The sequence below is a fragment of the Dipodomys merriami genome, unplaced genomic scaffold (genome assembly GCF_024711535.1).
Source record: "Dipodomys merriami isolate MVZ:Mamm:240054 unplaced genomic scaffold, mDipMer1.0.p SCAF_21, whole genome shotgun sequence".
NCBI lineage: Eukaryota > Metazoa > Chordata > Mammalia > Rodentia > Heteromyidae > Dipodomys > Dipodomys merriami.
In genome coordinates, this window is record NW_027203493.1 from 3,497,080 (window position 1) to 3,775,103 (window position 278,024).

At 50.0% G+C, this 278,024-nt stretch overlaps 10 protein-coding genes and 1 pseudogene across 24 annotated transcripts; 8 read left to right on the plus strand and 3 right to left on the minus strand.

Moving 5' to 3' along the window:
- The first annotated feature begins 7,675 nt into the window (after nt 1–7,675).
- Ube2l6 (ubiquitin conjugating enzyme E2 L6) lies at nt 7,676–18,533 on the plus strand. Of its 5 annotated transcripts, none has more exons than XR_011373971.1 (5): nt 7,676–7,763; nt 10,462–10,557; nt 11,866–12,052; nt 13,642–13,864; nt 14,089–14,384. XR_011373971.1 is itself a non-coding variant. In XM_070032300.1 (5 exons), the coding sequence occupies exons 1-4, from the start codon at nt 7,737–7,739 to the stop codon at nt 13,791–13,793; spliced, it is 462 nt and encodes a 153-aa protein (XP_069888401.1). In that variant the 5' UTR covers nt 7,676–7,736; the 3' UTR covers nt 13,794–13,798; nt 14,089–14,384. The 5 variants fall into 5 exon arrangements, 4 of the variants coding, with proteins under 4 accessions (XP_069888401.1, XP_069888403.1, XP_069888400.1 ...); XM_070032300.1 differs by having other exon boundaries at nt 13,642–13,798; XM_070032302.1 differs by lacking the exons at nt 13,642–13,864; nt 14,089–14,384 and adding an exon at nt 17,128–18,533.
- On the minus strand, nt 15,412–30,732 carry Smtnl1 (smoothelin like 1). Of its 2 annotated transcripts, none has more exons than XM_070032296.1 (8): nt 30,297–30,732; nt 21,157–21,794; nt 20,378–20,510; nt 20,238–20,289; nt 19,115–19,273; nt 18,838–18,952; nt 18,532–18,683; nt 15,412–15,576 (listed from the first exon to the last, which is right to left on the minus strand). In XM_070032296.1, the coding sequence occupies exons 2-8, from the start codon at nt 21,790–21,792 to the stop codon at nt 15,432–15,434; spliced, it is 1,392 nt and encodes a 463-aa protein (XP_069888397.1). In that variant the 5' UTR covers nt 21,793–21,794; nt 30,297–30,732; the 3' UTR covers nt 15,412–15,431. The 2 variants fall into 2 exon arrangements, with proteins under 2 accessions (XP_069888397.1, XP_069888398.1); XM_070032297.1 differs by lacking the exon at nt 30,297–30,732 and adding an exon at nt 26,207–26,267.
- A 227-nt stretch (nt 30,733–30,959) lies between these two features.
- Timm10 (translocase of inner mitochondrial membrane 10) lies at nt 30,960–34,448 on the plus strand. Its single transcript, XM_070031840.1, has 3 exons — nt 30,960–31,121; nt 31,513–31,625; nt 34,017–34,448. The coding sequence occupies exons 2-3, from the start codon at nt 31,555–31,557 to the stop codon at nt 34,216–34,218; spliced, it is 273 nt and encodes a 90-aa protein (XP_069887941.1). The 5' UTR covers nt 30,960–31,121; nt 31,513–31,554; the 3' UTR covers nt 34,219–34,448.
- Nucleotides 34,449–42,214: 7,766 nt separating this feature from the next.
- Slc43a1 (solute carrier family 43 member 1) lies at nt 42,215–67,344 on the plus strand. 4 transcript variants are annotated; one of them, XM_070032307.1, is made up of 15 exons: nt 42,215–42,468; nt 43,772–43,938; nt 51,834–52,011; nt 52,128–52,183; nt 52,310–52,386; nt 54,325–54,417; nt 56,316–56,449; nt 58,207–58,385; nt 60,132–60,278; nt 60,372–60,407; nt 60,614–60,752; nt 62,937–63,078; nt 63,339–63,412; nt 65,333–65,456; nt 66,647–67,344. In XM_070032307.1, exons 2-15 carry the CDS (start codon nt 43,785–43,787, stop codon nt 66,791–66,793), a joined length of 1,680 nt encoding a protein of 559 aa, XP_069888408.1. In that variant the 5' UTR covers nt 42,215–42,468; nt 43,772–43,784; the 3' UTR covers nt 66,794–67,344. The 4 variants fall into 4 exon arrangements, with proteins under 4 accessions (XP_069888408.1, XP_069888406.1, XP_069888407.1 ...); XM_070032305.1 differs by lacking the exon at nt 42,215–42,468 and adding an exon at nt 43,027–43,090; XM_070032306.1 differs by lacking the exon at nt 42,215–42,468 and adding an exon at nt 43,196–43,212.
- Nucleotides 67,345–74,710: 7,366 nt separating this feature from the next.
- Nucleotides 74,711–93,155, minus strand: Rtn4rl2 (reticulon 4 receptor like 2). Its single transcript, XM_070032308.1, has 3 exons — nt 92,744–93,155; nt 84,783–85,264; nt 74,711–76,160 (listed from the first exon to the last, which is right to left on the minus strand). The coding sequence occupies exons 1-3, from the start codon at nt 92,772–92,774 to the stop codon at nt 75,351–75,353; spliced, it is 1,323 nt and encodes a 440-aa protein (XP_069888409.1). The 5' UTR covers nt 92,775–93,155; the 3' UTR covers nt 74,711–75,350.
- A 26,289-nt stretch (nt 93,156–119,444) lies between these two features.
- Slc43a3 (solute carrier family 43 member 3) lies at nt 119,445–141,053 on the plus strand. Of its 4 annotated transcripts, none has more exons than XM_070032310.1 (13): nt 119,445–119,493; nt 120,682–121,047; nt 121,385–121,514; nt 123,334–123,380; nt 126,703–126,779; nt 126,987–127,079; nt 130,768–130,907; nt 132,745–132,860; nt 135,064–135,237; nt 135,382–135,501; nt 138,180–138,366; nt 138,716–138,839; nt 140,211–141,053. In XM_070032310.1, exons 2-13 carry the CDS (start codon nt 120,864–120,866, stop codon nt 140,313–140,315), a joined length of 1,497 nt encoding a protein of 498 aa, XP_069888411.1. In that variant the 5' UTR covers nt 119,445–119,493; nt 120,682–120,863; the 3' UTR covers nt 140,316–141,053. The 4 variants fall into 4 exon arrangements, with proteins under 4 accessions (XP_069888411.1, XP_069888410.1, XP_069888412.1 ...); XM_070032309.1 differs by lacking the exon at nt 119,445–119,493 and adding an exon at nt 119,505–119,611; XM_070032311.1 differs by lacking the exon at nt 119,445–119,493 and adding an exon at nt 119,634–119,708.
- Nucleotides 141,054–151,791: 10,738 nt separating this feature from the next.
- Nucleotides 151,792–154,314, plus strand: Prg2 (proteoglycan 2, pro eosinophil major basic protein). Its single transcript, XM_070031841.1, has 6 exons — nt 151,792–151,827; nt 152,133–152,202; nt 152,775–153,085; nt 153,359–153,490; nt 153,874–153,985; nt 154,171–154,314. The coding sequence occupies exons 2-6, from the start codon at nt 152,145–152,147 to the stop codon at nt 154,227–154,229; spliced, it is 672 nt and encodes a 223-aa protein (XP_069887942.1). The 5' UTR covers nt 151,792–151,827; nt 152,133–152,144; the 3' UTR covers nt 154,230–154,314.
- Nucleotides 154,315–158,474: 4,160 nt separating this feature from the next.
- LOC138834132 (proteoglycan 3-like) lies at nt 158,475–164,082 on the plus strand (annotated as a pseudogene).
- Nucleotides 164,083–167,577: 3,495 nt separating this feature from the next.
- Nucleotides 167,578–204,263, minus strand: P2rx3 (purinergic receptor P2X 3). 2 transcript variants are annotated; one of them, XM_070031843.1, is made up of 13 exons: nt 203,450–203,479; nt 201,836–202,021; nt 193,497–193,632; nt 193,218–193,289; nt 192,893–192,956; nt 191,423–191,516; nt 191,101–191,178; nt 190,714–190,855; nt 190,105–190,241; nt 170,213–170,306; nt 169,896–169,961; nt 168,983–169,060; nt 167,578–168,274 (listed from the first exon to the last, which is right to left on the minus strand). In XM_070031843.1, the coding sequence occupies exons 2-13, from the start codon at nt 201,952–201,954 to the stop codon at nt 168,161–168,163; spliced, it is 1,194 nt and encodes a 397-aa protein (XP_069887944.1). In that variant the 5' UTR covers nt 201,955–202,021; nt 203,450–203,479; the 3' UTR covers nt 167,578–168,160. The 2 variants fall into 2 exon arrangements, with proteins under 2 accessions (XP_069887944.1, XP_069887943.1); XM_070031842.1 differs by having other exon boundaries at nt 201,836–204,263.
- Nucleotides 204,264–204,528: 265 nt separating this feature from the next.
- Nucleotides 204,529–214,639, plus strand: Ssrp1 (structure specific recognition protein 1). 2 transcript variants are annotated; one of them, XM_070032314.1, is made up of 17 exons: nt 204,529–204,634; nt 205,111–205,289; nt 205,709–205,894; nt 206,666–206,771; nt 207,043–207,233; nt 207,346–207,576; nt 207,719–207,822; nt 207,928–208,056; nt 208,322–208,543; nt 209,206–209,278; nt 209,693–209,831; nt 210,251–210,296; nt 212,294–212,423; nt 212,828–212,998; nt 213,133–213,221; nt 213,753–213,939; nt 214,156–214,639. In XM_070032314.1, exons 2-17 carry the CDS (start codon nt 205,236–205,238, stop codon nt 214,225–214,227), a joined length of 2,130 nt encoding a protein of 709 aa, XP_069888415.1. In that variant the 5' UTR covers nt 204,529–204,634; nt 205,111–205,235; the 3' UTR covers nt 214,228–214,639. The 2 variants fall into 2 exon arrangements, with proteins under 2 accessions (XP_069888415.1, XP_069888416.1); XM_070032315.1 differs by having other exon boundaries at nt 204,537–204,634; nt 205,194–205,289.
- Nucleotides 214,640–215,756: 1,117 nt separating this feature from the next.
- Nucleotides 215,757–241,225, plus strand: Tnks1bp1 (tankyrase 1 binding protein 1). Of its 2 annotated transcripts, none has more exons than XM_070032316.1 (12): nt 215,757–215,846; nt 218,747–218,855; nt 220,364–221,000; nt 222,477–222,630; nt 227,304–228,596; nt 230,652–232,786; nt 238,141–238,516; nt 238,719–238,869; nt 238,989–239,116; nt 239,868–240,025; nt 240,299–240,371; nt 240,746–241,225. In XM_070032316.1, the coding sequence occupies exons 2-11, from the start codon at nt 218,762–218,764 to the stop codon at nt 240,357–240,359; spliced, it is 5,187 nt and encodes a 1,728-aa protein (XP_069888417.1). In that variant the 5' UTR covers nt 215,757–215,846; nt 218,747–218,761; the 3' UTR covers nt 240,360–240,371; nt 240,746–241,225. The 2 variants fall into 2 exon arrangements, with proteins under 2 accessions (XP_069888417.1, XP_069888418.1); XM_070032317.1 differs by lacking the exon at nt 215,757–215,846 and adding an exon at nt 218,321–218,424.
- Nucleotides 241,226–278,024: the final 36,799 nt, after the last annotated feature.

Sequence of the window (278,024 nt, forward strand, 5' to 3'; positions counted from 1 at the left end):
CTGAGTTCAAGCCTAAGTACTGACACACAGACATACAAACTCAGAGAGAGAGACTCACACACACACACAGAGACACACACAGAAGCTCAGAGAAATGACTCTATCATTATCCTGTGGCTTCCATTTTCATTCTATTAATACTAGTTTTTGAGAACAAAAGAATATTCACTGCAACATGGTTAAATGCATAGCTCTTTCTCTGGATGGTTATAGTATGAATATATATATATATATATATATATATATATATATATATATATATATATATATATATGTGTGTGTTCATTTATCACTTTTCCATCTGTAATGAAGAATATATTCTCCCATATTACCATCTACTTTACTTACAGTCTTGGTCTTTCAGGTTTTGGGTTACAATCCACTTAACTGCTTTTTATTTTATTTATTTATTTTTTGCTGGTCCTGGGGCTTGAACTCTGAGCTACTAGTCTACCACCTGAGCCACAGCGCCACTTCTTTTTCTGTGATTAATTGGAGATAAGAGTCTTGTAGACTGTCCTGCCTGGGCTGGCTTCGAACTGCAATCCTCAGATCTTAGTCCCCTGAGTAGCTAGGATTACAGGAATGAGCCATGGCACCCAGCTCACTTGACTCCTTTTTCAGGGGACAGCTTCATATTTGTGTGTGGCTGAATATCAAATTTTGACAACACCATTTATAAGTTTTGATATCTGGAAGACCTTTTTTCTATGCATCTACTCTCCTCCATCTTCCTCTTCTTTCTTTTCCTCTTCTTCTTCTTACCTTTCTTGAAGACATCCTAAGGATGGAACCCAGAATCTCATTCTGGGTTTACTCCTGAGCTACATCTCCAGCTCACTTTCTGCAAGTGTGTGTGTGTGTGTGTGTGTGTGTGTGTGTGTGTGTGTGTGTGTGTGTGTGTGTGTGTGTGTGTGTGTGTGTGTGTGTGTGTGTGTTGGCGCTGGGACTTGAACTCAGGGCCTCATGCTCTTCTTTGGTTAATTTGTCCAAGGCTAACACTTTACCATTTGAGCCACAGCTCCATTTACTGCTGTTTACTAGTTAATTGGAGATAAGAACTTCAAAAACTTTTCTGTCCAGGCTGACTCTGAGTAGCTGGGATTACAGGTGTGAGCCACTTGGGGTTCAGCTATGTTCTGTAAATCTTGAGCCCTGCATTTCCATGTATATTTAGAACCAGCTTGTCAGGTTCCACAAATAAAATAACCATAGATTAAGGTGTTGAATCACACACTAGTGTCACCTGCTGACTTTTGTTATGGCTGAGGGCTACAGGGAAGGGGAAAGCACTAATGGAGATTTCCTCTGTTGTGATCCAGGGTCAGAATTCTTGTCTGCCTTGTGGGAGATTTAGTAGACTCCCTTTCTGGTCAGTGTAACTTCTTGTCAACACACAGCAGAAACTCAGTAGATAGTTGTTAAACAACTGAGTGGGTGAGGTCAGTTGATATTGGCCATCAAGGACACAGATTAAATTGTCCAACTGTGCCTTCTAACAATTTCTTTCTCTTACACATCCATCCCTACGATGTCTTCTGGCGGAAGTCTTCAGGAGGCTGATGGTGCCTGTTACCTCCTCTAAGTAGCTGATAAGAATAATTGAGTTATTTTGTAATAACACAAGGTTATTACAGGGAAATGGGGCAGGAAGGGAGAAGGCAAGACTACCCCTAAATTCCAGCCATAGCAAGAGCAGATGAATATTTCAGGGCTCGTGTATGTTCTGTATTGGGCCACCCCTCCCCGATAACATCCAGTCATTCTTCCTTATGAATGAAACCATCTCTTTAGCAAATCCAACATTTAAGCCTTTCATATGAGTTGTCTATGTTTTACCTATGGATTAATGGGAAGCAATCGGTTTTACAAATAAATAATAAATGGGGCCAGAGATCTAGCTGTGGAATGAGGTCTAGCTGCTTTCAACCTAGCCTAACTATATATAATACATTTTTTTGGTGGGGGGGAGAGTGCGGGAGAAAAGGGGAATGGGGCTTGAATTCACGGCATTACACTCTCCCTTGACACGAGCTATATCTCCACTTCTGGCTTCTTTTTCCCCCTGGTTAATTGGAGATAAGAGTCTCATAGACTTTTGTGCCTTTACCAAAATCCTCAGATCTCAGCCTCTTCAGTAGCTAGGAATTCAGTCTACTTCAAAGCTTCCTCTCTTCCCCTTACCCCACCCCCTAATAAGATATGGCAGCCTGATTTTATTTCATTTTATTTATTTATTTATTTTGGGTCCGGTCGTGGGGCCTGAAGTCTGGGCCTGGGCGCTGTCCCTCAGCTCTTCAGCTCAAGGATAGAGCTCTAACACTTGAGCCACAGCGCCACTTCTGGCTTTTTTCTTTTTGCTTATGTGGTGCTGAGGAATCGAACGCAGGGCCTCAGGTATGCAAGGCAAGCGCTTTACCACTGAGCCAACTTTCCAGCCCTGGTAGCCTGATTTTAAAAAGACTTTCTTCTTCTTTGACTTGAACTTCCCCGATGGTTTGGAAAGCAATCTTTCTTTTCTTTCTTTCTTTCTTCCTTCCTTCCTTCCTTCCTTCCTTCCTTCCTTCCTTCCTTCCTTCCTTCCTTTCTTTCTTTCTTTCTTTCTTTCTTTCTTTCTTTCTTTCTTTCTTTCTTTCTTTCTTTCTTTCTTTTCTTTTCCTTTCTTTCTGTCAGTCATGGGCACTGTCTCTCAGCTCTTCAGCTCAAGGTGAGTGCTCTATTACTTGAGCTACAGCACCACTTCTAGTTTTCTGGTGTTTTATTGGAGGGACTTTCCTGCCTGGGGCTGGCTTTGAACTGAGGTCTTCAGATCTCAGCCTCCTGAGTAGCTAGGATTATAGGCATGAGCCACCAGCGCCCAGCTATGCGCACATTTCTTGTGGAACATTGTTACCCACTCCTTTGTCTGTCTTCTGCTATCCCTTCCCTCGGGCAGCAGTATTTCTGAAGGAAGCCAAAAAGTAGTTTCCTTCCAGCAGCCTCTGCAGGGCCCCAGGACTTGTCAAGAGAGGCTGTGGGGTAACTCAGGAACTTCCCGCATCCCCGTGGAGAAGGGCCAAGGCCACTTGAGGAGGAATCATCTCATTCAGGGGAATGTGCTGGCCCAGCTGAGTTGCCTCATCACAGAATGTCCTAAAAGGCACCATGGCTGGCGGAATCTTAGTTCCGGCTCCATGAGGAGTTAGATCTCTAGACCTCAGGCTCTTCTTTATTATTTACTTTCTTATGGTGTTCTTTCATATACTATTATTTACTATCATATGGTTTAATGAACTCCTTTTGTTTACTGGAATACTAAGGACAGGGCACTTGACATCTTCTCTATAAATGGAGAATCAATAGCCCTCACCACAAATAGAATGAGTCTGGGCCACCCAAGCCCAGAGCCTAGAGCCCATGGTACTTTCAGGGACCTCAGAAAATTGTTTTAATTTCTTTTAAAATTAAGGGTGTGGGGGAAAAGCCTAAAACCAGTGGCTCACAGCCTATAATCCTAGCTTTCATGGGATGTCAAAGTTCAAAGCCAGCCCAGGCAGGAAAAGTCTGTAGGGCTCTTATTTCCAAGTAATCATTAAAAAATTGGAAGTAGAGGTATGTATGGCTCAAGTAATAGACTGCCAGCCTTGAATGAAAAAGCTAAAGAAGAGTGCCTAGGCCTAGTACCAGCAAACACACACACACACACATACACACACACACACACACACACACACACACACATTGGAGAGCTGGGTGTCAGTGGCTCACAACTGTAATCTCTCTACTCAGGAGGCTGAGATTTGACAGTCATGATTCAAAGGCAGCCTGGGCAGGAAAATATGTGAGACTCTTACCTCTGATAAACTACCAAAAGGCCAGAAATGAAGCTGTGACACAAGTGATACAGTGTTAGTATTGAGCAAAAAAGCTTAGGGACAGTGTCCAGGGCCTGAGTTCAAGCCTGTTCTGGAACAGGCACACACACAGACACACATAGACAGATAGACAGACACACACACACAATTAGAAAAGAAAAAATAAATATTCTAATAGTGAGTATAAACTAATGCATATAGTCAGAACTATTTTTTTTTTTTTTGGTCAGTCCTGGGGCTTGAGCTCTGGGCCTGGACACTGTCCCTGAGCTCTTCAGCTCAAGGCTAGTGCTCTACTACTTGAGCCATGTCATCTCTTCTGGTTTTCTGGTGGATAATTAGAGATAAAAGTCTCAGGGACATTCCTGCCTGGGCTGGCTTTGAACCGCAATCCTCAGATCTCAGCCTCCTGAGTAGCTAGGATTACAGGCGTGAGCCACTGGTGCCTGGCTAGAAATATATTCTTACTGATAGTCATAATCATAAAATATTAAGTAAGGAATTTTTAATGAAGGAAGGGACCATCAAGGACAAAGTGCCCATGAAAATCAGAGCACAGCTCTAGAATGTATGTGGCTATAATAGAAACACAACAAAAACTCGAGTGAATTTTGCCTGCTAAAATCAATAGTTAAAATCCCCCCCTCCTTATAAAAAATAGAGATTAGTGTCACAGCTCCACTTCCAGCTTTTTGTGGTTAATTGGAGATCAGAGCCTCTCAGACTTTTCTTGCCTGAGATAGCTTTGAACATGATCCTCAGATCTCAGCCTCCTCACTAGTTAGCATTACAGGTGTGAGCCACTGGTGCCCAACATTGGTTATTTTTGAGGTAAGGTCTCCCTTTATGCCGAGGCCATCCTGGGTTGTGATCGTACCTGTGCTTCCTCGTGCTACAGGGGATAACAGGTGTGTGACACTGCACTCAAGCTTTTGTACTTCTCTTGCAGCTATGTGTTAACAGTGGGCCTCCTAAGGCCCAGCTATTGATCAAGATGGGGTCTCAAGAACTATTATGACTGGCCTCGCCAAGACCTGAAATCTCCTTTTCACTGCTTTCCAAATAACTAGGATTACAGACCTGAGCCACCGTGTCCCACTTGCACTGTTTATTTTGAATCAGGGCTTGAACTCAAAGCCTGGGCACTATGTCCCTAAACTATTTTGGTCTAGGCTGGCCCAGCTCTACCATTTGGGCTATAGCCCCACTTCCTGCTTTTGGTAGTTAATTGGAGATAAGACTCTCACAGATTTTTCTGCTCAGGCTGGTTCTGAATTGTAATCCTGAGATCTCAGCCTCTTGAGTAGCTAGGATTACAAACATGAGTCACTGGCACCCAGCTTGCACTGGTTATTAGGGTCTTCCTTCCTGCCTGGGTTTGTGCCTAGCTAACAGTTCCGAAACACTGCATACATCTTCCCATCCAGGGAGAATAGTCTCGTGGATTTTTCTGTCCAGACTGCCCTGGTGTCATGATCTTCCCACTCTCAGCCTTCTTCATAGTCTAGGGTGACAGGTGTGGGCCATTGCATACAGCTATGCGTTGAGAAAGAGGTCTGTCTCATCATGAACTTCTCTCTCTCTCTCTCTCTTTTTTTTGGGGGGGTCCAGTCGTGGGGCTTGAACTCTGGGCCTGGGCGCTGTCCCTCAGCTCTTGAGCTCAAGGCTAGCACTCTACCACTTGAGCCACAGCGCCACTTCTGGCTTTTTTCTTTTTGCTTATGTGGTGCTAAGGAATCGAACCCAGGGCCTCAGGCATGCAAAGCAAGTGCTCTACCACTGAGCCACCTTCCCAGCCCCTCATCATGAACTTCTCTGTTCAGATTAGCCTCCAACTTCGATCCTCCTGTTTTCAGCCTCCTAAGCAGCTAGAATTACAGGTGTGAGCCCCTGCTGCCCAGATGTTTATATCTTGGATTTATATTTTTCAGAATTTCTCCACTTCTGGGGGCTGGATCTGCAATACACTTAGGAAGTGGGTGAGAGCTTTCAAGCCCATTACCCATATAGGCAGATGTGAAATAGAACACTCCCCAGGGCTGGTTCTGACACCCAAAGTCTTCCCTGTCGAAGGTCAAGAAAGCCAGGCACCTGGGCCTCCCCACTCTGTGTGGGGTTAGGACCCATCCAGGACTGTGAATTCACTTTGGAGATGCAAGGAAGGGAGGGAGACCAAGGGGCAAAGACCTGGGCTCCACACTAGCAAGCATTCTGCCTCCTCATGCTGGGCCATCTTGCCTTTGGACATGCTGTTCCCTCTTCTTGAAACATCCTCTCACGCTCAGCTCATGCATCATGTGCTACGTCACTTGGGGATTCTCTGCCTTCCAGAAACCTCTGACCCTCTGTGCATCAGGATCAAGTGACTTTTCTCCATGTTCCCATGGTACCAGGGGAGTTTCCAAGTCATCATTACACATGCAGAGGTTGACTTCTCTCCCTCTGTTTCAAGAGTCTGAGGGCTCCTGGGAGTGAGGGGGGAGGGACAGGGACCCTACTTTCTCACCATGGTATGCTCTAAAGGCAGAGCTTAGATCGCAGTAGGAAATGCTTGTTAATGGACACGGTTGACCACAGATGAGTTCATTAATATCTACGGTAAGGGATTGCAGACAGAAGCTGTTCATTACTGGCAGGTCAGAGAGTGTCCAGGTAAAGTGTACTAAACCAAGTACAGAAGTCATTTGGTTCCCAAACACTGTGAAGTATTGGGTAAGAACTCCAATTCAAAATATACTGATTTGGGCTAAGGTGGCTCATGCCTGTAAGCTTAGCTACTCGCGTGACTAAGAGCTGAGGATCATGGTTTGAAGCCAGTCTGAGCAGGAAAGTCCTGGAGACTCTTAACTCCAATTAACCACCTAAGCTAGAAGTGGAGCTGTGTGGCTCAAGGGGTAGAGTACTAGCCTTGAGCAAAAGAAGCTCAGGGACAGCGCCCAGGGCCCTGAGTTCAAGCCCCAAGACCCGCAAACAAAACAAAACAAAAACCACTTATTTCTGATCTGAAAAGAGGTGGAGGAGAGAAAGATTGGATCCCAATGTCATCATTGCATGGAAATTCTTCCCGAGCTGTCCGCACTGGGAGGAAGGAATCTGTCCCGGCACAGCTCCTGGCTGTGTCTGGAGGTGCGTAGTAGGGCCGCAGGCTGTAATAAAGCGGTGGTAAAATGAACGAAGCTCTCGAAATGTTTTACAGCTCGCTATGCAGTAGGCGCTTACTCTTACCAATGGCTCACTGAACCCCCAAAAGTTGAACGAATGGGGTCCAACAGCGCCCTCTTGGGGTGTCCTGCACCAGGCATCCGGTTCCTCCAGGCGATGCTGGACAGCACAAAGGAGCCCCAACCAATACAGGAGGGGTCCGGGGAATGGGACACGGGGCCCGCCAGCGGCCGGGGGCCTGCCCAGTGGGCCAGGGCAGGCACCTGGCTGGAGGAGGGGCCGCTCCGATGGCGGGGTCCCGGAGCTGCGCGCGCACCGCAAGCATCCCAGCTGGGACACCGACCCGAGAGCGCCCAGCGTGGCCACCCGCGGGGACTGAGCTCGGAGGTGCAGACCCCAGCCCGGGGCAGGGAACACCCCCCCCCTCCGAGGGACATAGGGATCAGGCCCTCCAAGGCCCAGTCACCCCCGACAAAGAGCGCCGGGCCTCGGGTCTGAGACCCCGGCCTCCAGGCCGCCAGCGCTCCGCCAGGCGGCTGAGTCGGCGCAGGTGCAGCGCGGACTGGGCGTGGCCAAGGGAGGCGTGGCCTAGAGGGAGGCGCCCGGTGTGGGCGGGGTGCAACGCGGAGTGGGCGGAGCACCAGGGGGCGTGGCCGCTGGGCGTGGCCTGGAGTGCCATAGTGCTGGGTGGTCGCTGGTGCCCGGTCCTCCGCGTCCGTGATGACGTCCAGCAAGCGAGTGGCGAAGGTAACCGCGCGTTGCACGACCCCCTTTCTCGAGGCACCCCCTCCGGGGCTGTCGCAGCGCATGTGTGTGTCTGGGCACCAGGGGAGGAGGAATGCCCCGAACTGGGGTTTGGGGGTGCAGAGAGGGAGGGGCATAGAGTGAGAGGAGCAGCAGCAGCTCCGCCCGCCGCTATGCTAGGGGCAAGAATGACCACAGCACCCCCCCAAAAAACTAGTTTCAGTTTCACTTCTGCCCGAAATTTGGGGTGACAGGAGCGGAAGGGCTGGTTCTCTGGTGTCCGCTTGGTGCCCGGCGTTCGGCTCCACCGTAATGGGAGCGGGGTTATGTACCAAGGTACCGGGACAAGGCCTTTATCTTGGAATAGCCTGGGGACCCTCTTCCATCCCCAAATTTGTTATCACTAGAGCCTCCTCCCCGCTTCCGGAAGAAGGGGGGGCTGATTATGTGTGTGGGGAGCCTGGGAGTAAGATGCCTTGGGTTTTTTTTCTTTTTGTTTTAGAAACTATGTAGGGCAAGGCCCGGAAGGCTTCCTGCAGTCGGTGACTTGCATTCCTTATCTACATTGAATGAATGTTTACTTCAAGGTGGCCCTTTTGCCAGGAGAGGGTGTGTGTGTGTGTGTGTGTGTGTGTGTGTGTGTGTGTGTGTGTGTGTGTGTGTGTGTGTGTGTGTGTGTGTGTGTGTGTGTGTGTGTGTGTGTGTGTGTGTGTGTGTGTGTGTGTGTGTGTGGAGAGGGTGTGTGTGTGTGTGTGTGTGTGTGTGAGGAGAGGGTGTGTGTGTGTGTGTGTGTGTGTGTGTGTGTCCCTTTTGCCAGGAGTGTGTGTGTGTGTGTTGGAGGTGTGGTGTGTGTGTGTGTGTGTGTTGGAGGTGTGTGGGGGGTGGGGACAGAGATAGACAAAAATGGAAGTCCCGATCGGGCTTTCATTCCTACTGGGGACAGGATTTGAAATAAGATCTGGGAAAATGGAGGTGGCCATTTGCCCCCAGGAAGTGGGAAGACCCAGGGTGTTTGGAAGATGAGGAATGTGTAGTCGGCAAGATCAGAGATGGATTGGGGAGGGTGACAATCCTCCTGAGATGGAGCTGGTGCCCCTGCTTGCCCCCACCAGGCTTTGCGTCTCATAAGTGTTTCCTGAATCTGCACAACGGAGAAGGGGGGGAAGGGGGAGAGAATGCGGCTATTTGCCTCTGGAAAGGAAGGGGGAGGGGCGGGCTGAGATGTTCCCTGAGGCCCAGCTCAGAACTGAAATCTGGAGGCTGGGGCAACATTGGTGGAGAAGGCCTTTTCCTAGCATGTGAGAAAGAGAAGGGACTGGCGATCATTGCTTTGGCACCTTTAAGTGTCAGGCAGTTTACGTGAGCGATTTCCTCTAGTTCTCACCACCACCCGGTGAGATAAGTATCTCCCATTTTACAGATAGGGAAGTTGAGGCTCAGAGAGAACTACTCAGCGGTCTAGGGTCAGCCAGTAAGGCGTCAGTCAGCTGGGATCTGAGCACAGTCTCTTTCATTTTCCATTTCTCTAGGTCAGGTGACTTCCTAGCAGCCTGGGGAAGGAGCTCCATCCCGGCTTCTGTTTCTACATCCCCAGACCTTGCGAAAGTTGTTGGCAGAACTTAGAGGAGAAAGAATACCAAGTGCTCCCAGTTCTAATAAAGAGTCCGTTCAGATCATCTTCATTAAGCTCTGGGCTTCATTCTTGCCAGAGCCACAACAATACTAATATTGAAACCAGGACTTCCAGTAGCAGACACCACCAGCTTAGGGAGGCAGAAATAGCAGGGTTTATGGACTGGGGGCAGAAGGCAATAGAAACAGTTTGTGGTGAGCAGAGTTGGAATCCAGGCTGGGAGATAGAGGAGGTGTGGGGGGTTTATATGTTGGGGAAGAAGAAGAAAGTTCAGGTGGCCCACATTGTAAAGGGCCCCTCCTCAAATACAACTGCAGACAGAGTTGGGAAGCTTTCTGTCTTTGTTTACACAGAGGTTTTCCACCTCATCAATCTGACATTTGGGGCCAGAAAATTTGGTTGTGTGCCCATTCTGGGCTTGAATTCAGGGCCTCTTTGGGCATTGTTCCTTAGCTTTTTTTTTTTCTCAAGGCGGGTCCTCTACCACTTGCCACAGCTTACTTCTGGCTTTTTGAGGGTTGGAGATGAGAGTCTCAGGGACTTTCCTGCTTGGGTTGTTTTTGAACTGAGATCCTCAGATCTCTTCTGAGTTGCTAGGATTACAGGCCTGAGCCACTGGTGCTCTCCTGGTCAGTTACCTTTAAGCCATACTACTTGTGGTGGGTTCACATCTTGGAGCATCACGATGCACCATAGTATATTAAAGGCCCTGGGAGGGCCAGAGATGAAGTTCAGGGGTAGAGAACTTGCATAGTGTGCTGGTTCCATCTCTAACACTGAAAGACGAAATGAAGTAAATGAATGAGTAAATAAATAAACACCACAAACCTCTGGGAAGTCCTGCAGTGAAGAAAGCGGATTTGTTTTCTCAAATGCTCTTGCCCATGGAACCCTTTTCCTGTAATCACTGAGAACCTATGAGTTCACCTTGGTGCCTCTTTGCTTCTATCTACTCTGAAGAGCCCCTCTCACTGTGTGTATGTCTGTGAAGACCCTCTGCGCTCCTTCCCCAGCAAGCATCCACCCATGACTACATCACCCCCTCACCATCTATTGTGCCCCCTACAGGAGCTGGAGGACCTTCAGGAGGCGCTTCCCCCGTATCTCCGACACCTGTCCTGCGATGATGCTAATGTCCTGGTGTGGCATGCACTCCTCCTGCCCGTGAGTGACCTTGGGGGATTGTGGCTTGGGGAGAATTAGGAGCTAGGCAAGAATTTCCTCTGCCTTAGTTAGCCCTTTCACCGGAGCTTGGTGGTGGTGGAGAAAAAAGCAGGCATGATGATGGGCTCCCACAGTGCTATGCTGCTGTAGGCAGAGTGCTGTGCTCCCAGAGTGCTCCCATAGGCACAGTGCTGTGCTCCCAGAACGCTCCCATAGGCAGAGTGGTGTGCCTATGGGGAAGGGGAGGCACAGGAAGATCACTTGAGTCCAGGAGGAGGAGGCTAAGCTGAGAACATAGCGAGACCCTCTTTGATAAAGCTTTCTTTGACTTTTGTTAAGAGTAGGACTGGGGCTGGGAAGGTGGCTCAGTGGTAGAGTGCTTGCCTTGCATGCATGAGGCCCTGGGTTCAGTTCTTCAGCACCACAGAAACAAAAACTGGAAGTGGCACTGTGGCTCAAGTAGTAGAGTGCTTGACTTGAGCTGAAGAGCTCAGGGACAGCACCCAGGCTCAGAGTTCAAGCCCCATGACTGGAAAAAGAAAAAAAGAGTAGGCCTAAACTTCTAGTTCCCAGAGTTGGTTGAATCTATCCCCTAAACCTGAAATACATTTCATTTTATCTTATTTGACAAAATTAGTGTGACATAGGATAATACAGATAATTTATTTCCACTGCTGTCATTTCCTCCCCTCTGTTCACTGCTGTTTTTTGTTCATTTGTTTTTGTTGGTTGCGGGGCTTGAACTCAGGGCCTGGGCACTGTCCCTGAACCTCTTTCTGCTCAAGGCTATCACTCTGCCACATGAGCCACAACACCACTTCCATTTTTTGAGTGGTTAATTGGAGATTAGAGTCTCACGGGGACTTTTCTGCCTGGGCTGACTTTGAACCACAGTCCTCAGATCCCAGCCTCCTGAGTAGCTAGGATTTCAGGCGTGAGCCACCTGCATCAAGTTAATTTCATTCTTTTTCAAAGGCTAATACTCCATTATTCACATATACATACCAGAACAAAACAAGATAGTCTGCCCTCCTCTTGCCATAATTTCAGAAAGACTTTAGGGCTGAGATGATCCTAAGAGCTCATCTAGTCCAATTTAACCCTTCCACTAACCCCTACCCCACTGCCCAATGCATGTGGGTGCCCCCCTTTTCCCAGCCTTTGATCTTCTTGGGAATCAAGCCATGGAGGCCTGGGACCCTGTGGTGGGCAGGAGCGGGAAGGCCAGACCAAAGCTCTGGAAGAAAGATGACTTTCCAGAGCAACTGTGCCTTAGGACAGAGCTCAACCATGTCTCTCTCCTCACAGGACCAACCTCCCTACCACCTCAGGGCCTTCCGTTTGCGTATCGACTTCCCCAGGGAGTATCCACTGAAGCCCCCCACCATCAAGTTCACCACCAAGATCTACCACCCCAACGTGGACGAGAATGGGCAGGTTTGCCTGCCCCTCATCAGCACTGTGAACTGGAAGCCTCACACCAAGATCTGCCAAGGTGGGGCCTGGCCTTGCCCGGAGCAGGGACAGATGCTTAGGTGGGGTTCCTGGATGGGAGCGGGGTTAGTGGACTTATAGGATATAACAGAGAGGAGATTAAAAGGTGAGTCTCAGTGGAAGCTACTGGTGCATCGAAGCCATGCTCCCTGAGCTCCTGGATGGGCGATCTGCTCCTGCCTCTGTCCCTGCATCTAGACAGATGTGACAGAAGAACATAGGTAGGCTTCCTGGGAGAGAGAGGCAGCAGCCTGGCTTCAGAGGGAAAGGCCTGGGAGCAGAGGGCTGGCTCCAAGGGTGATGCTGTCTTCAGCTCTGTGGAATAGATGAGGACACTGAGGCCTGGGGGAGATGATGAAGCGATCGTTTAGTTCCACAGCTGTTCAGGGGCGGAGCTTGGCTGATTCCACAGCTGTGCTCTGTCTGTACAGGTTAGTAGTGCTGTTCAGTCTTTTGGGAAGAAGAGTTCCCAAAAGAGTGAAATGTGGTAGTATATGCCTGTGATCTCAGCCCTTGGGAGGCTAACCTGGAGTATCCTGAATTCAAGGCTAGCGTGGGATATATAGTGAGATACTGTGTCCAGAAAAATGTTAATATTAATATGCCATGGAAAACCATACTGGTTCTTGTAGAACTGGAGATGAGGCCTGAAAAACCCATCAGTAAGCTGGCCACCGCTAATGGCTCATGCCTATAACCTTGGCTACTCAGGAGGCTGAGATCTAAGGATTATGGTTCAAAGCCAGCCTGGGATAGGAAAGTAGTTTATGAGTCTCCATTTCCAAAATAATCATCAAAAAGCCTGCCCGGGGGGGCTGGGAAGGTAGCTCAGTGGTAGAGCACTTGCCTTGCATGGCTGAGGCCCTGGGTTCGATTCCTTAGCATCACATAAGCAAAAAGAAAAAAGCCGGAAGTGGCGCTGTGGCTCAAGTGTTAGAGCGCTAGCCTTGAACTGAAGAACTGACGGACAGTGCCCAGGCCCAGAGTTCAGGCCCCAACCAGACCCCCCCCCCCAAAAAAAAAAAAAGCCTGCCCGGGCTGGGTGCCCATGGCTCAAGCCTGTAATCCTAGCTACTCAGGAGGCTGAGATCTGAGGATTGTGGTTTGACGCTAGTCTGGGAAGGAAACTCCGTGAGACTCTTATCTCCAATTAAATACCAAAAAAGGCAGAAGTGGAACCATGGCTCAGGTGATAGAGTGTTAGACTTGGACAAAAAAAAAAAAAAACCTTAGGGATAGTACCCAGGCCCTGAGTTCATGCCCCAGGACTGGCACAAAAGAAAACCAGGCTGGAGGCACAACTCAAGTGGTCCTTGAGTATGTTCAAGGACCAATACCAGTAAAACAAACAAACAAACAAACAAAAAGCCTCTCTGAAGCATAAGGACAGTTGTTTCAGTTGAGCTTCTGGGTCTCAGCACAAGGGCCTGATTTGATTACAGAGTCATCCTAGGAAAGGTATGAATGCTGTGGAGGTCCCTGGAAGAGTGGGAAGGTGTGGGGAGCTGGGAATGGGGAGTGGGGATGGGCAGCCCTCCCCCCCCCCCAGCCTGCTTTGTCTTGACGTCCTGCTCTGTCCTCTGTCCCCAGTCTTGGAGACCCTCAATGTGCTGGTGAACAATCCAGACCTGAGGGAGCCTGTGAGGATAGAACTCGCTGACCTGCTGGCTCAGAACCCTGAGGTGTTCAAGAGGAAGGCTGAGGAGTTCACCCTCCAATTCGGAGAGAGCCGGCCCTCCTGATTCTGGTGCTGAGCCTCTCCGTCCTGCCTCCTCTGCCTGGTGGATGGATATGATGTTCTGTGAGGACTGGGGTCAGCGCTCCTTGGTGGCCCATTCACAGTCTCCCCTGGGCTACCTGGCCATGGGGTGTGGGAGGGGATACAGGCTTGGGTGTGGCTGTGTTCCTTCCCCAGGTCACCTGACCCCTGCCCTGGTATGCCCTGCCTACTCCCACAGCCATGGGAGTTTAGTTTGTAGAGCAGCAGCAGGCCAGACATGCTACCTTGGAAGAAATCAATCTTCCTCTCCCCACTAGGGTCCAGGATCAGAAGAGGGGGATGTGGACAGGATTCAGGATACATGGAAATCACCGGAATTCCCAGGTGTGCACAGATTCGGGATCTAAACCTTTTCTTTTTCACATGGATCACAAGACAATTCTGACTCTAGTCCTAGTGACTCGCTGTGCCCTGTGGCTTCTGGTCCAGGGGGTGAGGGTTTCATGCACTTGCCTGTTCTTGAAAACCAGAGATGAATTCTGGACATCAGCTGAGTCTTTGTTGATGATGGGCTGGGGATTCCACAGCCAGATAACAAAACATGTGATCTTGACTCTCAGTATATTCTATGCCCAGCAGAAGACTGAATTGTTTGTGAGCAGACGGCCCTTGGAAAGGTCCCCCACAGTAACACCCCCACTTTACAGATGAGGTGCCGAGTACATCAGTGGGCGTCCGTGTCCACTCTGACACTTGGCATAGTCCTCCACAACCTGCCTGGGTTTTGGTCATCTGTTTGCTGTTTATCATGAATTGCTTTTATCAACCACCAGATAAGGCTGTAGACAAAGCGAGGCTGGGTCGTCAGCAGGAAATTATAACCCATCCAGGGCTTTACCATGATGGGCAAGGGAATGAGAAAAACAAGCCAAACTACAGCCAGACCTGGATGGGAGTTCACTGAATGTTCTGGTAGCTCCTGGAAGTCACTGGAAAACTTCTAGCTTGACAGAGACAAAAGGTGGGGCAGAGCTGGGCACTGATGGCTCAGGCCTGTAATCTCAGCTACTCAGGAGGCTGAGATCTGAGGATCGTGGTTTGAAGCCAGCCCACCCAGGAAAGTTTGTGAGACTCTTATCTCCAATTAACCAACCAAAAGCCAGAAGTGGAGCTGTGGCTCAAGTGACAGAGGGCTAGTAGCTTCAAGTGGAAAAGCTCAGGGACAGTGCCCAGGCCCTGAGGTTCAGCCACAGGAACAGCACCAAACCAAGCAAGCAAACAAACAAAAAACTACCTCACTCAGAATCTTCTTCCCTGTCCTGGGATTCCCCCCCCCCCCCCACCAGAGGCAGTGTGACTTGAGTGGGAGTACATGGATTGAAATGTAGGCTCCATTTTGATCTTTGGCCACCACCTATTGATCACTGTGTGTCATGGTGGGGATAGCACTGCGAAGTGACACAAGGGTTTACAAAACTACTTTTAATGACACTGAAGCTGGTGCCACCCGTCCCCTCCCGCAACCTGGCTCTGCTGCTGCATGGAGCAGAAGCCAGCCCAGGGCCACTGCTCTCTGCTGGGCTCTGTCCGCCTCTGCATCCCCCTCCCACCTCCCCTCATCCCCCACCCCCCCACCCCCCTCCGCCCTCGGCCAGTCAGCTCACTTCTTCTTGGTCTTCACCAGCCCTTTCTGCACGAGGCTGCGGTATAGCTCCTGGATGTAGGTATAGACGCACTTGGAGTCGGGCACTGCCAGCCTGACCATGTCATCCACTTCCAGCAGTTGGGCACAGTCGGCTAGTTTCCTGAGGGGTGGGGTGGGAGACAGAGGGCCAAAAGTGAAGGATGGGGGAGCCAAGGAAGTGGATGGGGACAGCCCAGCATGGATCAAGCCCACGGAGTCTTGTATGTTGGAGCAGGAAGATCACCCAGCCAACCATCCCACTGCACAGAGGAGATAAACGAGGCCCCGGCAGGGTTAAGACTCAGCCCATCTGGTTCCAAAGCTGACTTTTTATGGCTTCATATGACATCACAGGAATCATGGAAGAGGGGACTCTGGTCTTTGTTCTGTAAAATCTCTTCCTTGTGCGTAGATGTGTTGTACATATGTGCGCACACACACATATACACACACATCTCCATCTGTCCCCTAGAACCAGGAGCTACTACTAGGCCAGTCCTCTCAGGAAAAACTAAAAAAAAAAAAAAAGGATCCAAGCCACTGGCTAGGATGTAATCCTAACCACTCAGGAGGCTGAGATCTGAGAGTCGCAGTTAAATGCCAACTGGGGTAGGAAGGTCTGTGAAACTCTTACCTCCAATTAACCATCCAAACAGTGAGAAGTTGACCTGTGGCTCAAGTGCTAGAGTGCTAGCCTTGAGCACAAAGGTCAGAGATAGCACCCAGGCCCTGAGTTCAAGCCCCAGGACTAGCCCTGTGCATTTATCAAGAGCCTAATGTGTGTCAGACACTCTTCTAGGCTGTGAGAATTCAGTAGTGGGAAAAGCCAAAACGTCCTGCCTCTCACGCCACCAGCATTTTCATGGCAGGAGATGGACAGAGATCTAACGACTAAAGTACCTGGCGCATCAGATGGCGAGAGGGCAGGGCTGGGGGACAGGCTGTGTCCTGTGTTGGACTGTGGATCTGGTACTTTTCAGTTGGGTGCTGGAGGCCTCAAAGACAGATGTGCCCATCTGGGGAGAAGATTCCAGACCCAGGGAACCAGCAAAGGCCCTGGGGCAGGTCTGCTTGCTGTGTTTGAGGAGCTGCATGGAAGTTAGCAAGTCCTCTTTTCTAACTCTCTGCTGTCCTTTGAGGCCATTAGATAACTCCAGGCTTTGCAGAGCCCTACAGACTGAGCTCATCATCCCTGGGGCCTTAGTCCCCTGTGTCAGGGCTTTATGAGGTTTTTTGCACAATCTCTTGCATTCCTCTGTGGCTCCAACATGCAGAAGAGGAACAGAGCTTAAGGTCAAAGTGAGTGACAACACCGGACCTATCCAATGCCTCTGGCACCTTGCTGGGCGGCTGGGTCTCCGCCGTCCCAGGCTGCCAGAGCCAGCCAGGAGTGCTAGCAGGAGGAGGAACAAGGGCCCCAGTGGAAATCTGCTTCTGGGGCTGGGACAGCTGGGCTGCAATCCAAGCAGCTGGCCTGGGAGCTGGGGGGGGGGGCAGGGCATGGATTGGAGGGTTTCGAAGAATGGGACTGGTGGAGCAAGAGCTTCTTAGAGCAGCCGGGAAAGGCAAGGCCTTCACTCCCATGGGGCTTGGGTAGCAGAAAGGTCACCCAGCAGTGTGGCTGGTGGCGCCCATTGGGACACTGGCATTAGCCGTTCTCTCCTTGTTCTAGGACTCCACAGGAATCAAGGACAAGGTAGACCAAGGCATCTGGATGAGGTGACCGGGAGTGGAGACCCTTTTCTCTTTACACTTAATCTTCCCACCAAATCCTATGATAAGAAGCTTCTAGAAGAGCCCCAGAGTTAGGCAGGAGTCAGGGTCCAAATCCAGCTACTCAGCCTTAATTCTCTACCCTCCATCTTTACATGGCCCCTCTGCCTCCTCTCCCTGTGCTGCCCAATGCCCCTGCCAACCTGGGGCCATCCTCTGGTTAGTCATCCACCTTTCTTTGGCTCTAGCTGGCTTGGAACCAGAGGCCAGGCAGCTGCAGAAGAAGGGCAGTGGCCTGTGTCCTACAGGCTGGGGACAAGCCCTCAAGAAGGTTTGGACTCCCAGGAGTCAATGCCCTCACATGCCCATGTCTCCAGCAGGTGGCTCAGAGCCTCTGCCGGTTCTCCATGTTGGAAAGCACTGGTGCTCCTGGTCTGAGCTCCTGGTGGGTGGAGATGGAGGCCCCAGGCTGGTTTTGGTGACAGAGTCTCTCTGTCACTACCACAGAGAATCCCTCTCTGTTGGAACTCAAAACCTTCAGCCTTAGACTCATAAATGCTTGGGTTACAGATGTGTGCTGCCACATTCAGTCCAGATAGCTATGCCTTTGCTTTGGCTCCTTCCCCGGGCCTTACTCTTCCTCATTTTGTCCTTTCTCCAGCTGTGACACCACCCGACATGTATGAGCCTCGGCAATAACTCCTCTCTAGGTTCCAAAGTAAATAATGATCCTAACAATTACGCTATCGTTTATTAGCATATAGCCACATCGCTCTTGCTCAGCTGTTTTGCTCATGGCTGATGATTTATCACTTGAGCCATGCCTCCTCTCCTGGCTTTTTGCTGGTCTCTCAGATTTGTTGTTCCTGAACCTTGGTCTTCAGATCTCAACCTCTTGAGTAGGTAAGATTTTAGGCACCAGCCACTGGCACCCAGCCTGAGTTTTCTTTATGGTACCTATCATCACCTGGCCTTCTATTTCACCTTTATGTGTACATTTATGATCTGTCCATTTATAGTGTATGATGACCCATGAGTGAGCAGGATTTTTTTTGGTCTGGTTAACCTACTGAGGAATCCTCAGAACCTAAAACAGGACCTGTGATCAAACTTTAAAAAAAAATCTCTGTTGAGGCCTGTAGAGCACTTGCTTAGAATGCACGAGGCCCTGGTTTAGTCCTTAGTACCGCCTCTCTCCCTATCTCTCTGTCTCTCTCTCACATGCATACCATAACACAACACACACTATTTGTTGGATTCATAACATCTGGAACCCACTGTCCAATCCCTGAGCCTCCAGCCCCACCTTAGGCAGCCTGGGCACCCAGCATCCTCAGCGGTCACCGGGCCGAGGCTCACTTACTCTGCGGTGGAGAAGGCCAGGGTAAAGTTGTGCCTGCGCTTCGTGGGGTCCAGTGCCTCGTAGTCAAAGGCATCAGGGAAGAACTTGTGGATGAGGGCACAGAAGGCCATGCCGCTGCTCCAGCTGGAGGAGAAGTTCTGGATGTCTACGTGCTGCGGTGTGCGGGGGAATTAAGAGGCCTTGGTGAACCTGGGCCAGAGAGCCTGGACTTTTTGCTCTTCCCATGCTCCCAGTCTTTGAGATCTGCCCCACCCACCTTGGGGAAGGGTCCCCTGCACTACTTGGGTGTCCCTGTCCTGTGCCCACCTCGTAGTTTCTCGTCATGGCTCGACACCACTCCAAGAGCATGTTCTTGACCCCGCCAATGGCTGCCCCTGCTGCCTTCGTGTTCCGGAACAGGGCAGTGGGGCCTGAGGCTGCCCTGTGAGGGGGGGGGGCGGTACACAGGTCAGGCCAGAGAAGCTGGAGACCACAGAGGACTCTATGGTGGGCGGGGTGGCTGCCCACAGTTGTCAGTCAGTGGCCCTCAGGCCTCACTCCCTAGACCCTGGGGAAAGCCCAGCTCTCCTGGTGTGCATCCTACCCGCCAAACTTGTCCACAATGGCTTTGCGATTCTGTGCACGAGGTCCCCGGGGCCGCGCCGGAGCGGACACCCGGCGCTCTGGAGCCCTTTCCTTCTTCTTCTCCTCAGAGGGAGGGGACTCTGTGGGGCTCTGAGGCACATCGCTGGGTGAAGACTCGCTACATGGAGAGACAGAAGGTTGAGAGGGGCTGGGACCACCTTCACAGGATGCAGGGAGGGGGCGGTGGGGTAACTGGGCGGGGATCACAGGGGCATGTGCAATTGTGGCATTTCTGTGTGGCACTGTTTTTGTTTGTTTTGGTGAGGCCACGTGGGCAGAATGAAGGCACGCTTGAGGGCTGACAGACTTGGGATCCTGGCTTTGCTCTTACTTGTGTGTGATTAAGATCACACTGTTACATCACACCTCTAAGCCTTGGCTTCCTTGTCTGTAAAATGGGGACAAGGCTGTCTACAGAGCAAGGCGATTATAAGGCCTGTAGCAGGTGGGGGGTGAAGCCCTGGGTGTGCTTGGCACACACAAGGGCCCTAAGAACGGGACAAGGAGTGGCTTTCAGCTTGTGTAATGACTGGATGGTGATGGCGAGAGCCAAAGGCTGGCCATCCAGCACCTGCCATGGTCCAGGCACTCTGCTACAGGGCTGCACACTTACTATGCAGTTTGAGCCTCCCGGTAACCCTGTGGGCTAGACACAATCCCCTGGCCCACTCCACAGATGAGAGGACGCTGAGTGTTGGGCTGAGGTCATGCCGCTGCTAAGCAGCAGAGCTGTTGTGCAAACTCTGGCTTTCTGATGGTGCTGTATGGATGATCCGACACTGTGGACACACAGTGGGCTAGCTGCAAATTGAGGCACACTGGAGACAAGTCGGGGATGCTGAGGAGAACCCCAGCTGTGGAGTGGGAGATGGACCAGGTATCCCCATACTCCCCTCACTGCTTTGATTTCCTGAACTCTGCCCTGGGACAGAAGGAGGAGGGCCAAGAATCTTGGGATATCTTGAAACCTGGGGCTGGGGAGGCCCAGACAGAGACAATGACGGTAGATTGTGAAGCGTACGGGAAGTGGGGCGTGCGTGCGTAAGTGGCGGTGGATCTGGAACCCTGGAGCATGGCATTACCTGGCTGAAGCACTGGTCTCTCCGGAAGCTGAGAAGTCTGGACCCACCCCATCTGGAGGAAAAGAACAGGGAGAAGGGAAGCTGGGACCATCCGTGACCTTTCCAGACCGTATCTTTTGGGCTCTTCGGCTCTCACTCACCGGGGCTAAGGCCGTGGCCCTCCTCAGTGGGGCTCTCAGGCCACTCCTCTGGGGAGCTGGGAGTTGCCACTGCTCCCTCCTCTGACTCTTTCTCCGTGTCTTGCGCCTGTTCTTCAGAGATGCCTCCTGGCTCCTGAAATGAACAGTTCTGTGTGGGTTCAATAGCCTCACAAGCACTGGCCTAAGGTTTTGTGAGGGCATTGGAAAGATCTGGAAGGCAGCCTGGAGCCACAGTGCTGTATACCCAGTGGCACCACCCCTTGGTGTCAGTGGGAAGAAGACTGAACTTTTGCGGAGGTGTTACGCCTTGAAGTGTTTCTCCATAAAGGCTTGTGGGTGAAGAGTTGGTCCCCAGCTCATGGTATTGTTGGCTGTGAAAGTGCCATGGATTAATGGATTAATCCATTGATGAATTCATAGATGAATAGGCTATCAGGAGGTAGGGCCTTAGCTGGAGGAAGTAAGTAACTGCCTTTAAAGGGTAAATCTTGTCCCTGGCTCCTTCCTGTTTATTTCCTGGCCACCATGAGATGAACAGCTCTCCTCCAACATGCCCTTCCACCATGGTGATTCTGCCTGGCCACAGGCCTAAAAGCATTTGAGATGGCTGAAACCTTCCCAACTGTCAGCCTAAATAAACCTCTCCGCCTTTACATTGATTTGCTCAGCTATTTTGTCACAATGATGGAAAAACCAATACAGACCAAGTAAATAACACCAGGAGGACTTGCTTCCTAAGGAAGAGAATATTCCAGAATCTCTCTTTCTGCCTCACTCACCACCAACTCCTTTGTATCACTTTCATTCTCCTCTTTTCCATCAGCCTCTTGGGGCTCAGCCTTGGCCTCATCTTTCACGTCATCCTGCTCCTGAGATTCAGTGTTGGCCCCTTTGTCTGCAGCCTCCTCCCCAACAGCCTCCCCAAGTTCGCGCTTGTCTCCATCATTCGCATCAGCTTTCTCCATAGATTGGGGCTCGGCCCCCTTTTCATCAGCCTTCTGCTTCTCAGAGACCAGTGTGGCCTGCTCATTTTGCTCAGCCTCCTTAGATTCAGGTTCGGACTCTTCTTTCCTGTCAGTCACCTCTTGAGAAGCCACTGTAGCCTCTTCCTTTCTACCATCCTCCTTTACAAGTTCAGCCTGGGCTCCTTCATTCCCACCATTCTCCTTGTGGGGTTCCACCTTGACCTCAGGTAACCCATTTGCTTCCCCCTGGAATTCTGCTGAAACACCCTCCTCAGCTGATGCTTTTTCTTGCATGTCTGCCCCTTCTGGAGGCCCCTCTTTGGCGTTCATCCCAGCTGTGTCTTTAGTTTCTTCCTCTACAGACACTCCACTTCCTGGTGTCCCAGGCTCCTCTGTGGTTGGGGAGACAGTGGTCCCATCCTCAGAGGGCTTCCCTTCCTTCGGATCCATTTCTGGAAAGAGAAGACAAGTGAACCTGGTTATGATCCATTCTGGAATGAAGCAAGGTCCTCATCCTCTGAGAGCCTTGGCCTTGGAGTCAGAATATCCACTACTTGGGCCTGACACCCACACATATCCCTATGGTGACCTTTTACATGAAGGGTAAAGTGCAGCTTCCCCAAAGGTGGGGAGGTTGGGCTATGTCAACATGATGTTGGATGGTGTTCATCTAATGCTCTCTCTGTAGGGTATGGCATTGGCTTTAAAGGCCATTGACTCACATCACACATGCCTTTTTTCTATTACTATTGGTTGCTGCTGCTGCTGCTACTACTACTACTATTTTGATGCCAAGGATGGAACACAGGGCCCCACACATGCTAGGCAAGCACCCTGCCACTGAACTGGCTTCCCCAGCTCCCCGTGGAATACCTTTGCAATGATTTTGCCTATTTTTTTGTTGTTGTTGTTAGTTGTGAGACTTGAACTCTGGGCCTGGGCGCTGTCCCTCAGCTCTTCAGCTCAAGGCTAGTGCTCTACCACTTGAGCCACAGCGTCACTTCCGGTTTTCTGGTGGTTTATTGGAGATAAAGAGTCTCACGGACTTTCCTGCCCAGGCTGGCTTTGAACCATGATCCTCAGCCTCCTGAGTAGCTAGGATGACAGGTGTGAGATACTGGCACCTGGCCGATTTTGCCTATTTTTGATGAAGCCAGTGAGGTGGTCACAGTTGGATTCTAGCATCCTGGTAGGCCTGTGGAAAGATGGCTACTTGCCCCCCTAGAACTCAAGGCAGGTAGGAATATGTTTCCAGCATATGCATTTTTATGATAACTGACTATTTCTGGCAAGTGATATTGAGCTTGCTTCCAATAGTGATATACATATGTCTTAAAAAAAAATTATAAGTGGGGCTGGGATATAGCTCAGTGGCCAAGCACTTGCCTATCATGTGCGACATTATGGGCTTAATCCCCAGTACCAGAAAAGACAAAAGAATTATTGAGGGGTTGGGGACTTGACTCAGTGGAAGAGCACTTGCTTCATAAGTATAAGGACTTGAGTTCAGTCCTCAACAACAAGAAACAATTCAAATAAAAAGAAATGAATTTTAGAATAAGTTAATTCAAAAGAAGGCATTTACCAAGTTAAGAGTTTAGCTATTGATGAAGCTAAATCACAGAAGTGGTGTTAAATACCTAAAATTTGGGACCCCAGTTGGTCTCTGAATCTCTGCCAACCTATGGTTTTATAGGAGGCTGAGATCTGAGGATCGCAGTTCAAAGCCAGCCTGGGCAGGAAAGTCCATGAAACTCTAACCTCCAATAAACCACCAGAAAACTGGAAGTGGCGCTGTGGCTCAAGTGGTAGAGCGCTAGCTTTGAGCTGAATTGCTGAGGGATAGTGCCCAGGCCCAGAGTTCAAGCCCTACGACCGACCAAAAAAAAAATGGGGGGGGGGAAGAGTGGTTGCAAGGAAGAGTTTGTGTTGATGAGGCACAGAATCATATTCTCCCTGGCTTCTGCCCAGCTGACCCTCCAGGTGCCCCTGGGAGCCTGTGTGTGGGTGTGGGTGGGATGGCAGCATAACCTGGGACTTCCTATTCAAGTGCTTCCTATTTAATACAGGATCTGCAGTAACAGGGTGACGGTGCCAGCTCCTTTACCCTCTTGCTCTTCTTGGAGGTCTAGTTACAGAGAAAACAACCCCCAAATAGGGCTCCAGGCATGACTCAGAGAGTAAGAAAAGTGGACACTACTATCATTGGCTAAAAATACCTCCAGCTCTTGGCAGGACTGTCTTTCTTGGCGGGGGCACCCAGGGCACTGGGGTAACTGGGACAGGGCATGGGAGGCAGGAAGACTGGCAGAGGCACAGACCAGAATCCCAGGGGGTCTCTGGATTTGGTGTCCTCCCCCCCAGTCCTTGGCTCCTAGGAATCAGGTTGGGATTCATAACTATATGCAGACCAGTCAGGTGCTGGTGGCTCACACCTGTAATCCTAGCTCCCAGTTCTAAGCCAGCCTGGGCAAGAACATCCATGAGAATCTTATCTACAGTTAACCAAAAGTGAGAAAACTAAGGGATAGCGGGAGCCTAGATTCAGAGTTCAAGGGCTAATACCACTCCGCCCCCACCCCCGCCACACACACAAGAAGTGCAAACTATGGATTTCTCAATGTATTGAAGGGGCGGTGGTGGGGGAGAGACATGAGGCTGAGCAATGGTGAACACATCAGCAGAGTGCCAGGAGGTCATGACACTGGTCTGGACCCCTTCTTCCTAGTTCCCCACTCTGAGCAAGTCCCTCAGGACTCAGTTTCCACTGACCAAGACAAGGTGTATCCCAGTCACATTTTCCAGACTGTGTTCTTTGGAAAACGAGGCTTCCCAGAGATCCTGAGAAGGGCTCTCCTTGGGGTGTGGGGAAGGTGTGTTCTCTGGCCAAGGTCATCATAAAAATAGCCTGCTTCCCATCTTCTTGGAGATACAAAGTGCTTCACTAGCACAGAAATAGATTTCAGACTCCACATTGTGAATAAAACTGAATTTGGTTTATATTTCATTTAATTCACTTTTCCCCCAAAGCTATTTGGCCATGGACTTTGGATTTATTTATTTATTTATGCCAATTCTGACATGCCCAGGGCTAGCACTCTGCCACCTGAGCCATATCTCCACTTCCAGATTTTTGGTGGTTAACCCAGACTTTCCTGCCTGTGCTGGCTTTGAACCATTCAGATCTCAGTCTCCTCAGTACCTAGGATTATAGGTGTGAGTCCCTGATGCCTGGCTTCTTTTGCTCTCTTCTTGCCTACTGTTTTACTGTTTCATTTCCCCCCCTGATGCACATGTACAGTGAGAGCCCTTGTGAATTACCACCTTCAATGAAAGTATAGTGAAGGCTGGCCAGCCTGAGCTACAACCATGCTCTCTCTTGGGTGGAAGGTGGACCGAAACAGGGGTGACCATCATTGATTCAGGAGTCTTCCTGTGATGGATCCCAGCTCCCTCTGTTACTTTTCTCTGTGTTTTTAATTTCTGGAGAGAAAAATAGGACCCATTCCTATGGGATGGTAGAAGACTTAGGAAACCAACGCACAGGAAGTACTTGGAGGGAGTTTAAGGCACACACCAGCTCACGGGGCATAGGTTGGCCATGCCCAGCTCTGTGCCAGGGTGAGGTCCCTGACCTGCTGCTCTCCAGGGCATTTATTGGTGAGACAAAGCAGAGAGAACCGAGTGTCAGGAAGATGGGAACAAGAACCTTCTCATGCCTCCAAGTAGGGCAGTATTTGGCTGAGATGTAGCTGAGTAATCTAATCATCTCTCCTTCTTTCCACCACCACCCTTAGGGTAGAGGCAAGGAAGCGCAGAGGGGTGCGCACAGCTCCCCCGACCCCCAATCAGCTAACCTGTCATCACCTCAGCTTTCCCCCCTCCAGGCCTGTCGTAAATAGACAAGGCGTGAAGGAGCTCAGAATGCTGAGAAACTGGGGTAACACCCCTCCACCCCCCAGGTCTCACAATTCTACAGCAGTTTAGAGCTCACACTGCAGGTCCCTGCTTTATCTAGGGTGTTCTGAACTCGGGTCCTTCACAAGAGGTGCAGTTGGCGCCAATGACCAGATTAGAAACCCAAAGACAGATTGGATGGCTAAACTACACCTACAGTGGGGGGTGGGGGGAAGGGTCCTCTTGTCTGTCTGAATGGACTCTAAAGATATTGCTCCCACTGGTTCTTCAGCCCAGTGCCCCTTCCAAGGCCCCAGCATAGAGCAGGGGACACATCAGTGGTGGGAGGGGTTCCTCTCTGCACTTGGACACTCCCCTTCTTCTAAGCACACACTAAGCCCCTCCAGAGTCTCTCCACCCGCTTTCCAGGCCTACTCTTCACTTCCTTCCTCTTCCTTTCTCAGGAAGTTCCCATATCATCCCTAGCTTGTGCCCTATGGACCAGGAGGAAGGAAGCCCCGGGGCCCGCACTTCACGCCCTAAAGAAGTGATAGCCATGCTTGTCCTCTGCTGCCCAATACACGGTCCAGTGGTCCTGATGCTCCTGCCTCCCCCCACCCCACCCACCCCACCCCATCCTTTGGAGAGGTCACTCTGAGTGACCTGCAGTTGGCTTCCTAAATCCATTCAAAAGACCTGCAAAGCTCTCTACTTCTGTGCTTTGAGAGGTCTTATCCTGGGGTGGCCACCTGCTGATAAGTCAAGCTTCCCCAGCTCCTCAGGGATGAGCCCCCTGTCCCCAGGCATCTAAGAAGAGTTAAACATACATGATGGAGAGCATTAGGAAGGAGCAGGGATTTCTTCAAATGATAGGGCTCTCCTTGGACGCTCCGGGGTGCTTGGAAAGTGGGAGCAGGGGTTGGCAAATAAAGGGGATACTTAGAGAAGGGTCTGGGGCTTGTCCTACCTGTGGGTCCTCTTTGCCCGAGGGCTTGGGAACTGTGGCTTTCCTCTAGCTGAGCCGCCTTGCTCCAGGCTGCCTTTAAGCTCCAGTGTCTTCTAGCCCCCAGCTCATGGTCCCGCCTCCCCTCCTCCCCCCTCCCCTACCCCCACTTGGAGATGCCTGGGCTGCCCTGAAGAGCATTGTTTACTGTCCTGTTGGTACAACACTTTTCCTCAGACTGGGAGGCTCAGGTTTCCCTCTGAAGGTCTGACAGGTGGTACCTTTCAATCACATTGTGCCCCTCCACACTTGACCCTCGCAGCATCAGTCCTGTGATCGCCTTCCTCCCCAAGGTGCTCGGGCCCTGGGGACCCTGACGGGCACCTGCACTGTCTACCTGGAATGTGGTAGACCGCCCTCTGGCCACCCCTGCCCACCCGGGGCCCAGGCCAGACCTCCCATGTTCCCTTACCCCTCAGGCTCCTTTTACACAATGGCTTGTGCTTCTTCCCAGACAAAGCAGCTGCTCAAGGGTGGGCTGAGGAACGGGTGGGTGAGTGGGGGCAGCTGCTAACACAGGGCTGGCAGGGGAGGGGCAAAGGGGGGAACAGAGATGGAGTGGGCTGGTGGATTGTTAAACTTAAGAGTCTAGAAAATGTATAACGCTTGGGTTCTGGTTTGAGTGGAAGTGACTGGGTCACCATTGGCTCTGGACATGCGTTTGGTGCCAAACTGAAATTTTGCTCACAAGTCTTTACTCTCACAGCGTGCCTGACAAGTTAAGGAAGGTACCATTTGAATGTGGGGAATCACATATAAAGTTTGTGGACACTTCCAATTCCTCTTCTCCAGCCCCCACCACTCAGTCACACACTGCCGTGCACCCCCCACCCCTCCCCAGCCTTCTGTTCCTTAAATACATTGATCTCTTTCCAGACTCAGGAGGACTGGCTTTTCCTTCTGTATCTCTGCCAGACTGGCTCTTTCTCAATTTTCTGGACTTGGCTTAAATTTCATTCTTTTGAAGAGGTCTTTCTTGACCTCCAATTTCTCTCCACTATTTCAGCTTCTTCTATATTGTTCATACTATTTAGAACCTAAAATGATCTTTTCCATTTCCTTCCTATCTCTCTCATTAGACTCAACACTCTCCGGGGACTGGGATTTGCCTCTGGGCTCCTGGTTGTACACCTTGCAAACTGCCTGGTTCCTACTGGGCCTTGATAAAGGCTGAATTCATTCATAAATCTGTAAAATTATAGAATAGGAATTTAGGGCCCATGCCTGGGGTGAAAGAGATCACTTTGTGGAGCCAAGTTTTGGGACCAAGGTCAAAGAGCTTAATATTAATGGTTGACAACTGCCTTCATGTAAAGTCTCCATCACTAGTCTTGAGTTCCTCTCAGGATCCAGAGAGGACTCAAAGCCCAGAGAGGATTCTCTGGGTTCTGCTCTGGGACTGGAAGCCATTGGAAATAATGAGTCTGATGGGGAAGTGTGGGCAGCGATCTAGGTACAAGATGTGGTAGCTGGCTTGGCCCAGATCCTCAGCAGCAGAGGTGAGGAGAAAGGGTGAGGAGCAACCAGAGGCAGGGCTAGTTATCTCTTCAAACTAATAGAATATTCTTTCATTTCTATGTCTATTTCCAGGCAGTCCAGGGAGACATCTGTCTTTATATTCTGTGCACCCAGGGAGGAAAGTCTAGGTGACAACCCTGCCCTTCCTTTGGATTTGGGGTCCCATGCAAGAGGATAACACTGGCCCATGGTAAGTGACAACCCCACAGTTTCCCTCTGCCAGTAATCCAGATGACCTGTGAGGAGTCCCACTCAATCCTCCTGTTTACACTTCCTACAGAGCTGGCTAACAGGTACATCCCAACATGTTCAGCTTTTTATTAGTTGAGATGGGGACTTGTGAACTTTTGACTAGGGCTGGCCTCTACCTACAGTCTTCCTATTATCTGCCTCCGGAGTAGCTAGGGTTATGGTAGCGATGGTTACCCCTCCACAAACAGGAGGATATCATGCCAGTACCACAAAGATCCCCCTGTGACACACAGGTCTTCCTCCACCAACTCTAATCCCAGATCACCAATACTCTCTTCTCCATCTGCATAATTTCATCATTTTGAGAAAGTTATTTGAGTGAAATCATACACTTTGTAACTTTTTATAATGCACAGTAAATACCCAATTTAAGAGACAGATTTTTTTTTTTTTTTTTTTTTTTGTCGGTCGTGGGGCTTGAACTCTGGGCCTGGGCGCTGTCCCTCAGCTCTTCAGCTCAAGGCGAGCGCTCTACCACTTGAGCTACAGCGCCACTTCCGGTTTTCTGGTGGTTTATTGGAGATAGGAGTCTCATGGTCTCACCTGCCCGGGCTGGCTTTGAACCGCGATCCTCAGATCTCAGCCTCCTGAGTAGCTAGGATTACAGGCGTGAGCCACCAGCGCCCGGCTGAGACAGATTATTTTTTTATATGAATCCCTCTCCTTCCATGAAGTTTCTAAACTTTTCCTAATGTGTTGATTCTATTTTCAAAGGCAGAAATCAGGGGAAAATGTATTCACTACATGAAGTTGGGTTAGACTTCAGTGACAGATTGCATGTGTAGCGTGCCTGAGGCCTTGAGCTCAATTGTAGCACCTCCCTACTCCAAAAATCTGTATAGTAATTATTACAGTAGCATTATTTGTAACAATTCAAAACTAGAAAACACCCAAATGTCCATCAACAGGGGAATGGACAATGAATGTAGTACATCCATACTAGACAACAATCAAAAAGAAGAAATATGGGCTAAGGTATAGCTCAGTGGTAGAATACCACTTCCTGTACTCAAAAATGTTATCTCAGGGCAGGGAAGGTGGCGCAGTGGTAGAGTGCTTGCCTTGCATGCATGAGGCCCTGGGTTTGATTTCTCCGCACCACATAAGTAAAAACAAAACAAAACAAAACAAAAAAACCGGAAGTGGCACTGTGGCTCACATGGTAGAGCACTAGCCTTGAGCTGAAGAGCTGAGAGACAGCACCCAGGCCCAGAGTTCAGGCCCCATGACCAACAACAACAAAAAAGTTATCTCATAATTTACCTCATGCATCTAGCCAGTCAATGCTCACTCTCATAAAGTTACCACTGATCTGACTTATATCATCATTCATTGGCTTTACCTGTTAAACTCCATGGATTATGAGGTAACTTTTTTGAGTAACAGGAAGTAGTTTGTATCTTGATCTCAGTGTGAATCATTACATGAATATATATATTTATTTATTAATTTTCCTATTCTTTTACACAAAATTCTATTTTATATAAAATAATGGGTTTCACTGACATTTTCATATAACACATATATATATATCAAAATATATATAACATAACGTATGTATATATATAACATACTTTGGTTATAGTCAGCCCTATTACACTCTTTGGTCCTTGCTTCTTTCTCCTACTTGTCTCCTTCTCCTTTCTCTTTCTCTGCTTTCATGTATTTTTTACATCTAGATTCCATATGATAGAAAACATGTGATAGTTGTCTTTCTGTGTATGGCTTATTTCACTTAATGACCATCAGTCTCATCCATTTATCTGCAAATGACATAATTTCACTTTTTATGGCTTTCTAATACTCTACTGTGTGTTCACCAGATTTTCTTTATCCACTTATCTGTTGGTAGGCACCTAGGCTGATTCCATAACTTGTTTGAATGTGTGCATAAACTTTAATTTTTATAGAGCTGAGGGTGTAGCTCAGAGGTACAGTGCTTGTGAGAGTCCTTGGATTTGATCCCTAGTACCACGAAAGTAGATTAAATTAAACTTAAGATTCCTCTATTTTGCCTCGTACTGCATGTTATAACTGGGATTGATTCCCAGCCATCTTAAAAGAATCAAAGTTGAATCCTTAGGGCAGTAGCAAACTGGGTCTGATGTTTCAAACCAGGACTGTGGCAGTAGGTGCAGAGCTTAGCATATCCAGGCTTAGCATGTGGGGGGTGGGGGTGAAAGGTGTAAAGCCCTCAGTCAAATTCCCAATATCTTCCCCTCTCCCTGCTCCCAAATCAGGACTGGTTTGGACAATTACAAACGTATAATGATAACCAGCTTACCTTCTCCCGTGGATAGTGCATTCTTGTCGTTAATTTACATCTTGTACATTTAGTTTGCCGGGAAATGAGGGGAAAAATCAAATTTAGTTGAATAAAAAATAATTTTTTTCTTTTGTAAGAGATCAAAGACGTTCTTTGTTTTTTGAGGGGCGGCCTGAGAGCTGAAGAGATCAGCCGTACTCTCCTCTTCCCTCGCTCCCGGGCACTGGGTCGGCTCCCGGGGAGGCCGAAATCATTCCTATTTTGGAACAATTGTTCCTATTCCCATTTTGGACATCGTGCCTATGTATGGCTCGGAGCGCCGAGCAGAAGCTGAGCAAAAGACACCCCATATAAGTCTTCTCCTCGAGCCCATCTTCTGTGACCCCGGCGGGGGTCGCAGGCAGAGCACCGCGTCTCGCCCAGCGCAGCATCTCAAACCCGAGGGCCTGCGCCAGCCACAACAAATAAACTCACTGGTCTCCATGGCAACCCAGGGAGTCGAAAGCCAATCAGATTGGGGGCACTCTGCACACGCCTCCGCCCAGGTCTCTATGGTAACATGGCGGCCCCCCGTTTGGGAGTCGCCTGCTCCACCAAAGAGCCAACCCACCCAACTCCCTCTCGATGGTAAACGATTTCCCAGAGCGCCCCGTTGGTATTTCCTTCCGGGCTCAGGAAGAGGCGGGACTTCCTTCCCGGAAGTGACCCACGTGCCTTCGCTGTGGTGTTCCCTGGGCTCTCGGCAACTTTTCATTCCTCCCTCTTCCCTCTCAGCCCCTCCCCTCGGCAGTTGGCGGATTTTGGGGTTGTGTTTTGGGGAAGCGTGAGCCCCTGCGGGCCGTGGTAAGTACGCCGTGGTGTCCGGCCGCAAGGTGACCCCGGGGAGGGCCTCGCTGTTTCGGACGTTCTGCCTGTAGGCCGGACCCCAGGCGCCTCGGTTCAGCGTCGGATCGAACCCGCAGAGTTCGCAGCCCGCGTCGCCGGGCAGCCCGCCGCAGCCAAAATCGGCCACTGATCTGTTAGCGGGATTGGGGACTCGGCCTCAGCGCCCCGCCCCCGAGCCGTCTCCAGTGACCTTGGGGCTGGTCTTCCGATAGCCGAGAGGGGTGGTGGAGCTCCACGAAGCCCGTCGCCCCTGCTGGGTCTCACGCTCGGTGATTTCTGGACACCCCTTACCTCTTGGGTTAGGGGGTGAACGGAAAGGGTGGGCTCAGAAGTTGACGTCTGCTCCTAGGACTAGCAAATCTGACGGTTGCCTTCTACGCGCTGGGCCGAGATGGATCCGCTCAGGGCCCAACAGTTGGCAGCGGAGCTGGAGGTGGAGATGATGGCTGACATGTACAACAGGTAACAGGTCACTCTCCGAAATACCCTGTCTTGGAAAATTAGCCCTGGTAGCCCTTACCAAAGATATAGAGGTAGGTAATTCTAACGTGCTAGCCCCAGGGAAAGCCCATGCCTGCGCTCTTCCTCGGCCACAACCGCGTGGTGTGTGCTGATTGAGCTCTGTGGGCAGTTCAGTTGGAGTGAAACTGACCTGAAGGAATCCACCAAAAAGAAAACCTCAATCTAGGCTTTGATTGGTTTCCAAAAGCACTCGAGTATTTGCCTTTTTAAAAGTAGTCAATTTATTAGTTAATCCCTTTTTTGGTGGAGGCGGAGCTTGGGTGGGTGTTCTTTGATAGACAGACAGACAGACAGACAGACAGACAGACAGACAGACAGACAGATAGATAGTTACAGATAGGGTTTAGCTATGCACCCCAGTCTTGCATTAAGCTCACAATTCTCCTACCACAGCCTCCTAAATGCACCACTGCACCTGGCTAGGTTTAACATATCATTTTTTTGTTGTTGTTCCTGGTGCAGGCCCTGGAGCTTGAACTCCAGGCCTGGGCTCTGACCCTGAGCTACTGTTTTGCTCAAAGCTAGCACTCTACCACTTGAGCCACAGCCCCATTTCCAGATTTTTTGGGTGTAGGTAAGTGGAGATGAGAATCTCATAGACTTTCCTGCCTGGACTGGCTTTGAACTGTTATCCTTAGATCTCAGACCTCCTGAGTAGCTAGGATTACAGGCATCAACCACTGGTGCCTAGTGGTTTATCTCTTTTTTTTTTTTTTTTGTCTGTCCTGGGGCTGGAACTCTGGGCCTGAGCTTTTCAGCTCAAGGCTAGCTCTACCTTTTGAGCCACAGTGCCACTTCTGGTTTTTGAGTGGTTAATTGGGCATAAGAATCTAACAGACTTTCCTGCCCCAGTTATGATTACAGGTATCAACCACCAGTGCCCAGCTGGTTTATATTTTTATAATCCTTAAAATAATAAAATTTGCCAGGCACTGGTGGCTCACACATATAATCCAAGCTACTCAGGATACTGAGTTTTAAGGATTGAGTTTAATGACAGCCCAGGCAAAAAAGTCTGATATTCTGATCTCCAGTTAACCACCAAAAAAAGCCGGAATTGAAGGTATGGCTCAAGAGATAGAGTACCAGCCTTCAGTGAAGAAGCCAAGGGATAGTGCCCTGAGTTCAAACCCCAGTACTGGCACTAACTAGCTAGCTAAAATAATGCAGATAAGTCAATAATATCTGCCTCTTCAAGACATTATAATAAGGCCCTTAGCATCCAGCCCACCACATAGGAAACCGTTATCTGCTATGTTTTAATTTTTATTGTTATAAAGGCGATGTACGTAGAGGTTATGTAAGTTATGTAAGTCAGGTAATGAGTACCTTTCTTTTTGGACAGTGTCACCCCTTTTTTACTCCCAGTGTTTTTTCCTTCCATCTCCACCCACAAATTGTATAGTTCATTTCCTTTTTTTTTTTTTTTAATTTTTCTGTCAGTCATGGAGCTTGAACTCTGGGCCTGGGCGCTGTTCCTGAGCTCTTTGCTGAAGGCTAACACTCTTTGAACCTCTTTAAACCACAGCAGCACTTCCAGTTTTCCGGTGGTTCATTGGAGACAAGAGTCTCACAGACTTTCCTGCCTGAACTGGCTTTGAACCACAATCCTCAGATCTCAGCCTCTGGAGTAGCTAGGTGTTCAGCCACCAGTGCCTGGCTTTCTTTTTTATGTTGTTGTTGGTCATGGGGGTTGACTCAGGCCTGGACACTGTCCCAGAGCTCTTTTGCTCAAGGCTAGTAGTTTTTGAGTGATTAATTGGAAATTAGAGTCTCATGGAGTCTTTTCTGTCCATGCTGGCTTTGAACTACAATTCTCACATCTCAGCCTCCTGAGTAGCTGAGTAGGATTACAGGTGTTAGCCACTGGTACCTTGCATATAGTTCATTTTCAACCTAGTATCTAGTGAGCACCATTGCTGCATTTTGTCAGTGGAAGCTCTCTTGGTTAGTTTATTTATCTTGAGGCATATAAATTTGAGTGATTTGAAAATATAAGCTTTGCAGTAAGACTATCTTTAACTCTACTCTGGGGATCATGATTGTGCGTACCCCATTAGGGTTATTTGTAAGGGTTCGAGAACAATCCATGAAAGCTCTTAGCATGATGCCTGGCCCACAACTAAGTTTCAACAGACGGCTCCTATTTGTCAGTGTACCTGAGCCCAAACAAGGTTCCTCCTCAAGAACATTGCTAGATGGTTGAGACACAAAAGATGGATTTATTCTGCTTTATTGGGGGAGATGAAATCAATATAGCAAGGCAGGAATGGTTGAAGGTTCCTGGGGTACCACAGGATGCTGACAACAGGACCTTGTTTCTCTTTGCAGAATGACCAGTGCCTGCCACCGGAAGTGTGTGCCCCCCCACTACAAGGAAGCAGAGCTGTCTAAGGGCGAGTCTGTGTGCCTGGACCGGTGTGTCTCCAAGTATCTGGACATCCATGAGCGTATGGGCAAGAAGTTGACTGAGTTGTCTATGCAGGATGAGGAGCTGATGAAGAGGGTGCAGCAGAGCTCTGGACCTGCCTGAGGCCCCAGACAGCATACACCCGGGTGCACTTTGCCCCTTTCCTCTTGTCTGATGAAAGTGCCCCCTGGTGGGTGTCATATATGAAGACTGCCATACCTGGGCTTTCTGGAGCATCTCCAGGGGCTCCAGGTGTGGTAGAGCTCTCTCCTGATTGAAGAAGGGGTGTTTGTCACACTGGTATGTGACTGTGTGTATACTGTATATATATTAAAACAAATGTGTTGACAACAGCTACAGTGTGCAAAGCCCTGTGCATAGCATTTGGAAGTAAAGAACTCAGATAGACCTTCTACCAGCAGAGGGCGTCTCATGCAGTGTTTTTTGGTTTGTTTTTTTTTCATGCAGTGCTTTAAAATGTGTACACGCGTCAGCTTAGGTTTTGCCCTGGAGTCTGCCCACTTGCTGTGTGGCCCAAAACGTGATGCTTCTCTGCTTTATCTTCTTTGTCTATAAAACGGGGGGGGGGGTAATCAGAGCTATTGTGAGGACTCAAAAAGTTAAGGGGGGAAAAAAAAGAATTTTAAGACATTGAATGTAGGCAAGCAGCCTCCAGTGGGATTAAAGAAGCAAGTAGCCAACTTCTTACAGGTGGCAACCACAAGATGAATGAAGGGCCAGGCTTTGTGGAAAGTGATTCGGGGAGGGGCCTGAGTGATAACTGCTCTTCAGTGCTCACCTGAATCAGACTGCTCTTCATTCTTCATGAAGAGCCTAGGCTAAAAGTCCTATTAGGAAATGGAGGCCCAGAGAAGAGGCTACTGGCTGGAGACTGTGGGAATGGAGCCTTGGGGGGAGAGGGGGCCCCGCGGCAGGGGCTGCCTCATTGTGCATCTGTATCTGCCATCTCTGCAGGGGCTGAGCCTCAGTCCTGTCCAAGGAGTGCCCCTGGGTACTGTATGACTTTTGGAATGTGTGGGTCATTCTAGATGGCATTTTGGATGTGCATGGCAGCTAGTGACTGGGACAGAGCTAGGTCATTGGAGATGGAGTGAAGGATACTAGAGGCGGAGAGTTTGTGCTGTCCAAGTTTAGGTTTAAGCCTTCCTGATTGTTTGAGTCCTCTCTTGTAGAGGTACATTAACTGCTCTGTGCCTGTTATCTCCAAAGTTGCACCTAGTTGTACCTATCTAAAGTACTTAGTAAAGTGCCTGACATACATTAGATACTATCATTAGCTCTTCTCATTGTTCATTTTGATGGGAGATGGAGGCACCAGATGGACCCCTGTAAAACTTCAGTTTTCCTATCTTGGAGTAAGTATGTAAGGCTCCTTGCTAGGTGCTACAGTGCAAACTTAGGTCAACAGGTGGCGCTGTCTGCTCTTCTCTGCCAGTTCCAGTTTGAAAATAGAGTAATGAGAAAGTTAGATAATTGTACCTATCCTCAGGCTTAGCACAGAGCATCCACTGGCACTAAGAGAAGGCATGGCAAGGTAGGGAGGTGAGCATTCAGCTGGAGGGAATAGCAGTTGGAAAGGCTTTAGAGTGGCAGGAAAGTATGGGGCACTCAGGAAATGAGTCTGGTTGGAGTGCCATGTGTGAGTAGCCGAAGGTGGGAGATGAGGCATGAACATGGCCCGGCAGTGCCAAAAGAGCCTAGTTGGGTGGGCTGTGACTTTCTGCTAAGGGCAGCAGCAGACTACAAGTGCATCTTCAGTGACCAAGTTGTATCTGCATTTTATTTTATTTATTTATTTTTTTTGGTCCAGTCGTGGGGCCTGAACTCTGGGCCTGGGCACTGTCCCTCAGCTCTTCAGCTCAAGGCTAGCGCTCTACCACTTGAGCCACAACGCCACTTCTGGCTTTTTTCTTTTTGCTTATGTGGTGTTGAGGAATCGAACCCAGGGCCTCAGGCATGCAAGGCAAGCGCTCTACCACTGAGCCACCTTCCCAGCCCTGTATCTGCATTTTAGAAGCTTGTTCTTGATGCCAGCCAGGTGCATAGTGTAGGTGCTGAATTAAAAGGGAGACATGGTAAAGAGGCCAGGAGGTGTGAAGGTGTGTGATTTAACAGCTCCCATGCTTTGAGCTGCTGCAGTTTGCCATGCTCTATGCTCTTTGATCATAATCACCACTATTGCTAATTCTTTGTTGTGTCTGGGGCCTGAAACCAGAGCTTTTCACTCTTACTTGGCTTTTTCTACTTAGGGCTGGCACTCTACCATTTGAACCACATCTCCACTTTTGGCTTTTTGGTGGTTAATTGGAGCTAAGAGTCTCATGCACTTTCCTGTGCAGGCTAGCTTTGAACTGCAACCCTCAGATCTTAGTGTCCCGAGTAGCTAGGATTACAAGCATGAACCACCAATGCCTGGCTGTCCCTATGGCTACCTTTGGGATCCTTGGATTCTTCATCTGTGAAATAATAACAGTGCCTGCCTCAGAGTTGTTATAAGAGTCAATGAAGTGACATCTTGGGGGACCTAGCACAGAGCTTAAGGAAAAAAAGGTACAGTTTAGGGATAAAATGTTACTTATGAATGACACGTACACATACAGTCTATTTAACTGAGGTAGTTTTGTGATGTTGGTCATTGTACCCCACAGCTAGAATGCCTGGCACCACTCAGCATCTAGAGACACTGATGAACAAAATACAAAGATTCCATTCTTGGGTTTGGAAGTGTGGCTCAGGTGGTAAGGCACCTGCCAATGAACATAAAGTATCAGATAGTAAGTTCAAATCCTGGTCTTGAACAGAAAAAAAAAAAAGGTTCTGTTCTTTTGGCAGTTACATTGGGAAGGGGAGGAGACATCATCTACAAGTGTGGGTTGAGAGTGCTATTCTGAAGGGAAGACCTCTTCAGCTCCTTGGGGTCTTAAGCCCTTTAAGAATTTATAAAAACTATGAATTGTTCTCCCAGTGTGCAGAGAATTTTGTGTGTAATTTTAGAGATTTTTCATAATGTGAGCTGACCAGAGAAGAGTCTTATGACAAGCATTGTTTTAGTAGTAGGGTGAAGATTAAAAAAAATTAATGAGGGCTGGGAAGGTGGCTCAGTGGTAGAGTGCTTGGCTTGCATGCATGAGGCCCTGGGTTCGATTCCTCAGCACCAAATAAGCAGAAAAGGCTGGAAGTGGGTGCTGTGGCTCAAGTGGTAGAGCGCTAGCCTTGAGCGGAAGAGCTGAGGGACAGTGCCCAGGCCCAGAGTTCAGGCCCCACGACCGACCAAAAATTTAAAAAAAAAAAAATTAATGGGAAAGATGGGTATTAAGATCAGGTTTTTGTTTTTTTGTTTTTTTGTTTTTTCTGGCCCTAGGGTTTGAACTCTGGACTGGGTGCTATCCTGAGCTCCTTTTGCTCAAAGTTACACTCTACCATTTGAGCAACAGTGCTACTTCCAGCTTGTTCTGTGATTAATAGGGGTCTCAGGGACTTTTCCTGCCCAGGCTGGCTTCAAACCTCAGTCCTCAGATATTAGCCTCTTGAGTAGCTAGGATTATAGGTGTGAGCTACTAGCACCAGGTTTAGGTGCTTTTATAGTTAATTTATTAAAAAAAAAAAGTTTAGGGGGTCTGGGCCTATTTAGGAAGGTGCTGACTCTCAGAAGGTAACAGGTAGTGAGATATGGAAGATGGATGGGAATTTGCGGGACAGAGGGTCTGGTGGGAGAAGAGTAGGAAGAAGGTGGGTACAACTGACTGCTTTGTGAGCCATGAAGTCCATTAGATGAGTTTGATGAGTTTTTATCGAAGTGAAAACCAATTTTATATGTATATGTATGCCAGTTCTGGGACTTGCGTTCAGTTTTTTTCACTTAAGGCTGGAGCTCTACCACTTGAGCTACACATCTAGCTCTTTGGTGGTTAATTGGAGATAAGATTCTCTCAGAGGGCTGGGAAGGTGGCTCAGTGGTAGAGCGCTTGCCTTGTACGCCTGAGGCCCTGGGTTCAATTCCTCAGCACCACATAAGCAAAAAGAAAAAAACTGGAAGTGGTGCTGTGGCTCAAGTGGTAGAGCGCTAGCCTTGAGCTGAAGAGCTGAGGGACAGCACCCAGGCCCAGAGTTCAGGCCCCATGACTGGACCAAAAAAAAAAAAAAAATTCTCTCAGATTTTTCTGCCTGAGTTGGCTTTGAACCTTGATCCTTAGATCTCAGCCTCCTGTGTAGTTGGAATTACAAACATAAGCCAGTTGCACTCCTGCCAATATTGGGATTTTTACTCAGGGCCTGGACACTATTTTTAGTTTTTGCTCAAGGATAGTGCCCTACCACTTGAGCTATAGCTCTACTTCTGGCTTTTTGGAGATAAGAGTCTTACAGACTTTCCTTCTTGGGGCTGGCTTCAAATCAGATCTTAGCCCTTTGAGTAGACAGGATTACAGGTGTGAGGTACTAGTGTCTGGCAAAGGGTTTGTTGTTTTGTTTTGTTTTTGTTTTTTCCTTCTGGGACCAGAACTTGAACTTACACCCTGATGCTTTCACTCATAGGCTTGCACTCTACCACCTGAGCCATGTTTCCAGTCTGGCTGTATCATTTTATTTACATTTCTTATGCCAAGTTTCTAACACATATTTGTTAGCTGAATAAGTAATTTCTTGCACAAGTACTATATAGTCTTGTGACCTTGTTGGGCTGGCCTGGAACCAAGATCCTTCTAATTTCAGTCTCCCGTATAGCTGGGTCTTGTGAACTTTTTTCCTGGGCTGACTTCAAACTAAGATCCTCATAATCTCTGCCTCCTAAATAGGATAACAGGTGTGAGGCACTAGTACAAGTGATCTCAACTTAAGGTCTCATTTCTAACATCCTTCATGTGTCCCACACACAGGCTCTCCATTAGAAACAAAGCTGAAAGAAATCCAGGGAAAATCCAAACAAAGCAAACACAATCTGGAAGTTCTCCATCCATTGACCTCGTGAAGGTCCTTCCAAGGTGATCCTCACCTGACTTTCCAGCCTCATTTCTGCACTTCCTTTCCACTTGTCCAACAAGGAACTTTACCATGTGCTTTCAGTAGGCAGCGGGCACACAAGATATTCTATCTTGTAGATTGGGAAAGGAAGAAGGGAGGAAGGAACTAAACTGAGCAATCTAGATCAGTACGGGGGCTTCAACACTGTTGGGGGTGGGGGAGTATGTCACTATACCCAGCCCAGGAGACCAGATAGCTTCCTGAGATGAAACTTGAGCTAAGCTGTGCAGGAAGCATGCGTTAGAAATGAAGAAAGGTATCTGCCACTCACAGGGAAGAGCAGGTGTGAAAACAGCTGTATGGACTCCTCAATGCACATCTGCTCACCAAGTGCCTCTTAGGTGCCAGGCTGGGGGGATACAAGAAGTAAACACAGGCAAAGCCTTTGCTTCCACAAAGTTACCAGGTCATAAAGGGGAGACGGGCAAGTCATAGGGGTCCATGGAAAGGGTTCTGCAAAAACCAGTGCAAGCCAGGCACCGCTGGCTCATGTTGGAAGTGCCAGTTACTGAGGAAACAACATCTGAGCATCAAGGTTTAAAGGCAGCCCAGACAAATATGAGAGACTCCTATCACCAATTAATCAGCAAAAAAGCTGGAAGTGGCCCAATGCTGGTGGGTCACACTTGTAATCCTAGCTACTCAGAAGGCTGAGATTTGAGGATCGTGGTTCAAAGCCAGCCCAGGCAGGAAAGTATGTGAGACTCTTATATCCAATTAAGCACCCACAAAGCCGGAAGTAGAGGTGTGGCTCAAATGGTAGAGCACTAGTCTTGAGCAAAAAAGCTTGGGGACAGTGCCCAGACCCTGAGTACAAACCCCAGTACCAACACATACACATACACACAAAGAGGAGGTGGGTGGGGACTGAGAATGTGGCTTAGTGGTAGAGTGCTTGCCTAGCATGCATGAAGCCCTGAGTTCCATTCCTCAGTACCACATAAACAGCAAAATCCAGAAGTGGTTCTTAGCCCAAGTGGTAGAGTGCTAGCCTTGAGCAAAAACAGCTCAGGGACAGTGCCCAGGCCCTGAGTTCAAGCCCCAGGACTGGCCAAAAACAAAACAAAACCCAAAACAGAGAGAAGGGAGAGTTCAAGTAGTAGAATACCAGCTTTGTGCAAAAATGCCAAGCAAGAATGCAATCCTGGAGTATCAGCCCACTACTAGAACAACAACAACCACAAAAAACACAAATATATGTGGTCGTGTTTACACAAACATTTTTATAAACAATGGATTAATATGTTATTGTATCTCAAGGGATCCATGATCCTTTGGGGTTAGGACATTTACTCTAAGGCCGCTTGTGCCCAGGTAAGGAGTTTGACTTTGCCCTGAAAGTTCTGGAAGCCAATAGCTTCAATTTTTTTTGTCCGTGGTGGGGCCTGAACTCAGCCTGGGGACTGCCCCTCAGTTCTACAGCTCAAGGATAACACTCTACCACTAAAGTCACAGCGCCACTTCTGGCTTTTTCTGCTTATGTGGTACTGAGGAATCGAACCCAGGGCCCTTATGCATGCAAGGCAAGCACTCTACCACTGAGCCACCTTCCCAGCCCTCAATTTTTTTTTGGACTGGGGATGCAACTTGGTACCCCATGCATGCTAATCATGAGCTCTGCCATGGAGCCATACCTCCAGCCTGCACTATTGCATTTTAAGAAGTGAAACCATCAAAGCCCAACTTGTGCTTTTTGCCAGTGAGAACTTCCTGTACCTTTGCCACTGCTCAGCCGCTGCTCTTTGCCATGGTCCTGGTTGAATAGGAAAATGCAAAACCTAAATGCCAAGTAGACCCAACATTGTATCCTACCTCCAACTTGTTCCAACTCTAAACTTCATTTTCTCATTGTGAAAAGCTGTGACATTTGAACAAGCCCCTGATGGTCTAAAGATTCAATAACACTTTTTTTTTTTTTAAGTACCTAGTGTATGGTACTGACATCGCCATTTGGTAATGTTAGTTCCTCTCTTGGCTTGCTGCCTGGTGGCTTCTTGTCTGAGGTCTCCCTGTTGCCTTACAGATGGTTCTTGGTAGTCCCTAAGAGCTCTGTATCACAATCACTTTCACTTTTTTTGGGGGGAGGGATACCTAGGTTTGAACTCGGCCTGGCCCTTAGTGACTCTCTAACCACTTGAGTCACACTATCAGCCCAGCTTTTTGCTGGTTAATTGGAGATGGAGTCTTGAGGACTTTTCTGCTCTAGCTGGCTTCAAACTGCAATCCTCCAGATCTCAGCTTCCTTAGTGGCTAGGACTACAGGTGTGAATCAACCGTGCTTGACCACTTTTACTTAACGTGGCATTCAACCATTATGTCAGTAATGAATAATACCACAGTTAAAGGAGTGTCACCCTCCCCCACTCCCGTTTACAGATAAGGAAACTGGGGTTAAGGGAGGCTGAGCTATTCACCTGGTGTCAGGAAGGAAGCAGCACCAGGTCTTGTGAAATAATAAAGACATAATGACAACAATTAGCACTTATGCTGACGGGGCCCAGTGTGGTACCCAGTATTCGGCCTGGATCATAACCCCTAATTCCCACAGGCAGGTGGGTATATTCTCTTGTTATCCCAAATTACAGAGCAGGAAGACGGAAGCTCAGAAAGATTAAACTGCCCAAGGCAGCCCAGGCTAGTGGGTCTCTCAAAGTCTCAAAGCCAACTTCACAATGTGAAAGTTAAACACACTCAGACCAACTCAAGAAAACACGCCTTTCCAAACTACACTGAGCAAAACCTCCACCCAAGCCTGCCCAGCATCCCGGGCAGCTTCAAACTCAATCATTCTTTGTTTTGACGAAGGATGCGGAGGGCACGGCCTGACTTCTGGAAGGGAATAACAAGAGGGCAGGGGTGGGGCTGGAAGGAGGTTGAGGGTGGAAATTGAGGCGCTGGGGCGTGTGCGTTAGCCAGAGTATCTGGGGACCAGCAGGCGGGTCACGTGCGTGTGAAACTCGACCTAGGGGGAGGGGAAGCGACGGGAGCCCCCGCCCCCACCTCGGGGCGGCCGCGTGTGTAAATACAACTATCAGCTCCGCAGATCTGTTCCTCTGTGGGTGCCTGGCTTCGCGGCACCGGGGCGCCTGGCGGAGTTCCCAGCGCCGACGCTTCTCCCCAGGGGTGTGTGTGGGGGCTGGGGTCCCCGAAGAGGCGAGCTCACCGGGGTGTCCTGCCCAAGTTCCGCGGCACCCGGAGGAGACCCCCCACGTGGGTGCGGCTCAGGGCTGGGCCTGCGGGGATCCCGGGCGCCCGCCGTGCGCCCCGACTGCGCACTCCCGGGGGCATCCGCGGCTGTCCCAGGCGCCTGCGTCCCCCACCCTACCACCCCAGGTGAGCAGAGGGGGACTGTGGTGGCGGGTGGGGGGTGGAGGAACGGGGGTTCCCCCACCTGCGATCCGCCGAGGGCCACCAGGCTGGCTCCCCAAGAAGTGTGGGCGACTGAGCCCGTGGAACCCTCGTGCGGCACTTTGTTCCAAGTACCGGGGCGCGTTCCACCCCACCCCTTCTCTCTGTTCTCCGACTGGCCTCCTGTCCCGTCCCTTCCTCGGTTTACCCAGACAGTTGTCAGCGTCGGAACGAATCTCTCAGGAGCCCCGATTTTACAGACCAAGCTATTGAGACACCCCCCACCCTGCCTCCACCCCTCCCCAAGAGAAGCGATCGGCGCTTCCTTCCCCTGGATCTTAAGTCTTTCTCCCTTGTCCTTCGAGGTGTCTCCACTTTCCAGGGTCGCAGCCCGGGTGTCACTCTCGGGGGTCCCCCCTGGGGGGAGGCGGGGAAAGGACGAGCTCCCCTCCTTCCTTCGCCTGTCTTTCCACCCTCCCTCGCCCCCCCCCCTCCCGCCGCCGCTGCCGCTGCCCTTATGAAGTCAGCAATCACCGGACTTCCTGCCCGAGCCGGAGCCCCTCTGGGGCGCCGAGGGGGCCCAGCGGTGTCCAAGGCGCGCGGCGCGGTGCGGGGCGCCATGCGGGGCGCGCGGGGGGAGGGGGGCGCCTCCGGGCCCGCCCTGGGTCTCCCTCCACGTGGCAGCTGTTGGATTGGCCCTAGAGCGACTGTAGGGACTCGGGTCTCCTGGTGCGGCCGGGGGTGGAGGAGGACGACGACAGGAAAGGGGGGGGGGCAGAGTGTCGGGGAATTAGTCTCTAGACTTCTTTTTTCTCTCCTGCCTACTCCTGGGGTCGGGTTTGGGGCGGGGGGAGCGTGGAGTGGAGTGGAGGAGGGTCTTTTTCTTGGTACCGGAGGCTGACATGGGCTAGTCAGAGAACGATCTGCCCCTTTTTGTGGGTCTTTGGGGACTCGGGGAAGTTGGGGGTTTGGTTCCTTGGGAGCGGGTTCTGGCGCGCCCCAGCGCCCGGCCGCGCGCCAGGAAGCGGCTGCGCGTCCACAGGACTTCTCCTTGTTTCTGATAGTGGCCAGGCGGGAGCCCAGCGCGCCATGCGCCCCTGGCACTGCCCGAGCGCGCCGGGCCAGCTCGAATGCCAGCCACTAGGAAGCCCCCCAGAGCTCCCTGGGACCTCCGTGAAGGGCTTGGGTGGAGGGGTGGGCCCGAGGGGGTCTCAGGAAGCGACATGATGCAGTACACTTCCCCAGGGCCCATGGGAGGCCCCTCCCTCAGCGCCCTGTTCCTCTGCAGTGTCTCGGCCAGCATGGCCCCCACGCTGAAGCAGGCCTATGGCAGGCGCTGGTGGATGGCCTGCAGCGCTGTCCTGGAGAATCTCTTCTTCTCGGCTGTGCTCCTGGGCTGGGGCTCCCTGTTGATCATGCTCAAGAAGGAGGGCTTCTATTCCAGCTTGTGCCCAGGTATGCCCAAGAAGGTCGAAGGTCGGCACGGGGTGGGAGGGGGGAGGAGGAGCAAGGGAGGAGGGGACTGGAGAAAGGACCAATGGTCAGCTGGATAGAAGTAGGAGATGCTCAAGATATAGGAGCATTTAGACCCCTGGGAGTTGGAGAAGAGGTCATTTCTTTAAAGGTCACCAGGAGAATTGGTAGAATAGGTGAGCCCACTCTGTTACGATTACCGAATTCAGTGGTCACTGAATTGTCCTACAGGGGATCCAGATCCTGAGATTGATGGCCAGAGTTTCAGGACTTTAGACTGACAGACTTCAGTTTAAAGAGGGAGGTAGCCAGGTAATGCTAGCTACTCAGGAGGCTGAGATCTGAGGCTCACAGTTTGAAGCCATGGCCCAAGCAGGAAAGTCTGTGAGACTCTTCAATTAACCACCAAAAAGGCAGAAGTAGAGCTGTGGTTGTAGAAAAAAAAAATGCTAGACTTGAGTGGAAAAAAGAAAAAGAAGCTAAGGGGCAGCAGCAAATGTCTGAGTTCAAGTTCTAGTATCAGGAAGAAAGGAAAGAAAGAAAGAAAGAAAGGAAAGAAAGAAAGAAAGAAAGAAAAGAGAAAGAAAGGAAGGAAGGAAGGAAGCAAGCTGCTGACCCCTTGACTTTTGTTTTTTAACTTCCAAGACTGTAAGAAAATACATGCCTATTGTAGCCAACAAAACAAGACAAAAAAAGTGGGAGGTACACTAAGAAGCAGAGATGTACCCAGCTGCTGGACGGGGCCTATTCTCTCCATCCCGGCCCAGCCCCCTCCCCTCGCTATGCTAGGCTAATGCTCTGCCACTGAGCCATGTGGAAGCGCCGGTGGGATTTCTTGCTTGGGTCACTGTAAGGACAAAATAGAAGTGGAGCCCCATCAAGCATTGTGTGAATGAGAACGATCTACCCTCCCTCCACCTCAGCTCCCCTCCCCCCCCCCCCCCCCCCCCCCCCCCCGGTTTTCAAGTCACCCTTCTCTCCAAGTCCTGTTCAGCCTGATTTCCTCTTGGATAGGGATTGTGGAGACTGTGTAGTTTCTCACCTTATAAGAGTGGCCCCAAACCAGGAGTAGGTCATCTACATTCCTTGGTAGCAAGAGTGACAGCCAGAGTTTGTCTGTAGCCACCCAGGTAGAGGGGTTTTCCTTTCTCTTCTGATGTCCAGAGCTTGGTGGCTGTGTTTGTTTTCTGGAAAGGAGAGGACATGTGAGAAGCTCAGCTAAGGGGCTTGGTAGAGCGCTTCTCCTCCCTCTATGTTGGAATTCCATCTCAACTGATGGATGGACACTGTAGCACCCACCTGTTATCCCAGCTGTGTGTGTGGGAGGGGGAGGAGCTCCAGCCAGGAGCAGTGACATGCACCTGTCATGGCCAGTGATTTGGGGAAGCACAAATAGGAGGATCAAGGCTCAGGCCAGCTAGGAATAAAGTGAAACTCAACTTGGAAAATAATCAAGGCAGAAAAGGGGCTGGAGGCATAGCCCAAGGGGTAGAGTACCTGCCTAGAGAGCTCAAGGCCCTGAGTTCAATCCCAGGGCCAAGAGAACAAAATGAAACAGCAACAACAAAAGAATGTGGTACGTCAGTTATCTGGTCTGTAGAAAGGGAGCAAAAGTATCTGTTCCGTGACACTCAACAGACTTCTCCCTCTCAGAGAGAGGCTGGCTGGGGAAGGACCTACCTGCCCAGGGACAAGATCATCATGGTTCTTTGAGGGTTAGGATCTCTGTTCTGAGCAGTAGTTGCCCCCACTTGGGGCCTGCCCCACCCTTGTCAGGGTTATGGAAGGAAGCAACAGGTGGTACTGAGATAGCAATATACCAGCGCTTCCTGGCTTCAGTAACAGAGCTAGGGGCCCGAGCAGGGGAGTTGGTTTCTGGCCAAGGAAGAAAGGGTGGATTTGTTGAGGAGGAGGCTAGGAGGACTCAGTGCCAGTCACTAGAGACCCCCATGAAGCCCCAGTGCTCTCTGAGTGTCTCCTAGGGACTGGAGAGGATTTTCCCTTTTCTACCTGATGGCTTTGATGCCCGCCAGTGCCCAGGTGGTAGTTTCTTCCCACCTTCTCCCTCTGGAAGTAGTGGTATTTTTTGAAGACAATTTTGCTAACGATTGACTTCACCCAGCTGATGAAGTCTGGCAAATTCACACACTCTAGTAACCACCACCATCATAGACAGTATTTAAAATATTTCTATCATTCCCAGAACGCCTGCTTCCTTTTTAAGAGCCCATCTATCTACCTGTGTTTTGTTGTTGTTGTTGTTCTTTTTGTGCTGGAACTGGGGTTTTCACTTGCCTCTTGCTTGCCTTTTTTGCGCATGGCTGGTGCTCTACCATTTGAGCCACAGTTCTACTTTCAGCTTTTTGCTGGTTAATTGGAGTCTCATGGACTTTCCTGCCTGGGCTGGCTTTGAACCTTGATCTTCCCGTCTCAGCCTCCTGCGTAGCTAGGATTACAGGTGTGAGCCCTCTACTTCTTTGCTTTTTATAGCTGATGAGTAGGCCACTGTATGGCTCTGCTGAATTCAGTTGCTGGGCAATTGGATGGTTTCATGTTTTGGCTGTGGTGACTAATGCTTCTATGAACACTCTCCTACACGTTGTGTGTGTGGACATGATTTTCTTTTCCTTAGGTCCGCCTCTAGGTTTGGTATTGCTAGGCCATGAAGGTCATGTGACCATTTGGAGTTGCTGCCAGACTTTTCCAAAATGGCTGCATTGTTTTCCGTTCCCCCCAAGCAGTAGATGAGGCTCCCAGTTTCTCCCCACCCTCTCCCACAGGCCAACGTTTGTCACTGCTTCTCTTTGTGATGACAGCCATCCTAGTGGATGTCAAATAATATCTTTGGGTTTTTTGTTTTGTTTTGTTTTTCCTCATGGCCAGTGGCACTGAATGTGTTTTCCAGCATTTATTGGCCATTAGTATATCGCTTGAGAACTGTCTCTTTAGAGCCTTTGCTCATTTTTGAGTTATTTGTCTGATTATTACTAATTAATTAACTTTCAGTGCTGGAGATTGGACCCAGGGCTTTACACAGGAGAAGAATACACTCAACTTGACCACTAACTCTAGCCCCGAAGCTCTGCCTTTTTATTACTGAGTTGCAAGAATTCTTTATGCTCTTGGATAAAAGGCCCTTATCTGATGGGGCACCACAGCTCACAGGAGCCTTGTTATTCAGAATTTAGGCAGGGAAGTTCAGTGGATCACATGCTATATATACTTCTCAAGTATCTCAAGGATCAGTTATGTTCATTTGCTAGTTAGCTCTTTAGTTCTATTTGGATCTAGTTGCTAGCTGGATCTTTAGTTCTCACTGCAAATATGTGGTAGAGGTATTATTATAACCTCATCTTATAGAAGAGAAACCTGAAGCTCAGAGATTCTAAGTAATTTACCCATTACCCAGTTAATAAAGAGCAGAATGAGGGCTGGTCTGGGCTGATCTGGGGATGTAACCCAGAGATAAGACAAGTGTGAGGCCCTCGGTTCTGTCCTCTGTACTGGAGTGAGGATTCCACTTCCATCCTACTCACTGTCCCTGAGCTTCTTTTGCTCAAGGCGAGTGCTCTACCACTTGAGCCAGCAGCTCTACGTCTAGCTTTTGGGAAGTGTATTGGAAATAAGAGTCTCTTGGAGTTTCCTGCCCAAGCTGGCTTTGAACTGCGATCCTCAGATCTCAGCCTTATGAGTAGGTAGGATTATAGGTGCCTGGTGCTTCTGCTAGGCTTCATGCGAGTGCCTGGATGTTTTGACCCCCAACATCAGATGTTTTGAGTCCTTGCGGGGAACCCAGCCATCAGAAGACACAAGCTACATCTCAGCCCTAAATATTTCCATGTCAGCTGCAGGAAAGTGAAGCTACAGGCCAGGAAGTGAACACTGCCAAGGAGACTCAGAATGGGGCTGATTTGAGATTGCTCAGGTGCACACGTGGCAGTGCTCAGAGCCAGCTCTCAGGAGTGTGTGTGTGTGTGCGCACACGTGTGTGTGTGTGTGTGTGTGTGTGTGCGCGCGTGCATTTCAGCAGTGCAGCAAATGCAGTCAGGATCTAACCAGAAGTGCACACTTAACCAGGATTCACAATTCTACAACCAGGATTCACAATTCTACCAAGGCTGTGGCCAGAGTCTATTATTTTAAAGTGTAATATCCTTGAAATCTTGGATTTAATGTTTTTGTTTTTGTTTTTGGTTGGTTGTGGGCCTGAGCACTATCCCTCAGCTCTTCAGCTCAAGGCTAGTGCTCTATCACTTGAGCTACAGCATCACTTCTGGTTTTCTGGTAGTTAATTGGAGATTAGAGTCTGCCCAGGCTGGCTTTGAACCATGATCCTCAGATCTCAGCCTCCTGAGTAGCTAGGATTACAGGTATGAGCCTCAAATTGAGGTTCTCTAGATCTCTGCCTCTCCAGTAGCTGGGATAACAGAGGTACATCAGCACAGATGGCCTTTCGTGTGTGTTTCTAAAAATAACGGATACCTATAAACTCCAGAAACCATTCCACACACCAGGTAAATTCATCTTGCCTGTTGTATATACCACTCACCTGCTTTTCCCAAGCGCAAACTCTCACTAACTTCCTGAATACACACTTTCCATCATGCCTCGCTTGTCTGAAAGAGGAGATTTGGATTCCAGACTCACAACGTGGATACAGGTCTAAGAGGTAGATCTTGGTTCAGAAATCTGACTTCATCCACCCAGAATGAGACTTCAGGAACGAGCTCAGATTTCTTAAACTCACAAGAGGCCGATGGATAAAAGAGGAGCTGTGGGGTTCGTTGGCCTTGCCTGGTTAGCCATGTGGCTGGAGAGGCTGCATTAGCAGCGGGGCACAAGTCCTAACCAAGACCAGCACACAGTAGGAAGCTTATCCACTGTCTTGTGCAGGGGAGGGGAAGCCTTGGGGTCAGGGAGGTCCTGTGGTAAGTCTGCCTCTAAGAGGCTGGGACTGAGCGGCTTTGCATCTGGGAGCCTTGTCTGTGATAGGGAGCCTTGGAAAATGTTCTTAGGTTGTCGGAAGACAATCCTGGTGTAGTTGGGCGATGTTAGCTCACACTTGTAACCCTAGCTTCCCAGGATGCTGCAATCTGAAGATTGAGGTTTGAAGTCAGCCTGAGCAAACAAATCCAAGAGACTCTGATCTACAGTTCACCAACAAAAAGCCAGAGGTAGAGATATGGCTCAAGTGATCGAGTGCCAGCCTTGAACAAGAAAAATCAAGCAAAAGCACAAAATCCTGAGGTCAAGCCCCAATACTGATAACAAAAAAAAAAAAAAAAAAAAAAAAAGCAAAACCAGGTACATAGTAGGTGTTGATTGCAAGTTAGAGGGCTGTTGTAGGAAATTTTGGAGCAGTGACAATATCTAACTCAGGGGCTGCAAATTCTAGTGGCCGCTCAGGTTAAGCAAATGACAGTAAGTGAATAAAGAAAGGCAGGTGTACGATGACAGAGTCCATGAACTGAAAGACAAAGGGACAGTGTGACTTTGAGGAGGCTGGCCAGGTGAGGGGGAAGCCTCCATTCCGTTCTAGTTATGACTAGATCTACCTTTTTCTTTTTTCTTTTCTTGGTGGTGCTGAGGTTTGAACTCAGGGCTTCCTTGTACTTCCTAGGTAGGTGCTCTATGACCTGGGCCACTCTGCCAGCTCTTTTTGTGTCGTTTTTTTTGAGGTAGGGCCTCCCAACTCTGGTCTTCCTATTTACACTTCCATGTGTTATTGGGGTAACAGGTGTGTGAACCACCTCACTCAGCCATTGGTTGAGATGGAGTCTCATGAGCTTTTTTTTTTCCCCCTTTCAAATCAAAAGCCTTGAACTTTCATCCTTCAATATCTACCTCCCAAATAGCTAGGTGTGAGCCATTGTGTCTGGCTCATCTTTCAACTTTTTTTTGTTGGTGGTGGTGGTCATGGGCCTGAACTCTGGGCCTCTGTTGCTCAGCTCTTCAGTCAAGGCTAGCGCTCTATCCCTTGAGCCACAGTGCCACTTTCAGCTTTGTTCTGCTTATGGGGTGCTGAGGAATTGAACCCAGGACCTCATGCTTGCAAGGCAAGCACTGTACCACTGAGCCACCTTCCCAGTCCTCTTTCAACATTTGAATAAACCAGAAATCTGGATTTTTTTTTTTGGTAATGTCCTAACTCCTGATTTTAAAATGGCACCTAAATTACAGTTTCTAACACTCCAAGAGCCAACCCTGTTAGCCAAGCAGAACATGAATTATTATCCTCCCATTTCTTATTTTACCATTTGTGCCATATTGTAGATGTCCAGGAAATGGGTGTCCCTGGTGGAGGAATGAACAATGATCATAAAGATTGCTCAATTAGAGGGCTAGTGTGAACCCCAAAAGCTGTGTGGTCTAACCCCCTAACCACTTCCTCCCAGGTGCCCAACCCTTTCCCCAGCCTCCCGGGTAGCTGGCACCTGTCCCTTCCCTGGGTGGCCTGCACTCATCATCTGACAGGTCTTCATGTTCTTTCTGGTGTTAACACACAGATCCAATTACCTAGCATGCATGCCTGCCTGCCCTTTGGTTTCCTGAGGTTATCTGAAGTCAGGGGTCATTGACATCTTTCTTCCCAGCACGCAGGCACTAAGGCATCTCCTTCTGTTTGTTCTCTTCTTTGTAGCACCTAGCAATTTAAGTCAGCCTCCAGGCTGGGCACTGATGGCTCATGCCTGTAATCCTAACTACTTAGGAGTCTGAGCTCTGAGGATTCCAAATTCAAGCCAGCTTGGGCAGACCAATCTGAGAGACTTTTATCTCTAATTAACCAGCAAAAAAAAAAGAAGTGCCAGAAGTGGAAGTATGGCTCAAATAGTAGAGCACTAGCCCTGAGGGAGAAAGCCAAGTGAGTCCAAGGCCCTGAGTTCAAGTCTCAGTACTGGCACACACACATACAAATGAACAATATCAACATCCCTTTGTGTCCTGTCATCTCCTGTAAGCCGTGGAGAGCTGAGAGCTCCCTGTCTTACTGTGGAATCGGCAGCCTCCAGAGTCTCTGCTCTTCTGCCCATTTGCCAGTGATATCAGGAGAACGTGTGAAGTGTTCTGTTTGCTGTCTCCAGTGAGGCCACTTCCTAAGCCTGTGGCTTAGGCCTTCAGTCCCTGATTGTATTTATCAGATAGTTTGGCTCTGAGGCTCAAAGCCAAGAAGTTCTGGTCCAGAGTTTTAGTTATTGAGGCTGGAGTGGGAATGGCTTTGCGCCGCCTGTCTCCCCAGGTGTGTCCTGTTTGCCCTAGTCACAAATTGGGGGCAGGGGCAGCTGCCTCATGACTCAGAATGCACTGGGTTCTACATTGCCAGTCCTTCTGCTGGTTTGCTGCAAATCCAGGTCGCAGGGCACCTAGAAGAGGAAATCTCCGACCTTCTGAAAGGTCCGGAAGGCAGAGCCTCGGTTTCATAATCTGGAGGATGGGGTACTTTATCAGTTTAGCTGGCTCACAGGGCTGTTGTGAGTTAATACAGGGACTATTTAGAACTGCCTGGAACGTAATGACACGGTCATTAAATACTAACTAGTATTATTTAGCAGAATGTTGCTTGTTGGGAAAACTACCTTTGCCTTTGAAGTGAAATCTTGTTACCATTCGCTGATTTTTGCTATTTATTCGTTTATTTTTTGGTGCTGCTCCTGGGCACTGTCCCTGAGCTCTTTAGCTCAAGGCTAGTGCTTGACCACTTGAGCCACAGCGCCACTTCTGTGTGTGTGTGTGTGTGTGTGTGTGTGTGTGTGTGCGCGCGCGTGCGCGTGCGTGTGTGTAGTTCTGAGGAATTGAACCCAGGGCTTCATGTATGCTAGGCAAGGTCTCTACCACCAGGCCCTTCTCTCTTGTCTTCAGTCTCCCTTCCCCTTTTGCAGCTGAAAACACAACCAACAGCACCCAGGAGGAGCAGCACCAGTGGCCAAGCTGCCGCCAGCAGGATGAGATGCTCAACGTGGGCTTTACCATCGGCTCCTTCCTGCTCAGCGCCACCACCCTGCCCCTGGGCATCCTCATGGACCGCTTTGGCCCCCGGCCCCTTCGACTGGTGGGCAGGTGAGGTGACTGTGCCAGTGTGAGCAGAGGACTGGGGGGGGGGGCTGCGGGGAGAGGAGGCTCACAGGTCAAGCCTGTCCCCCTTCCACTCGCCCCCCTGCCTTGTATCCCCACAGTGCCTGCTTCGCAACATCCTGTACCCTCATAGCCTTGGCTTCTTGGGACCCTCAAGGTGAGCGAGCTAACTGGCTTCTTGTGGCTCCACAGGGTGTGTGTGGGGGGGGCAAGCTATTTCCCACTAGTTCCTGCCCTGGACCACTTAGAGCTCCCTCACCTGCCCTTCTCTCCCACTTTCTAGTTCTGTCACCGTTGATATTCCTGGCGCTGTCTCTGAATGGGTTTGCTGGTATCTGCCTGACCTTCACTTCGCTCACTGTGAGTGTGGCAGTAGGGCCTGTGGGAGTAGGGTGGGGCTAGAGGTGAGTGTGTGTGTGTGTGTGTGTGTGTGTGTGTGTGTGTGTGTGTGTGTGAACTGCAGGTGGATGCTGAAGATGGGGGTGGGGCCTTGTGTCTATGTGGAGCACAGGGACTAGAGGACAAACAGCACTGTGTCTTCTCTCAACAAGGGCTCCCAGAAGAGAACCAGGAGCCCACCCTTGAGCAAGTAAACTAAGAAAGTGTGTCAGTGGTCATAAGTCCTGGGAAGAGATTTAAACTGGGTAATAGGATCGTGAGGGGGATGGAAGCAGCCCAAGACGTGTAGGCCTTTGGCACATTGTAGGAGGGATCGAGTCTGTCTGTCTGTCTGTGGGGAGGGGCGGGTGCTGTCCATGTGAGAGGACTCGGGTGGATGAGATGTATCTATGAAGCTGAACTAAACTATGTGAAGTTGCCGACCTTTGGCTGTGTTTGACGCACAAACTCGGTGTGTTCCCCTGGCTCGACCTGTTACAGTGCGTGAGTTGTGTATGTGTGTTTGTCTAAGCACGTGTGAGTGTGAGGATAAGACTAAAGGCTCAGAACAGTAAGTGGGGTGGGGGTGGGGGAAGGGAAAGTTTCTGCTGGCCTCCTCTGGTTGTTTATCTCAGATATAGCCAAACCGGGTGTTTGTTGGCTGAATTTCTCCTCACCCCAGCCAGACACCTTTAATTCCAGCTGGGGACATTTCACAACGCTCAAGGAAGCTAATCCTTTCCTACTAACCCACAGACCCTTCCTGCTATGCAATTTGGTTCAGGTCAATAAATCCCTTCTCCCTAGGGCTGAGGCCAGAGGCTTGACCTCAACCCTGCCCGGGCCAGCCAACAGGGAGGTCCACCCTGCATGCTCAGTGGGTGGCTCCTCCACTGCAATGCTAGCCAATGGAAATGCCGGAAGCCTGCCCCACCCCTCCTCAGTGCCACCCCCTCCAGGCCGGCTGGCCCCGCCCCCCAGACAAGATGTCCTCCTGAGTTGCCCACCAGCTGTTGAAGCCTGGTATTGCTCACACGCTCTCTCTGTCCATAGTTAGCTAGGCCGGCCTTGCCCTCTCTATGTACCTGGCTGAGCAGCGCCTTCGGACTCTTGGGGGGCAGGTGTCCCAGCCCTGGTACCCTCCCCTGTGTTCTTGGCAGTGTGCCTCACAGATAAAAGCATGCCAGCTCTGCCTGAGTAGGGGCAAACTTGGCCTCACGCCTTTCCTGGGTCCACTTCAGGGGAGAGGGGGAGGGGGAGAATATAATCAATTCCTTACTGATAGGATTTCTGGCCCTGTTTTGCACTGCAGAAATGTGATTTCTGCAACCTGGCTTGCTTCTGCCTATTTGGTCTCACCCTTACCTCCCATACCACCCCTTGATTTGTCCTGGCTCAGTAGAAACTGGGGGCTGGGGTGTTCGGAGCCACTGAGTGTTCACAGGCATTGGGTGCTACAGGGTCCAGCTACTGGCAGAGCCTCAGTAAGGCCTTGGTGACCAGAGCAGCATGAACTTGAGTCCATTTCTTTCCCTTGCAGCTGGAATCTTCTCATCTCTGAAACGAGTCCGAACATACTCATATTTCTTAACCCCTGCCTCATGAGGAATTGACGGGTATCACACGAGAACTAACAAACTTGGGGGTCAGCCCCAGGATTAAAGAGTGAACAAGGCTTCTCTTTGAAGGCATTTCTGGAAACCATGTAGGGGCTTGAAGTCCACTGCGAGTGTGTCACAGGGGGTCAGAATGCCGTTTCCCATGTTGGTTTTGCTTGGAAGCTTTTCTCCTGTATCTCCTAGGGCTATCCTTGGTTGGTGCCTGCCAGGTTGGAGTCTCCAAGCTTTCTCAGGCTCTGAGAAAGGGGAGATGTCAAGATGTGTCCTGCTCACACTCACCGGCTCTGCTTTCCTCCCTCAGCTGCCCAACATGTTTGGGAACTTGCGTTCTACCTTCATGGCCCTCATGATTGGTTCCTATGCCTCTTCTGCCATCACATTCCCAGGAATCAAGGTATGAGCTTCTTACGGGGTCACGGGGGGGGGGGGGGAGGGGGTCACCTGGGTTTTCCTTTTGCCTTGACATGAGAAGTGGGTGGGGCTGAGAGAGGGATGGGTTTTATGTCAAGTGACCTAGTTCCTGCCCATTAGAGAGAGGTCAATTCCTGCCCTTATAAAAGAAAGCCCTGGGCTGGGAAGGTGGCTCAGTGGTAGAGCGCTTGCCTTGCATGCATGAGGCCCTGGGTTCGATTCCCCAGCACCACATAAGCAAAAAGAAAAAAGCCGGAAGTGGCGCTGTGGTTCCAGTGGTAGAGTGCTAGCCTTGAGCTGAAGAGCTGAGGGACAGCGCCCAGGCCTAGAGTTCAAGCCCCACGACCGGACCCCCCCCCAAAAAAATAAAAGAAAAAAAAGAAAGCCCTGAAGCCTCATGGCATGGGAAGATGCTTTATGAGTCTGACTGAATCCACTTTCCTCCATTTGCCACCATCTGGATGCAGGCTTTCCTTCTCTCTGCTAGGCCAGACTGGGCATTCTCTTCTGGCCTTACCTGCTCTAATCTTTTCTTCCTCCAATCTGCACTCACAGAAGTTTCAGAATTATCTCAGATGGACCACTAGCTCACAGACTTGTTGAAGATCTTCATTTCCAGGCATTCCAGGTCCTTGACTCTGGGCCCCATGCAGGGTCTTATCTCCCTTCTAAGAGGCTGGGTGACTTGGTCTAAGGTCATACATTGAATCTATACCGGAATAGATCATGAACAGACCAGAGCTTGGCAGATGTGGGAACGCTCAGAGCAAGCTACAGGCCTATTTTTCCCTTTATCAGATGATATCATAGGAGATCTTTTAGCCTGGTGCTGGTGGCTCATGCCTTTAATCTTAGCTCCTGAAAGAGGCCAAGATCTGATGATTATGGTTCGAAGCCAGCCCAGGCAGAAAAGTCTGTGAGACTCTTTTCTCCAGTTAGCCAGCAAAAATCCAGAAGCAGAGCTGTGGCTCAAGTGGCAAAGTGCTAGCCTTGAATGAAAAAGATAAGGGAGAAGACCGTGGCCCTGAGTTCAAGTCCCAGTGCTGGCACACAATAAAAGCTCTCTTTTGACTTGAGTCATGACACATCACCCCTCAGACGCTAGCCTGGGCAGTTAATTTGTTAGACTCAAGGACACTTTTGTTCAGCTTTCTCAAAGGAGTTTGAGTATGCCTGCATAGGCTGAGGAGCCAGTTCCGAGCCCCACACTCTGGCGGGGTGTGGTTCTGTACAGCTCTGCCTTATTCCTAAGAAGGATAGAACCCCTAGATCCCAAGGTCAAAGAAGAGCAAGGTTTCTCCTAGCAGTGACTGGAGGTCTGAGCAGGGTCCTGACAAGAGGGCAGACATCAGCCAGCTGGGGTCACCCAGGCAGAGCGTGTTGGGGGCAGGGCAAGAGAACTGACATCGGTTCGTGAGCCTCTCCCGTCTGAGAGGTTCACACGCTTGCCCTGAAACCCAGTCTGTTCAGAACTTATTCTGCCTGGAGTTAAAAAGCTTTGTACACCTTACCCCTTCCTGGGAGTGCCTAAAAAAAAAAGATGAGAGAAGACTGCTTAGACTCAGCGTTGTCTTTCCTGCAGAATCCTATCAGCAAGGGGGACAGGTGAACCCAGAGCATTAATGTTCCTTTGTACAGCATGTGAAAATAAGCACCTATTAAAGGGTCTATGGACTCATAGTTCAAAGGTGTGCACCTTTTCGGGGTGATAGCTGAGATTTGCAAGCCATGGAGTGGGCACCCGGCACAGATTGTGGAGACCGTGCCACACTGTTTTAACATAGCCTGGTGGGAGAGGGAGGGGAGTGGTGGGCTTTCTGGGTCTTTCTGTGATGGCATCTAAGGCCTGGGCTCCCTCCCCCTTCCCCCCCAACCCCCCAGCTCATCTATGATGCCGGAGTGCCTTTCATGGTCATCATGTTCACTTGGTCTGGCCTGGCCTGCCTTATCTTTCTGAACTGCGCCCTCAACTGGCCCACAGAAGCTTTTCCAGCCCCGGAGGAAGTCGACTACACGTGAGTGCTGGGGCTGGGTGGGGGAGAGTGTTGGATGGGAATAGAGTCTGTGCTTCAGAGAGTGAGGCCAAAGGATGTAATGTTGAGACATGGATTCAGCTTTGGAATGGGACCTGGCCTTGGAGCTGAGCTGTGCACATCCTCGCAGAACTCCCAGCCCTGCTTTCTCATCTCTCTTCGGTGGGCCTGGTTCCCCGACCTGATCACAGGTGTTTCTGAATAATGAGCTGGCACGTAACAGGTGGTCAGGATATGGTGGCTATTATTGTCCTTGCTAGTTTGGGAGAGGGTGATCCATGTAGGAGGTACCTTGGCAAGAGCATTAGCTGCCATGTAGCCCCCAGAGGTAGGATGCAAAGGAACCAACCATGCTAACTTATGGTGCAACCTAAACCCCAATTCTTTAAAAAAAATTATTGTTATTATAAAGGTGATGTACAGAGGGATTGCAGTTACATAATTCAGGTAAAAGTATATTTCTTTTTGGACAGTGTCGTGCTTTCTCTTCATCCCAACCTTTCTTACCTCATTTCTGTGCAGCATGGCTGGGGCTGATGATCCTAGACCAAGCACAGAGGCTGGTGGTCGTACAGTTGACATTTATTGGGCACCTACTGTATGCCAGCACAATTTTCAAATAGCTGTATGATGTAGTGGTTAACTCAGTTCATGAAAAAAAGTATAGAGGGTTGAGTGTTGGTGGCTGATGCCTATAATCCTAGCTACTCAGACAGCTGAGATTGAAGCCAGTCTGGGCAGGAAAGTCCGTAAGACTCTGATCTCCAAATAACCACCAAACAGCCAGAAATGGTGCTGTATCTCAAAGTGGTAGAGCACTAGCCTTGAGCACAAAAGCTCAGGGACAGTGCCCAGGCCCTGAGTTCAAGCCCCAGGACTGGCACCAAAAAAAAAAAAAAGTTAAAAAAATAGTACAGAGAACAGTTACTTTCTGAAAGTCTTACCATTGAATCTGAGTGACACAGCATCGGAATTATTTTTGTTTATTGTTTTGATACTATCAGACTTACTCAGGGCTTTGTGCTTACTATACAGGTGTTCCACTACCTGAGCCATGCTGCCAGCCCCTTCTGCTTGACTTGTCAGATAATGTTTTGCCCTTCTTTCCCAGGCTGACCTAACCTGGACTGCAATCCTACTTTATGCTTCTTGTAGTTGGGGTGACAGATGAGGTGCCAGCTTGTTTTGTTGTTATTCAGATGGGGTCACTCAAGCCACAGCCTTCCTGATTTCCAACTCCGGAGTAGCCAGGCTTACAGGTGTAAACCACTGCCAGTCTCAATTCTTGAGGCTGGCTTTTTTTTTGCTGGTCCTGGGGCTGGAACTCTTGGTCTGGGTGCTGTCCTTGAGCTCTTTTGCTCACGGTTAGTGCTCTACTACTTTGACCACCGCTCCACTTCTGGTTTTTGAGTGGTTAATTGGAGTTTAGAGTCTCATGAGGACTTTTCTGCCCGGGCTGGCTTCGAACTGTGATCCTCAGATTTCAGCCTCCTGAGTAGCTAGGATTATATAGGCATGAGCCACAGGTGCCCAGGGATGTTGGCTTTTTAATGGGAACAGATCAAGTGAAACAACTTACCTGTCCTTCCATTTACTGGGTGCCTGTGTTCTTCTCCCCATCCTGAGGAGCTTATAGACCATGTCAATGTCCAGTAAAAAGATGTAGGATGACAGCTGAGAGGTTGGAGTTGGGTGTCCTCCTGGCTCATTGGCACATGATGTGACCTGACTACCGGCAGGAAGAAGATCAAGCTCATTGGCTTGGCCTTGGACCACAAGGTCACAGGAGACCGCTTCTATGCTCACGTGAACATTGTGGGTCAACGCCTGAGCCAGAAGGCCCCAAGCCTGGAAGAAGGGGCTGACACCTTCATCTCCTCCCAGGATGTTCGTAGCACCTCAGAACACCTTCCAGAGAGTGAGTATCTGGTCAAGGTTTCAGTCTGGGGGACCTAGGGCGGGTCCATTCTTACTCAGCTCAGTCCACACAATACTCCCATGTGCAATTGGAGCATAGCTACCACTTACTTGCAGATAGAGAAGTCAGTGTGCACACAACTCTGGAAAGTTCAAATTCAGGAATATTCTACAGGGCTCCTTCGGTAAAGGGTAGAAGAAGCTTCCATCATGGAGCAGGGTCGCTGGCCTGCAGGGCAAACTCCAAACCTGTTGCATCAGACACAAGCTAGTTCAGAGAACCTGTAGGCTGGGCCTTCCAACACCTGGCTGACCTTTGCCTGTGCTGGCTTCAGGACAGTCTGCGTCTACCTGCTAAACCACTTCTCACGGGACTGCTGAGCCCAGGACTGGTCAGCTTTCTGTGTGTTTGTTTGTTTGTTTTGCCAGTCCTAGTGCTTGAACTCAGGGCCTGGGCACTGTCCCTGAGCTTCTTGTTGCTCAAAGCTAGCATGCTACCACTTGAGCCACAGCGCCACGTCTGGCTTTTTCTGTGTACGTGGTACTAAGGAATGGAACCCAGGGCTTCATGCATGCGAGACAAGCAGTCTACCACTAAGCCACTTTCCTAGCTTCTTGATTGGCTTCTTGATCAGGGGAAGCCTCCCAGGCTTTTGAGTGAGAAGCTGGAGTTTGAGTCCTGCTTCTCAAGTATGCCTTTGTTCTCACCTTCCTCCACCCTTCTCCCCTCTCTCCTTATATTAGTACTAGGGCTTGAACTCAGAGCCTGGATGAGGTTCCTTAACTTTTTTTGCTCTACCACTTGAGCCACAGTTCCACTTCTGGCTTTTTTGCTTGTTAATTTAAGAGTATCAAAGACTTTCCTGCCTGGGCTGGCTATAGTTCCTCAGATCTCAGTCTCCTGAGTAGCTAGGATTACAGGTGTGAGCCACTGGTGCCTGGTAAACCCTCTTCCTTCTCTCTCCCTCCCTCCCTCCTTCTCTCCCCCTCACCACGTACTTTGTGCTGGTCCTGGGACTTGACCTCAGGGCCCAGGCACTGTCCCTGGACTTTTGTGCACTCTACCATTTGAGCCATAGCTCCACTTGGTAGTTAATTGGAGATCAGAGTCTCACGGGCTTTTCCAGGGCTAGCTTTGAACCATAATCTTCAAATCCTCAGCCTCCTGAGTTGCCAGGATTCCAGACATGAGCCATTGGGCCCTGGAAAACCTTCTTCATCTCTTAAACTAGATTAACAGCACTACTCAAAATTAAACTAGAGCTTATCATACATACCCAGTGGGGAGGTTCGTTGATATCATGGTCATGGAAGCTCCAGTCCAGCCTATCCCCACAGGAGCCCCAGTCAGGCCCACCTGCCGCTTCCAAGCCATGTGTGCACAGACCAGGTAGTCCTCTTTCTCAGCTCTAGTTCCCTCACCTTTAAAATGTGGTCAAGCCAGGTACTGGTGGCTCACACCTGTAATCCTAGCTACTCGGGAGGCTGAGGTCTAAGAATCACAGTTTGAAGCCAGCCCAGGCAGAAAAGGTCTCGTGAGACTCTTATCTCTCCAATTAACCACCAGAAAACAGGAAGTGGCCCTGTGGCTCCAAGTGGTAGAGCGCTAGCCTTGAACAAAAAAGCGCAGGGACAGTGCCCAGGCCCTGAGTTCAAGCTCCACCACCGATGGCAGGGGGGAAAAAAGAGGAACAAGAAGGCTTGGGGATTCAGTAGCACCTCTCCCCGCCTCCTACTGTCTCCCCAGAGTCTGTGCCCTTCCGCAAGAGCCTCTGTTCCCCTATTTTCCTGTGGAGCCTCCTCACCATGGGCATGACCCAGTTGCGGGTGATCTTCTATATGGCCGCCATGAACAAAATGTTGGAGTATCTCATCACAGGTGGCCAGCAGCCTGGTGAGTCTCTGCTGGGACCCTGGAGTGGGGGGGGGGGGTCCAAGCTGGCCACTTGGTTGCCCTCCCCTCACCATGTCTCTCCTTTGCCCACAGAGACCAATGAAATGAGACAAAAGGTGGCAGACACAGGTAGGGAGAAGGAAGCAGGGCCCTAGCCTATACCCATCATGTCACTGTTCATCCTTCAGGGGCTGGGCCCCCTCTGGTAGCCCCGATCGCATCTAAGAATGTGGGTCGCGGGGAGGTGATTTTGAAGCTCTCTGTCCCCTGCTGGAAGCGGGTGGCAGTGCCCACTGGTCTGCTAGCCCCCTGACCCCACTTCCCTTCCTGCCCAGTCGGGTTCTACTCCTCAGTCTTTGGGGCCATGCAGCTGTTGTGCCTGCTCACCTGCCCCCTCATCGGCTACATCATGGACTGGCGGATCAAGGACTGTGTGGATTCCCCAGCCGAGGGCGCTGCCCTTGGAGATGCCAGGTGACCCACACAGGGATGGATGGTGCTAGCAAGTGGTCAGATCCTTTCAGGCTTTCTGTACGTGGATACATAACATCTCATGTCATTGTCCTGAGAACCTTGGGGATAGAGGAACACCCTCCCCCCCACCTTGTATGACAGATGAGGAAATTGAAGCTGGAAGAAGCATGGCTTGTTTGCCAAGAAGCATAGCTGACGTTGCGCGTTGGCTGAGCCAACCTAAGTAGGAAACTTCTCTTTTGGGTGTCATTACTGGGGCTTGAACTCGGGGCCTTGCGCTGTTGGTTGGCTTTTTCACTCAAGGCTGGAGCTCTACCACTCAAGCCACACCTCCAGCTTCCCACAGCAGCTCTCTAGTGCAGATACACGATTGCCCTCTCTTGGCAGATGAGGAGGTTGAGACCCGGGGTTATAGAGTGAAGTGACTTGCCCAAGATCACATGGCAGGTTCCAGAATCCATGTCAAAGAGGATACACTCTAAAGCTTTCTTAAGGCAAGAGGGAGGAAGAATTGGTTTATTTATTTATTCATTTAGCCAGCCCTGGGGCTTGAATCCAGGGCCTGGGCCTCTTTGGGCTCAAGGTTTGCTAGTGCTCTACCGCTTAAGCCACTGTGCCACTTCCCGCTTTTTCCAAGTAGTTTATTGGAGATAAGAGTCTCACAGACTTTCCTGCCTGGGATAACTTGGAACCATGATCCTTAGTTGTCAGCCTCTTGAATAGCTAGGTTTATAGGCATGAACCACCAGCTCTCAGTGATAGAATTTTTTTTTTTTTTACTCTGCTGTGGGGTTTGAACTCAGGGTCTGAGCCTTGTCCCTGAGCTCTTTTGCTCAAGGCTAGCGCACTACTACTTGAGCCACAGATCCACTTCCAGTTTTCTGGTGGTTAATTGGAGATAAGAGTCTCATGGACAGTATTTACTGCCCAGACTGGCTTCAAACTGTGATCTTCAGATCTCAACCTCTTGAGTACGATTACAGGTGTGAGCCACCAGCATCTGGCTCTATTACATATTTTTTGCTGTGTAGCACATCACCCCATATTTCACCGACAGACATTTATCACGTGGTTGACAAGAGCTGGGGATGAGTTAGGTGTGGTGGTTCTCACTCAGGGTGTCTCGTAAGGGAGCCTCCTCTGAAGTACTGTCTGGGCTTGGAGATGGCTTCCAGTTCAGTGTGTGGAGCTGCGGACAGGGGATCCAGATCCCCACGTGCTCTCTCAGCCCACTCTCAAAATAGCAGCTGGCTTCTCTGAGAGCAAGCTACTCTTTGTTTTCCCTCTGTTTTCAATTTATTTATTTAATTTTATTGTAAAGATGCTGTTCAGAAGGGTTACAGTTACATGAGTAAGGCAAGGAGAGCTGATCGTAGGAGTAGCAAAATTTCATTTTTGTTATCTTCTATCAGTTCTTTAAGGTTGGTACTGAAGGAAGGGCCAAAGATCACTGGAGGTGTCTTATTGGCTGAAGGTCTCCGTTAGGTCTTGGACTCAGGCCTTTTGACTGCTTTGACTCCTGTGTGTATGTGTGTATGTGTGTGTGTGTGTGTGTGTGTGTGTGTGTGTGTGTGTGTGTGTGTGTGTGTGAGAGAGAGAGAGAGAGAGAGAGAGAGAGAGAGAGAGAGTCCAAACCATTCCCCATTGTCCTGAGAGGATGAGAGGTAGAGAAGGCATCTTGAGAATAGCCCAGTAGTTTCCTTCTCTGCCCTGTAGTGCCCCAGATTCCCTCCCTCCCCTCCCCCACCTCCCTTTACCCTCTGCTCCCCTTTGCCAGGGTCCATTCATCACGCTCATTTGTTTGGGATAGGTAAACAGACTGCCCTTACCCCAGCCTACTGCCCTCTCTCCTCCGCTGGCCTCAGAGCCAGATCGTGCCAGAAAGAGGAGCCTGCTGGGTAGTCAGGGGCCATGCCCTTCCTAGAATGGTATCTGCTTTCATTTTCATCCAGGCTTTCCCCATCCTTACTCCTCAAACTGTGTGTGTGTGTGTGTGTGTGTGTGTGTGTGTGTGTGTGTGTGTGGGTGTGTGTGTGTGGTGCTTCCGCTCTTGCAGTGTGAGTTCCTCCCACAGAGGACTGTGAATCTTGGAGAAATGGTTGTCCTGCACATTGGCACGAGTTGGGGCCAGACTGGGAATTAGGGAGGTGGAGGCAGTGGCCAGTGACTGCCTGTTCTCCTCAGGGATGGAGACCAGACCAAGTCGACCAGACCACGCTACAGCAAGATCCAAAAGTTAACCAATGCCATCAACGCCTTCACCCTGACCAACCTTTTGCTGGTGGGTTTTGGCATCACCTGCCTCATCAACAACTTACACCTCCAGGTACCTTCTCTTCCTCCCTGATCTCCCCCTCCCCCCACCCCCAATCCCTGGACTCCTCCAGGGCCTGCCTTCAGGAAGAAGCCTGGTTCTCTTCTACATCCGGGTTCTTCCAGGAAGTAACTGGGGTTGATTGGGTGGGTGGGTGGGTCAAGGTGGGACTAGGAACCAGTAGATGGTCCGGTGAGGCCCTTGTTCCTCTTTTGCCTGCCCACTCTTCCCTCCTTCCCTCTCTTTAATCTCTTCCTTCTCTTTGGTTTCAGTTGGTGACCTTTGTCCTGCACACCATGGTGCGAGGTTTCTTCCATTCGGCCTGTGGGGGCCTCTACGCTGCTGTGTGAGCCACTTAAGCTAAGCCAACCCTCCTGAGCGTTGTTACCCCCCTCCACCATCCCCTGAGCACAGCTGAAGGCACTGGAAGGTGCCCTGGGTAGTGTCCCTTAATGCATCCAGCCACCTTCCCTGGAGTGCTGACATCTTATTGCTGGTGGGGTCCTGGGGAGCTGGCTGCTCCCTCCCCTGCTCAAGAGCTCTTCTAACGATCTGGAGCTCCCTTGCCCCACAGGCCAGCCCGGAGCCACCGGGGTCTACTGCCTGTCCTGCCTCTCACAACAGCAGCTGTGCACCTCCCCGTACCTCCCTTCCCCCATGCTCTTTCCCACTTCCCACGGCCAGGCACTGTTGAGGGACTCCCCTTGCGTGGGTGAGAGATAATCAAGGCCATTACAGTGGCCGGGAGAAGAGGCAAACTACTGTCCAGGGCCTCCTCCCAGGCAGGCCTGGGTGGAGGGTATTCAGCCTCTGGCCTGGTTTAAATGCCATTGCTGGCCTGGCAGAGGGCACCTGCTCCGATTCTTTTCCTTCTCTGGCTTGCAGTAGCCTGGATCCACATGCGGTCCTGCTGACTCTGCAGACTCTGCACCTCTCTCAGCCCACCTCTCTCTCCTCCTGGACTTTGTTTCTCTGCAACCTGGCTTCAGGCTGTCCTTGTCTCTCCATGGGGTCATGACAGTGGCCACCAAATGGTCTTCTCAAGTCTGCCTTTGCCTCCCTGACTATTTCTTTCAATGCTGGGATCCAACCCCCAGCCTCATGCATGTCAGGCAAGCGCTCTACCACTGAGCTTCATCCCCAGCTCTGCCCTCAAGTCTCTTTTAAACATGGGCTGAGCTACCAGCCTTTTCACATTACTCAGTGGCTTCCCATCTTCTCTCACTGAGCAGACTCCAAAGACTTTATTACAGCTCCAAAGGCCCTGAAGATCTGGCTCCCAGGACCTTTCTGCTTGCTTCCTTACCCTCTCCTTTTCTCTTCCTTCCCTTGCTTTAAGCTGCAATAGCCACTTTTGGCACTGGAAACCCAAGCATGTTCTCTGCTCAGGGCCTTTGCACTTGCTGGTCTCTTTTTCCCCCTAGAATATTCTTCTGGATTCTCGAATACTACCAGTTTCACCTTCTCTAGGTCTTTCCCTAGCTGTCATCTTCTTGGTGAGACCTTTTCTGGCCAGTTTACCTATTCTTGTAATTCCTTTGATCCTTGTACCTCCTGCTTTGGTTTTCTCTTTAGCTCTAAGCCCTACCACTACGTATTTATCTTGCTTCTTGTCAGACCGCCACCTGTTCTTGACCAAATGCCAGCTCTGTGTGAGTGTGTGTGTGTGTGTGTGTGTGTGCGCGCGCGCACGCGTGTGCATGTGTGTTGGGACTTGTACTCAGGGCCTGAGCACTGTCCCTTAGCTTTTTATTTAAATCTGGAACTCTACTACTTGAGCCATACCTCCACTTTTAGCTTTTTGCTGGTTAATTGGAGATAAAAGTCTCATGGACTTTCCTGCTCAGGCTGGCTTTTGAACCATGAGCCTCCTGAGGAGCTAGGGTTCTAAGTGCTTGGCCAGATGTCACATCTACAAGGTGTCATTTCACTCATTGCTTTATCCCCAGTACCTCAAACACTGCCTGATACATAGAAAGCGAACACAGCCCAGTGGGGTTGGTGTTGTTCCCACAATTAATGAAGTGAGGCCCAGAGAAGTTGAGCTACATATTATTATCACACAGTGAGTGTGTCTCAGAACCCAGCTTGCTGGCCCCATAAGTTCAGGGTCTCAAGTTCAGGGATCCAAGAGCATATGGTAAACCTGAACTCTAAGCACCTGCCTGGCCAGTGCGGTCAGCGGGCAGGCTGGGGGGGGGAGGGACGGGTTCTGGGCCTGAGCGAATCACACATGTCCTTGACCTGAGCTCCCCTGTTTGGACAGGTTCCCATCCAATCATTTTGGGACGCTGACAGGCCTGCAGTCGCTCATCAGCGCTGTGTTTGCTCTGCTCCAGCAGCCACTCTTCATGGCCATGGTGGGGCCCTTGCGTGGAGAGCCCTTCTGGGTAAGAGTCTCGCTTGGTGTTGGGGGAACAGGAGCTACTTTCCTGGGTATAGTGGGAGGAGAGTCAGGGGGTCGGGGCTTGTATGTAATAGAACCCCTCACTCCCCTTATGCCAGCCAGGAGACACCTCTGAACTCCTTAATCTGAGGGTTCCCAAGATGGCTGTACCTCAGAAAACCCCTGGGCCTCTTGAGTAGCTAGGACTACAGGTTGGAGCCACTGTGAGTGTCCAGCGGGGTCTGTTTTTAAGGATACTGTGCACTGGTGCTGTCTTGATCCTCAAGTTTGGGTTCAAGAGCTCCTGACCTCCACATCTAGGGTGAAGGCACCCTCTCTCTCCCGCACTGCCAGAAGTTTCCTCTTCATGTAGCAGGGCTCCATTCCTCCCAAGGCAGTGCCATTATTATGGGAGGCTTTTCCTTGCATTGAGCTGTCGTCTGTCTCCCTGACATTGATCTTTCTACCCTGTGGGGCCTCCCACACCACAAGCCTCCCACAAGAACTATGATGAATTAACTGCTCGTGCTCACTGGACAGTTGATGTATGCCAAGCCTTCTGTGTATCTTAAAAAAACAAACAAGAAAGAAAACCAAAAAACTCAAAAGAACTTAATCTTTGCCACAGTAACCACAAGAAGGAGGCACTTAGTGTGCAGATTCATTACCCAGAGTCACACCGAGTCATGGAGAATGGAATGTGAACCAGTTGAGCCCCTGAGGGCCACTACCCTTGGGTCTCATTGGCTGTCTGTCCTTCAGGTCATTTGTCCATGCCTCAGCAGGCCCCCCTTGAATGGGAGCCCACTGGTTGGCATCTGCCAGACCTGCAAGTCCCATCTCAAAGGCAGCCTGCCCAGCCCGGACATGCACAAGATACCATCACCTTCCTTCTGTCCAACCGGAGAGTACCATGTAGTATGGGCACCAACTAGGTGCTGCTGTTTGCTAGACACCCCTCACCATCCCCCCCTCCACCCATCTTCCTATCTCAGCTGCTTTGCCAGGATGCTGGTGGAACATAATTGTGTCCACTGATGACTAGCTGTAGCCCAGGGCTGGAGCCACAGCCCATGTGGAGTCTTAGACTGTGTTGGAGTCTTAGACTCCGAGAGTCTCTTAGGAGAATAAGGACAAATCAGTGTCGGATTTTTTTTTTTTTTTTGACTTTGTTTCTCTTTCCTCATTCTGAAGGTCAACATGGGTCTCCTAGCACTCTCCTTTCTGGGATTCCTGCTACCTTCCTACCTCTTCTATTACCGCGCCCAGCTTCAGAGACACGTCACTGCCAACTGGCCCGGCCCACAGAAGGCTCTTAGTGTCCCCAAAGTGGCCGCATAAACTCTGGAGGCCAAGGGAGCTGGACGGCAAGCCACAAAGGGAATGCCCCGGAGGACTTTCTACCTGTGCGAGCCAAGCCAGGGGCCGTGCATTTATAAATACCGAGAGAAGTTCTATTTTTGTAAGGACCTGCAAAAACAAAACAAAACAAAAAAAAAGGGGAGGGAAAGAAAACTCTTCTGCCAAAGGACAGCCTCTGTGCTACCAGGAATGGGCCTTCTTTGGGTTGGAGCAAGCCAAGAGTTGGAGGCTGCCCATTCTCCAGAACTTTGTCTTAGGGACCGAGAACAGGCAGGCTTCCTTTTTTTTTTTTTCCTGGTGCTTCCCTAGGGCTCATGGGTCCTGAGGTTCCAGCTCTAAGGAGTGCTTTGTGTCCAAGCACGCATGCGTGTGACAACCTTCCCCTCAGAAGAAAAGGGCTGAGAGGCTGGCTGTGTCACAGATGGGGTAGAGACAGGGAAGGGATGAAGCCCCTTCCAGGGGCTGGAGGGCAGGTTCCCTCCCTCGCGCTGCTGCCTGCAGGTCTTAGAGGAAATAAAGAAGGAAAGTGAGAGTCTGGCTGGTGCGTTCTTATAACCTTGGGAGAGTGGAGACAGGGAGTGTCTTCCTGCCCCCTGTCCCGCCCCCTTCCCTCTTTCTTACCCAGGCTCAGTTGGCATTACCTGAGATGCTAGTAGTGCCAATCTGTTCTGAAATGGCTGTGTGGTTGTTTTTAACCATGTACCCGCTCTGCATTAGTCCCTGGGAGGAATCTTCAACTCCTGACCTTTTTCTCCTGTGTTTCCTAGGGTTTGGAGTAGATAAAGCAGTTGGCCTTTCTCCTGTGAGTTATCAGGGCTGGATATTGAAGAAGGTTAAGGAAGCAAAGGAGGATGCCGGTAGTTCAGGACTACAATCCTACTATTCAGGAGGCTGAGCTCTGAGAATCTGGTTTGAAGACAGCCAGCCTGGGCAGGGAAGTCTGTGAGACTATCTCTAATTTACCACCAAAAGGCCGGAAAGTAGTGCCGTGGCTCAAATGGTAGAGCACCAGCCCTGAGAGAAATAGCTAAGGGACAGTGCCCAGGGCCTGAGCTCAAGTTCTAGTGTTGACACAAAAAAGAACTATGTTAAGAAATGACTTCAACTTTTGCCCCAGTGCACTCTGGGGCCTGCTGAAGCAACTCCTATTTGTGCTCTGTAGTTTTATCTTGCTTTATGCCAGACCTGCACCTGCTTGTGCCCGGGGCATGAGACTTACTGACTAGACTAAGGGATCAGAAAAGAGGGACAATGGATGCTTGTTGGGAAACTATTTATTCCACACAGGTGCTCATTTCCTCCCAGCTATACCCAAGGCCTCTGTGTCGTCCTGTTCTGTAGATTAAGACACTAGCCCAAGGGCACACAGTGGTGGGTGGTGGAGCCTAGCAACCCAGGCCAGATCCTAACTAGAGGCCTCTGCTGGGCCATCCAGCAGAAAGGAGGCCCCAGGCTTCTTCCTACTTCTCACTTGCCCTCTCTGAGCTAAAGTGGCCTTAAGGGCCTGATTTTTCCTCCCCACTGCCTCCTACTCAGTGAAGGAACAGCAGGCAGCATTCTTAGGTGCTATTGAGAAATCAGTAAAGCAGACTACCCTGCCCAAGTTATTGCTTTTGTTGTTTTCCAACGAGAAAACCGCGGAGAGGCCTTGGAAGTCCCACAGTGGATCTGTCTGCCCCTACCCTCGACTTCCAACAGGGCCCTTTTCACACAGTTCCCACTCAGCTTTGGACAGCACCCACCAGCAAGCAGGATGGATGGTCCGGCTCGCTGAAGGTGGCTGTTCGGGGCTGCTGGTGCTCTTTCCTGTCTTGGGAGGATCATCACCAGCGACGAAGGGATTCCCCGCCACAGGCCCCCCGCCCCCCACAGGGCGCGCGCAGGAGGGCAGGGCGCGCACAGGAGGGCAGGGCGCGCACAGGAGCGCAGGGGCGCAAGGCACGCTTGCGCGCGCGGGCCCAGTCCCCCCTCCCGGGATTCCCAGCAGGGGGCGCTGCGTGCTTGCGGGTGACCCAAGCTGGAATCCGGACTCGGGGTGCGCAGCCTGCAAGGGGGGGGGCTGAGCGGGGGGATAATGTGTGTGTTGGTGGTGGTGGGGGAACCTCCACGTCCCTACCTACCCGGACGGCAGGGACGGCCTCGATCTCCAGAACCCCAGGCTTGGCTTTGGCCTTCTTCCCCCGAACCCCACCCCTTCCTCCCGGGGCTCCCAGCTTTCCAGCCTGCCCGGTGGGTGCAACGATGAGGGTGGGGGTTCGACACCGCCGAACCCCGCTCTGCTGGCCGTGGGGCGCGGTGGCAGGGGGCTGACACGTGGGCCTCCTCGGACGGGTGTGTGTGTGTGTCATCACTTCCCACCCCCGGGGCTGGGGAGGGGGCTGGGAGGGGGCTGGGCCGGGGCGGAAACGAGCCGCAGCCGTGTTTGTCGCGGCGCTGCCGCGGAGAGGAACAGATGGCTGGGGAGGGGAGAGGGTGCGTGGCGGGGAGGAGGAGGGGTGCGGGGGCCGGGGAATGAGGAACCAGGAATTTCGACGCCCCGAGTCTCCCAGGAGAAGCCCCCCTCCCCATCCCTTCCCGGAAAGGGGGTGGGCGGGCAGGTCTGCCTCTCCCCCTCCCCCCCCGCACCCCTGTCCCCTCCCCTCCCTCCCCTTGACTCCTCTCTACCTCCCCACCGGTCCTCTCCCCTGTGGGGCCCTGGGCTCCCCGGTGCGCGGTCCACCACCGCGGGGCGCGCGCCCCTCGCTCGCCCTGCGAGGTCCCCCCGCCCGCGTCCCCCCGACGGGAACCGCCCCGGAGGTGTAAGGGTTAATTGGGGCCGCGATCCGAGTTGGGAGCGAGTTCAGGGATCGCAAAAAAAAAAAAGGTGTTAATTGGAACTTTATGCAGATGAGCTGGGAGGGGGTACGGGGTGGGAGGGGAGGGAGACAGGTCAGAGAGGTGCTGCTGGCCTGGGCTCAGTTTCCCGGGCTGGGGGGGGGTCAGCCAGGCACCCACATATTCCTGCCTCCAACGGCCAGCTGGTCTCTGGGGAGGAGAGACTTCGCCCCACAAACGGGGTGTGGTGGGAGGCGTGGGAACCATTGGAGAAGGGGGTTCTTGGATATCTCCAGTCAGAGCCCTAAAGAGCGAAGGAGGGACGGGGTGCAGACCCTGAAGGTGTCTGTGTCCGCTTCTGTCTCACCTTGACCGTGACCTATCTTCTCACCCCAGCCTCCACCTCTGGGGGAGGGGGGTGGTCTTTGAAACTTCTACCAAGTACACCCCTCCTTCCCTCATCCGGGGAAGAAGAGGGCTGAACTTTTCTGCTTTGCATTTCTTCTGTCACCCCCCCCCCACGATCACCCCATCTTTGAAGAGGTATTTCTCCAACTTTGAAGCGTGTATGATCCACCTCCACTGATTAAAAATGCAGATTCCCGGGCCTGATGCAGGAATCCGCTTCTCACTTAAATTCATGGCACAGGCCCTTATATTTAGAAACTGGGAGAGGGGTGGGTGGGCTGGAAGAATGGAGGACACTTCTCACAACCCCCTTCCTCCCAAGGCTCCTCCTGCTCCCCTCTGCACAATATAGCCTCTCTATTTCCAGTGGGATGGTGTCAGGCACAGGGAAGGTGCGAGGAAGGAAGGAGAAGATAAAGAAGGAGCCAAGCCCATCTTGGGAGGCGCATGCCTATAATCCTGGCTACTGGGGAGGATTCTAATATCTGAGGATCAAGGATCAAGGCTCAAGACCAGCCCAGGTAGGAAAGTCCACAAGACTCTCATCTCTGATAAATCACACACACAAAAAAGGCCAGAAGTGGAGCTGTGGCTCAAGTGGTAGAGCACCAGCCTTGAGTGAAAAAGCCAAGGGACAGCACCCAGACCCTGAGTTCAAGCCCAGTTTAAAGCATGCATGGGCACACAGGTAACCAGGCTGAATCCCTCTGAGCCACTTCCTCTTTCTTCCCATTTTCTCCCATCAGTCCTCACTCAGCCCCCCCCTCTTTCCCCCCCATCCCCCCAACCTCTCAATCTGGAGCTTGAACTCAGGGCCTTGCAATCTTGCTTGGCTTCCTCTCTCAAGGTTGGTGCTCTACCACTTGAGCCACATCTCTACTTTCAACTTTTGGCTGGTTAACCAGAGATAATAATCTGCAGGTCTTCCCTTCCAGGGCTTCAAACTATGATCTTCAGATCTCAGTCTCCTGAGCAGCGAGGTGGCGTGAGCCACCAGAACTCCGTAATTTTCCCTCTCTTTTTCCACCAGCCTGACTCACTTTCCTACCTCTCTTCTCCCCTAAGAGGGAATCTCAAGGTGGGCCTTTTGTGTCTGAGAAGGGATGGCAGAAACAAATCAAAAAAGAAAACAGGAGGGAGGCGGGACTTTAGGAAAGATAATGATGACAGTCATGCAGGTCCTCTTCCTATGGGCTATTGTACTTTTGGCAGGCACCAAATTGCCTACAGCTTTCAAAATAAGCAAAAACCAAACCCAGATGTTCAGAGAAGGCAAGTCTCTTGTCCAAGGTCACACAGGTAGTAAGTGGGAAAATAATTAGATCTTTCACCCATACTTTCCCTTGAGCCATTTTTCCAGAGGCCACTGGAGAGCAGTCCCCAGGGCTGCCCCTCCTCTCCCCTCCCCCTCTCCTTGGACATGGGGGAGGGGGTTGGAAAAGGGCGTCTTGTACAGAAATGAAAGGAGAGGGATGCTCAGGTTTCGGAACATCTGACAGGTCTGGCTATATGCATTAAACATTCATGTAGAAACCTGACCCGGGCTGGACCTCGGGCCTGCCACCTGGCCTGTGCCTGGCTTTGAGGCGGTTCAGAAGCTGGTGGGCCAATTTCCCTTCTGTAGTGTGCTGGAATCCTCCCCAGTGTATTTCATAGGACCGGAGTCCTCTCAACAGATTAGGCTCAAGGGGGGAGCCATCGGCTCACAGAGCAAAGCTGAGAGCCCCCTCACCCCTACCCCAGGCCTCAGCAGGGGTGTAAGAACCTTAGAGGCTTAAGGGCTTATAAAGCTGGTCATCTGGCGCATTTCTATTCCCCACCCCAGGGATTTTAGCTGCTCACTCTAGTTACAGGACTTTAGTCTGGCTGTGCTTCTCAAAGTGGCCCATAGGGGGCAGCCAACAGCGTGGAGGGAGCCAGAGCTCAGCTGGCACTTGCTTTGAAGGGACAGTAAAGACCCTGTCTGGTCTAAGGATGCAGTCTTGCCTTTGGAAGAAGGGTTCTTGAATCTGAGGGGAGGAGAGTTTCCCTACTGTATATGTGTGGGGTGGGGGAGGGTGAAATTAAGGAATTTTGTGGAGAATTCAAAATAGGTTTGTACGTTTCAAGTACACAATCATTGGTGGCCAGTAGGAGACACACATTTTTTGTGGGAGGGGAAGTCTTGGTTTGTGGCATACACACACACACACACACACACACAAACACACACACACACACACACACACACACACGGGGGGGGGGGAGGGAGAAGCAGTAGGTTCTGAACTCTGAATGGGCTCTGATGTTTCGGTAAGATGTTTTATCTTTAATGTGTAGGCAATTGGGAGCTTGTATGTGTTCCCAAGTGAGCGACATGGTGACATAATGCGAATTTTGGCAGATGACTCTGATCATGGTGGGCAGGGGAGATGGAAGGGGGGGGCAGGAAAACCAGTGCTGGGATTATTGCTATTACATATATATGTGTATATATATATATATATATATATATATATATATATATATATATATATATTCTAGGCATGAGGTAATGAGTAGTTGGAGCGGGGAGGCGGGGGGGGGGGGGGGTGGATAGGAAGGAGAGGATGGACTAGTGCCAGGAGGAGGGGCTGAGTAACCAAGTAGACAGAGGAAATTAGAGGAAAGGAGGAGGTAACTACAACCAGACCGGGTGCCTAGCAGAGGAAAAGAATGGGGAGTGAGGCCACACCATCAAAAAGGGGTGGTGGCTTTTCTTTTGTGTAGCAGGGGAGTCTTGGACAAGTCCCTTCCCCGCTCCTATCTTGATTTCCCCATTGGTGGGTGGGTGGGGCATGATGGCCTTGAAGGTATAGATTCCATCTGTTTTGGGGTGTGTGTCTCAGAGCTACAAATCTGGGTTGTTTGAAGAGACTCTGGGGTGCCTGTGTGTGAGATCTCAGGGGGTGGTCTCCACGCTGGGCCCCCCCACCCCCGATGAAGAAGGGATGTGTGCATGTCAGTAATTGGGGTGCATCTGTCGGCAGGGCCCGTGGGTGGGTGGCTGGGTGGCTGGCGTGTCTGCACGTGCTGCGTGTAGCTCTGCTTTGTGTGTGTGCGAGCGGGAGCTGGAGAGTGTGGGCACACACGTGACGGGGCGTCCGTGGGTCTGTCTGGGCTGGTGGTGGCAGCGGTGGGGGCTGGTGAGGAGCAGAACTGCTCTAGGCTTCTTCCTGAGGCTCACACACTCCTCCTGCTCTGGCTGTTCTGAAATAGCATCTGGACCAAAGGCCCATGAATATTTCACAACGATAATTCCGTGACCTGGACAGCCTGCCTCTGATTTACCAGCATTTCCCTCCCCCTGCCCAGGCCTAGCAGCCCCTCCTCCAGCCCTGCTTTTTGCCTGGCTCCCCTACCCCCCACCCCCAGCCCATTCATGAGCCTCCCTAAAGCCAGCCTGAGGCCAGCCCCTGGAGACCCCAGACTCAGAGCTCCCACTTGCCCCTCACCCACTCCACACCCACAGCCAAAGCCCGCCTGCCTTCCATGTTGGCTATGGACTCCCTCAGATCTTTAGTCCCCCTTCTATCCACCCTGCGACTTCCCCATCCATCACAAACTCTCAGGATCCCCGGGTACCCACGACCCTCCACTCTCAAGCTGGATTCTTAACCCTAAGTTCAAACCACCAAACCTCGGTTGATTCTGAGGACATTCAGTCCTACCCCTCCTCTCTCAGTCCTTTTTTTGTTGTCATGTTGGTTGTGGGGCTTGAACTCTTGGCCTGGGTGCTGCTGTTCCTCAGCTCGTCAGCTCCAGCCTACTATGCTCTACCACTTGAGCCACAGCGTCACTTCCGGTTTTCTGGGCTGGCTTTGAATCACGATGCTCAGATCTCAGCTTCCTGAGTAGCTAGGATTATAGGCGTGAGCCACAGGCGCCTGGCTCTCAGTCTTTTGAGTCTGGGTTCTTCCCTGTGCCCAGCTTCAGTATTGCACATGGGCAAGATGAAGCTTTGGATCGCCCCAATTTCTTGTTCTTCAGCTCATCCTCCCCCCTGGGGTTCTCTCTGTCTCTAACCTGGCCCATCTGTAGCAGCTTGTACCTGGCAGGAGGTAAGGGAGGGACACTGGATGTCTACAGGGCTGTGGCGCCAGGCCGTGCACTGCTCCGGGGCCCTCCGGCAAAGGGGCAAAAGTGAGCTGGAACTCAGCTTTTGGCTCTGCTCTGGGGTAAAGCAGAGGAAGAAATGACTTCTCCAGATCCGCCCAAAGCCTGGATGAGCCCGCAGCGTCTACGTTGGTGCTCACCGCCGCCCAGGGCACTGTTCTCTCCTTCAGCCAGGCACCAGTCCCACATCCTCCACGTCCCCCAGCCCCCAGGTCCGCAGCTCCCAGACACCTCAGGCTGGGGCTGCTCCTCCTGGACACATGAGATGAGGTGCCATCAGCAAACACCTCTGGGAGACAGAGGGGTCACCCCAATCGTCCCTGGGCTCTGGCTTCTTAGCATGGCATGGCTCCTATAATCCGTTCCCGCCAGCAGGGGGCTCTTCGACGGTCTGGCATTGTTCTTTCTCTTCCTTAACCCCTTCCCCCCCCCCCCCCCCAACTCCTGAAATCCTTTCCATTTTAAGCCCTCACCGATCTCACTTTTCAGGTCCCGGGTCCAAAAAAACGACATAGATGGATTTTTAAACAGGAGATAAAATAATAGAATTTTTTTTAATAAATTTTTTTTTTCCCAAACAACTTCTTTTGATCGTCACCACACGGGGTCCATGGTGGAGAGGAAAGCTCTCTCCAGGCACCCTAAAAAAATGTCCCGAGTAGACTTAGGAGAAAAACATATTCCTCCAGTGTCCGGAGACAGAGGGGACCGGGATAAGCAAGGCCCATGGTCGGCCCGGCCCTGGTCTGGAAGCATCCTTCCGGAAGGGTCCTGGGTGGGTGGGTGGGTGTGGGGGCTCCCCTGGGGGGGGAAAGGGGAGCTTCCAAAGGCTCTGCTGGTGGGAGATGCTCTGCAGATAAAAGCCCCTTTGAGTCCACTGTGGGTCCTGGAGATGGGGGGGGCGGAGAGCGGCTGCCTAGGGTGCCCCACCCCCAGCTCGGGATGAGGAGGAAGAGTCAATGGCTAGAGTTAGGGTGACTAGGGTCTCAGCCACCACACCCCAGAAAGGCCAGGAGAGGCAGCCTGGTCCCGGGAGGGGGAGGGGGAGAGGGCCGGTAGGAGGGACAAACATAAAAGAAGGCAGCCGGTCAAGGGAGGGGGGGTGGCAGAGCTGCGGCTCCGCGGGAATAGAAGAGGTGGTGGGAGGACTCGAACCGAGGCCTCTCGAGTCGCCACAAAGTCAGAGGTGCTGGGGCGCCAGGAGCAAGAGGCAGAGCAGAGGGGCGGGCAGCCCCGCCGAGAGCGCCGGGCCGCGCGAGTCCGCAGGCGCCTGGCACGCGTTCCCGGGGCACGTCTGCTCCCCGCGTCGGTCCTCGCCCCCGTAGCCCCCCCAGTAGTCGTCCTCGGTGGGCGCGTCCCCGCCCTGACGCCCCCGGGCGTCCTCGGGGGCGGGCAGGTCGCGGTAGAGGGTGGAGGGGTGCGCGGGGGGCGCGCCGGGCTCGGCCCCGCCCCCGGCCCCGCCCCCCGGCTCGGCCCCGCCCCCGGCCCCGCCCACGCCGTACAGGTGGTTGGAGGAGCCGTTGCCGCCGCCGCCGCGCGCGCGCCCGCCGGGCCGGGTGGGCGCGGCGGGCGGGCAGGCCTGGAAGTCGGCCTCGCGGAGCGCGCGCAGGTCGCGGCCCCGGCGCTCGGGCGGGGCGGCGCAGGTCACGTCGGAGCTGGACACGCGCGCGCGCTGGAACCAGGCCCAGAGCGGCCGCGCGCGGCAGTCGCAGGCCCAGGGGTTGGCGTTGAGCCGCAGGAACTCCAGGCTGGGGAGGTCGGCCAGCGCCTCGCCGGGCAGCGAGGCCAGGCTGTTGTTGAACAGGTAGAGGATGGTGAGGCGGCTGAGGCCGCGGAAGGCCGCGCGGTGCACGCCCTGCAGCCGGTTCCCGTGCAGCAGCAGCCGGTCCAGGCTGCCCAGGCCGCGGAACACGTGCTCGGTGAGCAGCCGCAGGCGGTTCCCGTGGAGGAAGAGGTGGCTCAGGTTGGCCAGGTCCGCGAACAGGTCATCCTGGGCGTGGGGGGGGGGGACAGAAGACAGGGGTGCTGAGCTGGGGTGGGGTGAAGGGGCGCCCCGCCCCCGGGCCGCGTTGGGGAGACAGAGGAGTGGGGCCCTGAGTCCTGGATCCCAGTCCTGCCTTCTCTCTAATGATCTCTTTGCTGTGGGGTGGGGGGGTGGGAAGCAAACTGGTTCTTTACCCTAAACCCAGCTACGCCTGTAATCCTAGCCGCTCAGGGGGCTGAGACCTGAGGATCTTGGTTCGAAGCCAGCCAGGGCAGGCAGGTCCATGAGACTCTTAATCTCCAGTGAACCACCAGAAAACCGGAAGTGGCGCTGTGACTCAAGTGGTAGAGCGCTCACCTTGAGCAGAAGAGCTGAGAGACAGCGCCCAGGCCCTGGGTTCAAGCCCCATGGCCGACCAACAACTAAACAAAATACTATGAACTCTGCCAACTTGGGGTTTCCCAGCTGGCAGGTCTGGGGTTAAACAGCCGGAGAATCTATGCCTCTTTCCAAGTTACCTGGTGATGGGGTTGGCCACACTTGGAGAACCTCTGGATTCATAGATGAAAAGATACTAGGCATAGATACACACAAACCTCTGAACCCAAGTACGGTATACATAAGGGAAGAGCCATTGGTATAACTCCTTTGAGCAACTAACTTACACTATAATAAAATGAATACCAAGAAGCCCGCACTTGTTTTTTCTGTGGGGGAGGTGAGGTTTGAAGGAGGTTGGGGAGAGACAAATGGGGAGAGGAAGGGTGAGTGACTGCAGTCATAATATTCAATGTGCACATGTGAAAACAGAATCAGGTAATGTGAAGTGGAGTGAGTGGAGTGGGAAAGGAGAGGAGAACTGTGGAAGGTGACATTGATCAAGCATCATTATACTGGTGGCTCACACTCAATCCTAGCAGCTATTCGGGAGGTTGAGATCTAAGGATCGAGTTTTAAAGCCAATTGGGGCAGAAAAGTCCATGAGACTTTTCTCTCCAATTAACTACCATAAATAAATAAATAAATAAATAAATAAAAAGGCCAGAAGTGGCGCTGTGGCTCAAGTGGTAGAGCACTAGCCTTGAGCTGAAGAGCTGAGGGACAGCGCCCAGGCCCAGAGTTCAAGCCCACGACCGGACTACCCCCCCCCCCCCCGAAAAAAGTTCAGGGATAGCATCCAGGCCCTGAGTTCAAGACCCAGGACCAACACACACACACACACACACACACACAAATGATGAATTGGACTGATATATTAGAATTCCTTAGTATAACTAAATATGATGATGATAGTGGTGATAATGACAATAAAGTGAATATGGCTTGGAAAAGCATACAGACTGTCCAACCAGACTTTCTGATTTCAGATCCTGACTTCACTGTCATTTGGACAAGTCACACTGTGTCTCTGTGTTTCCTCATCTGTAAAATACAGAGATCAAATAAAGAGCCTTGTAGCGAGGTGTTTGGAAGAAAGTCCCTGAGTGGGAGGCATTGGATGAGTTAGCCATTCTTGGTAACTTGGCCAAGTCAGTACTCTGTCCAAGCCTGTGTTCTCATCTGGAGGTGAGTATAGCTACCTCGAGGGCCTGTTCTGAAAATTGAACAAGACAGTTCACATGAAGTTCATGAGCGTAGTCTGGGCACAGTGCCTGCACTCCGGGGATTTGATCCAAAGCCCGCAGGCTTAGGGGCTCAGAATCCAGCTTGCATCGCCCCCCACCCCCCAGTTCTAGGCAAGCTATTTAACCTGAATCTGTTTCCTTAATATGTGCAACCGGGAGAAAAACAAACCAACAAAAAAACAACCCACAGCACTCAGGATTAGATACTCTAGAGCTATGGAGGTGACAGGCCTGGAAGAACAGTCAGCCATCAGTTACTAGTGGGTATCATGACTTTAGGGGCTCAGTTAGAATCCAGTCCCATCTTATTTATTTCCTTGAAGGAAAGAAGCAGCTGGGTCAGACACCGACTCCAGCGGGGACAAATTCAGAAGCAGCTGAGTTGTCCTTTAAGAGAAACTTTTCTCACTTCCCCCGGGGTGGGTGGGGGGGAGTCATGTGAGCACTGGGAAGACCTTGGAATTATGCTTCAGCATTAACACGTGTGGGTGTGACCTGTGGTGATGTGGGGGGAGGGGCGGCCCGGCCTCTCCCTGTTAACCAGGGAAATCTGACAACCAGCTGACTCCGCAGCTAGTCCTTTGGGATTCACTAGCCCAGCCCACTTTCTACAGAATAGTAGATGGTGAGGTCCAGAGCGAGCAAGGGCTTCTTCGCTGGAGGAGCAGCCAGAGCCCCGGTCGGTCAGTCGCTTGACTGCGCTGCCCAGAGGTGCTGCCCTTCCCACATCGCTGCTGTCAGCAGGTCCCGGGATGGCTGGTTCTCAGGGAGGCCAGCACTCTTTCCGCTTAGGCCAGCGGACCTGCTATAGCTCCTGCCCCTCCCCCCCACCTCACCTCCCAGGACAGGGCCTGGTCTGTGAGTCTCAGGTTGGGGGGGGGGCGGGCGTTGACTCCCAGCCCACACCCACAGCCTCCACCTTCCTGTGCTCCTGCGTGCTCTCGCCCCCTCCCATCTGCCTTCCGCCCTCTCTGCTTCAGGAACTGCGCCTGCCAAGAACCCTCCTCTTGGCCACATTGAGATCCGTCCCCCTCAACCTTCTCACTGCCTCTGACACCAGCATTCTCCACCCCCAATGCCACCGCCCCCCCCATCCCAGCTCAGGTTCCTCGTCATACTTCCTTCCATCCCTCCCCAGCTGGGCACTTCCGTAGGCTCAGCCTGGCCCTAGCCATGTCCTCTTCTTCCAGGCTCACCAAGAATGAACTCTTATCCTTTCGCTCAAGACCTACTTAGGGTTCCTTTTTGGTTAATGGATTGCCAATAAGGGTGAGATGTATCAGAGCCGAACGTTCGGAGGATCTATAAAGGAGGCAGGCAGGTCACCACCCTGTTTGGGCGCTCAAGATGGTCAGGAAAGGGAGGTTCAGAAGACAAGGCCACTCAGGTGCCTCTGATCCACAGCCGATTCCAACCCCCTCTTTGTGTCTCTGCAAAAAGTCCTGCTCCACCCCTCCCAGCGCCTCAGCCTTGGGGGGGGTCTGCCCCTCCCCGCCTGCCCCCTTCCCCCCATCCAAGCTGTTGCCAAATCCCATCACCACTTCCTGGGCTGCAGCTCTCAAATCCAGTTCTTCCTCTCTGTGCATTAATAAGCTCTTGACTTTCACAGCCCGGGCCTTCCCCCCTCGCCTCGCTCTCTGGGCCCCTCCCTCTGGACAGAGCCGGCTGCTGAAGCCATCCTCTTCCATTTCAAAAACCACATCTCCCTCGCCTCCCGCCTGGCTGCTTCACAGCTTTCTGCATCCATTTGGAATCTTAATACAGCCATCCCTCCCCGCCGCCCCTCCCCTCTGCCCTTCCCTGGACAGCATCCTGTTCTCAACCTTGCCTGGCTCCCTCCAACCTTCCAGCTCCTGGCCCTGGCACCCGTCAAATCAGCTGCCAGGCTGTGTGACCTTGCGCAGTTCCAGGCACCTGTCTGGGCCTGGGTGTTTTCATCTGTGAGACAAGTAACCCTGAGTAATTGATCTTTAAGGTTCCCCCCCCCCCTCCCCTCACCCAGCCCCGCATCTGCTATTTATGTGAGTCTGTGAGTTCTAGAATGTAGCTCACTCATTCAGCAAAGCTGTTTGGGGGGTGTACCCTGTCCCAGGCATCCCCCGCTCCCGGGGCTCACCGGTCCATGGCTGGTGGTATTGTCATCATCACCAGCGTCAGGCTGATGATTTACTTAGGGTTCTCACCATGCGCCAAGCCCTGTGCTGCACTGTTAGTCATCAACTCCGTAAGGCGGATGTACGATCACCTCCATTTTCAAGACTAGGAGAGGGAGGAGGGCTCACAGAGGGGAAGAGACTTGCCTAGAGCCCAACAGTTAATGTAGATGTAAACTCCAGAGATATAGGGCTCAGGACAGCTGAGCTCTGGAGCCAGAGACAGCCCAGCGTCCTTTACTAAAGAGCTGGTGACTTAACTTTGCTGCGAAATATTCAACAATAGCTACCCTTCAGTGTGGACGGAGGCCTTTTTTAAGCAGCACCTACTTTAATCACAACATCCTAGTCTACCCCAAGAGACATTGTCTCCATCGCACAGGCTCCAGAGTAGTCGAGTCACTTTCTCAAAGCCACAGGGCGAATGGGATCTGCTTGAGCATGACGCTTGCTCCTAACCATTACACAGGCCACTGCGATAACGAGAAGAAAGAATGAGCATCTTTATCGCCTGGCTCCTCTCCAGCAGGAAACCGGCTCCACAGACCAGCATACTATTCCCTTCAACCCCCGCCCCCAGCTTCCCCCAGAATCCCTGGCACCCCGCACACTGTCTGGCATGAAGGTAGGTGCTCAGTAAGTATCTGTTAGTGAATGAACTTGCCTGGCACTGTGCCTGAAACCCAGCACACGGTCTGTGAGCACCTTTGCCTCCTGCCCTGTCCATCTCTCCCTGCCAGACCCCTTGTGAAGCCTCCTCACGGGGTAGGCCTGGCGCCATCTTGGGTCACACCTACACACCCTGCAGGTCTCACCGCAGCCCACGTTTCCCCACCTGCCTGCGGCATCTCTCAGCTTCGTTCTGCCGGGCAGTTCACAGGCGGGGGCTGTCTCTTTCCTCCTCTATACAGGGCCCAGGTGTGAAGATGCTTCCTTCCCATGATGCTCTGGGCCACCCATGTCAGGGGTATACAGACAAGCATTTCCCATCTCAGAAGACCCCACTGTCGACCTGTGGCCCCTTCAGCCTGGACCTTTGCTGACCCCACAGCCAGGTGATCATTCATGGGCCCATGCGTAGATGGATGATCAGGCCATGAGAACGTGGTTTATTTAGCACTGAACTCCATGCAGTGCCCTCCTCCTTCCCTCCCTCCCTCCCTCCTCCAGCTGCTCTTTGTGGAAAGCATTGGTTTTATTACTCGCCCCGTGTATAGAAGAGGAAACTGAGGTTCAGAGCTGGGAAGTTAAATCAGGACCTCGGGAATAGTACCAATTCCCATACCAGCAGCAGGATTAGGAATTCAAAAATACAGATTAAACATCCCTAAACAGAAAATCTGAAATCAGGGCTAGAGGGGTGGTGTGAGTAGAGAGTACCTGACTAGCAGGTCCAAGGCCTTGAGTCCAAACTGGCTAAAGCAAAACAAAACAAACAAAAATCTGGGGAAAAAATGCTCCAAAATCTGGTTTATTATTATTATTTTGGTGCCCATACTAGTGTTTGAACTGGAGCCCAAGATACCTCTGGGCACTGTCTGATTTTTCTGCTTAAGGCTGGCACTCTACCACTTGAGCCACAGCTCTACTTCTGGCTTTTTGATGGTTGACTGGAGATAAGAGTCTCATGGACTTTCCTGCTCAGGCTGGCTTGGAACCGTGATTCTCAGATCTCAGCCTCCTGAATATCTATGATTCCAGGTCTGAGCTACTAGTGCCTGGCTTAAAAATCAGAATCTTTTCCAGCACAAGCATGATGTCACAAGGAGTCCACAACATGAAATTTTTGTTTCAGACACAAAGTTATTAAAACGTATATAGTTACCTACAGGCTATGTGTATAGATATATATATATATGAAATGTAACTGAATTTTGTACTTATAATTGGGAGGTCCCACTCCCAAAATATCTCATTACAAATATATGTATAGTAAATTCACTCAACATATTTGCACACATATATATGCAAATACAAACAAATATATGCAAATACCCCAACATCCAAAAAACTCTGAAATTTGAAACACTTCTGGTCCCTAGCATTCCAGATGAAGGGGACTCCACCTATAACAACAATGACAGTGTCACCCGCTTGGCTTATGGCCTTGTGTGAATTACATTTCCATCTTGCAGAGAATGATCAGTAAGCAGGGTCATGATGGCCAACTTAGAAGTGAGGATGTGGACATGTGTCCAAAGCCATAAAGGAACCACTGTGTGAATGAATCTAGGTCTGGTAGATTCAAAGGATGGTGCTGTCAAAAAACCAGCTCATGCAACTGCACTTTGGAGCTGGGGGAGGGGGGAGAGGAGACACCTACCATCCCCCGTGAAGTGTGGTTGGACTAGGCAGGTCAAGAGCCAGCCTCCCTCACCTCGGCAATGGCATGGCCTCAGGCCTTCCCTGCCATCCCTATCTGTCCCAGCTACCAGCGTCTTGGTAAGAACAGTCACACCTCGCAATAGTCCAGGACTTCTGGGCTCCTCATTCTTAACAATGGCATGGGAGGGGTGGGGGGGGAAACTCCTCAGCAAGGGAGTGAGGTGAGGGGCTGACTGTGCTTTGGTGACCCTGTGGTCCCAGGCCAGTTTAGAAAGAAAAGAAAGGGAAGGAACCTTCTGGAACCTTCCCACGGCCTCCATATAATCCTTGAACTTGACCCACGGCCTCCATATAATCCTTGAACTTGACCCAACTCTCCAGGATGAGGTTCAAGTTGGGGCACTGCACTTGAGACCAACGTTAAATAAGTCTCACTTCCTTTTCTCTTTCAGATAGTATTTTAACAAGCATTTATACAATGTGTACTGAATGCCAAGCACTATTCTAAGTGCCTCACAAATTATTCATGCATTAAAGGCTTATAAAGTGCCCAGGATTTCCCATTGTACAGATGAGGAAATGGAGGCCTAGGTTAAATAAAATGGCACGCACTTGGAAATGATGGGGTGGGTGCCTGAATGTGCTTTACACAGTGCCTGACCCAAGGGTGGTACTGCTGCAGTGGTCACTGCTCTATTATCACAACACATGATGTATTTTCCCAGCATGCTAGGCATTTTGCTGCCTTGCCTTCTCCACTAGATTTCAGACACAAATGGGACCAGGCGCTGGTGGCTCATGCCTGTAATCCTAGCTACTCAGGAAGTTAAGATCTCAGGATCAAAATTCAAAGCCAGCCAAGGTCTGGAAAAGTCTGTGAAATTCTTATCTCTGATGAACCAGAAAAAAAAAAGCCAGATGTGGAGGTGGGGTTCAAGTGGTAGAGCACCAGCCTTGAGTGGAAAAAGCCAAGAAGAGTACTGCTAGCCCTGGGTTCAAGCCTCAGTACTGGCACCAATAAAACAAACAAACAAATAACTCAGTCTTGGTGGAGTGCCTTGTCTGCTGCTAGATTCCCAACCAAGCACCACCTGGGTGCTCAAGAAGAGTGTTAAGTGATCACTTTGGCTCTTAGCAGATATCTCATCAAACCAGACCTGATTTTCCAGCTAGTAGATTGGTTCCATTAGGCACCAGCCTGGAGGGGGGAGGGGGGGAGGAGGAGGGGAGGGGGAGGGGGAGGAGGTGGCAGCACCCTCCAGGTCTCCATAGGGTGGGAGAGGAAGAGGGCTGGCATCCCTCATTCCCTTCCAGAGCTGGTGGCTGTGCAGCCAAGAGAGATTTTCTCCTTGGGTGGTTTGTAGGGTGTGTTATTGCTTCCTGGGGAAATGGAATAGGAGGCTTTGACTGTCAGGCAGTCAGTATAACAACAATAATAAACAATAATTAGATCAATAATAATAACAATAAATAACAATTACTGTTATTCCTTCTTTTTTTTTTTCTTTCCAGGAGATCCATTTTTCCAGCTAGGTAACAGAGTTTTGCCTTTTTTTTTTTCTTTTCCTGTGCACTGAACTGACAGAGTTGGAGAACTGGAATCTATAAAGGGCTGGACAGGGGGCTGGACAGGTGGAAGGTTCAAGGAGATCCTTCTTGCCCTGTTTGCCTTCGAAGTGGGAAGATCTGGGGTTGGATGGGGAGACCATCTGTAAAGGCCACTGGTCTGGGGAGCTGGGGAAAGGTGGAGTCTGTGGAAGGCAGAGAAGAGATCACAAAAAGACACACACACACACAGAGGCAGACATGGGGGAGTGTGCAGAGTGGGTGTGTGAAGGGAGACAGACAGAAGAGGCAGAGGGAGACAGATGGGGGAGGCAAGTTAGGCAGAGAGAAAGATAGGAAAGGATAGACAGACAGAGGCAGATGGGGGTTTGAGGAAAGAGAGACAGAGAGGAGAGGAGAGGGAAGGATAGACAGGCAGATGGGGTTTTAGTTGAGAGACCGACAGACAGAGAAAGATAGTAAAGGGTGGGCACAGAGAGGGAGAAAGAGAGAGGTGGGGAGGGAGGGAGAGAGAGAGAGAGAGAGAGAGAGAGAGAGAGAGAGAGAGAGAGAGAGAGAGAGAGAGAGAGAGAGAGAGATGGACAGGGTGAAGGCTGGAGCATGTGAGAGGGACAGACTCTTAAGAAAAGGGACAGGAATGCCAGGTGCTGGTGACTCATGCCTGTAATCCTAGCTACTCAGGAGGCTGAGATCTGAGCATTGTGGTTCAGAGCTAGCCCCAGCAGGAAAATCCATGAGACTCTTTATCTCCAGTAAATGACTGAGAAAACACCCAGAAGTGGCTCTGTGACTCAGAGCACAAAGAAGCTCAGGGACAGCTCCTGGGTGCTGAGTTCAAGCCCCACGACCGGCAAAAGGAAAAGAAAAGGGCCAGGCAAATAGACACGGAGACGCTGAGGGGCACATAGGTGTGGGGGCTGTGAGAGATCTGGGGGGCAGGATGGGGCAGGGCGGCTCACCTGAAGGTGGAGCAGGCTGTTCTCCTGGAGGTAGAGGTACTGCAGGCTGACCAGGCCTCGGAAGATGTTGCCGGGCAGGCTGCTGAGCTGGCAGCGGTACAGGTGCAAGGACTGTAGCCGGTCCAGGCCCTGGAAGGTGTCGGGCTCCAGGGAGCGCAGGTGCCGGTTGTCACCGAGGTCCAGCTCCTCTAGGGCCTGCAGATGGCGGAAAGTGCCCGGGTAGATGGTGGAGAGGTTGTTGGAGAAGAGCCACAGGGTGAGCAGGTTGGGTCCGAAGGTCCCCGGCCGCAGCGTGCGGATGAGGTTGTTCTGTAAGAAGAGTCGCTGAGTGCTGGGTGGCAAGGACAGCGGCACGGAGGAGAAGTTATTCGCCTGGCAGCTCACGGTGGGTGGGGAGGAGTAGCAGGTGCAGAGCATAGGGCAGCTGGGGGCCGCGGGCCGCAGCACCAGGAGCAAGAGCAGCAGGCAAGCCGAGGCAGGACCTGTGGGGAGAGCAAAAGCGAAGGCTGCAAGTGCCTCTGGGTGGACTGGGAGGCAGCGGCAGGCCACCAGGGCCTGCTGCGGCCCGGAGTCCTGGTGCCACGCTATCCGGCACACGCAGAGGAGGGGTGGCAGCCTGAGTCTTGTTAGGTCCGGTTACATCTTTGTTCTCCAGGTAGCTTGGGAGATCTGCAAATCTCTGTCTGTCTGTCTGTCTGTGTATGCCAGTACTGGGGCTTGAAGTCAGGGCCTTGTACCCTTGCCCGGCTTCTTCGCTTAAAGTTGGTGTTCTACCACTTGAGCCACACCTCCCCGCTTGGCTGTTTGTTGGTTCACTGGAGATAAGAGTCTTGTGGACTCATGGACTTTCCTGCCTGGAGGGACTTCAGACTGATTGTCTGATCTCCGCCTCCTGAGTAGCTAGGATCATGGGTGTGAGGCACTGGTATCCACTGCAAATCTCCTTTTGGATGCATATTTAAAACAACAACCACAATAATAACTATAGCAATAACCCGGAGGATGGTATAGAAAGCTCCGTGCTATTTAAAAATACTGTTTTATTGTTATTATAAAGGAGCTGTACAGAGGGTTATAGTTATGTGATTTTATTTATTTATTTATTTTTTTTGGTCGGTCGTGGGACTTGAACTCTGGGCCTGGGCGCTGTCCCTCAGCTCTTCAGCTCAAGGCGAGCGCTCTGCCACTTGAGCTACAGCGCCACTTCCGGTTTTCTGGTGGTTTATTGGAGATAGGAGTCTCACAGTCTCTCCTGCCCGGGCTGGCTTTGAACCGCGATCCTCAGATCTCAGCCTCCTGAGTAGCTAGGATTACAGGCATGAGCCACCAGCGCCCGGCTGTGATTTTATTTATTTTTTGTCCATCAAAGGGCCTGAACTCTGGGCCTGGGTGCGGTGCCTCAGCTCTTCAGCTCAAGGCTAGCGCTGTACTACTTGAGCCACAGCGCCACTTCGGGCTGTTTCTGCTTATGTGGTGCTGAGGAATGGAACCCAGGGCCTCATGCCTGGGAGGCAAGCAACCTCCCACTGAGCCACCTTCCCAGCCCCTGTGTGATCGTTTTTTAAACGTGTTTGCCAATGACTGTTCTGTCATTCCTGCTGGTATGGTTGCAAGTTTGACCTTGTCTTGAGATCAATGTCAAAAGCCTATCCCATCCTCAGTCTTGATGGGCGGGCGGGAAGGGGGGGGGGGAGAGGTGGGGAAAGTCCTCCACAGGAATCTGCAGGCTTTCCAGTGAGTCCCCGCAGCATCCTGCCCCCACTTGTGACAACCAAAATGTCTCCAGACATCGCCAAATGTCCCCAGCGAGGCAGAGCCAACCCACTCGAGAATGAGTGGAACTAACTTGGGACTTGTGAATCTAAGGCCTCTATGGGCCCAGGATCCAGCCTTGGAGGTGGGGGGGGAGGGGGCGGGGCGGGGATGAGGGCTGGCGACCACAGCTGTCCTTCTGCATCATTCTGCCGGTTTTTAACCCAGGAGAACTGGAGCCAGGGACTCTGGAAGGGCCTAGGGGAGCAGCGTGCAGTGGGCCTCACAGGCACCAGGAGAGCTGGGGGTCCTGGAGAGGATACAGCTGCCAAGACTCCAACAAGTCAGGATTCCTGGGGGTTGTCTGCAATCGTCACTGTATGTGACCCAGCTCTCCTCATTCAGAGCCATCTTAACTTGTGGTTTTCTCCCCCTGTTCCCCCAAGTAATTTGTGAAGATTGGATAGGGTCCCTTCTCTTCCTGCCCCTCCTCTTCTTTTTCTTCTCTCTCTACTTTCTCCTTCTCCCCCTCCTTCTCTTCCTTTCCCTCTCTTCTTTCTCCTTTTTTTTTTGGTGCCAGCACTGGGGCTTGAACTCAGGGCCTCAGCACTGCCCCTTTAGCTTTTTCCACTCAAAGCTGGTGCTCTACCACTGGCGCCTCAGTTCCATTTCTGGCTTTTTGGTGGTTCATTAGCGAGAAGAGTCTTACAGACTTTCCTGCCTGGGCTGGCTTTGAACCATGATCCTCAGATCTCAGCCACTAGAGTACGTAGGATGACAGAGGTAAGCCACGGTGTGCGGGTCCATCCTACTTCTGACACTGATGGAGAAGCAGGCCCATGGAGGCCTCAGGATGGAGGACTAAAGCACATAGCATAGATGCCTGAAATTCTATGCTGAGAAGCGTGGCGCCAGCCCTCCATCTCTGTCGGGGGGGGGGGGGGCTTTTACTCTCCTTGTAGCATCTGAAAGTTCTGGCTGAAACTAGGTTTGCAGAAGGATTGCAGAAGGCTTCGGAGGTTTTCTAAGTGAGCCACACCCCTAAAGCCAGGCAGGCGTTCTCTATGGGTGCATGACCACCCCTCCCCTCCGGCCTCTAGCAAGGCACTAAGCATGTGAGGGGGAGGAAGGGAGGCCTGGCTCTTGGAGCTCTGTGAGAGGCCCTGGGGATGGTCCAGGTGTGGGTGATGATGGGTGCCAGAGCTGCAGGTCTGCAAGATGTGTTGTGTGTGATCTCTCACACTCAGGAGGCTGCTGTGTGTGTGTGTGTGTGTGTGTGTGTGTGTGTGAGAGAGAGAGAGAGAGAGAGAGAGAGAGGATATGTGCCTGCATGTGTGTGATTTGGGGTGACAGTGTGAGCCAGGTGCTCAATACAGAGGCACTGAGCAATCAGGTGTGTACCCACCATACCAAGTGGTGCTGATGTCACAGGCACCCATGCCTGGCTTCCTAGTACCACCCAGTGCCACTCCAGGCCCCACGGTGACTGTCCCTGCCTGGTCCTTCCTGGCAGGTATTGTGCTGCATGGTGTGTGTGAGCCGTGTGCTGCCGGCTACCCTGTGCGTGTGCATGCGTGTGCGTGTGTGTGTGTGTGTGTGTGTGTGTGTGTGTGCCGGCCCGTGCGTACGCGTGTAGGCTGGGTGTGATGTAATACTGGGTGACACAGCGCGGCTGTTCTATTCGTTCACACCACCTCCGCGTTTCTCGGCCCTTCTCACCCCCTCCCCCGGGCGGCGGTTCACGATTACTTTCTCCTCCCTACTTTTTCTTTCAGAACCACGTGCTGCGGGGTGGGGTGTGGGTGTGTGGGGGGGGACGTGGAGAAGGGGGGTAGAAGATCATGTCTCTCACCCTCTGATCCGAACCAGGCAGAAGTAGAGTGTGGGGGGGGGAGGGGTGTGTGTGTGGGAGGGGGGAAAGGCCCTAAATGGGTTTGCTGAGTGCTGAAGTTTGAGCTTAGAATTGGAGATTTCTAAAAACTGCCCCAAGTCCTGCAGGTTCATTTAATTCAAGCATCTGTGGTGTGGATGGAGGTGACCAATAGGGCCCAGAGAGGTAAGCAACTTACTCAAGGTCACACGGCAAAGTAGCACAGGGTAAGAACCAGAAAAAAAAAAAAAAAAGACTCTCCAGCTGCCCAGCCAGGGAACTTCCCTTCCTGTCAATCACCCTTGGAGCTCTGCCTCTCCAAGGATTTGACACCAAAGGATGCAAAGTCCTTCTTGGATGTCTTCATTCAGCTTCTAATCCACCCGCAGCGTTGACGGTTAGCCCCCTGGGGGCTTGGGAGGGGCTCTTCCTCCGGCTTTCAGGAAGGCCTGCTACTCCAAGAGAGGCCTGGGGAAGCTGTGTGTGTGTGGGGGGGGCTCCTTTTGGGATATCAGGGTCTCCTCCAGCCTGAGACCCTACTTGATGGTGGCAGGCGACCTTTACCCCCTCCCCATCATCCTTTTTGCCCAGGACTAACTGGCTCTGCGCTTGCTCACATTCAACCATCCGCTCCTCTTTCCCCATACCATCTCCTGGTTGTCTCCCTATGTCCCCCAGCCTCTATGGTACTCCCTGCCCGCTCTGTGAGGCGGGGTGGGGGGGATCCTGACCTGGGAGGGGAGGGGGCCCCCTCCATGACAGCTGCTGCGTAACAGTGACTCTGTTGCCATTTCTGGCCCTCGCTGCCGCGCAAAGCAGCTGTAACCCAAGGAGCCTCATCCATAATTCAGGCTGCGGCTCTCACTGGAGGCGAGGAGGAGGGGAGGTGGGGGGCTCTGGGCTGCTCTGCCCCCAGGCTGGGTTGGAGTGCGCACTCAGGCAGAAGTCAGGTTGTGTGTGTGTGGGGGGGTGGGTACTGAGAGAGTGCCTTTTTTCGTTTTCTTTTCTTTGTGTGCCCCCCCCCACTTCCTGCCCAGGGGGTGCCCTCTCCCTTTCCTTCCTCCACCCCTGCCTCTTCTCAGCCGCTGCTTCCTCTCAAGTTCCATGCATCCTCCTCTCCATCCCCACCCCCACCTCAGGACCACAGCTCCCCTCTCCTGGCCCTGGCTCTGTGCATCCCCAGCAGGGACCGGGACATGATGCACTGAGTGTCAACGCTGGACCGGGGGATGCTGACCTTTGTGGCCATCTAGAGCAAAGCCTGTCCTTTCCCAGGGAACAAGGCTGAGGGCCAGCCAGCAGCAAGAGTGAGTTTTCTGAGTGAGTTGAGTGAGTGCTTTTCTCAGAAGCCTTCCTTCCCTCCACTGCTTTCCAGGCAGGGTGGAGAGGGAAGCCCTTTCTGGCAGCTCCCTCTGCTCACTCCTGGGCCCTCCAAAATTGGCAGGTGAGCCCCAAGTTTCAGGATAGTATAAGGCAGGGAAAGTGACTGAGCTCAAGCACCTACTGTATGCCAAGCAGACTTGGTCACGTTAAGTCCTTTATCCAGAAGATACCTGTTACAATGCCCTCAGCACCCCCAGTAGCTCAACAGACTCTGTGGAGAGTGAAGGAGGAAGGCTCTGGCCACGAGATGAGCAGTTTCAACTCCTGTGGTGACTATGAGGTGTTACCCCGATGCGTGCGCAGGTGCCAAGCCCATGCCATGAGACCCTCTGACCTTCATTTGGGACACCTTTTCCCCCAACCTCAGGAATCACCACAGACAAGTGCACCCCGATATCCACCCCAAGCCAATCACAATACAATCACAACTACAGTGCTGGCGGTGTGACTGTTAACGGTCAAAGCATGGAAGATATCTGGGCTTTGCTCTCTGCCTTTTTCCTCTCCTGGGCTGCTGACACATTTGTGTATGGCACATTGGTGAAGCAAGAAGAGAAGGCCAAGGTGGCTCATGCCTATAATCCTAGCTACTAAGGAGGCTGAGATCTAAGGATGGGGGGCGAGGAGGGGGGAGGAGAGGGGAGTTCAAAGCCAGCCCAAGCAGAAAAGTCTGTGAGACTCCTATCTTTAACCAGCCAAAAGCCCAAAGTGGAGTTGTGGCTCAAGTGGTAGAGTGGTAGTTGTGAGTGTAAAAGCTCAGGGGGCAGTGCTCAGGCTCTGAGTTCAAGCCCAGGACTGGCACCAAAAGAAGAAGGAGGAGGAAGAAAAAGAGGAGGAGGAAAAGAAGAAGAGGAGGACAGGAGAAGGAGGAGGAGAAAGAGGAGAAGAAAGAAAGAGAAAGAGAGAAAGAAAAGAAAGAGAAAGAGGAGTAGGAAGAGGAGGGGAAGAGATGACCAGTATCCAGAGATGTGGCCGGAACTGACCAGGGGAGAGAGGGTGGAGGAGGCCGGAATATGATATTGATCCAGAAGGCTGAGGTCCTTAAAGTCAAGAAGTATCCGTTCACAGAGGGACCATAGTCAAGGACTCTGGGCGACCAGCCCTGCAGTAGCCAGACAACATTCTCCTCAGACCCCAGGGGGAAAAAGAGCTTAAGGTCACGGGACATGGACCAGCTGGAGGCCGGGAGCAGGTGGCTCCGGTATGGGGTAGAGAGGTCCTAAGAAAGGAGAGAGGCTCTGGAAGGAGAATCATAAGGTCCCAGTAAGAAATAGCACCCACACACCTCCTAGGTGGCTTCAGGGCTTTGCAGGGCAGCGGCTGGGGCGGGGGGTCGGGGCTAAAGGGGGGGATGGGAAATGGGCAGTAAGATGGGGGTGGGGGAGATGTAAATGATAGGGGGGAGGCATGCATGCCACCGCCCCTCCCCCCAGAGGACTAAAGGTTTGAGGCTGCTGCACACAGCTTCTCACTCTCCCAGAATGTAACACCCCAAAATAAGCAGCCACTGTGGGGTGGCAGGATCCAAGTACCACCAGGAGGACGTCTTCTGATGAGGAGACAGGGCTGGGAGATATAAATGGCAGCACTGAGCAGCCAGAGTGCCCACCCGAAGGAGAATTACCACCCATCCTGGAGAGTTCTCACTCACCCCGCCACTTCCTCCACAACTACCCTCCAGGACCTAAGCTGAGCCCCCCCAGCAGGCACACCAGCCACTTCCCCAGTGGTGCCATGTGATAGGCAGGCGCTTTGGAAATGGAGGTCTTCCCACGTGGAAGTGGTTACCAGAAACCTCTTTGTCTCAGCCCTGGGCAACCCCCTTCTACCCCCCCCACCCTTGGTCCCTCTCTCCTCATCCCTTTCTCTTTCTTTCCTCTCCTCTTCCCTCTACCTACCAACATCCTGATCCAGCCCCAGGCCCCCCACGTCCTCCCTGATCCAACCCTACCTCTCACCACCACCATCTTCCTTCTGCTTCTGATACCCCATCCCTTTCCATCATCTGTCTCAGATGTCTCATCCTCTCTCTCTCTCTCTCTCTCTCTCTCTCTCTCTCTCTCTCTCTCTCTCTCATTCCCCTTTTCCATTCTAGTCTCCAGCCCCTCCCTCGCCTCCCCATGGTTTCCCGTTATCTCCCTCCATTCCAGGTCTCTAGTTAAGTCTCCTTGGCACCTGTGCCCAGGTTCGGGCGCCTCTTCCCCTCCCTTCCTTCGCCTACCTCGGTCTCCCTACTATTCCCCAAGGAGCTCTACCGTCTAACCTTTATTGGGGGGGGCCCTCCCCTCCCCTCCCCCAGCCTCCTGCCTCTCCTCCACTTCCCCCGCACACTCGCCCCATCTTTTTGAGTTTCTTTCCTTGCTCCCCTTTCCCACGGACCCCCTCCTCCTCTCTCCAACCCCCCCCCCATCTCTAGCTCCACACCCTTGTCTGTCACTCAATCCTTGCTCGGCACGACCTCTCTCTTTCTAGCCCCTCCAGCTGTTCCTACCCTTAGGGATTCCCTTCGTCGGGGGGGGGCACACCCCGTTACCTTTCTAGACAGCCCCCTCCCCACACCGACTGACCTCCCAGGTGACTGCAAAGTGCTGAGACACCGGGCCCCGGGAGCTGCTGAGTCGGCGCTTCTCCAGCCGGCCCGAGTCCTCGCGGTGCCCCACAGCGCTGGAGCCCGGACCGCGGAATCATCCCCCTCCCTCCCACCCCGCACCCCCGATCCGGTCCGCCCGTCCCCCCCGCCACTCCCCGATCCCCTCGGTCACGAGCTCCAGCCACGCTCCCGAAGGTGCCCACCTCCCGCGGGCAGCCGGGGGCGGCGGCGCGCGCTGCCCCACCCTCGCACCCCGGGAGAGGGGTGCCCTGCCCCCCTCCTTCTCCAGGACAACCACCCCCACCCCTGCTCCCCTACACCCCAGCCCGCTTCCCCGACCTCCCGCCGGCCGGCCGGGGTCTCTACCTTGCAGCAGGCGCCGGAGCCCGGGCAGCATCTTGTCTCGACGCGAGCCGGGGAAGGGGCAGCGGGGGGAGGGCGCTCCCACTCGCTCGCTCAGCCCGCCGGACGGACGGACGGCGGGGACTCCGCGGGGAGGGGGGACGTGCAGAGCCCGGGGGTCCCCCCGACGGGGGGGAGGGTGGCGTTGCCTGGCCGAGGGGCTCTACCCTGCGCCCCCCGGGTTGCGGGCTCCGGGAGGAGCCATCGGGGGCTTCCCCCCCCCCGACGGGACGGGGTGGGGTGGGGTGGGGCGCACACGGGATGGGGAGGGCCGGGGCTGGCCCGGGGCGCCCAGCCGTCCGCGCCCCCCGCCGCAGCGCTGCCCGCAGGGAGCCGGTCAGTCGGTCCGTGCGCCCCGGCGGCTCGCCGAGGGAGAGTGGGGACAGCGAGGAAGCGCTCCCCCCCACTCCCTCCCTCCGCTTCCCGCACTCACTGGCTCCGCCCTCGCTTCCCAGCCCGGCGACTTAACCCTTCGCTGGCCGCTAGGAGCAGGGAGCGGTTGTCTAGCTCAGTCCCGCCGCGCGCCGGGCCAACCCCGGGCCTTCAGGGCCGGCTGCGTTCCAAGGCCTTGGGGGCTCCGTTGTTTCTAGAGAAATCCCTTCATGGGTAGGGGTTGTAGGGCGCGGAGGTGTTAGAGAACCCCATGAACGAGTCTGATTATCCCCTTCCGACTTGCCCCAACCGTCTCCTGGGTCATTTCCCAGTCTGCCCCCCTTCTCCCTCCCCCACCCCCAGTCCGCCTTGGTGTCCTTTCGCAGTTGTTTCCCTTCCCTTAGGAGAACCCCAAACTCCTACTTTCCCTTCCCTTCCCAGACACCCCCGCCTCCAAGATGAGCGCACAACGACCATCCTAAGAGCGGTTCACAATACAGGAGTTTGTGTGAGCCGAGATCAAGTGCAAAGGAGCGCACGCGCGCGCGTGCAGGTGTGAACACGCCACCTTTTATACCGGTCCAGGGAAGCGGAGGTGTGTGAGTGGGAATCTGTGAGTGTGCGCGCTGGTGAACTGCTGGGTGTCCCCTCCCCTCGAGCTGTGCACAATTACACACCAGCTTGGGATGGGCGGTGAGGGTATTAAGTGTGGGGTGCGGTATGTGTGTGTGTCCCTTAAAACATTTACAAGCGGGTGCAACTGTGGGCACGCGTGCCCACCTGCGCGCGTGGATCGGATGTCGCGGAGTGACCATAACTCCAGCCTACCACAGAAGGCAGGAGAGGACCCCCATCTCCCCTCCCCCCACCCCGCCCAAGATGGGGAGGAGGTTTGGCTCGAACTTCTGCCTTCTTAGTACAGAAGGGTGGATTCTGGTTTCCAGGGGTGGGGTGGCTCGGCGCACCCCTAGTGCGTGATCGTCTCCGCCAATCGGCGACACGAGCGCCCCCCCTTTGCCGTGGGTGTGGGTCTCCAGCCAGCCCAGAGTGTTTTAACACCCGGCCCTCGAGGACAGGCGTGGGCTTCTCGCCAGGCGGCGTCGGAATCGCTGGAGCGCCCGCGGGTGGCGGGTGCCCGGGCCATCTGCGCGCAGTCCGACGGGCGAAGCCCAGGGACCGTGCGCCCCGCAGCCTCCCCCCGCCCTCCCCCACCCCCCAGCTCCTACTCGCCCGCCCGTGCCAGGGTCCAATGCACCGCGTGGCAGACAGTAGGCGCTTTATAAGCGCTGCCCTCATTCTTTCCCATTCATTCTCGGCTCCTACCAGGATCTGTCATTCTGCCCTCGTACTCATTCGATGGCTCTCATTCCCCCCCCCCCAACTCTTATTCATATTTTATGATCTCCATGTCTGCATTATTCCTTCTCCCCCTCCCTCCATGCACCTGCTTCTTCCCCGTCTTCTCTCCCTGTCCTTTAGCCACTGGCGGCTGGAGCCGCCGCATCTCGCAGCGGGGCTCTGGCTTTCTCTCTCTCTCCTCGGTCTCTTTCCTCCCTTCCTCTCTCCCCTCTTCCCTCGCCCTCTCCTCTTTCTTCTCCCTCCCTCCCCTCTTTCTCCTCTTCTCTCTTTCTTCTCTCCCCTCTTCCCTCGCCCTCTCCTCTTTCTTCTCCCTCCCTCCCCTTTCTCCCCTTCTCTTTTTCTTCTCCTTTCTTCCCCTCTTCTCTTTCTCTCCCTTTCCCCTCACTCTCTCCTTTCTCCTCCTCCTTCCCATTCTCTCCTTTCTTCCCTTTCTCCTCCTCCTTCTCCTTCCCTTGCTCCCTCCCTCCCTTCCTTGTTCACCCAGTTTCCTTTAGTCTCCCCAGCCCACTTGCACCCCACTGCTAGTACCCACTGCTGGTTCCATCCCTGCTTCCACCCGGCTCCCAAGGACCCTACATTTCCTCTCGCACCCCTTCCCTGCTCCTAGGTGGTCAGAACACAAAGACGCTGGTGATCTCCGTCCCCAGGGGAAGGGGTGTGTGTGTGTGTGTGTGTGTGTGTGTGTGTGTGTGTGTGTGTGTGTGTGTGTGTGTGTGTGTGTGTGTGGTGTGATGGGGGGCTTTCCATCTCCCCAAGACAAGCAAAGGGCCTTGCACTGCCCTGGGCCCCACCCAGCAGAGGGCCCGTGCGTGGGGAGGGGTGTGCGGGGAGTGTCGGGATGGGGGGGGGATTTGGCGTGCTTCCCCGGAATGAGCCGCGGCACAATCTGTCGCCGGGTTTGTTTGCCGAGCTGCCTCCGGAGCGCGGTGGGGCCGGCTCCCGGGGAGCGAAATATCACAAGATGCGGAGACAGACGCTGCGGGGCGGGTGGGCGGCGGGCTGAGTCAGGTGTGCTGTCACCGCCTCCCGGAGCCCGCGCTCTTCTAAGTGGGGTGGGAGGGGACCCCGATCCCCCCCACAAACAGACAGGCACCCGAAGCTCGATGGGGGAACCCCCATCCTTTTAGGAGCTGCGGGGAAGAGGGAGGTTGTCCCTTCCAACGATCCTGAGCTCCATGCATCTCATTCAAGCCCGACTTGGGGGTGTTCCCTAAACTGTCCCCACCCCTCCCGGGTTACCCCAGTATACAGGTTTCTGGGGTTCCTCTACTGATCCGCTGACTCATCTGCTTTGCGCTCACTTAAGACTGCCAGCTTTTTGAGGGCAGGAAACTTCTCATTCATTGCGGAGTTCCAACAGGTGTTCAAGGAAGCGTGCAGAATGATGGCTTCCTGCCCGGTGGGCGGATGACTGCTCTCAGTTTACTGAAAACCACTCAAAGCTTTGGGTCTCCACCTTTCCCTCCACCCTCCCACGCACATTTGCAGTTCTCCATCCTACTACCTTCAGGCAGGTGGACAAACAGCTCTTCCTTGAATACCAGCTTTCACTAGTTAACCCTCAACCAGTTAGACCCCTTCTATCCTTGTGACAGTATACTACTCACTCCAAAGACTGTGTTCATCTCCAGTCACTCAAGAGATGACAGAGTGCTTGCTGGTAGAAGCTGTCGTTATAGAAGCTGTGCATGGTGCTGATTCTTTGGTAGAATCAGAACCTATGTCCCAAAGAGTTGGGCTGCCGCCACCACCACCACCACCACCACCACCACCACCACCACCACCACCACCACCACCACCTCCTCCTCCGCCTCCTCCTCCTCCTCCTCCTCCTCCTCCTCCTCCTCCTCCTCCTCCTCCTCCTCCTCCTCCTCCTCCTCCTTTTCTTTTTCTTTTTGCCAGTCCTTGGGCTAGGACTCAGGGCCTGGGCACTGTCCCTGAGCTGCTTTTGCTCAAGGCTAGCACTATACCACTTGAGCCACAGCACCACTTCCAGCTTTATTCTGTGTATGTGGTAATGAGGAATCGAACCCAGGGCTTCATGCATGCTAGGTAAGCACTCTACCACTAAGCCACATTCCCAGCCCGTGGGTTGGGCTTCTGCAGTTCAATGTGGGGAGATTCCAAGGAGCCGTTGAATAACCGACAAAGTGTAATTCTGCGTTGGGCCTTAGAATACCATGACTTATCTTTGGTTAGTTGATCAGGCTCTGTATAGGTGTTTGGTCCTTTGGCCTTGACTACAGATCTGGCCTGCCCTCTGGTGGCTGTAGGTGGATATGCATCCCCACTGGGAGCAAATCTGTAGGAAAGAGCTGATGGGTGGACTGATGGATGAGGAGCAGGTAGACCAGTTGTCTGAGAATCGTGGGCTTGGGAAAAGAGATCAGGCAGAAGTATATATATATATATATATATATATATATATATATATATATATATATATATATTTTTTTTTTTTTTTTTTTGTCGGTCGTGGGGCTTGAACTCTGGGCCTGGGCGCTGTCCCTCAGCTCTTCAGCTCAAGGTGAGCGCTCTACCACTTGAGCTACAGCGCCACTTCCGGTTTTCTGGTGGTTTATTGGAGATAGGAGTCTCACGGTCTTTCCTGCGTGGGCTGGCTTTGAACCGCGATCCTCAGATCTCAGCCTCCTGAGTAGCTAGGATTACAGGCGTGAGCCACCAGCGCCCGGCTAGAAGTATATATTTTTTTGAGTTCTATTTATTAACAGCAGTGCTATTCCCAATGGTCTACTGTATCTCCTCCATCTGGGGGCCCGTTCTAGTGATTCCCTGCCTGGCTTTTCCTCTTCAACACTTCTTAACTGTAAGCTCATTAATAATTACAATCACATTCATTAGGTGCTTGTACATTCCAGGAAGTAAAAAATACATTGAACATATGATCTAATGGAATCTTCCCCAAAACACAGTGATACAAATACTGTAAAGATTAGAATCCAGCCAGGCATTGGTGGATCACTCCTGTAATCCTAGCTGCTCAGGAGGCTGAGATCTGAGGATCTCGGTTCAAAGCCAGCCCGGGGAAGAAAACTCCGTGAGAATCTTATCTCCAACACACCACCCAGAAAACTGGAAGTGGTGATGTGGCTCAAGCGGTAGAGCGCTCGCCTTGAGCTGAAGAACACAGGGACAGTGCCCAGGCCCAGAGTTCAGGCCCCACAACTGGAAGAAAAAAAAAGATTAGAACCCAAGATCCAGGTTGCCATTTGGCATCTGCTATGGAGAGAACACTTGGCAGTTAGTACAGGAGTAGAGTGCCTCAGTGGTCAAGTTCATGTTGGGCTCTGCAGTTAAACAGCTAAACAGATGAACTTGGGCCAGTGGCTTCACTGTACTATGCTCCCTGTTTTCTCATTCAGCATACTGGAGGGGGAGAATCCTAGGAGTCAGGGCATAGGGTTGTTTGAAGATTAAATGAGATAAAGCAGGTGCTGCAGATTCTAATAATGTCATCACTTCTGGCTTTGAGCCTAAAAGCAACATAGAAAATTGACATTGCAGCCTAGTTATGACCTAAGGTTATAAGGAGTTGAATGCTGGCGCTAGGTTTTGGAGTCGGTCTTTAGTTATGATGTCCTCCCCACTTTGACTTGGCTTCCCATTCTCAGCCCAGGCTAGGGCTGCCCAGGGTAGTGACAGAAGCATAGCCTGAATTTGAAGCTCTAGCTTGGATTCTGCCACTAAATGGCTTTCTAACCTGGGACAGCCTTTGTGAGCTACCTCAGTAATAAGAACATCTTGGATTCGGTGCTCTTGAAAGTCCTATGAGGCCATAGCTTTGTGGCATTGTTGTTTATCTGTGGCTTCTGAGCTGGAAGCTTCCAAAAGTGGAGCTTTTCAGCCGGATTCTGAGCTGCTCCCTGCTTTGTAGCTCTGGAGGTCTGGTCTGGTCCCCCAAGGGATGATCAGAACTTGCAGGGATCCCTTTAGACTCTGCTTTAGACTCCAAAGCACTGCCTGAGCTGCTTACCTTGGAGGGTGGAGGTGGAGGCACAGCCCCTTCTTCCAGGAGATCTGTGCCCTGTTTGGCCCAGCCTAATGGGACAGGCCTTTCCCCCACATCCTTTCTAAAATAACGTAAGTAATCCATGTATTCCTTCTGCCTAGTTTCTAGAATCTCAGTCCACTCATGTCTATAATAACTGGCACCTATTAAATACCTCAATTCATGCATTTATGTGTACTGGCTGATTTAGAGAGACTCTATCAAAGGAGGTCTTATTCGTTTATTTATTCAGTGTCCTGTTCATCCTTTTATTTTTAATTTAACTTTATTTACTTTTTTAGGTCCAAGATTGGGATTTGAACTCAGTACCTGACACTTTCACTCATTGGCTCATAGCTGAGTCATGCCTCCAACACATATTTTTTTTTTTGCTGGTCCTGGGGCTTGGGTGCTGTCCCTGGGCCTCTTTGTGTTCAAGGCTAGCGCTCTACCGCTTGAGCCACAGCACCACTTCCAGATTTTTTTGAGTAGTTTATTGGTGAGAAGAGTCTCCAGGAGTTTCCTGTCTGGGCTGGCACTGAACTGTACTCCTCAGATCTCAGACTCCTGAGTAGCCAAAATTACAGGCATGAGTCATGGTGCCTGGCTATTTGTAAAAAATTAATTGTATAAAATAATGGTTAAACTGTGACACTTGCACATTTACATACTGCGTATTTTGGTCGTATTCACTACCTCATCATCCTCTGTTGCCCTCCTCCCTTCTCCCACAAGTTCTCTTCTCTCTCCAAATACTTTCATGTCTCTCTTTTAAAATCTAGATCCTACAGATGGGAGGAAATGTGTTATTTCTTTTCCTTTCTGAGTCTGGCTTACTACACTTAATAGGATGATCTCCACTATCCATCCATTTTCCTACAAGGGACATAATTTTATTCTTCTTTATGGCTAAATAATACTCTATGGTGGGTATATATATATATATATATATATATATACACGCACATATACATTTATACATATATGTATGTACATGTGTAACTGTGTAAATTATGTAACTATGTAACTTTTTTTTTGCCAGTCCTGGGGCTTGAACTCAGGGCCTGGGCATGTTCCTGAACTTGTTTTGCTCAAGGCTAGCACTCTACCACTTGAGCCACAGCACCACTTCCAGCTTTTTTCTGTTTATGTGGTACTGAGGAATCAAACCTAGGGCTTCATGCATGTTAGGCAAGTATTCCACCACCAAGTCACATTCCCAGCCCATGTAACATTTTTTAATGCATTCATTTGTTGACAGACACCTAGGTTGATAGCATGACTTACTATTGAGCAAGCTGCAATGAACATGGAAGTACAGCTATCCCTGTTGGATACTGACTTTGATTCCTCTAGATAGATGCCCAGGAGTGGTAGAACAGGATCTTATGATAGCTCTATTTTTTAGTTTTCTGAATACTGATTTCCATAGTGGCTGGATGAATTTACATTCACACAAACAACGTATAAGGGTTCGGGAAGGGTCTTTTTTTTTTTTTAATCCCCTTTTCCCAAAAAACAAACTCAGAGAAGCAGTCATGAGCATACTCTCAGACAAAAAGCTATCTTGCCTCGAGCTTCACGCTTTTAGGGGCTCTGTTCTGGCCATTGGCCAATATGCCTCTATTCCAACATTCCATGGCACGAGAAATCCTACAACCAACGGGCTGTATCGCCCTCCCAGGCCACACATAGGGTCTTGATTACCCTGGGGTCTCTCTCTCTCAAATGGCCCAAGTCTACTGCTAAGGGCAGCAGTCTGGAGGGGGTGTAGATGGGCCTCAGACCTGTGGGTGTGTTCATGTGCATATCCACGGCACCCTTTGTTGGTTGGGAAGAGAAGAAGACATGGGGCGTGTTTCTGTACAGGACTCCGAAGAGTCGGATTATTCTAAAGGTGAACCTAGATTTCCATCATCCGGTCCTCTGTCAGAATGTAAAAACAACATTGGTGCTGTGGGGAGCCAGGAGTACCTCCATTTGCAACTCCAGCCCCACAAGTGTTAGGGACACCAGGCTGAGAGGTCACATAATGTCATCCAAAGGGGACACGACCAAGAATACACAGAGCCAGAGCTCTGGGTCTGGGTCTGTAGTGAATCTTCCATTCTTTCCTGAAGTTCCAGGTCATGAATCAGAATTTGGGCTCTCCAGAGGTCTCTTAGTTAGGAAGTTGTCTGTCAGAAGGGGAGGGCTTCCATTTCCCACTACTGTGCATTTACTCTTCTTTCACTGTTTATTTTGTGTACTTGGAACAGTCCTGGTAGGGCCCTGGCAATTGTCACTGATGTATCAGGTTTCCGGGGGGCAGATCCTGGTCCAATAACTATAATGGAAGGTGTGGTGGGCTAGGCTAAAGGTCAGGAGTGAGTGAAGTCTGCTGTGGAAGGTGGACTAGAAAGTGTTGGAAAAGCTGGGTTCGTGCCTTTAATCCTAGCTCCTCAGGATGCTGAGTATCTGAGGATCGTGGTTTGAAAGCAGGTGGGTGGGGACGTCCATGAGACTCTTATCTCCAAGTTAGTACCAGAAAACCCAAAGTGGAGCTGTGGCTCAAAGTGGGCGAGCACTAGTATTGAGCAAATGAGTTCAGGGACATGGCCCAGGGCTGGAAAGCCCTACCTGGGTGTCTGTTAGGTGAGTTGCTTTTGACTCTCTGAGCATAGGAATCCATAGTATGATGACTTGCCTTCCATCTTGCATTAATTCTCTAGCTTTTGCCCCTCCTCCTCAAAGACACCAAGCGTGGAAACCAAAGGACCTTCTTTGGGTCATCTTTTCCTCATTTATATAATATAATCAACAGACAAGATACACCATTTCCCTTCAGTTCCTTAGGTTGAAGGATGTGCGAGGCCGACAGGATTTGCAAGAGAAGTTGACTATGTGCCAGGGAACATTGTAGGATGGGGGATAGAGAGAAGAGCCACAAGTCCTAATAGACTTCACCCCCAACTTACAGGGGTGTAGAGTCTCCTGTGGCTGATTAAGGGGTTCCCAAGGGCTACTGCCCAGTCCCGGCCCCCCAGATATGTCTGTCTTCCAGCCCCTTTTTCTCTATTAATCTTAAAATTAATCTTCCCAGGGTAGAGTTTGGACCATGCATCATCTAGCTCAGAACCCTCCATGGCCAAATGTGGTCGGCAAATGATTCGTATCAATCTACTCTGAAGTGCTCGCTCAGATTTATCATGGGAGTCTCACGACTTCACCAGATAGACAGGTGAAGGATGTGGATGGCTACCTCTCCCAAGAGGATAAGCAGACTGTCAACAGATACTTGGAAAACCGTCCAACCTGTTTGTGATCAAAGGCATGGAAATGAAGGCTGAATCAGGATAGCATTTCAGACTTATTCAATTAGCAGAATCTCATCCAGCCCTGGCAAAGCTGGGTAAAATCTGTGTTCCTACATCTCTGGAAACTGTGTGCAAAAGTCTACAAAAACAATCTAGTAAAATGGAACAGGAGCCTTGAAAATATTGTCACCTTTGGACCCAGAAAGCTCTACTTGTGAGAGTTGACCTAAAATGCATGATTCAAGAGATTGGAAAAAAAAAAAAAAAGCTCTGGGCACACACTAGCACGCTCCTCTTCCAATTCTATAGGGATTGAGAGAGTTAAGAAAACCACACTACCTGATATTATGCAGCCACAAAAATGATAATTATGAAGTATATGCAGACACATGGGGACTTCTTAACATCATGTTTGCAGGGCAGGGGCAGGATACAAAATTTGCATGAACACTGATTGTAGCCATACAAACTAAGCATTGGTGCCAACAAAGTCTGCAGGAGAATATGCAAACGTGAAAAATTGTTGATGGTGGAGAGAATGATGGATGGGATTTCCTTTTTTATTTAGCCATCTTCTTTATTAATGTGGTTGAAATATTATTTCCACAACGGAATGAGTTCTACAGACACAAAACCTCTTTTGTGACTTAAGGAATATTATCATTATTTCTTTGAGCGTGAGCTCACTAATAACTGCAACAGTCACATTTATTAGGAGTTTGTACATTCCAGAAAGTCGAGAATACATTGAACATGGGATTTCATTGAATCTTCACAAAGGCTCAGTGATGCAAATAGTATTATTCCCCACGGCATAGATTAGAACCCACAATCCAGCCAGATCAGCCCACTTGCCTGACTTTACACAGCCAATGAATGAGCTGGGCTTCAACTCCTGTCTGTCTGAATCACAGAACTCCTGCCAAATTCCAGAACTGGTTTTGCATATCAATGCTTAAAGAACTTCATTCATTAATGTATTATCATCATGATTTTGGAGATATCTGTGACTTACTTGTCATTTACTGTGGTGTGCTTAACTTTTCGATTTCAATCAACTCATCTTTTAAACATTCAAATGCCTACTTTAGCATTTTCTTAAGCAAGAATTCTTCTGGAATCATCCAGTAAATGTGCAGGTTATATTGACACTGCACTACAAAGTAAAGCATCAATATTATTCAGAAAAATTATTAATTACAGCTGGGTGCTGGTGGCTCACACCTGTAATCCTAGCTACTCAGGAGGCTGAGAACTGAGGATCGTGGTTCAAAGACAGCCATGGCAGGAAAGTCCATGAGACTCTTATCTCCAATAAACCACCAGAAAACCGGAAGTGGCGCTGTGGCTCAAGTGGTAGTATGCTAGCCTTGAGTTGAAGAGCGCAGGGACAGTGCCCAGGACCAGAGTTCAAGCCCCATGACTGAAAAAAAAAATTATTGATTATAATCTCATTTAGAAAGACCAAACTACTTTACACCAGCCTTTCATCACAATCTTTCTTCCTCCTTACCCCTGCCCTATTCATCTGTTTTCCTTCCTTCCTTCCTTCCTTCCTTCCTTCCTTCCTTCCTTCCTTCCTTCCTTCCTTCCTTCCTTCCTTCCTTCCTTCTTTTCCTTCCTCTTTGAACTGAGGGCCTCACACTTGTGGGAGCCACAGCCCCTAGCCATTTCCTTTCATTTTGTTTTCCAGGTAGGATTTCATGTTTTTTCCCAGGCTGGCCTTAGATCTCAATCTTCCAAGTAGCTGGAATTATGAGCATGAATCACCATACCTGTTCCTCTACAGATATCTCTGAGGTCTGAATCAGTTCCCACCTGCTCCCCTGCCCGGGATCTTCCCTGACCCCTTCCTCTGGGTACATTTATACCTACCCTCTACCCTTTAACCCATGTCCAGCACTTCCCCAGGTCTTGCCTGAGCCCAATCCAGTTCACAGCCACTCACAGACAAAGAGGAAACTCTGGTTAAGGAGCCTGCCCACTCTAATAATGAATCCCCTAAGCTCATACCAGGTGCCAGGCAATGTGTCAGGAGCTTTGTATCCATTCTGTATGTTGATTTTTTGTATAATATCCACTGAAATGGACATGATTAAAATTTTTTTCTTTTGGTCTTACATGTTAGGAAACTGAGGCTCCCCTGGGATTAAGGCATGGACTCAGTCACAGAATGAGAATTCAAATGAAGTACTGTTGGACCCCAAGGTCTCTAATCTTACCACCCTGACCCTAGGTCTTATTAATGATAAGGATCACAAAACAGGCCAATGAATCCCTCTCCCACCCCTATAAGGTGAGACGAAGCTACTTGGCTTACCAGGGTGTGGGTGGGGATATTAATTGGTATGATTACTTTGGGAAACAATTTGATAAAGAAGTATTACACATTCTCTTTGATCTAGAAACTCCCATTTTAGGAAATTATCCTGCCATTATTCTTACGGTACGTACAAAGACACCAGAACACTGACTGCCAATGCAGCCTGGTCTGTAGTAGAGTATGATGTAGGAGGAGACTGGGCATATTCCTATAGAGCCATCAGAAAAGATCAATCAAGGTCTATGTAGTACAGCATCAGAGCTCCTGAGTCAACACAGAAAGTGAACAACAGGATAAGAGTATGCTCCTATTTGTGTAAAGCCAGGGAGGGGTGGGGGGGGAGGAAGGGGAAGCATATAATTATACATATAGATATAGAAATTATATGTTTGTCATATTGGTAAATGCAGAGACTCACTCCAGAAGGACTTAGAGGAAAGAGTAATAGTTGCTACCCAGAGTGATCTGTTTGGTAAGGAATCTTGTTGCGTGGGGAAGGCTAGGGATGGGGCCCACAGCCAGGACTGCCAAGTTAATGGGTTACACTTGAGTCTAGGGCTTACTTGAGAGGTTGAGGATGTGGTGTGAATAATAGATAGCAAGGAGACTCTAACTCTTCCCAGTATGCTTTCCAATCACCTGCCCACCATACCCTCTAGGCAGGCACTAACCTTTGAGACATGCTGGTGATCCAACCCAGGGCCTTGTTCAGGCCAAACATGCAATCTACTACTTATCACTGCCTCCAGCCCTGAGACTCTTTTTTTATTGTGTAACCTTTTGTACTACTTCTTTTCTTTTTCTTTCTCTTTTTTAAAAAATTGTGCACATGTATTATCTCTTTAATAATTTAAAACATAAAATTAAAAAAAGAAGAAGAAGTTTCTGCCCGAGGCAGGACCCACATTGGAACAGGGCCTTTCCAAGCTATAGGTAGAACGTCAGACTCCATAGACCCAGGTGGGAGCAGATGGATGTCAGGGCTTGGATTCCTCCCCCACAACCCATTCAGGACCTTAGAGACCCTATTATCTGTATGGAGGAGATCTTCTCCTTTCCTTTCTCTGGCTAGTTGCTGTTAGTAGTGGTTTCAGGGGTCTGTTATTGGTATATTATTGGACATATTTCAGTAGCTTTGCTGAGCCTAAAGCCTCTCACCTCTCTAAGACTTTACTTTCTTTTTTCTTAAGACAAAGATAGCACAAACTTCACACTGTGCTCGTGAGATAGACTGGTGTTGAGTGGTACTTGAAGATAAGAGAGAGTGACAGGGACAAAACTCTATGGGCAAAAGGCACGAAGCTCCCCGGTGAGGGTTAGACTTGTCCAATCAGCACCTAACAAGAGCCATGAGTATTCCCTTTAATGGTTAGAGGACTTGGTGGGGGAGGTGCAAGCTACAGAAAGCCCATTCCTAACTGGCTTGACCAATAAGAAGGGCATGTTGCCAGATGACAGTGGCACACTCTTGTAATTGTAGCTCCTCAGGAGGCTGAGATCTGAGGATGGTGGTTTGGAGCCAGTCTGGACAGGAAAGTCTTCTCCAAAAACTACTCTCACTCCCCCCCGCTACCAATAAAAAGTCAGAAGTGGAGCTGTAGCCCCTCCATATAAGCTTATGGTTTGTTGTCTGCCTTCCCCTACTAGAATGCAAACTCGGTAAGAATAGGTATTGGGTTAAAATAATCATTTATTTATGTGTGAGTACTGGAGCTTGAACCATGCTGATCTGGGACTTGAACTCATAGATGCCTAGGCAGATGGGGTGCACTGGATCTCAGATCTCAGTATGGGGTACACCCCATACTGAGCAGAGAACAGCAGTCAGTCAGTCTGTCAGCTCATCGTCTTGAGGCTGTTTGTCTTACCACTGGCTTTGAACCTTGTTTTCAGCATCCAGCTTAATCTGAAACCTCTAGATCTGAATTCAAGTTCTTCCTTGCCTTCATATTACTTAAAAGCTACACTGTCAGGGGTGGAAAGAAACTCTGAGAAGCCCTGTGTGTATGTGTGTGTGTGTGTGTGTGTGTGTGTGTGTGTGTGTGTGTGTGTGTGTGTGTGTATGTGCTTGAACTCAGGGCCTGGGTGCTGTCCCTTAGCTATTTTTGCTCAAAGCTAGTGCTCTACCATTTGAGCCACACCTCTACTTGTGTGTGTGTGTGTGTGTGTATGTGTATGTGTGTGTGTGTGTGTGTGTTTAATTCGAGATAAGAGTTTCATGGACTTTTCCTGCCTGGGGGGGCTTCGAACTATGATCCTCACATCTCAGCTTCCTGAGTAGTTAAGATTTCAGCCATCAGTGCCAGGTGAAGCTCTGATTCCGAGGTACAAAATATTGGTGAGTTAAGGCAGGTCTGACTCCAGCTAGCCCAGGCCATAGTGTCTGAGGTTCCTTTCCCACCTTCTGCTCGAGCTGGAGGAGAACACCTCATGAGAGAGGTGGGAGGCTGAGTCTTCCTCCAGTACAGGCCCTCAGACCGCCCTGATTGTGGCTTCAGTGGAAGAGAGTGTCTGTTACTTCTGGTCACCTGATAGCACAGGAAGTCTACTGAGTATTATCTGCCCTTGCTGAAGTCTTGGACCTCTGACTGCAACTTAAGAGTCTGAGTGTGTCCTTCCTCCCTCCCCCAGCCCGATCCCCTCCACCCCAACCTTCTCAACTGCTCAAGAGCTGGTCCTGAGCCTAATTAGTGACTTGGCCAGTGTCACCTCTTAGGTGTCACTTCCCCTGAGTCTAGGTATCTTTCAGCTGTGAGCTGATGAACGGCTGATAACTGTCTGCGCCTTTACCCCCGGGGAGAGCCCGTTTCTCACTAGGGACTCACTAAATGGAAAGAAAAGCCAAGTCAAGCCCAGATGAGCCTGGTGGGCTCCCTGCAGGTGGTGGGGGCAAAGAACCCAAAGAAGGCAAGTGGGAAGTGGCAGCCGTTATCAGCCATGAAAGATGAAGCTGAGACTTTTTTTTTTTTTAAAAGAGGAGCTAGAGCTCTCATGGTTGCTATCTTCCCAGATATATTTGGGATGAAAGGAAAATATACATAGAATGTAGAAACGTGGGGCCATTTGTATCCAGGCCCTTCCTATCACCTCTTCTCCAGAGTGAGAACTCCAATCTCTGCAAGATGCAGCCTCTCAGGATGGGGGCAGACACTCTGAGCCTGGGGTGCATTCTGTCCTCGCCTGGAGATGGCCGGTGAGTGGTATATGAGATGGAGGAAAGGGTAACCAAAACAGATGCTAGTTCCCACATGTTCTCCCGAAGGATGATCCAGAGAAGTGCAAAGCCAGGGAGCTACTCGGCAAGTTAAAGTCAGAAGCAGCTCATTCTCAGAGGTTGTTAACATACCTTACGTCGTGTTTCTAGGAAGGAACTCTTGCTCTGTGTGGGTACCCTTCCTTTCTGCCTGCTTCCCTCCCTCCCTCCTTCCCTCCCTCCCTCCCTCCCTTCCTCCCTCCCTCCCTCCCTTCCTTCCTTCCTTGCTTTTCTTTTTCTATTTGGTGGTATTGGGGTTTGAACTCAGGTCCTCGTACTTGCTAAGGGGAAGCTCTACCATATAAGCCACTCTGCCAGATTTTTTTTTAAAATGTTGGTTATTTTTGAGATAGGATTTCACGTTATGCCCAGGATGGCCTGGATAGTCATTCCCCACTTTGTTGTTAGGATGACAGGCCTATGCCATAGCACCTGGCCATAGAAAGCTTGTGAACTTTTAGGCCTCCCTTGAACCTCTCTCCACCTCCTAAGGAGTTGGGATTGCAGGCTTGCACCACACCCACTGGCTTTGTGAGTATGGTTTTGAAGAATGTTTTGCCTCTTCAAACCTTAGAAGATGGCTGACTAAAGTCGGCTGTTTTCTGCCTTTGAAAAATTTGGTTTATAGGAGAAATTTAAGGGTGATGGAGCTACAGAATCTGAAGCAAACTAGTGAACAACCAAAGCACAGGGCTGGGTTCTTCCAAGAGTGCCCCTCAAAGGCATATGAATGATCAGATCTCTGGACCATAGTCTGGGGATCTGCAATCCAATGTTAAAGTTAAGGTGGCTTATGGGAAAAAAAATATCTCTCATTGTACCAGTTCATGAGTATAGTGCATCTGGATCAGTGTCATCCCTTCCATCATCTCCAGCACCAGCCATACCCTCAAGTCACTGGCTTCCAATTTCAAACACATACATGGAGTATTTTCCCTGCGTTCACCCATCCTTCTTCTCTGCATCCATCTGCCCTCCTTCCCCTGGACCCTTTCCTCACTAAGTTTCAGCTTGCTGGTATTCATTTTGCTGAATTGTAAGTCAGTTATTCAAAGCAGTTACACTATGGGAAAGGTCCCCGTACGTATACCACATGTATAGACTGTGTATATATGCATATGACCCTGTATATATTTCCATATAAGTTGATAATTTAGATCTGACTTCCATATAGGAGAGAAAATGTGTGTCCTTTGTCTCTCTGAGCCTGACTTATTTCATAGATAAAGTGAAGGAGTATCATTCATATCGTTAAAGGCTTTAGCCTCCAGTATACAGCCTAGCAAATTTTCACATACCTTTAGAGTTATATACTTATCACCTAGGGGAAGGGAGAGAGAGCATCCAGGCACCCCCAAAACTGTATCATACCCCTTCCTGTGGAAGGGAACCACCCCCCTCTCCCCTCACCAGAAGGAACTAACCACCCTTTCAACTTTTATCACTATCCTTTAGTTTAGCCCATTCTTGAACCTCACACAAGTATAATTTTAGATTATAATGGTGTGCATGTGTGTTTCTGGCTTTTATTCATTTATATGTTTATTTATGCTGATCCTGGGGCTTGAACTCAGGCCCTGGACATTGCCCCTGAGCTTTTGTACTCAAGGCTTACTCTACCACTTTGAGCCACAGATCCATTTCTGGCTTTTTGGTGGTTAATTAGAGATAAGAGTCTCATTGAGTTTCTTGCCTGGGCTGGTTTTCAACCAGGATCTTCAGATTTCAGCCTCCTGAGTAGCTAGGATTGTAGGTGTGAGCCACCGGTACCTGGTTTTCTGGCTTCTGTTGCTCAACATCATGTCTGCAAAACGTTGTGTCTGCCCAAGTTTGGTTCTTTTTTTAAATTGCAGAATAGTATTTCAGTGCATGAATACAAGACAATTTACATATTCATATTCCTATTGATGGGCATGCCCACTGTTTGGCTATTATGAATAAAGCTGTTGTTAAAAATGTTCTTGAACTTATCGTTCGGTGAGCAAACATCTACTTTTCTTTCCCTCCCCCCATCCCCCACTCCTCCCACCCCCAGTATTTCTTTTTGGTGATACTGGAGATGGAACTCAAGGCCTGTGTTTACTGTCACTTAAGATACACCTCTAATCCTTTTTTCAGAAAGGGTCTTGCATTTTTGCCTGGAGCCAGTCTTGGACCATCATTCTCTGAATCTATACCTTCTGAATAGTTGGGATTATAGGCATGCACCACAATACCCACCCTATATATACTTGTTTCTTTTGAGTTAATATCTTGACTGGAATTGCTTGGTTGCAGGACAGGTGTGTTAGCTTTGTAATAATGTGTTTATGTGGCAAGGCTGAATGCTCATTCTTGTATGTCTTGGGGAAAGATGGGATATGAGAAGATTTTTGAGCATCAGTTTGTAGCTCAGACACACCGTGTGGCTCATCAGCTAACATGCCTACTTGGCACACAAGCCCTGCTGGCAACTTGTTATTATTATTTTTTGTGTTGGTACTGGGGCTTGAACTCAGGGCCTGGGTGCTGTCCCTGAGCTTCCCCCCCTTCTTATCAAGGCTAGCAGGCTAGCACTCAACCCCGTGAGCTACACCTCCACCTCTGTTTTTTTGGTGGTGAATTGGAGATAAGTCTTACAGGCTTTCTTTCCCATGCTGCCCTTGAACTTCCATACTCAGATCTCACATCTCCTGATATGCCAGGATTACAGATGAGAGCCACTTGAACCTACCCAAAGGGGAGACATTTTGATCGTCAGTTCTATCTTCACTGCGTACTGGCTGTATGGTCCTAGTTGACTTTTTATCTTTCTGGGCTTCAGCTTTTCATCTATGAAATGAATTATTCATCATCGCTAACAAGTATTGATTACTTACCAGATGGCAGACACCGTTCCAAGAGCACGAAGCACGCGTGCTTACAAATTGGGTTCTCTCGATGAATGTTGCTATCACTCCCCATTTGGAGGAGGGGACAGTCGCTTGATGGATGTGTTCGGGCTTTCAGAGCTTATCCATGATGGGATTCAAGTCCGGCTATTTCAGCCTCTAAATCCATGTATTTCCCACTCTCCCCCCCCCCCCCATCATGTTCACTATAAGGCAGTAAGAGGATAGAAGGGTTATGCGGAAGCCCAGCATGGTGACTCATGCTTGTAAACCCGGCCACTCTGGCTACTCAGAGGCAGAGACTCAGGATAACACACACAAAGCTTTAGTAAGACTTCAGTTTAACAAAACAGGTCTGGGGGTGTGGCTCAAGTGGTAAAGCTCCCCTTCCTAGCAAGTATAAGGTTCAGAGTTCAAACCCCAGAAACACACAAACACAGACCCAGACCCAGACCCAGACCCAGACCCAGACCCAGACCCAGACCCACACACACACACACACCCTGTAACATAGACTTGAAGACTGTAGAAGGATGTATTGCTTATATGGTTATTCTTCAATGGGTCTCAAAGAGACATTGCTTTTCAATTTTATTTTATTTTGTTGGTCATGGCCTAGGCGCTGTTCCTGAGCTCTCTTACTCAAGGTTAGTGCGCTACCATTTAGAGCCACAGTGCCACTTCTGATTTTTGAGTGGTCAATTGGAGATAAGTGTCTCACGGGGACTTTTTCTACCTTGGCTGGTTTCTAACTGTGATTCTCAGATCTCAGCCTCTTGAATAGCTAGGCTTACAGGCATCCAGCTGCTTTTCAATTTTATTAATCACAGAAACTAATCTAAACAAATAAACAGATGTGAATTTCAACAAACACATACCAGTCTCCAGATGTGAATCTCAACAAACACATACCAGTCCCCGGGTACCAGTGGCTGGCTACTAAGGAGGCTCAGCGACAGAGCTCCTCAGTTTGAGACCAGCACAAACAGAAAAGTCTACCAGTCTCCATCTCCAAAATAACCAGCAAAAAGCCAAACTGGAGATGTGGTTCAAGTGGTAGAGTACCAGCTGAGCAAGATCCAGGGGGCAGAGTCCAAACCGTGATACCAGAAAAGAGAATCAGCCATTGATCATGGAAAGTAGATGTTTCATGGGATCTGGAATAGCCCAGTGCTGTCCAGAGGAGAAACATGCAGATGGTTCTCTGCCAGGGGATGTCTGGTGCTTGGCAGATAGAAGGCTTCAGGAGATATGGCAGGCCTCACCTCTGTCAATCCGTCAGTCCTTCCACTCTGACTTTGTACTGAGCAGAGAACCTTCTGGTATTGATTTCCTTTCCCAAAAAGTCTATCCTTCCTGAAAGAGTTTGTGCTGACCAGTCAACCTCAAGATTCCTGTCTGCTGGGTGATTTGATTTCTCTGTGTAAATTAATAAATTGAATGTTCAGGTACATCCATCAGTCTCTTGTGAGTTTGTGTAGTGTGGGTCATTTCCTTTGTACCTAATCACAAGGAACACCCAGAAAGGGACTGGAAGAAGAAACACCAGGGTAGGAAGTATAAAAGAGATGGCTAAAGAATGGAATGAAAAAGGACATTGTGGGCTGGGAAGGTGGCTCAGTGGTAGAGCTCTTGCCTTGCATGCATGAGGCCGTAGGTTCGATTCCTCAGCACCACATAAGCAAAAAGAAAAAAGCCAGAAATGGCACTGTGGCTCAAGTGGTAGAGCACTAGCCTTGAGCTGAAGAGCTGAGGGACAGCACCCAGGGCCAGAGTTCAGGCCCCACGACTGGACCCCCCACCCCCCAAAAAAGAAAAAGGACATTGTGAGCGGAGAAGGACCAAGTATAGACTTCAGCATGTGTGTGTGTGTGTGTGTGTCTGTGTGTGTGTGTATAAGGCCCATAAAGGAAGACTTCCTGGAGGAAGAGGACTTAAAACAGAGGCTGAAACATAAGCCAGAGCTGGAAATCTTTTTCTTCCCACTTATTGGCTGAGTGACTTACTTGGCCAAGCTACTTCCTTCCGTCAGGCTTTTAAGGCTTGGAGCCATCCTTCTGGATAATCGAGACTTGATTTCAGCATCTCTGCAACTCAGGACACCACATCCACAGGTGGCCAAGTCCCTTATAGAAAATGGCAGATTTTCAATGAACCTACACACGTCTCATATCACGCCTTATATCATTCCTAGATGATATATAGCACTTGGTATAGTGTACTTCATATGTAGACAGCTGTCGCAATTATTATTATTATGATAATTATGATTATTTTGGTCGGTCGTGGGGCTTGAACTCTGGGCCTGAACTTTGTCCCTCAGCTCTTCAGCTCAAGGCCAGTACTCTACCACTTGAGCCACAGTGCCACTTACGGTTTTCTGAGTGGTTTATTGGAGATAAGAGTCTCATGGATTTTCCTGCCTGGGCTGGCTTTGAACCACGATCCTCAGATCTCAGCCTCCTGAGTAGCTAGGATTACAGGCGTGAGCCACCACCACCTGGCTTTACAATTATTGTTTAGGGGTGTGTGTGTGTGTGTGTGTGTGTGTGTGTGTGTGTGTGTGTGTGTGTGTGTGTATGTGTGTGTGGAAAACAGTGTCTGTGTGTCTGAGTGTATAGTCCAAGTGTACTTTTTTTTCCCCCTGAAGATATTTTTGGGGTTGTTGGTCATAGAGCCTTGATGCTGTCCCTGAGCTCTTCCACTTAAGGCTAGCGCTCTACCACTTTGAGCCATAGCTCCAATTTGGGTTTTCTGGTGGTCAATTGGAGATAGGCGTCTCATGGACTTTACTACCTGGGTTGGCTTTGAACTGTGATCCTCACATCTCAGCCTCCTGAGTAGCTAGGATTACAGCGGTGAGCCCCTGTGCCTGTCTAGTCTGTGAGCTTTAAGGCAGCCTCTTCTTCTAGCACGATCATAAGCCTGCCTGTCCTGTGGTTTGGCAGCCCTTGAGTGGAGCTGCAGGTGCAAGCTGTAAGAACCCATCAGCCAGGAACTTCTGTGGTTTCAGAGTCACTGTAAGATCATTTTAGTTTCCAAGCAGAAGCTCCCAGGGCTTCTAGACGTTTCTGCCCTTTTCTGAATGGGGGGGGGGGAAGGGGAATAGTAGCCTCTGGGGACAGCCAGCTGCACCCTAGGGAGCTCAATGTGAACTTCTGCATAGAGTCCCAGAGTTTCAGGAAGTCAGGCCCCAGCCAAGAGCTCAACACTTGCTGTGTAGAGGAAGGAACTGAGGCTAAAGATGGCCTAGCCGGGGAGCTCTGGGGTTGGACCCGAAGCCCAGGGCACTGGCTTTCTTGTGCAGTACTGGTGGAATCTTCCCTAAAAACTCACTTTTGGGGGTTGGAAAGTTGGCTCAGTGGTAGAGCACTTGCCTCACATGCATGAGGCCCTGGGTTCGATTCCTCAGTACCACATAAGCAGGAAAAAAAAAGGCAGAACTAGCACTGTTTCAAGTGGTAGGCTGCTGGCCTTGAGCTGAAGAGCTGAGGGACAGTGCCCAGGCCCAGAGTTCAGTCCCAACAACCGACCCCCCAAAAAACAAAACAAAACTCACTTTTGTCTGATGGACAAGGCAGGGAGGAGGTGGAGGAATGGACAGACAGGCCTAGAGGGGGTTCTGGGGCTTCCATTTCCCAAGTACTACCCTGGCAAGTAGAGACTCCTTTATCACCCCATCCCTCCTCTCACATCATCCCTGATCTTTACCCTGACCTCGTCAACACCAGGGAAACCCTTCCAGTCTCTCCTTCCCTGCGACAAAACCATTTACTAAAGTTGTTTCTTTTTCTCTTAGCTGTGCAACTAGACTCTGTGTGTGTGTGTGTGTGTGTGTGTGTGTGTGTGTGTGTATGCACACCAGACCAGAAGCTTGAACTCAGGGTCTCTGGCTCTTGCTTAGCTTTTGCACTCAACACAGGCCTTCTATAGGAGCCACATCTCCATTTCTGGCTTTTTTTTTGCTGGTTATTTGTAGATAAGACTCACAGGGACTTTCCTGCCCAGGCTGGCTTTGAACTGTGATCCTTAGATCTGTCTCTTGAGTAGCTGAGATTACAGGTGTGAGTCACTAACACCTGACCTTGAGATAGCTTTTTATTAACAACAGCTGCGACCTGTTAACCAGATAGTAAGCTAGTTGGATAATTTTCATACATTTTTTTCTACTCCACTTTGCTATAAATGAGGAGGGAGAAGCTCAGAGAGATCAGTAGTTGCCTGCGTATCAATGTACTGCTGATCAACTAATCGGTTAATTGATTCATTTTGGCTTTACCTCAAGAGGATTAGAATTTTTCTTCCCAGTTAAAATGAAAGGAAAATATATTTGCTTTTACAGTGTGCCTTCCTAAACAGGTTCTCAAAAACTCTTTTAAGAATGCAAGTGGAAACAAACAAACACACATTTTGAATTGTCCAGCTCAGATTTTGTTTTTGTTTTTGTTTTTGGGTCCAGTCGTGGGGCCTGAACTCAGGGCCTGGGCACTGTCCCTCAGCTCTTCAGCTCAAGGCTAGCGCTCTACCACTTGAGCCACAGTGCCACTTCTGGCTTTTTTTTCCTTTTTGCTTATGTGGTGCTGGGGAATCGAACCCAGGGCCTCAGGCATGCAAGGCAAGCGCTCTACCACTGAGCCACCTTCCCAGCCCCCAGCTCAGATTTTGAAAAGAAAACAAGTTTACATAGGTTTGGTTTGCTTGCATGCTTAGCCTATTGTGTGGATGGCTCATAGTTCATCTACATATTAAAATCCTAAAAGGCCAGTACTGTGTGGTTCATGCCTCTAATCCTAGCTGCTCCGGAGGCTGAGATCTGAGGATCGCGGTTTGAAGCCAGCCAAGGTGGAAAAGTCCCCGCGAGACTTGTATTTTCAACTAAACACTCAAAAACTGGGACTGGAACTATGGCTCAAAGTGGTAGAGCACTAGCCTTGAACAAAAGTGCAAAAGGACAGCAGCGAGGCCCTAAGTTCAAGCCCCACGACTGACCAAGAACATAACAATAAAATAAATTCTAAAAGGTAATCCTAGCCACTCAGGAGGCTGAGATCTGGGGACTGCAGTTCAGTCAGCCTGGGCAGAAAAGTCCATGAGACTCTTATCTCCAATTAACTACCAAAAAAAAAAAAAAATCTAGGCTGGGAAGGTAGCTCAGTGGCAGAGCGCTTGCCTTGCATGCATGAGGCCCTGGGTTCGATTCCTCAGCACCACATAAGCAAATAGAAAAAAGCCGGAAGTGGCACTGTAACTCAAGTGGTAGAGCGCTAGCCTTGAGCTGAAGAGCTGAGGGACAGTGCCCAGGCTCAGAATTCAGGCCCCACGACTAGACTCCCCCTCCCCCCCAAAGAAAGCTGAAAGTGGAGCTGTGGCTCAAGCCGTAGAGGGCTAACCTTGAGCAAAAGAAGCTCAAGGACAGTGCCCAGGCCCCTGTCCATGCAATGTGATAATCCCAGAGGCTGGGCCAGCCCTTATCAGTAGATTGACTGGCTCTCTGGTCCTGGAGAGATTTAGAGCAGTTAAGAAACACAATTAAATGGGGGCCTTGGTGGCTCATGACTGTTGTAACCTTACCTACTCAAGGGGCTGAAATTTGAGGTCTGCACTTTGAAGCCAGCCTGAGCCGAAAAGTCCATAAGACTCTCACCTCCAATTAACCAGCAAAAAAAAACCCTGGAAGTGGAGCTGTGGCTCAAGTGGTAGAGGACCAGCCTTGAATGGAAAAAGCCAAGCAAGAGTGCCAGGTCCCTGAGGTCGAGCCCCAGGACAATCAGGAACCATGGAGAGAGACTGTGGTAGCAGATTGGTGTTGGTGTGGAAGCAAGTGGTGCCTGTCTGAGAAAGGATGGGTGTCTGAATACGGTCATGGCCAAGGATGGGTAGGAGAGATGGTAAGAGATGGAATCAATAGGGCATGAGTGATTGATATGGGCTGGAATCCAGATGCTGTCCCTCAGGAAGCTGCCATGGCTTTCAGTCTTGTTACTCCCCTTGCCAGTCTCTGCTTCCGCTGGTTCTGGAAAGTTCTTCCTCTTTCCAGGTTCCATGCCTTTGAAGGTTCAGTGCTGGCCTCTTCCTTCAAGAACATTTCCTCGCTCCAGAAATCTTGGGTTTCTTTGTCTCCACTTGTGAATGAGAGCTCAAGGGAAGGTACTAATTTCCTCTCTCTGAATCCCAGGACTTGATTCGGCGCCAAGCAATCAATAAAAAAAAAAAAAAAAAAAAGATGCAGGATGAAAGTCAGGGAGGCCAAGTAAGAAGCAATGAAGACATGGATGTGGCTACAGATCCTATTAGGATAATTCCTCTCCCTGACTGATATGCAAATCCTCATCAGAGAGAGGCGGGAGAGAAAGCAGGATAGCATTGGCCTGTGCTAGCCACTGGAAGTTGAACCAGACAAGATGGAGACAATTTACACAACACTCTAAGATTCTGTCCCAGCATTTCAGTTGTACTACCATTATTATGAGAGGTGGTATCTTCTGCCAACATGGATAGGGTGTGAAATGGTTATCGTGAGAGCTGAGAGAGAGAGAGAGAGAGAGAGAGAGAGAGACAGACAGACAGACAGAGACAGAGACAGAGACAGAGAGAAGGGAAGCGGGGGGGGGGGGGGGGAGAGAACAAGATAGAGTCCCGGTTGGCCTCTCCCTAAGTCTTGCAGTCCAGTCCTGGATGCTCAGATAGCTCATGACTTGGTCCTGCCTGCCTGTGCCTTCTGATTTGCATTCTAAATTCTATCTCAGCTTTGACTTTTTCTCTTCTTCCCTTGCTATTTCCACTTCCTTATCCCCCCAGGTCCTCAGGAGAGCAAAATGTAAGCCAGTGCAAAAGCCAGGGCATGCATTAATTTCGGTATCTTTGTAACTTGCAGTGAAGTAGAAAATCTTGCATCTTTAGTCCTGTTTGTCTTTGGTTGCTATAGACTTAGAATCCCCCCCCCCATCTTTTTTTTTTTTTTTTTTTTTTTAAAGATTTGTTGGCCAGGCTCACACCTCTAATCCGAAGTATTCAGAAACCTGAGATTTGAAGATCACAGTTTGAAAACAGCCCAGGCAGGAAAGTCTGTGAGAATCTTATTTCCAATTAACCAGTAAAAAGCTGAAAGTGGAGGTGTGACTCAAATGGTAGAGCACCAGTTCTGAATAAAAGAAAAAAGTAAAAGGACAGTGCCTAGGCCTTCAGTTCAAGCCCCAGTACCAGTACAAAAAAAAAAAAAGGGAGGGGGGGAGAAAGAAAAAAGAAGACTAGTTTTCTGTAATCAAGTGCAGGTTTGGGAGTTGGGCAGACACTGCCATACTGGACAAGTTCTTTGACAGTGACCCTACAAAGCTGCTTCCCAGGCTCTACTATAAAACTGTACCTTGGAAAGTCCACTCCTCTGCAGTGGGTCTGTGGTCCTTGCTCTCTACTGACTGCCCAAACCCTTCTCATGCTTTTTCCTCTGGTCTTTCAGGTGGATAGGGCAACCAAAGAGCTTGCCTCAGGCAGCAGACTTTGCTAGTTCTTGGGGTGTAAGACAGAAGCACCTTCCTCCTACTCAGGCAACTCACCTGAGTGATGTTTTTGTTTTTTGGTGCCCGTCCTGGGGATTGAACTCAAGGCCTGAGCATTGTCCCTGGGCTTTTTACTCAAGCCACAGCTCCATTTCTAGCTTTTTTGATGTTTAATTGGAGATAGGAGTCTCATGGGCTTTCTTGCCTGGGCTGGCTTGGAACTGTGATCTTCAGATCACAGCAAACAGGATTACAGGCCTGGCTCCATTGACTTCCTTGTTCCTTTGCATTTTGGTAGTGACCTGGAACCCATTTCCTGATGCTGGCCTTCCAGTGTTCTAACCTTTCTTTTTCATGTTAAAACAGCTGGGGCTCACATCTGTAAGCCTCACTACTCATTATGCAGGAGGTGAAACTAGCCCAGGCAGGAAAAGTCCGTGAGACTCTTAGCTCCAACGAATCAGCTGGAAGTGGAGGTATGCTTCAAGTGGTAGAGTACTAGTCTTGAGCAAAAAAAAAAAAAACAAAAAAACAAAACAAAACAAAAACCTAAGGCTTTGCTTAGACCCTGAGTTCAAGTTCCCCTCAAAAAAAAAAAAAAAAGAAAAAGAAAATAAGAGGGCTGGACATGGAATAGAGTTCTTGCGGGTGGGGAGATGGTGGGCTGGGTGGAGGGAAATAATGTCTGTCTTTAGAATGTATGCAATATGCAAGTTCTCCCTCAGATAGGAGATTTTGGCCAGGGAAGTGCTAGGATAAGAAGCAAGATGACAGCTCATTTGGTCTGGGCTAAAATGATAGCAGTCCATCGGGGTGGTAGCTCTGGGCTGGAGGGGTAGCTGTGCAGTTGGGTAGGCCAGGCTCTCTCCCGCGGATCACAAGCTCCGACGGGCAATTATGTGTGTCTTTGATTAATAAAAAATGGAGCAATGAATGAATAGTTAATCAACGCAGTCTGGCAGGATGGCTCTTTCAGAACCTGGGCTGGGGGTGAAGCTGAGAATAATCAAAAGGGGTCCTTGGGGGTGAAGAGGCAGAGGCCCCCCCCCCCTCCTTCCAGGATATGATTTTCAGAAAGCCCCTGGGTTCTCATTCTGTGGTGAGAGTTTTCTGGCAGATCGGGGTGTGGATTCCAGGGGAAGGTGGGGAAGGACCTAGTTGGTAGGCAAAAGGGTAACAATATGGTGCCCACCCAAGAGGCCAAGGTAAAAAGTGCCAGTGGCTCACCTGTTAACAGCCTGGCTCCTCTCTGGGAGACGTTGAAGCTCTGTGGGTGGATTTGTGCTTGGGACAGTATTAAGACTAACTTGGGGCTGGGCAATGTGGCACCTGTCTGGCTCCAATTGGGAGGCTGAAGGCGGTGGAGGATTGAAAGTTGGAAGAAAGCCAGCCTGGGTTCCAGAGTGAGAGACTCCATCTCAACTTCCAGCTCCAACAAAATAATAAAACTGCCCAGTTTGGTTAGGAAGAGGGAGAGGCAAAGGAGGAGGGAGAGAGAGAGGAAAGAGAAGGAAGGGGGGGGAGATACGGGGGGGGGGAGCAAGGAAAAAGAGAGTCAAAGGAGGAGGAGGAGGCTGCAGAGAAGAGGGAGGAAGAAAGGGAGGGGGAGAGAGGGAGAGGCAAAGAGGAAGTGGGGGGATGGAGGGAGGAAGAGGAAGAGGGGAGGGGAGGGAGGGAGGGGAGAGAGAGAAAGAGCGCGAATTACAGTTGTGGAGAAGGGCGGGTGAGGTCCAGAAGTAAGTGATGGAGACAGAGGCCAGTCCCAGCCTCTTCCGGGCCCCACGCTGGCGGATGGGCGGAGGCCAGTAGAGGATTGGGAGGAACAGCGGGCCAAGTCGCCAGGATCGCGGGCGGGTAGGACGCCGCTGCCCGCTGCTGCCCGCTGCCCGGGCCGGGCCGGGTCGGGCCGGGCAGGGCAGGCCGGGCCGGGCGCGCCGGGGCCGGGCAGGAAGTGGGTTAAGTGTGAGGCGGGAACCCTGGCACAGTGTCTCGGCGGCGGGGAGGGCCTGTGGGGCGGGGAGCAGCCCTTGGACCTGGGAGAAGTTAGGGGCTGGTGGGGGACCGCAGGGAGAGGGGCCTGGGAGCCCCAGGCTAGGATCTTGGGACCCTTGGGAGTTGAAATGTTTTGGCACTGGGGTGGCCTGCGTGGTGACTAACCAGCCCTGTGACCCTGGGCGCGGGAGCGGGGAGGGGGGTGGGGTGGGTGAGCCAAATCCTCGGCAAAGATTGTTTCCGGGTCCCTCAATAGAAGATGACAAACTTTGCTGGCAAGTTGTGTGTCCAGTCCTGTTGCCCCTAGTTTATAGGGCAGCTGGAGAAGTGCTTTCTCCTTCTCCATCTGCTGTTCCGGGGCTTTGGGGTTTGGCCTTCCTTGGCTTATCTAAGATCTCCTTCATCTCCTGGTATCCACCTTGTGAGTTGGAGGATGAAAGTGTGTGTGTGTGTGTGTGTGTGTGTGTGTGTGTGTGTCTGTGTGTCTGTGTGTCTGTGTGTCTGGTGCTGGAGTTGGAATCCAGGATCATGCACATGCCAGGTAATTGGTCTATGGCTGAATTACAGGCCAGGTATGCAAGGGTTGATTTCCCAAACTTGGCTGTCAAAGATCATAGCCATTCTTCCTATTAACCACTCCACAAAAGGAATTCTTTTTCCACCTGTCATTCCTCCCCTCCCCCTCCCAATGGTTCTTGATCTGTGTGCTATCCTTTAGCTTCCCTTCCCCCCTCCCCCCAGGCTGGCACTCTACCACTTGAGCCACAGCTCCACTTCTGGCCTTTTTTTGCTGCTTCATTGGAGATAAGAGTCTCTGATTTGTCGGCCCAGGCTGGTTTTGAATCTTGATCTTCCATATCTCAGCCTCCTCAGTAGTTAGAATTACAGATGTGAGCCACCAGCATCCCGCTAGCTTCTGCTTTATTTTTCAGAATGCAGAGACTCACCCACTGATGGTGGTTTTCCCTTCACTGAAGCCAGGAAGAGTTGGAACCAGAACGCTCCTTGAAGACAAGGAGGGCTTGCCAAAGGAATTTTCCAAGCGTGTAAAGAGCCTGCACTTTGTCTGAGAGGACAAAGCAGGGTTTGAGGAGGATCTGTTTACCACCTGGCCATGGCGGGCCAGGGTCGGTCCCTTCACGTGGCCACGCTGCTGACAGGGCTTCTGGAATGCCTTGGCTTTGCTGGTGTCCTGTTTGGCTGGGCCTCGTTGGTATTTGTCTTCAAAACGGAGCATTACTTTGAAGAGCTGTGTGAACCAAATGTTGAGCTCATGAGCAATGCCACCAAAAAGGCTGGTAAGGGCATCCAGGGTGGTTTTTCTGAGGAAGCTAAGTCTGCTCTCTGGGAGGTGGGAGGGTGGGGGAGAACTCCATTTTGTGCCCACTTGCCAGCCTTTCTCTGGGTAAAGGAATTGTCCTCCCCTGCCCCTTTGAGTAAGAGGAGGGAGGTACCAGCACCTGAGGGGTTGTTAGGGGCAGCCACATTTTAACTCCACTTGAGGGACAGCTTTTCAGGAGTCCAGCTGTCCAAGATGGAGGGGAGCCCAGGCTGGATGCTTGCCTAGCAGGAAAGCTGGGTAGATGGGACTTTAGCTCCTGTACTCTGGGCTTCTGAGAGCTTTTTCTCCTCTAGACTGCAAAGGCCAAGATGAGAGGTTTTCACTCATTTTCACCCTGGCATCCTTCATGAACAACTTCATGACGTTCCCCACTGGCTACATCTTTGACCGGTTCAAGACCACTGTGGCCCGCCTCATTGCTATGTAAGTCCAGAGGCCCAGCCTGGGCAGCAGTGAATGACAGAAAGCCTTTAGGCCTGTCAGGCCCTGCCCCAGCCACTGGCTGATTGGACAGCGCTGCTGCTGCTGCTAGCCCCGCCCTCCTCCCAAATCCTTGCTTCTCTTTCCTTACTTTCTTCCTGGACTGGGTCGCCATCTTCCTTAGCCCCATTGTTCTCCCAGGGCTAGCTAACCAGGCTGTGACTGGTATTCCCCCAGGGTGATTTCACTTCCCCTGTGACTCTCAGGGAGACTGTGGGGGTTTCCCTGGCAGTTGGCAGGTGGGTTAAAGAGGGTAAAAGATATCTCCTTGTGTTTCTATGGTGTGCAGCTTTGACCTTGGTGCCCATGGCCAGGTCCACAGCAACCCCAAGGAGCCATGTGTGAGAGCAGGGGTCAGAAAGATGGAGGCTTGGGCCTAGGGTAGGAAGTAGCCAGATAAGAAAGCAAGTCTCTCTCGTATCCTGTAAGCCTGTGGGTGAATAATAACTGTAGCTCAATCTTTCTTGGTCTTTGGGTTCCAGTCTCCTTCTCTTTCCCACCCCACCCACCTCCTTCACCCAATTCCTTCTCTACCCTTAAGACATTGCTTTGATTACACGATGGCTTACAGGGCTGTTCACTGCTTGGGGTTGTGGTTCTGAAATCATGGTGCCCTTTGCTGAATGGAGCTTTGAGCTTGGAGTCTAGATCAGTCAGTCCTTTCCCTTTTCAGAAAAGTTGAAGGAAGTCCAAAGAAGGCACACCTAGCTCAAAGTCACACAGTGAGGAGGAATTAGAGATCTGTGTGTATGTGTGTGTGTGTGTGTGTGTGTGTGTGTGTGTGTGTGTGTGTGTGTGTGTGTGTGTGTGTGTGTGCTTTGTAGGCCACACATGAACTTTTTCCAAGAGGTCTCTTGAGACATCTAAGTGGGACTATGTCCACTCTCATCCTGGTAGGATTTTTTAGCCTATTACGGCCTCAGCTGAACTCATTATCCAAAACTTTATGGTCTAGCCTTGGATCTTGACTTGAGCAAACTGCACTATGATGGCCAGGAGCCGGTGGTTCAATTCTGTAATCTTAGCTATTCAAGGGGCTGAGATCTGAGGGTCAGGGTAGAAAACACCAATAGACTCTGACCTTCAATTAAGCCACTAAAAAGCCAGAAGCGAAGGTGTGGCTCAAGTAGTAGAATGCTAACCTTGAGTGAAAAACCCAAGAGATGACACCGAGGCCCTGAGTTCAAGCTCCTATACTGGCACAAAAAGAAAACAAAGCCAATCGTACCTGGGTAAGCTCAGGACTACATGTTGTGCCCATCAGGGCTTCTCAGCATCTGCTGAGCCTCTCAAGAGGCATCATTCCTCCCTGAATTCTAGGCTGAGGACGTACTCAAGGTCTAAGCTTAAATGTTAGGTAAATAGCATCTTTTCCTACTATTCCTCCACTTCCTCCTCCTCTACTTCCTCCTCCTCTTCTCCTCTCTCCCCCTTCCCTTCTCCTTTCCTCTCCCTTCTCCTGCCCTCCATTCTCCTCTCCTCCTCTTCTCTGTCCCTGAGCTTCCCCCCCTCCCCCCCCCCCGAGGTTTTTTCTCAAGGCCAACATTCTACCACTTGAGCCGCAGCTCCACTTCCAGAATTTTTGGTGGAAAGTCTCATAGACTTTGCTGCCCAGTCTGGCTTTGAACCATGATTCTCAGATCTCAGCCTTCTGAGTATCTAGAATTACAGGTGTGAGCCATCAGGGCCAGACCAAGCAGAAAATTCTTTTCACCTCCTAGCTTTCTCCTTTTAAGTAGTATGCTACGGTTCTGCATTTCAGATTTTTCTACACCAGTGCCACACTCATCATAGGCTTCATCTCTGCAGGTGAGTGCTGTTAGGTGGGTGGGAGGGACCCAAGTTCAGAGTAGGATGCATGGAGCAGCTGTGGGAGGCAAAGAGCAGAATTCAAGATGCTCAAGGTTACTCAGATTCGCAGCTGGAAAGAATCCTTGAGAGAGAACTGAGTTCTTGCTGATCTGTGAAAAGTTTAGTCCACTGGGAAAATCAAAAGCAAAGACAATGGAGAGGAATTCTGAGAATGTATTCAAGAGATTGCTTTCATCTTACTTATGTGTGTAACAAAACTCCTTCTCTTTTTATAAAGAAAAGATAATGGGAATGATAATTTTGAAAATATCCTTACTTAGCAGGATAAAAGTAGGCAGCCATATTATACAAAAGGCATGTTTGTTTTCTTTTGAGTGGGGCGCTGGTGGCTCACTTGTGTAATCTTAGCTACTCAGAAAGCTGATCTGAGAATCGCTGTTCAAAGCCAGACTAGGCAGAAAAGTCCTAGAGACTCTTATTTCTAATTAACCCGCAAAAAGCCAGAAATAGAGGTATAGCTAAGTGGTAGAGCTCTAGCCATAAGTCAAAAAGCGAAGGGAAAGCTTGAGGCCCTGAGTTCAAGCCTGGATCCCAGCACACACACACACACACACACACACACCCCAGCACACACACACACACACACACACACACACACACACACACACAATCTGAAACAATAATAAAAAACCCAGGAAGTTTTAATTATGGAATAGTACCTGTTTATGAAGGTCTGGGAATTCCAGTAATTTCATCCAGTCTATTCCATTACATAGAAGAGAAACTGAAGCTGGAGAGGGACCTTTAACCAAGACTTGTACAAGACTACAAAGTAAGCCCCTGGGAAGTTGGTCTGGGAGGCAGGTGTCCCTCCCTGGCGAGGCTAGCAAGTCTCTTGGTAAAGGTGGCCCAGAGATGCGTCAGATCTTGTGGCTCAACTTTTTTTTTTTTTGGAGGGGGGGGTATTAGGAAACAAAAGGAAAATTCTAACTTTGATATGCAGAAGCCAGGTGATGTCATCTCCTCATCTCTACTTAATGTCTGGTAAACCTGCAGGCTGAATGCTTTGGTTTAAACATATCTCTAGAGGTTCACGTTTGTGAGTTTTGAGCACTAAAATCCGACTTTTTGGTTTGGAAAATGTCGTGGAACTTTGTTGGAAATACTATCTCCACTAAACATTAGCTCACTAGGAGAGATGCCCATTAGATGCGGACAGGAAGTGAATGTTACGTAGGACAAGCCTCTAAAATGAGCTCTTTACAAGGACTCCTCTTGCTCTAGAATTTGCCTGTAATCCTAGCTTAATCAGGAGACTGAGATTTGAGGATCATAGTTGGAAACCAGCCCTGGCAGACAAATCTGCCAGATTCTTCTCCAATTAACCACCCAAAACCCAGAAGTTGAGCTGTGGTTCAAGTGGTAGAGCAGCAACCTTGAATGAAAAGGCCAAGGGGCAGTGCCCAGTCCCTGAGTTCAGGCCTCAGCTTGAACACATACAACAATTATATAACAACAATTATTTCCAGCTGGGCCTTAGTGATTCATGCCTGTAATCCTAGTAACTCAGGAGTCAGATCTAAGGATTACAGTTCAAAGCCAGCCTGGCAGGAAAGTCCGTGAGACTCTTATCTCCAATTAACCATCAGAAAACTGGAAGTGGCGCTGTGGCTCAAACGGTAGAGTGCTTGCCTTGTGTTGAAGAGCTCAGGGACAGCACCCAGGCTCAGAGTTCAAGACTAACGATCGACAAAAAAACAAACAAGCAACCAACAAACAAAAAACCCCTCTGAAACAATAATTACTTCCCTTTTCCTGGTTTTTGTTATTGTTGTTGTTGTTGTGCCAGTCCTAGGGTTTGAACTCAAGGCCTGGGTGCTATCCCTGAGCTTTTTTTTTTTTTTTGTTTCCTGAAGGCTGGTGCTCACTCTGTTTGAGCCACAGCTCTGCTTCTGTCTTTTTAATGGTTAATTGGAGATAAGAGTCTCATGGCTTCTTTGTGCCAGCTGGCTTCAAACCATGATCCTCAGATTTCAGCTTCCTAAGCAGCGAGGATTACAGGTGAGAGCCATTGGTAATGGCTAAAACCATTCCCCCGCCCCCCACCCTTTTTCTTTTTTTAAAATTGCTCTTTTGGTCCTTCTGATTTGACAGTAGTCAATTTGGGAGAGCTGTTGTGGCCCACAGGGATTGACCGCAGTTCTCAGTCTCTGAGCATGTGCTGGGGCCTTTGTTTCCAGCCTCAATTCAATAACTTTGTATGCAATGTTATTACATGATGAAAGGGATTTCATTGTGTTTCATTTTAAAATTTACTTTCTATCCATGACTGCCGGTGCAAATGTTTCTATTCAAAGTAGTGGTACAAAATGTCCTTTTTTTAAAACAAAAAAAAAAACACAACCAGGTTTCTTTTGGATGAAAGCAAATCAAATTAGAACCTTTTTCTTTTGATCAAACTCATGGCATCACACATGCTAAGCATGTACTCTATGCTCCTGAGATGCATTCCTATTCCCCAAAGACAAACACTGTAACAAGTATGGCCCAGGACAGGCATGGCTTATGACCAACATGCAGGGAGGGCAGAAGTCTGGTTTGAGAATAATCTAATACTTATCAACCTATTGTAACTAACCAGCAACTCTGTCGGTCCTTTCCTGAGCCAATGAGGGTGTGTTGACTCATTTCACATTTTCAAGGGCAAGTATAATGCCTGGCCCAAAGCTTCCTGAAGGGAGGAAAATGACCATTTTTTCTCACTTGGCTCTCACAGTGCTCCTTTGAGGTAGAAGAAATGGTGACCATTGTTTTCACTTAGAAATGAGGTGACAGGGGTAGTCTCAGAAAGTGAGGGTCAGGCAGTGAATTAGCGGCTGGCCTCAGGGACTGAGTTCAAGGTCATCTTCACCAGTGTCCAGGATGAATAAATAGGAAGGGTTGCCTGCAGTTTGCCACAGACCCATAACTCTCTTTGTTGGGCAAGAGGGTGGCTTAGGAGAACTTGCCTTGACTAATATCCTGACCCTTGGAAGGTGCTAGCAGGCATAGTTAGAATTAGGACTCTGACCAGAGTGTCTGAGCTTTCCTTTAGCTTTTCACTCAAGGTTGGCACTCTACCCCTTTAGCCACATCTTCACTTCTGGCTTTTTGGTGGCTAATTGGAGTTAAGAAATGCTCCCGCCAGCCCCCCCCCCCGACTTTCTTGCCCAAGATGGGCTTTGAACAGCATTCCTCAGACCTCAGCCTCCTGAGTAGCTAGGATTACAGGTGTGAGCCACTGGCACCTAGCTACCACTGACGACTTGGATGGTTCCAGACTCTGCTACGCTGCTCTTCCTGGCCATGCCCATGCTCACCATTGGGGGGATCCTGTTTCTCATCACCAACCTGCAGGTGTGAACCTGCCCCCGCCCCAGGCATTTGGGGGAAGTCGGAACAACAGAGGGGGGTAAAAGGGTACTGTACTGATGAGGTGCGCCCAAGGCAGGGTGGGAAACCTGGAAGAATGAGAGTTTGGGTATTATGAGTGCCTGGCACGTACTGGGTGCCCAGGAAATACTTGTTTTGTGAATAAATAAGCGATGATCCTGTCTTGTTCAGATTGGGAACCTATTTGGCAAACACCGGTCCACCATCATCACCCTCTACAATGGGGCATTTGACTCGTCATCAGCTGTCTTCCTTATCATTAAGGTAAGAATAGCCATAGCCAATATCTTTTGGAGTACTTGCACACTATGAGACAGGCCTGGCCTTTGCATGATTTCTGTGCACTCCCTGAAGGGGGCGCCATTCCTCGGGTGACTCATGTGTCTCCGCTTTGTCGAAGCCACTTGTTAAAGAGAACTTTGTAATATACATGGTACTTGAACCTGAATCCAGGCCTGGCTGCCTCTAGAGACTGAGCTTGAGACCACTAACCTCCTCCCTTCTTTACATGTAACCTAGGCTGCTGCTATTTATTTTGTTTCCTTTGTACCTGAAGTGGGTCTTGAACTCAGGGCCCTAGGATGCTCTTGCTTAGCTTTTCCCATCAAGGCTGGCATGTTACCACTAGAGCTATGGCTTCACTCTTGTTTTTTTTTTTTTTTTTTTTAAACTGGCTAATTGGAGATAAGAGTCTTATAGATTTATTTGCCCAGGCTGGCTTCAAACTGAGGTCTTCAGATCTCAGTCTCTGGAATAGTTAGTACCACAGGTGTGAGCCACCAGTACCTGGCTTAACCTAGATTTCTTTCTCTTTCTCTCTCTCTCTCTTTTTTTTTTAATGCAGTAAGGGAGTTGTGGCCATAATATGTTTGGGCCTCGGATGGGGCAGAGGCTGGAGGCCTTTGGAATGGGGTATTTGGTGGTGAGAGGGGCTAGTGGGCACAGGAGCAGCAGAAGCAGGTGTTCATCCAATTCTCCCAGGGCTGATGTTGAAGGTGAGGATGAACCTTCACCAGGGATGTTATGCGGGACATCGGTAGCCATTCTGCTGGTTTACATAGGGTCTGGCCATGTAGTATAAGTTAGTCCCAAATTCAGTATGCAAGAGAGGGGAACTAAAGCTCCAACTCTTGTTAATGACATTGAAGGGGTGTCATGGAGAACTTCAGAGAACATTTCCTCCCAGAAGGAAGATGAGAGCTGAATAAGAAGACAGCTGCTAGTCTTTGTGTGAGAGAAAGTGTCTTTTCCATCAAAGTAGTTTGTTCCCTTGCTGTTAACCTTGAGAGAACCATTTTTCTGAAGGGTTCTTGCTTTGGTCAGGTGGCTTGGCTCTTGTTAACTACATTTTAATTACATACATCCTTTTTCTTGAGCCCTTTAATAAAGGCATCCTGTTAGGAGCTCCTTGAATTGTAGTTGCAGCCTGTTCTTTGAGCCACATCCTTTTGCCGATTCTGAACCTGAGCTCAGCCAATGGGAGCAGAGGGGTGGGGCCTACCGGGTTAGGGATGAAAAAGGAGCAGCCTATCTGCTCTGTGTGCTTGCTTGCCAGATTTTTGGCTGATCGTGCCCCCTTCTGCGCAAGTCAACGTTGCCTTGCTGGGTTCCTTTTGAGTTGATGCCCTTATTCCTATGCGACACCCCAACATCCCGCGCTGTTTCTGTCATTTGTCTCTCTTCTTGCCCTTCCTCTTTGAATGAGTAAGTGCAAGGGTACAGTAGCTGGAGCTCTGGCAGCCACACTTCAATCACAAAGCAAGAAGCCAGCGGACAAATCCTGGCGCACTAAAGATGGCTGAGTGAAAGGATTGAACGACTGGGTCTCCATCTGGGACTTCCCTTTGGACATGGTGGCTGCTGACACCATGGGTGGAAGAGATCTCCAGTGGTTGCTGTCCACACATGAGCCTCATTGAGTCCCATGAGCACCCAAGATTGGAGGCTCACTCAGAGACTGAGCTCCTGGGGTACCCTGGCTTTTGGACAAGAGCCACTTTCCAGGTTCCCCCTCCTTCTGGCTGTACCTCCCATTTTCTCCTCTCTGAAGATGGAAGGGAAGGGCTGGAGCAGGGACTGGAATTCTTAGCCTAATCTGACTGGGCTCTTTCCTCTGACCATGGGCTTTCCCAGACCTCTCTGTAAGAGGAAGCAGTGGGGCTAGACCAGTGGTTTCCACATGAGCAGTTGCGATACTTTCAGCTTCTCTTTGATGCTGTGTCAGTCACCTAAAAGAATGCTCGGAAAAAATGACTCAATAGCTTCCCAAGGACGTGTTTGGTAAGGAGACAGAGAGACAGAGAATTTGTTTAGAGCAGGATGTGGCGCTGCAGGCCCTTAGTCCCAGCTCTCAGGAAGGTGACGTAGAAGGATCTTGAATTTCATGTCAGACTGGACTACACAGCAAGATTCTATCTCCAAAAATCCCCCAAACAACAACAAAAAAAAGGCCAGGTGCCAGTGGCTCACACTTGTAATCCTGGCTAATCAGGAGTCTCAGGTCTGAGGATCCTTGTTTGAAGCCAGCCCAGGCAAGAAAAGTCTATGAGACTCTTATCTCCAATTAACTACGAGAAAAGCCAGAAGTAGAGTTGTGGCTGAAGTGGTAGAGGGCTAGCCTTGAGCAAAGTAGCTCAAGAACAGTGCTCAGGTCCTAAGTTCAAGTCATGGGACTGGCATCAACATAATAAAATCAAATAAAGAGACATCTGTAATCCCAGCTACTGAGGAGGCTGAGATCTAAGGATCATGGTTCAAATCCAACCTGCACCAAGAAATTAATGAGACTCTTATCTCTAACTAGCAAAAAAGCAGGGGAGGTTATGTGCGACTTAAGTGGTAGAGTGCCAGCCTTGAGCAAAGGGAGAGTGTGAAGCTTTGAGTTCAATTCCCTGGCAAAGAAGGGAAAAGAGGAGAGAGAGAAAGGGGACAGGGGAGAAGGAGAGAGGGAGGGAGGAGGGAAAGGGAGAAGAAAAAGAGAGAAAGAGACAGAAAGAAAGGAATTTTCTACTACTGGGACAAAAGGAGACCTCTGAGGGCCACACAAGGAGGTTCTACAAGCCAGGTCCTGGTGGCTCGTGCCTGTAATCCTGTCTACTCAGACAGCTGAGGTTCATGGTTCAAGGCTAGCTGGGACAGGAAAGTTTGTAAGACTCTTATCTCCAATAAACTACTCAGAAAAAGTGAGAAGTGGAGAGCGCTAGCCTTGAGTACAGAGAGGCTCAGGGACAGAGTCCAGGCCCTGAGTTCAAGCCCTAGGACCAGCAAAAAAAAAAAAAAAAGACTGTGGGGTGACAGAGTGACACCTCCCCCACACCGTCCACCTCATCCCCCCCTGCCCTGGCTGGGCCCTGAAGTGAGGATTTGTAGAGATCAGCTATCCTTAATCAGCTTCCAGACTCTGTCGAGACTCCTTGGAAACCTGGCTCCTGAGTCTACTCTTTCATGCGCTGTACCTGTGGTAACAACACATACAGCACGACCCTCACCACCTTAACCATTTTAGGTGTACAGTCCATCCACAGGATGCACATCGACACTGCCCTGCAATCATTACCGCCACCCACCTCCCAAACTCTCTTCACTTCACCAGACTGGAGCTCTGTACCAATGACACATAAAATTGCTCCTTCTCCCCAGTCCTGACTGCTGGCTACTGCCATCCTATTCTTGGTGAAAGAATGAAGGGGGCCACTCTAGGAATATCAGTTACAAGATGTGTCCATTTGGGATGAGCTTGTTTCACTTGGTATGATGTTTGTCATGGTTCATCTGTACTGGCATGTCTTTGGGGTTTTCTTCCTTTTTTTAAGGCTGAATAATATACCACCAAATGGATATACCACCATTTGTATATCTATTGACCCACTGGTGGACACTGGCTTGCTTCCTTCTTTGAAGCTGTTGCTGCTGATGCTGTTATAACTTGGCTTTTCTCTCCTTTTTTTTCCAGCTTCTTTATGAACAAGGTATCACCCTCAGAGCCTCCTTCCTCTTCCTCTCTGTCTGCAGTGTCTGGCATCTTGGGCGTACCTTCTTGCTGATGCCCCGGGGGCACATCCCTTACCCAGTGCCCCCCAACTATAGCTATGGGTAAGGACCATTGGTCAACTAGCCCCATCTGACTTGGGGCAGGAAGCAGAGAAGGGCAAATCTATTGTAGGGAAAGAGTATGGGAAGAGGTGAGTATCAGTTAGCTCTTGCTGCATAACAAATTACCCCTCAAATTCAATAGTCTAACACTAAGCTTGTCTACCTGAGTCACATGCTCATCTATAGCAGGATAGCTTGAACTTACTCACCTGGCAATTAAGGTGTGCACTCTCTCTGAGATTTGCATTTGCCACAACTTTTTTTTTTTTTTTTGTTGGCCGTGGGGCTTGAACTCTGGGCCTGGGCGTTGTCCCTTAGCTCTTCAGCTCAAGGCGAGCGCTCTACCACTTGAGCTACAGCGCCACTTCCGGTTTTCTGGTGGTTTATTGGAGATAGGAGTCTCACGGTCTCTCCTGCCCGGGCTGGCTTTGAACCGCAATCCTCAGATCTCAGCCTCCTGAGTAGCTAGGATTACAGGCGTGAGCCACCAGCGCCCGGCTGCCACAACTTTTTTTATTGTGCCAGTCCTGGGGCTTGAACTCAGGACTTGAGCTCTAACTTTGAGCTTCTTTTGCTCAAGGCACTCCACCTCTTAAGCCAAAGCTTCACTTCTAGCTTTTTGTGGTAGGTTAGTGGAGATAAGAGTCTCAGAGACTTTCCTGCTTGGGCTGGCTTTGAATGGAAATCCTCAGATCTCAGCCTCCTAAGTAGCTAGGGTTACAGGCATGATCCACCAGTTGTCATCACTTTTGTTCGGCCCAAATACAGGAGGTGAGAAATCATCACTGTTGCAGGAGAAGAGAAAGGGCATTCATTTGCTGCTCTGCTATTTGTCAGACCCCATGGTGCTGTTCGATTTCATTCTCACAGTAATCCTCCCAGATCAATCTTCTGGCCTTCATTTTTTCTAATGGAGAAAACTGAGGCTCAAGTGTGACCCTTGGGTCTGCAGCTAGGGAAAAAACCAACAACAAAAGAACTGGGGTTTGAACCAAGGTCTATCCTCTTCTTATGATTATAAACCTGGCTGCATTTTAGAATCACAGAGACATTTGGAGATCATTTTATTATATTATATTTTATCTGGGGCTTGAACCTAGGGTTTATCTTTCTTGCTTAGTTTTTTTTTTTTTTGTGCTTAGCATTTTTTACTCAAGAAGGGAGCCATAGCTCTTCTTCCAGCAGCTTTTTGGATGGTTAATAGAGATAAAGAGTCTCATGGACTTTTCTGCCTCAGCTGGCTTTGAACCATGATCCTCAGATCTCGACCTCCCGAGTAGCTAGGATGACAGGTGTGAGGCACTGGCACCTGGCTGGCCTTGAATTCTTAATCTTTCTGCTTTAGCTTAACTACCAGAATTACAGGCATGAGCCATCAGGTACCTGACTTACTTGGAGATCATTAATAACAAACCAGTGAAAATGGATGCCTGGCTCTTACTCCTAGACAGTGTAATATAATTGGTCTGGAGGAACAGTTATTATCCTCCTCCTCCTCATTATTTTATGCTGGTCAGGGTCTAGTCACTGTCCCTGAGCTGTTTTTGCTGGAGGCTAGCACTCTACCTCTTGAGCCACACCTCTGTTTCTAGGCTTTTAGTGGTTAATTGGCAATAAGAGTCTCATGGACATTTCCTGCCTGTGCTGGCTTTGAACTGAGATCTTCAGATCTCAGCCTCCTGAGCAGCTAGGATTCCAGGCATGAGCCATCAGCACCCAGCTTCTGGTGTTGTTAAATGGCGGTGGCACATGCAGGGAAATGTGTAATGGCCTCTGGCTTGACTCTTGTGCTCACGGTCCTTGGCCCAGCCGGCTACTGTGGCTTCTGTTTCCACAGCCTGTGCTCCAGATTTGGCACCAAAGAGAAAGAAGGGAGAACAACCGAGGAAGAGAAAACAGTGGAGCATGAGAACAGAGAGCTACAGCCCAAGGACTTGCTCTCAGCCAAGGAAGGTGAGGGCTGTTCCCACTCAGAAGCGGGCTTCTCCTGTCACTGGCCTGGCTTCTCCTTGGTGCTCACCCCAGGATGTCTCCAAGTAGCTCTGAATCATTCAGACCAGGCCGTAAAAGGTCCTTAAGGATCTCAGTAACCTTATTGCTTTAAGGGGAGTCTGGAAAGGGCAGGACTTTCCTCTCTTTTCTGTTGCTTCCCCCCCTCTTTTTCTTCTCTTTCTTGAACCCCCTGAGAGTCAGGGAGCATCCTTCCCCCTCCCACCCCACTCTGCCCTGCCCTCTCCTGTGACTGCAGCCCACCAAGGCTGGGTGCCTTGTCCCCATGTCTGGCTAGTCTACCACTTGTATCTCTACCTCTGTCTCCTTTCTCTTCTCTATCTGTTTTGGGTGTTTGGTTACAAATATCACCAACTCCTGCTGTCTACCATTGAAATAAACACAGGAGGTGGAGAAAGGAGAAATGGGAAGACACAGGTAAAAATGATGGAAAGTCACAGATGTGAGGGATGAACAGGACTAGAGATTTAATTCTCAACAGGAGGGCTGTAATTAATAAAATTGTATTTGGAATTTTTGCTAAATGAGCAGATTTTTAGCTGTTCCTTGGCACACAAGAAAGCGTAACCATGTGAGGTGATGGATATGCTAATTTGCTTCACTATGGTAACCGTTTCACTATCTATATGTGTCCTATGACATCATGCCATGTACCTTAAATATACACAAGAAAACATTATCATCTAGAGGCCATGCGCGGGTGGCTCATACCTATAATTCTAGCTGCTCTGGAGGCTGAGATCTGAGGATCAAAGTTCAAAGCCAGCCTGGACAGACAACTCCATGAGAATATTATCACTAGTTAACCAGCAAAAAGTTGGAAGTGGAACTGTGGCTTAAGGAGGAGAGTTCCAGCCTTGAGTGAAAAAGCCAAGTGAGAACACAAGTCCCTGAGTTCAAGCCTTGGCACTGGCACACATACAAAATTAGTATTAGTTTATTTAAATTTTGACTGGTCCTGGGGCTTGCCTGGGCACTATTCCTGAGCTTCTTGTGCTCAAGGCTGACACTCTACCACTTGAGCCACTCTGGCTATTTTTGGTAATTTATTGGAGATAAAAGGCTCATGAACTTTCCTGCCCAGGCTGGCCTTGAACCATGATTCTCAGATCTCAGCCTCCTGAGTAGCTAGGATTAGAGACGTGAGTCACTGGCACCCAGCTATTATCATCATCATCATCATCATCATCATCATCATCATCATCATCTCATCATCATCATCATTAGACAGTACTGGGGTTTGAATGTGTTGAGCTAGGTGTTTGAACCATGCCTCTAGTAAAGATTTATTATTATTCTTTTTGTCAAGAAAAATAAGAGTATGTCAGGAAACTCACAAAACCAAGAGGAAGTCTTGAACTCACCAGACTCCAGGCAGTGTAGATCCAAGAAACATTTGGATATTCTCGTTGAAGGTCCTAGTCACCTGTTGAGGGAGAGTGAGCTAAGTGGTCAATGGAATGAGGAACAGAACCTTTCATTGATAGTTCCATCCGGACATGGAGAATAGAGCAGTGAAGAATTTTCAAGGGAAATGTGTGGGAGTCTGAGACCAAAAAGGAAGGGAGGGATAGTGGGTGCTGGTGGCCCCTACGTGTAATCCTGGCTATGCAGGAGGCTGAGACCTGAGGATCACAGCCTGAAACCCACCAAGGTAGAGAAAAGCAAAGAGTCTGGAAGTGGAGGAATGGCTCAAGTGGTAGAGAGCCAGCGTTGAGTGCAAAAAAAGGCTAAGGGACAAACGTAAATAAATAAAAAGAAAGAAAAAAAGCACAAGAAAAGGAGAGGAAGCAGTCGATCACAAATCCTTACATCCTCTCTTTCTCCTTTCTTTGTGTTCCTTTTCACCATGGAGAGCTAGAAAGCTCAGGGATGGATTATTTCAAGAGAGGTCACTGAGCAGGGGTCATCCGTCACTGAGGGACAGGAGAGACCTCCACAGGCTGAAGGTCAGAGGAAGGTCATTCCAGGCAGAGGGGCCGGGATGATAAAGCCAGAGAACGGGCAGTTCCTATAGGCAGCTCATTCTGGAGACAAGGCTAGAAGGTGAACTTGAACCTGACACTGTCCTGTGCAGGGCCACTGTGGTGCTTCTTGCCCTTCAGTTTTCCTTAGAATTCATGCTCAGTTCCTCCTTGCCCATCAGAGAGCCCAGGACCAGAGCAGCAGCCGGAAGTCCGCTCGTTTCGTAGCTGTGTTCTCTCTCGGTGCTTCGCCTGGCACTTGGTGTGGCTGTCTCTTATACAGCTGTGGCACTATCTCTTCATTGGCACTCTCAACTCTTTGCTGACCAACTTGGCTGGTGGGGACAGGGACCAAGGTAAGTGGTGGGCGTAGGAGGCAGCCTATCTGTAGATGCCAGCTGGGGAAAGGGGCAGGCAGGACCAGGGCAGGGGAGGAGCGATCGGTCCTGTCAAACAGGCCTGGAGATTTCTTCAACTCTGCCCTGCTCTGCTCTTGTCAGTCAGCGCCTACACCAATGCCTTCGCCATCACTCAGTTCTTCGGTGTGCTGTGTGCCCCCTGGAATGGGCTGCTCATGGACTGCCTTAAGCAGAGATACCAGAAGGAATCGGGGAAGACAGGTGAGACAGAGGCAGAGGAGATCAAAGCCCTCATCCTCCTCTCTATCTTTATTTACTTATTTATTTAAGTTATTTTTGTGGCAAGAGTAGTCGGGGAGCTACTCAGGAGGCTGAGATCTGAGGATCATGGTTCAAAGCCAGCTCCCGGCAGAAAAAAATCCATGAAGCTCTAATCTCTAATAAAACTACTCAGAAAAAGCTGGAAGTGATGCTGTGGCTCAAGTGGTAAAGGGTTAGCCTTGAGAGAAAGAATCTCAGGGACAGTGCCCAGGCCCTGAGTTCAAGCCCCAAGACTGGCATGCTTACACACAGACACACAGACACACACACTCACACTCACATACAGAACAGATAGGAGGTGGATTCCTGGCTTCCTCCAGCCTCCTCTCAGCAGGCCCCTTATGTCAATGTTAGGTTCCTTCGCCCCCCCCCCCCCCCCCGCCAACCCCCTGCCCGCCCCCTGCCCTGTAGGCTTTCCCATCAATCCCACACCTGATGATTTCCCCAGACATTGTTTGATCAATGTCCAGGCTTGTTACTTGATTAAGGCTATAAAAGGATGATTTTTTCCCCCCAGTTTCTGTCTTTTCATAACTAGAATTCCTGTAGAAAGAAAATCTTTCCTCCATACTATGTCATGATGCTGAAATAAATACTGGGTTTTCCCTTCTGCTTTGTAGCCGACTGGGCTCAAACTCTGTGGCATATTTTTTCCACTTAGATTTTTCCCCTCGAGGCTAATGTTCTACCACTTGAGCCACATACCTCTACTTCTGGCATTTGGTTGGCTAATTGAAGATGAGTTTTTTAGATTTGTCTGCCAGAGCTAGCTTGGAATAATGATCCTCAAATATCAGCCTCCTGAGTAACTAGGAGTATCTAGGAGTACAGACATAAGTCTCCCATTTTGGGGGGACTTTACCTGTGTAGGGTCTATGTCCTTTAGAAATCCCATAAGGGTTTTTATTTTTTTTGTCAGTTGTGGGGCTTGAACTCAGGGTCTGGCTCTCTTGTTCATGGCTAGTACTCTAACACTTTGAGCCATAGTGCCACTTCTGATTTTTCTGGTGGTTAATTGGAGATAAGAGTCTCATGGACTTTCTTGCCTGAGCTGGCTTTGAACTGAGATCCTCAGATATCTCAGCCTCCTGAGTGGCTAGGATGACAAGCGTGAGCCACCAGCACCTAGTTCCCATGGGTTTTAGATAGTGCTCTTACTTTCTATCTCTATGAGGTGTTCAGGACCATTGCATTGAGTTTGTTTCCTGCTCAGGCTTGCTGATAGCCATTTGTCCAACCAACCCTGGGGCCCTTTAATAGGAAATGGTATTTAGAGATGGTAGTCTGGACATGGCTTCTTGGCTCCTGCTGTGTCCCCACCAAGTTTGGACCCTGGATAGAGTCAACATAAGCATTAAGTTTTTCTTAACTATGCCATGAATAGATTTTCTTCCTTCTTTTTTCTTCCTTCCTTCCTTCTTTATTTCTTGCTCGGGGAGGGGGGAAGGGGGAGATTTGAGACCATACCTGATGTTTTGGCTTGTTGGCTAGGGTTCTGCCAACTGAGCCAAGCCTCTGACCCCTGTCACAAAGACTTAATACTGATAGTTTCATCCACATTCCACTTCATTGATTTCATTTTATTTACTGATTTTTGGCAGGATTGTTTCACTTGTTTTCTTCCTGTTTTATTTATTTATTTATTTTTATCAGGATGGAGTTTGAACACAGGGCTTACCAAGCAGTCTCCTACTTGAGCCCCTCTTCCGTCCTTAATTTTATTTTAACAAGTATTTAAATGTTAAGTATGTACCTTTCTGCAAATCTAGAACTGTGAAACAAGCCCTATTCAAAGAAGTTTCTCATTCATCTTTCCTTTCCTTTTTCTTTCTTTTTCTTTTTTTGGCGGTCATGGGACTTGAACTCAGAGCTTGGGCACTGTCCCTGAGCTCTTTTGTTCAAGGCTAGTGCTCTACTGCTTTGAGCCACAGCTGCACTTCCCCTTTCCTCTTTCTTTAGGTACTCATTTTTATTATTTTTAAAAGATCTCTCTTTTCTCTCTTCTCTCTCTGTCTCTGTCTCTGTCTGTCTGTCTGTCTGTCTCTCTCTCTCTCTCTCTCTCTCTCACACACACACACACACACACACACACACACACACACACACACACACACACACACACACACACACACACACACACACACACACACACACACACACACACACACACACACACACACACACACACACACACACACACACACACACACCCCCTCTGAGGTTTCTCTAGCAGGTGCTTCTCCTTACCCTTTAATGATGGCCTAGTTCTCCAGCACATGGCTGTGGTGTACCTGATCCTTTCTTTTCCTATTGGTCATTGGGCTTGTTTCTAATCTTTCCCTTTTTACCACTAGAGTTACAACAGAATGTATGGCTTCAGGTTGCAGGGCGCATAGGTGGATTTGGAGCTTGTTGAGAGCTCACAGAAGTGATCTATAAGAGAGTTAATAGTGAGGAGCTGGTGGGGAAAGGGAGCAGTGGACACACTCACATGGCATTTAGGAGGTGAGTTATCACCGTCTTTGAGGAGTTGGCATTGGACGTGTGGGTCCAGGATGACCTGCACGGTTGGGTAGATGTTGATTCTCCTTCTTCTGTTCTCCTTTCTTTTGAACCAGGTCTCTCCCCCTCGGCTGTGGCCCTCTGCTCTGCAGTACCTTCCCTGGCCCTCACATCTCTGCTGTGCCTGGGCTTCGCTATCTGTGCCTCCGTTCCCATCCTCTCCCTCCAGTACACCACCTTCATCCTACAGGTGGTCAGTCGCTCCTTCCTGTACGGGGGCAATGCCGCCTTCCTCACCCTTGCGTAAGTGGGAGGTGTGCCGTGATGGGGGACCCGCCGAGGCAAAGGCAAGTGGGCTGAGGGTAAAGAACTTTGAAGGCCAGGAGACAGGCCTGCAAGTGGTTACTGACAGCAAGTTGGATTTGGGAAAACAAAAGGGATCCAGAGCTCAGCATAGTACCTTTTCTCTGTCCTGGGCTTTGAGTGCCTGAGAAAGGAAGAGGAGGAGGAAGGGCTTTGTGGGTAGATGGAGGAAAGGTCTAGGAGGAGGGGGGTTAGAATGCATGGCTGGCAAAGGCCCCCAGGAACAGAGCCCTGCTTAGAGGAAGAGTCCCCCAAACTCACTGGAATCCTGTGTGCTTCTCTCCCCTAGTTTTCCTTCAGAGCACTTTGGCAAGCTGTTTGGGCTAGTGATGGCCTTGTCGGCCATTGTGTCGCTGCTCCAGTTCCCCATCTTCACGCTTATCAAAGGACCCCTCCAGAATGACCCCTTCTATGTAAGTACTGTAAACCACCAGCAGGACATTCCTGAGGGATGGCGCCCCACTCCATGGGCCTCCAGCAGGGGGCGCCAAAGCTGGCTCAGGTGACCTGGGTGGGCATGAGGTCTTTCTTCTTAAAGTAAGGTCAGTGGGGAGTACTCTTGCTTATACCAGGGGGTGTCCCTGCGGGATCCTCAATTCACAAGGTGCAGTTTCCCAGGGAGTCTGTACTGTTCAAAGTTTTGGAGAAGAATTTTGTGTGGGCATAAACACACATACCTATTGTGAAGTAGGATGCAATTTGTCACAAAATTTCAAGTGAAAATTGAAGATTTCAGCCGTGTACCAGTGGCTCACATCTAAAATCCTAGCTACTCTGGAGGCTGAGATCTGAGGATCATGGTTTGAAACCAGCCTGGGCAGGAAAGTCTGAAACTCTCACTTCTAATTAGCTACCAAAAAGCCAGAAGTAGAGGTCAAGCTCAAGTGGTAGAACACTGGCTTTGAGCTAAGAGGCAGTGTACTAGGCCTAGTACAGGCCCAAAGATCAAGAAACAATACACAACAACAACAATAGAAAAATAACTTAAGATTGCAATAATTTTTTCCCTGCTTTTGGTGAGTGCAAGCAAATCCTCACCTCTTCCCTGGGCTCCAACACACGCTATGGGTATGGGTAGAAGCTGGCCGAGGGTAGGAGCTCTGTACTTTATATCCTTGGGTTCCCATACCTCATAGGACCTGCTCTAGGAGGTGAGCCAGACTCTCCAGATTTTGTAGAAACTGAGGCTCAAAGACATGACAATTATGTATTCAGACAGCTACCAGGCTGAATCTGTCTTTCCCTTGGAATCCGTACTTTGTCTCCTGTATATCTCTTCCTCTATTAAAACACATGGACAAGGTATAAAACAAGAGTTCAGACCTGTCACTGGGCAAAAAGGAAGGAACAAGCTTAAAGATGGAGGAAAGACTGGCGCTGGTGGCTCATACCTGTAATCTAACTACTTAGGAGGCTGAAGTTTGAGGATCACAGTTCAAAGCTAGCCTGGGCTGGAAAGTCTATAAAACTCCTATCTCCATTTAACTACCTAAAAACATTGGAAATGGAGCTGTGGCTCCAGTGGTAGAGTGCTAGCCTTGAGCAAAACAGTAGCTCAAGGACAGAGCCCAGGCCCTGAGTTCAAGCCCCAGGAACTGTGCCAGGAAATAAAAAAGAGGGGGGGGGGAATTCCTCATTGTGAAAACAACTTTAAGTCCTTCCTCCCAAACACCACAGTGTCCTGATGGAGCATAGATTGTGAACTAAGCTCAGTTCTGATCTGTGGGTGGAGGTGGGTGTGTCTCAGAGCGGCTGGACTGGCTTCTGTCTTCCTCTTCCCCCAGGTGAATGTCACACTAGTGCTGGCCACTCTCCTGACATTCGTCCATCCCTTCTTGGTGTACCGTGAGTGCCGCATTCAGAAAGAAAGCCCTTCTCTGCCCGAGTAGATCAGAAGTCATTGCTTTTCAAGCTCTGAGGATGTTTTCCCTAACTTTTCCTCCCCTCTGAGGATTGTAAAAACTTTGCCCACTCAAGCTACTTCTATTAAGTAGCCATTATTTTAAAAAGAAAGCAAAAGGACTGGAAAAAAAAGAAAAAAGGAAGGAAGAACATCTCATTGTAAGCCAGGATTTCTGACCAGCAAGAAGAGAACCTCAGCCAGGCATAATGGCTGGTGTCTATAATCCCAGCTACTCAGGAAGCCAAGATTTTCAGGCTAGTGAGACCAGACAAGATAAAAAGTTCATGTGACCTCATCTTAACCAATAAAAACCTGGGTGTGGTGGCATGCATCTGTTATCCCAACTACATTGGGAAGCATAAATAGGAGGATCGATCTAAGCTGTCCTGGGCAAAAAAAGTCTGAGACAAACAGAAACTGTCAGACAAGTTGATGTTAGGCGAAATGAACCCCAAGATAAGGATTCAAATGTTTTTTTTTTTTTCTTTCTTGCGATTGTTTCCAACATATTTATAAGATGATTTCTTTGTTACTTTGTATGTACCTCCCCCAGGGTAGAAGCCTTGCTTTCACTGTATTTGATGTTGGTATAATTTGTGGAGGGGAAGGGAAAAAACAAATTGTTTAAATAGGGATACAGGTGGACCCATTGCAACAATGAGATGTATATGATGTTCTGTCGATAAACAAACTTTACAACTTTGGTGGGGGTGGTGGGGGGGGAGAGGGTTGGGGGGGTAGATGGGAAGGGATGGGAAGGGGAAACAAAGGAGGAGGCAACAATGCTTGATAAGAAATGTACTCACTATCTTGCCCATGTAATTGTAACCCCTCTGTATGGAATTTTCACAATAAAAAAAATCCTATTCAAAAGAAATAACAAAAGCCTTAAAAGTTGAAGATGTGACTCAAGTGGTAGAGTACTTCGTGCCTAGGAAACATGAGGCCTGAGTGCAAATCCTACTACCACCAAAAAAGCAAAAGAAAAAGAATCTTCGTTGCCAGGCAGATTGCTATCATACAGACCCAAGGCCAGAGCATGTGTGGACGTTCTCAGTGACGTCGAGGCAGGCGGTTGCTCCATGCACGTGACTTTGAGGACCTGGAGACAAGCGATATGGAGGGGTTTCACTGGCAGGTGCCACCAGGTGACTGTCCAGGTGAAGCAAGAGGTTGTCATGGCTGAGGGACTCCACTGGCCTTGCAGGTGGAAGGCCCAGGGGACTCCGACGCACATTCTGTTTGGAGAGCTCTCTTAAGCTTTGGGAAAGGAAGAAGAGATGGGAGGTGCCTGGGCCTGAGCCCCAGCTCTTCCACCAATGCAGTTGACCTGGGGCTTGCCCTTAGCAGGCTTGAGCCTCCCTTTCCCCTCGTGAATCAAGTAAGAGCTTGCAGTTGAAGGTTCTTTCTGGAGCTGATGTCCTGGGAGGCTGTCAAAGCAGTGGGTGTGTCAGAGCGGACACCCTTAAGAGCCTTGTGAACTGGCTCAGCCTCCGGACAGATTTCTGATGAGCCCTCCAGGATGTCTCCTGTTCAGGCAGGAAGATAGTGGTTTTACTTTCTGCCTTTTTTTTTTTGTTGGTCATGGGACTTGAACTCAGGGCCCTGGTGCTGTCCCTGAGCTTTTCTACTCAAGGCTAGTGCTCTACCACTTGAGTCACAGCACCACTTCCAGTTTTCTGGTGGTTATTGGGAGTAAGAGTCTACAGACCTTCCTGCCCAGGGTTGGCTTTCATCTGCGATCCTCAGATCTCAGCCTTCTGAGCAGTTAGGATTATAGATCTGAGCCATTGGCACCTGGCCCTTAAAACAAATGAAAAATAAAACATTTCTCCCAGTGGTACTCAGTAGCCAGTGTGTTGAAAAGGACCTATACAACTTGTGAGTGGGGTTGGAAGTGGAAAACTGGGAGGGAGGGAGGGAAGGGGGTGATAGTGTCCAAAAAGAAATGTACTCTTTGCCTGTCTTATGCAACTGTCACCTCTCTGGAAGTCACCTTTACAATAACAATTTAAAGAAAAAGGGAAAAGAAACCAAAAAACATTTCTCTGTGGCATAATTTCATAGAATAAAAGCACTGTGTTGGAAACAGCCATTGTTTTTCTGCTTTTTTTATGGACTGAGGTGTGTGTGTGTGTGTGTGTGTGTGTGTGTGAGAGAGAGAAAGAGAGAGAGAGAGAGAGTGAAAGCATGTGTGTGTGTGTATGCATGTGAGCATGCACGTGCATGTGTGTGTATGCATGTGAGCATGCACGTGCATGTGTGTGTATGCATGTGAGCATGCACGTGCTGGCCCTAGTGGTACATGCCTGTGATCACAGCTATTCAGGAAGCCTAGTCAGGAGAACTGTGGTCTGAAGTCAGCCTGAGCAAAAAGTGTGAAGAACCAATCTGAAGAATAACTGAAGCAAAAAAGGTCTTCATCTAGAAAGTTCAAATCCCAGTACCAACAAAAAGAAAAATGGACAAATTGATACATGAATTATATCTCAGTAAAGTCATCATCTTTAAAAGAAACTCTGTCTCTGTCTCTCTCTCTTTCACACACACACACACACACACACACACACACATACACACACACTCTACAGAGAACACTCACACCCTGGGGGAATTAGAGATAATTCCTGATGGAGGTGGGCAAGAAGGGAGACAGTAAAGCTGGATGTTGTACCTCACATCTGTAATCCCAGCTATACAGGAAGTAGAGACCCAGAGGACTGAGGTTCAAGGCCAGCTTCGACAAAAAGTTACCAAGAACCCAATTTCAACCAATAAGCCAGGCATGGTGGCATGCACCTGCTGGCCCAGCTATGTGGGAGGCTTTTATAAGTAGGAGGATCATGGTCCAAGCCAGTCTAGGCAAGAAATTATGACACCTTATCTAACTAGATATAGATAGATACTGATACATGCAAAAGTGGTTGGAAATAAGGCCCAAGGGACAGAATGTTTGCCTAGCAAGTGAGAAGCCCTAAACTCAAGCCCTGATCCTGCAGACCAAACAGACAAACACCCAAAAATAAAACAAAAAGAGAACAGGGACAGTGAGAAACAGTCCCCCTTTGGCAACTTCTTCCTCAAGGGGAACCAACCGCTCTTTCAAGTAAGGAAATAAGCAATGCAGAGTTTCACAAACTTGAGGTTGCCTTGGCAATGAGTTTTCAGCACAACGCTTGTCTCCAGCCATCAGTCTTGGCCAAGAAGGACCTGAGACACTGAGCAGTGAGCAGTGGCAGGCAGGGTCTCTGCAGGAGTCTAGCAACCTGCCCTGGAAAGAAGGGGCCTGAGACTCTGGGCAGTGTTTAGTCTCTCTTTAGGTCAGGAAGTGAGTCTGACCAGCCCTATTTATTTTTGTTTAGTTTTACCAAGGAAGAGAGTCCATCAGCAATGGACTTGTGAGGCTGGGGCATAAGCTGGTGTTTTGGCCTCGCAAGCCACTGCACTTAGTTTACGTTTATTCTTCCGTAAGACACGTGACTGTTGCAAGACAGATCTGAAAATGCAGAATGGCTTTGTCAAGAGACACCACTAATGGCTCACATCTTTGACACAACCATGACTTCCTTGTTGCCTCCATGTTTGTTTTCAGTCCTTCGGTGTGCAGAAAGGAACCGATCTCAGTACGTAGCACGGGCTGATTTGGAACTCAGAATCATCCCACCTCAGCCTTCTGCGTGCTGGGATTACAGGCATGCGTCACCATGCTGGGCTCTGATTTTATGTAAACATTTGACCCTACACTTCTGCTCACAGGCCCCCTCAGCGTTTTGTCTAATGTTAAGCAGAAGCAGTAGAGTGTGTGGTTAGAAAAGAGGTCTGGGTTTTTGCAAGTGCTGACCAGCTGCAAGACCTCAGTAAAACCTTTCCACTCTGCTGAGCCTCAGTTTCCTCAGCTGTAATGGAGATACCCCTGGGCTTTGTGGCCAAGACTAGAGAGAAAGGTTTGGACTAAAGGGTAAAAGTAGCTGAGATTCTGGACTTGATTGGGTTGTTTGAGATCATCTTCCAGCTCTTCCACAGACTCTGGGACTTCAATTCACTGTGCCTCCATGACTTGAACTGTGAAATGGAGCAGTCACAGAAGTACATTGGGGAGTTGTCAGGGTTGAGTGACTTAATGAAAGCCCAATACTTCAATCAGACCCTGGCATACTAGAGTGGGGTCTGTGGGAGCCACCTGCCTGGAAGCAGGTATGCCACTTGGCTGCTGGTGTTTCTAGGGGCATCTGATGCCCCCAGGGAAATACAGAGTGAGCTATGTCTTCATTTCCTCTCTGAAGGAGTCTGCAATGCCGCCGCCTCACGTCAGGCTAGGAAACCATCCTCCCAGCCTTTTCTGTGGCTTAGTTTCCTGTCTAACGAGGCAGCCTGAGACAGAACACATCAAAGGAAAAAGAAAACAAAAGACTTTCTAATTATCCCAAATCTTAAGCCAAAGTCAATGCAAAATATCAATCTTCATATTCAATGTGTGTATGTGTGTATGTATCTGTGTGCTATGTCCATTCCTCCTGTAGTCAGTGTGGAAAATCCAAGTGCACAGACATGTCAGTTCCCAGGGGGAGGGCTTTCTATTCCTTCTGGAGCAGAGGTGGAGAGACTGGAGACAGCTCGGCTTCTTGTTCCCACGTTCCCACGCCAAGTGTCCTTGAATGAGCTGAGCTTTGGCATCTCTGTTTCCTTGCTTGGGGGGAAAAACAGATTACAGCATCTGCTTCTAGGGGTGGGGTGGTGGTGAGGATTAGTAGTTTCCTGTGAAAACACTTGGCCCTGGTAGAGAGAAGGACCATCATTACCAGCATCTATTAATTTTTGTTATAGGCAGGCACTTTACTGCTTGAGCCACACCCACTGATAGTTGTGTGTGCGTGGTACTGGGATCTGAACTCAGGGCCTCATACTAGACAGCAGTTGATTTGTTTTTGTGCTGATGCTGGATGAACTCAGGGCCTCGGTGCTGTCCCTGAACTTTATTGCTCAAGGCTAGTGCTCTACTATTTGAGCCACAGGGCCACTTCTGGATTTTTGCTGGTTCATTGGAGATAAGAGTCGAATGGCCTTTCCTGTCCCAGCTAGCTTTGAACTGCGAGTCTTAGATCCGCTGAGTAGCTAGGACTATAGTCATGAGCTATTGGCCCTGGCAGGAGACAATGTTTAGGAAGAGGGCAGTGAAGAAGATAAGAAGGCGGAGAACTGAAGATGGACTGTTGGGTTTGGCCACTGAGTGGTCAGTGGTGATCTTGGGAGGAGGAGGCTTTTGGTAGAGCAACTGGAAGGATAGAAACCAGATTTTATGGTGTGAGGACTAAGAAAGCTTGGGTTTTCCATTTGGAGGAGGACCCGGGTTTGGTATAAAGCAGAGAAGCCATGGCGTTGTTCAACTTCCAGGAAACAACGAATCAGCTATATTTCTAGCTCAAGTGCCATCTATCCAAGGCCCTGGCTTGGTCTCTAGACGTGTCCTCCCACACCCCCTCTGCCTGTTCTATTTGTCAGTCCGTCAGAGTCCAGCCTAAGTACTGCTCCTCCAGGAAGCCCTCTGCCTGTCCTGTATGCAACTCTTGTTAGAACAGCAAGTTCGGATCTCCCAGCTCACACGTGCTCTGAGCAGAGCCTTCTCTCCCTAAGGTCATGCTGTCTTTCTTATTTATTTGCCACAATAAACCAACCTGAGATCACAGACTACCTCTGAGTAGCTGTTGAATGAGGGAATGATTCATGGTCTAGGGGCTGACTGAGAATTGTGTCCCTGATGGTTTAGGCAGGCACACACACACACACACACACACACACACACACACACACACACACACATGTATATGTATATATTGATGGGAAATCAGACTTTCTCTAGGGTGCAGTGTTCAAGCTAATTAGTCAATAGATGAATAAATTCAACATCTAATTGAAAACCTTTTCCTCTGACCTTAGTGGAATTCTAGGCAGAATAAGATTGAACAAGACTGACAATGTCTCTGTTGTCATTAAGGATTACTTCCTGCTAGTGGGAGAGACGGGGAGACAGAAAATAAGAAATCGATGCATAAGCAAGATGATTATTTATTATTTTGGCCAAGGCTCTCGTGGAAACAGAGGAGATGATATTGAATAAAGTTACTAGATAAGGCGTGGGGTAGTCTTCAGAGAAGGCTTCTCAGAGCAGGTGACTTTTGGCAGATGAGCTAAAGTTAGTGGGAAGACTTTAGCTGGGGAGCCAGATGCTCATTCTATAATCCCTACCTCCTCAAGTGGCTGAGATCTAAGGATCCTAGTACCAAGTCAGCCCGGGAAGGAAAGTCCATGAGACTGCTAGCCACAATTAATTACCAAAAAGCTAGAATTGGAGGTGTGTTTCAAATGATGGGATGCCAACCTTGAGCTACAAAGCGAAGGGACAGTTCCCAGGCTTTGAGTTCAAGCCCTAGTACCAACACACACACACACACACACACACACACACACACACACACACACACACACACACACACAAAGGTTGATCAGTGGAGCTGGTTCCAGTTTGATGGAGGTTGAGTCAGTGGCACCCATCTTATTAATGGATGGCCCAGGCTGGAATTGTGGCATTGGGTTTGGGTTTACTGCTAGGTGAGTAGGAGGACCCTGAGTGGGACACATGGGGATGCTGGGCTCTGATGTTTCCTATCAAACATCTAATAGCATTCTTCCAAATCTGAGACATGGAGACTGGATCTGGTCATCTCTGAGGGCCTTTCTAGCTCCAACATATCAATTACCTTAGTCTGTCGATCATTGGGGCATCAAAAGGGGGAAGTGTTAGGGGAGCTGTTGTTGAGGTTGATTTCACAGAGCAACGGCCCACGTCCCTATCTCCTGGGCCACTGGTCCCTGGATTGTGTTAGCCTTTCAACACCTCTTATCTGCCCCAGCAGGCAGGGGCTCAGCTTTGCAGGTCAGTCTCTGAGGCAGCAACTTGGACCTAGAAGGTTGTCTCCTCCTCCTCCTCTTCTTCTTCCTCTTCCCCCCCCCCACCTCCTCCTTCTTTTTTTGGCAGTCCTGGGCTTGAACTCAGGGCCTGGGTACTATCCCTGAGTGTCTTTTACTCAAGGCTAGCACTCTGGAAGTGGCGCTGTAGCTCAAGTGGTAGAGCGCTCGCCTTGAGCTGAAGAGCTGAAGGATAGCGCCCAGGCCCAGAGTTCAAGCCCCACGACCGACAAAAAAAAAAAAAAAAAAAAGGCTAGCACTCTACCACTTGAGCCACAGCACCACTTCTGGCTTTTTTCTGTGTATGTGGTACTGAGGAATCGAACCCAGGGCTTCATGAATGCAAGGCAAGCACTTTACCTTTAGGCCACATTTCCAGCCATCCTCCTTATTTTTTAATTATGCCAATACGGGAGCGGCCTGGCTGCTGTCCTTTAACTTTTATGCTGAAGGCTAGTGCTCTACTACTTGAGACACAGCTCAACTCCTGGCTTTTTGCTGGTTAGTTCTAGATTAGAGTCGCACAGATATTCCTGCCCAGGATGGCTTTGAACTGGGATCCTCAGATCTTAGTCTCCTAAATAGGTAGGGTTACAGGTGTAAGCCACCAGCTCCCAGCTCCTTCAATCTTTAAACTTTAACTTTTTAAAATTGTTATTAGAAGATGATGTACAGAAGGGCTACAGTTGCAGGTCAGATATGAACACATACATTTTTTGGACACTGTCACCCCATTTCCCTTCTCCAAGTTTTTCTCTCTCATCCCTGCCCACAAGTTGTACAGTTCATTTTCAACCTAGTGTCTAGTGAGTACCACTGCTGTATTTGTTCACCCTTCAATCCTTCATTTCTGTGCCCCCTTTGCCCTCCAAAAGACAGATAAGTGAACAGACAGGACAAAAAGAAAAGAGAGCAAAAGTAGCAAAAAAGAAAACAACCTCGTGTTGTCATTTCCTAGAGTTGATTTTGATAGATATGATTTTGTAACAACCATTGTATTGTTATTATTAAGGAGTTTTACAGAGGGGTTATAATTCTGTAAGTCAGGTGATGAGTGGACAATGCCACCCTTTCCTTCATTCTCTCCCATTTTCTTCTGCTGTCCCTCCTCTCAAGTTCAATTTTTTGCATAGTGTACATTGTATAATACAATGGCCGCGCTTGCTCACCCTGCCTTCAACTAGTGGGAGACGAGGGAGGAATCTCAGTCATTGGCACAATATGATATGTGTTCTTTCTTGGTGTTTCCAGCCCTTCTCAATTGCATATTGGGGTCTTTGGTTCTGAAAGAGACCACATTGTCTTCTGCATATGCCATGGTCATCTCATCGACACAGCTTTGTTCCTACTGCCCCTTCTACCTGAAACGCTTCTATTTCCTTCCCTTCTACTCACCACCTGTCAGGACTGGAGGCGGCTCTGTGTTTCCATGGAGGCATTTCTGCTCTCTCTTCCCGGGAAGTGGGTTTCCTTCTGGGCTGCCTAGCTTGAATCTTGACCCTTGTCCTTTGGTTTTTATTTGGATTTGTCCCAGCTTGCAAAGCCAGGCTGCAGACAAATGGAAGTTAAGATCTATACCGCACATGGATTTTTGTTTCCATATAATCACACAGAGCACATGGGAAGGGAGGGAAGTGTGGTGGCGGAGAGATCCAGATTTGGATTCTAACCATTCATATATTCATTCATTCATTCAGCAACTATTTATAGAGCCCCTACTGTGATCCAGGACTTGAACCTGGAAACAAGGACATAATGACAAGTAAAGCAACGTGACCTGAAAGCACATTATTTTGCATAAAAGGTAGATAATAGATGATGGATGGATGGGAAGACAGATGACAGATAGAAAAAGTGATAGGTGGATGGATGAATAGATGACATATGATATATGGATAAATGGTGGATGGATGGATAGATAGATAGATAAGATAAGATAAATATGGCCTCTGTTATTGTGAAACATTAAAAGGGATGATCCATGAACCAGATAATCTCACCAAAGAGGTGAATATGGCTACTACAACAAGGACAAAAAATAGAGGTTCAAAGCATAGGGTAGTTGACCCATTTGGATGGTAGGGTGGAGAGGGGTCAAGCATAATGAGCCTCAGTTTCCTCACTTGGAAAATGGAGGCATCAGTTACCCAGCTCACTAGATTATTTAGAAAGGCTTAAATGAGATAACACTCACCATGCACATTGCTTTAAAGTGTCAGCAAATATTGTTATAATGAAGCCGGGCACTGGTGGCTCATGCCTGTAATCCTAGCCACTCAAGAGGCCAAGATCTGACGACTAAAGTTGGAGGCTAGCCCATGTAGGAAACTCTTATGAGACTCTTATCTCCACTTAACCACCCAAAAGCCAGAAGTGGAGCTGTGGCTCAATTGGTAGAGCACCAACCTTGAGTGAAAAATCTAAGGGACAGGGGCTGGGAAGGTGGCTCAGTGGTAGAGTGCTTGCCTTGTATGCATGAGGCCTTAGGTTCAATTCCTCAGCACCACATAAGCAGAAAAAGCTGGAAATAGTGCTGGGCTCAAGTGGTAGAGCACTAGTCTTAAGCTGAAGAGCTGAGGGACCGTGCTCAGGCCCAGAGTTCAGGCCCATGACCAGCAAAAAAAAAAAAAAAAAAAAAAAGAGGGGGACAGCACTCAGGCCCTGTTCATTATTATGATAATGAAGGAGATGTGTTGGCAGAGTACTGAAGGTAAGCAGTAGACCTAGAGAAGCACTTCCTGAAAGGGGAGATTCCCAGGCTCTTTCTATTCTTGTATATGTATATATATAATTTAAAAACACTTCTAAATGATAGATTTGGCCCATATCAAGCCACTGGAGGAATGTGAAGTTATAAAGAGAAGGAAAGTAACAATCCCCCTTTGCTTTCTTCCTTCTCTTTGCTCATGGAGGGCCCCAAGGGAGACCGCCCCCCCTCCAGGTCAATGGTATGATGGGAATCTTTTCCAAACCTCAAAATCAAAGAAAGCAAACTCATGGTAAGAACTGACATGAGGTTTTTTTTTTCCTTTTCTTTATAAAACTTTGTCATACGGAATGTCTTTCTGTGTGTGTTGTTTTTGTCTTGTCGAATATAGCACACCCACCCCAGCTTTATATATATAGATGATATGCAGCCCGTGTGAGTGTGTGTGTGTGTGTGTGTGTGTGTGTGTGTGTGTGTGTGTGTGTGTGTGTGTGTGTGTGTGTGTGTGTGTGTGTGTGTGTGTGCTGGTCCTAGGGATTCTAGGGATTAAATTCAGGGCTTGGGTGCTGTCTTTGAGCTTCTTTTTTTTTTTTTTTTTGCCAGTCATGGGTATTGAACTCAGGGCCTAGGCACTGTCCCTGAGCTGCTTTTGCTCAAGGCTAGCACTCTACCACTTGAGCCATGGTGTCACTTCCAGCTTTTTCTATTTATGTGGTACTGAGAAAGCGAACCTTGCATGGTAGGCAAGCACTCTACCACTAAGCTACATTATCAGTCCCCTGAGCTTCTTTTGCTCAAAAGTATTGCTCTACCATTGAGCCACACCTACAATTTTGGCTTTTTGGTGGTTAACTGAAGAGTCTCACAGAGTTTCCTGTCCAGGCTGGCTTTGAACTGAGATTCTCAGAGCTCAGCCTCCTGAGTAGAATTACAGTGTCTGGCTCTTGTTTTTTAATTTGATGCCATGGGAGTTTGAACTCAGGACCTTTTGCTTGCCAGGCAGTCATGCTACCACTTGAGTCATACTCCCATCTCTTTTTGTATTCATTGCTTTTTTTTTTACATAGGGTCTCTCTCACATTTATGCCCAGGTTGGCTCGGATGGTGATCTTCCTTTTTCTACTTCCTATGTTAGCAGAGAGAACAGAGCACCATGTCCAGCTTTTACTGGTTGAGATGAAGTCCCATGAACTTCTTTATCTGGGTTGGCTTTGAAACATGATCCTTCTTCTCTTAGCTTCCTGAGTAGCAGCTAGAATTACAGATGTGTGCCCCTGAGTCAGAATAGTTTAGAATAGCATAGTCAAGACCCACATTATTTCCTAGCCTTTTGGTGGGTGTCCAGGTTGTTTTCAATTCTGCCAACAATAAAACTGTACCTAGCGAAAGTGTTTCTTATAATTTATAAGTGTCTAAAGAATAACCATGAAGGAGTCAAATTTCTCAAGATGTGTTTTTAATTCTAATGAATATTAGAAGACTTGCTCCCCAAATCTCCATCCGATCATGGAAGGAGGAAAGGCATGCATCTGGAAAAGCTTCTGAGGACTTTCAGATGTGCAGTGCAGAATTAGAACTCTCAGCCCAGAGCAGAAACGGAATGACCTCCAGGTGCCTGGGAAGGGTGGGGCTGAGGGAAACACCTAACAGCTAAGGAGTGGAGTCCCCAGGAGAGTGAAGAAAGAATTATCCATCTTCCTATCTCCCTGGAGCTGAGGCAAACCCCACTTCCTCCAGGCCACTTCCTCCATGGTATGTCTATAAAAATGCCGTTGCAAGATGGAGGAAGGGAGGATCGGAGCTTTAGAAGTTTCTGAAGACCTTCTGGGTAGGTGAGCTCTTTCGCTGATGGCTGCTGCTCCCTCTGGGGACAATTCAGTCTCTGGGGAGGCACCCAGCCTTGGCTGAGGGGTCTGGGGACCTGCAGTGTTGTGTGTGACTTTCATGTTCAGGTGTGTTCCAGGAGATCAGGACTTCTTGTGTGTGTGTGTGTGTGTGTGTGTGTGTGTGTGTGTGTGTGTGTGAGAGAGAGAGAGAGAGAGAGAGAGAGAGAGAGAGAGAGAGAGAGAGAGAGACACACACACACACAGATAGACAGACAGACAGACAGACAGACAATGTTCTCCATTGCAGAACAAAGCCAAGATGAAACTCCTGCTTCTTGCTCTTCTGGTTGGAGCCGTGTCTGCTCTTCATCTGATGCGTAAGTCTCCTTTGCCTTTGGTCTTTCTCCATTTTGTTCCTTCCTATAGGAAATGCTGAGTACGCCACCTATCCACTCCATCCTCTGATGCTTCCCTCACTTAGAATTTCTGTGTACTTGAGGAATCAGAACTCAGTAGCCACAAATGGAAAGAATGCTTTAGGACATCCATGATGTTCACACTCCAGGTTCTTCTGTGACGGTCTCAATTGTGTTCTTTCTATGTTATGACTAACATATTCCCCATAATGATAATTTCCTTTTACCTATGTGTCATCTCCTCTAGTTTTCCTTGAGCCTCCATGTAGTACTATATACCAGTTTTACAAAGAATGAAGGAAATTAACTGGTTGGTGGAGCTCGAACGCAAGCCCCCACATGACCAACTCTTAGTCCTCCCTCCTAACTGCCTAGACTTCATGGGGGACGTGGGTCTCCTTGTGGAGACTTGGTTCTAGATTCCTCTGCCTGAGGACTCTGGTAAGACAGTGGGGGAGCAGTCGCTGTCCATGGTCCTGCAGAGACCAGGGGAAAGACGTGAAGGAAGAACACTTGGTCTTTCTCCTTGCCAGGTGCTGATACTCCCAACTTTAAGAGTCCCTTGGAAGATAAGATCCTGACTCGGGAGGAGGAGTTGCCCACACAGGAAGTTGAGGATCTCCTTTCTGGGGAGCTGATGGAGCTGGAGGAGGCCGAGGGCTCTGGAAGTAACGAGATCTCTGAGGAAGAAGGAGCTGTGCAGCCATTCTCAACCCTGGATATAGCAAACAACAGCTTTCAGTGTCCTGCAAAAGAGAACACAGTGGAACTGCTGGGCATCCCTGGATGCAAAACCTGCCACTACATCCTCGTGACAGCAGCCGCAACTTTCAGTGAAGCTCGGGTGAGTGGTCCATGGCTGAAGCTGGGGGAAGGGCAGGGGGTGGGGCACGTGGCTCTGGGCCTTTTTGTCACAGATCCTGCCCCTCTTTGGGGGCTCTAGGGGGTGTTCCAGAGCCAGAAAACTCCCTCAGAGACACTGAAAGAAGAGGGGAGGGCCAGGTGGAAATGTTGCCTTTTGTTCTATCTAAATCGCTGTGCAAAGGCAGTAAGTGGAGGAACTTTGGGGACTGAGAGACGAACATCCCCTCCTTTCTCATCCATCCATCCCCTGCAGCATGTTTGCCAAAGGTGCTACCGGGGCAGCCTCGTCTCCATCCACAGCTCCATCTCTAATTACCAAATCCAGTGCTTTGTCCAGAAGCTCAACCAGGGTCAAGTCTGGATTGGAGGCTGGATCTCTGGCTCGGTAAGGGAGATGGGGGGAGTACCACAGCCACTGCAACTTCCTCTAGACTTCGCTAATGCCCCGCTAAGTCGGGGGCTGGTTTGCTCACCACTGAAGTGGGAGTGGCTTCTGCCTCACCTCTTGCTGGGACATTAAAATGATCACATCATCAGGATCAACACAGAAGGTGAGGGTAATGGGCAATAATTTAGTTTGACCAGGATTGGCGGTCAATGATCAAGGGCCCAATGGGCAGAAGGCAGAGCTAGCGAGGACTGTGCTGACAATGCCATTCTGCCTCTTCCTTAGACATCAATTACCTTCCTCCCTCCCTCCCTCCCTCCCTCCCTCCCTCCTTCCTTCCCTCTCTCCCTCCCTTCCCTTCTCCTTCCTCTCTTCCCCAGGGTTACTGCAAGCGCTTTTACTGGGTTGACAACAGCTCTTGGAATTTTGCAAACTGGGCTAAGTGCCAGCCTTCAGCCCACGGGGGCAGCTGCGTGTCCATGTGTGTCCAAGGTACAGTGGGCTGGGAAGGAACACCAGGAGGTCTTGGAAAGGGGGGGGAGGGATGTCCCAAAGAGGAGGCTCCAGGAAGAAAGCTGGGGTCTCCAGGGGGCCACCTGGCATTGGTGGGAAAGGTCTTGGGCACTGAGTGGGGGTAGACAAGATGCCGAAGGGTCCTTGCTGTTCTGTCTTCACAGGAGGCCGCTGGCGCACATCTCATTGTTGTAAAAGGCTCCCCTTTGTCTGTTCCCGTTGAGCGCCCTAGACAGGAGTTCAAATCTACTGCACCGTGGACAACTGCCTCTCCCCTCCCACCACCTCCCTAACAATAAAATGGCTTCACTGAAACAGATGTATGCTCTCGTGTGATCCCTGGCCACTCTGCTTCATCTCACCTTTTCCCAACCCTCGTGCCTTTCATGGGAGTCAGCAGTTACCATTCTTCCAGGACGAGGCAGGGGTGGTGGCCCTGAGACCTGGTGACACAGGAAAGGGTGTAAGTGGCTCTTGTTATGATACCCAGTCACTGGGAACTTGAGATTAGATATGGTAAGGAACCAAATAACCAATCACACATTCCAGACATTTAAGGTTCAGGTAGACTCCCAATAGTCTACACTGTTGTCTCCAAGTCCCGCCCAAACTATGTGTAGCATGTTGTGCAAGGAAATTCACGTATCTCTTGAGCAGTGGATGGGAGGGAAAACACTCACTTCTTTCCCTTCAAGTGGAAAAAATTCATGGCACGTACTGGGCGTTGCTTCTCACTTAGATGCTAAGGTGGCCTTAGAACCCATTTTAGTGTCAGCTGCTTGTCCTGAGAGGAATTCTCCACTCCTCTCCCAATGTCTCCAAACACCCATGTCAACCCAAATCCTTGTCTTGGGTTCTACTTCTGGGGTTCCTCATTCCTACAGGTCCCTTCGGCAGTGGTAGGGTCAAGAAGGGGGCAGGAAGGAGTTTCTGGCTTCCTGGTCATGTCCTGTATGTCTCTCTGGGTGTCTTTACTAGGTGCAGTTACTGTAGTTTCTCTGTGTACTCTATGCAAGTCTCAGGGGCCCTTGACGAGATGCAGATGATTTTCTTCAGTAAGATGTTTGCTTTTGAAAAAAAAAGACAATGGTTGGGCGTCAGTGGCTCATACCTGTAATGGATGTTGGTAGAGCACTAGCCTTAAACACAAAAGCTCAGGGACAGCACCCAGGACCTGAGTGTAAGACCAGGACCTGCAAGAACAAACAAACAAACAAAAATAATGAAATAAGGATACTGGTCCTATATTTCCAAATACAAAATGGGCTGTTTTTTTGTTGCTATTTTTGTATTATCTTTAAATAGTTGTACAAAGGAGTTGCCAGTTTAACAAAGAAGTTTATGAATTCAATGTATCTTGATCAATGTCAACATTCTCACCCATCCTTCCCCTACCGACCCCTTCTTAATTTTGTAGGATTATACATTGGATTCTTGACTCCATCTCTTCTTCTCTTCATTGGGGTATCACTTTCCCTTTGATTTCAACCCATCCCTTTGGAGTACTTGCTTCCTGGTGTTTTATTTTGCTGAACTTTGATTTCACTTTTCTATTTGAGATCTCCCTTGAATCTACTATATTTCATCTAATACATTTGTATACTGTTATAAGTAGGCTCTCCAAGAACCACTGGGGATAAAGAGTTGTCTCAGCAAGGCAAGATTTACTTCCTCAGGAAGCTGTGCCAGCAGCCAAAACCCTGGCCAGCAGCACACTGAGCCGGCAGGCTGCTCACCTATTTATCCCTAAGGAGGCAGGCCACGCCCCTCTGCTCAGATTGGTTGAGCTCAGGTTCACAATCCGCTTGCAATTGGCTAGTTTGAATAGGGTAAAATGTATTTACATAAGGTGATCTTGGGTATATTTTGAGTTTACTAATAGTCTTATTCTAAATATGGGTTTGTATGTGAGTCCCTCAGCTCTAACAAGAAGGTAACTGGGCTCGGTGGAATGAACACATCTTTAGAATGGAATCCTTGGAGCAAAGCAGACACTCAGAGCTCAATCCTTCAGTTTCCACTGCCTCTGTGTCCACAAGGTCTTGGTTTTAGTTCAGCTTTCCTGACAGGGATCACTTCCCCCCCACCTCTCAGAAGGTGACTGGTAAGGGCCACCAACTCTGTGTACCAGATGCTCTTCTGTGAGGCCTATTTTAGCAAATCTCTTTAGAGGAAATTCCTGTCACTGTCCTGCTTACAGATAAAAATACTGAGATACAGATAGGCCATCTCTGGGCCATATTATTTTATATATCACATCAACACCCTCTTCAGATGATAAATCACACCCTTTGTGTAATGCAGAGGCTAAGTTTGAAACCCCTATGGAAAGAAATACAAACAGTAAGCCAGAGGTTTGGGAAGGTTTGACGCCCTTGGCTAGGTTATTTGAGGGTTAGATTTAGATGTACAGTTAGATGTATCCAACAAGGATTTGAGAGTCAGACAAAGTGAGGGTCCAGTGTGTTGCTAGTGTTACTAGTTGTGTGAACTTGAATAAATTATTGGGCCTCCCCTGAGCTTTTGCAGTAAATATGCAGGCTGTAGACATCAATACCCAATTTGTAGGGTGATTTGTACAAATTAAGTACAGACATAGTGGATATGTAAACCTTAATAAATGGTAGCATCTGATCTGGAATTGTCTTTCAAACACATCACTTTTGGTTTTAAATCAGACAGGGATCATGGTGGCCACTGATACATCCACTGAAGTCATTAGAACAGCCTTCCCCAGGGTTTGTGAGTAAAGAAAGCAGAGTCATGGCCTGGGAAGGTGGCTTAGTGGTAGAGTGCTTGCCTAGCATGCATGAAGCCCTGGGTTCAGTTCCTGAGTACTACATACACAGAAAAAGCCAGAAGTGGCACTGTGGCTCAAGTGGTAGAGTGCTAGCCTTGAGCAAAAGCAGCCCAGGCTCTGAGTTCAAGCCCTAAAACTGTCAAAAAAGAAAAAGAAAAAAGAAAGCAGTGTCAAATGCAAGGGGGGGGTATGGGCCCTGGAGAAGAAGGGAGGTCCAGTCAGGAGGCTGGGGGAAGGCAGCTATGAAGTAGGTAAGGAGCTGGAAGATAATGGACTTCAGACTGATCTTTGACTTGCTGTGTCAAAGAAACCCATCAGGCACTCTGAAACTCTATAATAAAAGAACATGATCCAAAGCTTGTGGTGAGCTGAGCACTGGTGGCTCATGCCTGTAATCCTAGCTACTCAGGAGGCTGAGATCTAGGATGGTGGTTCAAAGCCAGCCTGGGCAAGAAAGTCCATGAGACTCTTATCTCCAATGAATCATCAGAAAACTGGAAGTGGTGCTGTGGCTCAAGTGGTAGAGCGCTAGCTTTGAGCTGAAGAGCACAAGGACAGTGCCCAAGGGTCTTAAAAAATAGAGAAGCAACTGAGAGGTCACTCTGGGGCTTGATTGCTGAGTAACGGTCTCAGCTGCTTATCTCCCTGTCTAACGGACAGCTCTACTTTATCTGTGGGAGGATTAGACAATTCCAGGCCCCCAAACCTGGTCTTTGAGTTTCAAGCTTTGAAGCTTCTCAGTGAGGAAGTGAAGAATAGAGCCCTCCTCCTCTACATTACTCCTTCATCCCAGGGCCCAGCCCACGGGCAACGTTCCCTTCGATGGCTGGGGTGAGCAATGAGGTTGGCTCTTCTTGTGAGCCAGTATCACCCACCACAAGCCTTCATCCTTTTCTTTTCTTTTCTTCTTTTGTTCATCTTGGGTCTTGAACTCTGGACCTGAGCTGCTCCTGGAGGCTGCTCTTGAGCTAAAGGGTGTTGTTCAGACTTGAGCACTCACAATAATTGAGTCTGGACATTGACTGGATATGAAATGGACATCTCAGACAAACCAGCACAGAGGGGGTCCCATTTAGGACAACAAGGCCCCAGAAAGAAGGGGACCCATGTCCCAGCCTTAGGCTGGGTCCAAGGCTGAGAAAATGGAGCAAATTTGTTATTAGTTCAACTCTACCCAATCCTGGTGTGGGGCAACCATCCGGGCCCCTTCCCACTTCCCCCCAAAAACTGGGTATAGGGGCTGATTGTGGAGCCCAGCAGTTAGAAGCACTGGAAGTAGAGAATCTCCCAGCTCTCTGAGGTGAGTGGTAGAAGAACCCTAAGCCTGAGTGAAGTAGGACTTGCTGTATGTATACAGGACAGTCCTGGCCCACTGCCTTTCCTCTCTTCCCTGGTACAAATGAAGCCAGTCCTGACTCTGAGTGGACTGTCTCTCCCTGCAGAGTCTGGATTTGGGCTGGGGAGAGTTATAGTTATATAGTTATAGTTATAGTTATATAGTTCTGTTTTTGTTATAGTTATAGTTATATAGTTCTGTTTTTGTTTCTTTTTAACCTCGGTCACCCTCCCCTCTTTATTTTCCTCCAGATTCTCTAACAAAACAAATATCAGGAGCTGCGCCAGACACACAGACAGCCGCAAGAAAGGTGCTACAAGATTGAAGCAGGAATGAAAGGCCTGCTGCTCCTGCCACTTCTTCTGGGGACAATGTCTTCTCTTCCTCTAGGTAAGTCTCTCCTCCCTTCTTATGCATCTTTCTCTTTTCTCCTACCCTCTTTTCTTTCGTGCTGGTACTGGAAAACCGGAAGTGGTGCTGTGGCTCAAGTGGTGAAGCTTAGGGCCTGGGTGTTGTTCCTTTGTTTTTTTTTTTCCCTTGTGGCTAGTGCTCTACCACTTCACTCACACCTCCACTTCTGGAGGTTAACTGGAGATAAGAGTTTCATCCTGCCCAGACTGGATTTGAACTATGATCCTCAGATCTCAGCCTCCTGAGTAGCTAGGATTGCAGCATGAGTCACAAGGGCCTGGCTTTGTCCCTGCTTTTTTCACTTTGATGGGGCCGTGGCCATAGTTTCTCCTTTTCAATTGACTCGGCCCATTCTTGGTGAGATTTCCCCTGGACCTAGAACTGTGCCATGAATTTTGTATGAAGGTGAAGGGCTGGTGAGCTTGTCCTAGGCTTCTTACCTGTGGCTCCTCCCTCCCCCCTCCACATGCACACCTGTGGTGTCAGCCAGAGGGCAGGTTCTTATCCATTGGTGAGTCTGACCCAGAACATCTCTCCTCACCCACTACCAAGATGGAGAGAGGCTTCTTTCTTTCATTCTTTTTGTTGGTGGTGGGTTTGAACTCTGGGCCTGGGCGCTGTCCCTGAGCTCTTCAGCTCAAGGTGAGTGCTCTACCACTTGAGCCACAGCACCACTTCTGGTTTCCTAGTAGTTCATTGGAGATAAAGTCTCATGGATATTCCTGCCCAGGCTGGTTTTGAACCAGGATTCTCAGATCTCAGCCTCCTGAGTAGCTAGGATTACAGGCGTGAGCTACCAGCACCTGGCTGAGAGAGGCTTCTTTTAAAAAAATATAATTTATTGTATATATAATTTTTATATTTATAATTTTATATTATATATATAATTTTCTTGATCCATTCATCTACTGAGGGGATTTTGGTTCCATATTTTAGTTGTGGTGAATAATGCTGAGATAAACATAGTTGTGCTGGTAGCTTTAGTATATCCTTGTTTGTGAACATTTGGGTAAATGCCCAAAAGTGGGATTGCTGGATCCTAGGGGAGCTCTACGTGGGGTCTTTTGAGGAACCTCCATACTGCTTTCTAAAGTGGTTGAACAAGTTTACACTCCCACCAACAAGGCAGTAGAGTGAGGATTCTTATGATTGCAGATGACTTCCTCAAGAAAATCTGAGCTCCACGGTTGGAACTATCCATGGTTCTGGAATACAGGACCTCCTGATATGATGATGATCGATACCTCTTCTTTGTAGAGAATGGTGATGCCCCCCATCTGAAGAGCCCAAAGACAAAAACAGATCTGGGCCAGGGTCTAGATAGTGAGGGGGAGCAAAAGAGAGAGTTGCCCTGACCCAAGAGGTGACTTAGGCACAGGGAGAGGACCCCAGGCTTTAAAGCGTCAAAATGCCTTCGAGGAAGACGAAGAGGAGGAAGAGGAGGAGCCCATGGAGTGGAACCCAGATGCTCTAGACAAGGATTTGCTGTGTCCCAGAGAAGAGGACACAGTTCATGTGGAGGAAGCCCGGAGTGCAAGACCTGCCACTACCGGCTGGTGTGGACCCCTGACACATTTACTACGGCTATGTAAGTGGCAGAGGGGACTTGAAGGCCTAGAGAAAGAGAAGAGCGTGGCTAGAACCTTCTCTTCTCTATTCATTTAGACTAGTGGTTTTGCAATCGCCCAAGGTTTTGTTAAAATATAAAGCTTTGGGGTTCCCCATTTACAATTTCGGATTTAAGAGGAGTAGGGCTTAAGAACTGGCAATTACAACAGATTTCCAGGTAATGATGATATTGTTGGTCTGAGAGCTGCACTTGGAAAACCACTATTTGGGACCCAAACCAAAATCCAAATAACAGCAATAACAATTCTCTGGTATTAGATTCCTATCCCCATGTTAAATACTATCTCTAGGCAGATTCTGGTGGCTCATACCTGTAATCCTAGCTACTTAAGAGGCTGAGATCTGAGGATCACAGTTCAAAGCTAGCCCAGGCAAGAAAGTCCATGAGATCCATATCTCCAACTAACCACCAGGAAACCTGAAGTAGAGCTGTGGCTCAAAGTAGTAGAGTGCTAGCCTTGAGCAAAAGAGCTCAGGGACAGTGCCCAGGCCCTAAGTTCAAGACTTATAACTGACAAAAAAAGACTACCCCACCTTCCACTGGGTATGTTACCTGGGCAATCACTTCACTTTTTATTGCCAGTCCAGGGGCTTGAATTTGGGGCCTGGGCACTGTCCCTAAGATTCCTTTGCTCAAAACTAGCACTTTACCACTTGAGCCACAGTATCACTTCTGGCTTTTTCTGATGTGGTACTAAGGAATCAAACTCAGGGCTTCATGCATGCTAGGCAAGCACTCTACCACTAAGCCACATTCCCAGCCCTCACTTCACTTTTGAAACAAGAAAAAATGAAGTATCCATGGGGGATTGTTTCCAGAATTCCCCAAATCTGCGGTCTGTATTTGCATATAACCTGTGGACATCTTTCCTTCTGCTTCAAATCATTCCTAGAGAACTTGTAATACTTATGACAGTGTAAATTCTACATACATCATTGTCAGGCTTTGTTGACTAAGAGAAAGAATGTACATGTTCCGTAGAGACACAACTGAAAAAATACTGTGAATCTGTGGTTAACTGAGAGTGCTGACCATCTAGTGTTTGTCAATCCCTTCGAGCTCTGGTGAGGGCTGATGAGATAAAGCATTCAGAACAGTCATTGGAAGTTCCAAAGGTGGCAAACATCTGGCTTGCTGACCATATAAAGCCCTCAAAATTGCTTGATACATGAAGAAACGGCTAGATAATGCTTCTCTTTGGATGCCTGTGGCTTATTTTCTTGTGTTGATAATTTTTTAAGGCCTGTAATGATACTATGAATATCCAAAAGGCCAATAGTGACAATAATAGTAGCAATTATTATTATTTATGAATACTGACTCTTATTAATTAGCACCAATCCCTAATTACTATTTGTTATCATAGTTATTATTTTCTGCAAAGATATCCTGACAGTTCCAGAAGCAAAGCACAGGATGGAGGGAGGTGACTTGTCATTTAAAAACTAATGGTGGGATTTTCAAAAGTGGATCCTCCATGTCACCTCTTGCTTCCACAGACCCTCTGCAAGAGATGCCAGAAAGGCAAGCCTGTCTCCCTCCACAGCAGACACGAAAACAATCTCAGTCAGTACATGGCCAGTCAAGCCAACCTCGCCCAGGTCTGGATTGGAGGCCCCTTCAAGGGCTGGGAAAGTCAAGGGTCCTCTAAGGACAGGAAGTTCTTCCTGATCATCTTAAGAGAGTGCCTGCTGATGCCAAGTCTCAGTCCAGCGACAAAGGTGTTCTGAGAGCGGCAATCGAGGATGGCTTGTGGTGCTTTGACAGGATTGTCCACATTCCCCCCCCCCATACACACACATACACCAGATTCCATGCACAGTGACACCGTGCTTGTAAACGGAGATGAGCCACGGTGGGAGTATTTACACCCAGGGTACTGGCAATTGTTATCAAGTAGTCAATCTTTCCCTCACTGCAACAAAACAGCTGAGACCACCAGCTACTATGGAAGGAAGGTTTAGTTCATAGTTCCAGTCCATGGTTACTTGGCCTTCTTAGTTGGGGTCTCTGGTAGCATGGTGCACCATGCTGAGGTGTTTGACGGAGAAGACACATGGGAGAGGAGGGGCCAAGGTCCCAGTAGCCTCCCCAAGTACCCTAATGACTTAACTTTCTACAGCCGGGTTCTACCTCTTAAAGGTTCCACCATTTCCAAATGGAAGCATGAGTTGAGGACCCAACTTTTAGCATATGGAAGTTTGGGGGAAATTCCAGATCTAAACTGTAGCATGTTGCAAAACAAGGCCCCTTCCTACTTCTCATCTTCTCACCCTTCCTCAGAGCTGAATGAAAACCTATATCTGGGAGCCAGTGGCTCATGCCTATAATCCTAGCTGCTCAGGAGGCTGAGATCTGAGGATCGTAATTCAAAGCCAACCCAGGCAGGAATATCCATGAGACTCTTATCTCCAATAAACTACTGAAAAACCAGAAGTGGTGCCGTGGCTCAAGTGGTAGAGTGCTCGTCTTGCAGGGAAAATGTCCAGGCCCGGAGTTCAAGCCCCACGACTGACAAAACAAAAACAAAAACAAAAAAACTATAGTTCTGGCTGGACACAGATAGTTCATGCCTCTAATCTTTGTTCTTTTGTCTGTCCTGGGGCTTAAACTCAGGGCCTGGGCTCTGTCCCTGAGCCTCTCTGTGCTCAAGGCTAGCGCTGTACCACATGAGCCACAGCGCCACTTCTGGCTTTTTTCTGTGTGTGTGTGTGTGTGTGTGTGTGTGTGTGTGTGTGTGTGTGTGTGTGTGTGTGTGTGTGTGTGTGTGTGTGTGTGTGTGTGTGCGTGCGCATGAGTGCGAGCACGTGCACCAGTACTGGGGCTTGAACTCAAGACCTGGGAGCTGTCCCTGAGTTGGTTTATTTTGCTCCAGGACAGTGGTCTACTATTTAAGCCACAGCTCACTATGGCTTTTTGCTGGTTAATCAAAGATAGGAATCTCAGGTACTTTTCTGCCTGGGCTGGCTTCCAACCGGGTCTCAGCCTCCTGAGCAGCTAGGATTACAAGTATAAACCACTGGTGCCCAGCTGCAAAGGGTTCCTTTGGGCTGCTTGGAGTCTCCTTCAAATCACACCAGCCCCCCACTTTCCCCAAGCTGAAGAACTGGAGTTTTGCTGATGGGGAGAGCTGAGATCCTTTAAGCAGAACCAAGTAGTCAGGTGTCTTGTGTGTGTGGGGGGGGAGGGGTGGGTAGAAGCTGGCTGGAGGTCCTTTCCTTCCTCTGATATGAGGATGGCAATTTTGAGTAACTACTGTGATCTGTGAGAAGAACAGATGTGAACAGAAGGTGTGGATGAGGGAGAGGGAAAGAGGTGGGGATTAGAGACAGCTGAGCGACAAGATGCCAGATAGGAACTGCAGATGTGGGCAGCAGCAGGGGTAGCAGATGTGAAGGCGTTTAGGAGCGTCTAAGACCAGATGTGTACGCGCAAGAGTGCTGAGATTCACGTGCTGGCTCTGCCACTTGCCAGCAGAGATTACAGGCACATCGTCTGCCTACACACGCAGTCGCCATGGTTTTACCTGTACCATGAGGACCAGGCCAGCGCCTACCTCTCATTGTGGCCAGCCTGTATACCATAGACCACGTAAGGCGCTCAGCACACAGCCTAGGTCATGGCGAGGAGCAGCTAGCAGGTGACAGCCATGGCTGTGGAAGGGGACCTAGAGGAACCTCGGGAGGGACCGGGCGGGACCCAGACCAAGGGGGACAGCTGACCTCACTCTGCTCTCCGCTGTTAAAGGAGCTTCTGGCAAGGAGCTCTGTGCGAAACACGCGCCCTTTGTCTGCTCCAATAAATCCAGAGGCACCCAGACCCTGACACGAAGCCGTCTGTCTTCACACCTGTTGAGGTTCACGCTCATCCTTGACATCCGTAGTTTCTCTTGCTCATAAATCCAGACTTCCCATAGCATTCTCCGAGTCTTGTTTCTTCCTTGTTCCCTTTGGGGGACTCCTCCATGTTGGGGAAAATCCTACCAACGTTTGCCGCTGTGGGAGAGGGAAGGTGGCAGAGCTGGGTGAGGGCATACTGGCCATCAGGGCCCACCCAGTGCTGTCCAGATGCAGCGCCCCCTGGAGGCCGGGCAGGGATGAGGCCGAACTGTCCCCAAGGCCCCTTCAGCCTGGTGGCTCTGGATCCTGGGAAAGGGGGAGGATCCCCTTTGGTGGGTAGTAGGAAATGGGCCCTCTTGTTTTAGGTTCACTGCGAGGGACAGGAAGGAGGGATTCCTACAATGAAGGCGGCCAACCTGTCTACCTGTGCAGAGGGATCATGATCTTAAGAGAAAGTTGCTTCCATTCGTAGGGACAAAGCAGGGTGGCTGGCAGCAGCATAATTCCCAGGTCCAGTTCACACCCCAGGCCTCAGCCTCTCTTGTTCCTCCACCTCAGACCCTGGGGACATTGACAACATCAAGTTTGTTTGTTTGTTTGTTTGTTTTGGTCTCACTTTTGTGCCATCTGGGACATTTGGATTTACAGTTGAAGAAGGAAGTTCAGAGCTCAGATTGGATATTACGAGAGCAGAGAGAGCGAGAGAGCGAGAGAGCGAGAGAGAGAGAGAGAGAGAGAGAGAGAGAGAGAGAGAGATGCTTCTTGGGAGTGTATTTTCTACACAGGGCCCAGGGAGAATGTAAATATTTGTGTGCACATGTACATATGTGCATATGTGTTTTGGTGTATACATGAGACAATACACACTTGTGTATGTCTGAACACTATAAATGTGTGTGTGTGCATATGTGTGTCAGTGTGTATTTATGTTCAGGGTGCATCCCTTTAATACCTTTCTGAGTATCTGTGAATACACCTGTCTATCTGTGAATGCATGTCTGTGCGGCTTTCTGCCCTTATGTTCAAAATCTGTGTGTGCACATATGTGTACCTCATTGTCTATGATCAGATGCATGTGGATATTTGTTTCAGTGTGTGTCTGAGCATGCCTGTGTATAGAAGTAGGTTTGTGTGTGTTCATGTGTATCTGTGTACACAGCTGATATGGTTTTAGGAGAAATCCCTTCTCCTCCTTGGGTTTTCTAAATGTTGGGTTTCTAAGGGTGCTGGATTTTTTTTAAATGGCTATCCTTGGGCTTGAACTCAGGGTCTGGGCAATGTCTCTGAGCTGCTTCTGCTCAAAGCTAGTGCTCGACCACTTGAGTCAGAGTTCCACTTCTGGCTTTTTTGTGGGGGGAGGGGTTTGTTTATTGGAGGTAAGAGTCTCACAGACTTTTCTGCTTGCTCAGGCTTTGAACTGAGATCCTCAGATCTCAGCATCCTGAATAACTAGAATTACAGGCACGAGCTACACGTGCCTGGCTGGGTGCTGGATTTTGGGAAACAAAACAGGAATTGGAGACAGCCCTGGTAAGTGAGTAATGGGGAAATGACAGGAACAAGTCCCTTGACCATAGGGAGGCCTCTGGCCACAGGAAGAAGGGTCTTGGAGAGACCAAGAACCTTACTGGTGCTGGACCCTAGGATCCATTTCTAGGTGAAAAGACTTCAATGGTGGAAGGGCCTGTCTTTCTATCTTGGATGGAGATAGGGCCAGGCAGCTCTTAAGCATTGTCCCTAGGGATCCTGGGGCAGGAGGAATGGTAGCTACATGTAGGGTCCCACCCAGGTTCTCACTGGAAACTGAAACAAGCCAATTCTTCATGCTCTGTTCACACAGGAACCGCGAAGCCCACTGCAGGGTTGGAAGGGTGAGCAGAAGGGAAGGTGTGCAGGGATATAACAAGTCAACTGATTGTCAGGCTCCTGCTACCAGGGGACACATATTTCCCAGCAGGGGGAATGGCCTCTGGCCAAACTCCTGATAGCTAAAAACAGAGATAGAAGTAGGAAGAAGGGAGTGGGAAATGAACCCAGAGCCTTTCAAATAAAGCTTTTTTTTTTTTCCCCTCCAGGGAAGGCCAGGGTAGGCAAGATGTCCCTCCAATCTCCAACACTGTCAGGGCTTTTCTTCAATCCTTATATATCAATTCCTTTGGCTATTTATGGCCTTTCTGTCTTAGTTTTTTTTTTTTTTACTAAAAAGCAAATATTCTTGGGAGAAATTCCCTAGAGCACTATCTATTAATACCCCCTGGGAGGCTGATTGGCAACTTGTTGAGAAAAAGGCTTTGTGAGAATACAAGGGAAGGGCATGTAGAATTTTCAGTGGGAATGGTGGGCACTGGGTGGGAGGGAAAGAAAGGAAGCTATTAAAAAAAAAGGAGATAATGAAGCAAAGAGAATGCTGTTTTCTTGGAGTCCTAACAGGACTTATTTCCCAGTGTTCCTTGTGGTAAGTTGGACTTTGCAGCCCACCTAGGGCCAATGGGATGTGGCTGGAAGTGAGCTCAGACTTGGTCTCTGAAGAATTCCCATGATCCTCCAGCTCGCTTTCCCTACTACAGGGACCTGGGAGTCCCTGGGGCTCAGATGGCACAGGTAGTACGTGGGGAGGCTCTCTGACCTACTTTGTTATAGCAAACCTTGAAGTGTTACTTGTTACTGGAGCAAAACCTGGTTTAGCCCAACTAACCTACAAAGAAAAGAAAGCATCAGCCGGGCACTTGGACCAATGGAAGCCAGCGTGAGCGATGACTGGACCTCTCCACGGCTCTCCAGCTTCCTCTTGTCTCCTTCTCTGAGGGGCAGGACACCATGAATCTCTCTTGGCCACTAGCTCTGGGGCACTGGACATGTTCTGTTCTCTTTGGGGTCTCAGTGTGCTCATCGTAAGCAAGAGGGTTTCACAAGATGGGTTTGAAGGTCCCTTTTGCCCATTTCTGTGGGAGAAAGTTTAGTTGGTCTGGCTGACCATAGGCACTGGTTCTCACTGGGAGTTGTGTGTGTGTGTGTGTGTGTGTGTGAGTGTGTGTGTGTGTGTGTTAGTCTTGGGGATTGAATTTAGGGCCTGGAGCTATCCCTGAGCTTTTTTGCTCAAGGCTCATGCTCTACCACTACCACTTGAGCCATAACTCCACTTCGAGCTTTTGTGGTATTTAGTTGGAGATAAGAGTCTTATAGACTTTCTTGCCTGGGATGGGTTTGAGCCACAATCCTCAGATCTCAGCCTCCTGAGATCACCTGCACCAGGCTTTCCTGGGAGCTGTTCCACCAGTGTTTTAAATGGAGACCCTTGTCTTCTTGGGCTTCTCTGTCATCCAGCCACCTTTTATCCTGGAAGTAACTTCTTGAGTGAGGGGGGTTCAGAAGGGGAATAGGAGGTGTCCATTCCTTGCTTTGGATTGAGCTTTAGGGTGAGGTGAAGAGAAATCCACTGATAGTCACTCCTATTTTTCTGCATCTGCAACCCACCCAAGTCAGAGACGAGACCTTCTACCACGGTCTGGTCCTCCAGTTAGTGGGACCTGAGTTTCTGGGAAAGCTTGGATTAACTCTTTATTGTCCTAATCATGGGCAGGGAAACAGGGCAGGGTAACAGTAGAGCAGATGCCAGGAAGATTCATTGTTCCTTCATGGGTATGGGGAAAGTCAGACCTAGGTTCAAATCTCAGCTTTCTTACTTCCTGGGCTGAATAATTCAGTCTTCTTCCAACCGAGCCACAGTTTATCTTCAAAATGGGGAAATGGATATCTACCTCATAGGAGTCTTCTAAGGATTAACTGAGATAATGCATATTAAAGTGCATGGCACTTAGTGGGCCATCATGGGACTACTATTATTGTCTCTAGCCTTCAGGAGGGAGCTAACTCAGTTGCTATTTCCCTGGGGGGGGGGGGAGGGTCCCAGGAAGCAGATGGGGCATGCAAGGGGTGAAGGTAACAATTCAGGGCTTAGTGGGGAGAACCACCTTTTCCTGGAGCAATGGGACCCAACCAACTGTGTCTCATCTGTGGCCTAGGGGTGAGCCACAGGACATGAGAGCCCATGTTTTCCCTCACCCCCCTCCCTTTGCCCAGGTAGGGCCCTTGTTGGGAGATCTGGAGCCCAAGGGTGAGTTCAGGCCCTAGCCAGGCCCTAGTGGCCGATGGAGTAGGCCCCTGAGTCTGTAGACTGCTTCTCCTCAGTGGCCAGGTCCCTGGGGTCCACTGGGTTGGCCAAGGTAGTGACCTTCAGTGTTGTCTCATTCACCTGCAAGCAGAAGGGCATTATCATGTCTGACCTCGGGCAAGGACCTTTGTGGGGGCGATGGGAGGTGGGGGAGTCTTGGGGCTTGAACTCACGGCCTAAGCAATGTCCCTGAGATTTTATTTATTTATTTATTTACTTTTTGCTCAAGGTTAGTGCTCCATCCCTTGAGCCACAGCTCCACTTCTGGCTTAACCACTTTGCTGGTTAACTGAAGAGGAGCATCTCCTGGTCTTTCTGGCCTTGTGATCCTCAGCCCTTGGCCTCCTCCTGAGTAGTTAGGATGACAGGTTTAAGCCACCAGTGCCTGGCGAGGGCAAGGTCATTTTCTGTGACCCACTTGATAGAATCAGAAGTGGGGTCTACAGCCTGGTTATTAGGGGAGAATCTGGGCATCTTGACTCTTTGCAGGTACTCTATGGATAAACAGAAACTGGAGCCAAGATTGGCTCCTGCAAGATTGGTCCCATCCCCCCAAATGGAGAGCGTGGGGGTGTTGACAGTGAGGATGCACAGAATCCCATAGTTCTCTATCAACTCTTGGCCAAATCCTCTCTTGTCTGGATCCCACGTATTCACTGTGGCCCAATGAACTTGACTTCAGAAGACCCCAGAAAGCGATCCACGGGGAGTTCCTGATGTCTCATGTCCCTCCCTGCCCCCTCTTCCCTACCTCTTACTGTCCCCACCATCCCTCGGCCCCCAACTCACCTCCTCGAACTTCCTGGCTTTGTACTGATCGGCCCCCTTGAGGAAGTTGAGCAGGATGATGTCACAGAGAACAGTCCCCTGGAGGAGAGACAGGGAAGGCTCAGAGGCGCCACCAGGGATGGGTAGGAGCAAGCTGGCAGGGCTCAAGTGGACATCGAGTTGGCCAGACCCTGGGTAGGACAGATTGGGTAGGCCGGGGTAGAGAGCAAGTCCTCCAGAGAGGCCTGGCTTATGTTTTCTCTCAGGGCTTTGCTCACCATCCCAGCTCCTGGGCATGACCCCAGGTCATACACACAGAGTCCTTGGTAGAGAAGCAGAGGGGACCTGGAGAAATGGGGCTGTGTCCCTGCCTGGCCAAGTGACTCTGTTTCTTTTCTTCTTATTTTTGTTTTTGGTTGGTTGTAGGGCTTGAACTCTGGGCCTGGGTACTGTCCCTCAGCTCTTTAGCTCAAGTCTACTATTCTACCACTTTGAGCCACAGGGCCATTTCCACTTTTCTGGTAGTTCATTGGAGATAAAAGTCTCATGGACTTTCCTGCCTGGGCTGGCTTTGAACCGCAATCCTCAGCTCTCAGCCTCCAGAGTAGCTAGGATTACAGGCGTGAGCCACCAGTGCCCAGTGTCTCTGTTTCTTGCTAAGGAACTTGAGGTCTTTGGAAAGCTGGAGTGTCTTCCCCAGTGAGAAACAGGATCATTTTAGAGGATGATGCCTCCTGGAAACCAAACGTCAGTTTGGGGAGGTCATGAGCTTCGGCAAGCAATGATAGAGATGTTCAAACCGGGGCCACTCAGCAGGAGAGGGAGGCTGAGGCACCCAGAGCGAGGGCTTACTGAGGCCGCTCTCTGCCTGCTGGGCTTGGCTGTGTCCCACCTGGCCTGGCTGCCGGTCAGAGATGAGAGGGGCAGAACTCACCACTCCTACGGAAGTGAAGGCCGCCACGGAGCTGATGATGGTGGGGATGATGTTGAACTTGCCGGCCTGTGGGCACAAAGATCGAGGCCATGGGGCCCGGGGCCCAGCAGGGGAGGTAGGCATGAAGCCTGAGGTTCCAAGCTAGAGATGCCATGCAGTCACAAGGGCTCTTGATGGGACAGCGGGTGCCAGGTGAGGTGACAGAGACGTGGCCAGAAGCATGCTCCGGCCCCTCGGGGGGGGGGCCTCTTCGGGGCTCACTAGCTTGCCTGTAATGTCTCCCTGTTCCACCCCACATACCCAGTTCCAGTACTCACATTCCCATAAACCAGCACATCAAAGCGGATGCCGAAAGCCTTCAGGAGCGTGCGGTATTCCGTGCCGTTCTCTGTCTTGTAGTACTTGGCGAATCTGGCGGACGGAAAGGTAAAGTGGGTCTCCTGTTTGATCCTTTGGGCTCCTCCAGAGCCACATGGCTCTCACTGACCAACCAATCCTTACCAGTGGTTTGCTGAGACATCTGATAAAGTTCTTTCTAGGTGGTTGCCTGACATCTCCACTCTACAGGCATCCTCTGGGGGGGGGGGCTTGTTTTAAAGGCAGATTCTGGGGTCACACCCAGAATCTGTAGCACCAGCATCTCTGAGGGCAAGACCCAAGGCTCTCCCTTGTCAAATCATTTTCCTGTGTGAGGCTGGTGTGTGCAAAGGTTTGAGCTACTGCTGGAGACCAGGTATCTTCAGTTGTATTTGTTTGGGTATCCTAGAGTCGTATTTGGGTATCTCGCTGCAGGTACTTCACTCTCTATCCCTCGGCCCCCCCCCCTTTCCATCATCCTATTTTCCAGGCATCTCATCCAACCAACCTGCGGTGCCAGTTCTTGATCTCTGAGGCTTGGGTGCCTCATCTGTGAGGGGGAGCAATACAAAAGTCCTGCTTCTCCAGGCTTCCAGGAGAATCGAGTGAGGGCCACATGCATCCGGGGTTGAGAACACAGTCAACCCTCAGGACACACTTGCTGATACCGGCTGCTGCTATTTGCTAATGAAATCCATTTACTTTTGTGGAGTTGTAGACAAAAACGCTTTCAGACACCTCCGGATGCTTCCCCTGGATGACAGTACTATGAAAGAGGAAAGTGACCGTCCTGTTCTCCAAATGAGGCTCTGAGGACTTCAGTCACTTGGCCAGTTGGGTTTACCCAGCTGATTCGCAGAAGTCCCAGACTTTTAGTCCCCTGTCCCTTCTCTGATTTGGCCTCTGGGTGTTCTGTACTTTGTGAGAGACTATGAGAACAGTCACATTATATTGTCACCAGAGAGAGGGGGGGGAAGGGTGAGAGAGAGAAAGAGAGAGAGAGAGAGAGAGAGAGAGAGAGAGAGAGAGAGAGAGAGAGAGAGAGAGAGAGAGAGAGAGAGAGAGAGAGAGAGAGAGAGAGGTGCTCAATACAGAGTGGAGAGAGAGCTATGGGAAGGAAGGGACTTTGCCTGCGGCTGGATTTGAGATTCAACTTGCATGAATCTTTTGGCTTTCCCAGCCACTGTACTTGCTATCATAACCCAAATGTTAACATTCACACGGTATAATCTCTTTGAGCAACTGTCCCTTGGATGTAAAGTCAATTTCTGCTGCCAGTATCCTTGGCAAGTGATGGTGGGGATGGAAGAGCCCAGAAAAATCTGTAAGTGTGTGTGGTTGACACTGCTCTTACCAGTGCTGGCTGACACCCTCTAAGGTATCCTGGGCCCCGCTCACTCCCAGTCTCTCTCTGTGGGGAGAGGGGTCTGGAAATTCTGCAGTGAGCAATGTGGTGCCCTTTCCAGACACCTCTGAGTTTGAGACTGCCCAGTGTGGAGTCTCAAGCAATTCAGTAGTGGAGGACCCCAGACACGGGAGGGAAAAGGTCACCTGGAAGCATAAAATGATTTCCACTGGTCTGGCTGCCACTGGGCACAGGGAAACTCTGGAATTGGACGGAAACAAATCTCCATGCTGGCTCCACCACGTGGGCCCATGTGACCTAGCCTCCAGGTGTGCAACACTGCGGGTGCTCATACCTCTCCGAAGCTCTGTTAATTGTTGAGAACAACTCTTCACGGCAACCTCTTCACTGGCCCCCCCACCTGCATTCTCCCATTCTCTGCCCAGCTCTGAGCCTTGGAAGCCTGGCTGGTCTGAAGCCTTGTTTCTACCAACTGTTCCACTTGGATGCATCAATGGAAAGTATCAATAGGAGATAGGGGCCCCGGAGCGGGGTGGAAAATGAGAGGATGCGCAGGGGGATGGGATGCAGAAAGGTCAGGGTATTCAGTCTTCTAGGTCTGTAGCAGTTGCTTATTATCCACTGAAGGCCAAGGGCAAGGCCTGTCCTGTAGCCTCACCTTCACCAGGTTCTGTACGTCTCTCCCTGCTTCCCCCTCCCCCCCCACACACAGGGGGCAGCAGTTTCCATATGTTGCCAGCCTTTGGTGGTCTTCATCAGTTTGCTTGTTTCCCTTTACCCATGCACCCCTTTGTGAATACCCTCCCTTCATCCTGTCACTCCATTGGAGACCATTCTTGTGTCCTGCAGGATGCCTTACCTAACCCCTCCCCACTTTGCAAAGTGGCCAGCCCAGGTTTTATCTGGGTCAAGAAGGAGTATAGAAATAAAGGCAGTACACTTGCTGTTTCTGCTTATGCCTGGGCATGGCCAGAACTTGTTCACCTGATCTACACTCCTGTTGCTGAAGATTGAAAAGCATGTGTTGAGGCAAAGCTCCCTGGGAGAGCCTAACCCAGGAAATTGTTTGCTATGGGCTCTTATTTGGTGAGACAAAGGTTAGGGAGGAAGAGCTTGACCCAGGAAGTTGTTTGCTATGGGCTCTTATTTGGTGAGGCAAAGTTTGGGAGGCAAGGAGAAAAGAGGGAGAAGGAAACCTGGCCCAGGCACTTTCCTGTGAGCTATCCTGCTGAAGGAAGAGAGGTTGGACAAACTACAGGATCTTCTCCAGAGGAGGCCCAGGGTAAAAATAAGTGGCTCAGCAAGGAAGGCAAAGGAAGTAAAGTCCCTTGGCCCCAAGAAAGACTTGGAAGTTAGGGAAAGAGTTGAGAGGTGAAACTTGTTAACTCTGGTAAGTTTTATCTAGATGGTAGCAGGAGAGATTTGCACCAACTATGAAAAAGGCAGGAGTTGAAGATGTAGCAGGGAAAGATGGTAACATGGGCATCTGGAAGGATATCATTTCTTTATCATTGGTCAGATCCAAGAGCCTCTCAGGAGATCTCAAAAGTCTGGAAAAGAAGGATCTGGAATGGGCAGAGGCTTCAGAAAGTTCTCCCTGTGGCTTTCTGATTGGCCTGAAAGTCATCTCTCTACCCTTCATGATATAAGCATCTTGGTTAACCTCATGAAGAACCAGCCTTGTCAACTCATGTTATAGATGAACAGACAGAAGAGAATATAACTTGCTTGAATCTAGATTCTGATCTGCACTGGTGACTCCGAAGCCCACACTTGAAGCTCAGAGCCATCGGAGCCAGCCTCCCTCCAGCTCTAAGGTGGCTGTTAAGGACACAGGTAGCCCTTATGCAAGGTCTCAAGGCTCTTCTAAATTCAGCGTTCTTACTCTACTGGACACTATGGGAGAATTCAAGGCCCTTGTCTAAAATTGTGGCACCTGACATTCATTGGAAGGGGGCAAAGGTTAGGTCAAAGATATTTGGGAAAGCGCAAGGGTTGGGTGTGTGGTTCCAAAACCTGCATTCTTAGCTTAAGGGTGCAGCCATGAAAACTCTGATATGAAGGAGGAGGAGGAGGAAGAAGGAGAGGAGAAGGAAGAGGAAGAGGAGGAGGAGAAGGAAAAAAGAAAGAGAAAAAAGAAGAGGATGAGGAAGAGGAAGAGGAGAAGAGAAGGAGAAAGAGAAAGAGGAGGAAGAGGAAGGACAGGAAGAGGAGGAGGAGGAGGAAGAAGAAGAGGAAGAAGAAGATGATGACATCCTGGGCCCTGCTGTTCAGAGTGAGAACTGGCTAAATTTATCCTGGTAAGAAATGTGAAAGGAACAGGGAGAGAAATCAGAGCGGACTTGGGTTTTCTCCAGCACCTGCCTTCCAAGAGGCAGTAAGTATGGTAAGATCATTATCTCACCAGCCACCCACCCTGGAAGAGGCTTGGCAGAATGCATTCTCTTTTCCAAAGGGAGGGACAGAGTGCAGGGGGAGGAACAGAGCTCAGGAAGGAGGGACAGAGCTCAGGGAGGAGGGACAGAGCACAGGGAGGAGGGACAGAGCTCAGGGAGGAGGGACAGAGCTCCGGGAGGAGGGACAGAGCACAAGGAGGAGGGACAGAGCTCAGGGAGGAGGGACAGAGCTCAGGGAGGAAGGACAGAGCTCAGGGAGGAGGGACAGAGCTCAGGGAGGAAGGACAGAGCACAGAGAGGAGGGACAGAGCTCCGGGAGGAGGGACAGAGCTCAGGGAGGAGAGACAGAGCACAGGGAGGAGAGACAGAGCACAGGGAGGAGGGACCGAGCTCAGGGAGGAGGGACAGAGCACAGGGAGGAAGGACAGAGCTCCGGGAGGAGGGACAGAGCTCCAGGAGGAGGGACAGAGCTCCGGGAGGAGGGACAGAGCTCAGGGAGGAAGGACAGAGCTCCGGGAGGAGGGACAGAGCTCAGGGAGGAGGGACAGAGCACAGGGAGGAAGGACAGAGCTCCGGGAGGAGGGACAGAGCTCTGGGAGGAGGGACAGAGCACAGGGAGGAGGGACAGAGCACAGGGAGGAAGGACATAGCTCAGGCAGGAAGGACAGAGCTCAGGGAGGAGGGACAGAGCTCAGGGAGGAGGGACAGAGCTCCAGGAGGAGGGACAGAGCTCCGGGAGGAGGGACAGAGCTCAGGGAGGAGAGACAGAGCACAGGGAGGCAGGACAGAGCTCAGGAAGGAGGAACAGAGCACAGGGAGGAGGGACAGAGCACAGGGAGGAGGGACAGAGCACAGGGAGGCGGGACAGAGCTCCAGGAGGAGGGACAGAGCTCAGGGAGGAAGGACAGAGCTCAGGGAGGCAGGACAGAGCTCAGGAAGGAGGGACAGAGCTCAGGGAGGAGGGACAGAGCTCCGGGAGGAGGGACAGAGCACAGAGAGGAGGGACAGAGCTCAGGGAGGAGGGACAGAGCACAGGGAGGAAGGACAGAGCTCCGGGAGGAGGGACAGAGCTCCGGGAGGAGGGACAGAGCACAGGGAGGAGGGACAGAGCTCAGGGAGGAGAGACAGAGCTCAGGGAGGAAGGACAGAGCTCAGGGAGGAGGGACAGAGCTCCGGGAGGAGGGACAGAGCACAGGGAGGAGGGACAGAACACAGGGAGGAGGGACAGAGCACAGGGAGGAGGGACAGAGCACAGGGAGGAGAGACAGAGCACAGGGAGGAGGGACCGAGCTCAGGGAGGAGGGACAGAGCTCCGGGAGGAGGGACAGAGCTCCGGGAGGAGGGACAGAGCACAGGGAGGAGGGACAGAGCTCAGGGAGGAGGGACAGAGCTCAGGGAGGAGGGACAGAGCTCCAGGAGGAGGGACAGAGCTCCGGGAGGAGGGACAGAGGTCAGGGAGGAGGGACAGAGCTCAGGAAGGAGGGACAGAGCACAGGGAGGAGGGACCGAGCTCAGGGAGGAGGGACAGAGCACAGGGAGGAAGGACAGAGCTCCGGGAGGAGGGACAGAGCTCCGGGAGGGACAGAGCACAGGGAGGAGGGACAGAGCACAGGGAGGAAGGACAGAGCTCAGGGAGGAAGGACAGAGCTCAGGGAGGAGGGACAGAGCTCAGGGAGGAGGGACAGAGCTCCAGGAGGAGGGACAGAGCTCCGGGAGGAGGGACAGAGCTCAGGGAGGAGAGACAGAGCACAGGGAGGCAGGACAGAGCTCAGGAAGGAGGAACAGAGCACAGGGAGGAGGGACAGAGCACAGGGAGGAGGGACAGAGCACAGGGAGGCGGGACAGAGCTCCAGGAGGAGGGACAGAGCTCAGGGAGGAAGGACAGAGCTCAGGGAGGCGGGACAGAGCTCAGGAAGGAGGGACAGAGCTCAGGGAGGAGGGACAGAGCTCCGGGAGGAGGGACAGAGCTCCGGGACGAGGGACAGAGCTCCGGGAGGAGGGACAGAGCTCAGGGAGGAGGGACAGAGCTCAGGGAGGAGGGACAGAGCACAGACCAGGGAAGGACTCAGGGGTCCTGACTTCTGGGCTTCCATGTGGCCAGTGGGGGCACTGGCCCTGCCCTGCAGCCGGGACAGCTCAGTGGTCACCAGATCTGGGTCCCCGTCTCTCTGGGGACCCTCTGGAGCATCATCTCCTCATCCCTCTCATCTAGCTGGGGTCCCATGGTTAGCTCTTGTCAATAGACTGCAACGGGGCAAGGCTCCTCATGCTGGGCTGAGTTGGTTCAGCAGTGTCACCTTCATCGCTCACTTCCTCATCTAGTGGCCAGTTCTTCAGGACTTAGGGGAGATCTCTGAGGACTGTAGGGGAGACTGAGTCAAGATCTCTGAATGACTGCTTGGAGATCAGTAGTCCCCCCCCGTCCCCCCAAGTGATCCACAATGTACAAGAAATAAACCCTTGTGTTAAGCCGCGGAGCAAAGGGCTTGTTTGTCACCGCAATTAGCAATGCTTGCCCTGCCACCCACCCCCTCCCCTAGTTCTGTTCTGAGAAGACTGAGGCTGAGGCTCAGTGAGGAGAGGCCATTTGTCAGCGGACAGAGAATGAGTTCAAGCAGCAAAGGATTGGACAGAAAGAGGGTCAGTTATTCTAATAAACCCTCCAAGAGGACTGTGTGGGAGGTGGTCTCTCTCTCTCTCTGTCTCTCTGTCTCTCTCTGTCTCTGTCTCTCTCTGCTCCTAATATGTAGGCACACATTCTCTCACACCAAATACCCCATGAGAGTCTCCACAGACCTCCACCACTAACCACAACCCACCTGTCTCTGTCCATCCATCTGTCTGTCCATCTGTCTGTCTGTCTCTCTTTGTGCCAGTACTTGGGCTTGAACTCAGGGTCTTATGCTCTTCCTTAGCTTTTTTTTCCTCAAGGCTGGCATTCTACCGCTTGAGCCACAGCTCCACTTCTGGTTTTTTGCTGGTTGATTGGAGATATAGAGTCTGAGAGACTCTTCTGCCTGGGCTGGCTTTGAACTGTGACCCTCAGATCTCAGCCTCCTGAGTAGCTAAGATTATAGACTGTCTTGAAACTAGCCTCTTGTCCCTGGGCAAGCTGTTTTTTTGTTTTTGTTTTTAACCTTAAAAGTAGGAATAAAAGGAACCTGTGAGGAGGTCAGATGCACTGAGATTGTAGGATCAGGATAAAATAAAGCAATAATATCTACATTGACCTTAACTGGTACAGTCTCCTGACTCCTAAATACAGTGATACTGGCCTCAAATAACCCAGAACATAAGGTACTTACTAGGTGCTGGGCACTGTTCCGAGTGCCTTCGATTTATTAACTCATTTCATGCTCACAACCACCCCCATGAAATTAAGCACGGCTGCTCTTCCTGCCCTCTAGGTGAGGGAGTCAGGATCAGAGAGGTTACACAACTCATCTCAAGTCACATAAAGCCAAGAACCAGGGCGTGAAGCTAGGAACTGTCAGTCCAGCTGCAGAGGCCAGATTAGCCTGCTCTGAAGTCTGAATGTGGTTTGTCACGAAGTCCTTATTATGGGATACTTATTAAGAAGTGGAACCAGGTAGGGCATTTGAGGGGTCATTGAGGTCATTTGTGTATGGGGTAATCCATGCATGTGATGAATGGATAAATGGGCCATGTCTAGGATGGGTGACATTTTGGCCCATTCCCAGCCTTGCCCATGTACCTTTCTGACCTCACCTACGGGTTCTATTCCCTACTTACATCGCTGCTCTAGCCACACCCCTTGCCTTCCCATATTGCCCAAATATATTCTACACACACACACACACACACACACACACACACACACACACACACACAGCTTCCATCTGGGTTTTTTCCTTCTCTTCTTTACCTTGTGAACTCCTAGTCATCCAACATAGGGCCCAGCCCCTGATGGCCTCACATTCTTTGAACCTTCAACAAATACTTAAGATCACACACCTCATGAGCTCTACCGCTCATGAATATTCATGAATCGCATAATTGTACAAAAGGCTACCGTGGGCATAAGGAAGGGCTGCAGGAGACCATGTGATCCCAAGAGCACAGCGAGTAAAGACATTCGTCCCGGGGAGGCAGACACGGCTGAGTGTCAGAGTGACCCTGGAGCTGAGGCTGGAAAGGTGGAGAGTGAAGGGTGGAAAAGCTCAGAGGATGGGTAGATTTTCTGGCTGGCAGAACTGCAAGGCTGTCATGGGACTTTTTTTTTTTTTTTTTGCCAGTCCTGGGGCTTGAACTCTGGGCCTGGGCACTGTCCCTGAGCTCAGTTTGCTTAAGGCTAGTGCTCTACCATTTGAACCACAGCTCAACTTCCAGCTTTTTTCCATATGTGATTAAATTGGAGATAAGAGTCTCACAGATTTTCCTGCCTGGGCTGGCTTTGAATCTCCATCCTCAGATCTCAGTCTCCTCTGAAGCTAGGATTACAGGTGTGAGTCACCAGTGCCCAGCTAAGGACATGGTTTCGTTGTTGTTGTTGTTGTTGTTTGTTTCTTTGTTTCTTTGTGGTACTGGGGCTAAACTCAAAGCATTCTACCACCTGAGCCACACTCCCAGTCCTTTTGCTTTGGGTTTGTATCAGATAGGGTCTCCAGCTAATAGTCCCAGCTGGCCTTGGACACCATCTTCTTCTTATCTCTGCTTCTGGAACAGAAGCTTCTAGAACCTGCTTCTAGAACCAGGACTCCTTGTACCACCACTTTTTTTAACCTTAGGTGGCCTGAGACCTTGATCCTCTTACCTCTACTTCCTAAGTAGCTGGGATTACAGGTGTGCACCATCACACCCAGCAAATGTGATGTGTTTTCTAGAAGGCGAAACTGCAGAGCCCAGGCTTGGAGAGTAGAGACAGTTGCAAATGTTGTTTGTGTCTGGGTCCATGGCAGCTATGTGTATCAATTACATACACACACACACACACACACACACACACACACACACACACACACACACACACACACACACACACACACACACAAATCCACTTTTAGTGACTTCACACTTGTAGCTTGAAATGGACCACAGTGGAGTATTTATATCACGGACACTACAAATCAGGGTTTTTGTTTTCTTCTCCCTCCACGCCCCTCCTCTGGGAGAGCTAGCTTAGCGGTTCAGAAATGAGGCTGTGAAATCCCCCGTCTATTGCTAGCCATGAAGACAGCGAATCCCGATGATTCTCGAAAGACTGAGTCTACCAATACTAGCCTTGGGGTTTCTCTTGTGGCACTGAGCTTCTCCCAACTTGGCAGGAGGAGCTAGAGAAAGGTAGCTAACAACAGGCTGTTTCTCTCCCGAAGAGAAAACATTTAGATCTGGCAGCTGGCTAGGTGGGAAAGTGCGAGTCATTGGTTGGAAGCAGCCCCTTGGGTAGGGGAAGTGGGGGTGGGAAGGAGGGGAGAGGACATGTACCACTGCTCAGCACCAGGCTGGAGACTGCCCATCCAGGCTGCCTTCTGTCTGGCAGTACTGCCTAGCAGGGTAGCCAGTAGCATGGGGACCATTCTAGGCCTGAATCCTAGGTTACATCTCTTGAACGAGTTTATGTGATCTTGGAGTGTCAGTCTCCCCTTGCATTCAGTGGAGATAATAGCAACCGCTGTTGGGCTGTTGAGAGGCTTAAGGGAGCTGTTGGATGGTAGTGCAGAGACTGAGCACAGTGCCTGATACATATTTTTCAGTCTGATCATCTCCTGATGATCCAGCAATCCTGCCCGCATTTCCCAGGCTGAAGAAAGCATAGCCAGGTGCTAGTGGCTCATGCCTGCACTTCTAACTACTCAGGAGCTACTGAGATCTGAGGATCTGAGGATTGCAGTTTGAAGCCAGCCTGGGCAGGGAAGTCTATAAGACTCTTATCTCCAAGTAACCACCTGGAAACTGGAAGTGGAACTATGGCTCAAAGTGGTAGAGTGTTAGCTCTTGAGCAAAAGAGATCTCAGAAACAGTGCCCAGGTCCTGAGTTCAAGCCCCACAACTGACAAGAAAGTAATAATTATAAAGTGTAGCAATTGTCAGGTTACTTAGCACAACTGAAATATGAACTCAGATTGCCTGACTCTAAAGCTTCTGCCTTACCTGCTGCTTTCCCAAAGAGGGCTTGCTAAGTAAAGGGGGGGGGTCTATCGAAACACCCCAAATGCCAATGAAAGATCAGCATGTCTGTGTGACTCCATGATGCCTAAATATCAGAGGAAAAGACAGATGTCAGGCAGCTGCCAGCGATGAGCTAGCAGGAAGAAGAGGAAGAGGAAGATGAAAAGTAGGGGCCCAGGTAGGGCTGAGTAGCCAGGGCTGAGGAGCTCTGCTGGGCCCACTTAGAAAGGGCTACTGAGGCCCTGGCAGGCTGACATGTCTCTGTGTCAAAGGTGACATCTATAGGCTGTGCCCTCTGGCCCCTGGCATCTGGATTTCAGGCTTGATGGGAGGCCTTGGTGAGGACCAATGGGGAGGAAGGAGAGGGCGGGGCTTCACTACTCTGTTCTGGTTTGGCCTGTAGCTAAGTCCTTGTGACTGTGGTTCTTGTTCAAGGACAGTTCACAGGCTCGTGGCCCACTGAGTTCCTCCCTCCCTGCCCGCCTCGGCTTTCTCATTGGCTCCCTGTGGTGTACATTGCTTCTCCTGCCCCTGCAGATGGAGTATTTCCACCAGCGCCTTTGCATAGGGTGCCTGGGCCCTGTGACCTGACAGGATGCCACACTGAGCAATTCTAGAGCCCTGGTAGCACTGAGATGCTTCACGTGTATGCTCCCCCGTGCTATGAGAGCAGGGAGAGATAAAAGATGAGTAAGTACAAACGTCAATTACTGTAATAAATCATCTGTCACATGGGCATCTTCTGGGCAGGGCTGAAGCTCCATTGTGATGTGATAGGTCTATAAATAATAGTGCATGCTTCCCCAGCCTAAGCCCTTTCCCAGGCGCCCACGCGTGGTGATTGAAACTATTAGAGGTAGGAGGGGCTGTAAAGAGGATCCTCCTCGACCAGTTCATTTTACAAAAGAAGGAAACTGAGGCCCACAGAAGGGATGGTACCTGGGCAAAATCATGCTGGATTTCTATGGCAAGCAAGACTTGAACCCGCATCCTGGGCTCTATGCGCTTTAACCTTTGCATTGTGACTGGTCTTGGTGTATCCCAGTGCAAAACTCAGTCATACCTCAGTATCCACAAGGGGGTTGGTTCCAGAAGCCCCAGTGGTTACCAAAATCCATGGATGCTCAAGTCCCTTTTTTTTTTTTTTTTTTTAATAAAAAGAATGGCCTGGTACCCAGGCACAGGTGGCTCATGCCTGTAATCCTAGCTACTAGGGAAGCTAAGAAAAGGAAGACTGAGATTTGAGTCCAGTCCAGGCAAGAAAAGTTTGTAAGATCATTTCTCAACCCATGGCTGGGCACAGTGGTGCATGCCTGCCATCTGAGGCTATGCAGGAGACAGATATTGGGAGGGCTGTGGTTCTAAGCCAGCCTAGGCAGAAAAGTCCCAGAGACTCCATCTCAATGGAAAGATGCTGGCAGTGCTTATGCGCATCTGCCATCCCAGCCATGATGGAAAACTTAAACTAGGCAGGGTTGGCTCCAACCTGGCAGATAGCAAGCCCCTGGTCAAAGAAAAGGCTGGAGGCATGGCTCAAAGCAGTAAGGTGCCTTCCTAGCAAGAACAAAGCCCAGAGTTCAAGCCCTACTTCCCAGGGGGCTGGGAAAGATACAATATTTGCCTTTATCCTATGCGCATCCTTTTATATACTTAAAAATCATCGGCAGATTAAGCTATAATGCTTAATGAGATGTAAATGTTATGCAAGAATAGCAGTGATACTGTATTGTTTAGGAAATAAGGAGAAGGAGAGGAAAAGTCTTTTCTTATTCAGGCCAGATGTATTTTTCCAAGTATCTTGGAGCCGCATTAGGCTGAATGTAGGACCCATGGATTGTAGGACTGTGGGCTGGCTATACACACACACACACACACACACACACACACACACGTATTCACGTATATATGTATGCATAAACAGTTTTGCAAAGTGGTTAACGTTTAACATTTCCATTAGAAGAAAGACTCATTGTAGGAATGGGCCTTGTTTATTCCTCTTCCAGCCATAAAAGCCACAGGTAACTGGAAGTTGGAAGAGACCATTGAAGTCCTTCCCTAATTCCTGACTTCTCTTCAGTGTGAGGAAACACAGGACCTACAGAAGCACTTGGTTTTAGCTGTGGATGGCTCCAACTCTGGCTAACACTTCTTCCTGTGTAGATCTGCCACTCACACCAATCAGCAGTCAAAAAATTGCTGGCCGAATGGTGAAGGCTTTTTTCTTTCCTTTTCTTTTCCTTTTAAAATCATCATGTACAAATCCCTTAGGAGCTCTGAGACATCTGTTTAGAAATGGTCCCTCCTCCCTTCTGTAGGGCGGTGGGAACTCCTCTCTGAAGCAGGGGCTAGTAACTGTTAACAGCAGCAGGGAAAACAGTAACAAACTTGTAGATCTGGGTTTGACTTGTGAGGGAAAACTTGGGCGCCTGGAAAATTGAGTTTCCACGTGCAGGAGGTGGTATTCTCAGCAAAGCTTTGCCTGGTTGGGAAGTAATTCTGCCAGCCGCAAAATACACGTCTACAGTTGATTTTATGCTGATAGGAAAATATCTCCTGGCAGACTTATTGCATCTGGGATGGGGGCCACATCCTTAGAGCTGGCTGAGCCTCCTTTCCTTCCAGAATAGCCCAAAGCCAATTTTTTTTTTACTCTGGATGTCTACTGGCCACATCAGACATTTTAAACGATGTTTGTTGTTGATTCTTCAAAAAGATAATATGGCCTAGAGCCAGGGACGATGGCTCCCACCTTTAATCCTAGATATTCAGGATCTGAGGATTGTGGCTCTGATGCTAGCCCAGGGAAGAAAGTCCTTTAGGTTCTTAACTCCAATCAACCACTAAAAAGCTAGAAGAAGAGCCATGGTTCAAGTGGTAGAGAGCCAGCGTTGAGCAAAAAAAGCTAAGGCACAGTGCCTAGGCTCTGAGTTCTAGCCCCAGCACTGGCACGCACACACACACACACACACACACGCACAAGATACCACTATTAATTTATCTTTAATTAATGAGGCAAAGGAAGATCAAAAGACTATGGGCAGAAGCTATACCCGAGAGCTGCACAGAGCTGCTGTGTTGCAGAGTCATTCTTGACCTCAGTTTCCTTATCTGTAAAATGATGGGCAGCCGTGCTGGTCCTGATGGCTTTCTGGTGGCTGCGAGTGTAGGTTCTGGAACCAGGCTGCTCTCGCACAAACACTGTGTTGTCTTGGGCAGAAAAATGGAACCCCTCTCCTCCCCATTCCAAGTCCCAGACTTCTATCTGGAAAGTTCTATCTCTTCAGAGTCTGGGAGACCATGCATACAAAACACTTGCTATGTCTCTGGCTCCTTGGTAAGGGCACCAAGAGTGTCATTTTTTTTTTTTTTTTTAGTAGTTGCTGGGACAGCAGACTAGACATAAACACTATTCAGGGCTGTGTGCATTCCAGGGGCACTTCCATTGTTTCACCTCCAACTGAGAAAAATAACTTAAAAAAAAAAAAGGCTGGGAATAGCTCAAGTGGTAGAGTGCTTGCCTAGTGAGCTCATATGTGGCCCTGAGTCTTCAAAGGGCCACCAAAAAAAAGCAGAGAAACAAAGGTCTGGGATTAGAGCTCAAGGAGGTAGAACCCCTATTTAGCAACTGGAGGCAATGGGCTTGGGTCCCCCTCATTGGAAATTAAAAAAAAAAAAGAAGAAAGAGGAGTATGGGGAGAAGGAAGCAAATGTGCTCCCCTTGGCGGGGGGGACTGCCTGTCTCATTGGAAATGAGGGGCCCACATGGCTGCTTTTTTTTTTTTTTAACACATACTCTAGGGCTTTTAGAAGAAGAACCCAGATTGTAGAGAGAATGATCAAAGCCAGGGACGCACTTCGAGGCTGTCTCTGTCAATTTGGCCCCAGGATCTTAGCCGATTGGCTTGCTTCGGCGTGGAAGCGGAATGGAGCCAAATCTCTGCGCGTCTTGAAAGCTGCTGTGGTATGTTTCCAACACTGAATGATCGCTAAGAAACTCCTACTGCCCAAGGAACATCTAGCATCTGAACAAGGGTTTTTTTTTTTTCTTTTTGGTTCCAGACACCAAGAGAGGAAATCCAAAATTGCTTTGCCTTTTAGTAGCAAAGCTGTCTCAGAGGAAAACTGGAGAAATCAGACCTTGCTTTGTGCACAACAGTTCGGTTTCGCCCGCAGTACCCTAACAATCACCACTGGGTAGATCCAAGACTGGTTTGTTGATTTGTTTTGGTATTTGTGCAAGTCCTGGGGCTTGAATTCAGCGCCTGGGTGCTGTCCTTTAAAAAGCTTTTTCTGCTCAAAGCTGGTGCTCTACTACTTGAGACACACCTTGACTTCTGGCTTTTTACAAATTTATTTTTGGTGGTGGTTATCTGGAGACAAGAATCCTATGGATTTTTCCTGCCTAAGCTGGCTTCAAGCTTCAGATTTTAGCCTCGTGAGTAGCTAGGATGATAGGCATGAGCCACAGGCACTCAGCTTGTTCAGGACCTTCTTAATCTGAGAGTCAAGGGATAAACTTTTGGAGTTCTTCAAAGGCCTGGAATTAAAAATAAACACACAGGGCTGGGAAAGTGACTCTGTGGTAGAGTGCTTTCCTCACATGCATGAGGCTCTGGGTTCGATTCCTCAGCACCACATAAGCAGAAAAAGCCGAAAGTGGCACTGTGGCTCTAGTGGTAGAGCGCTAGCCTTGAGCTGAAAAGCTGAGGGACAGCACCCAGGCCCAGACTGACAAAAATACATACATACATACATAAAATAAACACACAGGGGCTGGGGGTGTGGTTCAAGCAGTAGCACACCTGCCTGGCAAGTGTAAGGCTTGTAGTACACACTCTAATACTATCCTCCAAAATAAGTCAATAAACAAACACACAGGAACTGGACTGGAAAGAAACATGTAGGGTGTTAGCATTTTGGAGGGCAGGGGGGAGGAGCCCCCATTACTGTAGCAATCAGTCTTGCTCAGACTGATTATTCTGAGAAGGCATTTTTGTCCTATTTTTGGAAATAAAGTCAAGAAAATAGCCTGTGAAACCTCTCTGTCTGTGAACCGGGCATTTTTCTTTATGGGGGATCTGGTCGTGGGGCCCGAACTCTGGGCCTGGGCGCTGTCCCTCAGCTCTTCAGCTCAAGGCTAGCACTCTACCACTTGAGCCACAGCGCCACTTCCAGCTTTTTTTTCCTGCTTATGTGGTGCTGAGGAATCGAACTCAGGGCCTCATGCATGCAAGGCAAGCACTCTACCACTGAGCCACCTTCCCAGCCCCTGAACCGGGCATTTTTCTTGGGCAATGTTCTACCTCACCCAAGGCACAAAGAGATTGAACCTCTGTGAGTTAGAGGAGGGCTCTGATTTCACAGATGAGATGTTCTTAAGACTTTGGACTGAACCCCCTTCTCTCTCCTTGAAGGTACTCGCTCTATCCATGCTCCTCCCTGCCCTGGCTGCCCGGGACACACTCCCTGGCCATGGTCCCTGTGGCACATGCCTCTGTTTGCTCCATTTCCATCAATGGCCTCTTTCCTCGCCCCTTCAGATCCGGTGGTACTAACCCAGGTCCTGTCCCCAGGCCCCAGGGGGTGTCTTCTGTGGTTTTCCCTACCTGCTGCCCACACCTTCAAAGCAGTCCCTTCATTAAAGTCTCCTCAAATTACCCAATTTGCATGTGCCATCTGTTTTCCTGCTGAGACCCTGACAGATACAGTATTATTAATCTGTCACTGCACCACCAATGCCTGTGTGCTCACGCACACTCACAGCGACACGTGCTCCCTCGGCCTCACACGTTCACCCACGAGCAAACACCTGCCAATACACACATGCACACTCATGCCCTCACGCGCACAGCAAATGGCTGGCCTAGCTTACAACTCCTGCACCAGGGCGCCGAGGAGCTAAGAGCTCCTGCCTCAGCTGCAGGACCCCGCCATGCACCCCCACGCGCACCCGTGGATTGGCATGCACGGGAGATTCCGCTGCTCTTATTTTTAGAAATGCTAATAGCGCTGTCCACTAAAAATCCATCTGATCTCACCCAGTGCATTCTCAATGTGCTTGGAAAGAGTCTTCGTAGAAATAAGTCAATGTGCTGGGAGCCCATGCCTATGATCCTAGCTACGGAAGCCTGGAGGATCATAGTTCAAAGCCAGCCAGGGCAGGGCTCTAAGTATCTCTTATGCAGGAAAGACCTCCTCCTCACTTCACCCCTCCCTCCCCAAGGATTAGCAAGTATGAATGTCCCTGGCCTGCCTGCTTGGGCTGGTGATCAACTAAGAAAAAAATATATATATTTGAACCCGGCCTCCTAAGCTTATCGTATCTGTGGCTTTGGGAAACTGATTTCACCTTGTGAGCCTCAGTTTTCTCATCTGTCGAGTGGGGTGAGGAATAACTGCTCAAAATACACAGATTGTGTTGTACACAGGGTAATGCCTCATTCTTACACAAGTGGAGCTTTATGAGATTCTGAAGAGTAGCAGGAGCTGGGCACCAGTGGCTCAAGCCTGTCATCCTAGTTACTCAGGAGGCTGAGAGTTAAGGATCATGGTTCAAAGCCAGCCTAGGCAGGAAAGTCCATGAGACTCTTATCTCCAATTAATCACCAGAAAACTGGAAGTGGCGTTCTGGCTCCAGGGGTAGAGCCAGAGTTCAAGCCCCACAATCAATCACAACAACAAAAGTCATAAAGGTATCATGAGATTACCCTGTCAGAGACCACCTGACTCTATGCACTATCTATCTATCTATCTATCTATCTATCTATCTATCTATCTATCTATCTATCTATCTACCTACCTACCTATCTACCTACCTACCTACCTACCTATCTATGTCAGCCCGGGCTTGAACTCAGGGCCTGGGCTAGCGCTCTACCACTTTGAGCCACAGCTCTACTTCTGGCTTTTTTGGTGGTTAAGTGGAGATAAGAGTCTCAAGAGATTTTTCCTGCCCAGGCTGGCTTTGAACCACAATCCTCAGATCTCATCTTTCTGAGTAGCTAGAATTACAGGTGTGAGCCACCAGCTCCTAGCTCCTTTGTAAACTTCTTTCACAAAGGTCTTACTCTGAAAGTTTCCTTTGCCCCCTTCCATAGTCTACTGGAGGCTTTGGGGCAGGCGTCAGTGGGTCCTCAGAGGGACCCACACCTTCCAGATCTTTCCTGTAGGCTCTGGGAAGTATGCTGTCAGAGTCTCTAGAAATCCTCTGTCCTGTCTCCCAAAACCCAAGGCAAACTTATTTAGGACTAGAACTGGGCCATGTGGGACAGGCAGGGCGGTCATCACATAATGAATTAAGGTAAAGCACTTCAAACCATTCTCTAAATGAAAGGCATTGTTTGAAAACTATATGACACAAGTAGTTGGTGGTTCATAAAACAGTTTTTGCCCTGCACTGGTGGTTCATGTCTGTAATCTAGCTCCTCAGGAGGCTGACACCGAAGGATCCCAGTTCAAAGCCAACCCAGGCAGACAAACTGAGAGACTTTTACCTCCAATTAACCAGCATAAAGCCCAAAGTGGAAGTATGGCTCAAGTGGTAGAGTGCCAGCCTTGAGCAGAAAAGCCAATTGAGAGTGTAAGGCCCTGAGTTCAAGCCCCAGTACCGGTTACTGGTGTAGACACACACACACACACACACACACACACACACACACACACACACACACACTAATAGTCATAGTTTTTAGAAGCATTCTTGCCAAATGTGTTATTTGGAGGATTGAATAATTCCCAAAGGCCATAGGGAAGTTATGAGGATGAAAACTTGCCTTCCAGATCATGAGAATTTTATTAAAATATGTTACTATTTTTAAGCCACCATACAAATATCCTTTGTATTGATTTCAGTGTGATGCACTGACTGAATAAATATGCCAATTTCTGCCAGTGAGCCAAACAGTATTTTTAACCTACTTTAAAATATGTGTTGTTTCCTATGGTTTTTTAAACTCTGGAGTTGATTATGAAAGCAATTTCAATTTTTAAAAATTCTTCTTTTCAGAGAACATATATATGTGTATATATAATTTATTTTCTAGTTCTGTCTTTCTTCCTTCTTCTCTTTTTCTTTTTGGAGACAGGGTCTCCCTGTGGAGCACAGACTGAAACTTCTCAAGCTGGATTATAGGTGTGCACTACCATATCATATATATATATATATATATATATATATATATATATATATACATATATACACACATATATATAATATATATATACCATTTATATACATGCTATCATATATATGTGATATGGTAGTGCATATACATGCATGTATATTAACAAGGATTTATTTAGCAAAACAGGACAATACAGGGAGACAGAGGGTATAGAGGAGTACCTTGGTCATCACACAGAGGAAGTAGAAGCAAAGAAGCTCAAAATATTATGTATATATATTTAAACTCTTAAATATAAAGCTTATAAGATAAGTTTTTAAAAAAAATGTCTTGGGGGGTGTTGGTACTGGGGCTTGTACTGGGAATCTTGTGTTCTCTCTTGGGTTTTTCATTCTAGGCTGGAACTCTACTACTTGAGCCACACCTCCAATTCCAGGTGTTGTTTTTTTTTTTTCTGGGTAATTAGTGGTAAGAGTCTCATGGACTTTTCTGTCTGGGTTAGCTTGGAATCATGATCCTCAGATCTCAGCCTCCTGAGTAGCTAGGATTACAGGTGTTAGTGAGTCACCAGCAACCAGCCTCTGGGAGATTATTTTTTAAGTTGTAAATATTATTATTTTTAAGTTGTAAAGGTGGGTTATATAGATCATTAAAAAAATTTTTTTGGCTGGTCATGGGGCTTGAACTCTGGGCCTGGGCACTGTCCCTCAGCTCTTCAGCTCAAGGCTAATGCCCTACACTTGAGCCACAGTGTCACTTCCGGCTTTTTTCTGCTTATGTGGTGCTGAGGAATCGAATCCAGGGCCTCATGCATGCAAGGCAAGCACTCTACCACTGAGCCACCTTCCCAGCCCTATAGATCATTTTAATGAAGAATACCCCTACAACATAGGGAACAAATCCAACCTTAAAAAAATAGATAACATGCAACAATTTAAAAAAAATATGTAAGTCTCCCATGATCAACCCGATCATTACTTAGTTTTTTAAAGCAGCTTCAGCTTCTAACAGTGTAATTAATGAAGACCTAGCAGAAACTTTGGGATCTTCAAAAATTAAAGAAAGAACAGCCAGAGTGTTTCATGAGTTGGCCAATAGCATCCATAAGAACACAAAATCACCAGAGGGTCACAGATGAGGAAATTCAGAGAGGAGGAGGCCAAGGACTGTGTGAGGGCCTTCAGGTATTTTAAATACTTGTGGCTCTTCTCTTCCCTTTTCCACCAGATGGAGGGGAAAGAAACGGCTTAGATCCCAAAGCCACTGGGGGCATAAATTAGCTGATATTTAAAAACTAACTTAAATTATTTTTTTCCCCAAAAGCCACTGAAGAAGTAATGGTTATTATACCTGTTATTTGTGACTCATGGAATTCCCTGGCGTGAGACTTAAAAACAAACTACCATCTTGTAAAATGGACTGGCTATTACCTCTGTTTGGGGGAGTAAAAGACCTTAGAGAAGTCAGGATAGGGAATGTAGCTAACTAGACATCACCAAGAGAAGGCCAGAACTAAGAACAGTTGAAGAAGCTTCCTGGCATTTTGGAAGATCTGGTCTATTGACCTGAGAAGAATCTTTGACTTGATCCCTCTCCCTTTAGTGATGTTAACCCTCACCATCCATCCATCCATCCATCCATCCATCCATCCATCCATCCATCTGTCCATCTATCCATCCACCCCTGCATCCCTCCATCCCTCTACCCTGAATAGTTGAATGCATTCAAGTCCTTCCCCGAAGGGAACTTTTCCTTCCCAACATGCATTGCTGGTTGAGATGAAATTCTCTGGAACCATCTCTACCCTATTCTGAAGTCGCAGGAGAGCGAAGGTTTACCTGAAGTTGTAGCCAGGGGAGACGTTGTTCTTCTCAGAAACACCATCAAGCCTCGTGAAGGAGTATTTGGGGATGCACTGGTCCCAGGCCTTGTCCAAATCGCAGACCCAGCCGATCTTGATGCCCAGAACGCCACCCTGAAGAGAGGGACCAGATATGAACTCTCCCCTGCTCTCCACAGAGGAAGGGGGTCGCCCTCTGGAAAGAATGACTTCTTCTGTTCTCTGGGTGGAAGGTAGATCCTCCTGACTCCCAAGAGGGTGGGATTACCCGTGTGAGTGACGGAGCCAGAGTAGGCTCCTTATCAAACATTCTAAGGCCTTTCTCTGGAGATGTGGAAGGGAGAAGGAGAGGAAAACTGGGGAAACTGAAGCTTGGGGGAGTGGGTGATGGAAGGCAAGACCACGCAGGCCTGGGGTGGACAAAAGGATTCAGAACAAAGCCAGCTGCAGGCCCAAGATGCTTCCACCAGGTGGCGCTGTCTCACCACAAACTCCCTCCCAGCATCCTTGTAGCCATCCTAGGACCCTGAAGATGGAGGGGTGGGGGTAGGGGGGGTCAGGCTCAGCTTCTAGGTTAGGGGTTGGGAAAGAACTACCAGGTGCTCACCGTGCGGGCTAGCTTGGCAAAATCCTGCCCTGCAAACTTGACCACGTCCCCTACCCGCAAGATGGGGCAGAAAGGGGCCTTTTCGGGGTGGAAGCGGCAGGTCCTCAAGTCCCCGGCTGTCAGATTGGGCAGGAGGTTTCCCCTGGAGGGGAGAGGGGAAGAGAGAGGCAGGGCCCAGGGTGAATCAAAGACCTCACACCAACTCTCCTCCCAGCTCTGTGAGGCTCCGGGTGCTTCCACACCCAAGGAGGGGCATCTGAACCTCAAATGGGCCCTGAGGCCACCTGGTAACTGGGTGGTCCAGCCCTGCTGCTGGGGAGGGGGGGTAAGGACAGGAATGGGAGGAGCCCCAGGATGGGACTGAAGAAGAAGGCAGGACCCACTCACTTCTCAAAGTTGAAGAGGGGGAACCGGATGCTGTTCTTGATGAAAATAGTGAAGTTTTCAGCTTCCATCATGACCGGCCTGTGGATGCGCACAGGGACTTTAGCTCTTACATGGTGTGTGTGGGGGGAAGTGGGGGAGGCCCTCTCTGGCTGTGATCCAAAGGTGAGAGGGAGAGGAGGGGTGGGGAGATGGGGCGGTGGGGGAGGGCTGACACCCTGAGGCCACCTCCCCTCCACAAGCTCAGACAGGCTCCCAGCAGCCCACATTGGCACCAAGGGGACCAGCGGGGTTCTCTGTCCTTCGTTCTGGATCCAGTCCTTACATCTCCACGGTATCCACCTCGGTGGGGCACCAGCCCTGAATCTCACAGGTCCGGAGCACAGAGCTGTAGTTCACGCAGCGGCCCGTGAGAATTCCTGGGTGGGGTGGGTGGCACAAAGCTGGTGACCACATGCCCCTTGACACTCCCCGCCCCCCACAGGTGGAAGAGACAGGCAGGGTAAGGGCAGCTGACCGCTCTGCCTCTCTCCTCTCCTCCCAGGCCTCAGACAAGTCACAAAGGGGTGGCAGCCCTCCTTTAACAGTCCGAGTCCCCAACTTCCCTGAGAGGCTTTCTTCTCCTTGCTCCTTTTCTGTGCCTCTGAGCTGTTCCTTCTGCTTGAGATGCTCTCTCTCTCTCTCTCTCTCTCTCTCTCTCTCTCTCTCTCTCTCTCTCTCTCTCTCTCTCTCTCTCTCTCTCTCTCTGTTCTGGACCTTGAACTCAGGGCCTGGGTGCTGTTCCTGTATTCTTTTGCTCAAGGTTAGCACTCTACCACTTTGAGCCACAGTGCCGCTTCCGGTTTTCTAGTGGTTCACTGGAGAGAAGAGTCTCATGGACTTTTTTGCCTGGGCTGGCTTTGAACCTGGATCCTCAGATCTCAGCCTCCTGAGTAGCTAGGATGACAGGCGTGAGCCCTTGGTGCCTGGCCACAGATGTTCTTTAAGAAGCCCTTGCCTGTCGGGTGCTGGTGGCTCACACCTGTCATCCTAGCTACTCAGGAGGCTGAGATCTGAGGATAGGGGTTCCAACCCAGCCCAGGCAGAAAGTCCCTGAGACTCTTATCTCCAATGAACCACCAGAAAACTGGAAGTGCTGCTGTGGCTCAAGTGGTAGAGAGCTTGCCTTGAGTTGAAGAGCTCAGAGACAGCACCCAGGCCCAGAGTACAAGCTTCATGACCAACAAAAAAAGGAAGAAGAAGAAGGAGGAGGAGGAGGAAAGAAGAAGAAGAAAAGAAGAAGAAGAAGAAGAAGAAGAAGAAGAAGAAGAAGAAGAAGAAGAAGAAGAAGAAGAAGAAGAAGAAGAAGAGAAGGATAAGAAGAAGAAGAAAGAAGGAAGAAGGAAGAAGAAGAAGAAGAAGAAGAAGAAGAAGAAGAAGAAGAAGAAGAAGAAGAAGAAGAAGAAGAAGAAGAAGAAGAAGAAGAAGCAGAAGCAGCCCTCGCCATCCTGCCAAATCCTCCTCTTCTTGGGCCCAGCCCATTACCCCCCCTCCCCCAATCCTCAGGGTTCTGTATCTCCTTAAGGACCCTTGTTGTACCTTTCCCATCCTTTTCTGCCACACTCATCCCAGCTCCTGGGAGGACGGAGGCCAGGCTGCCTTTGAGGCCCCTCCCCCTCCCCTTGTAGAATATGGCACCCAGGCAACTGCTTTAAATGGAAGCTGCTGGCTTCTGCTGCCTCTCCCAGGCGGGTCCTCCCTCTCAGGCCCACTAACACCCGTGGGGATTGTGAGGGGAGGGAGGGGCTGCACTCACCCCCACCGGGGAAGCGATCAGGCCCGCACTGGCTGTCAGACATACAGTGGTATTTCTCCTCGCTCTGTGTGGATGGGAGGGGGGGGAGGGAGACAAGGCCGCCAAGGTGTGAAGACCTCAGGTTCCCCCCCCCCCAATCCCATCCTGGCCAACCCTCAGCTCCCCGCTGCCTCCCACGGCCTGTGAGAGGGCAGAGGTCCCCAGCACAGCTCCAAGGCTGGACTGTGAGAGTGTGCTCAGAGCCACCCAGAAGGCCCCACTCCCACCAGCCTGCATGGCCTGCCTAGATGCGCTTCATGCACCTAGCCCCCCTCCTTCCCCTCACCTCGGGGCAGAATCCTTGCATCTGGTTTTCAGTCACGATCATCTTGGTGATGATCACAAAGACAGAGGTGCCCTGGGGAGAGAGCAAATGCAGCAGCCCCTCCGCCCCACCTGGTTGGCTTCTAGGTAAGGGGCGGGGGGTGGGGGGCAGCCTCGGGGAGGAACCCTGCGTCCTGATGCCCAGCACACTGCTGCAGAGGGCAGGCCCAACTGGTTCCCCAAAGCTCCCAGCTGTTAGATGTCGGGGATCCCATGGTGGGCAGGATCCTCTCCCCCATACCTGCGGAGGTGTCACATAGTCAGACACGTCCATGACTCTGTTGGCGTAGCGCCCGAAGCCCTTCACCTTGGTCACCACGGAAGACTCGATGGCCGTGTCCCGCACTTGGTAGGCCTTCTCATGCAAAAACACCCACCTGTGACAGAAGAGCCAGCGTGGAGGGAGAGGGAGAGGGAGAGGAGATTCAGGTCCATAGGCCTAGGAACAAGGGTGGGTGTCTGGATAACATAGCCTATGCTGAAAAGGGAAAAATGTAACATGACTTCCCTGACTTTTCCTCCTCTATCTTCTTCCATTAAACTTGAATATCATAGCTATCTGTGCTGCGTGCATGTCGTGATTTATATATAAAGAGTGCTTTTCACCTCTGAGGAGTCCCCCCCCCACACCATCACCACTGGGATACCATCACCACTGGGGGGCGGGGGGACTGCCCTGCAAGAGCAGTTTAAAGCCATTCCTGCTGATAACAAGGCTTCCAGGTCCCCTCCCTGGGCAGAGAGGCCCAGGCCCCTGAGATCACGCATCTCAAGCTGTGTTTACGGCAGTCTCCTGTCTTGCATGTAGTAGATCCTCGGGAGGCAACTCGAGGAACGGTGGCTTAGACCATGTTCACCAGTCTAGACAGCTGAGCAGATTTAGGAGAGAGGAGGGGAAGTGTTTGAGCCCAGACGGGGCAGGTAAATTCAATTTGCTTTGGGAGAAAATGGGTACTTATCTTATTTCTTGGATTGTGCTGCCACCCACTGGTCGGTATTTGTACTGCCTTCTCCCCACCCCTTTAAACCAGTCCAGGACCCAGAAGATAACCCAAAGCTTCTTCCCACTCTTTTACCTCCTCTCCTCAACATCCCTCTCAAAGCAAGAAGGAGCTAGAGACACGGCCTGGAAGCTTACTCATTATTAATACACACTATACACTTTATATATTATTTATTCTTACTATACTTATAATGATAATAATAACTATTGTTATCAGCAGGGCATTGGTAGCTCATACCTATAATTGTAACCACCCAGGAGGCTGAAGAGCTGGAGGATTGTGTTTTGAAGTCAGACTAGGCAGAAAAATATGTGAGACTCTATCTCCAGCTGACCAACAGAATCCTAGAGCGGAGATGTGGCTTAAGTGGTAGAGCACCAGGCATGAGCAAGAAAGCAGGATCCGGGGCTTCATGAACCATAGACAAGCACTCTGCCACTGACTCCCAATCCTTCCCAAGCTTACTTGACCAAGGAAGCCAACTTGGGAGAAGTATTAGCTGCATCGAATGGAATCCAAAGGTGTACTTCTGGAAATGCCGGGTTAATGTCCTTTTGTGCATCTAGCCAGCATTCTGTTCTTCAGAAGATGGATGGAAGGAACTTGGGACTATGTAGCCCAGAGAAGATGAGCTGTGGGCATCCTGTGCTGGATATCTGCAGAGGCAGTACTGGTGCTGGATAGCTACAGAGGCAGTACTGGTACTGGATACCTGCAGAGGCAGTACTAGTGCTGGATACCAACCTGCAGAGGCAGTACTGGTGCTGGCCTGTTTGAAGACTTTATAAGGAAGCAAACCCAGGACGGCTCACCCCCATTCACATGGTCCTTGCTGCTGTTGTAATTGGTGATAGGAACCAATGGCCAGGAAGACTGAAGGAGGGCTTGATGCTCCCTTTCTGGGATAAGATGCATTCTCTGGGTGGAGGGTGGACTGGATGGCTCCGGGAACATGCTGGCAGCGTCATAGGCACTTGTAGAATGGACGCCCCCAGATATGCTTGCGGTGAACACAGGCTGATGACCACAAACAGCCCCCCCATCTAGTTTTTTGGGGCAGGCTTCAGGGTGATCCCCATGATTGGCCTTTCCTCATTCATATTCTTTTATACTTAATGTTGTACTGGCACTGGGGATTGAACTCAGGGCCTGAGCACTGTCCCTCGGATATACTTTTTATGCAAGCTAGAGCTCTACTTCTTGAGCCACAGATCCACTTCTGGCTTTTTGCTGGTTTGTTGATAAGATTCTTACAGAGTTTCCTGCTAGGACTGTGTTTGAGCCATGATCCTCAGATCTCAGCCTTCTGAGAAGCTAGGATTACAGGCGGGAGCCACCAGAGCCCAGCTTCTTTTCTTCTTTTAAATTTTGTTTAACCCTTGACAGGCAGTAATTATATGCACTTGTGAGGTGCAGTGTGAATGGTCTGAGATACATACACATTATGGACTGATGATATCAACCTTGTTTTGGTGTCAGTCCTGGGGCTTGAACTTAGGGCCTGGGCACTGTCCCTGAGCTTCTTTTGCTCAAGGCTAGCACTCAACCACTTGACCTACAGCACCACTTCTGGCTTTTTTTTTGTGTGTGTGTGTGTGGGTAGTTTATTGGAGATGGGAGTATCACAGATTTTCTTGCTCTGGCTGGCTTCACATCACACTTCTCAGATCTCAGCCTCCTGAGCAGGTAGGATTGCACACATGAGCCATCAGCCCCTGGCCCTTGTACTTTTATGTTTTGTAGTGTCACTCTAATTCTGAATGCTTCTTTGACTTGAAAAGAAGATATGGAGTCCCAGGGAGCATTGGAAAATGGCCCCAAACCTGTTACCTGTTTTATTGTAGCGGGCAGGCAGGCAGCATGGATTAATGCACCATTAGGAGTTTTTCCCATGCTTGTAAAATGCTCTTCTAAGTGCCACGCCTTTGTGGCGGTGCTGTACACCGCTGTTTGCTTTAGCTCCCTAGCCCTTTTCCTTTCGTCTTTCTGGAGTGGGGAGAATCTCACTAAAGTCTCCTTCACTAGGCTGTGATTGTGTTAGGAAGAGAAGGGAGAACCCTGTAAGAGCAAACAGAGAGGTGATCCAATGACCTCCAAAAGCAGCTGTCAGGACGGGGACCCTGGCTTTCTGTTCCCACCTAAGCCGCAGTCCACACATTGAGGCTCCTTCTGGAACCTTCCGTGCCTGGCCAAGGCGTGGACATGCTTCTCAGTGTCGAGCTGATGAAACAGTTTTCCGAGGCCTGACGGTAAAATCTGACGATCATTATCACAGAACAAACACTGGACACTGGGCTCACTCCTTTGATGAGTGTTTACCAGTGAACTGACTTTGTTATTACCATCGTGTCATAAAGAAGGAAGTTGGCCCGTGGCTTTGATCTCGGCTGCTCAGGAAATGGAGGAAAGAGAATTGTTACCAGCTGGAGGCCAGCAGAGGCAAAGTCTCAAAAACAAAAACAAACAACAACAACAACAACAACTCAAAGGGCTGGCAGGAATGGCTTAAGTGGGTAAAGTACTGTGAGTTGTGTTCAGTCCCCCAGTAACACACACACACACACACACACACACACACACACACACACACACACACACACACACACAAGGGAACTGAGGCACAGAGGAGGGTGCTGACTTGCTCAGGGTAACAGTGATCTACGGGGTTCCAAAGCAGGCAATCTGCTTCAGAATACTCGCCCTCCCTCCCCTCACCACTGTGGCCTCTAGGTGTGTCCAGCTCTCTGAAGGGGACCCCACCACCCGTCCCGCTGGCTCTGCTCTATCACTGAGACTGAAACAAATCCTAGCTCTGGAATGAGGCAGGAGGAAAGGGCCCAAAACTTGGGAGAAGCAATTAACCAATCTCCTCCTCCTCCTCCTCCTCCTCCTCCTCCTCTTCCTCCTCCTCCTCCCCCTCTTCCTCCCCTTCATCCTCCTCCTCCTCCTCCTCCTCCTCCTCCTCCTTCCTTCCTTCAACAGCTTCTTTCTGGTGCCCACCAGGGAGGAGAAAGCCACATTCGAATTCCGTCTCTGAGTTAAATAACAAGCGGAAGAATTCCAGTGGTCCCAGGAGGGCAGAGCGCGTCATCGGGAGAGCTTGAAGTGAGGGTGCTTCATTTCCAGCACAGAGGGCCCTGGGGCCCGTCTCTAGAGGCTGGGACTTAGGAGACAGAGCAAGACAAAGCCTTTCGATTCTTGGCATTTATTCTGCTTCTCTGACTTATTATGGGTTTTTTTCCCTCTCTCTCTTGAGTTCCTGGTTTATTATTTATAGAGTGGAAGGCGGGTGGCGGTGCTCTGGCAGGTGGGATGAGCTGGAAGGAGGCCGGAGCCAGCACCTTCCTATCCAGGAGTCAAGGATGTTGGGGAGTGGGGGTGAAGCGTGAGTATGTGTGTGAGTGTGAGTGTGTGTGTGTGTGTGTGTGTGTGTTGGAGAAGGGTCTCTCAGGAAGGTGTGAGCTGGGCAGAGAGAAAGGGGGAGGCGTGCTGGGGAGTCAGTAGGGTAATAATAGTTCTCGTTTATTCCTGAACATTACTGAGTCACCATCTCAAGCAAGGTACTTGATCCGTAGCACCTCCTTCCCAGAGGCCCCTGGGGAGAGGGATTCCTACATCCATTTTCCAGATCTGAGAACTGAGACCCGGAGGCATAAAATGGAGACATCCAAGGCCCCTGCTCTGAGCGGATGTTGGAGCTGGGCATCGAACCCGAGGCGCCATATTGGTTTTCCCATTCCAGGGCTATGGTGTGGAGAGACACCAGCAGGAAGGAGTCACCCCTCCCTCTAGACTGTGGAATGGGGGAGTCCAACAGTTCCTCCTACCTACCCTATTTGTCACCTCATGTGCCAGACTAGCATCCTCAGGATGCTATGTGAGGCAAGGGAAAGAGGCGCAAGTGGGGCGGGGGGGGGGGGTGGTGGCAAGAAGGTTGAATACCAGGCCCTTGTCTTTATATCTCCCTTGTAACTGATCTGAGAGGGGGCTAAATATTCTGAACCACGGCGGGGAGCTGTGCAGATGGTGAGCGGTTGAACTGGGTCTGTGTGTGTGTATGTGTGTGTGTGAACTGGCATTTGAACTCAGGGCCTGAGTGCTGTCCTTTTGCTTTTCACTCAAGGCCTACATTCTACCAAACTCCACGTCTGGCTTTTTGGGTGGTTAACTAGAACTAAGCATCTCGTGGATGCTCCTGCTTTGAGCTACATCCCTCAGATTTCATGTCTCCTGAGTAGTTAGGATGACAGGTACGTGTCACAGGTGCCCAGCTTAGACTGGATCTTATACAGGGAGAAATGGGACAGAGAGAGCATGGGGTCAAAGTCCCCATGGACCACCAATGGTCCTTTTGAGGAGAGGGGCAGGAAAGCACTGGGAAATACTCTCTCCCTGGCGCTTTGCTTGGAGACCATTTCTTCAGCATTGGGTTGGCACTAGCTAGCACTTCCAAAGAGTCAGGCCCCAGAGATTTTTCTTTCACTTCTGGTCTGGTCTCCCCAGGAAGTCTCACCCCACGAGGAGACGAGAGAGAAGCTCTCCTGGGTCTAGAGAAGGCATGAGAGACTTCAGGTGAACTCTGGCCCCTTGGGCAAAGGCAAAAGCGTAACACAGTGTCAAGCACGGGCAAGCAGCTGAGGCCGGGGTTGCGGGTGAGAACATGTGCAGACATTGGGCGGTGTGTAAGAGGAATCATTGTCTCGTATTACTCCATCTTCTATGTCTCCATCCTCTCTCCTTGGTAGGGAGTCATGGAAAAGATGTAAGCATTAGTGAAATGTTAACCGTTCAGCAGTGGAAAATCTCTTCACATTCTATCCACTCATCGTGATTGCTCTCCGTACAATCCTGCCATCTTTCAGGGTTACCCACATCCATCTAATCCCTAATCCCTGGACAAGCTGGCCAACTCCAGTCCCATTGTGGTTGTCTTTGTCTCCACACACACACACACACACACACACACACACACACACACACACGCAGATCGAAATGTTTCAAGAGCTTCCTTCCTGTTCCTTAATCTCCTGCAAAAGCTCTCTGAAAGTGACAAGTTTGGTCATTGGATTGTGTTCTTAGAAATCTTCCAGAACTCTTGTCTCTGATCTCTGGGCTTCTTTCCGTCAGCCTCTCCCCCCTTTCCAGGTTCATATTCTTTGCAGAGGTAGATTTCTGCCATGAGCTCTCCTCTCTCTCTTCTTTCCCGAGTTGCTGCTACTCCGCTTCACGTCCTGGATGGGGCATGGCCTCTCCAGACAAACCTTCCCTCGCTTCTCTGGTGAGATCAAACCCCTCCCTCCCTGTCTCCCACCCAGCCACAGATGAACATCTTGCCCATTTGTTTGTGGATGTGATTGGAACAACCCTCTTCTCTTGCTTTCATACTGTAAGCTTCACATGAATATGTATGTGTCAGACTTACAGTGTTCAGTCTGCTTTTGTCCACCACGTTATCCAACCAGGGCACAATGCCTGGTATGAAGAGACGCTCGATACTTTTTTTTTTTAACCTTTCTAAATTAATGACAATGGATTCATGAAAACACAGAGGGCTCTTAGAGACTGAGATAGGTTCAGGCCAGGGGGCTGGGCTGCCAAGTGTGCTGCTCTAACTGCAAGGCTGTGTTCCACGGGGAACTGTCAGGCCGGGAGATGGATGGGGTTGGATATCAAGACGCCAAAGAGCCTCCCTCATGCAGAGTGGGCTCTGGCCCCCCAGCACTGGAGAATCCAATCTGATCTTGAGCAGGGAGAGACGGGGGTGGGGGGGTGGAGCGGGGGGGGATTTGAGTGGGTTGGGCAGGAGTCTTCCATCCATCTCCCTCCTGAAGGCCATGGAGCCGAGCTAACTTGGGAATGTGCTGAGGTAGCCTTTCCTCGGGACCTGTGCACCGTCCCCAGGGTCTGCACAGCCGAGGCACCGAATGCACGCACGAATAGGGAAGGTTGAACCCCCACGTTTAAGTCAGGCTCTGGGACTGCAGCTCTGAGGCACTTTGCAAGCGCCATCTCTCACAGACCGTCTACATCATCCCACTCCAAAGCTTGAATTGCATCTCTGATCTCTCTACAAGGAAGGCTAGATACACCAAAGCCTACTGGCTTTCACCAAAGCCATCTGGTTGTTGCCAAATCCCTGAAGGAAACATTGCCTCCAACCAGCACAGCAGCAGCCCATCTTTCCAGGCACATATGCACACAACAAACCCAATCTTTCAGCTCTGGCCCACAGGTACCCCAGAATATCTACTTTGACTTACTCGAATTAACTCATGACCTGGGCACTGGCTTGCTTTTCTCTCATGCATTAAGGCCCATGGTCTCCAGGGACAGCAAGAGACCACAGATCCAAAGACCAGGAAAGAAAAACCTTTGAGGTTTCTGCCTGCATTTCCTGGTGCCCACCAGTGTATGGAAATGACCACAAGAAGGCTAGGACCTGTGTTTTCACCTCCACCCACCTACCATCCATTGTCTGCTGATTGCCCTTTGTGTGTCTAGTGTAGGGGTGGGCACCTTTGTGAGGTAGGGGCCAAATGGGGAGGGGTTTGGATCTTGCTGCTTCTTAAGAAACTCCTGGGATGAAACCAGGGAACTTGACGGGGTTGGGAGAGATGGGGGAGAATAATGGGGGGGGGTGTTGACATTGATCGAGATGCATTGTATTCATCAACTGCTTTGTTAAATGGCAAAAAAAAAAAAGATGCATTGCATTCATGCACTGACATGTTGAGTCGAAACCCTTTTTGTACAGCTACTTAAAATAATAAGCGATCATGATCATAATAATTATAATAAAAGAAACCACCTGGATAAGTTTTATGGCAGAGAAGCAAAGAAACTAGGAAATGTATACTTTTGTTGCTGTTGTTGTTTACAAAGGGAAGCATTTCTGTATTCTTTGCAGAGGATCAAACATGACATCGGAAAAGCTACTTTTCTCCGCAACTCTTCCCTGGCATCATTCCCATGGCATGGCGGGGGTGGGGGGGGGTGGGCAGGCAGGTTCCCTCTCTGGTCCTACCTTCCAAAAAAAGACTTTCTCACCTTTCCATGCTCCTGGTATCTTGCCTCTGCCAAGAGGGATTTCATGCTAAATCAAATCCAGCTTTCTCCTTTCCTCTCTGGACGGTCCTCCCTTCCACCCAACATCTACCCAGTCAACCGTCCCCAGCTCCTTGAGGTCGGGGCTCCCTTGTCTTTCTGAGACCCCTGAGACTTGTCGGAGGGAAATGAAAGATGATGGGGAGAGGGCTTCTTCCTCTTCTAGAGGTGGGGGAGATGAATCGCCTGGGACTTCTGGTGGAGAGTAATGCCGGAGAAAAGAACCCCATCCCTTGAAGTGTGTGTGTCTAGAAACCACTGTCCAAGCCTGGAGGATTTACCAGGAGAAAGAATCTACTTTTGGACTCAGTCCCTGAGATCATGGATCACCTTCCCCCCCCCAACCAAACAATGTGTGTCTCCCCTCAAGAGAGGAGACATCCAGGAGGCTACAGGGTAGCACCGAGGGAGAAGACAGGGAAGGACACCAGGGAGCAATTCCATTGGAAGACCTGAAGGGCCACAGACTCACCCCACGAAGTAGGAGATGATCAGAAGCTGAACTGCACGGTTGATGATCCCGATGGTCCAGCTCTTCACCACCACTGACTTGGTGGTCTCATAGGTGAAGAAGTCGGATATGCAGTTCATGCTGAGAGAGTGCTCAGGGGCCACCCAGAAGGGGTCCGATGGCCACCTCAGCAGCAGAAGAGAGGACCTCAGGGCAGGGAGACAGGGGCCCCGAGAGGGTAGCTTGGTGGGACTCCAGGAATGGCACCTATTCCTGTAAGCCGTGCAATCCCAGCCCAGTACCCAGCTCTCTCTGCTATTAGCACTCTGACAGGCAACCGTCCAGGGCCAGGCAGGCAGGGGTGTGTGTGTGTGTGTGGGTGACCCCCTTTATCTTCGTCTCCACCCCACTCCCCGGTGATGTCACAGCAGGGGTGGGGTCTTCAGTCCTGGGCTCCTGATTGCCTGGGATGCTGCTGGCTAGGGCCCCCTGGGACTCATGTTTTATCGGCTCTCTGTCTAACGTTTCTGCTTTCTTCACATAGGTTGCTCTCTCACCCCAGCTCACCAGCTGCTTCAGGCTCTCCCTAAAGCCCCTGTGATGGCCCCTCCCCCAGTCCTCAGGGGCTACCTCAGCTGAGTGCCCCCTTCCCTCCGGAGTAAGCTGCCTGCTGCCACTGGATTTTGGTGGGGGGGGGGGCAATCCCTTCCCTTCCTCAATTGCATTGAGGGGGAGGGGAACATTTTTCTAGGTCTCCCAGGAATGGGGTAACAAGTTATTCTCTCCCTCCTTCCCTCCCTTCCTATTTTCTTTCTTCTCCCTCTGTTTATTGAGACAGAATCTTGCTATGGAGCTCAGGTTCGTCTCAAATTTGTGATCCTTCCATTGCTGCCTTCTGAGTGCTGGGGTTTCAGGTGTGACCCCCCCATTCTTGGCAGTCATATATTTCTGATCACTTGGTGATTGCTGGAGCTCTAACTTGTCAAGGTTGTGTGCGTACGTGTGTGTATGCTTACTGTATTATCTAGATTTTCACTTTTCATTTGGTTATGCACTTCTGGAAGGCTGGGACAGTTTTCATCACATTCAGTAGTTTTCTCAAATCCTAGAGGTGTGGTGGATTAATAATAGACTCTCTAACATATATGCATTAAAGTCCATTGACTTTATATTGCCAGAGAGTACAGGAAATAGCACTGCTTAACCTAGAGGTTAAAGCCAAGACTCTAAGCCGGCATGGGGTACAATGATTATCAGGGAAATAGTACATTTAAATCTTCTCTATGTATTATCAATCACTCTGTACACAGAACCACTGTGATAATGTCAGAAGAGAATGGGACTGGTGTGAGGGAGATCTGGATTCTTGTCTCTAACTTTGTAGCCAAATCTCTGAGACCCTGGGCAACTCCTCTTTGAGTTTGTTTTATTATCTACAAAAAGAAGTAGGAGTAGAGGCCAGGCACCAGTGGCTCACAGCTGTAATCATAGCTACTCAGGAGGCGAAGATCTGAGAATGATAGTTCAAAGCCAGCCCAGGCAGAGAAGTCTGAGGCTCTTACCTTCAATCTTTGATTAACCACCATTAAAAGCCAGAAGTGGAGGTATGGCTCAGTTGATACAGTGCCAGCTTACCTTAACTAAAAGCTAAGTGACAGTGCCAAGGCCCTGAGTTCAAGCCTCAGTAGCTGTGAACACACACACACACACACACACACACACACACACAGAGACAGAGAAAAACTTAAATTTCTGTTTCAGGCCTGACCTTTTTGGATTTTTCAAGATAAACCCAGGGACGTGTGTGTGTGTGTGTGTGTGTGTGTGTGTGTGCATGTGCACATTGGTCAGGTCCCCTCAGGCTGATATGATTTCAAACCAGTTCTGCCTCTAAGCTAAACCTGACACCAGCACTTGAATTTGATGCTGCCATCTTCTAACCCCTTCCAGGGAAGCCATAAACTGCGGTTATAGATTGGGAAAACGTTGGGTGCAGACACTAAACTCATTTCAGAAACAATTCAATCCCAACTTGATAGGGCACAGCTGAGATCTGAGGACCACAGTTCAAAAACAGCTCTGGGAAGGAAAGGCCAGAGACTTGTCTCCAATGAACTACCGCCCCAAACAAAACAAAATAAAGCTCAACTAGAAATGGTGCAGTGGCTCCAAGTGGTAGTGTCCTAGCCTTCCTAGCTCAGGGGCAGGACCCAGGCCCTGGGTTCAAGCCCCAGGACCGCTACCACCAAGGAAAGTGTAGTAACATACACTCACACTTCCCTTTGGATTCTAGCCTCTCCTTGAAGAAGTGACTGTAACTTTCTAACGACCTCTCCCGCTAACGATCTCTCTCTGTTTCTGTCTCTCTCTCTCTTGGAACCGGTCCTGGGGCTTGAACTCAAGGCCCAGTGGCCACCTCTTGAGCATTTTCCGCTCAAGGCTGGCATTCTACCCCTCGAGCCACCCCCACCCCCGCCCCTGGGTGATTAATTGAGAGATCAGCGTCTCACGAACTTTCCAGCCCGGGCTGGCTTCGAACCGCCATCCTCCGATCCCTGCCTCCCGAGTAAGCAGGGTAGGGCAGGAGTCCGCTAGAGCCACGGTCGCGGGTCGGGTCCGCCGAGTCAGCGCCTCTCTAGCCAGCCCGTCGTCTCGATGGTCGGGGCGCGACTTCCGGTGGCGGGACGCGGGGCTGCGCACGCGGGAAAAGCTTCCCCAGCGTCCCCGCGGTCCCCGGTGTTCCCGCCCCCTCCCCCGCGGCCCCCAGCGCGCCCACCGCCCGCGCCCTAGGGATCGTCGCGAGACCGCGGCTTCCGAGAGGTGGGTGGTCGCGGTCCCCGAGCTCCCGGCGGGCCCGGGCCCTGCTCCCCGCCCCCCCCGCGGTGCGGCTCCGGATGGACCGCTCCGCGTTCAAATCGGCGGGCCGCGGGCGGATCCATTTTACACACGGGGGGGGGGGGAGAAGCGTGGGTCTGGAGCCCCGGGGTCGGGGCGGAGCGCGGGGTGGGGAACTCGCACTCGGGGCCGAGTGGAGGTGCGGGTCCTGGCGGGGGTGAGGGACGGGAGGGTGGGCTGCTGCTCGTTGCCATGGCTCCCGGTGGAGGGGTGTCGGCCTGGGGTGTCAGCGCTTGCTCCAGGCCAGTGTGGGCCTGGCCCTGGGGGTGGGGGGGGCGGGCACCCGCGGAGGGGACCCTGGAGCCGGCCCAGGTGCGGCCCAGGGTGGGGGGGGGCTGCCACCTGACGGATCCCCCCCCCCCCCCGCCCTTCGTGTTCGTCTCCCTTCCTCCCGCGTTCAGGTTCGCGCCCTGCTGAGGGAGCATCCATCCGCACACCCAAGAGTTTGTGGGACCCAGGCTCCCAGATTAATTCCCTTTCCCAGGCAGGGCCCCCGCGCGCGCCCAGGCCGACACAGCAGGTCGACATGGCAGAGACGCTGGAGTTCAACGACATCTATCAGGAGGTGAAAGGCTCCATGGTGAGAAAGGGGCTTTCCACGCAGAGGGACCGAGGGAAAGAGGGTACAATCCATGAACAGAAGCTTAATTTAGATGATGTGTGGGGTAACAAAATTATCCTTTTATACTCAGGATAATGTGTATCTCATGGCGTCTGCCGCAGATTGCCCAGTCTCAAGAATGATAGGACGGTGGATTTAGAAGAGATGGTAGATACTATGTTACAAACCAGGAAACTGAGGACCTGCAAGGGTTTTTGGAGGCCAGAGCTAGGTTTAGAATTCATACTTCCAGGTTGTCCATTCTTCTTTCTGGCACTTAGTATTCCCTCAATACTCTAGTCAGTCCCCTAACAGCCAGAAAGGGAGTAAGAGTAGAACTGGACCTCATTGTGTACTCTTGTCCGTCCTTCCTGCATCTGGGTCTACTTTGCGGACAGAATGATGGCCGGCTGCGATTGAGTCGCCAGGGTATCATGTTCAAGAACAGCAAGACAGGCAAAGTGGACAACATCCAGGCTGGGGAGTTGACGGAAGGCATCTGGCGCCGCGTAGCCCTGGGCCATGGACTTAAACTGCTCACAAAAAATGGCCATGTCTACAAGTATGATGGCTTTCGAGAATCGGTGAGACTTCTTGTTGCCATACCCCATCTCACTGGAATCTACCTAGAGCTGGGAGTTCCTTCCTCTGATTACCACAGTCACTGATACTTTGTGTGGTTTTTAGAGCTGGGTTCTTGAGGCCATTGAATAATCATGGTTAGCTTTGACTTTCTTTGTGCCTTGAGGCCAGAAGATTTTCTCCTGTCTTAACAGTGGTTTCCACTTTGTGTTTCATAGTTTTGGTTTAGTTAGTATTTTGCTTTCTCCATTTTGAATTCCTTGAGTTCAAAACTGCTTGGTTTTAATGTCCACTTCCATCATCACTACACAAAGTTTAAAAAGTCTACATGGTTAGGCCTTTTTCTAAATCAGTACTGTATCCCTTCCCTAGCTTGAGGCTAGGGAACAGAAACAGCCTCTTTTTCCTAACCCTTTGAACACTTTTTTTTTTTTGGCGGTCATGGGGCTTGAACTCTGGGCTTGGGCACTGTCCCTGTGCTCTTCAGCTCAAGGGGAGTGCTCTGTTGCTTGAGCCACAGCGCCACTTCTGGTTTTCTAGTGATTTTATTGGAGATAAGAGTCTCATGGACTTTGCTTCCCCGGGTTGGCTTTGAGTCATGATCCTCAGATCTCTGCCGAGTAGCTACAATTATAGGCGTGAGCCACCAGCGCCCGGCTGGTGGTGGATTTCTGATTGGAGCAGTTTTTCTGAGATAGATAATCCTTAAAGCTTTGAATTATGTGAAGGCTTTGTGGATTTGCTGGGATTGTGCTTTCTTCCTTCCACGACAGGAGTTTGAGAAACTTGCTGATTTCTTCAAAACACATTATCGCCTTGAGCTAATGGAGAAAGACCTATGTGTAAAGGGCTGGAACTGGGGGACAGTGAAGTTTGGTGGTGAGTCTTGGGAAAGATCAAAGTTTGGGGGAAAAGGTGGGGTGAAGGGTTTTCAGCTCCTCCCCTCTTTGTTTTCTCTTCCCTCTGCCACTGCTCTCATTCCCAATTTGTGTGTTCCTTGTGTATTTACCAAGCAGTTGTAAGTGCTTTAAGCACTGTGTCTTGCACAAAATAGTTCTAACACCTTGTCCATGTGGAACTGACAACCTGGTAGATGTGTCTGTAGCGTTAAGCAGGGGAGCTTGTGGTTTGATCGTCCCTTTCCTCACAGGGCAGCTGCTTTCCTTTGACATTGGTGACCAGCCAGTCTTCGAGATTCCCCTAAGCAATGTGTCCCAGTGCACAACAGGCAAGAATGAGGTAACCCTGGAATTCCACCAGAATGATGATGCCGAGGTGTCTCTCATGGAGGTGCGCTTCTACGTCCCTCCCACCCAGGAGGATGGCGTGGACCCCGTAGAGGTGAGGCCTTCCCTGCTTGCCTAGGGAACAGATGATGCTAAGCAGGCCACAGCCAGCTAGCCTGGACAAAACAGGGTTCTGTTGCCCAGTAGTCAAGATGCGCTTTTGGCAGGCCTTTGCCCAGAATGTGCTGTCAAAGGCGGATGTAATCCAGGCCACTGGAGATGCCATCTGCATCTTCCGGGAGCTGCAGTGTCTTACCCCCCGCGGTCGTTACGACATTCGCATCTACCCCACCTTCCTTCACCTGCACGGCAAGACCTTCGACTACAAGATTCCCTACACCACCGTACTGCGTCTCTTTTTGCTGCCTCACAAGGACCAGCGCCAGATGTTCTTTGTGGTAAGCAGAAACCATGGGTGCATGTGTGTGTGTGTGTGGGGGGTGGTGGTGTGTGTTCCTAATCTTTGTCCAAGTCTTCAGTAGATAGATCTAACTGGTGTTGAGAGTTTGACTTTAACTTTGTCCACTTGCCCTCAACCAGATTAGCCTGGATCCCCCCATCAAGCAGGGCCAAACCCGTTACCACTTCCTGATCCTTCTCTTCTCCAAGGATGAGGACATCTCTTTGACCCTCAACATGAATGAGTGAGTTTGTCTCTGGATTCACTTTTCCTGGAGCTGTATGGGCACAAGACAGGTGTGCCATTGGATGGCAGCAGGGCCCATGGGCTCACCCGGGTCTTTTCGTAGGGAAGAGGTGGAGAAGCGCTTTGAGGGGCGGCTCACCAAGAACATGTCTGGATCCCTCTACGAGATGGTCAGCCGGGTCATGAAAGCACTCGTGAACCGCAAGATCACAGTCCCAGGCAATTTCCAGGGGTGAGGAGCATAGGATGAAATCCAGGCCTATGCAGGGATGGGGGGGAGTGCTTTGAGGGGGGGTGAGAAGTGCCTTGTGTCTTTGGCAAGTCCCTCCTGCGATTGAAATGCAAACCACTGATGAGAGGCTGGGCTCAGATCCTGCGTTGTGATGGGTTTCAGCATCTCAGTCAGAACGGCTTGTGAGGTTTGCTCCATGAAGGGCCTGAGCATGTGTTGCAGAGGTGCTGTTGGCCCTGACTGGGTTCCCTGCCCCCTCCATTAGGCACTCGGGGGCCCAGTGTATTACCTGCTCCTACAAGGCAAGTTCAGGATTACTCTACCCTTTGGAGCGTGGCTTTATCTACGTCCACAAGCCACCGGTGCACATCCGCTTCGACGAGATTTCCTTCGTCAACTTCGCCCGCGGCACCACTACCACTCGCTCCTTTGACTTTGAAATCGAGACCAAGCAGGGCACACAGTACACTTTCAGCAGCATCGAGAGGTGCGTACATCCCTCCATGACTGCCCCAACATCCTGGTCTTCACCCATCTTCCATTAGGAGCTTGATGTGGCCCGGGGCCCTCCCCGAGCTTGGAATTTGACTTTTCGTGTTTTGAGTTGAATTTTTCTTCTGCCTCCTTGGGATACAGTCCTTCTGTTCTTGTCCTTAGAAAATGTATTTTCCAGTGTTAGATTGCTGTGTGTTGGCACTCATTGTTTTGTTTCCTCCGCTTCCCCCCATGGTGGAAATGCTATCTCTCTCTTTCCTGGAATGAGCGTTGGTGCCCAGCAACATAGCAGCTAATGATTATTGAGTGCCCACTATAGGCTAAATAGTTTACAGAAGTCTTCCTGTTTAATCCACATAAGAACCTGGTGAGGTATGAAATCAGACCTGTAAAAAAGTTGAAAGCACCCATCCTGCTACTCTTCCATCGTTCCTTCCCAGAATTCAAGGCCACACAGGTTCCTCTTTGAAGACTCATGTTTGACCCTTCAGACTGCTTGCCTTCTGGGGGTCTTAAGAGATGTTAGGTTGAGTGATGTGGCCAAGAGCTCTAGCCTTACCATCTGCCCATTCCACGTCTGTGAGAACACTGCTTAGTCTACCCCTGAGTTGTTCCTACCCATCTGCTAACACTTTCTTGTATCTCTTTTCCCAGAGAGGAGTATGGGAAGCTATTTGATTTTGTCAATGCAAAAAAGCTGAACATCAAAAACCGGGGATTGAAAGAGGTACCTGTTTGTGGGGAGGATGAGCCCTCTCCTGTTCTGTCTGTAGGGGAGAAAGGAGCAGAGATTCTCAGGCTTTCTTTTCACTCTCTCTTCTCTTCTCACCCTTATAGAAAAAAAAGGTGCGTGTGACCCCTTCCCCTTCCTGGTCCAGGTTTTTCTCTGCATGGCCTTAGATCAGGGCAGCCTCATCACAGCCCTCTGTGGGGCCAGGAGAGGGAGGGGCTTGGATTAACCCAGTGTGGCAGGAAGTACTCAGGTGTAGGCCCTGCATGTTGGCCGTGTGTGGACAGTCTGGCTCCCAGGTATTCTAGTAGCCGCTGCTCTGATTTCACAGGCATGCAGTAGTGTTTTTGGAGTGTACTGAGGTATAGGTTTGAGGATTAGGGCCCTCACTCCCATGTCCTCCCTGGCTAGGGCATGAACCCAAGCTACGATGAATATGCAGACTCAGATGAAGACCAGCACGATGCCTACTTGGAGAGGATGAAGGAGGAGGGCAAGATCCGAGAAGAGAATGCCAATGACAGCAGCGATGAATCAGGAGAAGAAACTGGTGGGCTAGCCTTGGCTGTGGGGGGGAAGGGCAGGCATTCTCTTCCTATGGCCTGGGATAGGTACCTCCTGGGACTAGAGCTGGGTGTCTGGGTAAGAAGTAGAACTTCCATGCTGGGCCCTGGTGGCTCATGCCTGTCATCCTAGCTACTCAGGAGTCTGAGATCTGCGAGTCGCAGTTCCAAGCCGTCCCAGAAAAGAAAGTCCATGAAATTCTTCCCTCCAGTTTACTACCAGAAATCTGCAAGTGGAGCTGTGCCTCAAAGTGGTAGAACACTAACCTTGAGCATGAAAGCTCAGAGACAGCTGTGCCTAGGCCCTGAATTCAAGCCCCACAATGGAGACCCTCCCCCCCCAAAAAAAAGTGGGACTTGAACTAGTACAGAAGCTGATACAGTCTGTGTTTATTTGTGTTTCCAGATGAGTCATTCAACCCAGGTGAAGAGGAAGAAGACGTGGCAGAGGAGTAAGTTTTGGGCTGAGTGGTGCTTGTATGCTTGACAGACCATTAGAAAGATATTTCTTAGGTCTCAGTATTTGCCACTGACCCAGAATGGCCATGTATCCTCCAGTGAGATGATACACCAAGTGTTAGTGCATCAGAGGCGGTATTAGTGCATAGCATGACTTGAAGCCAGAGAAGTAAAGTGGGAAAGTGCAGTGACAGCCCGAGCTTGCCATCTGCTAGGAGTTCTTAGAAAGTCACTAAACCTTGGTTTCCTCACCTGTAAGCAGCAGTCTACTACTCTCTTGCATTAAATCAGTCAAGATCTTTAATTGTCAGGCTCAGTGGTAGAGTGCTTGCCTAGCATGCATGAAGCCCTGGGTTTGATTCCTCAGTACCACATACACAGAAAAAGCCGGAAGTGGCACTGTGGCTCAAGTGGTACAGCGCTAGCCTTGAACACAGAGAGGCTTAGGAACAGTGCCCAGGCCCTGACTTCAAGCCCCAGGACTGGCAAAAACAAAAACAAAAACCAACATCTAAAAAAAAGTCAGGTGCTTATCAGCTCACACCTGTAATTCTGGCTACTCAGGAGACTGAGATCTGAGGATCATGGTTCAAAGCCAGCCCGGGTAGGAAAGTCCATGAGACTCATACCTCCAATTAACCACTAGAAAACTGGAAGTGGCACTGTGGCTCAAGTGGTAGAGTGTTAGCCTTCAGCTAAAGAGCTGAGGGATAGTGTCCAGGCCCAGAGTTCAAGCCCCATGACCAACCAAAAAAAAAAAAAAAATTTTAATTGCCAGTGTTTGAATAGGACTTACATTGAGGAGCATAATGGATTTTTAATAAATTCCTATAACTTAGAAGGGCTGGGCTGTAATTGGCTTCAGATCTAGGTACTGAAAACTTGTAGGTATCGGGTTCATTTATTTATTGTTGGTCATGAGGCTTGAATTCAGGGCCTGGGTCCTTTACCACTTTGAGCTATGGAGATAAGAGTTTCACTGACTTTCCTGCTGGAGTTGGCTTTGAACTGCAATCCTCATATCTCAGCCTTCTTGATAGCTAGGATTACAGGTATAAGCCACTGGTGCCTAGCTTTGTTTCTTTTTTCTGATTCCCTTATTTGTAGTCAGGCTTGCTATATTGGGTGCCAAATGACCCTCAGAAGGTGTAGGCAGGCTTAATGCTACCATCTTCACAGCAGAAGTACAAAGAGAACCATGCGGTCACCTGTCTTTTCTACGAGCCTCAGTTACTAAGGTGTGCAGTGCTTTGATGGACAGGAGCTGGGCCATATGCCTTCCCATGGAGCTGGGCCAAGTCCTCATTTTCTCAACAAGAAAATGGGATTCTTAATCCAGAAGGTTTGCAAATGAATGTTGGGCAGTGATAGCCAAAGCCAGAAAGACCCTTCAGGAGTCCACTGAATTCTGCTTGCCCTGTTTGTAGGACGTGCTTGTTAATTGCCTTGGAAAACTGCTCAGCAGTGGACAGGGGTCAGGTGGCTCTAGTTTATATGGTAAGATTGTATGGTAAATGAGGACTAACCCAGCCCCAATAATCTCACGCCTAGAATCTCAGCTGCTCAAGAGGCTGAGATCTGGAGGATCATGGTTTTGAAGCCAGCCCATCAGAAAAATTCCTAGACTCCAAAAATAGTAAAAATAAACCAGAAAACAGTCTTCTGGTGTGGTTCAAGTGTTAGAGCACCAGCCTAGCAAGTGTAAAGCCCTGCCTTCAAATTCCAGTGCCTCCAAATAAACAAGCAAAGGAAGAGGTGAAGTGGACTTAGCATGGACTGGACAAGAATGAGATCTCTGTCCAGAGGTAGAAATGGGATGGAAGCGTAGGTAGGCCAGGACCAAGGCGAGCAGTTAGAGCGCATTGATAACGCGTTGCAGTGGTTGGGTCTAGAGAAGGATGGTTGAGGTCATCTTTAGATGTTCTTTCCTCCTGTCCTGAGACTTCTGGGTTTTGCCCTCCTCTCCTGATTCTCAGTTCCACTGTGGCAGGTTCGACAGCAATGCTTCTGCCAGCTCCTCCAGCAATGAAGGTGACAGTGACCGGGAGGAGAAGAAGAGGAAACAGCTCAAAAGGGCCAAGATGGCCAAGGATCGCAAGAGCCGCAAGAAGCCCGTAGAGGTACAAACTGCTGTAGCAGGGAAGTGTGTGTGTGTGTGTGTGTCCATCCTTTCTACTTTCTCTTGCTTATTACCAACAGGTCCTGTTGATGGGTCCTTCTGGGACCGCCTCTTTGTAGCCAGTGATTATGTTTGGTGGGGAGGGGGGAGGGAGAAGGGGGTGGGCGTTGGAAATGTTTCTCTCCAGGCCAGAGACCATTAATTGTGGAAGGTCTGACTTAGACTGTTTGTGTTCCCTGAGCCCCTCGTGAGCTTGAGGAAGAAGATGTAACCCCCCCCCCCCACTTGCTACTGTTTAGGTCTTCCTTCATTTTCCCTGTTCCATGATGTATGTAATTTCTTCAGAAAAATGGAGGGTGTCTGGTACGTAGGTGGCCACTAGCATTTGGATTCTTCTTCACACAGGCAAAGAAGGGTAAAGATCCCAACGCCCCTAAGAGGCCGATGTCTGCATACATGCTGTGGCTCAATGCTAGTCGAGAGAAGATCAAGTCAGACCACCCTGGTATCAGTATCACAGATCTTTCCAAGAAGGCAGGCGAGATCTGGAAGGGAATGTCCAAAGAGAAGAAAGAGGCGAGTAGCAGTGGAGAAGGTGGGGTGGGGAGGGGGCAGGGAGCCACTGGTGATACTCCTCTGTATAGATTTTTGTCTGTGTCAGGGAAGAGGTCTGACTCTTTGATTTGTGTGTGTGTCTGTGTGTGAGACAGGAGTGGGACCGCAAAGCTGAAGATGCCAGGAGAGAATATGAAAAAGCCATGAAAGAATATGAAGGAGGGCGAGGCGAGTCATCTAAGAGGTGAGTGTCGGGAACAAAGTGGCTCAGTAATTGCTTTTTTAGCAGGTTTTTTTTTTTTTTTTGCAGATCAAAGTTGAGAATTGGGGTGTTAACGTTAAAATACATTTTTGTCTGCAGTAGTGCTGTTCTTAAGCCCAGTCAGGTCATTGCCCAAGTGTGGGTGATATATTGGAAGAATTCAAGTCATTTGATATATGAAGTATTAGATAAAATCATTAGATACATAAAGTATCACCCATTTGCCAAGAGTCTTATTTGACAGTATGTGAAGATTTAAAAAAAAAAAAAGTTACTGTGTCACCTAATATGAAACTCTCATGAGTTTTTAAAGATGATTCAAGTGTTGTTTATATAGCCACTTCAGGCCCTGACTCCTCATTCTTCTCTACTCATGATAATCTTCTTTGGGTACTTTGGGCCGACATGGTTGACAATGCCTGCAGTGACAACAGCAGTGTGGCAGGAACTGGGAAAGGCATCCCAAAAGTTGGGAGAGGCTTGGCCCACTTCATTTCCCTTGTGCGACCGCAGGGACAAGTCAAAGAAGAAGAAGAAAGTAAAAGTAAAGATGGAAAAGAAATCCACACCCTCTAGGGGCTCATCATCGAAGTCATCATCAAGGCAGCTAAGTGAGAGCTTCAAAAGCAAAGAATTTGTGTCCAGTGATGAGAGCTCTTCAGGAGAGAACAAGAGCAAAAAGAAGAGGAGGCGGAGCGAGGTGCGAGCGGCAGGAATATGGGGGCTGGGGGGTTGGGGCATGGAGTGTGGTTAGTCTGTAAGAGTAATGAATTGGATATGTGGCCTTGGGAATTCTGAAGGTGAAGTACCGGATTTGGGAGGTTGGTCAGAATCAAGGGGCCCTTCACCCCTGAAAAGTGGCTGGGAACGCAGCCCATCCTGGGTACCATGCTTTGAAGGGAACTTTGGTTTTCAGGACTCTGAAGATGAGGAACTAGCCAGTACACCTCCCAGCTCAGAAGACTCGGCGTCAGGATCGGATGAGTAGAGAGGAAGAAAATTCTCTCCTTGCGCTAGCCCTGCCTCACCCCAGACTCCCAGCTCATGTCTGGTACCAGTTTCTCCTACACGCTATGCAGTCCTGGGATTCTGTGCCATCTGAACAACCTTTCCTGGTGGCATGCTCTTCATTGGGGCAGCGTCTTCAAGGATAGCTCCTTGTCATTTGGGGAGAGACTGGGTAGGAGTCTGTCCACTGTCTTTGCAGGGCAGCCCAGGATCCAAGTCCTTGTCCTACTTAACGACCTTAGGGATATGGCTGCTTCTTGTCCTGTTCAAGTTGCTGCAGCAGAGGTCACATGAGGTCAGGCTTGTAGCTCCTAACTGGGGCCTGTTTCTACCTTTATTTTGTATTTCTGGTCTGTGAAATCAACATTTAATAAAGGGAACTGACTTTGGAAGCCATGTCCGTATGCCTCCTTTTTAGACCCTCTCATATCCTTTCCACTTTGCATGGTGGTGTTTACCTTTCTGTCCTGACCAGGCGGGGCCCCCACCAGCCGGGAAGCAAATCTCCAGGTACCTCTCGTTCTGTTCCCGGCTGGACAAGCATTGGTTTTCACCCTCTTCTGCCAGGACGTGCCACCTGAGAGTCTAGAAATGAACACTGATCTGATTAGGAAGTCTCTCGCAGCTCCACTCCATTAGTCAAGGCAGATCGAGGCAGTTCTTGGCTCCAGCCTCAATTACCTTCCAGTTAAGGGTCTTCCAAGGCTTTAGTTAATAGAATCAGAATTGACTTATCTTCCCCTGCAGCCAGCAGTGTGGAAACCTGAGCCGGGGGTGGGGGGGTAATGGGATTGGTGGTTTCGCGTGTGTGTGTGTGTGTGTGTGTGTGTGTGTGTGTGTGTGTGTGTGTGTGTGATTGGTGGTTTCGTGTGTGTGTGTGTGTGTGTGTGTGTGTGTGTGTGAGATTGGTGGTTTCGTGTGTGTGTGTGTGTGTGTGTGTGTGTGTGTGTGTGTGTGTGTGTGTGTGTGTACCGGGGTTCCAGAAAGTATGTGTGGAGCTTGTGTTCTGTGGAGAAAGGAAAGACTGTATTGTGGGTGGGAAGCAACTGAGCTACGGGACAGGCTGCTCTGCATCAGGATCTGTCCACGTGGGGGCCGCGCTCTCGCGCTCGGGACGGCCCGGGACGGCCCGGCAGGTACAGGAAGCCTCCCCTCCGGTCCGCCAATGGCTACCTTCTTGCCCGCGCTCTATGGTACCGCAATCAGTGCCGGCGGCTGGGCATGGGAAGGGCGGTCCAAAGCGGCCTCCTCTCTAGGCCAGTCATCTCGGTGGCACTGGTAAATTGCGTCAGTTTCGCGGAGTCTGGGCCCGGGGCGGGCCCCTCATTTGCAAAGGTCATGAATAATTGAGCGCGGGCAGCGCCGGCTCGCGGGTGGTGGGCTGGGGCGAACGCTGCCCCTGCTTCCCGCTCCGGGGCTCCGTCCTTATGAATATTCATGAGGCAGCGCGGTGGGCGTGTCCGGGGGCGTGGCCCAGCGGGGCCGGCTCGGGCTTGGTCCCGCGGTGACGGCGGCGGCGGTGGCGGCGGCGGCAGCGGCGGCGGCGGGCACTAACGTCGAGGCGCCAAGCCGAGCGGAGCTGGATCCCCGGGGGAGCGCGTGAGTGCGCGGTGCGGTGCGGCGGGCGGGGACGGGAGGCCGGGGAGGGGGGAGGCGGGGTCCGGGATGGGGGGCGGGGTAGGAGCCTGGCAGGAGCGGGGCGCTTTGGAGCTGGGATCTCAGGTTGAGGGGGGGGGGGTGGGCGGGTGGGGGTCACCGGGAAACTTTGCCGGGGTGGGGGGGCAGGGGGACGCGGGGAGCCTGGGGAGCTCGTGCGTGCGCGTGGGGAGGTGCAGGGCGCACGGCCGGCAGAGCCCCAAGCAGGGGGGAGGGGGGGAGGGCTGAGGCGGGGCCGGGGGCGGGACCCCGGGCCCCCCACCCCATCCCGGGGCACGCCGGGGGGCTCCCGCTCCCCAGCCCCCTCGGCCCGCCCCCAGCCACCCCAGGCCGCCCCCATCCGGGGCCGCGTTGCCACTCCAACGTCTGTTCTCCCGCTGCCCGGCGTCCCGCGCACTGCCTTCTGCTGCTGCCGCCGTCGCCCCCTCCCCCGCCAACCCCCCCCCCCCCCGTGTCCTGAGCTCCCCACGGGGCCCCTCCAGACAGCCCCTGCCCCGGGCTGTTCTGTCGCCCGGCTGGCCCTCCCTCTTCCAGCAGTTCGCCTGCTGTTCCTCTGGCCCCCAGATCCTAGGGGTGACCCTGCCCGCACCCAGGCTTCTCCCGGCACCTGTCTGTCTGCAGCAGGCTGCGACTGCTTAGCTCTTCCCTACCTCTTTGGGTGGTCTTTGCTCCTGGGGTCTCTTGGCTCATTTGGACTCCCCCCCCCCCTTGAGGGGTTTGAGAAGTGCTCAGATGCTGCAGCTTTTAGGCCATGGCTTTGGTCACTTGGTGCTTCTAAATGGCTTGTTCAGACTCTGTAACCACCTTCCCTCCTCCCCCCTCCAATCGGGGGTGGGGTGGGGTGGGGGAGAACCCGTTTTCACAGCTTGTGCCTCTCATCCTGCACTGGTGACCCTTAGACCCACCCTCACCCCACTCCCCATGTGAGAGAGATTTTCAATACTGGGCAAGTTAATCTTTCTTTCAAACCATCCATTCTGTGTCCCTTGTCATATGTTCAAGGACAAGGAAACAGCCCTGTGTGTTTTTTAATTTTATTTTTCTGTCATGTGCTCCTCCCCCACATACACACTTGGCCTGGCTCTGTGCGATCGTCACCCACGCACAGTGGGCAGTGGCTGTTGGTGGATCAACGGGTTGACAGTGCCTTCATTCCCTCTTCTAGCTATGAAACAAGCCGGGACAGGGTCACAGATAGGACACTGGAGGATGGGTAAAGATTGGATTTGGTGATCTTCATGCAGATGGAGTAGGTGGCTTGAGGTTGGCCTGGTGCAGGTTTGGAGAAGCTTGAAGTTATCTTAGGGTCATGAATCTTCACCCTTGCTTTCTTTTGGCCAGAGCAGGGTTCTGTTCCCCACCAAGGAGATGGGGGTGGGGTGGGGAGGGGTTGTGGGTAAAAGGGTGTTGTGGTAGCCAGGATGGGAACTGAAGAGGTGGTGGTGTGCCCCGAGGAACAGGTGACATGAGAGAGCCTGGGTGGTGGCGCTGAAGGTATGGCCGAGGAATGCTGGAGCCTGGGGTGGGGGAGGGGTGGGGGTGGCAACCCTGAACCGGATCACGGAAATAATGTGCTCCTTGTGCTGGCCACTTACCTGCTTGGCATTGTGCTCAGCACTCTGCAGGTATGATTTGATCCTCAGTCTCTGGATTGAGTCCCATGGAGTCCATTTTTTTTTTCAGCTAGGGAAACTGAGGCTTAGAGAAGTCACATGGCCAGAACAGTGGGAGTCACACAGCTAGTTAGTCTTTGCACCCTAACATGAGGAATCCAGAGGCTCTTGTCACAGGCTGAGAGACTGGGAACCTATTAGACCTCTCCACCAAGTGGCTACCACCTAGTTTATTTTCTTCTTCTGCCCCCCTCTCCCCCCCCAAAAAAAAAAAACTCCTTGAGTCTTTCCCAGGGTGGTGAGTGATGCCCACATATTCCACTACGTTTGCCTCTCTGTGTCTCTGGAAGGGGAACCCCAGGGACTTTTCCTCCAAGTTACCCCACCCCCCGGATGTTCTCAGGCCCTGTCCCGTCCTCCCAGCCCAGCCTGGGCGGACTCCTCCTTCCCCTCTGTGAGGCTCTGGAAATCCAGTGGGAGGCCATTGCTATGGCAACAGGACTAGGCCCTGGCTTTACCTCATCAAATTCCAAGCTGAAGCCAAAGCGATTGGGAAATTAAAGAAAAAAAAATGTATTCCAGATGTTTACTTTTTATTCCTTATTTTTCCGTGTTTGGATGAGACTGCTCCAAGGGAAAGGGAGGTGGGGCCGGGATATAGAAGGAGAATGGGGCGGGCAGGAGGGGGGGGAGAGCCACTCCCAGCTGTGGAAGGAGGGAGGGAGAGAGGGAGACTGAAAGGGAGGGTGATCAGGAAGGGGAGGCGGAGCCCCAGGTTGGGGAGGAGCGGGTTTTTCCCGTCTCCCATGAGGTGATTCACAGACTTTAGAGTTTTCGGCCTTCTTGCTGTGCCTCGAGTAGATACTCCAGCTGGGCTGCCTGACCCAAGGGGGAATGCCTTGGGAACCGTAAGTGGGGGGTCTTGGAGAGCCTGTCCTAGGAGTGAGAAAGGGGGAAGGTGGCTCCCTCCAGCTCTAGGACTTGGAGAGTAGGAGGCAGGAATGGGAGAAGATGGGCAGAGTTGAGAGCCGGGCTGTGGGGACCTCCCGGCCCCCTCCCGAAGTTTCCCTCTTCCTGTCCCACACTGCCTCTGCTAGAAATAGGAGACTTCCCTCGCTAAGCCTGCCATCAACGCCCAACTCCTTGCCTCACTCCCTCTTTCCTGGGTCCCTGTTCATGTGAGCTCACACCCATCTGTCCCCCCCCCCCCCCCGACCCATTCTCAAGCAGGGTCTGCCGCATGTGATGAAAGTGTCTACTCTCAGGGAGAGCACGGTCATGGCTTCCCCACCAGCCCGAGAGATGGAGGAGGAGCTGGCGCCTGCTGGCTCTGAGCCAGGTAATCATGGGTAATGGGTGTGGAATGGGGGGTAGTGCCTGGCTGTGGGGAGGGTTAGAAGAGCAGAAGCTGTGCCCCCCATTCTGTCTGGGGTGGGGGGTGGTAGTCTAGTTTGAAAGGCTCTTGGTGCCTGGTGACCCTCAGCTCTCCCGCAGGAGTGAGAGCAGACAGGACATTGACGGGACGTTGACATGGCGTGGATCAAGCCACATGCTTTGCAGAAAAGGAGATTGAGGCTAGGAAGGAAGAAATGGAGCGGATGCTCAGGGGTTTGAACTCAGATCCAGATTCTTTCTTCAGCTTAGCTGAGTGGTGGTACATGAGTCTCTTGTAGAAGGTCATGGATGTGAGCGAGTCTAGATCTGGTTTTTTTTTTTTTTGTCATTGGAATGCCTTATATAGAAGGTAGATTTCTAGTCTTTTTTTTTTTCCTGTAGATTTACTTCTGTTTGGCTTAAGTGAATAGTAAGTGTGATTCTTTTTTTTTTTTTTTTGGTCAGTCCTGGGGTTTGAACTCTGGGCCTGAGCACTGCCCCTGAGCTCTTCAGCTCAAGGTGAGTGCTCTACCACTTGAGCCACAGTGCCACTTCTGGTTTTCTGGTAGCTAATTGGAGATAAGAGTCTCTTGGGCTTTCCTGCCCAGGCTGGCTTGAACTGTGATCCTCAGATCTCAGCCTCCTGAGTAGCTAGGATTACAGGTGTGAGCCATGGGCACACGGCTCTAAGTGTGTCTTAAGTGTGCATTCTTGATTGTACACTGTGATGGGGGGGCGGTCTTAGAGTGTGGAAGGAGAAAGGGCAGCAGGGAAGGAGGGTGGAGAAACTCAGCTAGGATAAGAATGAACTATGGCTTGATGCTGATGGCTCATGCCTGTAATCCTAGCTACTCAGGTTTGAGATCTTGAGGATTGAGATTTGAAGCCAGCAAAAAGCCTAAAGTGGAGGTGGAGGTGTGGCTTAAATGGTAGAGTGCCAGCTTTGAGCAGAAAAAGCCAAGTGACCACATGAGGTCCTGAGCTCAAGCCCCAGTACTGTCAACAAAGAGAGAGAGAGAAAGGTGGGGGAGGGAGGGAGGGAGAGAGAATTCACTGTGGAGATGTAGTAGAATGTCATTTAAAGGGAAAGGACTAAGTTGGGGACCTGAGCTGTTGTTGGGGTCTCAAGCACGCAGGCTTTTTATTTATTTATTTTTGGCGCATTTGCTCAATCATTCATTTGGTAGGACTTGGTGCTAGGTGTGAAATCAGGATGCAGGAGAATAAGGTGCCACCAGGACTTATAAATAGCTTTAGCTTAAAAGGGGATGGCCTAAAACATTTCTGGAATTGGGAGGTGGGAGAAGGTGTTTCTGGGATGAGTATAGAAAACCGAGAAGGCTTCACAGAAGAGGTGGCATGTAACTTGCACCTACAAGTGCCTGAACTCGGCGGGTGGAAGATTTGGTGGAGCAGCAGCCACCAGAAGCTCTACTTCCTCGTTCTTCCCCTACCAACCCTTTCTTTTGGTAGGTGACCCTCGGGCCAAACCCCCAGTCAAGCCCAAGCCTCGAGCCCTGCCCACCAAGCCAGCCCTGCCTGCCAAGCCCAGCCTGCTGGTGCCTGTTGGGCCTCGGCCCCCACGGGGTCCCCTGGCTGAGCTGCCATCTGCTCGGAAAATGAACATGCTGGCGGGACCCCAGCCCTACGGCGGCAGCAAACGCCCCCTTCCCTTCGCACCAAGGCCTATGGCTGAGGCCTCTGCTGGAGGAGAAGTCGCCCAAGAGGCCAGCAAAGAAGAGGGTGGGAAAGAGGAGCCGCCCCCCTTAACACCACCCGCTCGATGTGCCGCCCCCGGGGGTGTGCGGAAGGCCCCCGCCCCCTTCCGTCCAGCCTCAGAGCGGTTTGCAGCTGCCACTGTGGAAGAGATCCTGGCCAAGATGGAGCAGCAGCCTCACAAGGAGGTCCCTGCCAGCCCTGACCGCCTGTGGGGTTCGCGCCTCACCTTCAACCACGATGGCAGCTCACGCTATGGCCCCAGGACCTATGGGGGGGCCAGTGGTCCCAGAGAGGAGGATGACAAGACCCTCAGCAGAGGATGGTCGCAGGAGGGGCCGGCAAAGACTGCAACAGAGAGCCCGGAAGAGCACAGCAAGACGGGCAAGGAGAGGTGAGGGATGGAAGGCGGTAGCCTAAAGGTCAGGGGCTGGGTCGCACATGATTGGCTTCCCCTAGGGCTGTGACCCTCCCCCTGAGGATCAGTGTAGGCTGTGAAAATAGGCAGACCCAGCACCTTACACCTGTGCTCAAGCACTATAGGGTTTTTTTTTTAAATCGCACTTCTTGTCACAGAGTTGATAGGCATTTATCCTAGAGCCCGAAGAGATACCCGCAGAGCAGGGCTTTCGACTGTGCTGCCTGGAATCCCTAACCCGTCCTCTTTGGGGAAGCAGCTGTCAGGCCCATTTTTACAGATGAGAAAACTGAGGCTCACAAATGACTCCTCAAGTAAGAGGCCAAGACTGAGTCTGAATCCAAGCCCATTTGATACCCAAGCCTGAGCTCTTAACCGCAAATTCTTCCTGTGGGCAGAGCAGCGTGCTGTATGTGGGTGTGAGAGTCAGGATCTGCAGGGCACAGGTTCTGCCCATGGGGCGAGGGGTCTGAGGGGAAGACAGGAGTACTTCTGATAGTTTCTGCACAGATTTCGGCTAGTCGGGAATCAAGTACGTTTGCCCACAGTGAACGTCCCGAGTTGGCACTAATGCAAGGGAAGGCTGGTGAAGAGGTACCTCATTGGGGGTAGTGGATACAGGGCATGGAGAGAAGCCTGATGGATTTGTGGGGAGCTTTGGCTTACACAAGCCATCCTCCAGGCAAGGAGAGCCAGCTGGAAGCAGAGGCCACAGCAGGCCCAGAGGCTACCCCCCCCCCCCCCCAGCCACAGTATAAGACAGGGGTGTTGTGGTATGGGCTGCGTGGGAAGCTGAAGGCCTGGCCCAGCCCTGTCTGCCTCGCCCTGCCCTGCCCTGCTCTGCCTTCCAGCCTTGCCCTTTTCTCACCTGAATACACCTAGAGGTTTGATTCTGGAATTCACCTTTGCCTTTCCCAGACCAGAACGACAGGGATCTATCTCACTGCTGCCCAGGCCAAGTTCCTTCCTCCATCCAAGCAATGCTTAAGAGGAACAACTTTAGCTTTGGAAAAGAATCACTCTTCCCCCTTCCTTCCCTTCCCCCTGCAATCCTTCAAGCAATATTGGCAGGGCAGCCTGGACCAGCTGTGCGCTCTAGCTGGAGGAGAACTTTAACCCTTTATGGGTCAGGGGAAGGAGATGCTTTCTTCTTGGGAGTCTGAGCTCACAAGAAGTCTGAGGCGCACAAGATGTTTCTCCTGAAAGAGCTTGAGGAATTTAACGCTGTGTGTGCAGGCAGGGAGTAGGCAGCTCTCTCCTGGGCCCTTGCTCTGTGGAAATGACACAATTTCCTGTTCCCCAGTGGCTCCCAGCAGGCCCCGGGAGTAAATTCCTGGGGTGTTTGTTCTTTGGGTGCTGTTGCACTTGCTTAGGGAAACACTGTTCCCTGTTTGATTGTGCAGCAGGCTTCAGCATCCTGTGCCTCTCTCTCTCCTTTTTTTGTCCTCACAGGAGTCCCTCTTCCAGCCCAGCTATCAACGGGGACGTGGCTAAGCCGGCCAGCTCTGAGCCTGCTACCAACGGGGACGTGGCTAAGCCGGCCAGCTCTGAGCCTGCTACCAACGGGGACTTGGCTAAGCCGGCCAGCTCTGAGACACCTAGCACCGTGAGTTGCCTTCCTCTTATAAGTTGCATCTCCATATTTAAGAGCTTGAGGTCATATAGGTCACTGTTTTCACTCCCCTGGTAGTTAAAAAGGGAGAGGGCAAAGCCTGCAGACTTGCTCAAGGGCTGGTTCTAAGAGCTCAGATTTCTTCACTCCAGGCCATGCAGTGGATCATCAAGATGGCCAAGTGTATGTCCAGCCCTGGGGCTTCTCCTTACTAGCAGTAATATTGTGTTTACCACACTGCCACTGACTGAGGCCCCACTGTGTGTGCTCGGCACTCCCTAGGAATGTTAACCAACTTAATCCTTGTGAAAACTTGTTCATCCCAACATGAGATTTGAGACCGCCAGACTCACTAGGTTACGTATCTTGCTTGGCCTGAATTAGAAACCAAAGCCTCTGGCTTCAGAACCCTTCCTGGCTGGGCCACTATTTCAGGATTCAGAAAGGAAAGAGCCTTTTCCTTCTGGATTTCCTGTTGATCCCCTCTTTTCACCCTCCACACTGCTTTCTCAAGTAAACTGTGAGAATGGGCCCTTTAACCCTCATAGAGCCCTGGCCTGCCAGAAGCTGTCTGAGCCATTCAGTGATGAGAGAGTCCTCTAAACTGACAGATAGGTAGTAAGTGTGAAAGACAAGGGCTGGAGGAACTGGAAAGGTATTGGGAAGCCCTTGAGCTGTGTGTGTGTGTCCGGGGAAGTGCATTCTTGGCAGAGAATGGCCTGTGCATATGTGGAGGCAAGGAAGCTGGGTGTCGGGGTTGGGAGAGGAGCTGGGTGACGGTGAGGAGTAGGAGGTGACAGCACTCCATGGCCTAAAACCTCTCAGGCTGCTATAAGGACTGTGACCTTGAGGGAGGGCAAGATGCCTTGGAAGCGTTTGGAGAAGAGGCATGGCTGTTGCTTAGTTATGACGAGATCACTTGGTTTGCTTGGTTAAGAATGGGTGGTAGGGGGCTGGGAAGGTGGCTCAGTGGTAGAGCGCTTGCCTTGCGTGCAAGAGGCACCGGGTTCGATTCCTCAGCACCACATAAGCAAGAAGAAAAAGGCTGGAAGTGGCGCTGTGGCTCAAGTGGTAGAGCACTAGCCTTGAGCTGAAGAGCTGAGGGACAGTGCCCAGGCCCAGAGTTCAGGCCCCACGACTGGACCCCTCCCCCCAAAAAAAAGAATGGGTAGGGGGGGTTTTAGAGCAGCAGCAGCAATGACCAGGTAGGTGGCTGTTGGAATAATCCAGGTGAGTGATGATGGAGGTTTAGGCCCTGGAGGTGGCCAGAGATGGAGCTGGTGAGAAGTGGTTGGTTTGGTCCAGATGTGAAGATGAAGTAGACAGGACATCCAGATGGACTGCTGGGAGGAGAGAGAAAGCAAGAAGACTAGGGCTTCAGGACCATATAGCCAGGTAAAGGGCAAGTTTCAAGTTTCCCATTTACTAAGATGAGGACTTCTAAGGGCAAAGCAAGACTGGGAGAGATATGAGGAGTTTGCTTTGGGGTTTGTTGAGTGAGATTTTTTTAAGACACCTTGGCAGGAACACATGGGATATTGGAGCTAGTTAGAGAAGAAGTCTTGGGACTTTTAAGTGGAGAGATGGTAGCTGAGACTAAGGGGTGGCAGTTCAGGAGAGATGAGACCTGAGGTGCAGCCAAAAGGAGCTGGGAGGTCCAAGCAGAGCCCAGCCAAGCAAAGTCAGCCCCTAGTGCTGCTGGACCATGGGAGCTCCCAGGACTGCAGGAGGGTCCAAGCAGGCTCCAAATGCCACAGTTCCTATCAGGTGAGCACCAAGAGTTGGATTTCACTCTAGGGCAGTTCCTGGCGACCTTGACAAGAACAATGAGTTGGCAAGATGAAGGAGAAGGCATGTTTGGAGAGGGTTCAGGAAGACTGTGGGTAGTGAATGCAGGCAACACTTTCAAGAACACAGATGGTAGCCTGAGAGAGATGGAGGGTCAAGAGGAATTTTGTAAGGCAGAAGAAATTCGAGCAGTTGGTGTGCCAGTGGAAATGTTCCAGTGGGAAGAGAAAAATCAATGATGCAGGGGAGGAAGGGCTGGTTATAGCCAGGAGCAAGGACAGTGCCGGCTGTGGAAGGGGGTGCTGAGGGCTTGGGCTCCCCCACAAGGTGAGGCAGGGAGGACTTGGACGGTCTGTGTTGGTGGCCTCTGTTCTAAGGAAAGAGGAAACAAGGCCATCAGCTGAGAGAAGATGGGGGGCGCTGCAGGTTTGGGGAGAGACGTGCGAATGGAACTACTGCATGTGTTGCCTGGGGGTGCATAGAAGGGGGAGTGTCATGGGGTTACTGGGCTGTTTGGGGGACCAGCTTGGAGTCAGTGGTGAAGATGACCCCAGCCACCCTGACTGTATCACCACTCAAGCTGCCCGGGTGCTGGGCTCCAGCTGGACTTAGCTTGCAGGATGTGATGAGAGATTTGAGCGTTGAGTACAAAGCAAGTGTACCGGTTAAGAAGAGAGGCGAGAGAGTGAGGGCCCTGGGAACTGCAGGAAGGAAGTCACTGTGCTTCCCAGAGGAGTTGAAGAATGCAGGACAGATGGGAAGTGGGGATGGGCCAGTGGACACACTTGAAGTGGAGATGATGGTGGTAGGGGCCAGGCTGTGACCTTGGCCATGGAAGCACTGGGGCTGAGGCTGAGCACAGGGAGTCAGGAGGCTAGAAGGTCAGCCATACCCTTGAAGTGACTGTCAGTGATAGCAGTGGTGTTAATTCTCAAGGACTGAGGGGTTGGTCGGAGGCTGATGAGGAGGGACTATGTGCCATGTAGTTTAACGGCATCACTTTTGTGTGTGCGTGTGCGTGTGTGCTGGTCCTGGGGCTTGAACTCAGGGCCTGGGCACTGTTCCTGAGTTTCTTTTGCTCAAGGCTAGTGCTCTATCACTTTGAGCCACAGCTCCACTTCCAGCTTTTTGTGTGTGTGTGTGTGTGTGTGTGTGTGTGTGTGTGTGTGATTAATTAGAGATAAGAGTCTCACAGATGTTTCTGCCCAGGCCAACTTTGAACTGTGGTCCTCAGATCTCAGCCTCCTGAGTAGCTAGGATTATAGGCATGAATTTGTAATCCCAGCCAGGGCATGACTTTGACACAGGAATGTTGCAAAGAGCAGAGAGGATGAGGAAATGTGGGAAGGGTCTTGAGAAGCATCAAGACCCCTTCCTCTTCCTAGACCCAGGTGAGGAGGGAACAGAGTATGTTCCATGTTGGAGGAAGTGGCAAAGGTCACAGTGGAGCCAAGTATCTCATTTGTCTAGGGACAGGCAATGTGGAGAGAGCCAGGGGCCTGGCGCTGCCATTCTTGCTTGCGTTCCCTGATGTTTTCCCCTTAACCTGGCCCCCATTATCCCATAGCAGCCATATTTTGCTTTGCTTTGCTTGCTTGCTTTCTTTCTCTTTCTTTCTTGCTTGCTTGCTTTCTTGCTTTCTTGCTTTCTTGCTTTCTTTCTTTCTTTCTTTCTTTCTTTCTTTCTTTCTTTCTTTCTTTCTTTCTCTCTCTCTCTTTCTCTCTCTCTTTCTTTCTCTCCTTCCTTCCTTTCTTTCTTTCTTTCTTTCTTTCTTTCTTTCTTTCTTTCTTTCTTTCTTTCTTTCTTTCTCTCTTTCTCTCTTTCTCTCTCCTTCCTTCCTTCCTTCCTTCCTTTCTTTCTTTCTCTCTCTCTCTCTCTCTCTCTCTCTCTCTCTCTCTCTCTCTCTCTCTCTTTCTTGTTTAGATGGTTGTGGGGCTTGAACTCTGGGCCCGGGCGCTGTCCCTGAGATCTTTAGCTCAAGGTGAGCACTCTATCACTTGAGCCACAGTGCCACTTTCGGTTTTGTGGTGGTTTATTAGAGAAAAGAGTCTCACGGAATTTCCTGCCCAGGCTGGCTTCGGACCGTGATCCTCAGATCTCAGCCTCCTGAGCAGCTAGGATTACAGGCGTGAGCCACCAGCACGCGGCGGCCACGTTTTTTCATATGCCCGCAGGCCATATGCCTCTTATTTAGTCTTTACCCAACGGTGTGAGGTGGACATAGTTGCTGTCAGCTTCCAGACACAGATGGAGGTACCGAGGCTCAGGGAGACCCTAGGGAAGGGAGGCATTTATCCCAAAGGAGGCAGTTCTGGGACCACTCCAACCCAGGTATTTTTCTGGGCCCTCAGCCTGAGTCCCACAGCCTTTCTGCTTCCTTGGGTAACACCAGAATCTGTGGGTACACAGAACAAGTTGGGGGTGCCCCCCATCCCTCATAGCTACTCTTGGGCTTAGACTTGTGCTCTAAGGCCCATCCCTTCCCCTTCTTCTCCCACATGCCCCGATGGTCAGATGCTTGATGGTTCTGTTCTCCTTGTAAAGCAAGTGTTCTTTGTCCGCAATCTGTGGCCTCTTAGGAAATGCTCAGGTAGCTTGCGTTAGGTGGGTGGTTGGAGTAGGAACCGCTGGAATGGTGTGAGTCATCATAGTTGAATGAGGTGAGGCACCTTGGGAGAAGACCAAGGTGGGTAGTGGCTCTGGGACCCTGGAAAGCTCGCCAAGATCACTTGGGGCCTGCTCCCAGCCCCCCTGCATTCTGGGTCCCTCTTCCGCCTCTAGGGAACTGTTAGAACAAAAGCGTGTGGGAGAATTGACCGGAAGTGTCTGTGGGGCCCCACCGGAGAGGTGTGTGACAGCTCTTGACCTTCCACTCGCAGGTTTCTGAGTCCAGGCTCTCCTCAAGGCCAAGCCCCCCGTCAGACCGTGGTGCTACTGCCTGCCGGGGCCTTCCCACTGCGGTGAGCGGCCCCGCCCCCGAAGACAGCACTCCCTGCCACCCGCAGCTTCCAGATGCCCAGAGCCCTTCAGCTTCAGCGGCGTCTTCCTGTCTCCCTGCGACTCCGGCCCTGCCCAGTGAGGGCCCCTGCCATCCCCCCAGCCCGGGGATCCCTGTCGAGGCAGCCCCAGAGACCCGCGGACCGAACAGTCCTCCCCAGGAGAAGGTCTCTGGGCACCAGAGCCCAGAGAGGCCCCCAGAGACCTCACCCCGGCCCCTGCTGGAGGGGGGGGAGCTGCTGGATCTCGCTCGGACGTTGCCACCTGGCGAGGAGGCAGCAGCCCAGGGTGCCCTGGACCCTCGCCCCAGCAGCCTGGCTCAGCGCCGCTTCTCGGAAGGTGTGCTCCGTCCACCCAGCCGGGACCCCGAGAAGCTGGGGGGCTCTCTGGCTGCCCTGCCCCAAGCCCAGGGGAGCCAGTCGGCCCTGGATCGCCCCTTTGGGAGTGGAACAGAGTCGAACTGGAGTTTGTCGCAGTCCTTTGAGTGGAGCTTCCCCACGCAGCCCTCGGGCCTTGGTGTGTGGCGGCTGGACTCCCCCATCACGGAAGCCAGCGAGGCGGCGGAGGCGGCGGAGGCTGGCGGCTGGACTGTGTCCGGCAGGGAGCAGGGGGGGTCCCAACAGGGATCGGGGGCCCCGTCAGCTCCAGGGAGCCCAGGAAGGCCTAGTTCCTGGGTGCGAGAGGAAGGCCCCAGTATCTCCCCAGCCCAGAAAGACAATGGAGGGAGTCAGGCCCCATCTACAATTGACTCCCCACCCAGAACATCCCTACTGCAAGCAGAGGAGAGGTGTGGGGACCAGGAGCTGCTGGCTGGACAGGAGGCCCCCCTGGCTGTGACTAGCAGGGAGGCAGCCCTACCCATCCTGGAGCCAGTCCTGGGGCAGCAGCTGCCAGCACCCTCCGACCAGCCCTGCATCCTCTTTGCCGATGCCTGTGACTCTGGGCAGGCATTGCCTGCTGAGGAGGAGGCGGTGACCCCAGCCCAGGCTGAAACCACCCAACCCAGGACAGAGGCCCACGTCTCCTGTCGGACTTCCCCGGAACCTGTGGGCCCTGACAGCAGCTCTCGCTGGCTGGATGACCTCCTGGCTTCACCACCGCCCAGTGCAGGCAGCGCCAGGCGGGGAGCCGGGTCCGAGCTGAAGGAGACACACTCCCCGAGTACCTGCTCAGAGGTGAGCATGGGGACACACGGGAGGAGGCCACTGGACTTGAATTGATCTTGATTCTTGCAGTGAGCAAGGCAGTTGTGGGTCGGCACCGCGTAGCCCCACAGTCTGGCAGAGAAATTACAGGATAGTGCCTAGGGTTTCGCTGTGGCATGAGTTCAAATCCTGCCACCAGCGTTCGCTAGCTAAGTGATCCTGGTCGTGTACCTTAATTCTAAGCTTTAGTGTTCTTTTATAATAATGACATAATAATAACATTACTTTGACTGCTGGTACATTAAAACGTAGAAAGGGTTTGATGCAATGCATGGTGGCATATACTAAGGAAGTTGTTATTAGCAGGACAAGACAAACTAGCATAGCCCTTTAGGGCCTGGGTTCATCTCCCAATAGCATCTCGAATCTCTGCTTCTTTGCTCAGGTGTAGCCCCAAACAAGTTCCTTCTCCACGCTCTGCCTCCTTTCTGCATCTGTGAAACAGGTTGGCAGTGAAGGGTTTGCCCTTAGAGAGTGGTGGTGGGCATTACATGAGTTAGGACGTGTAAAGTAAAAAGGGAAGACTTGTCATGTGTTTAATAAGTGTTTTTTTTAAATATTGTTAGAAAGGTGATTTACTGAGGGGTTACAGTTACGGAAGTCAGGTAACGAGCACATTTCTTCTTCCCTTGTCTCTCCCAGTTTTTCCTTCCCATCCCCTCCCACAAATTGTAGAGTTCATCTTCAACATAAGCTGGGGTTATTTGTTTGTTTGTTTTTGTTGTTGTTTTTTGACTGGTAAAGTGCTTCCGTTGAGGAAGCAGGGCCTTATGCAAAGTCACCCAGCGAGTTGGTGACTGGGACCTGGGCATCATTTTCTAGCCCAGTGCCCTTTCTCCTACCAGGCCTTCTCTGTATTTAAGGCCTGGCATCCAGGTGACTTGTGAAATTTAGTTTTTGATCCTGGCCTGGGCTGGCTGGGGGGGGCGGGGCTGGAGGAGCTCCTGGAGGAGGTAGAGGAGGAGCAGGAGCAGGAAGGGGTTAACACCAAAGTGACTCCTGCGGTGGGTGTGTCTGTCCCTGGGACGTGGGTGACTCAACTGGCTCCTGGGCGGGGCCCTCAGAGCTGCAGCTGCTCCAGCGGGGAACCGGGGAACCGAGGGAGTCCAGCCAGGGAGCCCGGAGCTGAGTCGTCAGACAGGTCCAGGCTAGGGGTGCTTGGGTAGCCGCCCAACCCTGTCCCGTACCCACCCCACCGCACCCAGCCGCCCCAGGGCAGTTGGGAAGGGGAGGGGAGTCGGGGCTATGGCCCGGCCAGGGGATGGGGAGGCTAGCATGTCTGTCCTGGAGCGGCTACTGGCCAACGCTGCGCTGCGGGACGAGGCTGGCAGGCTCCGAAGCCCTGCGTCCCAGGCCCGCCAGCCCTCGGGGGTGAGTCAGGGAGGGTGTGGGGTGTGGGTAACAGGGAGCCCCGTGCTAGAGGCGGCCCTTCCTGGCTACCCCTGGGCTGGCCGCGGCCAGGGCGCCAGGGCGGGGAGCTCTTCCCCAGGAACGGGAGGCTGTGGGGTTTCCTTGGGGAGGAAGAGCCCTGGTACTGGTGCCCACTCCAACTTTGCCAGCGAAGTTGTGGAGGGGACCCCACGAGTGCACCCCTCCCTTCCCCCAGTCTCAAAGACAGACTGCTCCTTCCGGCAGGATTTCTATTTCTATTGGCACCTAGCCGGCTGTTGCCCAAGGGCTGTGAACATGACCACAGGACCACAGATCGAGTGCCCATTGTGTGCCAGGCTATGCTGAATCGGGGTTTCTTGGTTTTTTGTTTTTTTAGGTGATCTTAGTTCTCTCACATTAGCCCCTAACAGTAGGAGGAGTTATCTCTGTTGAAGGATGAGGCCCAGAGTGGTTACGTGATTTTGCTGAAGGTTACACAGCAAACCCAAGGCTCTGTGTTGCCAAAGTAGAGCTTTCAGGCACCGGGCAGTGCTGACTCTTGTTCTGGATTGATTCCCACTCTAATGGACACTAAATATTCTTTCTTCTTCTTTTTCTTTTTGCCTGTGTTTTTGTTTTTCTCCTGAATCCCAGGGACTCCTTGGCTGGGCCCAGAAAGATCTGCAGAGTGAATTTGGGATTGCAGCAGACCCCCCTCCCAGCAGCTGCACCTCTTCTGGCTGGTCTCAAGATGCTCCTCAGGACTATGGCCTTGGGGGCTCGAGGCCTCTAGGAGACCCAGGCCTGGGGGAGAGTGATTGGGCCAGCAAGTACCAGTCAGGAGCGGGCGAGGGGAGCGGTCGGGAATGGGCCAGCAGGTGTGGCCTTGGCCAGGAGGGGATAGATGTCCGAAGCAGCCCAGACCCCAGCGACACGCCTGCCCTCGGGGGGCTCTCGGCCTATGAGAGGGTGGTCGGAAAGCCAGCCCCGCCGGGCACTCAGAGCCAGGAGGCCAGCATACAGGAATGGGAGCGTGGAAAGAGGGACTCCCAGGGCACTTACTCCAACCAGGATGCTGAGCTCCAAGACCAGGAATTCGAGAAGAGAGATTCACTGGGTGCCTTCAGTGGTGGAGACACAAGCCTCCAGGACTGGGAATTTGGGAAGAGAGATTCCCTGGGCTCCTACATCAAGCAGGATGCCCAGGAGGAGCAGGCCCAGGAATTGGGGGCGAAAGACCATCATGGTGGCTACAGTAGCCAGGACGCCGAGAAGCAGGACCGGGAGTTTGAGAAGAGAGACTCTTCACTTGGCACCTACGGCGGCCTGGCTGCAGCCCAGCAGGACCGGGGGTTTGGGAAGAGCGCATGGATGAGGGACTACAGCAGCCACGGTGGCGCCACGGCCTTCGGCGCACAGGACAGAGGCTTTGGATCTAGAGGCCTGAGCTCTGGGTTCAGCCCCGAGGAAGCCCAGCAGCAGGATGAGGAGTTTGAGAAGAAGATGCAGAATGGGGAAGACAGTCCGGGTGACGCCAGCGGGGCGACGGGGCCAGAAGAGGCAGAATCGGGGGGCCTGTTCAGCCCCAACGCCTCCCAAGTGCAAGATGGCGCCCTTGGACAGAGAAACCAGGGCAGCTGGCAGGACAGTGACTCGAGCCAGCATGTCGGAGGGCTGCCAGAGAGACTGCACGCAGGCACTCAAAGCCCCAGTGATGCTGGGCTGGAAGAAGGGTCCGTAGGGAAGCGAGGCTGGGACAGGGAGTTCAGCCTTGGCATTGCCCCACAGCCCGAGGCAGCGTTTAGCCCCAGTCGGCAAGACTGGAGTGGGGACCTGTGCCTTGAGGCCACTGAGAAGAGCTATCAGTTCGGCATCATTGGCACCGACAGAATGAGTGGGGCCGGCCTGAGTCCATCCGGTAAGATGGGAGGTGGTCACTTTGTGTCTCCCGAAGAACCCATGTCCAGGGCTGTGGACTGGACCGACCAGCTGGGTCTCAGGAACTTGGAAGTGTCCAGCTGCGTGGAGACCTCGAGTGAGGCCCGAGAGAACGCCGTGGGTCAGCTGGGCTGGTCAGACAGCCTGAGCTTGAGAGACGGAGACGTGGCCGGCCGTTTGGAGACTGGAGGGTCAGAAGAGCCCAGGGGGGTGGGAGTTGGGGAGAAAGACTGGACTTCGGATGTTGGGATGAGGAGCAGGGATTTGGCAGGAGCAGGGGAGGTAGGGGACCGTAGCCATGCCAGGGAGAGTGGCGTGGGACAGCCTGACTGGTCAGGTGTGGAGGCTGGCGAATTCCTTAAGTCAAGGGAGCGTGGGGTGGGGCAGGCAGACTGGACACCTGATCTTGGGTTGAGAAACATGGCCCCAGGAGGCAGCTGTAGCCCTGGAGAGCCCAGGGAGCTTGGGGTGGGTCAGGTGGACTGGGGTGACGATCTGGGTCTGAGGAATTTGGAGGTGCCCTGTGACCTCGAGTCTGGAGGTCCTCGGGGCTGTGGGGTGGGGCGGATGGACTGGGCCCAGGATTTGAGGCTCCAAACCACGGAGCTCTCTGGGGTCCCGTGTGAAGCTAGGGAACATGGAGTGGGGGAGGTGGACCCCGGTGGCTTCAGGAACAGCGGCAGTTTGTCGTCTCACCTGGAGGCTAGAGACCCTTTGGAGGCCAGGGAGCTAGGGGTGGGCGAGACCAGCGGACCAGAGAGCCCCGGTGAAGACAGCTCCTCACCTTCCTCGGAGACCCGCCCTGAAGACCCCGGAATGCAGAAGGGGGAAACACCAGGCTTTGGAGCCAGGTAAGGGAGCACATCTGGGGATGGGAGGGTAGACGCACTGCTTCCTCAGTAATAATAATAATGATAATAAAAGTGGAGTCTTAGCCAGGTGGCCCGTACCCGTTAACAACCCCTAGCTACTGTGAGGCTGAGATGGAGTCGCCGTTCCAGGACAGCCTGGGCAAAGAGTTTATGAGACCCTCGCCTCACCCAACAAAAGCTGGGCCGGACATCCCGGCTATACAAACCACATACCAGAACATGGTCTTAAGTCAGCCCAGGCAACCAAACAAGACCCTCTTCAGAAAATACCTAGAGCGCAAAGGCTGAGGGCATGACCCAAGTGGTAGAGCACCTGTCTAGCAAAGTGCCAGGCCTTGGGTCCAAACCCCAGTACTGCCTCGAAGCCAGGGGAATTTCCTCTCGGGAGGAAAGAACCAGTTTTTCTCATGGACCTGGAGTGTTTGGAAAATGGAGACTGCGAGGGCTGTGTAAACAACAGACTTGGAATATGCAACAGATAGAGGCGAGTTGAGTGCCTCTTTTGAAGGATGGATGTAAAGTTACTGGAGGGGTTTACTCTTGGCCAACGCCTGTGTTAGGCTTTCTTGGTGCTGCTTGAGTGGTGGCCAGGTGGGGGAAGTGCCATCGGCCACCTTTCAGATGGATTTCTAGAACCATCTGAACTTGGCAACACAGCAGCGATGGTTTCGTCCCCTCAGGCCTCCCACCCAGCCTTGGATTCGCAGGTGCTCCTGGCGCCAGAGAATGCAGATGCTTTTCAGTAGCAGAAGGACCACCCTGTGCTGGCTTCTTGGCCTGAGCCGCCACAGCCAGGAGTAGAATGGTGCTCATAGGCTGTTAGGATAGAGCTAAGATGGGGGGCAATTAGGGAAATTGAAGCTGCTAGGACCTGGCTCCTGGCCCCAGGAACCCCTCCCCCACCAAGCGTCTGAAATGACTGCTCCAAAGGAACAGCCTGTGTCATGGCTGAGTGTTCCATAGCCCACAGGGGTGATTTCACCCCTTTTGGAAAAGGTGTGAAAAAGTCATGGGATGAAGCTGCGTCAATAACAGTTCTATCCACCGGTCCTTGCTTTTATTCTCTCTAGTGAGTAGAAATAATTTTGTGGCATCAAAGTGGGAGCTTCCCACTGGTGGTCCAGGAAGGAGAGGGAAAGCAAAGGAGGTGTTGGGTAGGGGGCAGGGGCTGTTGTAAGTAGGAGGGGCCAGAGAGGCCCTGGGTGGGTGGGGGGTGGCATTGGAGATGGAGGTGGGGGAGGGAGAGCGGGTGGGGCCAGTTTTCTGGGGATCCAGGTGGTTGAGAGGATTGTGGGTGGGGCCCGGGGAATGATGGAGGACTACAGGTACACAGCAACTCAGGAGACTCCTGTAGACCTGGACCACTTATTGGACTCAGCCCGAGTTTTTAAGTTAGACTTGGGAAGCCCAGGGTTCCAGCTGTAAGATGGCTGGTGTCGAAGGGAGGGAACAGCATGGTGTCTCTGGAGTTCTCTTCCTAGGACTCAAAGGTCCATGTGCCCCAGGGCTCAGCCACACACCTGACTCGCTGATTTTCTAAGCTGCCCTGTGAATCAGAGCAGAGGATTTTGATCCTCTCTTGTGGGCAGGTCCGAGACAGAGTGACTCTCTCCCTCAGCGACACATCATTCTGACTTGTTTCTGTCAGCGGCTCTTAGGTGTGGCCACTGTATTTTACTTAAGACTGTCAGGGAGTGGGGCCGGAATCCTTCGCCTTCTCCTAGGGATTAGGACAGGTGGGTGGCCCATGAGAAGGCAGAGCAGCGAGTCCTTGCCTTGGTTCAGGATGGAGGGAGGAGGCTGCTGCAGGCTGGCAGGGTGGGGACCGCTGTGATGGTTGGGGTTTCCTGAACTCAGCGATTAGTGCTAATGCCCTGCAGGTGAGCCTCCTCGTATGCGGTAGAAAAACACTGCCGCCTCCTCCGCAGCTGAGAGGAAACAGTTACCTCAGAGGGGGGTCTGTGTGGATTTTAGGTATCCCAGCAAAAACCTGGTCGTGCTTAGAGCTGGAAAATGCTGCGTGCTCTGTGACCGGATGGCACTTCTGGTGTCTGCTAGCTTACCATAAGACCTGGAAGTTGGACTCCACTTCAGGGTTTCTCAAACCGAATCTGACTCATGTTCCCAGAGCTGGTGTTAGAGCATTGGACAGAGGGAAAGTTCCTCTTCCAAGGAGAATTGGAAGGTTTTCTTTGTATCCAGGCGTCCTTGAGTAACTAGTGAGAGTATCTGGCTTTGGATCCTTAGTCTCTCTCACTACCTCTGTGACTTCAGACAAGTGCTTTTACCTTTCAGGCCCCCCCCCCCCCCCCCCCCCCCGCCACACACACACAATTACTCATCTGGAAATTGGGAGTAGTGTACTTGCTCTTTCCCATGGAGCTTTTATGAGGACAGAGGTTAGAACACACAAAAGCAATGGATAGAAACCTGTCCGCTGAGTGCTAGACCCTGGGAGCAGTATTCTGTCCCCTGTATTTGTATCTGCTTTGCAAATTCGGATGCCCTTGGGGCCATTTTTGTCATCCTCCTCCTGTGATAATGATTGGCTGGACTAGCTTGGGCCCCTCCCGTGGGTCTCCTCCGTCCTGGTCTTGGTGGGAGCATCACAGCAGGTCCTTTCCTCGATCCGGCCTTCTGTTCATCCTTAGACTTAGCGATGCAGAAGTCACCAAGCTCCTTCAGAGTCTTCCTGGAGTCCAAGGAGCCCCTCATCTCACTGACAGGAAAACAGCAGAGCAGAGTGGACCGAGGCTGACAGTGCGTGATTGTGGGTTTCTGTCCCTTCCTGCAGGCCTCCTTCAGCCCTCCCTGGCTCAAGGCCCGTGGCTGTCCCTTTAGACACAGGGTTCCAGCTCCAGCCCTTCCCTCCCCTCATGCCACATCTCCAGGAAGCTATGAAGGGTTATTATCAAGGCTGGGTGATGGATGGGTAAAGATGGTAGAAGATGCTGAGGATGACGAGAATTATCCTAGTAATTTGTATCCTTAATCAAGTGCTTAACTATATGCTAGGCACACATTTCTGCTACTAAGCCTAGCAAAGTTTCCATACTTTCGTTGACCCCCCCCCCCAATTTACTGAGGAGGAGGTCAAGCAGACATGTAACTTGTGACCCAAGTCATTGGTGCAGAAGAGAATAGAGCCTGGGTCTGGGGAGGTGGCAGGGTTTTGCACCCAAGTTCCTAATTTCTCTGTGTTTCCTTCCCGGAAGGTCTCAGGTTACTGGTGTTCTGGGCTCTCTCCAGGGTAGGGAAGCAGTTCCTGGTGTGTGTGTGTAGGGGGAAGGATGGGGGGCTCTTTTGGGCTCTCCTCCTCCCATGGCTACCCCTGGAATCCACCCAGCTCCTTCCGCTGACCACTCCTTTGTAGCGCCTCGTTCAGAGTCATCTTTCCATTCAGCTCATGCTGGTTGTGCATCATGTAACAACCAAGCTGTAGGGCCTGCCCTCACGCTCTGTCCCACCTGCTGACAGGATAGGCCCAGCTCTCCACCTCTCTCTTGACATCCTCCCTGACTCTAAGCTGGCTTCAGGGTGAGCTTGCTCTGGCCACAGTCCAGGGCTGCTCCCAGTTCTGCTGCCTCTGTGCTGAAGCCATTGCCTCTCCCTTCTCCCCACCTCTCCACACTGCTTTCGTTTCCACCTGTCAGCAGCTTGTGGAAGGACAGACTGACGCACATTCTCCCCCTTCCCTGCCCTTTCTTCTGGCTCAGTATTGACTCACCTGCCTCATCTTCTCCCGCTCTAATACCACGGGGAGTTCCGTAGCCTGACTTCCAGGCACTGCCCTGCCTGCCTTTCCTGGCCCTCTGTGATGGATGGTACAAGTGGGGTGTGTGCTCACATGTGTGTAGGGTGTGGCTTGTGCTGTGTGTAGGTGTGGTGGGCACCGCCAGCACACACCTGCCCTGCCCAAGGTGTGTGTGTGTGTGTGTGTGTGTGTGTGTGTGTGTGTGTGTGTGTGTGTGTGTGTTTCAGGGTGTGGCAGCTGGATATCGTATGAGGTAGAGAGCATGCGTAGTGCTGCCTGCCCTGGTGTGTTTGTGCTGGGCTATGAGGGGCCCCAGGCAGAAGATGGGGAAGCCATGTTGAGATCCAAGGTGACCCTGGTTCTCATTGACTTAGCACACATTTGCTTCATCTGGCCCCTAGGCCAGATGCTGGGGGCAAAGACATAAAGGGCCTGACTTTATCCCAGAGCGGGTGGAGACAGAGAATCACAGGACTGAAGGGAATCCAGGATGGAGGGAGCCCCAGCATGAGCTGGGAGGCAGAGCTGGGGGGCCATGCTGGCTGGGGGTGTGGGGGAGCTTTCCAGGTGAGGGAACAGTTGGAGGCTAGGAGTGTTCTCCGGGGAATGCAGAGATGAGATGCTCGGCGGGGCTGCACATGATAGAAGGTTGGACAGGCAGATAGATGGGCCGTACCGGGCGCATCCCAAGCAGGGTGAGGGTTCTGGCAGCAGGGGCAGTGGTCGGCACAGCTGAGATTTATGGGAACTGGCAGGGACCTTGCTAAGTGCTGTAAATTGCCCTTCCTTTACCCCCCTCCCCCCCACCCCAGCACCGTGCTGGCTGTGGAACAACCCTGGGAATGTACAAAGGAGCTCATCCAAGGCCTAGATTCATCACAAGTGGAAAATCCCCACCTGGCCTTCTGTGACAGGTCACAGTGGTTTGAATGCAGGAACACTGAAAAATACCATAAAAAGTTATTTGCAGGGGCTGGGATTGTGGCTCAGTGGTAGATTGCTTGCCTAGCATGCAAGAAGCCATGGGTTCAGTTCCTTAGTGCCACATAAACAGAAAAGGCCGGAAGTGGTGCTGTGGCTCAAGTGGTAGAGTGCTAGCCTTGAGCAAAAGAAGCTCAGGGATAGTACCAGACCCTGAGTTCAAGCCCCAGGACTGGCACAAAAACAAACAAAAAGTTTCTTGTAGGCTACCTGTATAAGGTGTAAATGAGACATACCTGCGTTTCAGTTTCACACGTACTTCTATCCCATCAGCCAGGCGGTTAGTTGTAGTGGCAGAATACCTGCACATCGATATCTGTATTCTATGTATCTAACATACATATAGCATGTATAATATACAACATATTGTTATATGTTATATAATATGCATGCATTTATTCCCAAATTTTGAAAAAAAAAACAAACCTCTGGTTCTGAGCATTTCAGATGCTCAAGCTATAGTAAGTGTTGAGTTGGGGATTTGAACCCACCATGGTGCTCTGTCCTCACCCTGCCCCTGTGTGCTGTGTGCTTCAGCCACTGAGCCCAGGGTCTCACCAGACCAGTGACCTTGTTTTCCTGTCTGTCCCCTTTACAGCCCCAGGTATCTGGCCCGCTCCCCGCCCTCTGGCTCCCAGGGCCTGTTGGAGGAGATGCTGGCCACCAGCAGCAATAAGGCTGCTGCCTGGAGGGAGTCAGCAGCCTCAGGCCTCAGGGTCTCCTTAGAGGAGGAAGGACCCTTAGCAGGTGCTGACCGAGGGGCGTCCCCGGAGCCTCTGCCCGCCAGGGACCCACTGCCTTCCTGGAGGCCCCAGCCTGACGGTGAAGCCAGCCGGACAGAAGAGGTGGACGGCACCTGGGGCTCCGCCAGGGCCAGGCAGGAAGAACAGGGGCCGGCTCCAACGCCGACCCCTCGCCAGCCCCCCCAAGGCCCTCCACCCAGCTGCCCCAGCCAGGACTTCTCCTTCATCGAGGTGAGTGGGGGTGCACCCGGGGCAGCGGGAGGGGCGCTGCTGTCCAGGTGTCTGAAGCCAGAGCCGCATTCTGGGAGCTTTGAGCACAGGCTGTGGGTACTGTGGGAACAGGAAGCTCTGTTGAGGCCCCCCCACCCTGCCCCATGATGTGGACAGGACCCTGGGGCAGTCATGGCAGTGATGTTGCCTGTGTTTCACGCAGGACACCGAAGTCCTCGACAGTGCCATGTATCGGAGCCGTGCCAACCTGGGGCGCAAGCGTGGGCATCGTGCCCCGGCCATCCGGCCAGGGGGGACCCTGGGCCTGTCAGAGGCAGCAGACTCGGACGCACGCCTCTTCCAGGATTCTACAGGTAGGCTCGGTGGATTATTTGGGGGTGTGAGCGTGCTGCTGTCTGGAGGCATGGGATCTGGCTTGTGGGTGAGGATGATGTCTGGGGTGTCACCTGTGTCTCCTTCCTGGCCTTTGCAGAGCCACGGACCTCTCGGGTGCCATCTTCAGATGAGGAGGTAGTGGAGGAGCCTCAGAGCCGCCGGACACGGATGTCTCTGGGCCTGAAAGTCAACCTGTTTCCTGGCCTCAGCCCATCTGCCCTGAAGGTACCATCTAATCTGTCATCTGGCCTCTTTGATCCATCCTTCCTTCCTTCCACCGATCCATCCTTCCTTCCACCCCTCTTTCCTTCCTTCCACCCATCCATCCTTCCGTCTATCCATGCATGCATGCATCCATCTATCCACCCATTCCCCTAGTCCTCTTGCCTATCCCTCCTTTCTTTCTGCTCTCCAAGGAGGGCCCTGGAAGGCCCCGTTAGCCTCCTGGACCCTGAGTGGTAGAAACAACAAGGTTGTTCTTGTCCCAGATTCTCAGGAGACACTGGGGGACAGGAGCCATGCCTATAGTTTGCTCCAGCGAAGGGAGAAGCGAAGGTGTCACTCGGAAGGCAGACAGGGGCCAGGCTAGGAAGAGGGAGGAGTCACTTCCTGACAGCAGGGTACTGTGGGTAGAGGTTGGACTGGCCAGGACCTCTTACAAGCATTTGCTCTTAGCCTTGGGGTAGCCATGAGAGTTGGCTGTGAGGTTCAGGTTGGGGAGGGGACATTGCAGGCAGAGGGAACAGATGGGCAAAAAGCATACGTGTGGGAAGTCACCCTTGGCCCTTTCCAGCCCAGTTTACCAAGTTTAATTCAGCAGTATCTTTTTGAGGACCTACTGTGTGCAGGACGAGACTCAGCTCTAAGTCTTGAGGAGAGGACCTCAGAGGGGTCTAGGTCTGGTTCGGGTGATGGCGTCCTCTTAGGAGAAGGCCTCTCTGAATCCTGCTGCTTGTCTTTCTTACCTTCGTATCAGGCCAAACTGCGCTCCAGGAACCGCTCGGCTGAGGAGGGGGAGCCAGCGGAGAATAAGTCAAGCCAGAAGGAGTCCTCGGTCCAGCGTTCCAAGTCCTGCAAGGTTCCAGGGCTGGGCAAGCCCCTCACATTACCTCCTAAGCCAGAGAAAACCTCAGGGTAAGTAACTAAGCTCTGGGCATCCCTGACCTCGGTGTATGAGGTGAAGTGAAGTAGGGAAGCCTTGGGCCGTTACAGGAGAAATGTGAGGCTCAGTGTGGAGATTGTGTGTGTCACATTGAAGTAATGTCAGTTATCAGGATTCCAATCCTACACAGCTGGGCCCCATGGTGGTTGTGGTTGGAGGGTAGATTTCTGCCTCTATCTTGTTTTCTCAGTTTGTTCACTTTCCTTAAAGTTTGCCTTTGTGGACCTTTGCACTCTGCCTTCTAGGTCAGAAGGTTCATCACCCAACTGGCTGCAAGCCCTGAAGCTGAAGAAGAAGAAAGTCTGAGAAGTCATTGAGGTGAGGGGCGTGGCCTGGGCTTGGCTCTAGCTGGGGGGGGGGGGCGGGGGGTAGGTCAGATATGAGTAGAGAACTTCAGAGGCCCTCTGCCCACTTCAGGACCTCAGCTCCCCATTGCGCTTTCTGTGCAAGGCTGGAAAGAGGTGGGTGAAGCCAAGTCTAGAGACTTGATAGGCCCCTTGGCACCTCTAAGTCTCTGCACAGGGCTGGGTTGGGAAAGGGGGTGGCTTCCTCATCAGCTGGCTCCCTGGGACCCAGGTCATTCCCCACGACGGGGCTCAGTTGTCAGAGCTGGGATGGACAGGGCCAGGATGGGCGGAGGAAGCCGAAGTCTGGTGCCCTCCCTCTGACCTCTCGTCCTCTCCCTGTCTCAGGTCCTTTCCACCTGGCAGTCTCAGGCAGTGCCTGTTCCTGTGGGGTCCCAAGCCAGGAGACAGCAGGAGCCCCGCCAAGGCCCCAGGCTGCGGCCTCGTTCTGCCCCACCTCCGAGGAGCTTCTGGGAGGCACATTTATGCACTTTGTATCACCTTCCCCCCACCCCCTATCTGCCCTCCCAGCCTGGATTCCATCACTCGTGGTTGAAGGTTTTGGTCCTTCCTTTGCTGTTTTCACCTTCTCTGTTTCCTGCTCCAGCCTCCTTTGGGTTTTCTTTTGATACCAATTTATAGCATTTTTTATAAAAGCCTTTGATTTTTGTAATGGGCAGAGCCCTACCCAAGTCCCACCTCACATTTTCTCTCCTTTCCCCCTTCCCTTCCCCCCTATCTCCCCTCCCCACCCCGCCCCACACACTAGGTGGCCCACAGAGACCAATGACATTTGAAACAATGAATAAAGTCTTTTTTGGAATTGATGCTGCCCAGGTTGGTGGGATGTGGTTATAGTCCCCACCCTCATGTTCAAGGCTGGAGTTGGAACATGCTAGTTTCAGCCCTGTGAGTCAAGTTTTCCATGGCTGAGAGAAATACCCGAGCAAGACTTAGTTTGGCCCACAGTTTCAGAGGTTTCACTCCATGGCAGCAGGGAGACCAGGAAGCAGAGAGAAACGAGCCTGTGCCTCCAGTCCTTTCCACTCTCCCCCTTATAGACTCCATATGGATCCCCAGGCTAATGGCCCGGGGGCAGGGGGTGCGGCCCACAGTCAGAGTAGGTCTCCCCGCACTCTTAATATAAATGCTCTTCCAGACGTATCCAGAATGTGCTTTATTACTCTCCTAGGTACTCTCAAACCCCTCAAGTTGTCAAGATTAATCAAGAGTTCGCTGGGATATTGGACATGTCACCCTCCTCTAATTCACGGGACTCCGTGATCCTGTGAGAGTACATTGGTTACTGTGGGCTGATGGTTAATTTATAGATACTCCCTAAACCTCAGTTCTTAAGCCCAGAAAGGTTCATTTCTCACCCATGGCATAAATCTAGTGTGGGTTACTGGCAGAGCGCTCTGTGTCTCCCAGGCTCCTTCCCTCAGGGCTCCACCACTCCCAAGGACATGAGAGTGTTTTCCAGCATGCAGTGGCGAGGTGGGAAGCCTGTAGAATCCTAGTCAGCTTTTACTATGATAACAAAAGACTTAACAGCAAACAGATAACATTTAATTTTTCACTGTTCTGTGGGCTGGGAAGTCCGGGATCAAGGAGCTGGTAGGTTCTGGGTCTGTCCTTGCATGGTGTATACACTGGTACCTTCTTCATTCCTCACCTGGTGCAAGGGAAAACATGCCTTTTGGGGGTCTCTTCCAAGGACACTGCCCTCATTCGTGAGGATGCCACTCTTAGTCGCCTCCAGGGAGACCCTTTCTCTCATCACCAACTGGGAGGTTAGGATTTCGTCATATATTGGACATAAACATTCACAGACCACTGCATTCCACCTGTCCAAGGTCTCTTCTAGTACCTGATGTATCACTGACACAGTTATGGCTCATAATCTTGAGGGCTCATAATACTGTCAGCCTGTGAAGTCAAGAACGGTACGTGTTTTGCAGAATCATGGTGAAACAGGTCCAGCCTAAAGAAAAGCAGGTGAGAAGGGAAAGGGTAACAGATTCCCAGCAAGCCTAAAACTGAAAGCCGAGGATGATCTTTGACTCATGGCCCTTCCTTCCAGAGACAGAGGCAATGCCCTTTCGACCCGTTGGCTCTCCTTCAGTTGTCTGTTGTGACTGTGCTTGGATCATAAACTATGACGTTGCACAGTGGAGGCTCCACTGGTCTGCTTGGCTTCACTGATCTAGTTGTGGATAGCCTCACCCCAGACCCCAATGGGGAGAGGGTCCTAGTTGGGGCTTTCTGTAGTGGCCCACTCCTGTGTGGCATCCTTTGCAGGCCCAGCAAAGGTAGTCATGCCCACAGCCTGTGTACTCCATACACTAGGTGAAATAGTACTGTGCACACGCCATCAAGGCTTACTACCTGTGCCCTCTGGGGTTGAGGGCAGCCACTGTGCCCTCCCTGTGAAGTGGGGTGAAAAGCCTTGAGGTGGTGCTGGTTGCTGAGTGTTGAGACCCTCTGGGAGCTCCCAGTCCCTGTAACATTATTCTGTTCCTCAGGCCTTGGCATGCTGGGCCAGAAGTGGGAGGGGCAGGTCTGATCATCTGAGATGCCTCAAGGTCATTCATTCTCCCGTAGTCCAGACGAGTAGCACTGGCTGTTTCATACTAATCACGGTATCCAATGGTCACTTGGCCACACCCTTTTTTACAATAAGGACAGGTTAAATGTTTCTCTTTTTAGTTAGTTATGGGTTTGGGTTTAAGCATTGAAGAGAAGCAAAGCTATACCTTCAACACTTGATGTAAAACTTCTTCAGCCAAATATTTTGCTGTTGTTTGATATATAGTTCTGACCAGTTATCACGTGGGGTTTCCATAAATCCCTTCACAGGTTTAATTTGTTTGAGTGACTCATAGAACTCAGGAAAGACACATTTACTGGTTTATTATCAAGGAAACAGAGGATACCAATGGTGTGAAGGGTAGGGGGACTCTTGGAAGCTTTCAAGACCTCTGAGTGTTAACTGTTAGCTGTGACAAAATACTGGAAATAATTTAAAGGAAGGAGCTTTATTTTGGCTCACTCTGTGTGTGTGTGTGTGTGTGTGTGTGTGTGTGTGTGTGTGTGTGTGTGTGTGTGTGTGTGTGTGTGTGTGTGTGTGTGTGTGTGTGTGTGTGTATGCGCGTGTATGCGCGCGCGCTGCTCCTGGCACTTGAATTCAGGGCCTGAGTGCTGTTGAGATTTTTTTTTTTGTTCAAGGCTAATGCTCTACCACTTGAGACACAGCCACTTCTGGCTTTTTGAGTAGTTCATTGGAGAGAAGACTCATGGACTTTCCTGCCTAGCCTGGCTTTGAACTGTGATCCTCAGATCTCAGCCTCCTGAGTGGCTCAGGGATTTCAGGCATGGTACATACTTCGGAGGTTTCAACCCACAGTTGTTTGGGCCTGAGGTCAGGTAGTAAATCATAGAGTAAATGGAAGAAAGCAAGTTATCTCATAACCAGAGAGGAGGGAGGGTGAGAGGAAAAGGAAGGGGTGAGAAAGGAAGGGGAGGTGCTGGGAAGGTGGCTCAATGGTAGAGCGCTTGCCTTGCATGCATGAGGCCTTCAGTTCGATTCTTCAGCACCACATAAGCAGAAAAAGCTGGAAGTGGAGCTGAGGCTCAAGTGGTAGAGCGCTGGTTTACAGCTGAAGAGCTGAGGAACAGCGCCCAGGCCCAGAGTTCAGGCACCACAACCAACAAAAAAAAAAAAAAAAAAGGAAGGGGAGAAGAGAAAGGAGGGAGAGGAAGGGCCCAAGATAAATATTACCTTCAAACACATGTTCCAGCTTTCTCCAATGAGGTCCTAACTTCTAAAGTTTCCATCACCTTCAGTATCATATTAAGCTAGGAATTCATCAATGGATTTGAAGTTACAGCCCTCATGAGCCAAAGGCTTGTGAAGGCTTTACCTCTGAGCACTGCACTGTGAGCATTTTTTTTTTGGGGGGGGAGGGGAGAAACACACATTTCAGATCCACATCATAATAGCCACCTTCTAGGAAACCTCCCTGAATTCAGCTATCCGGAAACCTTGTGAATCCTGTCCTTTGGATTTTTTGTTTGTTTATTTATTTTAATGAGGAATTCATTGCATATGCATGATTGCTAAGTCACTGGGGGTGTGGACACCCAGTAAAGCCTTTCTAGATTCTCTAGCATTGCTTTCTTCAGGGGTTATTATTATTATTTTAAATTTAGGAGTGTGGCCTGGTGCTGGTGGCTCACACCTGTAATCCTAGCTACTCAAGAGACGGAGCTCTAAGGATCATGATTCAAAGCCAGCCTGAGCAGGAAAGTCCGTAAGACTCTTAGCTCCAATGAACCACAAGAAAACTGGAAGTGGCACCATGGCTTAAGTGGTAGAGCTCTTGCCTTGAGCTGAAGAGCTCAGGGACAGTGTCCAGGCCCAGAGTTCAAGCCCTATGACTGACAAAAAAAAAAAAAAAAAAAAAGTAAAGTTAGGAGTGTGGAGTATTTATTTAATCTGTGGATTAGACCAGAGCTATGGATCCTTGAAAAATATGTGTATACCCCATTGCACAAACTTCCTAGAGCAATGGTTCTTAACCTTCACTGGACATGACTAGCTCCTCCTGGGTGTTATGAAAGATGCATGTTCTGGGCCCATCCCCCTATTTCAACTCAAGAGGGGGGGGGCAGGAATGTATATTGGGGAAGTCCCTGAGGCAGAAGGCCTCAAGGGGACACCTCTGGGTGGGTAGGTTTGTGTGAGGTAGCCCCAGTGTCTACCCTCCCAGGGCCCAGCAGAGCTAGGCAGTCACAAGCTCAGTCCCTTCTCTCCCACCCTCCCCCTCCTGTAGGAGCAGGACCAGCAGGAGCCCACGCTAAACGCTTAAGACTCGTTAATGGGACAGATGGAGCCTGGGGTTGATCTCTGGGCCTGGAAGGGAGATGAGGCAGCCCTCCTCCCCACCCCCCTTCTGAGGAAGGCAGTGCTGGACCTCCATTGTGGAGAGGGTTTTCCCACACTCTCATGCTGTCTGGGAGTGATTTAAGATCTTTATTGGGGATAGGGAGAATGGAGGCCAGCACACATGAGTGCTTTGCGGGTAAAGACAAGTGTTGGACAGACGAGACCGCTGGGAAAGTAAATGTTATTCTTGTCCTGCAGCCTTTTCTGACTGGACCTGAGGTTCCTGGGCGTGGCCTCAGATGGACCCAAAAGTCACTTGGATGAATACTGTGGACAATGAAGCAGAATGTTCAACTGAGGGAAAGGTGGGTCTGAAGGTGATTTCTGGGGAGTTGTATGAGCACTGGAAGTCTCTAGAATAAGTGGACAGTCTTTCAAGGAATCCACTTGGAAGGCAATAGTTCCGTGTGTTTCTGACGCCATCAAACTCTTTCCTACCTGTGGTTGCCTGAGCTGGTCCTCCCCAGGGTCTTGCTGAGAGCTCTCTGGGAAATCTTGTCCCTTAGGACTGTGCTTCAGCTAGCTCATGCCTCTGCTTGGCTTCTGGTCTCTTACCAGAGAAGGCCAAGGTATGAATGAACTAGCTGTCAGGACCATCAATGGAAGATGATCCATAGACATTGACAGGTGTGGAGCAGTCCTAGCTGCTTTCCCAACTAGAATCGATTTTGGGGCTCTAGAAAAGATTTTTGTGTTTGGGTGGTGGTATTAGGATGTTCTGGGAGGTCTTGTTACTGGCCACTGTTTGGTCTTTCCTTCCTCTAGCATCCTGTGTCCTAAACGTGGTCCAGTCCTTTACTGTGGTCACAGCCTGACCTTGAGAGAGTTAGTTAAGAAACAGGTGTCAAGCTGGATGCTGACATCTGAGGATTATGGTTCAAAGCCAGCTTAGTCAGGAAAGTCCATGAGACTCTCATCTCCAATTAATTACCAAAAAAGTCAGATGTGGAGTTGTGGCTAAAGTGGAAGAGAAGTAGCCTTGAGCAAAGAAGCTCAGGGACAGTATCCAGCCACTGAGTTTAAGCCCCACAACTGGCAAAAAGAAAAAAGAAAAGAAAAGAAAAGGAAGGAAAGGAAAGGAAAGAAGAAAGAAAGAAAGAAAGAAAAAAAGAAAGAAAGAAAGAAAGAAAGAAAGAGGGAAGGAAGGAAGGAAAGGAAGGAAGGAAGGAAGAAAGAAAGAGAAAGGAAAAAAGAAGGAAGGAAGGAAGGAAGGAAAAGAAGGAAGAAAGGAAGGAAAGATGGTACTCTTTGTGGGCAGCTCTGAAGGAGGTGTGAAAAGATGAGAGTTTATAGCCCACCCCTTACTCCTTCATGAACTGTGACTCTCAGAGTCTTGGCTCTAAAAGAAACATGAAGACAGATCATCTGTTTTCCTGGACTGAGGTCTGATGGGCTTGAACCCAGGGACTGGGCACTCTCTCTGAGCTTCTTTTGCTCAAGGCTAGCACTCTACCACTTGAGCCACAGCACCACTTCGGCCTTATCTGTTTATGTGGTACTGAGGAATTGAACCCAGGGCTTCATACAAGCTAGGCAAGCACTCTACCACTAAGCCACATTCCCAGCCTGTCTTTTGTTTGTTTTTATGGTGGCAATGGAAGATCAGTTGTAGGCTCCTGCCTCCTAGGCTGATGGTGATTCAGAGTCTGCTCATGCTTAGCCTGAAAGCAGGTGGAGATGATTTTCTTGGGCCTCATTTGCCTCCTGGCATCTCTGATCTAGTTCAGAAGCTCACCTGGACTAGGCCCTAGGAAGCAGCCGCCTTGGCTCCAGCCCCTCCCCTGCCAGTGAGTGCCCATCACAGACAGGAAAAACATTGGCAGGTTCCAGAAGCATACCATCCTACTCTGGGGAGAGTGCCAGGTCCCTGTGGCCAGAGCTGCCTGGATGTGGAGTGATAAAGTGGGTTTTAATTGCTGCCCAAGGAGTGACTCTAATTGTACTTTTATTTGTATAGCTACTCTGTCTCCAAAGGGCCTAACATCCATTCATTCAAGTTTTTAGAGCTCAATTCATTGAATCTTTTTCAATAAATAACAAAAGCAAATTATTTTCATTGTAGGCTACTCAGAAAATACCCCAAAGTGTTAACATTCCATATTGGTGTAGTGTATTTGTGACAACAAATGAAAGAATATAGATGAACCATTCAAGTAAAGTACATACTTTACATTTCCCCCCTCCCTCTCCTTCTTTCCCCTCCCCTTCTCCTTTCTCTCTGTTTCCTTTTCTTCCCTTCCCTTTCACCTTCTTTCTTCTTTGCCCTTGTCTCTGCCCTCCTCTCCTCCTTCCCCCTTTCTGTCCCTCTTCACCCTCCCGCCTTACCTTTCCCTCTTTCCCTTCCCCCCTTCTCCCTCCTTCTTCCCTTCCCCCTCCTTTTCCTCTTTTTCCCTCTTCTCCCTTTTCTCTCTCCTCCCTTTTCTCTCCCTTTTCAGATATTGTGCCCTACACTTGCTAGGCAAGTCCTGCATTTCCTTACTTTCTGCCTAATGTCCTTATCAAACAAATTGTTCCAGGATCCCAGGCAGGAGACCACATTACAGCTAGTCATCATGTCTCTTAGACTTTCCTTGTTTTTGGTGACCTTGACATTTGAAGGAAGGCTTGGGCAGGTGTTTTGTAGAATATCAGATATTTTCCTCTTGATAAGATTGGCGTTAAGGGTGTTTGGACAGAGAAGTAAAGTACCATTTGCATTCCACTAACCTCTAGTATCAAAGGTACAAGCTGTTACTGTGACTTATCGATGTTACCTTTAACCTTGATCAGCTGACCTAGTGAGAGATTGTTGATTTTCTCCACTCTGAGGTTACCCCCTCCCTTCTTTTCACATTGTACTCTTGTACTCTTGTACTCTTTGGACAGAAGTCACTAACTGCTGGCATTTCCATGTATTTATCTCCAGTTTAAACCTTTCCCCATCATAGCACCCACTAAAGGAACTGAATTCCATGGGCCACTGGAACCCAGTAGAAACTGAGTTCCAGTCTCACCAGTTTTAATTTCTCATTTTTTGGCAATTTCAGCAAGTAGGTGCATATCATCCTTACAAGTGAACCGGTGCTTTGGTTTGATCATTAAAACTAAAATCATGCAGGACTTACTCGGGTGCTGCGCTGTGATTTCCATGCATAGAGGAGGGGGTGCTGTTGGTGCTGTTGTCTTCAGGCTTTGGATGAAAGCTGCATGTGTAGTAGTGAAGTTAGTTATTTACTACATGTGTTACTACCTGTATTAATCATAGTCACACAGCCTGCAACTGATGGAGCTGGAATTCAAGCCTTGATCTATGATCCCAAGTTTGCTTGAGTTTAGCACTCAAGCAAACTTGACCAAACTCATTCACAGCATTATAGAGAAGAGTTTTCTGAGAGCAGATACAGCTGAGTGTGGGGGTGGGGAGAAGGTGGGGGTGCGGAGTACATATTTCCATCTCCATACCTCAGTTTTCTGACCTGGGCAATGGGGACAGGGAACCACAGCATTGCCTTCCTTATGTTAGTACTGTGATAATTTTTCATTTGCACTTCTATTTGATGTTCTGTCCACTGTGTGTGCACACCATCCATTCATTCTTCCATCCTTCCACTCATTCATTCAGGAGCAGCATTGCTTGCTCTTTGCCTTGGTTTCTCCATTTATAGTAGAGGTTGAAACAGCAGGAGTGTGTGTGTGTGTGTGTGTGTGTGTGTGTGTGTGTGTGTGTGTGTGTGTGTGTGTGTGTGTGTGTGTGTGTGTGTGTGTGTGTGTGTGTGTGTGTGTGCAGGTCCTGGGGCTTGAACTCAGGGCCTGGGCATTGTCCCTGAGCTCTTTTGCTCAAGGCTAGGGCTTTACCACCTTGAGCCACAGCTCCACTCCTGATTTTCTGGTGGTTACTAATAATAAGAGTCTCACAGAATTTCTGCCTGAGCTGGCTTTGAATCACAACCCTCCAATCTCAGCTTCCTGTGTAACTCGGATTTCAAGCTACTAGTACCTGGCTCCTGTCATTGCTTTTAATGAAAACGTATTAGGTTCTCCTAATTCTATATTATGGTGTGTTGCCTATGGATTCATGATGCAAAGAAACACTACATTTCAGTTATAGATTGGTGAATCTTTTCCTGCCATTCGATTCCCAAAGAAGGAACTAAATTGGAAGATGTCAGGATCTTTTCCAGCTCTGATTCTGCATGACTTTGAGTCTGGTCTGGAGGAGACTTGGGGGTCATTAGAAGGACCTTACACTCATAAAATATTGATCTCAGAACAGGCCTACAAAGGGCCTTTCAAGCCTCTGCCTGGCTTTCCTGAATGGCTCTGTTCTAGAGGTTTCAGCATCCTGGGGGACCTTTACCCTCCCTGATCAATGGCTGTTACCAGTACATCTATTGACCCAACCTTTTGTTTGCAGGAAGCTGCTGCCTTTTTATTTATTTATTTATTTTTTGTTAACTCTAGCCAGCCTGGCCCAGAACAGAATGCCTTCTGTCCACTGGACTTAGCACTAGGGCAAGATGGACAAAGGGTAGCCTGGATAAAGCATACCCACCAAAGGCCAGGAGCTATGCTGAGTCCTTTCATTTGAACCATCAGTACATTTGATCAGTTGGCAGTAAAGGAGTTGAGCTTCTAGCCAAGTGCATCTGAACTTCAAAAGCTGTGCTTTCCATAGAGTTCTAGAAGCTTCTAAGCCCTGTTTACCACACAGGTGACCGGAGGATTTTCCATGCCCCAAGACATGCACACATATCTTCTCTCTTCCCGACCCCACCCCCATGCATGCACATTCCCTCCCTCCTTTCTTCCCCTTATTCTCTGTCTCCTCTCCTTTTCTCCTTTCTTTCTTTTTGCCAGTCCTAGGACTTGAACTCAGGGCCTGGGCACTGTCCCTCAACTTCTTCTGCTCAAGGCTAGAGCTCTACCACTTGAGCTACAAGTGCCACTTCGGGCTTTTTCCGTGTATGTGGCACTGAAGAATGGAACCCAGGGCTTCATGCATGCTAGGCAAGCACTCTACCACTGAGCCACCTTCCCAGCCCTCCTTTTTTGTTTTTGTATCTCCCCTCCCCCCTTTTCTTTTTTGCTGATCAGGGGCTTGAATTAAGAGCTTGGGTTGGGTGCTGTTACTGAGCTTTTGTGCTCAAGGCTGGCACTCTACCTCTTTGAACCCTAGCCCTTCCAGGTTTTTGGTTGTGTGTGTGTGTGTGTGTGTGTGTGTGTGTGTGTGTGTGTGTGTGTGTATGGTTAACAGGAGATAAGAGTCTCATGGACTTTTTGCCCAGGCTGGCTTTGAACTGTGATCCTCAGATCTTAGCCTCCTGAGTAGCTGTGATTACAGGTGTGGGCCACTGGCACCTGGCCTTTCCCTTCTCCCCACCCCTTTTTTGTCTTTTGAGATGGTGTCTTTGTTAAAATTATTCTACTAATAGTTGTTGTTGTTAATGTCTTACTGTGCCTGATCAAGTATAGAAGCATAGGAAAAAGTATTATTAGCAATTCCAGGGGCCTTAGGACATGCTCCTGTGGTAAGCAGAGACCAGTTACTGTCCTGTGAGAGACTGTGCAACGCCATCGCTAACTCGGGGAGCTTGAAGGGCCATACCATGGAGAGTTAGGTAGTAAGGAAGGCCTAGGCCAGAGGAAGAGGGAGAGCATAGCACTTTAGGCAGGGAACTCAGCTTGGGCCAAATCTGAATAGAAAAACCTGTGACACTCAGAGGATACAAATCATTTTAGTTGCTAGGGCTGCTATCACCAAAAGCTACCGACTTCACTGAAATTAATTGCCTCATGTTTCTTGGAGGCTGGAAGTCCAACATGGAGGTTTCAGCAGGCAGAATTTCTTCTTGGCCTTCCATCTTTTCAGTGTCTTCCATGTGGTCTCTTGGTTTTTCTGAGGATTTGGTACATCCATATTTCCCTTACATACAAGGTTAAGCTAGATCAGGGCCCACTCTAACAGCTGCCGCCTTTTCTTCCTCCTCCTCCTCCTCCTCCTCCTCCTCCTCCTCTTTCTCCTCCTCCTCCTCCTCCTCCTCCTCCTCCTCCTTCTTCTTCTTCTTCTTCTTCTTATTATTATTATTATCATTATCATTATTATTATTATGTCATGGGGTTTGAACTCTGGGCCTGGGCACTGTACCTCAGCTCTTCAGCTTAAGGCAAGCTCTCTACCACTTGAGCCACAGTGCCACTTCCATTTTTCTGGTGGTTCATTGGAGGTAAGAGTCTCATGGACTTTCCTGCCTGGGCTGGCTTTGAACTTTGATCCTCAGATCGCAGCCTCCTGAGTAGCTAGGATTATAGGTGTGAGCCACCAGCACCCAGCTAACAGTCTTATTTTAACTTAATCACTGCTTTAAAGGCCTTACTTCCAAACCTAGCCATTATATTATTATTATTTATTGCTTGGTGGTATTAGGGTTGAACTTAGGACCTCACGCTTGCAGGTGCTCCATCACTGAATTATGTCTCCATCCTTTTCTTGCATGGTTAGTTTGAGTTAGGGTCTTGCTTCGTTCTTGCCTGCACTTTTACCTGGACCATAATCCACCCATTTCATATTTCTAGTCGTAGCTGGGATGACAGGCCTGGACCACCATACTCAGCTTCTTCTGTTGAGAGGGGTAAAACCTGGCTGCTCAGGCTGGCCTGGATCATAGATCTCAGCCTCCCAAGTAGCTAGGATTATAGGTGTGAGCCACTGGTCCCTGGCCAAATCTAGCCACATCCTGAATGCCTGGACGCCAGGGCTTCCATGTTTGAATTTGGAGGGACATAACTGAATCCATGATAGGAGGTGGCTGGGGAAGAGGGGAAAATGAGTCAGGGTAGTGGTGGTGTGTAGGTAGATGAGGAAATGCCTCACAGGACTGGTTTGGACACATCAGGACCCAGAGGTGCTGTGTTTAACCAGACAAGGCTCACTAGAAAGCAAAGGGCTTCAGCTCTCCATCTCCAGGGTTCTGGCACTTCTGGGAGGGGTGCAATCTCTCAGACGCATGTCTCTCTCCCCTCCCCCCCCAAAGCTGGTCACGGAGGCCACACCCCAGGGAGAGGTCAACATTGGCCCTTTGCCTGGCCCCTGTGGGATCCTGGCCCAGCTGGGTGGGTCCTGGGAGCTTATCAAGTAGGAAACTTGTCTTCTTTCCAGAAACTCCCGTTAACTGACATGGCTGCCTGAAGCCCACGGTTGGCAGAGCTCAGTCACACTGAGAGGAAAAGAGAATCCAGATAGCCAAGTTCTGCCTCCTGTGTGTGTCTCTCCTCGCGTCTGAGGACCCTGGTCCCCGCTGTGGTGCCAGGGGTCTTGGGCAGGAAGTTGGGAAGTCTGAAGTCTGGCCCTGCCTCCTGAGCTCCCATTTAAGTCCTCCACATTTTAGCTTCCTGCTTTCCTCCTCTATAAAATCAGAGTCAGACGAAAGTCTTTAAGGGCCTGGCCTTTCTTCCCATAGCTTTAGATTCTGAAACTGAGAAGGAAGAGGGGAGGGGAAGAGGAGAAGGGGTGGAAATACACTCTCCCATTCCTGGGGAAAGCTGCCCCAGACTCCCAGTCAAAGTGGGGACACCTGGGAATCTGATTTCTTGGGGGTGGGGGCAGGTAAAGCTGGCTGAGGGAAGGGCATGCTCTGACTGGATAACTCTTAAACATAATGATTTGTGTATGGGGGGGCGGGGCTTGAACTCAGGGCATGATCCCTGTCCCTAAGCTCTTTTTGCTCAAGTCTACCACTCTATTACCTTGAGCCACAACTCCACTTCCGGTTTTTTGGTAGTTAATTGGAGATAAGAGTCTCATCGACTTTCCTGCCTGGGTTGCCTTCAAACTGCGATCCTCGGATCTCAGCCTCCTGTGTAGCTAAGATTATAGGCATGAGCCACTACTGCCCAGCTTCAGGCTCTAAATTTAATCCCCAGTACCAAAATGAACCCAATCTGTTGAAGGCTGCCACACTGCATGCACAGGTTGCACATAGAGGCTCTCCTGTTAGTCTCAGTGTTTGGGCCTCCCAGTGTATTCACGAGCAGGCTCTCGATGACCCTAGCTCCAGACTCAAGCTCTCTCCTCCAGTCTTCCCAGCTCCGGCCCCAGACCTTATGGAACATTTCACCTGGTTACCTGGTGAAATTCTTGCCCTGGCCTACAGAGTATAGTTGCATAATACAATAGTTATTTTAACCATTTGGAGCAACTTGTTACACAGTACTAATAACTGGAGCACAGGGTGGAAAGGGGCTGAGCTCTGGGAGGGCTGGGTTTGCCTCACTAGGTGGAAAATGGCAAGAAACTGAGTCCCCTGGCTGTTTCACAACCTCGCTTTGGATATCCTTTCTTCAGGTTTTCCTTTTCCCAATTTTAGGCTAATTGTTGATTCTATGTGTTCCTGGGATCTGGAAGCAACAGGTATCATGTGGTAAGGGTGTGATTCTGCTCACAGATCTTTGTCTTCTTATCAGAGTTTTGGAGAAGGGGAATGTGTGAATTTTTGGAAGCATAGCGTCTCGGGCAAGCGTGTACTAGTGCATTGCTTACCATTGCCTCTGGCACATAGTGTTCAGGGGATGTTTATGTCAAAAGAAAATCCCTTTACCCAACTCTGGCGCCTTGACCCTCGGAACTCTATTCTGAGGTCCCAAATCCATGTCAGACTCATCATGAGACATCATCTTTTATTATGAAATAACATTCTAAATGCTATACAGATGAAGCATAACATGGCAGTTAAAATTATAGGTTAGGCCTGGGCATTGGTGGCTCATGTCTATATTCCTGGCTACTCAGGAAGCTGAGGTCTAGAGATGAAAATTTGAAGTCAAATCAGGCAGGGAAGTCTGTAAGGTTCTTATCACCAAAAAAAGCTGGAAGCAAAGTTGATGTTCAAATAGTAAAACACTAGTCTTGAGTATAAAAGCTCCAAGGACAGCATTCTGACCCTGAGTTTAAGCCTTAGGAACAGTGGAGGAAATAGGTATAATAGGCTGAGATCTGAGGATCATGGTTTCAAAAGCCTAATCAGGAAAACTTTGGGAATCTCTCTCTCTCTCTCTCTCTCTCTCTCTCTCTCTCTCTCTCTCTCTCTCTCTCTCTCTCTCTCTCTCTCTCTCTCTCTCTCTCTCTCTCTCTCTCTCTCTCTCTCTCTCTCTCTCTCTCTGTCAGTCATCGGGCTTGACCTCTGGGCTTGAGTACTGTCCCTGAGCTCTTTAGCTCAAGGCAAGCACTCTACCGCTTGAGCCACAGTGACACTTCTGATTTTCTGAGTAGTTTATTGGAGGTAAGAGTCTCATAGCCTTTCCTGCCTGAGCTGTCTTTGAACTTCAATCCTCAGATCTCAGCCATCTGAGTAGCTAGGATTACAGGCGTGAGCCACCAACACCTAGCAGTTTGGGAATCTCTTATCTCCAATGAACTAGTAAAGGCCAGAGGTAGAATTGAGGTTCGTGTGGTAGGGTGTCAGCTTTAAGCGAAGAAGCCCGTGTGCAAGGCCAAGTTCAAGCCCTGCTATTGGCACCAAATATATATATATATATATATATATATATATGATAGGTTGGCACAGTGGCTTTTCATTCAGCTCTCTCATCCCTATAAAATGCATAATAATAAATAGTCGGTTTTGTCCAGGGCAAGACTAATAGAGACGTGAAATGAAGACTAATAGAGATGATAATGCATTTACAGCATTTACTTGAAAGATTCATTAAGTATTAGGCAAACAAAACTGTATTAGTTTGGTGCTGAACTGTCAGTTTGTATGGTTGGTATTATTACTGATTTTTTTTTTTTGGAAGAGTGTGCCAGTGTTGGACTTTGAACTCAGGGCCTGGAGTTCTACCAGTTCTACCATCTGAGCCATATATCCAACCTAGCTTTTTGCTGGTTATTTTGGAGATGGAGTCTTGGGGGACTTTTCCTGCCTATGCTGACGTCAAATGATAATCCTCTAGATTTTAGCCTTCTGATTGGCTAGGATTACAGGTGTGAACTACTGGTCTTTGGCTATTACTGAAATTGTTAACAGATGAAAGCTGGCTTGAGGTTATATGGCTTTCAGATGGGTGTGTCAGAGCTGTTGCTTCTGCTCTCTGACTTTAGAGCAGGTGCCTTCATTCTGGAGCCCATGTGTGACCTCATTGCCACCCGCAAGGATCCCGGCCTGTGTCCTCTCCATGGGACTTGGTGTCAGTCCACTGTAGTGCAACCTGTAGTCTCAGTGAGTTGCAGCATGTCTGTCACAGCCAGAGAGAAACTATAGCCACTGACGCCCCTTTGGGTTCTGGGGGCTGCTGTATATCCTTTGGTTTTTCTTTTCTGTGAGCAACACTGGTTAGGAAAAAGGAGCACGTTGTCTACTCTTGCCTCCAATAGGTATACAAAGAAGAATTTTACTTACTTATTATTATTACTATTTTTGCCAGTCCTGGGGCTTACACACTTGGCCTGGGTGCTGCTGTCCCTGAGCTTTGTTACACTCAAGGCTAGTGCTCTACCATTGACTCACAGCTCTACTTTCAGGTTTTTCTGTGATTAATTACAGACTTTCTTGCCTGGGCTAGCTTTGAACCAAGATCCTCAGATCTCAGCTTCCAGAGTAGCTAGGATTACAGGAATGAGCCACTGGTGCCCAGTTATTTATTTTATTTTTTTAAAAAACAATTTTACTGAGATTTAACGTGTGCAATTCAATTGCACTCAGTGTATTTCCCGAGTTGGGCAACCATTATCACAAGCAGTTTTAGAACAGTCTCGTGGTCTCATAAGGATATTTTGCATCCCTGAACCACAATCCTCTCCTCCTTCAGGGGACCTGCCCGACTATTTTCCAAATAGCTGCATCCATTGTACATCTGCTGCTTGAACCATGCTTCGAGCCCTTTTCACGCTGGTTAATTTTGAAAGAGGTTCTCACTTTTTGTCAGTTCCAGCCTGAACCGTAGTCCTCCTATTTATGCCTCCTACCACAGCTGGAATGATAGACACACACTGCCCTGCCCACCTTTTTCTATTGAGGTGGGTGGTCTTATGAATCTTTTGGCCCGGGCTGACCTCACATTGTGATCCTTCTAATCTCTGCCTCCCAAGTAGCTAGAGTGACAGGAATGAGCCACCAGGGCCTGGGAAAAGCCTCTTTTTGATTCCTAGCTGACCTAGTGAGTGTGAAGTGGGTTATCTGTGGCTTTACTTTGCATTTCCCTAATGGCTAATGATGTTGTTGCTTACACTTCCATTTCTTGCTGGCCTTCATTGGAGAAATGACTATGTCTCCTCTTAGCTGATGTGTCTTTTTGGACATGGAAGTTCTTTAAATATTCCTAAGTCCTTTGTACTGTTTTATCTTCAAGGATATTTAGGAGGAAAGGTCTTTTCATAGCTTCCTTGTTCCTGTGTTTATGGCTGGAGAGTGACGTCAGAAACTAAACATTGGGTCGTCCAACAAGGCGTTGCTGACACCTCTTTTCAAGCAACAACTTACATACATTTCTGGTGCGGTGGGAACAGACAAGGTCTCCAGGTTCCTTTTGCTTTGCTCTTTCTTTTCTCCAGCTTCACCTAAATCGAATCCACCTGTCTCGAGGGGGTGGGGGTGGTACGGGCACCAATCTGATTCTTACACATCCCACTGACCCTCAAGAGTTGGATGTAGCCTCCTGTCCCTCTTTTCATTTCTATTTTATCTTTCTTATTTTTGTGTATTAAATGATACAGAATAAAGGGTTTCACCATGACATTTCCATACATGCTTCTAATGTACTTTGAAGTCAGGTGCAGTGACGCATGACTATAATCCTAGCTGCTGTAGGAAAGTCTGTGAAACTTTTTTTTTTTTTTTGCTTGTATGGGGCTTGAACTTGGGGTCTGGGCACTATCTCTGAGCTCGTTATGTTCAAGGCTAGAGCTCTACCATTTGGAACCACAGCACCACTTCCAGGTTTCTGGTGGTTAATTGGAGATAAGAATCTCACCAACTTTTGTGTCCAGCTGGCTTTGAACTGCAGTCTTCAGCTCTCAGCCTCCTGAGTAGCTAGGATTATAGGTGTGAGCCACCACAGCCCAGCTTATGAAACTCTTATCCTTTATTAACTATCAAAGAGCTGGAAGTGGTAGTCTGCCAGCCTTGAGCAGAAAAAGCTCTAAGGGACAGTGCTCAGGCCCTGAGTTCAAGCCCCAGTCTTGGCGCGTGTACACACACACACACACACACACACACACACACACACACACACACACACAATATACTGTGGAGCTGGGCACTGGTGGCTCACACCTGTGATCCTAGCTACTCAGGAGGCTGAGATCTGAGGATCATGGTTTGAAGCCAGCCCAGGCAGGAAAGTCTGAGACTACTATCGCCATTAAAAACTACTCAGAAAAAGCCAGAAGTGGTGCTGTGGCTTAAGTGGCACAGCATCAGTCTTGACAAAAAGAATCTCAGGGACAGAGCCCAGACTTTGAGTTTAAGCCCTAGGACTTGCAACAAACAAACAAACAACACCAAAAAAAACCAACAAAAAACTCCAACCCCTCGGCCCCCAAAACAACAACAACAACCACCCCCCAAAAAAAACCCCCAAAAAATGGTAATTGGGACTAAACCCAGGATGTTACATTTGCTAGGTAAGCACTCTACCACTGAGCTACATCCCAGCTTGCTGATGTTTTGTTCTGAAAACCATTATCCTCAAAGAAACTCTCTTGACTGTAGCCTTGGCATGGTGTGGTGTGGCATGAGCTCTGGGTGGCAGCAACAACTGAGAGGAAGTCTGGGGCTCGGGGCAGTGGCCAATGCGGCTCCTAAGACACAGAAGGGAACATTCTCTTCTTAGGGCCGTGGAGCTGGGTTAGGCGGTCTGATTGTTCTCAGCTGGAGCCAGGTGTAAAGTATTGAGACCCGATCCCACCCTGGGGAGGAAGGAAGGCATGGAAGGAAGGGACAGTGACCTCTTTTTGTCTCCAAGAAGGTTCTTAGCTGCATCATTCAATGTTTATTAAGCTTCAGCACTGAGCCAGACATGGTGCTAAGTGTTTTAGACTCTTTATCTATCTAAATCTTCCTCATAACTTTATGGATTAAGTGTCCTTATTTTCCAAAAGAGGAAAATGAGCCCTAATAGATTAACTTGTCTACTATCACCGAGTGAGCAGGTGGCAGAGCTGGGATTGAACAGGCTGTCTGTTTATAATACCTGCACTCTTAAACACCTTTAGCCCCCTCTTTTTGGGGGGTCGGGTAGGGTGGGAGAGGGCTGGTATTAGGGCTTGAACTCTGGGCACTGGCTCTGAGCTTTTTCCTTCAAGACTAGTGTTTTACCACTCAAGCCACAGCTCCATTTCTGACTTTTTGGTGGCTTATTGGAGACAAGAGTCTCACAGACTTTCCTGTGCAGGCTGGCTTTGAACTGGCAATCCTTGGATCTCAGACTCCTGAATAGTTAGGATTCCAGGCATGAACCATCAGTGTCCTTCTTGATGTGCAGAACACTCCACCTTTGGAATCCAAATCCTATGGACGCTCATTTTCACATCCATTCCCATAAGAATTTGCATGGGAGACAGCTGACCTGCAGAAGAGGCCTCTGCATGGGTTGGAAGACTGGTGTGGAGGGATGCACGCAGACATATACTACTTTGTATGATCTCGGTGAACTACATCATCCTTCCCTAAGTTTCCTCACCATGTAATGGTGATCACATATTTCCTTTGTGGGGTTATTGTGAAGGTCAAATGAGATTAGGGTTGCTGCAAGTACTGATTTATAAGCTTTGCACTTTGGAAAGTCAAAGATTGTTATTCTTATTATATTGTTCACTTAATTCAGGTCAAATCCTGTCATTAACAGCTCCAAACCTAGATAATAAAGAGTTTCGTGTCTTAGCCAAGTTCAGCATTGGCTCATGTCCCCTGAGCAATATTCTAAAACAATAGAAGTGGGGTACCACCCAAACGTTGTGTTTTACAGCTTTGTACTCTGAATCAGTCCTTTCCTCTTTCCTCTTCTACTACCAGTCCTGATTTTAGCCATTTTCACTGTTTCCATTGGTACCCAGTGGCTGAGCTGCTTAAGCCTTTCCCTTGTTCTCAACCTTGACAGTGTCCAAGAAGGTCTCTGGGGATAGAGGTTGGATATATTCTCCAAATGTGTCCACATTTGGAAATGACATGTGTTCTATCCAGGCAAAGGCAATTAATAGCCAGTGTTCCTCTTCTGTCTCTTCCCTGTTGGAGTCCACTTATGGGATGGAGGAAAGCTATCTTTCCCACACCAGTCTAGTGAACAAGGAGTACATCTTTTGTTGGACAAGGTACTGAGATTCAGGGATTTATTTTCTCAGACTATAGCCTGGCTCATTTTCTGCTATCAGGTAACATAGAAGGGAAGAGGGACAAGTCTATTGCAGGCAGAGCAATAGCAAAGGATTGACATATGCAAGGGACTATGAGAACGTTGATGTGGATGTAAACAAGGTGTGTGTGTGTGTGTGTGTGTGTGTGTGTGTGTGTGTGTGTGTATGTGTGTGTGTGTGTACAGAGCCCTGTGATATAATCTATCTCTGTTACCAACTGGCTGTATATTTTAAAAATATAACTGTCTCTGAGCCTTGGTTTCTTTCACTGTAAATTTCAGACAATCATGGCAGCCAAACCATGGAGTTGTGAAGAGTACCTGATAAAAATTAGCCATATTAGGAAGGACTAACAAATGGATTCAAGAACAAAGGAAGGGCTGGGAATGTGGTTTAGTGGTAGGGTGCTTACCTAGCATACCTGAAGCACTGGGTTTGATTCCTCAGTACCACATAAACAGAAAAAGCTAGAAGTGGCTCTGTGGCTCAAGAGTGCTAGCCTTGAGCAAAAGAAGCTCAGGGACAGTGCCCAGGCTATGAGTTCAAGCCCCAGGACTGGCAAAAAACAAAAAGAACAAAGGAAGGTGTCTTCTATCTATACAAAATATGGAATTTAGGATGCTCCATAGAAGAAGGGTGAGTGTTTATTTTGTGTGTGTGTGTGTGTGTGTGTGTGTGTGTGTGTGTGTGTGTGTGTGTGTGTGTATGTGATGAACTCATAGACTGGACACTGTTCCCTGGCTTTTTCACTCAAGTCTGGTGTTCTACTGTTTGATCCATTGATCCATCCATCCATCCATCCATCCATCCATCCATCCATCCATCCATCCATCTGCCAGTCCATCCTACTCTTTATTGGTCCACTCATGAATACACTCACCAATTCAGCAACAGCAACAAATCACTTCCTGAATTTGCAAAGGAACTGCTAACCAACAAAGAGACAGAGCCCGAGACACTAGGGTTACTGGCCTTTTAAGGTCTTATGTGCCTCTCTAGGAACTAGGGGAAAAAAGTAGACAAGTCAGGCAGGGAGCCAAAGCCAATGACATTGTGCTAGGAAGGGCAGTGACAGGAAGCCAGCGTCAGGCTAAGTGCTTCTCTGTGGGGCCAGTGCTGCCTGTGTGAGGAGCTGGTGGGGAGAGGTTGGGAGCCTCTCCAGCTGAGTTCTCTATAGCCAAGGGTCTCCTGCTTTCCACCCACTAGGCCACTGGGCTGGTATGGGGAGAGTAGGATGGTGGGAAAAGCCAGACTCTGCTTACAAAATGCAGGAAGTGGGACTCAGTCTAGAGCACCATTTCTGGCAGTTTCATAAGAGTGTTAGGAGCATCAGTAACAGACTTGTTCACAGAGGTTGGCCAGTGTAAATATGGTGGGCTTTTTTTGCCCAGCATCCATTGCCCTGTTTGCTGATCACCGAGCCCACCCTGCTTCTGTCCAGCTTGGTTGAGTCTATCCCTGTTTCTGGGGTGGAGCAGGCAGCCTAGGCCTGACCAATCACAGATCAGTTCTTCCAGACCACTAAGATCTGCTCAGAGCAGACTATATTGGTTCAAGAGGACTGTATCTGTGAACTTTTTTTTTTCTAAGTGTCAGTCCTGGGGCTTGAACTCAGGGCCTAGGTATTGTCTCTGTGAGCTTTTTTTTTTTTTTTTTTTGCTCAGGCTAGTGCTCTATCACTTGAGCAACAGCTTCACTTCTGGCTTTTTGGCGGTTAATTAGAGGTAAGAGTCTCATGGACTTTCCTGCCCAAGCTGGCTTTGAATTTTGATCCACAGATCTCAGCCTTCTGAGTAGCTAGGATTCAAGGCGTGAGCCACTAATACCTGACTTGTATTTGTGAACTTTTGTTTTAACTATTGGTGAACAATGGATTTGAATGTGAGAGGATTTGGACCTGGAGCTTTTGGAAGCAGCTATGAAGTACAAGAAGAAAGTCTGCCTAAGAACGGGGCTGACAAAGCAAAGTGTAGTGAGGAGCCAAAGACAGAGCCCATATCCTAATGCCATTGTGTGTGAACGTCCAGATGCAACAGGCCTGAAGGCTACTGACTTAGTTAATTCAGAGCCTCCGTTGGTATACCAGCTTATCAGATGAGGAAGCTGATCGATTCATTTCCATTTTCTACCATTTTGTCTTTTTTCCCTCCAGTTCATAGTGGATCACTTATTCTGCATTTGTTTCTGAGCTGCATTCCTTGGACAGAAAAATGAATGGCTCCTGGGCCATCTCTTCAAAGAGTCATGGTCTTATGGAGTAACAACTAGCATCAAATATACAATGAAAGCGATGTCACAAGAACAAAGAGAAGAAAAGAAGCCCAAGGTCATGGGGAAAGGACAGTTAATCAAGGCTGAGAGGACATCACAGGCATTCCTTCATGCTACAGGTATTTACGGGGAATCTGCTATGTGTTGGATACTGGACTACACATTGACCACAAACAGGAACGGGCCTGGACCTTGAGGAGCTGATTGTCGAGTGGCAGCAGAGGCGCAGACTTCTTAAGAAGGAAGGCTCATGCAGGCAAGAGAGAGAAGCACATGACTTTGTGAGAACAAATGGTGAAGAAACCACACTTGGGTTTGGGCTCTAGCAAAGGCTCTTTGAAAGATGAAGGAAATAGTTCAGCTGATGGTTGAGGGGAAGATCAGGAATGAACAGAATGTGGAGGTTGGAAGCATTCTCTGCGGAGGAATCTCTTCCTGAAAAAGTTCTGTTGTGGGAGGAGTATGAAGATGGAAAGAACAAATGAGATCCTACGCCTGGAGCTCAGAGACCAAGAGAAGGAGCAAAGTGAGATTAAGCCGGAGACAGACAAGAGTCAGAGAGACCTTGTGGGCCTCCAACGCCATTGCCTTCCTGCTGAAGTGTTTTTTGTTTTTGTTTTCCAGTCCTGGGGCTTAAACTCACGGCCTGGACACTGTCCTTGAACTTCTTTTGCTCAAGGCTAGCACTCTACCACTTGAACCACAGCACTACTTCTACTTTTTCTGTTTCTGTGGTACTGAGGAATCAAACCCAGGGCTTTATGCATGCTAGGCAAGCACTCTACTACTAAGCCACCTTCCCAGCCCCAGGTTAATGATTTTTAACTCGTGTCTTTCCTTCTCTTTATGTAGATTCAGCATGAATAAAATGCTGGTGTATATGCCTGTGTGTGTTCATACTCGTGTGTGTGGCAGATCTTCTTTCCTTTATTTCTCCCTCCTTCTGTTCCTCCCTCTGTTCTTCTCTCCTTCCTTGCCTCCCTCTCTATCCCTTCTTTCCTTCCTTCCTTCCCTCCCTCCCTCCTTCCCCTTCTCCCTCCCTCCCTCCTTCCTTCCTTCCTTCCTTTCTTCCTTCCTTTTTTCCTTTTTCTTCCTTCTTTCCTCCCTTCCTTCCTCTCTATTCCTCTCTCTCCTTCCTTCCCTCTCTCCCTCTCTCTCCCTCTCTCTCTCCCTCCCTCTTTCCCTCCCTGCCTCCCTCCCTTCCTTCCTTCCTTCCTTCTTTCCTCCCTCTCTCTCTCCCTCCCTCCCTCCTTCCCTCCCTCCCTCCCTCCCTCCCTCCCTCCCTTCCTTCCTTCCTTTCCTTCCTTCCTTCCTTCCTTCCTTCCTCTTTCCCCCCTCTCTCTCCCTCCCTCCCTCCCTTCCTTCTTTCCTTCTTTCTCTTTCTCTCTCTCTCTCTCTCTCTCTCTCTCTCTCTCTCTCTCTCTCTCTCTCTCTCTCTCTCTCTCTCTCTCTCTCTCTCTCTCTTTCTTTTTAATGGTACTGAGTTTGAACACAGGGAGGGCCTACCATTTGAACCATGTCCCCAGCCCTGTTTTTTCTATGTGAAGAAAAGGTGGGCCATTAATTTTACAATCACCTAGGATGAATGTGGTGGCTGAGAAATTCGAAATCATGATCCTTAATGTGAGGCTTGTTCATTTAAAATGGTCTTCAAGTCACTCTGAATGATGTTTTCCTCTTCCCTAAAAAAATGGGACAATAGTCTGGTGCCAGTCTGGCTCATACATGCAATCCTAGCTACTCAGGAGGCTGAGTTGAGGCTCCAAGCTAATCTAGGCTAAAAACTAAGGTTCTCCAATTAGCCAGCAAAAAAGCCGGAAGAGGAGCTGTAGTAGAATATTAGCCTTGAAGAAAAAAGCCAAGCAAGCATGAGGTCCTGAGTTCAAGCTCTACTACAGGCATCACGGGATAATATCATTTATTTGGCAGACTTAGAATTACCTGAGATGACTGGACCATTGTATGCTGTAGTGATGAAAATAACCTTCACCTTTCCTTGGACAGGTGTTTTCTTGTTGGTTCCTGCTCCGCCTCCCTCCCTCCTACCTGTAGCCTATTCATCTGTCCTCCTGGACAGGTGAAGGAGGGAGAGAGAGGCCCTCAGAACAAAGAGACATTGTTCTCTTCCTGCTTCCTTCACCTGTCCTGAGATGCGGGTGAGTGGGCCCTGATATCTCTCAAGCCTGGCTCAAGTCTCACTTCCTGAGTTTTCATGCCAATACTTCCTGGCTGTATGACATTAGAGAAACTATTCATCCTCTCTGTGCTTCCAATGTGTGTTCTACCACTGAGCTACATCCACTTCTGGATTTGGGGGGGGTTATTGGAGATAAGAGTCTTGCAGACTTTCCTGCCTGAGCTGGCTTTGAACCCCAGCCCTTAGATCCTGGCCTCCTGAGTATATAGGATTATAGGTGTGAGCCACTGGCCCCCAGCTTGTGCCGATTTCTTATTTATATGCTAAAGCTAAGTTTCAGACAACATTGAAGATGAAATAAATCTTGAAATCCTTACAACTTCTAGCCACACACAAAAAAACTGGAACCCCAAAACTTACTGCCCTGGGTGATAGCCCCAGGCTCCAAGCTGGGCCCTGCTCTTCCATGATGAATTCATAAAGAACACACTGTAACTGCCCTTTCCTGGAGAGTGATAAAGGCAGGGTTTGCCAGGCCTCCCGTTTCCTGAATGGGAGGTGGCAGGTTGAACCCCCTCCTTTCTGGCTTCCCTTTTGTTATTTTTCCACCTTCCCTCCCTCCATCCTGAAGAGTGAGTTATGCTCTTCCTATGAGCACAGATTCCCCAAGCAGGGAGAAGAGAAATGGAGGGAAGGCTCGACAAAGTGCTTGCATTTCCTCTCGAAGCTGGAAGCCGGGCTGGCTGGCACTCAAGGCTTAATTAGCTGAAATAACTGCACATGATCATCTTTCAAATGATAGTGGTTAAAGCTTAGACCTCACTGCTTCTGATTATTCAGCCGCCTGGCATGAGCATCCTGTTGCCAGCTCAGGCGTGCCAATGCGCCTGCCAGCCTCAGTGCTTGGCTTCCATGCCCTGCTGGAGCTCCTCCTTCTGTTCATTCTCTGTGTGATGGAGAGGTATAGTGTCTTCTGGGCTCTGTTTTTCCTCTGGAAAAACAGGTATCACAAGGAAGGGGTCGCCGTCCCTCACTACTGAATGACCTAGCATGGCCCTTCACAGCTCAAAGCCTGGGAAATGGGAACATTTCACATTTTAAGGGTTATTGTGGATTATTATTATTATTATTATTATTATTATTATTATTATTATTATTATTATTATTATTTTAGGGTATGGGTGTACTGGGGATTGAACTCAGAACCTTGTACATGCTTAGCAAGTTGCTCTACCTCTGAGTCAGCCTCTGACCTGGTAGGACAGAGCATATAAGCATACAGCACAGGGGCCTCAGACCTGGTACACAGCAAATGCGCAAGAAATGGTATTCCCCTCATTCCCCCCCACCCTTTTGTTTTCTTTCTGCTAGGCCACTGGAAACTAAACTTAGTCAAGAGGTTGAAATGAGTTGATGCCTTAGAAAAATCTTATTTTCCCTGATGCTCACTGAAGACTCTCTGAGGGATGTAGGGTTTCCAAGACTCTAGCATGTGCAGGTGGAGGCAGAGGATGGATGGTGTGTGTTCTCCCCTAGGATAACCAAGGAAGAGACAAACAAAATGCAGCAGATTAAGCTCTCCTTTCCTTCTTTTTCCTTTCCTCCCTGCCCTCTCTTCCTTTCTAGCAGCTGCTGCTTCTTCTCCTTCTTCTTCTCCTTCTTCTTCTCCTTCTTCTTCTTCTTCTTCTTCTTCTTCTTCTTCTTCTTCTTCTTCTTCTTCTTCTTCTTCTTCTTCTTCTTCTTCTTCTTCTTCTTCTTCTTCTTCTTCTTCTTCTTCTTCTTCTTCCTCTTCTTCTTCTTCCTCTTCTTCTTCTTCCTCTTCTTCTTCTTCCTCCTCCTCCTCCTCCTCCTCCTCCTCCTCCTCCTCCTCCTCCTCCTCCTCCTCCTCCTCCTCCTCCTCCTCCTCCTCCTCCTCCTCCTCCTTCTTCTTCTTCTTCCCTTTTATGTCAGTCATGGGACTTGAACTCTGGGCCTGGGCGCGATCCCTCAGCTTTTCAACTCAAGGCTAGCTCTCTACCACTTGAGCCACAGCACCACACCGGTTTTCTGGTGATCAATTGGAGATAAGAGCCCCCAGACTTTCCTGCCCAGGCTGGCTTTGAACTGAGATGCTCAAATCTCAGTCTCCTGAGTAGCCAGGACTACAGGCATGAACCACTGGCGCCTGGACCTAACTTCTTTTTTTATCAGGTTAATTTGCACAGTAACGATTAGGTGGAACTGTAGAAAATGGCTATCAAAGTTGGCAATAGGTAATCCAAGTCTTGTAATTATAAATAAGGCCGACTGCATTAGATTTCAATGAATTCACTGTATTGAGGAATAGGCTACTTTCTGTGGGCCTTGTTCATGATAAAAGGGAAAAAAGTAAATATTTAATAATGAGGCTTACATAGTCATACACCTCTCAATAGGAGAGAGGCCATCAGGCAGGGTGTAACTCACTGGCAGGCAGATTACAGGAAAATGGTTTGTGTGGCAGTTGACAGGAAGGGGAAGATGGGGTGCTGGGGGAAGTGGGTTTGGCTTGTGTCTCGAAGGATACTTAGAGGTTTAAACAGGCAGGGGAGGGGTCAGAAGAGTGCCCGTGGCCTATGCTTTCAATAAACTTACGGCAGGGCATCATGGTAAGCATTATTCTTTACCCTGGCACAAGTTTTTATTGAAGAACAAAGGGCTTGCAGTATTAAGTCCGTTTTCAGAACCAGCTCACAGGACAGTCACTGCTCAGACATTGGGGAAGGTTTACAGAATTCCCTTTGACCTCTAGGACATGTTTGTTTGTTTGTTTGCTTATTGTGTGCATGTGCACGTGCATGTGCATGTACAAGTGTGTACATGGGTTTGGGGGCTTGAACTCTGAGCCTGGGTGCTGTCCCTGAACTTCTGTTTTTTGCTCAAGGCTATCACTCGAGCCACAGCTGCATGTATAGCTCTTTTTGGTACTGAATTGGAGGTAAGAGACTTGCGGACTTACCTGTCTAGGCTGGTATCCAAGGGGGATCTCAGCCTCCTGAATTGCTAGGATTACAGGCATAGGCTACTGGTACCTGCTTTAGGGCATTAAAAAAAAAACAACAGGTCTGGTTAGTTAAAGATCTCTTATTTCAGGAACATTTGGCCACCCACCTTAGGTGTTCCATTAATCCTTAGGTGAGGGGTGGAGAGTGATTTAAGCAATCTTGTGACATCTTGTAACCTTGGTGGGCTACTTTGATCTTCAAGGCCGCTTACCTATTAGTTGTAGGGCTTAATTACAATATTTTTCCTCGAAGACATTGAGCTCTCACCCTCCATTTTATGTTCTGTTGTATTTTCCTATTGCTCATGGCTAACTGCTAGCCATCTTTCCCTCTTCCAGTTCTGGAGCTCATGAAATCTTTTCAGAAGTTAGTCTTTGGCTACTTCCTGCTAGTATGGGGCAGAGGCCTAGGAGTCACTTGGCTTTGCTCTCTGTTCAAGAGGAGCTAGGATCCTGATCGTCCAGCGATGAGCCAGCGGGGCCCTGTAGAAGGAGTGTGTTCTTTGGAGATTGTGGTCAGAGTTTGAGGAGGAGGAGACATGTGCAGAATTCAGTAGCATTAGCCTTTGAGCTCTACTATAGCCAACTGAAGAACGAGACCTATTCAATCTGAGTCATGACACCAAAACATAGTCACTGGAGAGTCAGTGCAGCTACTTACTTTGGTCTGTATGTCCAGTGAGAGATGAATTCAGGTCAGATGTGAAATATACTGAAAACGACAGGTGCTTATTGGGAAAATCAATAGCTGGTCCTTTCCAGGGTGAGAATGACCTGGCTTTGTTTATCCTTTGAGTAGGTCTCCTGTATTTGCAGCCTGCACCTCAGCCCTCATAAGATGCTTCCAGCATAGTGCATGACAGGTACTCCGCCCCACGGCCCACTTTTATTGGTTGAAATGGGGTCTGGAGAACTTTTGGCCTGAGATTGTTTTTGAATTACAATCCTCTTACTAGCTGGGATTACAGGTATGACCCACCTATGGGCTTTCAAAGAAGCTCAATTAAAAACAATGTTTTTGTCCTATTACAGTGACTTTTATGTCCCTTTTTTGTTTGCACTGTCAGTGTTAGTAAAAGTTCCCCTTTTCCCCCTCTTCATTCTAAATGGGTTTCCCAGGGTGATCAGTTCTGAAAATCCCCTTATAGGCTAAGGTCATCAGTGAAGTTCCACCCCTCCCTTTCTGCCCAATACTTTTCTCTCATTGATTTGATTTCCTTGTCTCTCCTTATTTCCCTGCCTGCCCTTGGATTCTGAGAAACAGCACCTACCTGATTGCCTCATGCTTATTATCTGCCTTCTTTGCAGGCTCGCTTTCCTAAGCCAGTCACTAAAGCCCTCAGCCTGGGCCGAGGCCAGGTATCTGACACAAATAATGGGGAAGAAAGATTTCTTTTAATAAAGCTTAGGATTTCAGAGGTTTTACTTCATAGACCTCGGTTCCTTGGACGCTGGACCCCTATCTAAGTGTCTGCCACCTCCTCAAATAGCACCCCCAACCAACTGAAGACCAAGAAGAGTTCAACACATGAAACTGTATTGGGGTTGTGTTCCATATTTAAACTGTAACATTACACCTTTGGTTCCCAAAGACATATTCCCATCTCAGAAGGCAGAAATGCATGTGGTTTATCTTCAAGGGTCCCCCAGGTCTTAACAGTTCCAACATTGTTCAAAAGTCCAAGTTTTAAGTCCTTCTGAGATTCGAGGCAGACTCTTAGCTGTGAGCACCCACAGAACAGAGAAGAAAGTTGCATCCTCTAAAGAGTGATGGCATGGAGTGAACATTCCTGTCCTGAAAAGGGAGGAATGGGGACATGGGAAGGATGAGCCAGGTTCCAGTGCCCACGCCTATAATCCTAGCTACTTAGGAGGCTGAGATCTAAGGATCCTGGTTCAAAACCAGCTCAGGCAGGAAAGTCCATGAGACTCTTATTTCCAATGAACCACCAGAGAACCAGAAGTGGCGCTGTGGCTCAAAGTGGCAGAGCACTACCTTGAGCCTCAGGTACGGCACCCAGGCCCCGAGTTCAAGCCCTACAACCAGCCAAACAAACAACAAACAAAACAAAACAAAAAACCCAGGAGGAATAAGATCAAGGTAGAACTGAACCCAGTAGGGTAGACCCTGAATCCTGTAGTACCATGTCTGGCATATAGAATATTTGGTGTCTGCTTGTGTGGCCCTGCCCCTATAATCTTCTTGGCTACAGCCTCTCTGGTCTCTCTCTTCAGCTGACTTTGTTTTCTGCCTACAGTTTTCTTCAGCAGAGAATGCACATTCCTGGCATCTCTTAGCTCAAGTGGTCTCCATGCAGCTTAGACTTTGCTTTCACAATGTCACATATCACCCTCTCAGGACCTGCCTGTAGGGATCCAATGCAGTCATGGGCTGCCTAACCTCCCAGGCTTTCCTTTGAAACCTAGGTAGAAGCTTTCAGGACCATCCATGAGGTCCATTTTGCATATCTGAAAAGCCACCAGCTGGGAAGGATGCTGAAGTCTGCTATCAGCTGAAGCAGTTAACCAAGCACCTTCAGACTTTGGCACCAGGGCCTTTAAGCCTGAGCTTGATATAGTTGAATCCTTGGGAAAGTGCTTCCTAGATGGCCCTTAGGGACAGGGCACTCTGGAAGAGAAATCTTTCAAGTGAGTTTATGCTTCTATACCTTGGATGACTGGTGTCTGGCCCTTAAGCATCTTTCCTGTTGTCCAGCTTTGTTTTTTTTTTTTTTTTTTTTGTTCTCAGTATCTGACCTTTCAGTCTACCACCTGAGCCATGCCACCAACCCCATCTATCTTTTTTTTTTTTTTTTTGCTGGTCCTGGGACTTGAACTAAAGCCCAAGCACTATCCCTAAGCATTTTTTCCCCTCAATTGCTCTACTACTTGGGCCACAGCTCCCTTTGGACTTGATTGTTAGTTAATTGGAGATAAGAGTCTCATGGACTTTCCTGGCCAGGCTGGCCCAGGCCAGGCTGCAATCCTCAGATCTCAGCCTTCTGAGTAGCTAGGATTACGGATGTGAGCCACTGGTGCCAGGCTCTTTTTGTTTCTAATTCTCACTGTAAACCTGGCTAAAAGCAGCTAGCAATGACCATACCATAGCCTAAATGTTAAATTGTCTTGAAATTTCTCCCCCAGCAGATTAATTAGTGCATTACCTCTAGACTCGGCCTCCCTCAAAGTCTCAGGGCAGAGACAAAATGTACTCAAGTTCCTTGCTACCATGTAACATGAACAGATGGTCTCTAGTCCAATTCCAGTCAAAGTCCTCATTTTCATTTGAAAGCTCATGAGTATAGACTTTATTGCCTGCAATAAACCATTCTGGGCATCTGAATTCTCATCAGAGTTGGGTAAGCAACTTAGTGATAACTTAGAAATAAGCTCTGCTTACAGCCACATTCTAGGTTTTGTCCAGCCTGCATCTCCAAAGGTCAGTTCCAAAGGTTTACGAACCACAGGGTCCTTGAGTGCTGATGGCTCACACCTGTAATCTTAGCTATTCAGGAGGCTGAGATCTGAGGACTGTGGTTCAAAGCCAACCTGGACATACAAATCCAAGGGACTTTTCTCTCTCATTAGCTAGCAAAAGCTAGAAGTGGAGGTGTGGCTCAAGTGGTCCAGTGCTAGCTCTGAGCTTGAAGGCTAAGCGACAGTGGTTAGGCCTCTAGTGAGTTCAAGCCCTAGAATCAGCACACACACACACACACACACACACACACACACACACACACACACACACACACACACAGAACAATAGCAAACAAACAAAAATAAATGTCAGGTTTAGTCACAGATATGACCCCAGTTCTCTGGTATCAACTTTCTGTATTCGTGTGCCCTTTTCCACTTCTGTAACAAATAACAGAAAACCAACCAACGTCAGTGGAAATTCTTCATTTTAGCTCATGATTTGAAGTTTCAAACCATAGTCCTTGGCAGTGGTAATTCTGACCCCTTGGTGATTCACAGCATTACATGAACATGTGATAGAGGCTACTTACCTCATGGTGGACAGGAAGCAGAGAAGGGGGACAGAGACAAAAAGGGACAGACAGAGACAGAGATAGAGACAGAGAAGGAGGAAGTATGGATGTGTGTATGAGAGAGAGAGAGAGAGAGAGAGAGAGAGAGAGAGAGAGAGAGAGAGAGAGAGAGAGAGAGAGAGAGAGAGAGAGAGAGAGAGAGAGAGGGTGAAGAGGGAGGGAGAGAGGGAGGAAAGGACCTGGGTATAACCTTCGAAGGCATGCCCCTCCTCCCATATCCTACTTCCTCCTAAAGTTTCCACCGCCTCCCAAAATAGCATCACCAACTAAGGACCAAGAGTTTAGCACATGAGCCTTGTGGGAGACATTTCATATTCAAATTGCAACAGGCCTTGTCTTGTCATTGATTGCTGAGAAACAAATGACTCTGGCATTGAGCAGCTTAGAACATTAGACATGTATTATCTTACAGTTACTCTGGGCCAGGAGTCATCTGTCGGAGATGGAGTCACCTGAAAGCTTGATTAGAATTACAGAATCTGATTCCAAGGTCTCTCATGGGCCTGCTGCTCTGGTTCACTTCCTTGAAGGATGTAGGGACAGAGGGCTTCAAGCTGTCACGGCTCTGGGCCTGAAGACTCCCTCCCATCCTTGCCACGTGGGTCTGCCTATCGGTAGAGCAGATCTCAATATGGGAGCTGACTTTCCTGATTGAGAAGAGGTACTCCAAGATGGAAATCAATCTTCCCTTCCCTGCCTTCCCCTTCCCTTCCCTCCCCTCCCCCCTCCCCTCTCTTCTCTTCCTCCCTCCCCCCTCTCTCCTTCTCTCCCACCCTCCCTCCCTCCCTTTCTTCCTTTTCCTTCCTTCCTTCCTTCCTTCTTTCTTTCTTTCTCCCTTTCTTTCTTTCCTTCCTTCCTTCCATCTTTCTTTCTTTTTCTTTCTTTCTTTCCTTCCATCTTTCTTTCTTTCTTTCCTTCCTTCCATCTTTCTTTCTTTCTTTCTTGCCTGCCTGCCTGCCTTCTTTCCTTCCTTCCTTCCTTCCTTCCTTCCTTCCTTCCTTCCTTCCTTCCTTCCTTCCTTCCTTCCTTCCTTCCTTCCTTCCTTCCTTCCTTCCTTCCTTCCTTCCTGCCTATCTTTCATTCTGTGCTGGTATTAGGGCTTGAATTCAGAGCCTGGGCCCTGTCCTAACTTAGCCTTTTCTAAGACTGGTGCTCTATCACTTGAGTCACCAGTTCCACTTCTGGGTTTTTGGTAATTAATTGGAGAGAAGACTCTCACACTTTCCTGCCTCCTGCATGCTGGCTTCGAACCACGATCCTCCAATCTCAGCCTCCTGAGCAGGCTAGGATTTTAGGTATGAGCCATCAGCACCCAGCTGGTAGCCAATCTTTTGGAAACTTGAGATTTAAGTAACCCACCCCCTCCCATATTCAAGGAGAGATGATCTTACAAGGACATAAATCCTACTGAGGAGAGATCACTGGACCACCCCAGACGCTGCTGTCCCTAAACACCCTTCTCTTAGCACTGGCTTCTCATTAGACCATCACAGACACATCTAGCCTTTAATTACAAGTCACCTGCAAGGGGAGGTGAGTCACAAGCTGGTATATTTGCCTCAGACCTCTTCTCTGACTTCTAAGCAATCAATTGCCATTCCATTTGGATTTCTTCAAGGCTCCTCCAGTACAACTTGCACAAAACTGAGCTCAAGCCTGGGCTTTTTCCATGGCTCTTCGGGTGTGACTTTTGGCACCCAGGCTAGAATAAGAGGTAGGGAGGTAAGAATTGAAAGTATTTCTCTTGTGAAGAATAAGCCGGAGGTAGAAGTGTGACCCAGCTTTGGGCCTGTTATCTCATTGCTTGGTTGTACATACCTGGGAATGTTTGTATGGACCTTTGAATGTCTTCGTGTGTGTGCTGAAAGCTGGTTCACTGGTCTACTGACAGGGGAAAGAAAAGAAGCAACAGGAATTTTTCCTTCTTAAAAGTCATCTATTTTGGTTGTGAGGCTTCAGCTCAGGGCCTGAGCATTGTCTCTGAACTCTTTCCTCCAAGGCTAGTGCTCTACCACTTTGAGCCACAGCACCACTTCTAGTTTTCTAGGGGTTAATTGTAGATAAGAGTCTCATGGACTTTCCTGCCTGGGATTTGAACCACAATTTTCAGTTCTTAGCATCCTGAGTAGCTCAGATTATAGATATGAGCTAACTGTGCCTGACTATGATTTAAAAATATATATAATTTTATTGCTATTATGAAGATGTTGTACGGAGAGGTTACCATTTCATGACTCAGGTAATTGTGCATTTCTCTTTTGGACAATGTTACCCCTTCCTTTGCTTTCTCCTAGATCCCCATTCCTTTTCCTGTCCACAAGTTGCATAGTTCATTTTCCACATAGCACATACTCAATACCATAATTGTATTTGTTCACCTCCCTCCCTCCCTTTCTGTGCCCCCTTTTGCCCCCTCCATCCCCAAGAAGCAGAAAAAGAAAAAGGAAAAAAATACACACTACCACCATCACCACCAGATATAATCCATGTTTATGTTTCTTGGAATGTGTTTCAATAAATAGTATTTTACATGTTTAGGACAGTTATGCCTTTGGGTCCCTTCTCTGTTGGAATCCTTTGGTCTCTGTGTGAAGGCTTGGAGTTGTGTTTAGGTTATCATGCCCAGTTCTATTTCAGATCTATATGCTCTTTGTCTCTGAGCTTGGCTCACCTCGCTTAACATGATTTGTTCTAGGTCCATCCATTTCCCTGCTAATGACCTATTCTTTCTCATGGATGAATAAAATTCCGTTGTGTGTAAGAACCCCATGTTTTGGAGCCACTCATCTATTCTAGGGCATCTGGGCTATTTCCATAATTTAGCTACTGTGAATAGTGTAACAATGAACATTTTCCAAGTATCTTAACGGAATCCTGACTTGTCACATTTTGGGTAGATGCCCAAGAGTGGTCTTTTTCATTTTTAAATTTACTTTTTATTGTATTTATTTACTTCAGGATCAGAAGAGCTCAGGCAGAGCTGGAGCAGAAGGCAGGTGAGTGCAAGGAACTCAGAAATGGCACCTAAGAGGACTCGATGTCATTGCTAAAGGGAAAAGGAGAAGACAGGGACTTGTGTTCACCCACCAATTCTGCCACGCCTTGTGCCCATGAATGACGCCCTGTTTATCCAGTCCCGGTAAACAAGAAACTTAAGAGACTGCCTGCCTCTCCCTTTCCCTTATGCCCATATCCAATCCTAAATGGCTCTGTCTGTTCACTGCTCCCTATTCTGACCACTGTGATTTAAGCCAAGCTCTCTTGGGGACAAGTGTCTTCTAAATGAATCTTGTCCTCTTTTATACCCATTCTGCACACAGCTGGTATGGCTCTTCTCTAACCCCACCTGGATACTGTCACCAGGCCCTGATCATTTCTAATTTTCAGAGGGCAAAGACAAACTCTTCACAAATCCCTGTCTCCTAATTCCCAGTCTCCTTTTTTTTTTTTTTTTGTCAGATGTGGGGGTGAACTCAGGGCCTGGGCTCTGTCCCTGAGCTCTTTTGCTCAAGGCTAGCAATCTACCACTTGAGCCAAAGTGCCACTTCCGGCTTTTACTGCTTATGTGGTGCTGAGTAATGGAACCCAGGGCTTCATGCATGCAAGGCAAGCACTCTACCACTAAGCTACATTCCCAGCCCTCTCTTTTCTTTCTCTCTTCTCTTTCTCTCATTATTTCTCTCTTCGTTTTTTCTCTTCTTCCTTCCTTCCTTTCTGGTTTTCTTCCTTTCTTTCTCTCTCTACCTCCTTCCCTTATGCCCTCTGTCCCTCTTTCTCCCTTCCCTCTTTTTTCTTTTTCTTCTTTCTTCTCATTTTCTCTTTCATTCTCTTAGTCTCTTCTCTTTATCACTCCATTTCTTTCTCTTTCTCTTCCTCCTTCCTTCATTCCTTTTATCCCCCTTCCTTCCTGTTTCCCTTCTTTCCTCTCTTCCTTCCTTCCTTCCTTCCTTCCTTCCTTCCTTCCCTCCTTGCCTCCCTCCCTCCCTTCCTTCTCTTTCTCTTTCTTTCACTCTCTTTCTCTCTTTCCTTTTCTTCTTTCTTTCTTTCCCAAGGGTAGAGAGTGGAATAGCTTGGTGACGTTCTAGATAAAGAACATTTCCATATACATCTTGTTTGGGCTAACTCACCTGTGTGTCCTTGATAAAACTAGTATGTGTATCTCAGGAGAGTTCAACTTCAAGTTGGTTGAGTTGAAAACTCCAGATTAGGAGCTTAGGAAAAGTATAGAGGTGAAAGAGGGCGCGCGCGCGCGTGCGCGCGCGCACACACACACACACACACACACACACACACACACACACACACACACACACACACACACAGAAAAAAGACAAGGAAAAACAAAAGCTCAATGTAATTAAATGAGTGAAGAGCCGAGAGGAGGCTGGGTTTGCTGTTCTGGAGGAAGCCACAAGGTGGCGCTGGATGTTCGCCAAAGAATTCTTGCCTCTGGAGTGGCTCCATCACTTGGAAAAACAAACACAAAAACCAGTTGTCAGTCTATCAAAACAAGCTCTCAGTGTCTTTCTAGTCCATGGTTTTCCTTACTAATCAGAGAGCTACACTCTTCTCGCGTCACCTTTGCAGAGTGACATGCCTGAGGAAAGTCATGAATAACACTGAGGATGACTCAGCGTCTCCTGCAGTACCACCCAAAGAGAAATCAAGTTCATTTCTTTTTCCGTATCAGTGTCATAATATGATAGCGTGTCATTTCAGGGAGAAAATGTAGCTCAAAACACTGGAGAGGTGGGACTGCTGAGGGCTGAGTTCTCCAGGAGACTCAGGATGGATCTGGGCTGCCTGTCCAGCCTCAGGATCATCCGATCATTTGACTCTGTGTAAGTCTTCCAGCTCCCAAGTGATCACATTCTGGGACTGGCAATTCCAGAGGTCAGCAAGCAGGGAAGAGGTCAGGCACAGCTGGATCTTTCTAGGGATTCACTCTGCCAAGTCTACAACCATGCAGCAGATTTTTCTAGAAGCTAGTGCTAGGAGGCAGGGCTGGGGTGAGTACCAGGGCATGTCCACCAGAGGTCAGCATCACCAAGCGGTGAGAGGCTCGGCAGTTGGGTCTGGCTCACCAATCCTCCCCAGCCTGGAGCAGATGCCAGAGTGGGAGATTGTCAGCAGTATCTCTTAGTAAGGTACCTGGCCACTGGGTCCCTGCTGTCCCGTATCAAGGACAGCTGCCTTCGCTCCCACGAAGCTCTGGCTGCTAGCAAAGCCTTGGCAAGACAGCGACATACAAAGTGTCATTTACAAAGAACAGCAAAGTTGGGTGCTGGTGGCTCACCCCTGAAATCCTAGCTACTCAGGAGACTGAGATCTGAGGGTCATGGTTTAAAGCTGTCCCGGGCAGGAAAGTTTGTGAGAAACCTTATTGCCAGTAAACTACCAAACAAGCCAAAAGTAGAGCTGTGGCTCAAGTGGTAGAGCACCAGCTTGAACAAAAAGGAGCCCTCAAGCCCTGAGTTCAAGCCCAAATACAACCAACCAACAAGCACAAAAACAACCCAATACACAAACAAAAAACCCAGCAAGATCTGAACACCGTGGTATAGGCCTGTAATGTCAGCATCTGGGAGCTGAGGCCAGAGAACTTTGAGTTCTCTGGGATGCATACACAGTGAGATACAGTCTCAAAAAACTGAGGGCTGGAGATGTAACCCTGTGGTCGAGTGCTTGCCTCGTATGTGCAAGGCTCTGGGCTTGATCTCTAACATTGAAAAACAAAGAGATAAAATAAGAAGAAAGGGTATGCTATTTACAAATCCCTGAAGAACATGAACAAAAACATAGATGACGATGAACTGGGTAGCATGGTGTGTATGCATGCAGACTTAAAACTGGTCATCCTAGGTTTGTTTTTTGTTTGTTTGTTTGTTTTGCCAGTTGTGGGGCTTGAACTCGGCCTGGGCACTGTCCCTCAGCTTTTCAGCTCAAGGCTAGCACTCTACCACTTGAGCCACAGCACCACTTCCTGCTTTTTGTGCTTATGTGGTGATTAGGAATCCAACCCAGGGCCTCATGCATGCAAGGCAAGCACTCTACCACTGAGCCACCTTCCCAGCCCCCTTCCTATTTGAATTCAGTTTTATGAGCTATGCATCCAGCCTTTTCTGCTGTAGATAAGGTCTTGTTTTTTTGCTCAGGCTAGCTTGGACTGTGATTCTCCTATTTTTATTTCCATCCATAGCTGAGATGATAGGCAAGAACCACTATACCCAGCTTTTTTTTGATGAGATGGGGTTTCATGAGCTTTTCTTCCCTAGCTGGCTGGAACTCGATTCTCCTGATCTCAGCCACCCATGTAGATGGATAATAGCCGCTTGTCACCATATCCTACTATTGATTGAGATGATGCCTCATAAACTCTTTTGCCTGGGCTTTCCTTGAATGCTGATTCTCCCTGTCTCTGCCTGCTGAGTAGCTAGGAGTAGCTAAACCATAGATGCAAGGAGAGACAAGTTTCTCCATGTCTCTGTGTCTCAGTTTCTGTGACCACAAACCCAGAAGATTGTCATCCCCAGGGATCATTGCCAACTCTTTCTACCCATAGACTATTGTGAAGAAGGTTAAATCAGATGATTGTAAGAGGTGATGCTGACTGCGCGTGCACACTGCACCTGCCATGGTTGTCATTCTGACAGTCATGTTTACTATTAGCCCTGATTTCCAGTTGAAGAAATGCAGGCTTGGAGATCAGACACATGATCTGAGCTAATCACACAATTCTCCAGACCTCAGGATGGGAAAATTGGTGTCGTAATGTCAATCACCTATGGCATTAAAAAGAAAAAAAAAAAAAACTAGACTGGAGAGAAAACATTGAACAGCAACAACAATCTTTACCTATTTACCTATTGCTAGT

Bases quoted from the DNA above. Each gene is read 5' to 3' on its own strand.
- Ube2l6 (XM_070032299.1), top strand. From the start codon at position 7,737: ATGACGTCCAGCAAGCGAGTGGCGAAG. The intron at 7,764-10,461 runs GTAACCGCGCGT...TGCCCCCTACAG, and splicing joins CCAGCAAGCGAGTGGCGAAG to GAGCTGGAGGACCTTCAGGA. The intron at 12,053-13,641 runs GTGGGGCCTGGC...CTCTGTCCCCAG, and splicing joins TCACACCAAGATCTGCCAAG to TCTTGGAGACCCTCAATGTG.
- Timm10 (XM_070031840.1), top strand. From the start codon at position 31,555: ATGGATCCGCTCAGGGCCCAACAGTTGGCAGCGGAGCTGGAGGTGGAG. The intron at 31,626-34,016 runs GTAACAGGTCAC...TTCTCTTTGCAG, and splicing joins ATGGCTGACATGTACAACAG to AATGACCAGTGCCTGCCACC.
- Slc43a1 (XM_070032304.1), top strand. From the start codon at position 43,707: ATGATGCAGTACACTTCCCCAGGGCCCATGGGAGGCCCCTCCCTCAGC. The intron at 52,387-54,324 runs GTGAGTGTGGCA...TTCCTCCCTCAG, and splicing joins TGACCTTCACTTCGCTCACT to CTGCCCAACATGTTTGGGAA. The intron at 63,413-65,332 runs GTGAGCCACTTA...CTGTTTGGACAG, and splicing joins GGGGGCCTCTACGCTGCTGT to GTTCCCATCCAATCATTTTG.
- P2rx3 (XM_070031842.1), bottom strand. From the start codon at position 201,954: ATGAACTGCATATCCGACTTCTTCACCTATGAGACCACCAAGTCAGTG. The intron at 190,242-190,713 runs GTGAGCACCTGG...CCCTCTCTTCAG, and splicing joins TTGCCAAGCTAGCCCGCACG to GGTGGCGTTCTGGGCATCAA. The intron at 168,275-168,982 runs GTGAGTTGGGGG...TTCTGCTTGCAG, and splicing joins AAGCCAGGAAGTTCGAGGAG to GTGAATGAGACAACACTGAA.
- Tnks1bp1 (XM_070032316.1), top strand. From the start codon at position 218,762: ATGAAAGTGTCTACTCTCAGGGAGAGCACGGTCATGGCTTCCCCACCA. The intron at 228,597-230,651 runs GTGAGCATGGGG...CCTGAATCCCAG, and splicing joins CCCCGAGTACCTGCTCAGAG to GGACTCCTTGGCTGGGCCCA. The intron at 232,787-238,140 runs GTAAGGGAGCAC...TCCCCTTTACAG, and splicing joins ACACCAGGCTTTGGAGCCAG to CCCCAGGTATCTGGCCCGCT.
- Prg2 (XM_070031841.1), top strand. From the start codon at position 152,145: ATGAAACTCCTGCTTCTTGCTCTTCTGGTTGGAGCCGTGTCTGCTCTT. The intron at 152,203-152,774 runs GTAAGTCTCCTT...TCTCCTTGCCAG, and splicing joins GTCTGCTCTTCATCTGATGC to GTGCTGATACTCCCAACTTT. The intron at 153,986-154,170 runs GTACAGTGGGCT...CTGTCTTCACAG, and splicing joins CGTGTCCATGTGTGTCCAAG to GAGGCCGCTGGCGCACATCT.
- Smtnl1 (XM_070032296.1), bottom strand. From the start codon at position 21,792: ATGGATCCGAAGGAAGGGAAGCCCTCTGAGGATGGGACCACTGTCTCC. The intron at 20,511-21,156 runs GTGAGTGAGGCA...TGTTCATTTCAG, and splicing joins GTGATACAAAGGAGTTGGTG to GAGCCAGGAGGCATCTCTGA. The intron at 20,290-20,377 runs GTGAGTGAGAGC...CTTTTCCTCCAG, and splicing joins GGGCCACGGCCTTAGCCCCG to ATGGGGTGGGTCCAGACTTC.
- Rtn4rl2 (XM_070032308.1), bottom strand. From the start codon at position 92,774: ATGCTGCCCGGGCTCCGGCGCCTGCTGCAAG. The intron at 85,265-92,743 runs GTAGAGACCCCG...CTCTCCCCACAG, and splicing joins GCTCCGGCGCCTGCTGCAAG to GTCCTGCCTCGGCTTGCCTG. The intron at 76,161-84,782 runs GTGAGCCGCCCT...CCCCACGCCCAG, and splicing joins ACAGCCTGCTCCACCTTCAG to GATGACCTGTTCGCGGACCT.
- Ssrp1 (XM_070032314.1), top strand. From the start codon at position 205,236: ATGGCAGAGACGCTGGAGTTCAACGACATCTATCAGGAGGTGAAAGGC. The intron at 205,290-205,708 runs GTGAGAAAGGGG...CTTTGCGGACAG, and splicing joins AGGAGGTGAAAGGCTCCATG to AATGATGGCCGGCTGCGATT. The intron at 213,222-213,752 runs GTGAGTGTCGGG...GTGCGACCGCAG, and splicing joins CGAGGCGAGTCATCTAAGAG to GGACAAGTCAAAGAAGAAGA.
- Slc43a3 (XM_070032310.1), top strand. From the start codon at position 120,864: ATGGCGGGCCAGGGTCGGTCCCTTCACGTGGCCACGCTGCTGACAGGG. The intron at 123,381-126,702 runs GTGAGTGCTGTT...GGATGGTTCCAG, and splicing joins CATAGGCTTCATCTCTGCAG to ACTCTGCTACGCTGCTCTTC. The intron at 127,080-130,767 runs GTAAGAATAGCC...TTTTTTTTCCAG, and splicing joins CTGTCTTCCTTATCATTAAG to CTTCTTTATGAACAAGGTAT.